The sequence below is a fragment of the Crocodylus siamensis genome, chromosome 7 (assembly GCF_052110815.1).
Source record: "Crocodylus siamensis isolate JL-2025a chromosome 7, ASM5211081v1, whole genome shotgun sequence".
In the NCBI taxonomy this organism is placed as follows: domain Eukaryota; kingdom Metazoa; phylum Chordata; order Crocodylia; family Crocodylidae; genus Crocodylus; species Crocodylus siamensis.
Genome location: NC_143401.1, coordinates 92,277,077 through 92,565,434, shown reverse-complemented (window position 1 = coordinate 92,565,434; position 288,358 = coordinate 92,277,077). Strand labels below are relative to the sequence as shown.

Here is a 288,358-nt window from a genome sequence, read left to right as displayed (position 1 = left end):
CTGACTGATCCGGCTGTCCTGAATGCCTGCTCCTGTCTCCCTCCCTCTCTGCCAGGAAGAGGAAGAGGTTTAAGCTTCAATTTGCTCCCCTTTTCCTCACATTACAACTGCAGTGGGTTTCAGCAGGGCTTTTAATGGCATGCACATGCCACTGGGCTGCAGTCATCGAAGCCATTAATGCTGCACTTCCCTACTCGCCTCCAGAAGATTAAAAACTAGGCTTTGCTCTTCGGTAGCAGCTGTAGCGTGGAGGCCGCAACGTGCCTTAATAGACATTCAGGGCCATATTCAAAACCCATTCCAAAGTCAGTGGAAAGACTGAACTGTCTTTGGTTTCAACCAGGTCCACAATCTGTTCAGATTCATCACTGGCTGCTGAGTGCAGAGCCAGGGTTTACGGCTCACCTGGTCGTGGGAACAAGAAGCATAAAGGAGCGTGGCAGTACCCATTAAAACAGCAATCCCCTCCTTGCAAAAGCTTGGAAGAGGCAAGCAGTGCCAACCCCGCACTGAATATCTTTTTCCTGGAAGATATTCACAGTCCTTCCCTAGCTCACTGGTGCCAGACAACAAAAGGTTCAGCCACCTGTCATAGCCCCTGCACTGCTGCCCCTCAAGGGGTGAGGGCTGCGTTTGCTTGTACCCCCGCTGTCCCCATGAACCCCCACGTGGCCATGATGTAGAGCCAGGGAAGCATTTGCACTTTAGCAGGATTGAAGCATGTGCTAACCCAGAAGCACATGCTCAAGTCCTGTCCCGAGCAAGGATGGAGATGAGCATAGTCAGACCCTGGACTTTGGAATAACCAAACACAGACAGTCCTCAGCCCCCGTTTCAAAATCCACACAAGGGGACAGCTCACAAGGGGAAGGGAGATGCGTTCCTCCCCTGAAGAGCTTGCAAGGACCCCAGCCGCTGTGGGCATTTGAGATGAATAGACAGTGGGTGAGACAACCCCTCCCGTGTGCCCTTGGACAACCTCCTTGGGACAGTGAAGATAGCAAAAAGGCTGTTCAAACTGGCCATGTGTGAACTACATGGGTGGGGGTGGGGATCCTCTGTTTCCATCCTTCAAAGTGTAATGGAGACTTTCTGGCAAGCAACACGGAGCTCAAAGAAAATGTGATCCTTAAAAAGCCTTGCTGTCAATTGTTTCACCAATTACTCCTGAATGCAAACATAACCACTTAACTCTAACAGCAGCTATCAGGACATATCAAATACCCTGCTCCTGTCAACAGGAGGGATGTACTTAAAAGCAAGACCCACAGATGCCAGTTGTTCCTTCCCTTGACTGGAGCTGCAATTTGACAATCTCTGCCATGAAGGGATGTCACCCCACTCATGAGACAGGGGAGAGAGACGAGCCGGGACACCAGGAAAGACACCAGGAAATTCTGCTAGTGAAACAGGGGTGGGAAGGAAATGAAAGACTTTGGAAGTCATCATTTCTTGGGTAGACATCAGAGCAAGAAGGTCTGGGGAAAGCAATACAGGTCCCCTGTCATTATGTTCAGATAGGTGAGGATAGTTGTTGCTCATCGGGCACCTCCACACCAGATGCTATGGCTCAGTAGCTACCGCACAGTAGTGTCACCAGGCACTAATCGTGCAGCCACAACCCTGTGCAGTATTAATGAGCTGCTGCTCAACAGCTCATTTATACTGCGCATAGCATCAGGAAAGAAAACGTGTGTTGACGGTGCTGCACAGTAACTCCGGTTACTGCGCGGTCATTTAGTACTTGCAAATAAATAACTGCTCAGTAGCAACTGCACCATCCGCCACTTATGTGGACACGGGCATAGAGCGATAACCAGGGACTTAAGGTAGGGACCATTTCTCCTTCGTGTGTGTATACTTCACATCATTGGGCCCCAATTCAGAAGTGCCCCCGGCATTAAGCAAACACTAGGGAGAATGGAAAAGCATTCCTGCTTTCCTGCTTGAGGTCTCCAGCCATACAAATAATATATCAACAGGAGTGTGTCCCAGGAGCCAACACATGCTTTGGCAGCCCAACATGCAGCAAGTTTGCTGGTAGTGGAGGCTTGGGATACTGGTGTAAATGGTAAGTTGGCTGGACGCATAAACCAGCTCATTCATCCATTATACGCCCCGCATTGGCAGGATGCATTTCATGCGTGAGATCAGATTTTCAGGCCTCAGCTCCTCTTTCCCTGTAGCAGGACCAGATTTTCAAACACGCTCCTAAGACTACGTTTCTGATCGTATTCTCAGAAAAGTTCGGCACCCAGATTATGACCCATCAGGAAGTTGGTTCATCTCTCCAGAGAGAGGTCTGATTTCTTATTCCACCTGCAACGTTTGTCTTGGAGCACGTAAGCACAGGGTGTTAGGTCTGGTACTGATAAGAGCAACATTTGACCCTGCCATGCACTTTGAGATCCTCAGGGGTAAAATAAAAACCACGCCGTACAAAATAAATATGCAAAAGACACATCGAGCCTTCGTGGATTAAGCGTGCCAGAATCAGCCAAAATTAGAAATACATTCATTCTTCCCCTTTGCCCAGGTATGCTATGCTACAGTCTTTAATTAAATCAGCACAAGCTGTTTCAAATGATGCAATCTAATCTTCTAGTTTGTGTTCAATCACTTTAAATAAACATAAGTAGCACCTTGCAGTATTTTTCAATCCCTTATAGTCGCACTCTTGCCATACTCTTAATGGGCTAGTGAGTATTCAGGTTGCTTTACTAACGACCTCTGCCGTTCTGCACGGCAAAGGCAAGGTCGTTTGAAACCACCGATGCATTCGTCGTGTCCAGGGTTGAGAGAGGCTCTCAGTGGAAAGCAGAGCAACCTCGAGGCTGCTCACACCTATTCCCTGCTTGTAATGCGCTGTGAGTCCCAAGGAGCAGAGGATGACTGGGTCGAGACATGCCCTTGAGCTCCCGATCCACCGGGGAGTCACTCCAGGAGCTGGCACGTGCCAGGGCTCCATCAGGCGGGGAGGCCTCAAAGCAGGAGCTTTACAGGGTGCTGGTTCATTTTTAAGCCACCTGTATGTGTGTTTTCACACAAAGGCCTTTCATGGACTCTGCTTGGATGGCAATAGCAGAGCAGCGCTGGAAGATCCTACGGACATGGCTCTATAGACAGGCAGTAGGAAAAACGACATGATGCTGCACAAAATTACTGAAAAATAGGAAGCGTGAACCGTAATATGTATACCAGCCTTGACTGTATAGTGTTTCCTTGTCTCCTCAGGGAGTGGTAATGCTCGTGTCGGGATAGATTTGTGTGCAAAATTCTAGGTTTCGAAAGAAAGAAAGGATTTAGCTGTCCAGGACTTTGAAAGCATGCTGCCTGCTAAAAAAAGATGGCATCAAAGCATATGAATGCCAGAATGTGGAGCTATATGCCCCTCCAGTCGGTCGCGCGCCACGTGCTTCATCCACTGCTCAGGATGGGCGCGCGCTCCTGTCCGTGAGAAGGGTTTCAGCACATCTGATCTCCCGTAGACGACACCGCGCCTGGTCTTCTTCGCAGCCGAGGAAGGTAGTTTGGAGGCCAGCTTCAGCTGGTTTCACTGGGAGTTATCTCAGGGCCCTTATGAAATCCAGAAATACCACTGAGCACTTCATATTGAGCTTGGTATATGCTGTCACCTTTAGGTCTCTTTGCGCCGCAGGTTTCTCCCTTCTAACTCTCGGGCCTCGGCTGAAAACACACCCTCCACCGTGAATCGTCACGTATCGCTACCAGCGCCTCGCTCTCCTGGAAACGCAGTCAGGATCCTTAGTGGAATTGTCTTTACTTTCAGCCTGCACAATTACGTGTGGGCGTAGGGCAACGAGCCGTGAGATCTGCACATCTCTTTGTTATACCCATCTAATGTCATCCTGTCTATTTTAGCACCTGTTTGTTGGCACACTAGGGGGTCTGGCTATATCCGTGCAGCACATGCGTTCTCCGCTTTCACCCAGCCTCTGCATTTTCATGGTCCCATTTGAATTAATCACTTCAAATTAAATTTGGCTGGCGTTTTGTTTTGTTTTTTTCCAAATCAGTTCAAGAGGCAAGAAACATTAACTCACGGTGATGACTTCCATTTCTGGAGTATATTAAAGCTGCACTTAGTGACATTCTGAGACTGGCAAAATTGTGCATCTGCATTACAATATTTAAAGCTGGACAGATCGCTGTTAACAATGTAATGGCTCGTGCTACAGGCCCACACGATTATGAAAGTCATTCTTTTAGCCCGGGGCGTCTGCTTCGATCCAGTGGGTGTTACAGGGCGGGCAGCAATCTGCAACCTATGCGATCTCTCCGAGTACCTCCTCTGTGAGTCTTCAGCCCCTTGCCCGCTGGGGTTAGGATCTTGTACTTCTTCTGCTCTAAGGCTGTGACCCCAGTAACCTTCCTGGTCTTCATCCTGCTGCTGGTCCGACTGGGTTTCTAACACCTGCATTTCTTCCCCTCAGGACCCTGTAATCCTAGTGACCAACAGGCACCTGATACACAGGGGGCACGGCTACATGGGATGCTTTGAGCACGTTCGACTAAATCTACTGTGCATTAGCATGGAGGGCAAAGCCCATGCTAATGCTCAGTAGATTTAGTCTAATGCACAGTAGTGTCACTAAAAAAAGTTCATCTGCACTAATGCGCAGTAGTGCCAGTTACAGCACATTAAGTTAGTACCTGTCATTACATAGGTACTAAACTTAATTCACTGTAATTATGGCACATTAATGAATATGTAGACATACCCAGGGTAGTTTTATTCAGCAGCTGGATCCAAGCATTGGACTAAACTAATCTGATGATTGCATCCAGATGCCAGCTCTGTGGTGAAGAAATATAGCCATTATTCCTCAAGTATGTGGAAGCTGTTAAGGGACTGATATAAGGACCTCCTTCCTCTTCCCTTGGGCAGCTAATCTCTCTAATGTGAATTAACAATGGCTCCTAATGGTCTCCCCATGCTGAGTGTGCTAATCCCCCAGCCATTTCTCTAGCAGAGCACTATTGTTTACCGCAGTATAATTCTGGGTAACATTGCACCTCCCTGGCAGTTTATCTCAAGCACTGATAGTCTCATGCTAGCAAGGACCTGGGTTTTTATTCCTTGAGCATTGAGAATAGATCCCCCCAGAGCCCAAATCTCTTCTCAGACCCCGTTGATGTCAGTGGCAATCAGATGAGCTGAGAATCAGATCTCAGGAAGATTTTTGGCTTGTCCACTTCATGCTAAATGTGTATACAGGAAACTACACAGTGGGTGTGTCTACACATGCTTTTACGCCAACTTAAATTGACTGCACAATAAGTTACTGCACAGTCGGCTGGAATAGGCCAGCACCTACACATGCAGGCATTAAAGCTCATTGATGCTGCGTGTGGACTGAGTTGGGACTAAAGTTGGTCCCAAGTCAGTCCACACACACAGTGTTACTGCTCAGTAAGGCATCTACATGTGCATTACTGCGCAGTAACTAATCAGGCACAAATTTGATACCTGCATCATGTATCAAGTCACTGGAAGTCACCATATTTACTGTGTAGTACAGGTGTGCACGTGTAGAGAGAGGGTCAATTCTTGAAGGTGCTGGGGAAAGATGGGTGGGATGCCTGGGTGAAGAGGGCTATTTCAGGACAGGAATACGGTCCAGAGGGAGAATTCATTGAGCCCTACCCAAGGACTGGAGCAGGTGAGGACTGGCCAGGGCAAACCGTGATTGAAGGAGATGTTTGCTTGGCAAAGGGAGCCTGAATTGTACCAGCCACCTTGCATCTCTGCTAAAAAGTCATACTCAAGTTCTGAATGTACTTCATCATCCTCATCTCTCAGTCTACAACGTGCCTGACTGGACAGAGGATCAGCTCTCTCTGAAACAGAGGTATCGGCTGTCCTTTCAGTACAAACAAGGGCTGATCTAATGGTTACAGCTCAAGATGGGAAATGAGAGTGTTGGGCTGAGCTCCACCACTGACTTATTGTGCAACCTTGAGAAAGTGAGACACCAAGAAATAAATGGAGTTTCCCCATTTGTAAAACTGGCCCATCCTTGCCTGAAGAAGTATTGCAGTTTCTTCATGGAGCATGCCGAGTGGGCAGTACAGTGCAGTCGTCCAGAACCAGACAGGATTTTTTTGGTCTGTGCCTAAATAAACTCCTCTGAAACATGTGATTGGTTGAAAAGGGACGGTGCTTTTAGCCGTGTCCCAGCCACCAATACCTGTCAGCTCCATTCTGTAGCATTCAAAGAGCAATTTAGTTCAGATAATGAGCAGCAGAGAGCACTTAACCATAGAAGATGCCTCGTCTTACCAGATACCTGTGCAGCAGTCGGCTGATATTGTACGTGGCCTCAAAGTTAAGGGCATGTAAGTAGAGCTTCAGTGCCAGCAGGCATCTGAACTACGAAGCAGGAAGTCTTTCTCATTACCCCCATGAGACCAACCAACATCAAACACTCCCAGACAGTTCTGCTCAAGGGGGCAATCTCCTTTAAGTTGCATTGCCATAACCCAAATGAGAGCTGAGAAAGCATGCGCCGACAGAACGAGGTCACCGCTACCTGGGATGGGAAGCGGCCTCCTAGCCCACCAGAGAGGGTGGATGAAGTCCTCACGGACGCTGCCGTAAATTGTAAATGCCCAGCTGCCTTGACAACTCGCAGTCCAAAAATCACCCCATTGGACAAGGCCCCTGCTATGGCTAAATTGGGATCCTGTCTCCAGAAGCACCCAAAAAACCTAGTGATTCAGACTGATGGAGCCCAATGTTTGATCCAGCCAGGTGTGCAGAGAGACTAACCACATCTGGGCAGAAGGGAAGATCGGCTGGGTGCAGACAGCCTGGGTGTCGCTGCGAACTGGCAGTTCCCGCAAGAGGAAGGGGCTGTGTACGGTAGGGCTGCCCTGGCACCGAGGCACTGCACTCAGACTCAGGAGATTTGGGGGCTTTTCCACCTGCTCCCTGAAACTTTGCCACATGACCTTCAGCAAGTTGCTTAACCTCCCACTGTGACTCTACTCCCCGCTTTTGTGAGAAGATTAGCACTTTCCTGGCTGCCAGCAGAGCTATGAACAAAGTAGGTCAAGAGTTTTTCAAAGACTCCTGCTTTTATACCAAAACAGTAACGCTTCTTCTTTCACAAAAAAATGTTGGTCTTGCCAAATTTTTCAAGAAATGTTTGGAAGAAAGGTGTCAGAGGGTGCATCTCCACGTGCACTTTGCTGCCAAGTTGACTCGTTAGCTCCGCAGTAAAGCATCACCGTTGACACATGGGCTGGGATTAGAGTGCCGTGATTGAATTAACTTCACTGTCAGATGGTACCAGTGGGGACAGCCCTATCTTACAACAGATTAATTCACTGCACAGCAACAAACGTGCGGACAGTGAGCAGGACTGCCGCAGTTTGAGCTGGGATGGAGCAGACTCAGGCAGTCACATCACCTTAATGGCATGGGTAGATGCACCCTGTGTGAATGACAAACTATTTCAACATTTTCAAGGCAAAAAAAAAAGAGTTTTCCCATTCAGCTTTATTTTGTTTCAAAAGGAAAAGTGGACTAAAAGAATTTGAATGGGTCCAAATCAAAAGCATCTCAAAATTAAGGAAATGCAATGTTTAGATTGCCCTGAACTGAAATGTTGATTAACTCAAATTCATTTTTTTCAGACTCTCCAGTCACATTTTTTTTTTAAGATTTCATCTTTTTATCCATATTTGGGACTGGAAAAATGTCAAAGCCATAAACACTATCAGTTCTACTTATTGAGCTCGTTAGCAAAAACAGCCCTAATGCCCAGGAATAGCTATATATAAGAGTTCAAGACTCAAATATAGGAATAGGGAGAGAGACAGGAGACCTGGATACAGGAGTTCAAGACCCATTGCTGGGAAAGACATTTTTTTTAATGATAGCACAGACAGAAAGATTCAGAAACAAGTTATAGCTCTCAAAAGTGCACCCGGCATTAAGCAAATACTAGGGCGAATGGAAAAGCATTCCTTCCAGCCCCTACCCTGAAGCACGAGGTTTGATTACTGTTATTTGAGCAAAGCAGTTATAGAGCACTTGGACATCTAATGATGAAGACTCATTCTGTGAGAGCAAAGTGTTGCTATTAATATTGGACATGCATCAAAGAAAGCTCAGAGCTGCAAGCCCTTGATCAGGTCTGAGTTGGTCCCATACAGTCAAGCCAAGCGGGCTGGATCCTCAGTTGGGGTGAACTGGGGAAGTCAAAAAAACCGCTCCAAGCATCTGGTCCATGTTTTTACTGAGGGGATGCCCTGGAGCAGGGGGAAGCGGGCTGTCGGGCAGCTTGTGAATCCATATGCATGACACAGCCTACCTGCAAGTCCCAGCCTACGGTGCATCTGATTGCCCATCTTGCCCCGTGCTTCCACAAAGGCCAGGCTGAAAACAAAGCTTGAGATATGGGGATGCTGCAAACTGGAGCAAGAGTTTACAGCCCCAAAGTTTTTACAGTCTAACTGGACAAGACGGACATAGCGTTGGAGAAGAGAAGTATCAATAAACCCCACGTTACAGATAGGGAGCTGAAGCCCGAGTTGATTTCTCTATACGTGACAAAGATCTTGTGGATTATCTAGTCTATCCGGCAGGATTATCCCCATGGTTCATCCATCAGCATTTTGTCCAGTCTGGTTCAAATGAGCCATTCAGTTGGGTGTCTACCTTGTCTATAAAGGGCACTCAGATAATCTAACTTTCTCTTGCATTTGCCAAGCTCCAGCTCTGAGTGCAAAGGCAGTTGCATGAGTTAGTCCTGTGGCACTGAGATGAGAAAAGCATACCCCAGAGAAATGAATAATGGAAGGCTGACCCTAAATATTCATAAGGTACAAGGAGAAGAAGATATTTTCCTCAACTTTGCACTTAGCCGAGCTGACTGCCTGAACTCCAACAGAGATACTTCATGCTGACTAGATGAGCCCTTGAAACCTGTCCTAAAAGAGTTTTGCACTTCAAGCTAACATTGCTTCATTCGAAATTTTTCTGCTCATTTTTTATTCAAGCCTCCAGAGTACCATGGCACTTCATTGTAAGATGTGATCCAAGTCCAAGCTGCAGATAAGGACACTCTCAGGGTCCTGGTTGCTTATGAAGTGGTGAAATGAAGCCATGGCAGTGAAAGGAAATGGGAAAGAAATGGGGATGCAGAAGCCAAAGTGGGAGGGATGGGGGCAATTCAGACACTTGGACTCCACAAATCTGCCGAATGTCACATCCTACCTAAAAGCCACTATGGCAATGTGAATAACACGAGAGATCTGGACTATATGGATGGTATATGGGTCATGAAAAAGGAGCTGAGGGGATCCTGTGGTATATTCACAATGGGACATCTCCACCCTGCCCCGTCTGGAGTGCTAAAATGAAATGAATCTGGTCTGACTTGAGACCTGGGTCATATCCAGGCACCGGTTTTTGAGTAGGCTTCAGTGAGCCATAGACAGAGCAAAGTAACATTGCATGTGTGTACGCCTATGTACACGCTCGGGGCTGGGGGAAGCATTTTAATGAGAGTGGTTCCCGGAGAGCCACTCTAAAACACCACAGCAGCACGTGTATTAAGCCCCTGGACATTTAAAAACTGTCATGGGACGCTTTAACTAAGGCTCATTCGAAGAGCCCTAGTTAAAGCACCCCAGCAGCCATTTTTAAACCCGCAGGGGCTTATATAAGTGACACGGTGGTGACACTGGAGCTTTCTAATTAGAGCACAGAGCAGACACGATTCGCCCCATTCGAACACGTCGGAACACGTGGATTGGTGCCTGCGTGACCAAAACTAGAGCTAGCGGGGACCTCAGCAAGCCTTTGAGTCCAATGCCCTGCTCGAGGCAGGATCATCCCTGTCTAACCGTCCCAGACACATGCTTGCTTAACCTGCATTTCAGACCTGCGTTAATGACAGAGGGGTTCCCCGGGCTCGCTAGACAATCTGGTCCAGTGCTTAACTGCCCACTGAGTTGACTTTGCAGCCTTTGCCTTCCAAGTTAAAAGCTTGCGCCTCTCCAAATAAAGTTAAGAGTTAGGTCTGTAAAGACAACTGTGGGCCCAAACTGGCTCTGTTACATTTACCTGAAAGCAGACAAAAAACTTGTTTTTTTTTCAAACCAGTATTCCCAAATGTACTCAGCAAGGTAAGCTAACATTTTCTTGTGCTCTGACTCTCCAAAAGGGACAGCGTCACAAGGGGAGGGGGGGGGAATTACAGCTTGAAACAACAAAAAATCCTCCTCCATATCGTAATAACACTAGGGAACATTACATGAAAAGGAGCGTTGTTTGTTGAAATCTATTTTTGTATCGTCTGTGTAAGCTGCTTATTTATTAATTGCCTTGCCCTCTGCTGGGAGCACGACGCTAGAATAATCACATTGCATCACATGTGTTTCCATTCAGGCTTGCTGTCTACTTTACATTTATTCGTGGCAGGGCTCAATGGAGCGTCGCATTGAGAGGCGGGTGACAGGGGTCCTAATCTTCTTGACTCTGCCGCTAACCTTGGGTTAATCACTCCACTTGTCTGCTTGGCTCTCCTTCCCCCATTTTTCTACCTTTAGATTGGAAGGTCTTCAGGGCCAGGCCTGTCTCTCGCTGTGCTTACAGAGTGCTGCTGATACAAGGTCCCGATTTCCGGGAGGGATTTTTATGTTCTTCTTTAATATTAATAATAATTTGAATGTAGTGCCCTCAGGGCAGGGTTCCCAGCTTCGGAGGAATCCTTTATTCAAAGCAAATGATACGTTCCCATTGCATTATTTTGATGTTAAATGTCTCTCCTCATATTTGCATAAGGAGTGCCCATCACAGGTGGTCAGGGGAATTAAGAGTGCAATGTCCTTTCCCCAAGCAGGCCAGGTTCTTTGGGTAAATGTGATATCTCTTATTAGACCAACTCAAATAGTTGGAAAAATTCTTCTTAGCAGGCTTTCGGGTGTCAATACCCTTCATCGGGCTGAGGAAGCATCTGCAGCTGGTGGGGCTGCAAGCACATGCCTCCACCATGACTTGAATTCAAGGGGGCACCCCGGGAGCAGGTAGCGGTAGGAGGCTCTTAGCCTCTGTGTCGGCCAGGGGAGGCAATGCATTCGGCTCGCCCGTTGGTTTGGTACAGCCCCCATTCACAGAAATAAAGAAATAATGCTATTTACAGCCACCACTACTTAAGAAGCAGCTTGCCATTGGTAGTGACGGCTGAAGGCCTGTGGATCTAAAGCTGTTAGGCAAAACTAAACGGTGGGAGTCCTGCTTCTACAAAAGCTGACCTGACTGTTGAGTGATGCACACGCCAGCGTGCCGCGGCAACGTGAGCTGCATTGCAATGACAGGAACCCGGACGTGCCCCGCAGCCTCGTGTTTTGCAGGACTTCATGCTTTTCCCCGCTTCTTAAATGTACCCTTTGCTTTTGGAGCGATCGGTGAGTTTTGCCTCTCTGCCTGATTACCCAGAAAGGCCTCGATCCCAGGAGGCCGCACGTTGCCAGAGTCTGACACGGGCTGGCAGAGCCTCCGCCAGCTTGCTCAGATCAAACTAAATTGAGATCCGTATGCCTACAGCTGTCCCCTTGATTATTCTGGAGGTCAGCCATAAGGGGGGGTTGATAACGATAATGTATGAGAGATAATAGCGGTGAAGGAGATTGCCTGTTATCGAACCCCCTCCTGGGGCCTGCTCATTTATGTCCCTCCCCTTCACCCCCCGCTTACCAACAGCCCACCATCAGTCTCCTGGTCCCCCAAGACCTCCCATCAAATGTATAAGGGCCATCAATGCTCTGTAGCCTTGCTGTCCCCTATGCTGTTGGAAAGGCAGTGAGCCTACTGAAGCTATGTGACCCACCGAGGCCCTTGCTCAGGACTGGAGACAGCCTGGATGTGTCTCCATCCCTGGAGCCTCTAGCAATCGTTGCTGCATGTCTTTTATTCCCGACATGCTGCAGTCTTCTTCTACAGGCACCCCCGGGCCCCCTTGAGATGTCCTCTGCAACAGGGGCCTGCAATGTTTACGAGCCGTCGGAGAAACCCAGCCACAGGCCAGGTGGATTCGATGGCATGTCAGCAGCTGAGGGCTTTGCCCACTGCCTCTCCAGAGTCAGGCGCGGCCAGCATTTCTCGGCCACCCAGCCCTGCTGCACTTTCCCACCGGCTGGAAGCTGTGCCCTTGCACAGGCCACTTCTGCAAGTCCTCCTGTACTGGGAGATGCTGGGCAGTTCCCGATGGTCTCGGCGTGTCCAGCTCAAACACAGGGCACCCTCCTGTTCAGCGACAGCTGCATGCATACAAATAACCGGGTCAGGTTTGCTCTACCAGGAGGCGAATCCCCCAGGAATGTAAGGCTTAAAGCTGCATCCACTCTATATGTATCGCTTCATCCATGAGGCCAATTTCCCCAGCGTTGCTGATGTGCAAGACTCATGAATCAAGCCCCCAGAATGATTAGACTGGCTTGAAAATCCAGAGTCGCCTTTTTTTTCTGAGCCTTTTTTCATCACCTCCTTTCATATATACTTGATTTGTGTTTTCCGGCTTTCTTGCTAAGAGACGCAACCTGCAGGCCCCTGAACTTTGGCAAACCAGTTGGTCCAAAAACACTTAAGGTGCTTGTGTTGCTTCAGGTTATTTTCAGGCGATTTTTTTTTTTTATTTCAGCATCTGCGGCTTTCAGAAATATACAGTTGCCAGCTACTGTAATTTTGTCACACATCTCATGGCATTTAGTGTACGTCAGGGAGGAGGAACTTGCATTTGCTCTCACACGGATGCCCTTCTCATATTTTCCATGTCGTTACAAACTCGGAGACACGTTGCTCGTGAGTTTAGCAGTCGCTGCATCTCGGAACAAGCTTTCCTTCACCAACGTTTCTGCTCCGTAGAGAACGACAATGACAGATCTCAGCCGTTTGGATGGACGGACGGATAAACGGATGGATACGCATACGATCCACTTCATTCGGCACTGAAAGGCAGGCACCAGGGACATGTGGTAGCTGTTTATCAATACATGGCAACACAACAATATATGGTGAAGCCTGCCCGAGAGAATATTTCCATTAGGCAACCTGCTGTTTGAGACCACGCTAAAGTATCCCACTGGTATTTGGTTCACTTTTGTTCCCTGCTGTTAGAAAACCATCTCTAATACACGACCAATTTCGATAGGGCCTTGCAGGGCTGTTGGAGACACGTTTGTGTTATGAACACATGCACAACTGGGACGACTGTCTCCATATTCCTCACTGCACACTGATCATTTCCAGGAGGAGATAGTCCATAAACTTTCTACCAGGGGCAGGGTGAGCCATTACCTTGAACTGTATCCCAGTGTCATGAGGCACATCCAGAATACTTATGAGACGTTAAAGCTTCCAAAAATTAACATCTGGACGAGTTCTAGCTCTTTGTGTTGGGACCTTGTGGTAACACAGTGGCTGCCGGGATTGCTCTGCCTTGCAGCATAGTAAAAGTCATGACATGACCATGCAAACTCGAGACATCCGTCCTGAGTACCGGGAGACTTCAGCCAGGCAAGCGTGATCCAAAACAACACTCAGGACAGGACCTACAGCGAGGCATCAAACCTGAGCTCTCACTAGCGGTGGTCGCCGGCATTTATTCTGTGAATCACAGGATCCATGTCCTCATCTTTAATGGCTATAGCAAAACCCCTTCTGACTGCCAGCCCGCTTTCTTACCAAAGCCCATCTGGAGTGGACAGACAACAGCAGCCCACGTTGAAACAAACAGTGCCATCTGCTGCCTAAATGACTTTATTACCTTCCTCGGCCATAACGATCGGGGAGAGAGAGAAATGCTCCGGCAAGTTATAAAGCACAGTTCAGAAATCTGCATTCTCCAACCCCATTTTCAAAAACTCCATTAGTTGGCTTCCTATCACAAGTAATTTAAATGCTAGAAGGGTCTTTTGTGAAGGAAAATTTCAGGGCCTTCTATTATTTATTTGCTTAAAAAAAAGGCAAAGCTTCTAGGAGCGCACGGATCCCAGAGAAGTAAACTGGGCAGGCAGGTAGGGAGGGAGGGGGCACAGTTTCTCCACTGGCAGAAGGAGATTGTAAGGGTTCAATGCTGGTTTTAAACAGGTCATTTTAAACGAAGGCTTCTGGCGTACTCCTGACAGGTCTGGGTCTCTGAAACAGCCGCATTTCTCCAGCTTCATTTGCACTGTCCTCACTCCAACATTGGCGGCAGCATGCGTTATTACTAACAGTGGCATAACTAGGGTGGGGGAACCAGGGCAACTGTCTCGGGTGCTGACATGAGGGGAGCAAAAAAAAATTTTTAAAAGCCTGCTGGCAGCAGCTGCATGGTTGCAGTCATGATTGCACTGGCAGCAGCATGGCAAACAGAAGTTGCCTCTGCTCCTGTGCCCCAGGGGCCTGGCCATGCTGTTAGGCCACTAACATTTACTAGTGGGCAAGAACGACACTAGTACCCTAACTCAGCAGACCAAATCAGCGTAGAGATAGTCTTCTATAATAGGCCTTAGTGAGTCCTTTCAGGAAGTGGCTGGCCCATGGATTTCATTTGTGACGGGCTGGCTGACAGTGTCCTGGCCCAGGGGTTTTGAAAGGGCAAAAGATGATTGGAGGACTTGGGATTCCCTTTCCTCACCAATCTGGTAATGATTTGGCCCAGGGGTTTTGAAGGGGTAAAAGATGATTGGAGGACTTGGGATTCCCTTTCCATACCAATCAGGCCCCAAAGACTCACCCCCCCCCCGTCCCAATTAGCCCCTTGGGTCACCTGGAGGGGGATAAAAGGGGCAGCGTGGGCTGACTCAGGGGAGACCAGCAGGGACAACAAGGAAGGAGCTTCACAGAGCTGGCAAGAGCTGAGCCAGCGGGGCGGGAGCAGTGCCCCGGGAGAGCAGGGCCTGCAGGCAGCAGTGGGACCCTCCGCAGCGCGGCGTGCGGCTGGCAGGAGAGGCCCCGCCGGGCTCCAGGATCCCCCGGGGAGGCTGCAGCCAGCAGGAGAGGCTCCCCCGCTCCAGCCAGGATCTGAGCAGCGACCTGAGGGGGCCCCAGCTCTGCTTTCAGCTCCTCCAAGCAGAGGCCAGGCAGCTCGACTGAGGCTGGGGCTCCAGGAAGGTCAAGACCCCACGCAGGCTGGAGCAGTGGTGGCTGTGTGGCGGTGTTCCTGCCCACAAGGTGGGAGCTCTTGGTTCAAGTCCTAGCTGGGGTGAGTGAGATAACAAGAAGCCAATCTTGCAGCAGAAAGGAGCCATTGTGTTTTCCCCCTCCAGGTACCAACGCCCTATGTTTCCTTGTCATTTGACGTTTTGCGCCTTTTTATATTTCACCAACCCGTATTGTTTGTTCTGCTGTTTGTGTTTTATATTTTAACCCTGTTTTTTGTCAATGATTGTAAGTGTCTAACCTTTGTTGAATCCTGCCCCGTTGGGGCACTGTAATGTCCACTACACCCTCTGATTTATGCCCGGTTATGTTCCCAGTATTAAAAGGTATATGGTTAAGTCCCCATTGGTGGTCTGGCTCTGCTCTATAGGGGAGGAGCGTCCCTACACCTCCCACAGCGCTTGTGCACCTGCTCTGATCCCTTCAACTGGAGACGGGGTACCTCTTGGAGTACTGCCCAGGTTACACATTCATTTGATATGCAGTTATAATATAGGAAAAAGTTCACAGGCTGAGGTGTTGTTTCTACCAAGGGGTAGCCCTTCTTGCTGCAACTGTGGCAGCTGCTGGTATAACTGCATCTGTGCGGATCCCCAGTGCAGAAGAGGCAGTGCCAGGGGCAGAGCTAAGCCCTCCCCAGCCTTGCTTGTCGTTTTCTGCCTCGGGGAAGCCACTCCAGTTACTGAAATAAGAGCAAATCCACAGAAGAGAGAAAGCCAGAACCGCCCTCCCAGGGCCTTCCAGTGCAAGGGAGGGCTGTGCCGCAGATTCAGCCTTCATCACCTCACAGAGCGTGAGCGAGGGCGCTGGAAGTGCGAGGAGTAGCACAGGTATTGCCATGACATGGCACAGCAGGAATGAGCCACAATTCAGTCCTGGGTTAACTTCATAGCACAGATTCATTGTAAGCTCTTGAGGGCAAAAACCCTGTTGGGTTTGGACAATGACCTAGAACTAAGGGGCCTAAGGATATTACCATGGTACTGACTAATAGCTCGCAACCTCTCCATGTGTTGCATCTCTTCCACTTTCAAGGGGCAGTGACAAATTCTTACTGCAGAAAGGGCAGTGGTGCACATTATACGCACCCTGGCCACTTCCTGGCCATGCCATGGGATCCCGGTGGGCTAGAGAGGCCATTCGTCTGGTTTAATAGAGGACAGTCCTATTTTCTGGTCCTCTGTTCTCCACTGATATGAAACTGGATGCCTTTCTGTCCTCTATTTTCCACCGCTCAGCACGCTGCCACGGCCTGCAAGAGCTCCCCACCGCCCACCGCCAACACTACATGCAGGAGCTCGCTGTGCCCCCCCAGCCTCGGGCGGCACGCGACGTTCATAGGTTATTAGGGGCTGGAAGGGACCTTGCATGTCATCAGGTCCAGCCCCCCTCCCTGCTCCAGGCCACGTTCGTGGTGGTGGGGACAGCTGCACTAAACGCAACTGTCCTCCGTTCTTGAGGCACCTCGATGGCCACCCTATGGTGGGCAATGAGCAAAAAATCATGTGCAGTGAAGGATTACAAGGATGAAGTGAAGAACAGAGGAACTCTCTTACCCCCCCAGAAACTCAAACATTTGGGCTCGTTTAGCCTAGGAGAAACAAAGGCTGTGAGAGGATACTGCCCTCACCGTAACTAAAGCAGAGCGGGGCAAACGCCAGCTATTGAAACTAGAGGACCGTGCTGGCACAGGCACAAGCGAGTGTAACGTGGCTGTGAATAAATTCAGGCTGGATATTCCTAACCATCAGGGCAGTGAACCAGCCTTGCACTATGAGTAGCAGGGATACAACACCTCGTAACTGTTACGGTGGCACTTGGTTGGTTTAAAAAAATGCTTATGGGGCGAGGCTGCACAAGGAATCAGGGGAGCAGACCTGGGGAGGTCCCTCCCGGGAGTTTCACGCCAGTTGTGCGTGCCACAGCACTGATTTGTGCTGGGTGCCAGGGCTGCCACCTTCTCCCCAGCCCTTTAAAATTCCTCCAGTTTTCACAAGACCTCGGCATTATCCAGTGAACTTCACCCTGCAACTTTTGAAGGCCACAACCGTGCTAAACTCTTACTGCTCGTAATGCCACAAAACGCGCCTTTGCAAATTATGCTAAAAGTTGGGAGGGCTTGCTCCAGCGATGCTTATCTGCCTGCGTCTGCTGCCTCCCAAATATAGAATCATTTTAACGAGATGGAGAGAGCAAAACAAACCGCGCTCGATCTGAGCCGCCCAGGCTCCAAGCAGGCATCCCCGGAGGAACCGGGAAGCCAAAGAAGATAGTTCCTTGTTTTAATTGTTGTATTAAAATTCTTCCCGGCCAGTACACAACTGTTAATAGGCAACTTAATTAAACACTAACTCAGTTCATAGTTTTACTCTCTAGAGGCTCTTGTTTCATTTTTCCCTTATTAGAACAGTAACTTCTATTAAAGCAAACGCCACGGAGAGTTTCTGGCCTTGTCATGTAAAACAAGCTTGAAGCGCTACCAACAGGCAGCTTCATTTAACTCCTGAATGATCACCGCCGCCCAGGAGGGCACACAGTCCCTTCCAGGCCAGGAAGCAAGGAAGGGATCTCGCCGCATGGGCCAGCATTGCATTTTGCAGCCAGGAAGACCCCAGGGGGATCTGCATTTGATAAGATCATGGGATCATAGGAATGTAGGGCTAGAAGGGACCTCATAAGGTCATCTAGTCCAGCGTTGTGCTCACGACAGGATCATCCCGGACTAAAGCATCCCAGCCAAGTGTCTAACTTGCTTTTAAAGGCAAGAATCCACCACTTCCCTAGGTGACCTGTTTAGATGCTTACGTCCACAGAAGAGCTTTTAGGAACAGCGACTGCTGGTTTGGTGAAGGGCGGGTTGACAGATTCGTCTGCAAAACCTTCCAGTGCCACGTTTCTACGGGTGGGGACACCACTGTTGCAGGCAGGGTGAGCGAGGGCAGCGTTTCTCAACCAAAAGTGGGCCGCAAGAATATATGAAAGGGTCGCCGACAAACTTGAAAGGAGGAAAACATGGAAAACCATGGCTTTTCCCTTGCAGGCTGGCAGAGCTCCCAGCCCACTGCTCCCTGCCCCCTGGCCCACACACTGGGAGGCTGGGGGCCGGGAGCGAGGGGCACTGGCTCGGGGCTGGACACTGGTGTTTACAAATAAGTCCCCCTACAAAAAAAAGGTCGAGCACCACTGAGCTAGGGGGACTGAGCTGGAGCCCCCCCGGTCTGGATGTAGCTGGCGGCGGATGGGACGAATCAGCATCGAGAAAGCCACCCGCTGACACCAAGCGAGTCTGCGCGAGATCTGACGCCAAGTCGCGTACTTTCATCTCAGCGGGGCTATGCCAGTCTACTCCAGCTGGCTCAAGGAGTGTACAGCCAGGTTGCTACTACTCTGTACTACCACGTAGCAGCAGCGTGGAGGATCTGGAGGTTTTCCGTGGCTGCATTTCTTCCTCTCCTGTTACTGCAGGAGACAGGGTCCTGTTCCTGGCTCTTCCACAGACTTCCTGAGTGACCTGAAAGCAGTCCTCCTGTGCTTCAGTCTCCTGTTTCCAGAAAGGGGACAATATTTTAAGTGCAAACGACGAGGCTAAAATTGACCGGTGATTACGAGGGGTAACGCACGCTGGTACTTGTGGGCGTGAGCGCAGACAGACAGAACATGCCACTGTCGCTTAAACTGCATTTAATTAGTGCCTAGGCAATCCCTCCGCTCTACTCTACATTTCGCATGGTATCCCATAATGCCCCACTCTCCAATTACCATGTCGACCCCGTGCATCACCGTCACCTCGTGCATCTTCAGCCCTTTGCAAACAACTTATACGAAGTGGGTTAACTCGCACCAGTTTCTGGAGCATGCGCAGCAGCCGCGTGGCGCAGACGGGGACTATATTACACGCAAAGGAAACGAGTTGTGACTGCTAGGAGACTCCTCACATACAGGGACTCTGACCAACCGTTTGTACCATTTTTGATAAAGCGGGAAAGCTGGAGTCTGTCTTTATCACCTCTGATCCCCCCAGTACCCTGGAACAGTACAATATATTATATCCTAGGCTTTGATCTTTGCAGGGCTATAGCAGCTCATTTATCTTGTGTGGCCTAGATGCCAAACTGACTTAGGTGCATTTGCCAGGCAGCTCCTAAATGCCAGTGTTCTTGGAAGCATTATTTTTTTAAGGCCTGGTTTGATTAAATAAAGGCTCACTCCAGTTTCTGCCTTGGGAAGTGGCAGCTTTACTAGTCATATGAACAAATACTGGAGTACAGCTGAGTTATGAGCCATTTACACCCCAAAGTAACTACATTTTACCACTGCCAGACACACTTACGGTTATATTCAAAGACCAGGGAGGGGGTAGGCTTTATAGGGAGGCAGCCTAAAGACCACAGAGGCTTTCTTTACCTGCGCGAAATGAATATGAATCTTGCCGCTCCAGGAGAAATGGCTTATTTGTCTAGAAAGCCGGGTTTAGCGATAGGCACGTGGGCAGTGTTCAGTGGCCTGGCACCAGACACGATTCTTGATTGAATGGGGAAGCTCAGCTGTTTTGGCCCTTTGGGAAAAATAAGGGCTGTCTCTCATAACATTTTTACTTTAAGGGAAAGAAAAAACTTTCATCCCTGTCCTCATCACACGCACAAAATACAGCCAGAGACTATGTGGCTTCCCAACACTGTTATTAGACACTCCTGCAAGCTAGATGTCCAGCTGGAGTAAATGGATGTAAGTCCACAGAGGTGGAATTACATCTGTTTTTATAGCTGTCAAGAGCCTGGCTCAAAAGGCTGGAGTCAGATGGTGCTATAGGCTGTTGAGCAAAACTATCCTTGAACGGCAATGGGGAGTTATACAGGATATAATCAGGCAGGTTTATGTCATCTGTAACTTTTCTGGTAACATGCTGGACTGGTGCAAAAAAGTCATTTTTTTCCCTGATCATGCACCCAGTAGGGTAGAAAATGCAGTCAGAAGTAGAGTTGATTGGCAATATTGCCACTGAATTTTTTCTTTTTTTTTTTTTTTTTAACTGAAATTGGCCATTTTTCCCCCAACTGAAAATTTCCATGACCAAAAAAAAGAATCAAATGAAAAGACAAATTATGTGCAAAAGTTTTTCATTTGTTTTAATTCTTTAGTTTCTTTGATAGAAAAAACTGAGCACCCTCAAAACCTGGCTCTTCTGAGGGAAATGGTTCCTACAGGAGTTTCCCATCTTTCTTTTCTTTTCTTTTTTTCCCCTTCCCATCTCTCCATTTTCCTACTGGAGGGGGGGTGAGGAGTCTCGAAAACAACACCACTTGAAAGTTTCAGTCTTGTTTTCAGCAAAAAAAACCTGGGGGAAGTTGTGGGAAATGTAGGAGCAGGGGAGGAGAAGCATTTCAAACTCTCCCACAACCAATCAATAGGCATTTCTCAACTACCTCGACCTGGGAGATTTCTTTTCTTCCTGATGGCGATGGGCTACAAGCATCCCATATGGCAACGTTTGGGAAAGGGCTAAGGGAAGGCTTAATTGTCTCACCCCAGCTGTGATGAAGTAGCCAGCTGGAAACAGCTGCTATAAAAGGCTGCAGCCCAGAGTGAAATGTGGTGGTGGTGGGGGAGTAGGGTGCTATGGTGTAGGTGGAAAAAAAGCAATATGAAGGGGAAAGACAAGCAGGGAAAGAGCAGTCGGCCTTCTGCTCCTTAATATGGGGTCTTAGGCTGGAGGGGGGAGGTCTGGGTTTCCTTAACTCCTCTGCAGATTGAGACAAGGATCTGGCTGGGTTATAGGCCCTCTAGATTGGGAATGGGATCTTCTCCTGAGAAAAATAAGCCTTTAAATCAGACACTCACGGGTGGTAAAAAGATTGCTGCAGCCAGGTCTGGCTGCAGGTATGAGCTATGGAGTATAAAGGAGCCCTCTGACAGGGCTCTTAATTGCCTCCAGTATCTGATGATGAGCTAGGTAGGCTGGAGGGGAAGAAAGAAAAAAGGGCAATGTCTTTTCAGTGGCATTTCAGTATCGCTCCAGTCTTTTCAGTGGGAGATGGATCCTTCTTGGCAATTTTATTTAACTCTTGGCAGCTGGGTTTCTAACGGAGGGCTCCCTAGCCTGTCTCTCTATAGGCAGAGTTTGAGGCAACGTGCAGAACATTGCTTGCGTTTGCTGCCTGGGACGGCGGGTTAACACACTTCTTATTCTTGGGAACTCTAGCAGTCACAAGTACTCCAGAGGATGTTGTTAGTAGTAAAGCACCATGTCTCAGCAGTATAATGAAGCTGCAAAATAAAAATGTATTGCGCAAATGCAGTTTTGTGTTTTATTGATAGGAGGATTTCAAGCAGGACACTGAAGGGGACAGTACCACCCCGCTCAGTGCTGGTTAGGAGTGCTGTGTGCATTCTGGCCTTTGCTACTTGTCTCTAGATCCTTTCCAGCATCTCTACATCCTTAAAATGCAAAGATGATAGAGGAGCTGGACTGCCAGCTGTATGAGGAACACTGGAGAAAAACGGGCATGCTTATTTCAAGAGAAAAAGGAGGTGGGGATCAGCATACTTGTTTGCAAATAATATTTGAAAGGCTGCTAGAAAGAGGAGGGAGAATAATGTTGTCCCTTGCCAGAAAGAGCAGGACATGAAGCAACAGGTTTAAACTGAGCTAACTGAAAGCACATTTCGATTAAAGCTCAGAAAAAAGCATCCGAAGTTCACCCATGACACTCAGCTCTGGGGAAGTGCAGCCATGCATGGGGGTAGGCTGATGATCCAGGTGGGCCTAGACACATTAGTCAGATGGGGGAACCAGGACCAGATGCCATTCAACACTAAGTGTAAAATGCTCCATCTGGGTAGGAAAAATCTGCAACAAACCTATAGGCGAGGTGGTGCTACACTAGCTAGCACCACATCTGAAGGGTCTAGGAGTCACAACTGACCATAAAATGAATATGTCACCAGTGTGATGCTAGTCAGCAGAGCAAACAATATGCTGGCGTGCATCAGCCGATGCATCTCAAGCAAAACGAAGGATGTTATTCCCCTGCTGTACTCAGCACTGGGGAGACCGCAGCTGGAGCACTGCGTCCAGTTCTGGGTGCTGCACTTCAAGAAGGATGTGGAGAAGCTCAGGAGTCCAGAGACGAGCCACTCGTATGATTAGAGGCCTTAAGAGGAAAAGCTGACAGATATAGGACTGTTCAGCCTAGAACAGAGAAGACCTTGGGGGGATTTGGTGGCAGCTTATAAATGTACCAAGGGAGAACATCAGGGGCGAGGTGAACAGCTATTCACCAAAGCGCCCCAGGGGAAAACAAGGAGCAATGGTCATAAGCCCCTAGACTGAACATAAGAAAAAACTTCTTCACAGTTCATGTGACCAGACACTGGAATAGACTCCCAGCGGGGATGGTGCAGGGACCTACCCTGGAGATCTTCAAAAGGAGATTGGATGCACACCTTGTCAGGGTTATTTGACCCCTGCCGTCTTTCCTGCCAGAAGCAGGCGGGCTGGGCCCAATGAATTCACAAGGCCCCTTTCAGCCCTAAACTTGTGTGAATCCTTACTCTAAAAACTGTAGGACAATGGAACAGGCTGCCCAGGGAGCTGGGGAATCTCCTTCACTGGAGGTTTTCAAGAACGGTTATCTAGGACGGTTTAGGAGCAGTGCATCCTGTATCGTGTAATGGGGATTAGATGACTCTTGAGGTTCCCTTCCACCCGGGGAGCTAGCACACTTCTGAAAGTGTGTACACAGGGAGGGGGGAAATGGGTGGCAGTACAGAAGAGTCTCAGCTTGACATGGACACCTCTAAAGGAAAAATGATCTTTAAGAAGAAAATGATCTGTGTATTTATCATTTATATGGAGAGAATTAGAAGCAACGAGCAAATTACACTTGTTGATTTCTGTTTTTTTTAATTTCCTTGGTTATTGGTACCCAGGAGACGCATGTTTCATTTCCCGCGTCTAGTCAGTCACTTCTGGATTTTCACACCAGTTCACTGATGTTGCAGGTGGGTCTTTACTGCTACTGAATAAGCTTCATGCCCATTAATGGCTATTAATTAGTTTTCAATTTGTTGCTGCAAGGAAACACTTTTATTAATGCAAGGCATTACTTTAAAAGAATACCTGGAGCTACAACAGCTTGACAGCATCTCTTAACACTGGAGCGACTCCTGCCTAGGTTTCCATCAGGATCCTCTCCCTGTGAATCTTAGTGCAAGCACAGCCTGTAGCGATCATATTGTTAACATAGCAATGAAGCATTTTTTGGACGACCTCTGATTTCCTTATGCAAAGCCTGAATAAAATAACTTTGCAGGGAAGATGTACAAGTGAATCGAGAAAAACGCAATTCTCTCCGAGAGGCAGGGTGTGGAGCTCCTGTGACTAATTATGTCTACTTGTAATATGTTATTAGGTGCTGATATCCAGACAGAGCATGGTTCCTGGTAAGCGGAGGTGGACCAAGCTAGAACACATGCTCTGTGCATGTTTTATCCAGTCCTTGGACAGGAACCATGTAGTTGATTTATTGTTCTCAGAGAAAACTCCGGTTTAGGAAAGAAAGGACTGTGATTCTATGAGCTCTTGCGCACACAAATTACATGGATGGTGGTCATGTAAGTAGACAGAGAGACATCCACGTGTAGGGACAGGAGTTTCAGCCATGACCCTTTGTGCATGTATCCCTCCATCAGATTTTCCTGCAATCTTGCACAGAAATCAGCCAGGATGTACTGAGAAGCACAATACTCCCCTGAGGTCTCAGCCTGCCATGGACAGTGGCTCTTTCGGCAGTGCAGTAGGTCACGCTAGAGCACAAGTGGCACACAACAGACTGGAGAGGGGGCAGACAGTACAGCAGCAAATACAGCAGAAAGCAGAACAACAGCTTAGGCAGGGGACCCAGGACACGGAGTAGATAGCAGAGCAGTAGGTGAGGCAGGGGAAGCGGATCAGAGTGGCACTTAGGACTGGTGCAGGGCTACTTGGCATCATACCTGCCAAGAACTAATGGACTAGAGAATCCCTGAGGTCCCTTCCAAGCCTAAGGTCTCAATAGCTCCTAGCACAGAACTGCAATGCCGCTGTGCAGTTTGAGCCGTTCTTCAAGTTGACTAACAAGCGACACCACTGGCAGAAACCAAACAGACTGAAAGCAAACAAAGCCAATCAGGACTTGGAAATGTTTATTAGCTGGTCAGAAATGTACGCTCATTAGCACCACTGTTAACGGAAGTGGATTTTGAATGTAAAAATCACTGAGTGTTCACAGTGGAAAAACCAGGAAGTACAAAACCATCCTATGCTGTCTCCTAGAATCACTTCTTCAAGACCCAGATTTCAAATGCAAGACTTTTTTTTTTATTATTATTATTTGCTCACAGTCAGAGAAATTGTTCGAAGCAAGACCTTTCCTTTCTTCCCCCCGCAACCAAATACACACAGAGAACAAGCTAAATGCCCCCTCCCGCCCCCTCTGTGTTCCCCAAAGGATAGCAGACTGTTTTCTTCCAACCCTATCCACTTTTCAAAGCAGGCGGGTGCTGTCCGTGACTGACAGTGAACGATTCCCGGGGAAGAGTCGTTATCATTGCATTCTGGTGATAGGTCCCGTCTCCTTGAGAAGCCACTGCAGAGCTTCGTGTCGGCCTTGCCTTTCCAGCTCTGCCCCAATCACCTCCCGGCACTTCTGATGGTAATTGTTCACCCAGTCACACTAGAGAGAGAGCGACAAGTGCACTGCTGAAGCAGATCAGGAACAGGTGAAGCAATGGTTGGCCTATTCGCATTTTGTGTTTGCAACTTCTGCAGCTCCCAAGAACTTCCACAGAGACCCAAGGGCCCTCCTAATCTATAGGACAAGGTCATTAGTGTGGGACAGACTCTTGGCTCAAAGAGCTAGGCTCACATGTTCAGAAGCAGCTCACAGACTTCGGGGGCTTTTATACACATGCTCCAGGAGTTGGGCAGGGGCCCTTTAATTAGAGCAGCTCCAAGAGTCACTCTAATTAAAGCGTACAGAGTGTCATGTATATCAGTATCCCCACCCTAAAAAATGGCAGTGGGGGCACTTAAAGTTCATTCAACGAGCTTTAGTTAAAGCACCCCCACTGCCATTTTTCAGTGCAGGGATGCTGATACACGATGCTGGAGCCATGACAGGTGCAGTAATTACCACAGTCCAGCAGACTCAGTTAACTGAGTCTGCTCCAACACACAGTAATTACACTGCGTTGGAGCAGCATTGCTGAACATGTATAGGCACCCTGGGTGTCTAAACTGATGTACTCAGGACCCGATTTTCAGTGGAGTGGGGGGTTCCTCACAAGAGACTCTCTCTCACTGGAGTGGGCTTTAAGGATACTATAACACCTCTGACAATCAGCATTTCCAACAGGGCACCCAAAATCATCAGTCACCTCTGCAAATTTGGGCTATACACTCCCCAGTCGTTAGATACTTGAATATGTGCCCATTGACTTCAACAGGACTATGCCCCTGAGTAAGGAATGCAATATTAAGCCTGGGGCAGATGGCATATTGCATGGGACCTCACTCAGGGGGCATGTGTGGGATTATTGGAAGGACGGACTCATCAGCGGAGGGATCTGGAGCAGGTGAAGTCATGCTCTGGGGGTCAAAATAACAGGACTGAAATAGAACGAGAGAGATGGGAATGTACTACAGGGAGCAGGGGAAGTCTGAAAAGATTAGAGCAGAGATTATGTCAGATAATGTCATCAGAGGTATTTAGTCCCCTGTGGCCTGGTCACCCCTGAAAAATATATGCAAAGTGGCCCTGCGAGAAGCTGAAAAGAAAGTCCACTAGTCTGGATCTTTTAATGGATGGGGGAAAATGCTTTCAAGAGGAGGAATCGCTCCTGCCCTCACCTCTTTCTGCGTCAGTAAATGAACATCAATCATTTTGGTCTGGATCGGAACCAGGGTCAATGGTTCAAAGGTCAGGCTCCCTCTGTTCTTGAAGTTGTACTGCAGAGGAAAGAGGAGATATTAGCTCTAGCTGGGCACAACCCTCGCTCTTGGTGTAGTTTGTCTGGCTCAGAAGCAGAGTAGTCCATTGGACTTCCAAATCCATTTACTCAGGACCTGCTCCAAAGCCCACAGAAGTCAACAGCCCTTAAACATCAAACCTAATAAGGCTTTGACAAAGAAGGAAGCAACCTGGAGTTGCTCATGTCTCCTTTCTAGACATTTCAGCCCAAGTAATTCAGCATAAAATTAAAACATCTTTTTTCAAAATCGAGTTGGTTTTAACAACAGCTTAATCCTGCCCTACTCAAAAGATGGGGGTGAAGAGTCTATTCTTGCTACATCAACTAGAGATTCCCTGTGCCAGCCACGCTGCACTCTGCATTGACACCTAAAGGTCAAGAAAAAGAGACTATGGCCCGTGGATATCCAATGAAAGGACATTTTATGAAGTCTTAGGGTAATATATGTACAGCAATCAAATTGATGAGTTTTTAAGCAGCAGTGCAAATTGCAACAGCATTGTCCTCAGTATTTCTGTTTACAAGGAGAGACCTAGAATCATTCTTCACTTTAAAGAAAAGCTCTTTATAGGTTTCCCTGGAGAAGAGCATGTGCAAGTTGAGTCCCTCAGTCCTGCGGCAAAGCTACAGCTCAGCATTGTCCTGCCTCCGGTTCTCATTTAATTCAAACGCAAGAGAAGTTAACATTTTTGCAAACACCAAGTCATGGAAAAGTTAAAAGGGGTTACTCGGGCAATGCCCAAGACAGCCACTCACCTTGGTTTCAGCAGGAACCACGAGAACTACATTTTCTATTCGGATCCCAAAAGACCCATCTTCATAGTAGCCAGGCTCTGCAAAGGGAGATGATAATCAATCAGTCCTTGCAACACTGTGTAGATACTTATCACAACGGCTAAATGTCCTGCAGAGGCACTGGTTAATCCAGGTGGCTAAACATTCTTAATATATGGTGACTAAAGAGGTGAAATGTTATATTTCACCCGATCTGCATGGATATCCAAGCAGTGTGACTGACAACGTTCTCACGGAGAGAGAGACCCTGAGCATGGGGAATGACCTGAACTCAAGAGAAGAAATTAAATTATGCACCACGTGTGTTTGGCTGACCAGAATTCTACAGGAATTCTCTTACCAAAAGGAAAGAAAAGCATCCAGTTTTAAAGGATGCCCATTGTTTCCAGTAGATTTCTACTTAAGGGTCTTACTAACTTGAATGAAGTCTCAGCATCCTTCAGGAAGAAGCTAGTAACATATAAGTTTAAATGTGGCTCCCAACAAAAATCACATAATGACAAATGATTTGGGCAGGGGTGGATACAAGGGGCTGTAGAAAAGCCGTTGCACCCCCGCTTTGATTACTTCTCCAGCCACACTTTAAAATCAGCTGCCCGGAAAAGGCAGCAGCATTTCTATTCGAGCAGTGCTGAGGGAATCCACTGACTTCATGGCTCATTATAATGTACCTGATTCCTGCTAATCTTTCTACACTCCACTGGTGTCAATGACCACCTCTCCTTTTTAATGGTCTTAATGTTTAATGTAAATTAATCAAGTTTATCATTTCTTCTGGAATTTTGCTGTCTTGCTATTCCTGGTAAACTAATCTCTCTCTCTCTCTCTCTCTCTCTCCTATTTCATAGCCATGTACACTGTTGCAACCCTGCACCCTGCAACTGAAAACCTTAACTCAGATGTGGTAATATTAACACAGCTGAACATTTTAACTCAAGTGTGAAAAATGACTGACAGTGATGTGTTGGATACACTGTCAAGTCACTCAGGGAGACTGTATTTTGTTCTATGAAACTGAATAAGAGAAGTATATTTAACTATAATGACTATATGACTAATAAAATACCATACTTACTTGATTATAAGACAAGGTTATTCCCCACCCCCAAATCAGCACGGAGGACAAAAACCCTCATCTTACATATGCATACAAGGAAACCTCATTAAATACATTGTCTGTCTTTGAACTGTTGCCAAAAGCAGCACATACTTAGTAATAAAAACTAGCTATGAAGTTGATTAAATGCAGCCAACACTATGCATGACTATACAACCCATGGATCATATTGGGCAAACATGCTGATGGGACCCTACCACAAGGATAGGTCAGTACAGCGCATCTGAGTAAGATATATGGTTGTGCCCATTGAGCACAGTCCCCCTCAGTACTGACTCTTTTCCAAGTCATGGTGAGCCACTACACTGCACACATTTTGATTTACTCTTCACTCCCACTGCTGAGCAGCGTCTTTCTTTCCCAATGATTCCTTTTTCTTCACCTGCCTTAAGTGTCTGGTAAACAGGACCCCAAACAGTTCACCCAGAACCCCTCTTGCCCCCTCGCTCAGGCCATCACACATGATTAGTGTGGCCCTGTCCCCCATGAAGTGGTCCTGGAGCAAGTAGCCCTATACCTCATCTGCATAAAATTTTTTTGGAGGATCCCAAGAGTCATGAGTGGCAACTAACTAGTACATGAATCTCTTGGGGGTGGGGAGCATCTGGAGTACGCACATATACTGAGCAGTGCTGAGCTGTGGGGTCATCATGGCTTGAAATGCTGTTGACTCCACTGAGGCCCAGCCCAATAAAACTATACGGTACATCGTGAGCCTTTGGCTTTGGATTAATATCGTGCATAATTTGTGCTATATAGAAGTAGGTGACAAAATGTTACTTAAAAGTGTGTTTATAGAGCACCTCTGCTAAAACTTGCAGCAGTTTTGAAAAAGGTAACATGCATCAATTCTGGATGAAATAAACTGATGGGTACTATATGTAAAGTACTACAGTTATGTTTATTTCAAAGTCAGTTTTTTTCCAGTTTGCTCCTCACTTTCATGTGCTCAGGGAAAGCAGGGTCTGACAGTAGAACTGGGGAAGGGACTACAGGGGGAAGTTGGCAGGAGGCAGAGTTACTTGTGGATTCTATCTGAAGTAAGTATAAAAGCAACTTGAATCCAGATTTATTTTCCCTGCTGCAGTCAGAGGGGAGGGACAAACTCAAGGCAAACCTCCAATAATTAGATTTCATCCTGGAAAATTATATCAAATTCATAAATTTTCCATATATCAAATCTAATTATTTGGAGGGGATTACTGGTTTTATAATCAGGGCGTCCTGTATTTGACTAAATACAGTAATATCTTTGGACTATTTATGCCTAGTGTGTTGTATTTTTTCAACTTAATATATAAGGCAGGAAATCTAATGTGCATTCCAATAAAATTATATTTGTTTTTGCATTGATCTCAAACTGAGGAATATAGCACTGGGCCCTTAGTGCCTCTGCCTATTGGAGGCTGTAGGATGTTGAAAAGCAGGGTGTGGATGGTATCTGCAAACCACTGACTCTGGAGCATGCCAGTCTGGAACGTGTTGTGCCCTACAACTGGGTCTCAGGTGTGTCAGGATTTTGGCTGGTGACTAGTAGAGTTAGAAAGTTTGGCTTCCCCAGTGTATTTATCACACTGCTAGGGAGGCAGAGTCATGGGAAGGCTAAATGACTGCTGCATGGTCCAGTGACAAAGCTGGGATTAGCTCCTTGGAGTTTAGATGCCCCTGTCTCTGCTACAGCTAAAAACAAACATTTCCTTGAGGAATGAGAGACTGTTCCCATGCCTATCTTACCACCTAACCTGGTTTCCCATCAGTATCTCCAGACTAACAGTGACACAGGCACGAACCGGGAATCAGGCCTGTGGCATCCCGATGGACTGTGGGGGTCTTAAGAAACTTGTCCCAGCTTAGTCAGGTCTTCCTCTAGATATCCTGAAGTAGGAATTACTTGGCAGACTGATAAGGCAGGAAACATCCCTCTCCACTCCTTTTCAGACGTGTTCCCTAAGCAGTTTGTCCTGCTGCAACCATATAGTTAGTGGGGCTGAATACCATCAGAGACAACCATGCCAGCTTCCAGGGGCTCGTCAGCAAAGGTTTTGTAGCTAATGCCACATGGGCCCTCATGCACATTCAAGAAAGAACCGACTCCATGTCCCGTTCCATGCAGGTAGTCCAAGCCAGTGTCCCACAAGGCAGAGCGGGCAAAAGAATCCAGAAGGTGACCTGCAGGACAAGGGCAAGAAGCAGACAATTAGCAAGAACTGCACACGCTGGATGACAGAGTGTTTGCAAATCCCACTGGCAGCTCAGACCATAGTCAGGGTACGGGAGAGTTGTAAAAGCCCAAGCCATTACGAGTTATAAAACAGACACCATCTACGAAGCCTGACCATAGTACCCGTTTTCAAGTAAAGCAACTTAGTGTAGCTGTCCTAGTCACAAGGTCCTCCCCAGGTGTCTGCATTATTGAAACAACCACCCTAGTTGTCATCACACTCAATACAGAACCCAGAGGGCAGATGGCCCATAGACAATGCAAAGCTCTCTCCTCTTCAAAAGACATCGCCCTGTAGGCAGGACAGGAGATATGACTAAGAGCACAAAATGGCCATCCCTTTTCGCACGATGCAACACCGACAAGTTAACCAGAGCACCAAAATGGGGAGCATGCCCATCAGTTTCAGTGCCTGTATGGGAAAATCTAGCCTCTGCCATTTTAAATGCTCTCTGCTTTTTGGTTCAGGTTCTTGTTTCTGTTGATGTATCCCCACCCACTCGAAAAGGCAAACAGTGAACAATCTTAAAATGGTATCTGACTGGAAAAAATAATACTGCAACAAATTCTGTGCATGCATGTGCCCATGCATGTGCGCGTGCACACGTGCATGTATCATTGTCTTCTACTGGGTGGAATCAGAATAGCTTCTTTGTGCAATATGGACCCCATAGTCTTAACAGCTAAAAGGAGATTCTCCATCAGCTCAAGAAGCAGCAGTTTGCCTTTCTAAAGCAGGAGATCCGAGTTGTCTCTTTGCTAAGGCCATGGAGTTTACAGTAGCCACATTATGCAGCGCAAAAACAGCAGCAAAGTTCTAGGTGGCCACAGGTATCTTATAATGCAATTGGCAATGAAAAGTTACAACTTCTGAACTAAACAGAGCTGCAACTTCCCATTAGCTCACATGCATCGGCTCAAGGAATTCAGTGCCAGCTGGTGTTAGAAGAGCTAGATCAATAAGCATAATCCAACTTGATGGTTACACAGAGACCCACAATAAAAGATTGCTACATTTGCCTACTGCACTTGAAGCTGTCAAGCTTCAATCTCTTCTAAATGATCAGCTGATCCTTCAGGCACTACAAGCATCAGCCCTCCTGTCTGCTCAGGACAATCAGCAACCAACCTTTAGTGCCATTTGGGAAGATGGCTGCGCTCACAGCGATGTGGCCCTTCAGGACGTAGGTGAAGCACTCCTGCCAAGGAAACACAATGGAGTAAGACAAAAAGTATCATTCTTCACCAGCTTTGAAGAAAAAGCTGCATCCTGTAGGTCACCAAAGCATTACAGAGACTTCCTGAAGACCCTGCCCCTGCTTTCTATGAGACAAAAGGAAAGCATGATGAAAAGATCAACTCTGAGCAGAAAACGTGACTTGGCAAGTAATGCTTTTTAAATGGATTCAGGCAAGAACCAGGTGGACTTTGACAGATTCCCCCAGAACATACAGCTGTTTTTGTTCAAGTCCCTGTGGCTGTATTTCCCTAATATACTATAAAACCTTGCAGAACAGAATTGCATATTTAAATGACTTTCCGTATGCCACAGAATGACTCAGTGCAAGGTTACATACATACATACAAGGGTCCTGCACATTTCCATGCTGGGCCTGTTCCCAGGAACAGCACAGAGGGCATGGCAGAGAGACTGTGGTGATAAGTGTATCTAGACAGACAGACTGAGGCCCAGTGTACCTGCAAAACTGCATTAGTATCATTAGAAATGGGATTTTAAATAGATTTAGTTGCATCAGTGTAAACATTCTTACACTGGCTAAATACCAGCTTAAAACCATGTCAACCAGGTTGAAGCCAATACCAGAGTTGATTTTTAAACTGACTTTGGTTTAACCCTACATGACACAAACTGGTCATGTACATTCTTGTCACATTAAGGCTCGTTAGTGGAGTCAGTTAAGTGACCACATTTTAAGCATGCTTCCACCAATCAGGGTCGTCTCAGGGGCCAGGGTGGGTGAAGTTTGATTTTGAGATAGCAAATATGCTATTCTATAATTTATGGAGGGTAAATTTTGGAAGTCTAAATACTCCCAGCTTCCTTCTGAATCACTCTCAGGGCACCCGGCTGGCATACAGCATGTCACTTTGATTGCACAGGACCGAAGTGGTTTTCTAGTTCTAATCTTTACAGTTTTCTTTAAACCATCCATTTAAAAGCAATGATTGTTCCACTATTTCTAGTACTGTGGTCCCAATGGCAAAGCACGAGATGTCCGATTACCTTTTCATATGCTGATGGGGTGCCAAAATGCATTGTCCTAGTCACATCCGTCGTGCCGTCCCTTCCAAACAAGAGCAAAGTCACGCAATGTAAAAGAGAGGAACCAGGAAGATCAGAATGGAAAGAATCCATTTTTACCCTTCTAATAATGCTGGTCATTTCCCATTAATATAAGCACAGCAGGAAACACTGGATGAAATTCTCCAGCCTGCCTTATCTTGAAATCTATGAATTCTTGAGCACAGCTATAAGAAACAATATTGTTTACAACTCAAATGTCATCTCGGATCCCAAAGGAGACCAAAGCTCTTAGACATGTAGAGTAGCAGCTAACTTGAGGGTGGGTAAAACATACAGAGCACACTTGCACCACACCGAAGGGAAGGAAGAATTACAGTTCACTTGTACAAAGACAAGTTAGAACAGTTACCGTGTTCTTAAAAAAAGGATGTACCAATGACAGCTAATGGCTGCAAAAAAAAAAAGTCAATGGTATTAGTGCCTACTTTGCCCTCCAAACACTACAACCCAGTATGTTTAAAAGTAACCCCTGAGACAGTGACAAGAATTTGCTCTCTGACAATCAGCTCTAGTTTGGCATTCATAAACCCAAGAGGCCCCAAAATGAGCATTTAGGCTTGAAACATCTGTCCCTATGCAGCTACTTGAGATGATGCACACAGACTGTGGGCATAAAGAATGCATGATGTACCTTCTAGGCAGTGTCAAGCTCAGCCTCTCTGCCCTCATATGTGGTGAATGCCACTGATGTCCCACTCATATTTTATTCGAGGGGCTGCTTTTCATTGAGACACTAAGGGAACCGTTAATCAAGCCATCGAAGGGAAAGATCTCATTGTTGAAATCTTATCAAAGTGCGTTCACACGGCTCCTTTTCAAAGCCCTTTAGAAAAGGCTGCTAACAAACGCCAGAGCTCAAAGGAGACGGTTCCTCTCAGAGGACCCATCAGGTCTGCTCTGCTCCCTTGCTGAACAAAGTGCTTCTAATCTATTTACACTGATAAAAATGTCCCTTCTTTCATTTTTAATGATGTTAGTGCTTGTGAGAGGTCCCAGAATAAACAACCTGAGACTGAGGCTACAGACTGGAGTTGTCAAACACGCACAAAGATAACGTAGCTCTCACCAACCACATGCCCAAGACATGAACTACCTCTAGGGAAAGGAATCCCAAACCCAGGACTCTACTGACCAGTCAGACACCACATAAGCCCTGTAACAACACAGAATGGGGATGTCCTCTTCCCAGACCTCCCTGCATTGGCTTCCTCTTATCACCGGACCAATGTGTTGCTGATAGAAGCCCCCTTCCCCAGCTGAACAAGACAGCCTGCCTCACCAGTTGAAGTGTACAGAGAGAGAGCAGGTCTGCAGGACTGCTTCTCATCCCTCATATACAAGGGGTAAGAAGTGAGCAAGTAAGGTGGAGAATGGACAATTTTAACCTGGCTCCCCAAAGCCCCAGCTAGCACAGCTGAAATATTATAGAGAGTGAGGTCATCTAAAGCAGCTGCTAGCAAAGAGCAGTAGCCGACTCCATCCCTGCTAGACTTGAGACAGGCAAAGAAGGGCTGCAGCTCTGAATCCCACTTCCCACCCTGGCGTGCTCCCAAAGAGATGTAGCAACACAACTTCTTCAGTGTGCAAGGATGCTGGCAGGCGTTACACAGCAAGGTTTGACCAGGGCAGCCTCTTTCACACATTCACATGTAACTCACCACAACAAGGAGCCATTCAGTCCTCTGTCTCTCCAACAAGGGTGCCAACAAGACCCCAATTCATTTCACTCGAGGGCAAGAGGCAGCCAGTTTAGAGCCAGCTGACCTGAACTACATTCATGCTGGCGACCTAGAAACATTTTTTATTTTTAAAGATAATTACTCCATTTCCTCATGAAAGCTTCATTGAGGCCATCGAGACCTTCCAAAGGACAAGGGTACAGTAGAGAAATGCCTTTAGAAACAACTCCACAGCACGCTGCAGCATGTCCAGCTTTGCAATGTTTATCAAAGCGATGAAGCAGCCAACCCTGCAGACTATTAGCAAGGGGCAGCAGTTCTTGTGGAGTGTACCTGAATTAAGTGTAATAGCAACTCGAATCCACTTACTTGTACTGAGCTCCAGAATCCAGGAGGTAGATCTCACTCATGGACAAGGTTCTGTTGGTCTCAGGAACTGGCCTGTTAGATTAAATGAAAAGTTATTTGTCCCATCATTATAACATCTCTTTTCCACAGTCCCTGCTCAACCGCAAGGTCAAGTGCAAGGTTAGACCTGCTGCCTCCACTTTCTTGTTTATATGATGGAATTTGCATTAAGTACTGAGCTGGGGCATGTAGGGATGAGTGTATTTAGCCTTAGCAAATTCCACAAAGGGCTTAAGGATGGGTATGTTCCTTCCAGCTAAATCCTCAGCATGTGTACCTGACCCCATTTCAGCACAGCTTCCTCCATCACCTTCAAACAGGCAAACAACCCACCCCCCTTTCCCACCTGTCAACAGGAGCCAGCACTCTCTGCAGAATACCTAGCAATAACCTCATCAAACAAGTCACCTCAACAGGCAGCTGCAAGTGACTGAGCTTTCCTGTATCCAGCAACACAAGTCTCCAGATCAAGGCTAGGTGAATGCAGGGGTGGAAACAAAGAAAATCTTCACTGCCCCTTGCATGGCCAAGGCCTAAACATTTAGGCTGTTTTCATGCCAGGGCTAAAAATGAACTATCAGTTTCACCTCCACTCCCAGCTCAAACACCGGATTATGGCCCACTGTCTGGGTTGAACTAGCTACCACTTCAGATGGCTCCATGGTGGTGCAATGGACAGTCCCAGCTGGTGCATCTGGATCTTCGTCCAGGGGCAAGGACACTTTGCCCAAAGATGATCAACAGGGACATTTTTCCTTAGCTGAACCAAATACTTCCTCTTGTCTATACTCAGCTGTGAGTCCAAGCAGCAGCAATTCAGGATGCTGTAAGTGCACTTGCTGAAGAAACACATGAGCTGCCTTTCTCTTACTTGTAGTGAATGATAGCGCCATTTGGGCCAGTGCTCGATATCGTAGCAAAGCTCAGCTCCACAAAGTCATTCTGTTGGCTGGAAGGAAACAGCATGGTTACATCAGGCAAGAGCAAAAGGTCAGAGGAAGTTGAGGTCACCAGCACCATCTACATAACGGCAGTCACAGGAAGCCTCATAACCTCCTTCTCCCCCTCCAGCCCACTTGCCCCAAAATGTTTCCCTCCACCTAAAGAACACTTTAGTCCTGTAGAGCCACCAGAACAAGCTTCTCCACTGAGGTGACCTTAGAGAGGTACAGGAGTCAAGCACATTAGACCTTCGTCCCCTAACTAGCTAGGCTCCTGCTCTCTATCTTCAGTCAGTCCTCAGCAGTACCTAACTACCTCAATCCCCACGCAGCCCAGGGCACCAACATCCTCTCCAGCTCATGCTCTTAAAACTGCAAGCTTAATTCATACACACTTATTCACAGCCATTTTTAGTTTGGCATCTAAGCACGTTTGCAGAATCCGAGCCCCGCATGGACATGAATGGCCCAGGCGCTGCACTTCATAAAAAAGTCGTGTTGGAAGCCTAAGCTGCCTGGAGAATCCCACTCCCTCGTAATTGTTCTCTGAATACAAGAAAAGCGATCTGCATCCTACTGATGGGGCAAGCAAAACCTATTCTCCCTAAACCCAATCATGTGACTTGAATTATGAGACCACCTTGGCTACCCGCTCAACCTTCACAATCCAAACCACCTTCCTTCTGCTGTGCAGAGTCAGGAACCAGCAGCAGCAAAGAGTGGCAAGCAGGATCCAGGTAGTCAGGACCTGTTCCTCCCCATGGCCTTCCTTCACTGATGGCTAAGCAATGGTGATTTAGCTTCCAAATACCACCGGGTAGGAGCATGCACACAGACAGTTACCAGGACGCAGCCAGTGCATAGTAAAGTCCCTTTACGCCCCATGGAAAAACACCCTTGCAAAGCAGTTTCTCATCAGGTAACATGCACCTACGGAGGAGTAAGTTTTCTAAACAGTCAAATCATAGAAGTGGGGTCAGAAGGGACCTTGTAGATCTTCAAGTCCGACCCGCTGCCTGGGCCAGAGAAAAACTGGGCTCAGATGACGCCAGCCAGGTAGGCATCAAGCCTCTTCTTAAAGACCCCCAGGGTAGGAGCCAGCACCACTTCCCTTGGATAAGGCAGCAAAAGACAAAAAAGCATAAGAGGGCAGAAAAAAATCCTGAGTGGCTGTCGCAGAGCACTCAGGTGCCCTGGCCTGAGAGCAGAGGAACAGCTCAGGAGAGACCCCTGGTGGCAAGAAGGGAGAGGCTCAGCTGCCAGTCACCAGGGCAGCCAGAGTCACAGGTGCTGGTTGCCAGGACAACCAGTGGGGCCAGCTGACAGGAAGGGGCAGGGCCTTGGCCCATATAAGCCCAGGCAGGAGGCCAGGAGGGTAGTTCCCCTCTGGCGACTGAGGGAGGAGGAGCTCGGCTAGTACAGACGGAGGGCAGAGCTCTGACCGTGTGAGCATCCCCTGGTCGCTGCTGGGGTTGGAGTGTTTTCCTGGTAGGGACTGAATGTTGTTTGGCCGGACGGTCTAGGTTTTTATGTTATAGCCCAGGGGCTTTGTGTTTTTGTGTTTACTGTTTTAACCGGAGGACCGGGTGAGGCTATTAGGGGTTGGAGGAAGCCTCATAGGGACTCCATGGTAGTGTGGGGACCCTGGCGCCAGAGAGGGCGCAGCATTTGGGATGCACTGGTCCTAGCCCCAGAGCAAGGGGGGGCAGCGAGAAGCCCCAAGGAGGTAAAGGAGAGGGCCAAGCCACAACAGGGCCCAGGTCAAAAACTACGTCAGTGAGGCTTGGGTTGCAGTGTAGGGGTGGAAGAGGAGCTGCAGGTAGCGCCCCCTGGCACTGGGGCACATAAAGTGGGCAGCCTCCTGCTAATTACATCAGTCAATTTAATCAATTAAGATCAAGGTGTGGCAGGTGAGTAAGCAGGCGGTTGGCTCATAACAGGAGGGCGGAGCCACCAGAAGAAAGGCTCTAGCAGAGATACTCCTGTCACAGCGGTGGTTTTACCTTACCTACGAAACTCCTCTGCTTTGTCTGCAGCAGATATTTCTGTCACGGTGCCCTTTGGAACCTAACAGGCAAGATTTGGGTTAAGTTAGCAAGTCAACTAGCAAAGAAAATGCAAGAAATGATGAGAGATGCTTGGTATTTACACTTTACAGAACCCGGTCTCACATCTGAACATCGAAGGCAAAGTTACACAGATAGAATCCTAGAAAAACTGAGCAGGACAGGACCTTAAGAGGTCATCTAGTCCCGCAGCCTGCTCAAGGCAGGGTCATCCCTCCCTAAACCATCCCAGACAAATGTTTGTCTAACCTACCCATAAAACCTTGCCAGCACCTTGCTGGGTAATCTGATCCAGTGCTTAACCACCTTCCAAGTTAAAACATCCAACCTAAAACTTCCCTTGTATCAAGATCTCATCTTACACACCAGTAGCTGTTTGCTGGATCAGGCCCTGAGCTGAAATGCAAATATTTTGACACCAGAAATGATGTAAAGTAAACAAGATTTAACTCTTTTTTTTTCCAGTATTCTACATTTTTAGCACAAATGCTCGCAGAATGCTTTTTTGCGCAGACCTCAAAGTACATTGCCAAACAAAGGGGAGATGCAGGTTACATTTTACCCATCACTGAACTGGCTGTACCACAGACGTAACCTATTTCTCCCATGCCTGCACAGCAGGCAAAGGAAAAAACAAGCAGCAGGAATCATTACATGAGGCCAGATTTACCAGGGTACTGAAACACCTAAAGATGCCAGTAAGCAGCCAGGGGATTTTACAGGTTAAGTCAATGGGATGTAGGCACCTAACTGAACTCACCGAACACCAGGGGCTATTCTGAGAATGGCCCTGTAACATTGCACATTGTATTAGGGTTAGATGGCTCTGCCTTTTGACCACGTCAGATAAAAGCCAGCCTGTTTTAAAAATTTCTCCAGCCTTGCCTGGAAACCAGACACAAACTCACAACATCAGACGGTGGAAAACAGGAACCACAAAACCTACCAGAGAACAACAGTTTTAAGCGCGCTAAAGAATATTCAGGACTACTTGCAAGTTTATGCTAATGAAGAATTTTATTATGCAATAAAATCCCCAAGTTAAAAAATGAGAGATTAATACTGTACCTCCTTCTCCAACCAGTTAAAGAGCTCACACAGGGCAACAGCATCTTTAATCTATATTAAAATGGGTAAAGTAAAAAAAAAAAAAGAGAAGTAATTGAGTTCATGTAAGATTTATAAAGCTTCAATGGAGACAGTCTTTTTTTATGCAAGGCAATTAGATATGAACACTAGGTACAGTGGCAGGGAGATGAGCTAGTTGATCTAAGAGGTCTTTCCGGTCTCTAACTTCTGTGATTAATGTCAGCACTGGAAATGTACCAGATCAATAAAATAAATGTTAATAAAGGTTTGCAGAGGAGCTGTAGCTCACCAGGGATTGCCAAGTGCAAGCCTGATGCCAACACCTCCCAATGTGTCTTTTGTAAGAGGGCCTGACTTCTCTGAGGGGTAAACTGAGGCTCAGAGAGATGAAGTGGTGTGCCCAAGACTGACCAAGGGACTCACTGGCAAAGATAGGCCTAGCTGATTTTGGTCTCAGCGCCTTCTACAGCTGGTTTAAATATTTCATTAGGTCTGATTTTTCCTCCCATTTATGTGCCTATGGTTTTTGCAGAGTCTCTGCAACACCCTGGGAATGGGTCAAAGGTAGAAAAGATTGATCCAAGAATATCTGCATCTGGAATCTGAACTAAATAACACTCTGTACCTTCATGATGTAGCCAATTCACATGTCTACATATGCATTAATCACAAGGCACCTAATGTATCACATCTCCTGACGCACGCTACTTTGAGGTGGGTGTTGAGAGAGCTCCACCCCTCTCGGCACCTTCATGGACCAGGTCTTCAAAGGCTTTAATTGAATTTGCAGTCTGCAAATGTGAAATAGCCATGAAGGCTGTGGGTCAGGCTGGCTCCCTGTCAGTGTGTGCAGCAGATGTACCAATTCTGAGGAAGCAGCTGTCATGGTGTAGACACAGCCATAAGCCAAAGATTAGATGGGAATCATAAAACATGCACAGATGCTCAATGTCCATCCAGAACGGCTCCGAGCTTGGGGACTGAAAGCCCAGAAACAGTATCATAGAATCATAGAAAACAAAGCTTGGAAAGGACCTCAGGAGGTCACATCCAGTCCAACCCCCTGTTCCAAGCAAGACCGGCCCCAACTAAATCATCCCAGACAAGGCTGTCTAGCCAGGTCTTAAAAACCTCTGGGGATAGAGAGTCCACAACTTCTCTAGGTAACCTGTTCCAGTGCTTTACTACCCTCCTACTGGGCGTTTTTCCTAATATCCAACCTAAACTTCCCTTGCTGCAACTTCAGCCCGTTGCTCCTTGTCCCACCATCTGCCCCCACCGAGAACAGCCCAGCTCCATCCTCTTTGAAACCTCCCTGCAGGGAGTTGAAGGCTGCTGTTCAATCCCCCTTCAGTCTTCTTTTCTCCAGACTAAACCAGCCCAGTTCCCTCTGTCTCTCCTCCCAAGGCATGTGCCCCAGCCCCCAATCATTATTGTTGCCCTCTCTAATTTGTCCACATCCTTTCTGAAGAAAATGGATGCTTGAAGGATATGGAGAAGGAAGGAAAGAAGAGGCAAGATTGTCAAAAGTGACAGATAATTTTGGTGGCCCAACCTGAGCCTGACTTTTCTCGGGCTGGGAATGCTGCCCTTTCAAAAAGATCAGTCCCAGTTTAGGGTGTCAAGTTGGCCACCCAAAAATCATGACAACCAAAATAACTAACCGCTAGAAACTGGCTTGGTCAGAGGAGTTTTTATGATTGTTTGGAAGGGATTCTTTTGGTTCTTTATTCTCTGTGCCATGGCATTATTAGGACATGTCTGTAAAGGGGTAACAGATGCAATGCCAATGGAGGAAAGGCCTGACTGGGACCTGGGACCCACTGGACTAAGACCTGTTCAGATATGGTGTCCACCCAAGGGCTCACAGTCAGCAGCACTATGTTGAACACGAGGTAGTTCCCAAACAGCACAAGGGCACTAAGTAGCACTACTACACATGCCATCCACAGCTTTAAGGGTGCATTGAGTAACTGAGCAGAAAACCTCCACTGATGGTGGTAGACACCTGACAAAAGGTGAGGAAAGAGAAAAATATTCCAGCGGGCCATCCAAATCCTGAGTGGCTCTCAAATTCACAGTGAATTACATCCACTGGAAACACAACCCCAGGTCTGAAAGCAAAATACTATCTGCAGCTGTATAAGGATGCCGGATGTAGCAAGATAGGATCTCAGTTTCACTTACATGTGCTCTTCTCATGCCTGCTGTTTCTGCCTCATTCTTCACAGCTTTTCCCAGGCAGATAGGTGTATACGGGGTGAGGTATCGGTGAACCTAGAGCAGACAGACAGGAATTACAACTCATCTCTTGACAATTTAATATCTTTGTTTTTAGAACAGTCACTATTTGTTCTTCTACAATACCCTTCAACTAACAACTTTGTCTTAGGTTGAGTTGGCTAAGCTCTGCATGGTATACAGGGAAGAAATGGTTTCATCATCACTCAAAGAAGGAACTAAAATTCAGTCATGTACCATACCGAAAACCTTGTGCTGCTCTTGGGACAACCATGGCAGGCAGAGAGTGAAGGATTCTCCTGGTGCAGAACTAGCATAGAAAACTGACAGAAATGGTGCTATCATCTCTTAGACCAGCTACTCCCAGCAAAATGGCAAGAAGGGATGTGTTGTAAGTAGGACCAGGAAGAAGGAAGCATGACAAAGCTCTGTTTTGCTCACTCCTCTGCTGGCCTGAGGGATGTTACACCCAGAGTTTAAGTAAAGACTGTCCAGGAGCCCTAGCTTGTCTGCAGGCGGTTCCCCGTTGGTATCAATCTCCAACTGGGGTCTGGCCTCTCTGCACAGTCAGGGCCTATTTCTCTTCTGTTAAGAGTCTACTTATGCTGAAGAGTTTGTAAGGTCTGTTACAGGATACACAGGCCTCTTGCCAATACTGGTATATGGCTTGGATGAAGTGTGATCAAGATCCCTATGGTATCCCAAGCAGCATATCAGCAGCCTTTAAAACACTCTGTGCCGGCAGTGCCCAACCTTTCAGCTCCAGAGGCCAGATGAGCGGTACAGGTTAGTCCATGAGCCAGATCCCTAGTGCGGAAGGGGCCCACGTGCCTTGGCCCAGCCTCACATGCCAGGATCTGGTTCACTGCCACCTCAGTCCTGCATACCCACCCTAGCACTCACGTCCACAATAACCAGTCCACCAGTGTTCCCCAGGTCCAGAAATTTGGCACCAATTAACACTGCCACTTCTGCCATGTCCCCAAATTTTGGACCTGTGGGGAGCCCAGCAGGCTTGAGAACAGCTCCACAGGCCAGAACGGGCTGATGGGCCAAGGACTAGCATCCCTGCTTTAAGCCATATGCTCAGCTGATATAAACTGGCACAGAGGCAGTGACCTGAACACAGGACAGGGAGCAAGACTACCTTTAGTCTGATGTTGGGCAAATCACTTCATTTCTTTTCGCCGCCTCCTATCCTTTGTCTATTTAGGGCTCTTCAAGGCAAAGATTATCACTCATTATGTATATACAGCCTGTCTAGCATGGGGTGTAGCTGGAGCCTTACAAAACTGATGTAATATAAAATATAAAATACCAGCATTTCCTCCCAGGAGCCAGAGTCTCGGCTTCATACATGGCCATGGCCCTACTTCCACTAGGCTCTGACAATTCACATCAGCTGAGGACCAGGCACTCTGCATTCAACTAACCTGGCTGAGCATTTGGTGAAGAAAACAAAAGTGCATTGATTTACTCAGCTGCAGCTCCAGCCCCTTTGTCCTTCTTCCCCCAGCAAGCAAACCTAGTAACTGCGGGCTGTCATAGAGCACATCAGCACTTGGCAATGATTTCCTAGCTCAGAAGCCAACAGGAACCAAGCAATGTCTCCAACACTGCTGGGGTGGCATGTTTAACTGGGCGGAGGGACAGGGAGCTTTTACCTGGCTTACACACGATATAAGGCAAAGTGCGTGCATATCTCTTAAGAGCTGGCAGAAAGGCACAGGGCACAGGATCCTATTCAGTATATCCATCTGCCCCAGTGGGAAGAGGAAAGAAATTGCTGTTCTATATTATCGAATGTCATTGTTACTCAGAGAAAAACAACACACCTTTCTGGCTCCCCCAGCCAGACTGACCAGCACGTGTAACTGGACAAACTGGAGTCTGTCTAGATGCATGCAACGTGGGGAGACATTAAGAGCCTCTACTGCTTGGAGGATGCATCTTTCAGACGATGTAAAACCTACCTAGTTCATAAAAACCCACGGACTTTTTGCATGAGAAGGGGCATCGACCCTTTTTGCATGTTTCAGGCCCAATCCTGTCAACAGGATTTGAGTGCTAAGTGCTGTGCCCCTATGCAGGTACAAATGCAGCTCCCCTTTTCGGCAGGCAGGTAGGCTACATATGGCCAACTTTTAGTTACACAGATTTTAGGTTCACAATTCATCTTGTCCTTCCAAGCAGGCTCAGAAGGGATCCATTCCAGCCACTTGAGCTCTGTGGTGATCCTTTCCCGCCTCAGTGGTTAAGCCACTTCCCCAGGAAGTGGGAGACCCAAATTCTAGGCCTCCCTCCTCAGCCTAGAGGGGGTTTGAACCCATCCCTCCTGCCTACCAGGGCAGTGGGTGGCCACAAAGGCTAGGCAGGGCCAGAGCACCCTCCACTCTCTGTTGAAGACAGCCCACTGGTTGGCAAGGACAGCTGCAAGGGAGAGGGAGCCTGGCTATGTCTCAGAGTTGTGGGCACTGCCCTCATAGGCAAGGTGCCACCACTATCTACCCTTTTTGTCCAATGAGTAATGCACGCCAAATGCACCCACTGGGCACCACTTACCAGCCTAACAGAGTCTGGGCCTTAACCTCGTGACACAAAGAGCTTGGGTCATTAAGACACATGGGCAAAGTCAACTCAGGTCCACTGAACTAACAGAGGATGCAACCACTGCCCCCTCTGGGAGCATTGCAACTGCACCTGGCCCTCCCAGTACCACCCTAATTGACAGTGCTCCCAATCTAGAAATAACCCAGAAGACCTTGCCACCAGCAATAACACTTGAGAGCACTATGCTACCTTGCAGTATCTTTCACTAGATGTGTCTGTGTGGCATGCCACAAAGACAAGGTGGGGTCCCTGGTAAACAGGGCCAAAATACAGCTGGAACTCAAGCTATGTGGAAGTCTGTCTGGCTGTGGGTGCAGCCCTTTTCTTCAATAAGCAGGTTGTGTTTGAGGAAGACTATGATTTTCCATAGTGGGACAAGAGAACCTATGAAAAAAGGGCTTCAGGAATCCCAGAAGGGATTGGTCCAAGCACTACTACACATGGGAGGATTAAAGCAATTCGGAGTTTAAAAGTGTCAGAAAGCAGACCGGCTCACCCACTGCAAGGGCAACCAGCTATTTCATGCAGCCAGCTGCTCTGTGAAATTCCTCACTGCGTGAAGACAAGTCCTGCCTCACTCAGATATTGCCCCTGTTGAATATCTGTCAGGCCCTGTACTTTTTGCCCCTATGCTATAAACTTGTAACACAGAAGGAGAATCAATCCACTGCCGACTTTTAAGGCACACTAAATAAAGCTGCTCCTATTTCTTGTCTGCATGTGCACTCTTCTCAAGCTGCAAGTGCAGTGACCTTACCTCACCCAGATCACCCCACCCCTCCGCCCACAGTATGCTTGTTTTGTCTTAATCTGACAATTCTTCGGGTAAATCGGCTTAACAAGCTGCAAGGCCTGCTCCAGTGACAGCAAACTCAGCATTAAGCAGCCCTCTGTTAGCTTGGCACCGTCTTCAAAGCTGCTCTCCTGTAGGAAACAAGACCTGCAGCCCTCGCTTGGTGCTGAGGGGAAGGCAAGAGCAGGTGCCTTAATTAAAACCACTTGCTGTAGGACTGAATTTCAAGGAGGGGTCTTCCTCCCTTGCCAGGACACACAAACCTTGGGAATGGCCTCGGTCAGGGCATAGCTGGCTTTGTCGCTAAGCCACACTTTCTCCTTGGGAGAGAGACCCGTGCAGATGGCCTGCAGCTCTGTCAGGATCGACTCATATGGCAACACCTGAATTTTAAACTCAGGCTCCAAGGTGGAATCGAGCTGCAGATGCTTCCTCACAGCCGGGTCTGTCATGCGGTCGCCATCGATAAACAGCCTGCAGGAATATATCGGGAGGGAGCACATGAGTGCCAGTGAGATGGGAAGGGAGAGTTGCAGGGGAATCCTGCTGTGCTGGTGACATTTAGTGGAGAGAAAAGGCTTTTACTGATAAAAAGTAGTACTTCAGGCCATCTGACCTCCAAGCACTTTGCACCTCACTCTGAAATACAGCCTCAGCCCTCCCCCAGGAGGTACATGTCCTCTGTTTTGCAAACGGACACTGAGTCGCAAAACATACATACAGTACAACAGTGGGGGGCTGCTTTTTTGGAAGGTGTGCTATAAATTAGCCCCACACCCACCCTAAGAGCCACTCTGATCCTCTTCCCCAGCCCAACCTGCTGTCCTCCTTTCTGCCCCCTGCCTTGTGCTCCATGCCTGATCTGCTGCTCTGCTTTCTGTGCCATTCCCCAATCTGCCATGCGCCCCACACAGAAACTGCCTGAGCCACTTGTGGTGCCCATGCTGCAGGTTGGCCACCCCTGTAGCACTACACTGCAGTTATGAACAGAACCCCCGGGGCCGGGTGCTAAGCATTAGACCAGGGGTCAGCAACGTACAGCTCGTGGAGCCTGCTGAGCTGGAGGGCATTGCCCTTGCCCATGCCCACAACGAGGCTAGCTAGCAAGCAGCTATGCCAAAGCCAGACAGCTTCCAGCTGTGCCTGCAATGCAGCCAGGGTTGGGGGAGATCAGGGAGAAGTTGCAGCGGTGCAGATGCCATTTGTAGATGCCCAGCCCCACTGCAGCTCTCCATGGGCTGGAAGCTATGCCTGCGCTGCAGCCAGGGAGCAGGGAGACATGGCAGTGGTGCTGGTACAGGCACAGCTCCCAGGATCTGGGGGCACAGGTGAAGCCCCACAAATGCAGAAGCCACCAGCCTATGTTGGACTGGAATCTGGTTGTTCTGGCCTGTGGCTTGTTGAAGGTTGCCAGCCTCTGCATTAGACCACGCACATTTGGCAGGCAGTGTGATGTATTCTAACAATCCCAGAATCAGCCATGAAGCCTGTTGCAAGGAACAGGATCGGGGCGCAGGTCAGTGCTCAAACCCCTGGACATCTTTTGCTGCTGCGGTTTTTACATGACTCTGGTGAATCACCTCCTGGAATTGCCCCAGGGGAATAAGTTCTCTTGCATCTGTACCTGGGGCAAATGCTCTGGACACCACAAAGATCAGAAAGGGCTTTGCATAGTCCTGTTTTTACAGATGGAGAAAGTGCAGCACAAAGAGACAAAAGCATTTTGCCCTGGATCACCCAGCCAGCTGCACAGACAAGAACATAATCAAATCTCCCTGACCCACTCATTCTCCTGCTGCAGTGAGATAAAAAATGCTAGGGAGGGGCATTGCAAAGGCAATTTAAAGAGACGCACACAATGCCAGAACCAGGTTTGGGGAGAAAACGGGCTTGGATCCTCAGGCAACAATTAGACGAGATAAGGAAGGGGCAAACACAAATACCTGATGCTGTTAATTCCTATGATGGCATAAGCAAAAAATACGGGATTGTATTCAACATCGGAGCCTCGGAGATTGAACAGCCCTAGAAGGAGAGAGCCCATAATTATAGCCCTGTCTTCATGTTTAAGATCAACAGTATTAAAGGAAAAAAAAAAAAAACAGACTGAGGTTTAATGCAAACTGACAGTGCATTAAAGCCAGGCTCCAGTGCCTGCAATCCTTATTGCTTTATTGGAAGTAACGGACTTTCACCGCAAGATGGCACTGGAGCCATAGCTACCAAGCTAACAGATCTCATACCCACCTCTAAAGACAGGGACTAGTTTGCAAATATCTGGCATACCACAGGGGCAAGCAGGCTACGAAGTGTCCATGAAAAACTCCTATGCTAAACCCACCTAGCCAAGAAGGTACTTCTAGCAGACAGCATTTTTGGTACAGGAGAAAGCAAATGCCCTAATACTCCAAAGTGGCCTTTGCTTTGGGTACCCTGAATTTCAGACCCTGGGCGGCTTTGATTTTCAAAACCGCTGTTCACCTTCAGCCACAGGTGAGAAGCTGGGTATTCAGCAACTCCGGAAGTCATGTTGAGCCCTCTGACTAGGAGGGGTCAGTCCCCTTTTGGAAATGTTCACTAGGGGATAAGGAACAGCATTTGTATCTCCTAAATGCTAGGCTGGCACGGCACCCTGAAGGCTGTGTGATTTCAGTCGCATCAAAAACAGTATATTGCTTCTGTCCCCGGGAGAGAACAGGTAACCCAAAAGAAGCAGACCCCCACAGACCTCTATGCTGAAGGGGAAGTTATGTGCCTGCTAAGCCAAATGAAGGTCCCCATACAGTGAGGAAGTGTTGGTGTCCTCTTCAGCGTCACCCCCTCACCTGCAAAAGCTGTCCCAGTTTTGAAAATTACAAAATGCAATGGCTAAATATATGGGTTCAAACATGGGAAGGGAAGAGGGAACGAGATCAGCACCTGGAAATAAGTGTCTCCTATGATCTCTCTGTATGCTACTATTAGTCTTTCCCAAACCCCCTTCTTCATGGTCAACCCTTGCCACGTAGAGGCTGTAACCACCTGAGAGCTGGGATATGTCCCTGCTTTAACTGGAAAGCAGTGTAAATATCGAAGGAAAGAAGCCATTCTCTGCTAACTGAGGGCTCCCTAGGGTCGCATTCGCTGCTATCAAATGCATTTCCCCTTCAACACAGGAGGCCCCGGGCTTACTTATAGAAATGCATACGCGTTGCACTGACCGTACTTGTGACTGCAGCAGCAGTATCAGGTGTGTTGTTTCTACAGTGGAACTGAAAATTTGTTAGGGTCATTTGTACTCCCAAGCACGTGCTGCTCATGACACAGCATGTCAAACACACGAAGCATGAAGCACACAAAGCTCAAACAATGCTAGCGCTGCTGAGCACCGCTCTTGTTGCTCTTCCTCAGGTATGGTCCTGACAAGGCAACAGCAGGACACAGGTGTCTCCACCAGGGTGTATTCTAGGCTCAGTCTGGGGTTCAGAGATATTATGCTTGCTCATTAGGCAGCAATTATAGTCTCCTCAGGCCTGTTCTGGCGTTGCTCTCACCAGTCCAGCGGACCTCTGAGGCTTGGGATAGAGGCCAAAATAGGATAACAAAGTGCTGGGTACACTAGGAACCCATGACCCATGGGGAAGCTCCTGCTGGTGCTTGGTCAGTGCTTTGTCCCCACTTGCACTCAGTCTAACCCAGAGGCAGACGTGCACCCTCACCAAGTCTGCAGAGGAGGAGAAATGCTGGAGGGCAGAGCTAGGGTTCAGAGGTACCTAGACAAACTGGAGGACTGGACCAAAAGAAATCTCATGAGGTTCAATAAGGAGAAGTACAAAGTCCTGCAGAAAAGGACCTGGGGTTGCAGTGGACAATAAGCTGAGTATGAGCCATAAGTGTGCACTTGAGAAGGAGGCTAATGGCATGCTGTGCTGCATTAGTAGGAACATTGCCAGTAGATGGAGGGAGGTGATTCTTCTCCTCCATTCAGCACTGCTGAGGCCGCAGCTGGAGTCCTGTGTCCAGTTTTAGGCCCCCCACTACAGAAAGGATGTAGGCAAATTGGACGGATTCCAATGGAGGACAACAAAAAGGGTTTGGGGGCTGAGGCACATGATGTACGAGGAAAGGCTGAAGGAACTGGGCTTATTTAGTCCAGAGAAGAGAAGACTGAGGGAGGATTGAATAGCAGCCTTCAACTCCCTGCAGGGGGGTTGCAAAGAGGATGGAGCTGGACTGTTCTCAGTGGGGGCAGGTGACAGGACAATGAGCAACGGTCTCAAGTTGCAGCAAGGGAAGTTTGTTAGATATTAGGAAAAACTGTCTCACTGGGAGGATAGTAAAGCACTGGAACAAGGTTACCCAGAGAGGTGGTGGACTCTCCATCCCTGGAGGTTTTTAAGACCAGGGTAGACCAAGCCTTGGCTGGGATGATCTAGTTGGAGACGGTCTTGCTTGGAGCAGGGGGTTGGACTAGATGTGACCTCCTGAGGTCCCTTCCCACCCCCATTGTCTGTAATCCTATGAAGTGGGGACTAGCAATGGACCCACTGGGTCATGTTACAGGAGTCTGCACACTGAAGAGAGAGAGCTGGGGCCTAGTTTCAGCACATGTGAAAGCCACCAAGAGCCTTGTGGAAAGCATGTGCATGTACACTAGCCTGAGAGACTCATGCTGCCGGTGACACCTTGTGAGCAAAGCGACACCAACAGCTTTGCTGCGGTAATGGCACCCCTAGCTGGAAAGGCTTCAAGAGTTTAAAACAGCTGCCTTGTTCTGGAGGTAGTGAGGGAAAGGTGGCGAGGACTACAGGATATTTTATGGCTAGAATATCTCATCAGTCAGTTCCTTCCTCAAGCTGCCTGGGTTTAATACACGACCTCCCTTTCCCTTGTCTCCTGGGCTGTGTTTCAAGTGTAGTGATTTGCTGCAGACACAGAGCCAAGATCTGCTCCCAACTCCTCTGAATTTACATCACCATGAGTGAGAGCAAACTGCTGGGCCCCTGGAAATGAATGCTCACCACTTATGCCCGTCTCACAGCTGCATCTGATACAAGTTAATCAACACACAACACGCAAACCCCTGGCATAATCTCCACCTCTTGGCACTGGCTCCCTCTCTCCTGTCCCAGCCGTGAGGGAGAGTTATGTTGTACAAGAGACAGATACGGATAGCTAACAACCCAGGCAGGTGGGATACTTGCATGCTACTTCATCCAAGGCTGTAACCACAAGCCATGGGACCTTTCTCTCAGCCATCTTCAGGCGCAGAATTGTGATCTTCTCTTTCCAGCCCACCCCTGCAAAATACACAACAGACGCTGTCTGAGGAGAGGTTTGTTCTTTAACTGCATGTGCTACAGTTCCTCTATTACTAGGAATAAAAACAGCAGGGAACAGCCACGATGCAAGGTAAAAAAAGCCCAGAATTTCAGCAGAGCCAAACAACCTATTGTTGACCTGTTCCCCTTCCCCTTCCCCTTCCCCTTCCCCTTCCCCTTCCTTTATGGACACAGCTGGGTCTCAAACTAAGTGTTCCCTTTTCCCAAAGACATATTTTTAATGCACCCAGCTCTATGGACTCCAGACTCCAAAAACTTGTTTCTGGTTTTCAGAAAACCTGGAAGAGAATAAATGGAGTCTTGTTAGATCCTTAATTTAATCAGACTTTTCTGGGCTGTTGTCAAACTTCTCACGTCATTTTAATGGGGAAAGAGAGGACAAAGAAAGGATTGAAAGAGAATCCAGCCCAAGGTTTGATCCCACTGACCTGTGTAACTGAGACCCAGGGTGATCAGAGGTTTGCAAGGTCGCTGAGGGCGATCTACCCAGACCACATCAATGAGGTTCTCTGAGACTGGCACGAGAGTGTGGCCAGCACTTCTCAAGACTTTGGACATCCTCTTCCACTGATCTGCCAAAGGGGAGAGAGTTCAGAGCTGACTACAAAGGCAAACAGTGAAATGCTAATGTCCCCTCTTTGTGAGGGGAAGCTGGAAAAGTCTGAGCTTTCTCCTTCCCTTTGGCTTGCTTTTCCTCTCCCAAAGCACGTAAGAAGACAACGAGATCTCCATCCTTGGAGGTTTTAGGACCTCCGCTGACCTCCCTGGACCCAGCCTTTGGAGGCTGGAAGCAACTACATACACTAGACTCCTGACGCCCAATCTCCCCACAGGCCCAATGCACAAACAGTGGCGTCAATGAAATAATTTCATCATCTCAAAAAATATGGCTGGGGCCCACATTTTTATGGGATATAGCATATATCCTAGACACCCACATACTCTAGCCACACAAGGACTAGACTGACAGGCAGACCCTGAAGGTTCAGTGAAAAATGAATTTTCTAACCTAGGGACCAGATGCTGGTTCATGCAGCATAGACAAGACATGCATGCCAGAAAGACTGCAAATGCCAGGAGGAAGGTGGCTATTGACTCTGCCTCTTATGAAGGTCTTGGGTATACCTGTGCCCAGGTCCTGCACCTCTGACCTTATGACTGGGATTAGGTAGGCGTGACCAGGAAGCCACGCAAAGCCTTTGTCTCCTTATGCAATCCTGCTGTGTACAATTTATTCCACGCTCCAGCAAGATGCAGCCATTGCAGCTACTGACAGGATCCTAGAAAACCTGAAGGTTTATTTTGTAGCATGCTGATGTACCTCTTTGGGGACCTAGTGATGCATGATACCTTCAAGCAAATATTAGCCAGAACCTGATGCATACAGTAACTGATTGTCCCTGGGTCAACCACACCTACTACACAGCGGTGGCCATGTAATAGGTGACTGTCTATTACACAGTCACCTCTGAACTGGAATGCAGCAGCTTTTAACAGTTTCATCACATACACTGAACCTGGGAAATAAGGATGGATCCTCCGTCCTCCTAAAACTGCTAGGAATCTTCAAGTAAGCAGAATCTAATTCCCCCAAGCTAGAAGGAAGCGCATGAACTTACCAGCTGATATGATGAAAGGGTCCACTCCAACTCTGGAGCCCTCTGGGAGCACACTCACTAGCCAGTCCTCCTGAGAAGGAGTATCCTTCACCCCTAAAGGAGAGAAGGAGGGTTTAAATAGCATTCAAAGAGAGAAGGATGCAGCGGTGGTGTCTATGGACCTTTCCAATACAGCCCATGCCAACAGCAAAGTCACAGTTTCAAGCACATGCGAAGATATGCCTAGAATGATCGGGTTGGGCCTGGTCCTGCTTTCAGCAGAGGGTTGGACTACATAACCTCCTGAGGTCCCTTCCAACCCTCATTTTCTGTGATTTTATGATATGCATGTGGCATCTCCTGCAGATACACAACCCTATTCCTGCCATCTCCCTTTTGAAAGAAACTCTAATGCTGTGAAGGGCACTAGACTGGCATGAGTGCCCTCATATGCTCTGGCATCCACTAGCCAGACTGTACAGGCTCTCCACATAGCTCGCAATGTGCATCAATAGCATGGACTCCCACTCACCCATCTTCATGAGAGTCCAGTTGTTGTCCATTTGACTGGCTGCCTGCAGAAAGTAGCGTCCATCCGTCCACATGGCTGCATTCTGCTCGGTTATAATGGCAGTACCTGGGTGGGGAGTATAACAGCAGTATAATGGGGAGCAAGGAAAAGGGAATGTTTCTTGTTATCAGAATCCAGGCAGGCACAGACTAATGTGTTTTGGTACCTCATTCACAGGTCTAACACCGTACTAATAGGAACATGGACTGTTGCATCCAATTAAGCTGCAAACCCCTTTAGAGTCCTGCATCGGACAGTCTACAGCAGGGGGCTGAACATATCTTTCCAGCCCCTTCAGACTGGTTTGGCTTAAGCCCAGCCCAGCCATGCCAACCCAGTAGCCTGCCAACCCAGGGCTACTCTGACCTGGCTCAACATGCTGCAGAGTGGCTGGCTAGGGTATGAGAGTGAGCTTCTACACATGCACTGCAACACAGTAAATAATTTCACCGTAGGATAGCACTTGTGTTGGGCAGTACTAGCCTACAGCAGAGTTAATTAGTTTACTGCGGCCTAATAGCACCTCATCTGTAGACGCTGACACTTTACTGAGGAGCTAGTCAGGTCCACAGTAAAAGTCCCGTGCAGATGTGCCCAGTGTGAATGAACCAAATCCCTCTTTCCAGAATTACTGTGACCGGGCAACAGGTTGGGCCCAAGAGACTGAAGCTCAACACTAACACATGATGGGGGCAGTCCCTGTCCCAGTAAACAAGACAGAGTGGAAGAAAGGAAGTAAGATTAACTTCACTTTAGGGTGCAAAGCTGTGGTGGCATGGATAATATCACAAGGTACCAAAGAAACAGGAACTGAAGTCAATGGGATCATTCACATGCTTCAGTGAGAGCATGTGTTTATATCACTTGTTAGATCAAGGGCAAAGATGTTAAGAGGCTTGACCAAGGTTATAAAGGAAATCTGTGGCAGAGGTAGGATTTGAACCCAAGTCTCCCGAGTCCTAGGCCCAGCCCTACAAGTGGCTATTTTCTCTCTTACAAATAGAACTTGCTGGAGGACAACTTCAAAGCCCCATCTAAGCTCACCAAAGCCTTTTTAAGCTGCTTGAGCCTGAACCATTTTAAAATAAAAGCTTTCATTCAGCACATGCTGTCTGAGCCCAGGACAGACCAAGCCGGAAACATCAGGTCCTAGAGGCAGGAACAAAGCATTTCCAAATACAAGGAGAGGATTCAAAGCAGAGAAAGGAAGGATGTGAGGAAGCCACCCACAATGTATGAAGTAACGGGGGGGGGGGATTGTTTTATACAGGTACCACCCTGCTGCTCTGTATCCTTAGCACTGTCCTCGCAAGGAGCTAAATGTGCTCGACAGAAATTAATGAAGGAAGCCTCACAACACTGCACGCTAAGTCAGTGTTATTGGTTAGGGCCAAATTATGGCTGGGGAAAAAAAAGAGGTGTGAGGAGGTTAAGGGACTTGCCAACAATCACACACAGCAAGTATGTTGCAGAGGACAGAGCCCAGATCCTCCGACTTCCTGTCCCGTGCCTCGGCCAAGAGAACATCCTGTCCTCCTGGAAGATAAGCAAACTCTTTCCAACAGCTCCATTTCCCAACTCAATACTTCTGGCACTCGCCTCATTGGGAGGAGACTGGAAGGGTCTCGCACGCCTTGTTTACCCTCGATCCTAGCTCTGACTGCGAATGTGAAATCTGTTCAAGCGAGAAGAAATACATGCGAGGCATAAGCACCCCGTGGAAGAGTTAGCAGGACTTGCCTTCATACGAGGTTCACTCAGGGTTCAACCTTTTATGAAAGCACTGATATTACGTCATTCCAGCTGGTGGCCAACTTGTAATTTTGCAGATGCCAAAATGGGAAGGGAAATGTCCCAACATGTTGGTTAGGTTTGTCTTTCCACCCTGCGTACGAGCTGTGCATTAGACTTGCTTCTGCACAAGGGGGAACGTGGATTCAAATAACTACAGAGTTTCAGTACCTGCAGAGCCATCAAATCCAGAGATAAATGCCCGCCGGCAGTCACAGGGCGCAATGTACTCGCTCTGGAAAAATGAGAGATGCAGTAATTAGTGTCCAAAAAAATATCGGCAGATGAGAATGACTTTGATCAGCTCCATTTCTCTCTGAAAGGGTTCGACTGAGAGATAGAAACATGTTTCACCCCAGGCTCCCTCCTGCAGGACACTGAATGATGCACAATTATTTTATATTGATATCTGGTGATTTCGTTTTCAACCCCCCAGCCCTTTTCTCCCACAACTGTCTATAAACACTGATGTGCTTCAGTGTTTGCAGATGTTTATTTCGTAGCCAGCCTCCTCTTTTGGCAACAAACAGCTCCTGCCTTTGAAGCTTCAGTGGGAGAGGAAAAGCACACACAAGCGCTCCTTGATCTCAGGAGGCGAGAGTACACACTGCATTAAAGCTTTAAACTTGGCTCCGTTCATTGATGTCCCTCTAGTTGGAGCATACAAGAAGCACTTGAAATCTCTCCCTCCCCGTAAAACAATGACATTAAAAGGAAACCGTCAGGGTGTTGGGCCAGAAAGCTTTTAAGCCCTTAGGGCAAGACATCAATCCTCTCACCTTTTTGTCCCCTGTTCACATCCAGCCCAAGCCAGTACTAATCAAAGGTACTGATTATTATCACTGCACAGGTGATTCCCTATGTGAAGCAAGGTGTGCAGGAAGGGGTTGGGGAAGAGAAGGGAAACTTGAGGCTAGATCAAAGGTTGACACCACGGTTGGCAGGCATGGGCACTTTTTTTTGCACGCACAGCAAAAATCCCTGAAGAACTAAAACAGCTGAGGAGGTCGAAATACCCAGAGTCCAGAGCCTGCTGCCAAAATGAAAAGGGAAAACTGATTGCTCTTGGAACCAGCCAGCACATCCTGGATTGGGATCCTGTACAATCACAGGTCAGCATGGCTCAACTTGTTTTTAATTAACCTGCCCCATTCAAACAAGCAGCTTAGTCCTAGCCAGCAGCACCGAGGCTGGAGCTCTCGTCCCCGGTTCGAAGTAGCTGCAAAGATCCCCCTGCAAGAGTCTGCAAAAGGAGCAAAGGAGAACCATCCTCTCTCTTCCCAATTCTTCTGCAGCACTGAACGGCCACAAACAGAGCAGAAGACACCATGAGGTTAAACATCAGGGGCCTGACTCTCCATTTGGTCCGGCTCCCGGTGCACGTGGCAGAGGGGGAGAACAGCACCCGGCTGGTGCAGCTGCCAGCGCACCCGCTCAGAATCCGCCAGGACGTTTATTCTCCAGAAACCTTTTTCTAAGTTTCAAACACAAGCTATTGAAAACTAAAGAGCTTGGGAAAAGCGATGGGGCAGGAAGAGGGCTCAGAAGGCTCCTGATTTAGCAGTGTCTTTCCGTCACTTGTGTGATAACTGCAATGCCTGCTAAAGCCAACACTGTGCACCTGTAAATGCCAAGCACCGTGTGGAGCTGCTGCCCACCAAAGCCAGCCAGATGATGGGAGCTCCACTTGTGGCTTCCCTGAACCTCATACTCACCCCTACCCCGATCAGGCCCTTCACGGCTGCCCCCCACCACATCTGCTGCGTTCCTGTCAGCCAGCAACGTGCCCTGAGGGAAAGCAATGGCCCCATCCTGGCAGCACCACATCCAGAGGGCACTCTGCATTGAGTAACCGCTTTGAAGTCAAAGGGATCACTCACGTGAGTGAACATGTGCAAGGTCAGGCCCTACAGCAGTGAAATCTGCTGGATTTGCTGTCCAGTAGCAGGTGCGGTGGCTTCTAGCTCCAATGCAGCACAGCAGTCGGAACAGTCCACTGTACCCTCCGGACTGACCCTGACCCAGGACTATTTAAAGCAAACCCTACCGCATACCTTGGGGATGGATCCATGCTCACTGCAGCAAGGTCAACACCACTGTGAAAGCCAGAATAGGTCAGGGCAGGGTGTGGAAAACTGCATGCCATGCTGAGCAGAGGGCACTTCTATCCACCCCGATTATGGTGCAGTGGTTACTAGTTGTGGAAGACCAGCCTGACAGGATGGTCAAAGACAGGACGACAGCAGTGTTGGGGTGGGAGTGAATCGAGTCATGGTGGAGCCCGGGCCAAAATCACCCATCCAAACCCAACTCAATGGATAACCTCCTTCCACAACACCCCTGACATATCCAACTGGAACAGCCCCCAGCTTCAAGGAAATACAAACCCCAGGTTCACTTTGAACGACATGGGTCTATCAAGCTATTACCACTACAGTCGGTGTCACGATACATATCCTGACAAATGCAACATGGCAAAACATGGGTTTCTCAAGATCCTTACCAAACTGGAAAAAAGAAAAAAACAGGAAAAATATTTGGTTTGGTCAGAGAGATGTACACGTTTAAAAAAACTGTTTGATGAAATGGGGAGGAAAATGAGGAATTTAATTTTGGTTCAACCCCCCAACATTTTGTTCAATCCAAAAATGAAATGTTTTATTTCACTTCCAAATTCTTTAACCCTTTTCAACACTTTCTTCTTTTCTTTTTTTTTTTTTAATTTAGGCCAATTTTTAAAGAAATAATGCCTTTTCAATACCAAAAAAATCAAAAAGTTTTATCTGAAAAAATGTTCAAAACAAGATTCCTAAATGAAATCTCTCACTTCCAAACAGCTGAAACAAACTGTCCCCGTGTTATCAAAGCTTCCCTCCATTATGTTCCAGCCACAACAGTTTGCTGAATTCAAGCCAATTCTGCGAACAGTTGCAGTCTCTCAAAACCCATTTCTGTCTGGTTTTACCATTCATCAGAAATACTCCTGCCAGGTCTATGACTAACAGCTAGACTGGGATTGTCAAAAGAACTAAAATGAACTGTGTGTACTGTGGGAGACTGGCACCTACTTCCTTTGGTTCCTAGAAGAACCTCAGCCCTCTCTTTTGTGCCATGGGCTGAGAAACTGGAGTGCCTCACCCCCACCGGCACACTGGCAGTATTGGCTCAGGACAGACCTTTGACCTTTCTGACCCAATGTCCAATCTATGGGAGTCGTCTCATGGACTTCAATGGGTGGTCACCCGGCATCTCCCCCACTTAACAAGCTGGTTCACAAAGATGCTGACTATTCCCTCCGATCTCCTACCACCAATTTAGAGCTATGCTATGGCTTTGGGGTCCAAAATCAAAGTGAATGGTGCAGCCAAGATCCAGCGCTGGCTAAAATGGTCCTAAATTCCAGGGCAGTGTCAGGGAAGTCAGAGCTTCTGAGAGAGGCCAACTCGGTTCCTCACACCAAGTAAATGTGAGAAGCTCATGAATCAGATTAAGGTTTTAATAGGAGGTGTGCTGCAATGTTCTGGATGGTAAAATGCAGACGATGCCACAACGCACTAAGAAAGGGAGCTGGGGATACATCACACACCACAGGAGAAGGGTTTTAAGGTTCACCCTAAGCTGAACTCCTGGAAACTGCAGCTCAACACAATCTATCAGGAGCCTGCAGCTCTCTCCTGGTACAGCGGCTGGAAATGGGGCAGCTCTCACAGCAGAGGAGACCTCCTAGACACAAACCAAAAGGCCACATAACAAGCAGCTTTCATCAATCACTTCTTTCCACACTATTTTGTTCTGTACAGAAACCTGAACAAATGGCCCAGCAGGGCGTGAAACCATGGGGTTCCTTGCATTACTGCATTCGCTGTCGGAAACACCAATATGGGGGTGGGGGAGAGGGAAAGGAGCCCTGCAGGAGGCACCCCTTCACATACGTGACCACATTTAAACTTTCACCAAATGAGCCCAGAGTTACGTGTGGGCGAAGACGGAGCTTGACGCACAAGCGTGCTGACTAGCAGCAGGGGAACCCTTCACCTACTGCACCCAGCTGCCAGGCCAGTCTCTTCAAAGGGAATATGTTATTACCGTGTTCCCAGGGCCCAGTTCAAGCTGCTTTACACTCTGTGTCCACGTCTGTACAGTACTTGCATGCCAAGCACACAGATTCAGGAGCTTTTGACATGCATTTGCAGAGATGTTAAGGGACAATCTTGGAGCCTAGTCAAGAGGAAATTGGGCCCTTTCAGATCTCAAATGATGGAGGGATAAAACACTCCTGTAACACAGACTCTGAAAATGGAGGAGAGCCTATGGAGACAGTGAGAAAGGGGTCAACAGTTTGAAGTTGTGCTGGTCTAAATCCCTACCATTCACCACGGCAGCCTTAAGTGCAGGAGACACCCAAGCATCATGACAACCACAATGATTAAACTCCCAAGACAGAAGCCCTGAGATGACCTCCTGCACTTGGTACAGAGAGGAGGACAGCTGGAGGGACAGGGGCCCAGATCTGAAGATACAAGAGGCATGGGACCTGCTCCCTAGGGTAGCAGTTCCCAAGCCATGGGTCATGATCCCAAATGGGGTCACAACAGCAGCAGATGGGGTTGTGGGATGGTGCTCTCTCCCATGCCATGTCCTTCCCACTGGGCTGCAGAGGCCCAGGGGAAGAGCAACAGAGAAGGAAGCCCCAAGCCCACAGTGGGCATCCCACATCCTCCTCACCCCTGCGGGTCCACTCTGGCCATGCCACCAGTGGGGGAAGGGACAGGGGCGGTGGGGCTGGGAGCCAGGCTCTGCACTCCAGCCTCAGCTGGGACTCAGGCACTGCTGCAGTGTGGGGGCAGGGGCTGCAGGTCCTGGCCCTGGGCTGCGGATTGGGAGTGAGGGGCACCAGCAGGGCCAGGGGGCTGGGAGTGAGGGGCACCTGGGAGGGGAAGCGAGTTGGGAGTGAGGGGCCATGCTGAGGAAACGTCTGGGAAGCACTGCCCTAGGGTCATCTCCAAAGCTCCTCCATGTGAGATCTGTAAAGACTCTGTGAAACTAGAAGCCATACTCCAAGGGCCAGGATGGGAAGAGCCAGTGCTTTGGCACGCCGTCCTTTCGACAGTCCCAGAGAAACTTTGCCCAAGAGTTACTGGCAGAACCACCAGCACTGAGTTTCTACAAAATAATAAACACAGAAGAAACCTCCCCAAACCATCTCTACAACAGCCCTCAACACTGCTCCCCAGCTCATCCAGGCTTTTATACTGGAATGATTAAAGCAAGCAAAAGAAATCAGAACCAGGACCATCTACAGGCTTTTACATTTCAGCTAGACCGAATCGCCACGACTCTGCTGTCCATACCTGGTGGGCATCTCCTGAAGGGACGATGTAGGCCTGGATGGGCTCTGTGATATGCTTTGAGCTCCTCATCACCTGGCACAGCTGCTTCAGCAGCTCTGTAGTAACCTTTGAACTCATCTTCCTACCTGCAATACAAATTAGAGGCAGTATCGTAACACTTCTCCAGCACTGTCTGCTTGTAAAGGGCCTGATTATATTCCCACTCAAGTCAGAAGTAAAGCTCCCTTGGATGTCCACCACAGAAGGATCATCCCATACGACTTCTGGATTCCAGCTCCCTGCCATGTCTCATTTCACCTGATTCATTTTAAGGACAAGAGTTTGGGCTTAACCCTTTAAGGTCAGATCATGCAGACCCCGGTGCAAAGCTTTCCCATATCAGTGAGTGACTCGTATGGATGATTGCATAATATATTGGTGTGACTGTGTAATAATATCCTAGTGTGATATCTCCACACCTTCCAGTAGCCAGCACCAGCAACCAGCCAGCTGAGTGCTTTCTCCTACCAAAGGAAATGCTCACTCTTAGCTCATCTGATAGAGGCCTGGGCACTTGGTGTTGAAGGTTTCTGGTTCAAGCTCCATTGTTGATCATGACATCTCTACCCATGGTCATCACGTAGGCAGAAAAGTCCTCAACTTGCCTTGCCCTGCAAAAATAGTGCCAGCTCTGATCTGCCCTGTCCCTTTTCTGGTTTCTGCACCCAAATGGATCAGTTCAAGATGCAGTTTTTAAAGCCTGTGTGAGAGCCCCAGTAGTGATTTTCCATAGATGCGTGGGTGGATTTCTGGATTATGTTAGACAAAACAGCCAGACATTCTCTCTGGATGCAGACAAGAACCATCCTCTGGGGATTTTTATACACCACTTGCATGTTATTTTTCATGTCGTTTATACAGCAGCCAGGAGCACAGCCCAGCAGTGGGAGGAACTGTCCTACAACCTTGTCCAGGAAGCCGGACAGAGAGTGTCCTGCATAGTCTTTCCTTAATCTGAACACGGGTAGCTGCTAGGCAGCATCTCAAGTGGGAGGGGAGGGAAAAAGGATATCTTAACAGTCCCAATCAAGATACAGATGAAGGCAAAGACCATTAAATAGACACCTTATCCATCAATACACCCACTGTAGCTTTTCATAATCTACTCTCTGCCTTCACAGAAAATTAGGACTGGAAGGCACCTCAGGAGGTCACATCTAGTCCAACTCCCTGCTTAAAGCAGGTCCATCCCAAATTAGATCATTCCAGCCAAGGCTTTGTTGAGTCAAGCCTTAAAAACCTCCAAGGATGGATCTTTTAAAAACAAGATTTACCATCCAATAATCTTCAACAGCTCTTTACAATGTGAACCCCAGACCTTTCTGGCACAGGAGATGCCAGGGAAGCCGGTGATGAGCATGAATATTATGGGCCTGATGCAGAAATTATAAGGTGATACATTTTATGCAAGTCAGATCACTTGATGAGAACGGTACTACGCCTTAGAGACCAAGACACTGCGCGTCTCTCAGACTTCTTCATCGGCCTCTTCCATCTCTATCTCCTCTTGGTTGACCCAGTGTTTCTCTGCAGGACCAATGCAGCACAGCTCTCTACAGGGTACTTTCAATGGCTTTATCTAATCTAATCATTCTTAAAGAAGATAGGATTTCGTCCTCGAGTTTCCCAGAGCATGGTTCAGAGACCAGCTGGTGGGCACGCCATGTTAGACATTGTATTATCATGTTTAGATCGGAGTGGCCAACCTGTGGCGTAAGTGGCAAGGGCAGCCTGTGTTTGTGGCACAAGGCAGATTGGGGAGGTGACAGGCAGCGCAGCAGCAGACGAGGCAGAAAGCAGAGCAGCAGATCAGGAAGGGAATACAGGGCGGCGAGCGGACTGCAGAGCAGCAGATAGGGCTGAGGAAGGATACTAGAGTCACTCAGGCAGGGTGCAAGCTAATTCATAGCACACCTGCCAAAAAGGATGGCCCCCACTAGTTTAGATCATTATATAGGGCAGAAAAATGCAATCATTTGTGTTTCCTAATGATTCATGCCCACATAGACTGAGTGGACAAAAAATGTGATCAATTAGCACTTGCGTCATCATTTTTTGCTACCCGTGAACTATTTTAATAGCCCCAGACCCTTACTATGTATATATATTTTGGGCTGCAGTAGCAAAGGGAAGTCCCTACTACAAGCGGGGAGGTGTGTACCAGTCCCTGGGAAGAGTGCATATTAAAAGCACAGTTTATGTAGAAAGACAAGAGCATGGGAGGCATGAAATATTACACAGGCACAGGGGGATGAAGGGACTTGTCCATGATCAGACAAAAAAGCTGTAAAATAGTCAAGAACAGATCTAAGCACCAATCCACGTATCTTAAACAACAGCCCCAAGCAGCAGGAGCACAGTAAGGTGCTGCCTGCCTTCAAGCTTCAGTTTTCTTTAAAAATGTGGATTTTGAGAGTACAAGACAGGACAAGACCGAAGCAGAACACGTGCTGCTATGCCACAGGTGAAATCTAGCCCCAGCAACAGCAAAGGCAAAAATCCTGTCGACTCCCCAGAGCAAGGAGGTCACACTAGAGTCGTCTCCAGGCAGGCTTCTGGGGGCACATACCTCTGCATGCTACCTGAGACCGTGCTTTACTTTTTTCCCTTCTGTGCAATGAGCTAATCACTGACACTCCCTGCTGAAGCAGGGACATGAGAAAGAAGGAGCAACCAAAGGAGGCCAGTTGTTTTTCTGGACGGGGCCTCCTTTCCCTAGGATGTACCCAACCTGTTGTGGGGAATGTGGATCAGATAAGTAAGGAACAAGAAGGAAGCAAGAGGGAGGGATGGGATGAAGAAAAAAAAACTAAACAGCACCCTACTGAAAGACTGACCTCCTCAATAAATGACCAGGCTAAAGGATCCCTGTCCAATTCTGTCAGTCTCCCCTGCGGCGATTCTCACCCGGGGCCACATGGCCCTGAGGTGCTGTATAATCCTTTCAAGGATGTCGCGAGGTACCACACAATATTAGCACCCTTATGTGTGCACATGCCTGCTCGGGATTCAGAAGATAAACCCACAGATTTCCAACAGGAATCCAGAGTATCAAAAACAGTCTGGCCTCTGCTGCTCTTCCTGCGCTCTTTGCAACACAACAATGGCTCTGTTACTTTTCAGTAGTCAAAAAAACAACCGAAAGCAAAGAGCTGGTGTTTCCCAGGGGGGTGTCCCGAGTCTATCAAGGGGTTCTTTGGGTCTTAAAAGGTTGAGAACCGCTGCTCTAGTACAAGAGTATTTTTCCCCCTGATCTTTGGGTGGTCACTTTGTTTGGTATTCCTGTGCTTTTAAGAGCAAAGCTGACCTTTCCCCTCTGCGGTAATTATAGCCCCAGACAAAGTTAAAATAGCTTCTCTGTCATTATTTGCTCACTCAGTGATTAGAACCAAGCAATACCAAAATTAAAGTAATTGTCTGGCTAGTGCAAGATGTAAGATACCTCTGTCTTGACATTTTCAAAGCCATCAAATAACCAGAGCCCACATTACCTGCCCTCTGTCGTCTTTCCCCAAGCCTGGATTCGTCTTGCCTTTGATTGCACAAATACCATCCAGCCCTTTGCTCTGCCTTATTAAGCTCACTGGTGCCTGAGAAAGCAAAGGGCAAAAATTAAAAGTTTAGCAGACTTTGGCCACCATAAAACTTCCTTAGCCAACCATAAGAGGCTGCAAAGCCACTCATGTTACGCCGGACTGTGTGAATTACTGATACCCTGTGTCCCATGGTGTGCAATTGCATGTGGTGTCAATGACAGAGCATTCATCCAACAAGTCAGGGTCATTTAATCTTCACCACTCATATGTAGCTTTGCACATTCAAGGCATGTTATACTCTTCACTGCTGTAAGGTTCCTACTGAAGAGTACTATTTTTCCATTTTGCAGATGGGAAAACTGAGGCAGTGTTGAAGTAACACACCCAAGGCCATTCAGCAGTCAGGACTAGATTTCCCCAAGACTTCCTAGTATCCAGTATGGTGTTTGCTCATTTCTCAGATGCAAGCATCAAACGGACTCACATCCCTTTTAATTACATGCTTGACAATTTGATACTCTATGCACTGCAGTGGATTTCACCTTTATTTTTCCCGAGTCTTATTTAAACTGTCTTTGTGAGCTTGTACTGAAAGCTTAACTATACGCAGAGAGTTTCTGGGCAGAAGAACATTAGACCAGAGGCTGTTCCTCCCTGGAAGTCGTTCAACGTGGCTTTCCCTTTGACATACCTCATTTTAGACAGACAAACATCTTGGAGGGAAAAAAATTTGGACAGCTTGTGCTTCAGACAGTAAAGAGCATGTGACCTCTGAAAACCAAAATCCAAAGTCACTTTTGAGAATGTCCATCACATTTGGGGCTGTTTTAGAAGTGTCCTGTTTTAGGAGTCATGCATTAAAGACAAATTCACAGCCCCCTCTCACCAATTTAGAAGTCAGTGCAGTGGCTGATATTACAGCTGGGACAGAGCGGGAGCTAAAATGTGGCATAGTATGTGTGTTATAGAAAGCGGTATGTACACAGAAACACCTGCCGGTCAACCTTCAAGGCAGAGGTCCCTGGAAAGAGGAGCTGGGGACATTTTAATCCTGACAGCTGAACTGCCTTGGGTGCGTTCCTGCAACGCTGCCTCGGTTTTCCCATCTGCAAAATGGAAAGCCAGTGCTCAACAGTCCTCTTACAGCAGCGAGAGCACAGCCCGCCTTGAGCGGGCAGGGAAGATGAAACGAGCGCGACTTGCAAACTTTCTCGCTCTTGCTCCCGCCGTATCCGACCGCGATGTAACGCGTGGCGCGACGCGGCCCGGCCGCCCTCCGGCCATTTCCCCCCCGGGGGCCGGGCCCGCGGGGGAGCGGCTCTGCCGAGGCCCAACGGCCGCCAAGGAAAAAGGAGAGCGATGCCACCACTCGCCCTGCCCGCGGCCCCCGGCTGCGATGGGCTCAAGGGAGGAGGCGGCCTCCGCCGGCCCGGCCCGGCCCGGCCCGGCAAGGGCGGGTGACAGCAGCTGCTGGCCTGGCCCGCGCCCTGCCCACGCCGCTGCCGCCCAGGCTGCCCGGGCCCGGGCGGGCTCCAGCACCTGCCCGGCCTCGGCTCCGCCGGCCGGGGGATGCTGGGCCCGGCCCGGCCCCGCGCCCTCACCTGCGCGCGCCCACCGCCTTCCTGCGCGCGCAGCCGCCTCCGCCCACGTGGGCCGGGCGGAGCCGGCGCGGCCGTGACGTCACGCGCCGGCCCTCCCCGTGACGTCAGAGGGACCCGGCCCGCGCCTCAGCGCTCGCCGGGAGATCCGGGGACTGGGCGGGGGGGGTTGTGAGTGGGAGGGAGGGAGGGACTGGGGCGGGAAGTGGGAGGGGGCAGATCTGGGGGCGTGTAGAGGGGTGGGAGGGGGAGCTCGGAGCAGCAGGACTGGGCGAAGCGACCTGGGGGCAGGGGCTCGGCTACCGGGGGTGGAGATGCCCCTAGGAGGGCTGGGAATTCGGTTTCTCCCTGCTGTAGATCTGGGGTCCGCGTCCCGCGGCCGGGGTCCTTCCCGGCCACTCGTTGGGTTCGGACCACCGTGCCCTCAGGGGTTTCCAGATCAAGCAGCTGGGGACCCCTCCTGGGCAGGGGACCTTGCCTGGGCTGTGCCTGTCCTGCGGGACCGGAGCGGAGGCTCCTGGCTTGGGGGTCTTGCCCCTCCACCCGGGGTCAGACCGATCACCGTATTTGGGGTCAGGAAGGAACTTTACCCCTGGTCAGGCTGACGCAGAGCAAGGCAAACCCCCTGTCTGTAAGGGGCGGAGGGAGGCAGGGCCCTCCACCCCACATCTCTTGAGCATTTTATATTGAGCATTGGTTACGGTGGTTCCCCTGCTTCACCTGTGACAGGTTCGGACGTTAGGTCGGTGTTGTGCCGGGGTTGACGGGAGTCTCGTGCAGAGTTTAGATGATGGTTGTGTGGGATGGTTTGGATAGGGCTGGACCTCTGCAGGCCCCTTGCAGCCTGACTTCTCTGTGACTCGGCCCTGCCTATCAGTCCCAAACCTCCAGGGCCATCCTGGATTTCACAGGATCTCACGCTTGGGTTTTGAAGTGCCCCAGAGGACCTATAAACCCCATCCTTGTGCTGCACGTTGTGCTGAGTCAGCCACCACATTGCGACGGCTGAGCTCATCTCCTCCGCGGACAGATCCAGGGCAGCGGTTCCCAATCTGTGGTACGGGTACCGCCAGCGGTGCACAGACAAACTGTCAATGGTACGCGTTAACAGATTTATTATAATGACTTGATCACCAGCAAATGTTTGTCACGTACTTAAGGATGAGCTGGAAAATGTGCCGGTGGTGCTTACGGTTGTATCGTTTTAAATTGGTGGTGCGCAATCTGTCAGAGCTTGGGAGCCACTGATCTAGGATTTTGAAAGGGCGGTGCATCATCACATATAACACAACATACACTTTTCTTCAGGTAAAAAGAACCTAGAAACTCTGCTAATGCTCTAAGGGCCTAGGACTGTATGATTCAGCTTTAGATTGAAGCAACAACAAATAGACCTTTATTGAAATGAGTCAGAAACAGTCTGCCGGGCTGTGAAATAGGAGCTACCAGGAGCAGCTAACAGACAGCAGAATTGCAGAAGAAAGGCTGGCTTGATTAGTGGAGCATTCAAAAGGAGAGCGGGTCCTTAAAACCTGGGGAGCAAAGAGTTCGGAAGGCATTAAGTAGATTTTTTTTTTTAATGAGCTCATTTTTTTTTAATGAGCCATTAATTCAGTTGATGCTCTCACTGGTGCCTAAACAGAAATGCAGCTGCCACTGCCCAGCGGTTGGTTTTAAACATTTGGTGGAGCAGCAATCAAAGGCAGGTACCTGCACAAGTGCACCCACCCTGGATCCAGCCCAGGCCTCTCAGACACAAGGCAAGTCGCAGACGAGCGAGGGAGCGCTCCTGGGGAGCGCCCCGTGAAGTGCGGCAGCCTGGTGACAGCAGTGTTGTGGTGCTGCTTCGCACAGTGGGCTGCAGGCGGTGGACAGTGTTTTGTTTCTTGCGAAAGATATCATTAAACTTCTTGCGACTGTCTGATGCAGCGGTCTGGTCTGGGGGCTTCAGCATGCGTTATCTCCGTTCCAACCCAGGGTACTTTCTTCCAGGAGCAGGGGAGCTTCTTTCTGAGGCTTCGTTGGCCTGCAGCGGCCCCCAAGGCAGCGATCTGGAGATCACCAAAGGCTCCCTGACCTAGGAGGAATGTAGCCAGGGCCCCAGCTACCTTTAGGACTTGATTGTTTGCTGCGGCAGATAAGAGCCCTTAGGACAGGCTGCCGAGACTTTCCCTCCCCCCTCGCTGTGCTCTCCCTAGTGATTGCTCGGTGGAGATGAGCATCCCTGGGGAAGACTCTGTAGCTGGTGTGAACAAAGGCCACAGCAAACAAATGTGGACTTTCAGCTTCTCTTGTTTGCCATTCACTGGGCTCAGCACTTACAACCAGACGTTCACAGTAAGCCCTCAGTGACTAGTCACCCCTGTCCTCTGTGCCGCCTCTTATTCACACCCACTTTGCATGTTGTTAACCATAAACCTGCAAGGAACTGGAGTTGCACAGTGGCGTTTAACCCTTTGCTTGTATGACTTAAAGTCTGCTTCAGAGCACACCCCCAAGCTGCCTACAGCCTAGCAGTGCTGAGCTGCTCAGCACACCAGCCCCGTTAGGAATCACAAACCAGATGCTCCTCATCCTGTGTCATCTGCCAGGCCTAATCTAAGAGGTATTCTCAGAGTATACTCAGATGATCAGATTGTACGCTCCTAAATCTCCAAGGCCTGTTTCTGTCTGCAGTGTCAGGCGCCCGCTGTGTGCTCAGGTCAGAGCCTAGAGTGGACACGCATCAAACTTGCTCCATCTTCCTTAGCTGGCGTGCACAAGAGCTGCATTGATTTTGCCACCCGACCCTGGGAACAGAGCTGGTGTCATTGGGTCACGCAGTCAGAGGAGAACAAGAATGCCTGTGTGAAAGCCCACGCCTGCTGGAAAGGGTTCATGAGCAAACTGCCCTCCTGGCTGCACCTGCACCCTGCAGTCATTGGGAAGGCCTGCTTTCTCCACTACAATAGTGGCTGGACACGTTGTGGATGTTGGCCTGGGGAGTGGCTCAGTAAGGAAATTGGGGACTAGCTTCAGGACAGGGGGAAGGGAAAGAGAGACTTTTTTTTTTTTAACCTTTTAAACATTTATTATAAAAAAATATTAAAAACAAAAGTATGAAGGTGCAAAAATGTGCACCCCCTCCCCCCCAAACCAAGGACTGAGCATGAAACATTTGTCAGCAACAGAAACACTCATGTCACCAGAAACTGAAACCAGATCCCTTGTAAGTTTTTTCCAACTATTTAAGTTGGTTTAATAAAAGATATCGGATTTACCCAAAGAACTTTGTCTGCCTATGTCCTTAGACCAGCACAGCTACAACTACACCCATGCCGCATGAGGTTACACATTTAGCACTAGCTGTCCATCCTCCACCTTGATGGCCCAACATGCCACAGACGGGTCCACGTTTTGTTGCAGGGTGAAGTATCCAAACTCAAATGTGACACACATGCAGACTAAGAAGTGGAAGAGTTGGAGGGCATTTTTCAGAGCTGGCCCCAGCAAACTGATTTTTGCAGCTTTTCAGGGTTGCCCTATCAGCCTGGTCCAGCAAGAAATTGGTTGGGCAGATCAGGCTTCCCTTGACTGCTTGATATGGGACAGAGAAAAAGTATACAATCTCAGAGAAGTTACAGTCCAGCATGTCAAAGCAGGCACTGAGGGCAGCAAAGAGTGGCTGCAGCCAGGGACAGTCCTGGAAAACATGGGGCACTCTTCTCCACCTCCTCCTCACAGCAAGGGAAGGCCACTGATGCCTCCAGGGCTTAGTGGCAGGAGAAAGTGGCGGGGGGGCAGTCTTGAGGTTCTTCTAGTCTGAGTTTGGTTTGTGTTAACAAATGGAGGAAGGACTGGGAAGGCTCTGGTTGTGATGGCGAGTCCCTCAGGCTGGAGTGATGGTCGGGACCAGTTTATCAGGCCATCCTAGTGAATGATTGGGAACCCCCACAGTGGACTGATCTAATTGATGGGGCTTTATTCAAGCTAAAAATAAGTAGTGATGCATTCAAGTGATGTGGTGATATAGGCTCTTTCTCCCATTCTTACCCCAGCTTCCTAAGGGGTCTTGGGGAACCCTGCTCTTCAATTGCTCAGGTGTTTGAGGAGGGCTGTGTGGATGGATGGGGCTCCCCACCTTTAATGAAAGGTAATTTTTAAGTCCTCTCAGCATGTTCAGTATGCCTCTTACTCTGTCAGTGGATACCTTAGGCAAGATTTGTTCTGAATAGGAGACATTTTCCTATCCAATGCTCCCAGCTGCAATGGAAAGTAGACGTAACTGTAGTATGCAGTTTGAAATCAGAGATGTGTGTGTGTGGATGGGTTAAACTCAGTCCTGGACACATAACATGGGTTTGTTTTCATTCTGCTGCTCCCTCACCCTTTCGGGTGTCTTTGTCTACAGTGTGTCTCTTGGATTGCTTGCTCCCCCTTTCACCCACCAACCATGGAAATGCTGCAACGAGGCTGCCTGGGGAATGTCCTCTCGAGCCCGTCAGAGACAGAGACCAGTTACAGAGGGTGCCCTCGCTGCACCACTGAGTTTGGTGCATGTGAGTAGAAGGGGGCATGCGCTTCAGAGTCAGGGAGAAGCTGCCAGCATACCAAATTTATCTGCTCACAAGAGAAGCATAGCAGGGGTGGACAGGATAGTGCTGACTGCGTATGCTTAGGAAGAAGTCAGCAGCAGTAATGTATTATTGTCCGTCAGGGTAGATCATCTGAAGATTCAGGTTGTTAAATATCCGTCTTCTTATTACCATAAACTCAATCGCATAAGACCTAAGGGACCATAAAAAAGGCTGTAAATTCTTTGTTTATTGGCTGGTCCCAGTGTCCTCATGTCTATCTTGATGATCACCTTTATGGGCTCCTCCAGGAGTTGAGAAGGGCTCAGAAGTCCTCATACCTGCCCATGCTCCCTTTTTTCTGGGCAGAGTGCCCAGGCTGACCCTACAAATAGCCTGGAGAGTTTCATGGTAGGGCAGATCTCCCAAGCAGTCAGTTAAACCAGCTCTGCGCAATCAGTGTGAAACAAAAAAACGTTACTTCCACGGGAACCAGAGTGGGACCCTTCATCCTATAAGGCAGTTACATGAATTGGAGCCAAAAGTGTACAAATAGTTAATAATAATGCATCCATTTACCACGCAGAAATACGCACTGAAGATTTAAACTGTTCTGAATGCACCAGAAGGTAAATAGAGGAGAGACTATTATCACAGAAGGAAAACAAGTGGGAGTGGTGAGGAACGTGACGATGCACCGTTGTCTAGCAGACAGCAGGATGATGAGACCCATATAAAGAGCTAGATCCATGGTCCCCTACCTGTGCCCATGTTCTTAACTAAGGAATATGAGGATAACATTATACGTGGCTCTCCTGGCAACCTCTTTTTAACTTTGTGATTTCCTGTCACTGTGAGCTGCATCAGCAGGTCTTGTGGACAACCTATTGTCCGTGAGCCATGGGTTGAGGGCCCTCTGGTCTAGATTAAAGCCTGTGAAAACTCTTCCCTATTCAGTAACATAGGTTACTGCTTTCACATGCTGGGTTAGGTCAGTACAGGCATACCTCGTTTTATTGCGCTTCACTTTAATGGCGCTTCGCAGATACTGCATTTTTTACAAATTGAAGGTTTGTGGCAACCCTGCGTTGAGCAAGTCTATCGGTGCCATTTTTCCAACAGCATTTGCTCACTTCGTGTCTCTGTGTCATATTTTGGTAATTCTCGCAATATTTCAAACTTTTTCATTATTATTATATTTGTTATGGTGATTTGAATTATGCTAAATCTACTCCGCCTGTGCTCTATAAATGGAACAACAAAGCCTGGATGACAGCACATCTGTTTACAACATGGTTTACTGAATATTTTAAGCCCACTGTTGAGACCTACTGCTCAGAAAAAAAGATTCCTTTCAAAATATTACTGCTCATTGACAAGGCACCTGGTCACCCAAGAGCTCTGATGGAGATGTACAACGAGATTAATGTTGTTTTCATGCCTGCCAACACAACATCCATTCTGCAGCCCATGGATCAAGGAGTAGTTTCGACTTTCAAGTCTTATTATTTAAGAAATACATTTCGTAAGGCTATGGCTGCCATAGACAGTGATTCCTCTGGTGGATCTGGGCAAAGTAAATTGAAAACCTTCTGGAAAGGATTCACCATTCTAGATGCCATTAAGAACATTCGTGATTCATGGGAGGAGGTCAAAATATCAACATTAACAGGAGTTTGGAAGAAGTTGATTCCAACCCTCATGGATGACTTTGAGGGGTTCAAGACTTCAGTGGAGGAAGTAACTGCAGATGTGGTGGAAATAGCAAGAGAACTAGAATTAGAAGTGGAGCCTGAAGATGTGACTGAATTGCTGCAATCTCATGATAAAACTTTAGCGGATGAGGAGTTGCTTCTTATGGATGAGCAAAGAAAGTGGTTTCTTGAGATGGAATCTACTCCTGGTGAAGATGCTGTGAACATTGTTGAAATGACAACAAAGGATTTAGAATATTACACACACTTAGTTGATGAAGCAGCCGCAGGGTTTGAGAGGATTGACTCCAACTTTGAAAGAAGTTCTACTGTGGATAAAATGCTATCAAACAGCATCGCAAACTACAGAGACATCTTTCGTGAAAGGAAGAGTCAATCGATGCGGCAAACTGCACTGTTGTCTTATTTTAAGAACTCGCCACAGCCACCCCAACCTTCAGCAACCACCACCCTGATCAGTCAGCAGCCATCAACATCGAGGCAAGACCCTCCACCAGCAAAAAGATTACGACTCGCTGAAGGCTCAGACGATGGCTAGCATTTTTTAGCAATAAAGTATTTTTTAATTAAGGTATGTACATTGGTTTTTTAGATGTAATGCTATTGCACACTTAATAGACTACAGTATAGTGTAAATATAACTTTTAGATGCACTGGGAAACCAAAAAATTAATGTGACTCACTTTATTGCGGTGGTCTGGAACCGAACCCGCAATATCTCCGAGGTATGCCTGTAGTTAGATCCCAACCTACAGGGAGCCCAGAGGGGTTGTTATCTCTAAACCAAGCATATGGGAGTGATACTTTATAGTGTCATTACTAAAGCTACAGGAGTCCTATGCTTAACTGCGATGACCCTGAGCTGTATTACTCTGACTCAGTGGCTCCCAACTTGTTTCACATGTCAAGATGGACTATTTGTCTTAAGCCTTCATCTTACCAGAATATAATATTCATCCTGTCATCTTAACTCATGTATTTGCAGCCGAAGTGGCTGCATGTTGACTCCCCACTTCCCTTGTCTGACACTTAGTATTTGTGATGGTGTTTTCCTTTTGATTGATCATTTATTAAGTCTGAATCTGTTTTCTCTGATGTTCGAATAGCTTCAAGAGACTATGCAATGTGGAACATCTAGTGAAGATATGAAGAAGCTGCATGAAGTATCTTTCAGATAAAACTAACTTATTCTAGGGGAGCTTTGAATGAGTTAGAACAAGCAGGAAATGCCACAATTTCAAGACATGGAGGCTACAGCAAAGTGAAGGACAGAGATTGTCAGGCACAGCTTCCCAGACAGCATGCTAAGAACCTCTACTTTTGCTCCTTACCCTGGTTCACTTAGTTCACCTGACTCATTTGCTGTGGTTTCACTCCAACATAACTTATCTGACTTCAGTGAAAGGGGAATGAGGCCCATCGTCTCCCTGGGTTCTGCTGACTTACATCAATTCTCTCCTTAATGATAGTGCCTCACAAAATTTGGATGCAGCACAACCTCATTCTTGGAGTTCAAGTTCAGTGCAGCCATGGAAATATGTCAACATACCATTACTTGACTTGGAGCCTCAGCAGAAAAGGCACCATCAACTTTTCAAGGTAAATTATCCTCAATTTGGGGTTTCTTTCTTTCTTTCTTTTTTTTTTTTGTATTTGGATAGTATAAAAATGACAGCAGCAATTATTGTGAAAGCTGATATTTTCCCCCATGTTACTCCCTAATAGAAATGTTCTCTGCCAGTTTACTTTTCCTGTAGCAATTTTGTACAAGTGGTTAAAACTAAAACCCACAGAAAGGTCGGGGGGCGTAATACAAGTTTGCTGCAGAAATGCTGAGCTGACCAACACTAGAGAAGTGTAAAGAGCAAGGCCACAACTAAAGGCAAAGTTTTGCTTTTAATTGCTTCCAGGCTGCAGTGAGTTTGCAGTAGTCTGAAGTTACCTCCAGGGCCTCTCTAGTTCTGCCCCCTCTCTGATTGCTGAGCATTACAGTAAAATAGCCTGCAGCTACCTCCTGCTTATAGCAGCTGGGAGTAAGGGCAGATGATCTGCAGTTTCTTGTTGCTAACGAACTTGGCCTACAAGGAATTTCTGTTCATACACCCTGGAAGGTTGGAGTAGAAGTGATTAGTATGGTTATGGGAATATTGGGTCTAGTTCAAAGAGCCCTGGAATCTGTATAGGTTTTGTAGCTGTGATGGTCCAGGAAATATGTGAGAAACAAGATTGTGAGTGGGGGTGTGTGTTAGCTTTTATTGGACAAACTGTACAGTTGGGAGAGATTGTTAGACCAGCTTCCGGAGTGCCTTTTCTCAAGTCTAGGAAACAAACAGGTACAGCCTGAGCTAAATACCAGATAAAAGAATGGCTTTGTTTAACTCCCAAACTAAAAGAAAATGGGCATTTAAAGGAGCAGAGGAGGGCTGTAAACTAGAAGTTATAGGAAAATATGTCTAAGCCAAGGCACAGTCTTCTCTATAGATTCCACCGGGCCTCTGTTTCATGGTTTCATAGTTGGTCGGGTCGGAAGGGACCTGAGCAGATCATCAAGTCCGAACCCCTGCCATGGGCAGGAAAGGATGCTGGGGTCAAACTACCCTGGTGAGGTGATTATCTAGCCTTCTTTTGAAGACCCCCAGGGTAGGAGCTGGCACCACTTCCCTTGGAAGTTGGTTCCAGATCCTAGCCGCCCTGACAATGAAGTAGCGCCTCCTGATGTCTAGTCTGAATCTACTCTCGGTCAATTTATGGCCATTATTTCTAGTTACTCCTGGTAGTGCTCAGGGGAACAGGGACTCTCCCATTCCACGCTGGGAGCCCTTGGCTAGTTTTATAAATGGCCACCAGATTCCCTCTCAGTCTTCTTTTGTGGAGGCTGAACAGGTTCAAGTCCCATAGCCTCCCCTCATAGGGCCTGCCCTGCTGTCCCCTGATCATGCGAGTGGTCCTCCTCTGGACCCTCTCCATGTTGTCCACATCCCTTCTGAAGTGCGGCGCCCAGAACTGGACGCAGTACTCCAGCTGAGGCCTGACCAGTGTCGCATAGAGGGGGAGGATCACCTCCTTGGACCTGCTCATGATGCATATGTGGATGCACGACAAGGTACGGTTAGCCTTGCTGACCGCATCCTCGCCCATGTTCATCTTGGAGTCTCTAATGACTCCAAGGTCCTTTTCTGCCTCCGTGCTGACAAGACGGGATTTCCCCAGCCTGTAGGTATGGTGCTGGTTCTTCCTCCCCAGGTGTAGCACCTTGCACTTGTCAGTGTCGAAACCCATCCTATTCTCATCCATCCACCTCTGTAACCTGTCCAGATCTAGTTGTAGCTTGTCCTTCCCTCCTAGTATGCCCACTTCCCGTCTCATCTTAGTGTCATCCACGAATTTGAACAAGGTGCTTCTTACCCCACCACCCAAGTCACTGATGAAGATGTTGAACAGTGCAGGCCCAAGGACCGAGCCCTGGGGGACCCCGCTGCCCACATCCCTCCAGGTTGAGAAGGACCCATCCACCACCGCTCTCTGGGTACAGCCCTCCAGCCAATTTGCAACCCATCTGACCATGTAGCATCGATGCCACAGTCACCTAATTTTTTAATGCGAATGGGGTGAGAGACAGTGTCAAAGGCCTTCCTAAAGTCCAGAAAGACTACATCAACCATGACACCTGCATCCAAGGATTTTGCGACCTGGTTGTAGAATACGACCAGGTTGGTCTGACAGGACCTGCCTCTAATGAACCCACGTTGATTGCCCATGAGCATAATCTCCCCAATCTCTGTTGGTAATGATGAAGTCTGTTTTGTTTCAGCATTTGGGCAGTATTTTTGTCCTCTGGTCTAAAGAATAGGCCAAGCAGATGGTTCACGTTGCAAAACTTTATCTGTGAAGACAGTTCTGAGCATCTTGCTTGCTGGATCTTTGCTGCTTTGAAGAGATCTGGTCAAACAACCTCAGCTAATAATAAAGATGCTAATCAATCTGAGCTGTTGCTCACGTGTTTCACAGGTACAGACTCAGCCACAAGGAGAGGGAAGTGACTTGCACCAGATCATATGGCAAATCAATAAGCAAGCAGGACCAGACCTCCACATTCTTCACTTTCCAAGCTGTGAGGGGAGAAACAACAGTTGCTCCTTAAGGATGCTAATAAACATGGCATTATGGCTTTATATGAACTAACCTTTGGGGCAATTCTGAGGGCATCATTTAATTCAGCAAAGTGATCCCAATCCTTCAGGCTTTTAGTACTTGTTTCCTGGAGACATTGGCCTCTATCTAGAAAGCACGTCTGGAGTTTGTTTTCGGTGCTTGCCTGAAAAAGCACAGTTTGTGGGAGGCAGATGCAATGGGCTATTTACAGCAATGAGCAGGCAATACTAGAATGCTGATCAGCACCCGCCGCTTCAGCAGTTTGCACTGGGTAATTATCCTTTCACCTCTCGGAGGACTCAATGCAGGTGGCCTGGTGCTCCATCCATCCCACTGCAGCACCATAAAATAGAGACGTGACAGAAAGGAAAGAGAGACGCTTGATACCAGGGGCTGGCAGTACAGCTTCTCTCATTGATTTCTGTAGGTAACACTAATTGTTATGTCTCCGTTATTCTCTCCACTGTCTCCTAGCATTGCCCAGGAGGACTATCTATAACCATGCTCTTCAGGGCTGGAAAGCACCTTTAGCTCTTTGGATCAATGTCCCTGCCAAGGTAGGATGTAGCCTAGCACATACATTTTGTGTAACAGAATATATTACCCTGCCATGCAAAATATCTGGCTGATAAGACTAATTGGTTGGAAACCTGACACAACTGAGTGGGGCTCATTATAAAGTATGTGGTCTGGGAGTGGAAATGCACCTGGATATTCCCCTAACAGTCTCAGGGATAATTTGCTGATGTTGGGCTCTCAAATCCAAACAGCCTCTGAAACCACCTTCCAATCAGCATTGTAAAACGGCCTCTTTCATCTTGCCCTGACTCATAAAGCAGTAGGATTAGACTTTGGATCCAGCTGCCAATCTTAAGAGAAAGTTGTGTGGGGTTGCCCCTTTCAGAGCTCTGTGGTTGCTCAGTTGAAGGGGTGGGGAGATGGTGCAAAATGTTCTTTAAAGGGATTCATTAGACCCACCCCCCGCAATGTAGCTTTGCAGCTACCTATAATTCAGCTGTGGTTCTGCCTTGAACCCAGCTTTTCCTACCTCCTCTCAGGTAGAGTTGCAAGATGCAAGGGAGGGGTATCTTAGGAGCAACCCCCAAGCTACATAAGCATAGGACTGTGACTGATCAATCAGGAGACAGGTCCCATGAAGTGCAAAGAGTTGCTTTATTTCTTCTCTAATATACAGGGTGGCCACGTAGCTAGTCCACATCACATAACACATACTGAGTTTAAAAAACTGTTGTGGTGGGAGTCATCATCTGTTATACAGAGCAGAAGTGTTTCTGTGAGCAGTCCAGCAGCATACAGTTCTTGAAGGATTGCTGTGGTGATACTTCAGGAACAAAGCTGCCTTCCAGAGTTTCATTGCTAACAGCAAGAAAGTTTGCTCTCTGCCTTAGTCTCGAAGCTGGGGGATGGAGTTCCTGCCTGCCTGGTGCTTGAGCTAAAATTTCTGCTAGTGGGTTTTACCCATGTTGGCAATGGAACAGAGGTGGGGACAGAGTCTGGTGTATAATGTAAATGAACAGAACTTGAACAAACCAACAAGATGAACATGAGCCTCCAATGCGATGCTGCGGCTAGTAAAGCGACCAAAATGCTGGCGTGCATCCATAGATGCTTCTCGAGCAAATCCCAGGACGTCATTCTCCCCTTGTACTTGGCCTTAGTGAGGCCGCAGCTGGAGTACTGCGTCCAGTTTTGGGCTCCACAATTCAAAAGGGATGTGGAGAAGCTTGAGAGAGTCCAGAGGAGAGCCACGCGCATGATCAGAGGTCAGGAGAACAGATCTTACGATGACAGGCTGAGAGCCATGGGACTCTTTAGCCTGGAAAAGCGCAGGCTCAGGGGTGATCTGGTGGCCACCTACAAGTTTATCAGGGGTGACCACCAGGATCTGGGGGAACGTCTGTTCACCAGAGCGTCCCATGGGATGACGAGGTCGAACGGTCACAAACTCCTGCAAGACCGTTTCAGGCTGGACATTAGGAAGAATTTCTTTCCTGTCCGAGCCCCCGAGGTCTGGAACAGTCTGCCAGCGGAGGTGGTTCAAGCACCTACATTGAACACCTTCAAGAGCAAATTGGATGCTTATCTTGCTGGGATCCTATGACCCCAGCTGACTTCCTGCCCTTTGGGCAGGGGGCTGGACTCGATGATCTCCCGAGGTCCCTTCCAGCCCTATGTCTATGAAATCTATGAAAGTTGGGAAGTTTAGCTCCTGAGGTCCCATCTGACCCTAATTTTCTATGATTCTATATTATGTGGATCCTGCGGACATCCTAGTATAGCAACAGCTCTGCTACGGCTGTTTGAGAAACCCTTCCTGTTCAAAGGTTAACTCTGATGGTATGTCTACACCATGTTATGGGCAATCTTCAGGAGGCCATGCCTTGCCCACATACCCACTCCCACTTGCACCTACCAACCCCTGCAATGCAAAGCCCAGAGACAAGTATCAGGAGCAGCTGTGTCCCCAGTGTGGCTTCACATCTGCATTCCCAGGCTTGCTGCATTTGAACAGGAGCAGACTGGTGGAGGTGTATTCCAGCGATATGGTGTAGACCTTCCCTAAGTGCTATAATTGTACGTGCTTGCTTTGATTGCCCTGAAACGTGTGCCCCGGATACAGGATATGGTTAGCGTTGCTAATCCATGATGTGCAAGCCAAGACTCAGCCCTCTGGGTTGGAGAAAGCTGTCCTTAAGTTTAACAAGTTTTTCTCACTCAGTCTTTGCTCATCCCTGGAGCAAATTAGGCATGCCTTTAGCTGTGCCCCAAATATCTCAGTCTCTCACCGTTTACTCTGCCTAGTGCCTGGAGCCTGTTACCCTTTTGGAAAACCAAAGGTGAAGAGTTTGGCTCTCGTTATAGGTATAAGCCTATAACGTGTCATGGCTGAGTTGGCAAAAGGGCTTCTGGTGAGCCAATTTTCCAGTCATTTGGGTGGCTCCTGGGAACAAGCAGTGTCAGCTCAATAAGTCTGACTGGCAGAACGTTCAGCTGGAACACAACCTACCGTATTTACCTGCATACCACATACATCTTTTTCCCACAAATCAGCTCTCCAAAATTGGAAGGAAAGCTGAGGGGGTTTGTGGGGGGCGGGTTTCTGCCTAGAATAGAATGCTTTGATTCCTTCTCCTTCACGGTGAAGAAGGGAGGTTTAATGCATCTTCCCAAAACCAAACAGTGGTCCTTAATCTGGCCACTGGGTAGGGTGGAGTCAATATTTTTGAAGACTTATGCATGCATTTCAGCAAAATGAGCATTTCATGTGGATCCATACACATGATTAGATATTACCACATGTACTAGTGTTTGGGAGATCTAAGGTTCGTTTAAAGTTCACTCCCCGGGGTAAGTCAGATGGACCCGGGGTGGTTTCACAATGATAAGCAAGTCTAGATAGGGCAGCACTTAGATGAACAGGTCAGCCTGCAGCATTGCTATATATTTGATTTGAATTATACGCATCTAATAAGTTAAATAACAGAAAGTAGAATTAGATTTCCAATTAAATCCAATATGCTGGATATCAGTTCCTGTGCATTGGAGTCTGGTAATTTTTCAACTAGCCTAATGAACTATCCAGGCTGTATAATGTAAAATACTTAATTATTAATCTATCAAATCCTTTTTTATATGACATCAAATCTTAAATAATTAAAGATACAAAACTGCACTTTTTAAGCAGTTACATCCTGATGAATGTTGCTAATTGCTTCTACAGAGGCAGATCATGAATACAATTCAGTGTATATTATTTTTAATTAACTGTATTAATTTGGGTTGGATTTTTTCAGTTCTTCTGCTGTATTTGCATCAGATTTAAAAAGATGTTACAAATAGTGGTTGGACTCAACAGAGACTAAATCCTGTCATGTGACAGAAGTTATTAATCTTTTGTAATCCTGAACAGTAGCAAGGGATCAAGGTCAGAACATAACCCCACTCCAAAAAAAACAGCTTCTGATTGACACTCCTGCATATCATAATTTCTTTACAGCTGTAACTCCCTTCTCCTTCACCATAACTTGTAATGTGTGTCTCAAATTTAGCTCCTGATCTTGTAATCTAATTCTCACAGGTGACCGCTGCACTCATGGAAAACCCGGGGTCCTTTAAAGAGATCCCATTCAGGTAGAAGTTCCTGTCAGCCTGGATCAGAAAGCAAGAGCACGGACTTAAGCAAACTGTAAGTTTGTGAGGAAGGAAATACTTCTTCCTGTGTCTCCTGGCAAGGGCCTTGCACAGTGTGGGACACTTAAAATGATGATAAGGGTAGTGACATGTGACTTGCAGAATCAGAACGGGCCTTCTAAACCACTTGAATTGTGGGTGAAGTTTTTGCACAGATCTGTGACGGGTATGACCCTGGCTTCAAAAAAGACCTCTCTTGTCACCATGCCATTGTATCACAGCATATTTGCCAATATTTGCTTCTGAGCCTTCTGGTATTTGAGCATTGCTTGAAGATGCAATAGTACTACAATATAAAAAGCTGCCTGTTCAAAGAATATTCCACTATGAAACAGATCTTGGTTTTAAGTCTTTAACATGAAGTTAAACAGAATCTTTAAAAACAGAGTTAACATTGGTTTCGATGGAGATAAAACAAATCTTACAGGTGCTAAAACTAAGACATGCCAAAAAAAGAAAATAACTGCCTGTCTGGGGGGGAAGGAACCAGGAAAAGAAAGAATAAGTATATCTGCATCTAAAGATCTTGCCCTGGAGTTTTTCTTAAGAGGAAGTCCATCCTGCCAGCACTGGAAGCTGAAACTAAGCTTTTGTGTGATTCCTAGCACCTGTAGCTGTATAATCAGCGCTGTTTGTTTGGTGGGGTTTTGTTTCTTTATTAGCAGAAAGTCCTTGTCATCTGAAAAGCAGATATGGGGACTTGCCTCCCAAACAGCTAATTGCAATGATTAAAAGTTTATTGAATTACCTGTTTTCAGGTAGGACAGTGATGGAGCATCTCTGACTTGAGCTGTATGTGAGAAGCAAGGGTTTCTTGGGGTGATATCTCGTATTAGACCAACTATGTACTTGGGATAAAGTTAGACTAGCTTTCAAATGTAAGACATTCTTCCTCAGATCTCTCGTCTAACTTTATCCCAACAGCATAGTTGATCCAATACAAAATATCTCCCTAAGAAGCCCTTGCCTCTCTCATAATTTGTGGACTATCACTACTGTAATGTGAGCTGAATGGGAATTTCCAGGACTTCTTGTCTTCTCTCAGTCTGCCATCTGGGAAGCAAGCATGGGAAAAACCTACATAGTGTGCAAGGGAAATCTTTTAAAACCAGAACATGATTGTTACTGGTTCTACAGTAAGCCATTGTAGGGAGTAATTTGTTCAGTTAGTGTAAAACTTAATACTGCTAGGGAAGTATGTTCCAATGAATCAGATATATTGTGTCTTTAGCATTTAAAGAGGAAAATTATGCTTATTATATAAGAGAAGGTTTTGTTCACTTAATGCACATGCCACTTTTCCTTAAGCGTTTGTTAGTAAAAATGTTAATAGGGTTCAGTGGCCTGCATGCCTGTGTTTTGTCCTGACACCTGGAAAGCATTCTGATTACCTGAGGTTTCCTTATCTATTGTGAATAGAATACGTAATCGGAGCAGGCAGTGGGATAACAAAGAGAAGGTAAAGGTAATATAATGAGCCCAGTGTGGCTCTCACTTAATGTTCCCATCCCACAAATATTTATGCACAAGTAGTATGAGGCTCTACCTAGTATAGTGCCAGGCACCACATGTACATGTAGTGAGAGATATTCTCTGCCTCCAAGAACTTAATCTAAGGGTCTGAAGACAGTGAAAAAATTCCCATTGAGTTCGAAGGGTTATAGATCAAGCTTTAAATAGACCAGCACAGAAGCAATGTGGGAAGAGAAATACAGTTACAGAGAGGTGGAGAGACTAAAGTCACCTAGAAATTTAGTGACAAAAGCAAAAACAAAATCAAGGTTTCATGCAAACCAATCCAGAGGCCGAAACATGGGGCTGTGCTGTGTCTTCCGTGATGGATCGTTTGATTTAACCTTGGACCAATCTAGGATCAGATTCTGCAAACTCTTCCTCCCCTGAGTCACAGTTAATCCTGTGGAGGTGCCAAGTCTGCCTGTGGGCAAGAAACACAGCTCATCTCTGTACAGATCATAGAAAATGAAGGTTGGAAGGGATCTCCAGAGGTCACGTCTAGTTCAACCCCCTGCTCAAAGCAGGACCAGCCCCAACTAGGTTCTTCAAGCCAGGGTTTTGATGAGCCAGGCCTTAAAAACCTCCAAGGGTGGAGATGGTGTGGATCTAGATTTGTCAACATACTTTGATTTAAGTTCTATACAATATTTTGAATAAATTGCAACATTTTAAAGAGGCTTATCCTAATCCATGCATGGGAACATACAGTATAGTCTTGTATATATGCATGTATGTGCCTGTGTCCATATCCTATGTCCCGTATCATTCCAATTAGGAAAGCCCGTTAGAGAAAATCTAGCCTCCTGTCCCCCTCATCTTTGATGGCATGAATACCCAGTGCCCTCATGAACAAAGTAAACTGTACAGAGAGCCAGGTGACAATGTACATGTTTGGAGAAGCTTCAGCCTGGAGATGATAGCCAAAGAACACAAACAGCTGTGGGCTGGGTAAATGGGTGAATAAATATTAAATAGCAAAGGCAGTACTATGGGATGCTAGAAAGTCCACTTGTCAGTACAAACCATTTCAGCATGCGTGATTTGAGCTTTGCCTTTCTTAAAATTCTTAAGGTAGCATCTCAATATTGTATCCATCTGGAAAACCCCAAGCTGATACCGAATAGCAGGTGTTGGTGTTGGGGAAGGGTGTCCAGTGCACAGCATATCCCACGTGCCTATACAATGCACCCTGGTCCTGCTGTGAGCTGTGATCAGCACTTATCAGGCTCATTGTAATCATCTCACTGCTGTTATCTTGTGTTCCCAGTTTGCTTGCTAAACTCCCAGTGTTGTCGCTTGTCATATACATGCATTGTCATCTCTTTGCTTTTCATTCCATTTGTGGAGGGGGCCTGGCATAATAAGCCTATGATTGAGGTCTTTGTCTGCTTTCATCATAAAAGAGGAAGATACCGTTGCATGATTGGGGGTTATTCTTTTTAAGTTAGCTTTCTTTTCTCAAACCAGACGATATGCTTTTAAAGTTTGGCAACCAAAAAAGGCAGCCTACGTTTTAAAAAAATCCTCATTGATTGTAGCTGTATTTATTAATGAATGTATTTATTTCGAAAGGAAATGCATGCCTTGACGTGAGATCTTAGTGACATGTGTTTAAGGGAGGTTTGGTGTTGGTGTTCGGTTGCCAGGCTGGTTTGTTGACTACTTTCAGCTCAAAAAGGTGAGTGTTTACTTTGTGCTCAGTGAAAAGGGAAGTAGCAACTTGAGCTGTAATTGTGTGGCAACAGTTCCAGTAAACAGGCTTTGTAGGAAGATGCTATGTTGTCAGGGTTGTTCCTTGGCTATAGCTGTCTCCATGGTTCTCATTTTCATTCTTCCTTTTTATGTTTGCTCTTTCAACAATGAACAATCAGTTCAGGTAGCAAATTGTTTGGGCCTGTTTTTCTAAGAGAATTCAGCAGCCTAGATACAGGTGAAGACCCTGACTCAAATCCCATTCAAGTCAATGGAATCTGATACAGAGACTGTAACATTTTGTTCTGTTTGTGTGCGGTGCCTAATCCAAAGGACCCCGAGCCCTGTTTGGGACTGATGGGTGCTACCAAATTACAAATAATAAAAGAAATAATGAAGTATACCAGAGCTAGCTGACTGGCAGCTTACTACGTGGCCCCTGGGCTCCTACCTGGCCTGCACTGCCCTCATTGCGGTGGCCAGGATCTCTGGGGCAGAGTTGTATGGAAGGAGGGGGCTTGGGGACTCTGCTGCCCATGAAGTAGGGGAGTTGCACTGTCCACACAGTGGCAGGGAACCTGGGAGGTCCCGTGGCATGCAACCCCCGGCCAGGCCACTGAGATGTTACAGCCCTGAAATACATGATTACTAATTAGATAAAGAGAGAGGTGAGGTGGAGTAATATGATCCTAGCACTGGAAATTAAGTTCTAATCCTACTTCTGACATCAACTCTTGCCAAGGCATTGTTGAAGTCCTGTGGCCTCATTCTAAAATAGGGGCAGTCGTACTTAATTGCTTGACTCGCAGGGGCCCTGTGAAAATCATATTATTCTTATGGAGTCAGCATGGACAGTGGATGGTACACTGGGCCGGGAAGCAGGAGACCTCACTTCTATGCTGCCTCTGGTTTGCTTTGTAACCATAAGCAGTTCACCTTTCACTTCTGCTTCTTCCCCAACCCTTTGTCTGCCTTGCCTATTTAGATTGTACGCCCTTCTGCTCAGGGACTGTTTCTTAGTATGTTTGTACAGTGCCTTGTACAATGGATTACCAGTCTCCCTTGCTTCTTCAAGTTTTCACTGTACTACGAATAACTACTAAAACTAATTGTAGAGCAGTCTGGTGATAAAAAGATCTCAAATTAAGTATCCTTTTGTTTTAAAACTGTATATTTTTGTCCCCTCTGTAACTGTTTTCCTTGGGTTAAAAATCTTCTTTTTAGAAAACCCGAAAGATACCACATAATTGTTTTAATTAAAAATCAGTGCATGTTAAGTTAATAGACTTCTGTTTGCACAGAGCATTTGTCTGTCTGAATATAACTCCTTACAAATCTTCATTCATTTATCCTATCATGGCCAGAATTTCCTGACTCGAGGAGCTTACAGCTGTATTCAGGGAGAAGGAAAAATTGCTGCTTCTTTCCTGTTCCTGTTTGCATCCAGAAACTGCACTCGAAATGTACTGCATCCTGTTTTACTTCTGGCTTTTTATTGTTAAACAGACTTCCATTGTTTGACTTCTGGATTGCGAATTATCTTCCGTCGAAGAAAATCTGCCCGCTATTATGGAAAAAGTGGAATGGTATTGAGACTGCATCGGTATTCATCATTGTAAAAAACAGTAAAGGGTGAGTACTGTATGCTATCGGAGTCGTTGAAACTATGGGGCGGCCATATAATGGGTAGAATGTAAGCCCTTGGGAGTCCTTGACAATTGCTAATGCAGCTCTGATTTAATATACACTCTAAACCATGCACTAGTACGCATTCATTTCAAAAGGTTGTGATTTCTAAAAGGAACCCTGTGGACTTGTGTGTCACAGGTCCTACAATGTTAAGATTTGCTATTAATGGTGTAGCCTTGCTTATGACCTCAGCAGAGCTAATACTGCCCATGTTCTGGGGAACACTGGCCTTTGTGTCATGCAGTTCTGTTCCAAGCAGGGCTGCGTGACACCAGGGTGAGAACACCAGCCAGCTGAAGCTCTCTTTATGCTAGCACGCCCATCCTTTCACACCCTCCCCACCCCCTTCAGCGTATTAGCATCTGTGGGAAAAGAGCCAAAAAGTGCATCTCCCTGAGAGATGCAACCTCTCCTTCACAGGGAGTGATCTGATCAAATGAAATATGTTCAAAGACTGAAGCATGCTGGATCCAGAGAAGGACAAGGGCAGAGGAGAAATCAGGGCAGAGATGCAAAGGGTCTGAGAAGGTGTTCAGTATCTCACGGACCAAAGTCTGAAGTTCAGATGACTCTTGCGAACACTGATTAGGTTGCACTGACATGCAGAGCGCTCAAATTCAGGTTGGCGGTACACCTCGTACACACAGACACTTGGGTTTTTGTCTGTTTACCCACTTTGCCAGGACCTGCAGCAGTGACACTCCCACTGTTCTGCTTCCTTCTACTTCCTATTGAACTCATGACCCAAATTGCATGTTTAATGCCTTCCCACTTCTCCAGTCATTGAAATATTTGAGGCTGGCATCATTTAAAAAAAACAACAACCCCCCCCCCTTCCCCCCAAAAGGCCAACTCTCAAAGAAACCCAGAATTCACACACCACAGATCCAGAACAGCAAGGAAACAAACTGTAAAAGTTACTGTATTTAAACCAGGGAGATGAGTTTTATTGTTAGTAGTTGTCATAGCAACCTGATGTGCTGCAAAGTAATACATGCTGGGTGCACATTGTTACTGACTCTGACAAGTTCAAGGCTGGTGCCTTGCTGCTAAATCTTGTTGCCAAGGCAATGCAACATAAGGCTAGAGTCTAGAGAAATGAATACGGCAGACAACTCATGCCAGCAGGATCTATCTGATTGAAAGGGAAGTCTTAAAAGAAACGGTAACTTAAAGAGAAGAGCTGAACAGGGAGAAGGGGGACACAGAGATGGGGAAGAGACTCCAAAGGAAAAATGGTGGGTTAATGCCAAGAAACAGGTAAAGAGAAACATTTGGTTTAAAAGAACTATTGCTGTTAAGAATGTTGTAGCTGGTGGTACTCTTAAAAATTGCACAGCACCTTTATTGTCAAGATGCCAAACTGATGAAATCATCACTCAGATTGACACTTGCTTTCGTTGGGCAAAACTCCTGTGACTTGAGTGTGTTTGTATCAAAAATGTGCTTGTCCCAAGGCATGTTTTACCAGGAAAAAAAATTGTATTCTTAATCTGAAGTTGTCCTACACATTGGCAGCAGTAAATCCTCTAGAATAGCTTTGTTAACTTTCAGTTTTGAGTTCTTTTTTCAGCCTTTTTGCCATGCTAAATGGCAAAATATTAGATAGAAAATATGACTAATTGGAAATTGAAGAAGAAGACTGATTGGAAATTGGTCAGGTTCTGATTATAATTCATTGTGATGTATTGCTAATGCTCTTGGCACTGTACAGAGCAGGAGAAAAGATTGGTACCTGCCTTAAGGACTTTACAGTCAGCATAGCTAAACACTCAAAAATAGCCCTGAAACATGACACACATCACTAATTTGAGATCTGAATATATGTATAAAACCTGATGCTAAGATACCACAATATAGCTGCTCCGGAAATATCTTAGTGATTTCAACTGATGGTGTTGGCTTATTTAGTAATTTGTGATGCATGGCATGTTACTATTTGTATGAGAGGCATCGCTTCTGCTTTTTCTTACATCCCATGTATGTGGCATTCTCTTGGAACGTCCATGGTAAAAAGTGTCGTGACGCAGTGTTCTTGTTTGAGGCATTTTCAGCTGAGCTCTGACCCCAGATTCACAATCGATCTCTCAGTGACATAATAATGGGATGTTGTGTGCCTCAAGACAATATTTGGCTCTTTGCCATTATTCATTTTCCCGAAATTTGCTGTGCATTATGGGGAAGTTCTTGGGTTTTCAAGTATTTTATGAGGTCGTTTGTTTTTTTTTAATAAGGGAAGAAATATGCATCTTTCTGTCAATTTATGAACTTTGCTAAGTAAGACCCAGCCATTGCTCTTCATGTAAAAACAACTTTTTAAAAAATTTTATTCCTAATTACTCACTGAAATCTTATCTCAGGCTGACCTGTGGTCTCAGAAGTATTTGATGGTGGTCTACCAAAAGCTGAATGGCCATGTTACCAGCTCTCTTCTTTTACAACTGCTCTATTGCATTTAAAGTGACGTGCTTTCCTTCCCACTACAACTTTTCCTGTAAATGATTGCTGTAGCTTTCACAGGGGAGGTATATGATTGTAAATAGATGGGAAGATGATCCAGACAATTATGAATGGAAGGAGAGGGGTCCAGGAAAATGCTTTTATTAGGATATGATCTTCACTATGGAAAAGACTGTGACAACCCTTATCATAATTATTAAGATTGTCTCTGATTCTTAAATTAGAAAGCATACCATATTTTAGTCATTGTTGAATTGCTGTATTGGTGGCATCACAAATAGTGTTCCCCCTTTTATCCACGAGACAGCTTCAAGACAGCACCAAAGAGATTTACTTTCACAAAAGTCCTCAGGCAGTAAGCAAAACCATATGGCAGGACAGTTATTTTCAACATGATACCATTACCATATATCGAAACTTAAACTTCAAATACATTTTAAATGAACAGATTTTGATTTTTCAAAATAGTACTAGTTTTAGAGGTGACTGGAATGGGCATTGTATAAATACACAGGGTGGGATATTCAAAGATGCTGGCCTAAACCTCTTATACCCAGGTGAATGGTAGGAGGCTCCCTGCTTTCAACAGTAACAAAGGAAAATCAAAACTGAATGCCTTTGACAGTTTCCAGTCCCTGGACCTTTGCACTGTAGTGTAAATTAGGTATTTTGAAATATTCACGTTGACCGAGTATGGTTAAAGTACAGTTGTGCTGCCTATAGTAGAATGCTAATGTGTTTGCTAATATTCTAAAAATTCACCTTTTATCAGAATATTGGCAGTCTATAAACAGACAGTAATGTAGACAGCAGATGAGAAATTAAGACAATGTTTTTAAATATCCAGTATTTTTCTGGGTTTTTAATTGTGATGATCTTTCTTCTCATATTTAAAAAAATTCAGTCGATGGTGATGACAAAAGGACTCCTAGAATGGCAACACAATACTTGGCTACAGAAATTTTGGTCTAATTAGTCATTTATTAAAGTCCGTAAAATGGTGCTACAGGTTTTGTTATTCCTTTTTAAAATATCTTTTCTCCTACAGAATGGAAACATTTTGAAAAATTAATTTATGCACAAATGCACCAAAACCTGGCCACTTGTGATGATCATCATATATCTGAAAGTTTAAACAAGTCAGACACACAAATGTGTATCTACACAGGAGATGATTCACACTTTAATTCTTCCAGATGGTCCCCTTTGCCAGTCTTTGCGTATGGCTTCTGTGGAACGTAGCAAATGACTGTAAGGGAATTATTAGGACTTGGCAAGATTTATTAACATTTCAGCTCAAAGCTGATGTCTCTGTCTCTAACGGATCATTGTTATTTCCTCTGATAGAGCATGGCATAGTTTCTAGGGTCGGAAGGGACCTGAGCAGATCATCTAGTCCGACCCCCTGCCATGGCAGGAAAGAGTACTGGGGTCAAATGACCCCAGCAAGATGTTCATCTAACCTCCTCTTAAACACCCCCAGAGTAGGGTGACCAAATCATTAGACCAATCAGGTCACCAAATCATTAGACGCAGGGGTTGCTGTGGATGTAGTCTTTTTGGACTTCCGGAAGGCTTTCGACACTGTCTCTCACCCTGTCCTCATCAAAAAGCTGGGAGACTGTGGTGTCGATGCCCACACGGTCAAATGGGTCGCCAACTGGTTGGAGGGCCGCACCCAGAGGGTGGTAGTGGATGGGTTCTTCTCGACCTGGAAGGATGTGGGCAGTGGGGTTCCGCAGGGCTCGGTCCTCGGGCCCGCACTGTTCAACATCTTCATCAGTGACTTGGATGACGGGGTAGAAAGCACCCTGTTCAAGTTTGCTGATGAAACTAAGATGTGGGGGGATGTGGGTGCACTAGAAGGGTGCAATAGGCTACAAGCTGACCTTGACAGGTTGCAACGGTGGGCGGATGAGAATAGGATGGGGTTTAACACTGATAAGTGCAAGGTGTTGCACATGGGGAGGAAGAACCGGCACCACACTTACAGGCTGGGGAACTCCCCTCTTGCCAGCACGGAGACGGAAAAGGATCTTGGAGTCGTCATTGACTCCACGATGAACATGGGCCGGCAGTGTGGGGAGGCAGTCAAGAAGGCCAACCGTACCCTGTCATGCATCCACAGATGCATCTCGAGCAGGTCCAGGGAGGTGATCCTCCCCCTCTATGCGGCACTGGTCAGGCCGCAGCTGGAGTACTGCGTCCAGTTCTGGGCGCCACACTTCAAGAGGGACGTGGACAATATGGAAAGAGTTCAGAGGAGGGCCACTCGTATGATCAGGGGTCAGCAGGGCAGGCCTTATGAGGAGAGGCTACGGGACCTGAACCTGTTTAGCCTCCACAAAAGAAGGTTAAGGGGGGACCTTGTGGCCTGCTACAAACTGGTCAGGGGGGATCAGCAGGTATTGGGGGAGTCCCTGTTCCCCCGTGCGCTGCCAGGAGTGACCAGGAATAACGGTCACAAACTGGCGGAGGGTAAGTTTAGATTAGATATTAGGAGGCGCTACTTCACAGTCAGGGCGGCTAGGGCCTGGAACCAGCTTCCAGGGGAAGTGGTGCAGGCTCCTAGCCTGGGGATTTTTAAAAGGAAGTTAGATGAGCACCTTGCCGGGGTCATCTGACCCCAGTGCTCTTTCCTGCTAAGGCAGGGGGTCGGACTAGATGATCTACCTAGGTCCCTTCCGACTCTAGCTACTATGAAACTATGAAACTAGGAGCCTGCACCACATCCCTTGGAAGTTGGTTCCAGACCCTAGCCGCCCTGACCATGAAGTCACGCCTCCTGATATCTAACCTAAACCTCCCCTCTGCCAGCTTGTGACCGTTATTCCTGGTCACTCCTGGCGGTGCTCGGGGAAACAGGGACTCCCCCAATGCCTGCTGATCCCCCCTGACTAGTTTATAACAGGCCACAAGATCCCCCCTCAGCCTTCTCTTTTGGAGGCTGAACAGGTTCAGGTCCTGCAGCCTGTCCTCATAGGGCCTGCCCTGTTGTCCCCTGATCATACGAGTGGCCTCCTCGGGACCCTCTCCATGCTGTCCACATCCCTCCTGAAGTGCGGCGCCCAGAACTGGATGCAGTACTCCAGCTGCGGCCTGACCAGTGCCGCATAGAGGGGGAGGATCACCTCCTTGGACCTGCTCGAGATGCATCTGTGGATGCATGCCAAGGTGCAGTTGGCCTACCTGACTGCCTCCCCACACTGCCGGCCCATGTTCATCTTGGAGTCAATGATGACCCCCAGATCCCTTTCCGCCTCTGTGCTGACAAGAGGGGAGTTCCCTAACCTGTAGTTATGGTGCCGGTTGTTCCTCCCGAAGTGCATCACCTTGCACTTGTCTGTATTGAAACCCATCCTATTCTCGTCCGCCCACCCTTGTAACCTGTCTAGGTCTGATTGTAGCCTGTTGCATCCTTCCAATGTCCCCACGTCCCCCCACATCTTAGTGTCATCAGCAAATTTGAACAGGGTGCTTTTTACCCCCTCATCCAAATCACTGATGAAGGTGTTGAACAGTGCGGGCCCGAGGACCGAGCCCTGGGGGACCCCACTGCCCATGTCCTTCCAGGCTGAGAAGGACCCATCCACTACCACCCTCTGGGTGCGGCCCTCCAGCCAGTTGGCGACCCATCTGACTGTGTGGGCGTTGACACCACAGCCCCCCAGTTTCTTAATGAGAACAGGGTGAGAAACAGTATCAAAAGCCTTCCAAAAGTCCAGGAAGATTATATCCACTGCTACCCCTGCGTCTAATGATCTGGTGATCTGGTCGTAAAAGGCCACCAGGTTGGTCTGACAGGACCTGCCACTGATGAACCCATGTTGGTTGCCCCTAAGCATGCAGTCCCCTGCTGGCCCCTCCTGGATGTGTGCCAGCATAATTTTCTCAGACAGCTTGCCTAGGATCAAGGTGAGACTAACCAGCCTATAGTTTCCCGGGTCCTCCTTCCTGCCTTTTTTGAAGATGGGGACCACGTTGGCCCTCTTCCAGTCCTCCGGTACCTCACCAGAGCACCATGAGTGCTCATAAAGTTGTACCAGGGGACTTGCAATGACCTCGGCCAGTTCCTTTAGTACTCTAGGGTGGAGATCATCCGGGCCGGCTGACTTGAATACGTCCAACCCCTCCAGAAGCTCCCTAACTAAATCCTTGCTAACCCGTGGCCCAGGTGTGCCTCCCCCAGGGCCCGAGGGGGGCCCAGGAGGGAGGTGGCTGTTCTGGTCCCTACTTAGGAAGACGGAGGCAAAGAAATCATTAAACATGTTAGCTTTGCCGTCTGGTGTGACGACCAAGTTACCCATGTCGTCCTGCAAGGGTCCCACATTACCCGGGACCTTCTTTTTACCCCCTACGTATTTAAAAAAGGACTTCTTATTGTCCTTAATCTGGGAAGCTAGTCCCAGTTCCATCTCTGCCTTGGCCTTCCTAACTACCCCCCTACATCCCCGAGCAACTACAGAATAGTCCTCCCTGGTGATGACCCCTTCTTTCCACTGGGTGTAACCCTCCTTTTTAGCAAGGAGACATTCCCGGATGCTTTTGGTGAGCCACGGAGGCTTGTGTGCTCTCCTGCTCCCTTTGATCTTCGTTGGGATTACCTTCCTTTGGGTTTGGAGGATCATCTCCTTAAGGAGTGACCACTCTCCTTGGACACCTGGCTCCCCTCCCCCCCGGGACCTCAGCACTTCTCCAACTATCCTCCTTAGCTCGTTGAAGTCCGCCCTCCTAAAATCTAGGGCCGCTGCCTTACTGCAGGCCTTTGCCACCTTGCACTGGATGGTGAATTCCAGCAGGCGATGATCGCTGTCGCCCAGGGGGTCAAGCACTTGCATGGATAGTGGCTCTTCAGCCTTGTATCAACAGAAACCTCTTTTGATACAAATTGAAGTCCTACACAAAATATAACTGGTTTGGCAATGTGGCTTGCTAATACAGGCTTATTGTTGGGGAGCTTTTAAAAAAGAAATATAAAGCATCACAAACATAAAAAAAAAGTTAATGACTCATAACATCCAAAGCTAGTACTGGAAAGCTGGATACAAAAGAGCAAGACATGGTGAGCAATAGAATAATGCGTTGTGAGGAACTGAACGATTTGTCATTACACTAAGTCAGTAAGGACATCCTGTGCTCAGCACCTCAGAACATCAGCCCGTAGGTTTCTCTTGTTCAGGGATTCAAAGTCAGTGAAATTGTTATCCCAGTGCTTTGCCTGTGGTTGCACAGAACGTCTCTGGCAGAAACAGAAACAGAATCCACGTTTCTCAGCTCTATTCCAGTGTGATAAGATTCTCCTCCCATTGCCGTCAGAAACTGAAACATGGAAAACCCTGGACACCACTCAAAAACCTCGGATTGGACATCCTACATGCAGCTGGACCTGTTTGCTAGGCAGTGAGTTATATAGGATGGAAAGTATTTTTTGCTAGCATGTTTTGAATTATTTAATTGTTAAGTGCCATAGTTTAACCAAACGCATTGCCCACATGTTAAACTGGGAAGAAACAGTGCTGTCACCTTCGTGTTCTTAGATCCTGATTTCCCCTTTCCTGGAATATCCACTGCACTGGTGCAGGGAAGCCTCTGGAAAAGGTGCAGGGAACCTCTGGAGCCGTCTTGATGCCTGATGGGATCAAGGACTCTGCTGGATGGTGGAAATTAATCAAGATAAGCACCATGCAGCTCCTTTTGGCCACTTTTTCAGTATAGGGATAAATTTATAGAGACAAACCATATTCTGGCACAGCAATATCAATCTCAGTCTACACCACACAGTGTAAGCTACATTCCAGAATATCTGCACAATTTCTTTGAACCTCCTCTAGCTAGTCAGAATGAAGTGCAGCTGAGAGAGACTAAACAGTTTTTCTAGCCTGAAGAACAGTTTGATGTGCAAAGCCATTAAGTTCTCCTCCACATACCAGGTGCAGCTGGAAAGACCAGTTCCAGATAAGGATATCAACTTTTAAAAATTGCCAGCAAGCTGTATCCTGGCCCCTTTACATCACTCTGGTATTTTAAAGGGGAAGGACATGAGCCAGAACTTCCTATGTGAAAAAGTCTCTAAAATACAGAGAAGGAACTGAGCTGCAAGCCATGGAACTAGATTTAGATCTAGTCTTTTTTAATATTCGGGAAAGATTTTGGATCAGAGATTCTGGTTTGGTTCAATATAGATGGAAGGCCAGCCACTTGTCCAAATTTTCTTTTCCTTTCCAAAAATTACTGTACCGTCTTTAGTGTTGTTGCTCTTTTATGCATTACAGTACATTCCTTTTATTTCTGAAATGCATGTATACAGTTATAGAATAAAGTCTTGATAAAGTCTTGTTGCAGCTTTACTTCTCTGCTAAGGGTACACAAGGCATAAACTGCAGTCTTGTGCAGTACCATTTGGTGTCACCCTACTTCATACTTTTGGCACTGAGATCTAAATAAAGGTCACAGTTCAGCAAGGTATTTAAGCACATGTCTGGTCCCAGTGAAACCTTATTGGCACTGGCAAAACCCTTAAAGTTAGGCACATGCTTAAGTAACTAGCTAAATCCAGGCTCAAATGTTTAAGCATTGAGGATAAGTGCAGCAGTATAAGGAGAGGAAACCAGCTTAAACAAGAGTCCACAAATAGACATGCTGTAACTGGTTGATAGATAATCCTATGTATACATGCAACAAATCCACAATAGACTTAATTTTCCTGCTGAGAAAAACAAGGTCATTACTTCTTGGGAAAGCAGCATTTTTTATCAAAGCCTATCCTGTAAAATAAGCAAGCAAACAAAAATGGTGTGTCTGTGTTTATGTGTGTACACACATAACATACACACACACACACACACGCACACGGCTTTGTGACATGCGTTCATTTCCATTCTACTTTGTGGAAAGTGAGGGTAAAATCATTATTGAAATAAAAGGGAGTTTTACTATTAGTTTTAGTACAGCTAAAGTTTTTACCCTCAGAAGTGATAAAAGACAAGTTTATTACAAAACCTGTTAGTTAGGTATTTGTCAAAAAGAAAAGGTAAATCCATGCATGTGTGTTTTATTTTAATCAAAGATTAATATTTTTTTCTTGATAGTTTGCTAAATGAAAATGGACTAGATAACTCGGGTTACATACACCCAGGTACCTCTATTGTAATCAATGGAACCACATTGTAAGGCCTTTTGTCTTCATCTCCTTTTAGCTAACCACCAGGAAATTCTGGATTTTCCTGAAAATTCCACTGCCTGTTTCTCTACAAATTATTGTCAGCTCTCTCCCCCATTAAATATAATTTATACATTTTTCTTAAATTTTTGCCAGATGGCTCCACGTGTGATGTTTTGTAGCATAGACGTTATTCTGTGTAAAACTCTCATCTTGATGTCATGGTAAGTGATTTTTTTCCTCCCTTGCATTTTACTTATTCTTTGCTGAGTGACTATATCACTGAATTCTGGTGCATGGATTTACGTACCTCTTGCAAGTGGAAGCAGTGCAGCTGTCAGAGTTTGCTTAGCCCTCAGAGTTCACTGATTATTGAGGCCGGGTTCTGTTCCCAGTGGGGAAAGGGATTATATCTGGTATGGTTAAAATATATTTTGAAAAATACGAATCTATTGTGTTTTGAGTCTCCTAGTACCATATCCCCATCTGTCTGTCTCTGTTGAATTAGAACTAGATGGCTCTAGGGAAGAAAAGGACAATGTGTTTTAAGGACACGTTGCCCTTTGCTTCCCTACTGACAGCAAGATGAAACTATTGCCCCATGACAGCCCAGAATCCTTTAAAAGGGTTGGCTCTAATCCAGCAAATCACTTAAGCACATGCTTAATTTTAAGTATATGAATAGTTTCATTGACTTCTTGGGAACAACTTTGGATGGATTTTCTAGGTTTGTGCTCAGCGACTCCTAAGAACAAGAGCTATATTACACTGAGCACATGCTTAAGTGCTTCATTGGGTTACAGCCAGAATGCTCAACACTTTGCAAAATGGAGTCCTATTGGTCTGTCCTGCACCTCTTGGAAGTTTGATGGCAAATCCCATTTGACTTCAGTGGTATATGACTGAGCTCTCACTGGCTGACTTTCAGTCAACTGAGAAAGAACTTACTCCTCGCATTAGCAGTCACTGAGCGCATCTACACAAGACATTTGCTGCGGAGTAGATTATTTAGCTCCTCAGTAAATGTTTTGCATCTACATGTGCAACCCTATTAGGCCACAGAAAACTAATAAACTTGGCAGCAGCGCATATGTAGATGCTGACGGGTCTGGCTGGGAGATGATGGTGCTTGTGTGGGGGCTGCCTGCCAGCTAGTCCTGCACTGGAGCACCCTTGTGCCCCAGCCAGCCCCTCTGCAGCACGTTGAGCTGGGTTGGAGCAGCCCCGGGCTGGCAGGCTGACCCCCAGGGTCTGCTGCCAGCTGGGGCTGCTCCAATGCGGCTGAACATGCTGCGGTTTCAGGTACATGTTCAAATGGCACTCCCAGGTGTGATAAACTCTGGTTCGATCTGCACCGGAGTGTATTGCTGCATGCTAATAATGTGTGTAGACATGCCCACTGGGTATATACTGGGAAAATCCATCTACTGCCATTACTTGGAGTCTGGCTGAATATATGAAGCTTTTGAGACTCTGATGAGCTAAAAATCTTATGCTGCAATTAGTAATTTTTAAAAAGGAAGCTTTAAAGCTTTAAACATTAGCAGTTTGTTAGTTTCTAACTGTTATATAATTTAACATTTCTAAATTTTGTTTCTTCTCGTACATGGAAATCATACTAAAAGGAGGACCCTAGAAATATCAGTTGAGTTGCTTGGAAAATATAAGTGTGTATTTATTATCTGTTATTTGTATTATAATACCACCAAGCCCTGATCAAAAACCAGAAACCCATTGTGCTAAGCATGAGAAACAGAAAAAAACAACAGTCCTTGCCTCGGAGAAATCACAATCTAAGTACTTTCTGCAGTCTATGTACTGCTATAAATTATATCAATAACAATAGAGAAGCCAGTGAAACTTTTCTTGGCTGTGAAATTAATATTCCAGACAATATATTTCAAAATTTTCAATGACTAGGGGAGCTGTGGCTTGGTTTTCTTAATCAATGACAAAAAATCCAATAGATGTCAATGCTGATTTTTTTTTTCTGTGAACAACCTTTGCATGATCTGTGAAACATGATCAGAGTTGATTTGCTCAAAAAAGTTTGTCATGGGTTGTAAAACACAGGTCCTGGGTGTGTAAATAGTTGCACTCAGGGAGACTTATTGCTGAAGGAGGCAAATGCTGCTTACAGCTGTGTCCTTTGTCCAGTGTACATCAGTGGTTGGGGAGGGTAGCATTAGTCTACAACGTGGGCCTGTACAAGTGTATTGGGTGTGAAACTCCTAGAGAGCCATTGAACCAAGATACTTTCCCTGCCCTGCCCATGACCCTATACACCGGTATTTTAGCATTCATCTTCCTGACCCACCTTTCAACTGCAGTTGTGATAAATGTTCCCTGGGCACTCTGCCCCAGGTGCAGCACTAGACATGACATACCCTGACTATGGGCGTTGCTCTGTTCAGAATCACTGCTGTCTGCTGAGAGTATTTCATAATCGGCAATGGAGGGTTTTCACTATTCTAAGCTGGTATGAATTTTAGTCTGAGTTTAGATGATGCTAAACCAATAAATAGGGATTTCTTGATGCAAAAAAAAATGTACTCTGCTCCTAATGCCAATAAGAGGCATGGAGTAGAGATGTCCTTTAAAAATGTGCTTTAAACAGGATTTTTGGGGCCAAAAATAACTAGTCTTTTGCTCACATTATTAGAAGAACAGGATGTTCTTTCCTTCCCTGAAGGGACAAGGAGGAAATGAGAACTTTATTTTTTTATGATATGAACAACTATTCTTCTGGGCCAGTTCTGTAGATAAATGGGACTGATATTTCCAGTCTTGGTATCCTAGTCTCCAGGGGCCTCATTCTGTTTCCATTCCTAGTGATATTACACCAGTGTAATTCCCCATAACCTCAAAGGAATTACTCCTCATTTGTACCAGTCAGCTCTGAGGGTAAAAGTATAATAAAGGCAGCCTCCAGAGAGGAGAAGAGAATGCTGAATAACCATCCTGTTTCACATGAGTAAAATGTAATTGATAGACTTTAGTGAGGGCAGAAAGCATCCTTTCCTGTCCTCTTTGCCCAAAGGAAAGGGTCTGTGGTTTGAAGGAAATGCAAACGTAATGAGCTGTACATTTGTGCTTTATTATACTAGAGTTTGTCAGGAAACACTTAGGACTTGAATCAGGAAAACTAAATTATCTCTCTCTGGTACTTATACATATCCCATTACCATGGTATCTGTGGACCTTGTAATCTTTAATGCATTTACCCTCATAACAACCCAGAAAGAAATCTGGACTCTGAAGGAACATGGGAGCAAAGAGAAGAGCCTGAGCAACAAATTCCAGAGTCAAAGAAACTTGATGAGTCATGTTCCCAAATAGGTCTCTGTCTCGTAAAACAAGGTGTTCAGATACCTTCATTCATTTTGTGGCAGAAAGTCATCAGAAGAGAAGCAGTCCTTCAAGTAAGCAGGTCTCAAATCATGCAGTTTTAGAAATTGTGGTGTTGCTTCTAATTCATATATGGAAGTCTTTGGGGAATGCATGCAGTGATGCAATATGTTCTTTTTGTGTAGAATTCCACTTAATAATATTGCATTATGTGTAATTTTCAAATGATCACCCTGTGTAGTCCATCTAGCATGTATTACAGTAATCCATTCTCAAGGTAGTAAAGGCATAGATCATTGTGACAAGGTCTCACACAGGATGAAAGCGGGTTGCATACTTCTCACCAGGCGCAGATGAAAAAAAAAACTAATCTTGGCAACAGCTACTTGCTGCTCTGGTGCCTAGGGTGTCTAATACCCAGCATCAAACAAATTTAACCCTCATTTGGCGAATAGAAGATGCAGTGATTTGTAGACATTTGGCGCTCACCCCTGGAAGACATCTTTCCTAACCACCTGGAGGCGCCTGCCTATATACTGGTCTATATGACCATTAGTAATGATGTCAGGAGAGAGATTGTGCCTGGAGAGCTTTTAAGGTCATTTGCAGAGTGAGGACATACAGTGCCGTTACTGTTTGGCACTTTGCCCTACAGCTCTCAAAGCTGTAATGACTACAAAAGAAACCAAAAAAACAGAAGAGGTGGATGGAGGACATAATGCCCTTGATTGAAAAAAGAAGCACCCAGGAAACACTATGGTACTTTTTTTTTTTAATAGAGCAAAGTAATTTGGCAAACACGTCCCTTGAGCTGCCTCCTAAAACACAGCTGTGTGAGGAATTATCCAATTCTTTGCTGAAGTAACTCCTTTAAAAAAAAAGCCATGTAGGTCATTAAAGTGCTAATAAAAAATTTGATGAATCTCTGAGCACTGCTCTGATTATCTCTCCATGGGGAATGAAGAACTCATTAACATGAGCTCCTTGCCACTCCCTCCTCCTTTTCTGGAGCTTGGCATAAAGCATGGAAGCAAATGTCTGTGGCCTGGCCAAGTTTCTAATGAATAGCTCAGCTAGGTCCGCTGATTAGACATGTGGTCTTGACAGTGCAAAATAGGTTGCATACCACATAAAGTGATGGGTTATTCCACTGAATCAGGTCCCAAGAAAAGTTGATATTCCAATTGTCTCTTGGATTTGGGAAAGGAGAGTCACACCTGAAGGAACAACATAGCTGCGTTTATTTTTTAAGGCTTTATTTAATTCTGTGCTGATGCCCTGCTATATCAGCCAAAAGTGGCTTTGATTTAACTTGTCAAGTTTATTGAACTCTGACAGTCTGAACCTGAAAGACGAACATTTGTGGCTGGAAGAATCTATTACCAGTTCCTACTAGTCCAGATCAATTTGTTGCATTTCCCACACAACTCATGCAATCATTTTTCATGGTATGATTCGTCCATTACATATAACCTGCAACTGGACATCTTATCATCTTAGGATGCATAATATGAACACTTGAACCTGGAGGAAGCCAAATCTAGGTAGTCAACAGTAGCCAATAGCAAAAAAGAGAAAAACCACCAAAAGTCATTATGAAATACTCTCTCATGCGAGGAAGTTTCTTTCTAATCCTATGTATGTTCTGAATCATGATGATTGATCATCCTTGTGATTTTCTGCGCACTAGTGTGCACCTGCAAAGGCAATTCTTATGCATAGGAAATTAAATTCACTACACAGTAAAAAGCAAAGCAAGGACCTCCAAAGTACTACAGCCCTCTTATGCGGCTTGATCAAGGTTGCACAGGCACATCCATCTTTGTCGTAACTTGGAATAGGATCTGAGTCCCAGTCCACTCCTTTCATCATGCAGTCATCCTAACTCTCCTAGTCAAGACTGAATTTTTGCATTTCTTGACTTGTTCCAGTTCAAAGTTGGATGCTTAATATTTATCAGCAGTGGGTATGACACTTCATATCTTTATTAAAAAGACAGAATAAAGAAGAGGAAAGAAAAATCCAAACTACATCACATGCAATTCCTTCATTTTACAGTGCATCACTATATGAGTATGCAGCCAACCCCCAACGCGCACACACAGACACTACTTCAAAAGTCAAGGAACAGCAGCAGTCAAATATAGCACATACGTACTTGAAATGTGATGGATAGATATTTTGGTGGGGTTGCATTTTCAATCCAGGTCTTCAGTGACTTTTAAATTGCTTCTAATGCTAACATTTAAGTGTTTTATGTTAAAATATGAAATAAGTAAAGTTATTTTGAAGCATTTTTCCAACTTCTGTCTTTTCAATTAATGTGCTTGTATATCCTCATTATTGCAATATCTGAGTATCTCTTTGAGAGCCAGCTATATGTGAAGCTAGTTTTAATACCACTTCTTACAAGCAGTCACTCCTACTGTGAACAATTTTACACATCATAGCTTGATTGCTATGGTCATGTTTGTGTTTGCAAGAGCAAGGACTGGCCCATTTTGAGTGTTCCATGTGAAGAATAGTATTTTATAAAGAAGGAGAGAGTATATTTTTCTAAGACTTGCATGGCTCCAAAGTGGTGGGGTGAATGTTCTTCAAGCTTAGAGGAAAGCATAGACAAGATGAGCCTGGAAGCAGAACATTTGAGAAAGTAGCAAGCAACTAAAAAGAGGGTTCTAGCATGTTATATTGTCATATTACCTGTAAAAGCTTTTGCTTTTGCTATATATTACCTATACAAGATTTTGCTTTTGTAGGTATATAAGGATAATATTCTGTCTATAAAGATAATATTTGGTACACACATTACACTCTTAACAATTACCCCCTGTTTTTCCCTACAGTCTCTCCACTTTTGGTGTAAGAACCTTCTTCTCTAATGTTCAAACCATCTGGAGCTGCCTTCTGCCATCTTTCGCTTCATCAGCTCTCTATCTTTTTTCAAATTTCACCTCAAAACTGATCACTCCCTCCCCCCAATGTCGTAATTTCTTTCCTTATTATCATGTAACACACACATTGCAAATCACACTTTTATTACACCACGTAATTATTTTTATCTCTACCTTACACCTTCATTTTCTCAAGGCAGTACTTTCAGGTGGAAGCTGCTACTTCATGTGCAGTTTTTTATTATTTCCTAGTCCTGCATTGCAGTGTCACTGTTCTTTACCCAGATGAGGTTCTTTGGGTAGAGGTGCTATCTTTTATTAGATCAACTAAATAGTTGGAAAAATTGTTCTTTGCATGCTTTTGGGCACAAACGCCCTTCTTTAGGCAGAGGGAAATGTTCTTTACCCACATGCATGTGCTTAACTAGCAATGAGGGGAAGGAGAATATCCATGGCACCAGGGCTGGACACAGGCATGGGCAAACTGGACCCAGACAGAAAGGGAGCCCAAAAATGGTAATTTTTTTCCCGTTGTTTGATTATTATTATCATTATGTCTGGCCAAGGGGGCCTGATACTAAAAGTTCACCAGGCTGCCAGATGCAAGATACAAGACACTACATTTGTAACATCTTTATCTGATATCTCATGCAATGAGGGGTCAGATTGTCACCCAATCTCCCATTTTGGAAGCTGTGTACAGCTGTGCACTTGTGATGATCACAGCTATAAACTGCTTTTTTGTGTCTGGATCAGGTGAAAACTGTCACTTTTGTCTGCATGTCCGGAGTCTAGGTACATCACTGCATGGCACATACACAGCAGCATGAAAGCTGTGTGCCCATGCAGGCTGGGGGACACAGTGACTCCCCACAGGAGGCAGTGGTGTGCTGGTGGCAGTGGCGAGCAGGAGCTCCTGGAAGTGGCTGTGGTGGTGTTGGTGGCAGCAACGAGCAAGGAGCTCCTGCAGGCAGCGGGTGCAAGCAGGTGGCTGCAGCGGTGTTGGCGTTGGCGGTGAGTAGGGCGCTCCTGTAGGTGGCTGCGGGGGTGCTGGCGGTGGTGGTGCGCTCCTGCAGGTGGCGGTGACGAGCAGGGAGCGCCCACCGGCGGCCGTGGCAGTGTTGGCGATGGCGACGAGTGGAGAGCTCCCACAGGCAGTGGCATGGGGGTGGTAAGCAGGGAGCTCCAGCAGGTGGCCGTGGTGGTGTTGGCGGTGGCGGCAAGCAGGGAGCTCCCGCAAGTAGCTGTGGTGGTTTTGGTGGCAGTGGTCAGTGGGGAGCTCCTGCAAGCAGTGGCAGCACAGCAGTGGCAAGCAGGGAGCTCCCTCAGGTGGCTGCAGCGGTGTTGACGGTGGCAGCTAGCGGGGAGCTCCCACAGGTGGTGGCGAACATTGAGCTCCTGCAGATGGCTGCAGTGGTGTTGGCCGTGGCTGCGAGCGGGGACCTCCCGCAGGTGGTGGCATGGTAGCAGTGAGCAGGGAGCTCCTGCAGGTGACCATGGCGGTGTTGGTGGCAGTGGCAAGCGGGGAGCTCCTACAGGTAGTGGCGGCAAAGTGGCACGGTGGCGGTGAGCAGGGAGCTCCCTCAGGTGGCTGCAGCGGTGTTGATGGTGGCAGCGAGTGGGAAGCTTCCCACTCCTGGCACGGTGAGGCAGGGAGTGGGTGGTGAGCGCCAACTGGCGGTCGGCGACCACTCGCAGATGCCGCCAGCAGCGGCCGTGGTGGCCAGTGGCAATTGAGAACTGTCGGAAGACGCTGTCGGTGGTGTTGGTGGTGGGGTTGCGAGCGGCGACCGCCCGCAGTGTCTTCAGCGCTATTTGCAGGGGGCGCACTGCCAATCTCAGGGCGTGCGTGTGCCCCTGCATGCACCCCTGCCATGTTGCCAATGCGCGGCTGCTTCGTGAGGGGGTTGCAAAAGTTGATTGGATGGGGTTGTTTCAGACATGGTGCCGCGGTACACCTTTTCACGGCAGACTGTGCCCAAAAAAGGGCATCTGGGCCTGAAAGCTGGGAAAGAGCAATTTTCCCAACTATTTCGTGGCTCTAATAAAAGGTCGCCCCACTGCCCAAAGAACCGTGGCAGCTTTTCATGGAGCGGGGCTCCCTGACTTCAACGTTAACCTGTTTTTCCTCAGTGGATAGTGTTTTTTTGGGGGAGGGGAAGGCCAGAAGGGCGCTGGCTTTGGGGAAGAATCATGTCGCTTTAAGAAAAAATCGCGGCCAGCGCCTAGCGGTCATGCCGCGCCTCTCCGGCGAGCAGCGCACACACTCCGCCGGGCTCCCGCGCGAGCTGTGCTGCAGTGTGTGCGCGTGCAGCACTGCAGAGCCCGCGCCCGGAGCCGCACGCACCGCGCGGGCAGCCGCGCTGCGGGGTAAGCGGGGGTATTGCGTGCGTTTTCTTTTCAACATCGGGCCAAAATTAAAGGGAGGGTTGCGGGGGGTACGTTTGCAAGCCGTTGGGCGGGAATCCCGGCTGCTTTGTGAATCCCCCTGCTGAAGAGAGGATTGTATTGGGGGGGCGGGGAGTTGACATCCCGCCGTGATGGAGCGGGTTAGACCCTGCAGCCCGAACCCCGTGAGGAGGGAATGGCTGCAAGGGGAGGCTCGACTTGGATGTGGCAGCAGGTGGGGGGAGCCCTGAGGGAAGGTGGCGGCTCCCGCCTCAGCGCTGAGGCGATGGGGGGAGGGGAGGAGCCCCCCCCCCATCAGCAGAGCTTGGAACGCCGCCGACCGTTGGCGGGGGGCGTGGCCAACGGGCTGGGGGCGCGACCGACCGTTGGCGGGGGCGTGGCCAACCGCCGGGGCAGGGGGCGGGGCTTCCTGCCCCCCTGCAGGCGCCGCGAGGGAGGCACAAAGGAGCCCGCGGGGAGGTGAGTTCGCGTCCGGATCCCGCCTCGACATGTCCGGCCTCCGGGGCCCGGCCCGCACGGGTGCTGCGGGGCGGGGAGTTGGTTGTGGGGGGCGCATCTGCGTGGACAGATGTGTTATCTGATTAAAATCACTCAGGTGGGGGAAAAATTGTTCTTTGCCAGCTTTAGGGGACTGCAGCCAGCACCCGGGGTGGTCTAAGGATCTAGACAGACAAGTTATTTGGGGGGGGGGGGCGGGGAAGGTGATACCTTGTATTAGACCAACTCAGTAGTTGGAAAAAAATGTCTTTGCAAGCTTTAGGGGTTGAATTGGGCTGCAGCCAGCACACCTGGGTCTGACGGGGGTGGAGGTTGTAGCTGGGGTGGTCTAAGGATCTAGGTAGACAAGATATTTGGGGCGGTAAAGGTGATATTTATTAGACCAACTCAAGAGTTGGAAAAAAAAATGCCCTTTGCAAGCTTTAGGGGATGAACCAGGCTGCAACCAACGAGCCTGGGCCTGACGGGAGTGGAGGTTGTAGCCCGGGTGGTCTAAGGATCTAGGGAGCCAAGGTTTTTTGAGGGTCAAGGTGATATCTCGTATTAGACCGACTCTGTAGTTGGAAAATTTGTTCTTTGCAAGCTTTCAGGTACAAATCAGGCTGCAACCAGCAAGCCCGGGTCTGATGGGGTAGCCTAAGGATATAGGCAGACAAGGGTTGTTTTTTTGGGTAGATGTGATATCTTTTATTAGAACAACTCTGTAGTTGGAAAAATCGTTCTTTGTGAGGTGTCTGAAACAAATGCTACAACCAACAAGCCCGATGTCTGACTGGGGGTGTAGGTAGTAGCCAGGGTAGTCTAAGGATATAGGCAGACAGGGTTTTTGCGGGGGGCGGTAAATGTGATATCTTTCATTAGACTAACTCGGATAGTTGGAAAAACTGTTCTTTGCAAGCTTTTGGGTATAAATACCCTTTGTCGAGCTGAAGAAGCATCTGCAGTAGGTCTGCACAAGGGTTTTTCCCACTGCTGCAGCATTTAAGGGCTCAGACATTTTTCTTCAGTGGCCCAATACCTTCTCACGCTCCTTTCCTCCAATAATGGTTTTGGGGTCAGTGGTTGTAGCCACGTTGGTCTAAGGACATAGGCCGACAAGGTTTTTTGGGTGGATATGAAATCTGTCATTAGACCAATTAAATGTAGTTGATCTAGCACCTTTGTGAGTCTGGTTCAGCCGTCGGTTTCCACAGCATCTGGTGGCAACGAGTTCCCCACTTCTGTTACACGCTGGGTGGAAAAGACTGCCTTGTCCAAGTCGAAAGCTTGCTACCTACTCATTTTATTTTGCGATCTCCGAGTTTTCAAATCCGTTTGTAAAACCGTGGAGTGGGTGTGTATAAAATGAAACCTTGAAAATAACTCTATTGCTGAGCTACCTTGGGTCCACTAGGCAGCTCAGAAGATGTGTGCACGTGCAAAACTTTCTAAACCAGTGTCCAAAAGTGCAGTGTAGATTTGATTGCTTAAATCTGTACATTGCCAGCTGTGTCCTTGGAATGGCAGACGGCTTAAAAATTCAGTTCTGTGCCATATCCCGTACTGCTTTCCCATAGTATTTGAGTGCCTTCCAATAGTGCATTGACGTGACTAACATCTGTCATGTGTGGCTCATTCCTACCTTTCTTCTTGCCCCCAGGGGTTAGCTGTGTGTGTGTAGCATAGTGTTTTGTTTTGGTAGTGCTTTTTGGTTTGATGTGGTTTCTTCTCCTTTTCTGTGTGTATGTGTGTCTAAATAGTAGAAGAAGCAAAATGTATAAAACATGGCTGTCATTCTGCATCTTTGGATAATTTAACGTTATGCTAAGATCATTGAATGCCTTGAATATAAGGACCAGGTCACTGGAAGTTTTTAAATGGTTAGACAAACATTGTTAAGGATGGTTTGGACAGGGAGGATCCTGCCTTGAGCAGGGTTTTGGATTGTGTACGGTCAGTCCCCTCCTGCCCTATTTTGCTGTGATTTGTGAGTTTGAACTTGGCTCAGGACTCCCTGGGAAGGGAGTGTAGAGCATTGCTAAACTGCTGACTTGACCAGTTGTGGGTGTGTACTTTCAAGCAACAGAGAACGGAGAGCTTTCAGATGTTACAGAACATCTCCAATAAAAGTGCTGCTGCTTTCTTGCAGCTTCTCCTGTGTCAGTTTTGTCCAAGCACTGGGCAAATGTAGGGAAAGAGGTAGAGTTGTACGCTACCTTCATGTGAGTCCATTCTGTGTTACCTGCTCCTCTGATGGCTGTGTGTAATGTTGATTGGGAGCTGGAGAGAGATTTTGTTCTTGTGGCCTCTACAAGAGAAGGGACCTTATGGGTGTGGCATAGTTTCTCACTGCTGTTCTTTGGAGGCAGCCAGGATGGAAGAGTTCAAGTCATTTTAGCAAGTTCCCTGGGTGGTATTGGTTGCTGTGACAGTCAACAAGGGAAGGCTTGGGCTGAGACTCTCATGATGTATCCAGTACTTCATGAGGGGTTGAAGACACCAGATTCCAGGATTACAGGTAGGTTCACTGGCATTGCTTGGGGAGTGGATGCATGCTGTTTGAGAAGCCTTTCTGACATTTTCAGCAAAATAAGCTGATGGTGCTCTGCAGCCTTTGGTGCTAGATTCATAACACCCCCTAGCTTTTATCATCAGCTGCTTCAGTGTTTTACAAAAAAAAGTTGGTATCATTATTCTTATTTTACAGATGGGGAAAGCAACACACAAAGCCTGGCTGTAACTTATTTAAGGCTGCCCAGCTGGCCTGCAGTAAGGTCATTGATCCAAGTGCTGCATCCCACAGTGAACTGTAGGCTCTCAAAATTAGTTAAATAGATTACTACCACCATGGGATGTGTTAATGAGGACTGATAGGAAGGGTCTCTTGACAGATCATTGTATAGTTCAAAACAGAAAACTTTTTAGATTTTAACCTCTGTGTTTCAGCCCTTGATTTCTGTCCCTGCACTTGAGTCACTGCCCTTTTCTTCACCTAGTAAGGGTGTTGGAAGGCCAAGGGGATCTGTGTGAGCAAAGGGAAGGGAGAAGCTATTTAGGAGCCAGCTTTTCAGAGAATAAAGCTAGTGCACAATGATGATTGCTCTGGGCAGGGCAAATACAGGGTCCATCTTTAAGAAAAGGAAGGTTCTGGGGAGCTACAAACCGGTCAGCCTTACTTCAGTCCCTGGAAAAATCATGGAGCAAGTCCTCAAGGAATGCATTTCTAAGCACTTGGAGTAGAAAGTGATTAGTAACAGTCAGCGTGGCTTCACCAAGGGGAAGTCATGCCTGACCAACGTGACTGCCTTCTATGAGATGACTGGCTTTGTGAATGTGGGAAGAGCAGTGGACTTGACTCTACCTTGACTTTAGCAAAGCTTTTGATAGAGTCTCCCACAACAGGCAAGCTAGGGAAGTACAGATTGGATGAGTGGGGTGGTAAGGTGGTTAGAAAACTGGCTGGCTGGTCAGGCTCAGAGGGTTATAATCAATGGCTTGATGTCTAGTTGGCAAGCGGTATCAAGTGGAGTGCCCCAGGATCAGTCCTAGGGCCAGTTTTGTCCATGTCTTCATCAGTGACCTGGAAGATGGGATGCAGTACAAGTTTTCAGATGATACCAAGCTGGGGGAGTAGTAGATGCAATGGAGGGTAATGTTAGGATTCAGGGAGACCTTGACAGGTCTTTCTGAATTGGAGGATGGGATTGAAAGAGATCTTCTGAGGTTCAGTAGGGAGAAGTGCAAAGTGCTGCATTTAGGGTGAAACAGTCCCATGAGCTGGTACAGGCTGGGCACCGACTGGCTAAGCAGCAGCTTTGCAGAAAATGACCTGTGAGTTATAGTGGATAATAAGCTGAATAGGAACCAACAGTGTGCCCTTGTAGTGAAGAGGGCTAATGGCATCCTGGGCTGCGTTAATAGGAGTCGAGGGAAGTGATTCTTCCCCTCTGTTCTGCACTGGTGAGGCCACATCTGGAGTCCTGTATCCAGTTTTGGGCCCCCACTACACAAAGGATGTGGACAAATTGGACAGAGTCCAGTGGAGGGTAGCTAAAATGGTTCCGGGGGCTGGGGGACTTGACTTTGTGAGGAGAGGCAGAGGAAACTGGGCTTGCTTAGTTGAGAGAAGAGAAGATTGAGGGGGGATTTAATAGCTGCCTTCAACTGCCTGAAAAGGGTTCCAAAGAGGACAGACCTAGACTTTCAGTAGTGGCAGATGACAGAACAAGGAGCAATGGTCTCCAGTTGCAGCAAGGAAAGTGTAGGTTGGATATTAGGAAGAACCTTCCCACAAGGAGGGTAGTAAAGCACTGGAACAGGTCACCTAGAGTGGTGATGGAGTCTTCATCCTTGGAGGTTTTTAAGATCTGGTTGGACAAAGCCTTGGCTGGGATGGTCTAGTTGGTGATAGTCCTACTTGGAGCAGGGGATTGGACTAGATGGGCTCATGACATCCCTCCCAACCCTAATTTTCTATGATTCTGATCCTCAGTTTGTGACTGGTTGGTGTAGTACTGCTGTCCTTTTGCACACTTCAGAATTTAATAGAATCTTACTTTTTACCGTCCAGTCACTGGTCTTACTTGCTGAGGATGCTGATCACTGCTATAATGGTGGTGGGGAATGTGGCTTGGTTGTTATGTTCTCTGTTATTCTGTAGTCCAAAAAGCATGTGAGCTGTGCTCAATTTTTGAAGAGAATATGGAGAAGTTAGGGTCAAAATGTGGGCAACAGAAATAATAAAAGGCTTGAAAGACAAGCTGTATAAGGAGTGATGGAAGAAATAGGCACGTTCAGCTTGTGGAAAAGGTAGTTTTAATGGGGAACATGATAGCAGTTTTCAAATATCTAAGGGCTGCCATAAAGAGGAAGACCACCTTTTCTTTCCCACTGCAGAGAGCAGAACACAGCAGTGGCTTGAAATTGCAGCAAAGCAGGTTTAAATTGGGCATCTGGAAAAATTTTTTTACTGTTAGAACAGCAAGGCAAGGGAATAAACTGTCTATGGAAGTTGTGGAATTTCCTTCATTGGAAGTTTTCAGTAAGAGGTTGGAATAAGCATTGCCTGGTGATGATTTAGGAGAAGTAATGCCTGAAGTGTGCTATGAAGAGCAAGAGTTGGGAGCCCCCTCTCTCCCAGTTCTCACTGCTGGGAGCTCGTGAGAAGAGCTGTGCAGCCCAAAGCAGGTAGAAAGTCAAGAGGACAGTGTTCAGCAGCAGGAAAATGAAGCAGAGCTCTATGACCAGCTTAGTTAGGAAAGAAGATTAAATAAGCTGGGATAAGGAGGGGGTCATTTGACAGAAAGGAGTGTTCTGGCTCTCCAGTTAGGTTGTGTGATATGTAATGCTTTTTGCCATCCCCATGTTGTAGAGCAGGAAGGTGATTTTTGTTTTTTTCCCTTGCTTCTGGGCTTTGCTGGTTGCCGCATGGGGCTGGGGATGATTTTTTTTTTCTCCCTTTGCTGCAGGTATCAGGATCTCTTTCTTTTTCTTCCCCTACCCACTCCTCCCATTGTCCTTGGAAGCATTGGTTTTGGCTTGCAGCCATGAGTGAGGACTTTGCCTGGGATGTGTCAGTGCTTCTGCTGGGACTAATGAACTCCTAGTTTCTTGGTTAGGGGGTCTTGGTCCTCTGCTTATGGTTATACCAGTAACCACATTTGGGATCCAGAAGGAATTATTGCCCCCATTGTCAGATCAGCATCAACCTTGAGGATTTTTGCCTTTCCCAGTAGCAGGGGACATGGTCTGCTTCCTTGGGGTCTCAAATGTATTTTAGAGTACTGTTGCCCTTTACTGTCAGGACTTCTGATAGTGCCCTTGTCTCCTGATTTACTGGTGGCTATTTAGGCTGTTCTTGGCATTTTGGGGCAGTGTGCCTGGTAGTTGTGTGACAAGGTTTTTCCTTTAGTTTTAGGAATAGTTAGGCAGGCGCTTGTTCAGGATAGTTTACATAGGGATGCTCCTGCATTGAGCAGAGGGTTGGATGAGATAACCTCCAGGTATAATTTTCTGTGATTCTAGAAGATGGTGTGTAGCTACCCGAATGTGAAACCAGTTTCTGACCTGAAAAAAGTTAGCTTCTACTATATACTAACATGAAGCTAAGAGTCTGGAGCTAAAGTAAAATAAATATTGAATTTACTTTTTAAAAATTACCTCAAACTTCTTCACTTGAGTTGTTTTTGTTTTTTGGGTGGTTTTTTTTTAAAGGTAATATGGTTCCAACCTTTTTCCTTTATAATGCCTATCTGCATGGATCAGTTTACAGGATTGGGGCCTGAAGTAAAAATATGAAACTTCTGGATCTTTGCTATATTTTAAACTGAATACATTCTTACCACTTTCCAAATTTTTACTGTAAATTATAATAGTCTACTTCTTTTGTATATTTTTGGAAAGATGGTTTCTCCTGCAGTACAGTATTTTAACAGGCCATTATTTCCATATGCATTTGGAGAGAAGAGTATAGCCCTGAGTATTAAATAGCTAATGCTGCACCTAACAACACCTTCTGCATTAAGATTTCTTCATATGCTTTTGTTGTTTTGTTCATAAGGCAACTGGCATTGCAAAACATACCAAGTGGGGTTCATTGTTTTTGGGGGGCTTTGCTGTGCCATTTGGCACAAAGTGATGAATGAAAAATATTCGTCCATTTATCAGTTCATCAATTTAAAACCAACTTATTTGCCCTGTTAATGTGGTTGGAGTAAATTATGGTGTTGTGCAGTCTAATTGTATATCTAATTTCTGCGTTCATTTTTCAGTAATTGGCATAGAGAAGAAATACCACTTTTCATGTTCTGATGCCTCCCCCTCCCCCCATTGCCCCTTGCTAGCCAAATTTCAGATGCACCAGCACATTGCATGCTGCACAAACTTAAATGAGGACTAAAACTGTTTCTTTTTTAAAATGTCTTATGTACATATCTGGCTCTTGTGTTGTGTGGACAGTTCTGTTACTTGGGTTACCAGAAAGGCTTGATCAGATTTTTAAGTACATTAATGCATCCGTTTGTATGTGAAAGTACCTTAATTATGGCATTGTTTTAATCTAAAACCACAGTCTGCTCCCTGGTTAAGAAGGCTAATAATCTGAAAAATGCTTCTCTAACAGCAGTTTACTTTTATGCTTAAGCATTTTAACTCATTATTTTTTTACCAACTACTTCAGTTAATAATGTTAGAAAACTTCAACCTGTTTAGAGACTAAAGTTGGATTTTTTTCCCCCTTGAATCTCCATTGCTTAGTTTATTTCCACTTAATTGGGATGACAGTTTAATCAAGATATTTTCTTAGAACATATTAAATATAATTCTGATGAAAGGCAATGACTGCTGCAGAATAGGGATGGTATTAATACAAATTCTATTTAATAGAGATACAATCAGCTGGTGTTAAGTGATGTTTAGTCACACATTGCAGCGGTCTGTGCTCTCATCTGTTTAGGCTGTTTGCCACTGAGCAGCAACATCTCCCAGCTTGGATGCCCTAGCCACCTGCCCCATCTTGCATGCTTCAAGCCTGGTAATGTTCTGTTTAGCCTGCTCTGACATCTCCCTCAAAACTTTGGCCTTCATTATGCTTGAGAGCAGGGGATGCAGGATGTCTCTGAGTGGGGTCACCTGCATATTTCTGGGTCTGGAGCTTGCAGGTAGGCAGGAGATGCTTAGAATCCCAGGATTCACTGCCCCTGGGATTACCAAGCACTCTGGGAACATGTGCCATAAACCAGTGGAGATCAACCTTTTAGAGTGGCCGACCAAGTGCTTGCAACCCAGCTGCGCTCCACCCCACTCCCCTCTGGTAGGGTAGGAATGGGTTAGGAAGAGAGCAGGGCTGGGGAGTGACTACCAGTGTTAATGTGAGAAGAGTACCTTTGGCTGCAGAAGGGATCAGTGGCAGGGCAGGGAAGTAGTACCCAGCAGCTACCTGTTCAAATCCATAGTACAAGACAGTTATTATCCTCAAAGAGCTTATGGCAAAAACAGGGTTGCCCTGTGCTAAAAGCACATGTAATTATTTGGAATCTGTTGCAAATCCCCTTTAATCTTTTGATTTAAAAGTATATACAGAGAAGTCAAGTAAAATTCTTCTTGTAACTTTATAGGCCATTATTTTGGTAAATTCTCCTGGACAGGTCAAAGATGGTTCACTGTCTACCATTTATTAAGTAACTGAAAGCTATTTATTGCCCTCTGTGGATGATTCTAATATGACGTTATTATTTAGAAATTCAGGTTATGCATGTGCATCCCAACTCCATGTTCCAGTTTCTTTTAGATCATAGAGTTTTAGAAAATGAGGGTTGGAAGGGGCCTCAGGAGTCATATTTAGTACAAACTACTAGTAGATATGCCCCACCTACATCATCCCAGGCAGGGCTTTGTCTACCCAGGTCTTAAAAACCTCCAAGGACAGGGATTCTATGATGTCTCTGGGTAGCCTGTTCCTACGAATGCAGCCCAGTATGCCATTAGCCTTCTTTGCAAAAAGGGCACAAAATATGAAAAGTGTGGATTTTTTCCTGTTCGTTAGATAGCTGGGTGAATACAAGTTAGAATTCTCATTGACTGTTGATTTGAATCTTAAAACTTGTTTTATAGTTGCTACAGGACTTGTTTTGCATTCAAAGGAAGTATCTGTGGTCTGTATTAAACATCTTAAGGGCTGAAAACATACGGTTAAAATGCTTTGCAGACCTCTAAATATGTACTTATTGGAATAAAGAATTATTTTTATAAGATTGAAAAAGCATCCAAAATAGATTATTCTAATAAAACATTCATTAGTTTTTTGTAATAAAAAGGCAGATATTTGAGCAACTGATTAGGAAAAATGATATCCAGATGTGATATGTTTTCTTATTTAATAATGGCTAGTATTGTGCTTTGAAAAACAATTGGCAAGAGGCAAACTGCTGTAAACCTATAACAGCAAAACATATTTTATGAGTTTTTCTTATCAATGTAATCAAAATCAAACTTTTTTAATTAACAAAAATATATTTGGTTCCCCTTCCCTTCATAACAGCTGGGTTTTGTTTGTGAAAAAAAATAACTTCATATGTTATTTTCATCGCTTCTATGAAAATGGTCTTGGGTAATATGGTGAAATATGGCTTTAGAATAAAAGGTGCACTACTTAGGCCCAAATTAAGATCTCCCAGTGAAGTTTTGTTTTTCATTTATTTATGTATATGTTATGCTTACACTTGCAGCAAGCACTATGTAAGAACAATATAGTGCGTCAAGAAAAAAATTGGAATAAAAATTGACTAGAATCAGAACTTGAAGCCAGTCAGTTTAGCTTGTTTGATCTGAAGCTCAAATAGTAAGCAACACAATGAATTTGATTTTTAAAGTCCTTGGTTTTAATAATCAAGGGTTCATGTTATGGCATGGATAGGGAGGTGCTTTAAGTTATAAATATAGATTTCATAAACGTTAGGGCTGGAAGGGACCTCGAGAGGATCATTGAGTCCAGCCCCATGCTCTAGGGGCAGGAAGTCAGCTAGTGTCAAAGGATCTGAGCAAGATAGACGTCCAAATGTTTCTTAAAGGAGTCCAGAGTAGGTGCTTGCACCACCTCTGGAGGAAGTCTATTCCAGACCTTGGGGGCTTGGACAGTAAAGAAGTTTTTCCTTATGTCCAACCTGAAATGGTCTTGGTGGAGTTTGACTGTTTCACCTTGTCATCCCATGGGGCGCTCTGGTGAACAGGCGTTCCCCCAGATCCTGATGTACACCCCTTGTATACCTATAAGTAGCCACCAGGTTCCCCCGGGCCTGTGCTTTTCCAGGCTGAAGAGTCCCATGACTCTCAGCCTGTCATTATAGGGCCTGTTCTCTTGCCCTCTGATGGTACGCGTGGCTCTTCTCTGGACTCTCTCAAGTTTTTCCACATCCTTTTTAAATTGTGGAGCCCCGAATTGGATGCAGTACTCCAGCTGTGGCCTCACCAAGGCCGAGTACAGTGGGAAGATGACATCCTAGGATTTGCTTGAGAAACACCTCTGGAGTTTTGCTCGCTTTACCAGCTGCAACATTGCATTGCTGGCTCGTGTTCATCTTGTGGTCAGTCATGACTCTCAAGTCCCTTTCAGCCATGCTGCTAGCAAGCGTAGCACTGCCAAGCCTATAAGCTGCAGCGGGTTTTTCCCCCAAGGTGGGGTACCTTGCATTTTTTGGTATTGAATGCCATCAGGTTTTTGTCCACCCATTTTCTGAGCCTGTCGAGGTCAGCCTGGATTACCAGCTTATCCTCAGGTGTAGATGCTTTACACCGAAGTTTGGTGTCATCGGCAAACTTGGCCAGTCCTCTTCTGATACCAATGTCCACATCATTAATAAAAATGTTAAAAAAGTGTAGGCCCAAAGATGGACTTACTTCCATCGATTACCACTCTCTGGGTCCAGCCTGGGAGCCAATTCCCTAGCCATTGGACTGTGATGTGCCTGAGGCCACAGTTGGCCAATTTTTTCCACGAGGAGCTCATGGGACACCAGATCAAAGGCTTTTTTAAAGTCAAGATATATGACGTCAATCTCTTCTCCCTTGTCAAGGTGATATGTCACCTGATCATAGAAGGAAATGAGATTGGTCAGGCAAGACCTACAGCCGTGCTGGCTGTCCCTCAGGATGTTGCCATCAGCAAGCTTGTCAAGAATGGTCTCTTTGATAATTTTTTCCAAGATCTTTCCTGAGAGAGCTCAGGCTGATTAGGCCTGTAGTTCCCTGGATCTACTTTCATCTCTTTCTTGAAGATAGGCACCACACTGGCCTTCTTCCAGTCTTTGGGCATGTCACCCAAGTGCCACAAGTTCTCGAAGATCTGGGCCAGTGGCTGAGCTATGATGTCTGCCAGCTCCTTAAGTACCCTGGGGTGTAAACTGTCTGGGCCAGCTGACTTGAAGGTGTCCAGCCTCTCATGGTATTCCTTTACATGGTCTACAGTGACATACGGTAACAATTCTCCCTCACCCTGGCTTTCCCATCCCGTGTTGAGCAGGGTGGTCCCTTGGGGCTGGTGAAGGACCAATGCAAAATACCCATTAGCTTTTTCCTGGGTGTCGGTTGTCAGTTGTCCCATTTGGTTTAGTAGGGGTCCAGGGTTACCTTTGCTTTTCTTCTGGCTCCCCATGTAGCTAAAAAAAGGGCTTTTTATCATCCTTGATACATGTAGCTAGTTGGAGTTTGGTCGCAGCCTTGGCTTTCCTGGTTTACCCCCTACAGGTCTGGACCAGTGCAGAACACTCCTCCTTTGAGGTGGATCCATCCTTTATAGGTCCTTCTTTTTAGATGCAGGAGGTCCACAAGTTTCCTGCAGAGCCAGTGAGGTTGCTCTACCTTTTTGCTACCCTTCCTCCAAGATGGGACTGACATTGCTTGTGGTTTCAGGATTGCTCCATTGAGGAGCCAACCACTCATCCTGAGCTTTCCTCCCCTTCAGTTTGTGGTCCCTTAGGGCCTTGCCAGCAAGCCTCCTGAGCTTGTCGAAGTCAGCTTTCCTGAAGTCAAGGACTTCTGTATTGCTGACTGACTTGCCAGCCTTACGGTGGGTAGTGAAAGTGATTAGCTCATGGTCGCTGTCTCCCAGCTTCCTTTCAATCATTAGGTTGCTGACTAGATCACCCCCCTTTGTCAGTACCAGGTCGCACAGCGCTTTGCCTCATGTTGGTCCACAGACTTCTTGAGTCGGATAGAGCGTGTCCACGCATGAGAGGAAGCTTTGCGACCGCTCAGATTTGGCTGAGTGCTCTTCCCAAGAGATGTCCGGGTAGGTGAAGTCTGCCATGACAACCATGCGCCAGGAGTGTGCAGCTTCAGCTAGTTCCTTGGTGAATTCCTGGTTGAGCTCTTGTTTCTGATTGGCAGGTCTGTAGTAGACTCCTACCATTGTGTCCCCTGTGCCATGTTCACCATGGATTTTAACCCAGAGGGTCTCCAGTCGTCCACCCTGGGTGCCAGTGGTGCCTTGCAGGGATGTGTAGCTTTCCTTGACATAGAGCTACTCCCTCGCCCCTTTTATCTGCACAACCTCTCCTGTACAGGGTATAGCTGTCTATACCTGTGGCCAAGTCATAGGTGCAGTCCCACCAGATCTCTGTTATCCCTATGAGATCATAGTCATTCTTTTTTAGCAGGAGGACCAGTTCCTCCTGTTTGTTCCCCAAACTCCTGGCATTGGTATACAGGCATGTAAGTGTCCTATCGGAGGCAGTAGTCTCCCCTACACTCCCAGGAGGACATTGTTTCAGGTTTGGGGTAGGGTTAGATTCCCTTGAATGTCTTAGCCTGCTGGATTTGCAGAAGTTGCCCAGTGGGCTTGCTGTGGCAGTAGTCCCTCCATTCCCTGGCGGGCTTAGTTTAAAGCCCAGTCAAGCAGGTCAGCCATTTTGGCTGAGAAGAGCTTCCATCCCAGTTAAGTGAGGGTGGAGGCCGTCTCTTCCCAGTAGACCACTGCCTCTCTCACCAGACTGCTGTCGTAGCCGAAGCCTTCACAGTGACACCAGCGCTGCAGTCTTTGGTTGACTACCTCAATCCTCCTCTCCCTCCTTGGCCCATAACCTGAAACCAGGAGGATTGAGAAAAACGCCACTTCTGACCCCAACCCCCAAAGCCCTGTAGCCTCTTATGACCTAGCTGGGATTGCTCCGAGCCATGTCATTCGTGCTCAGATGGATAAGGAGCATAGGGTAGTGGTCGGTGAATAAGGTATCCTTAAATTGGTGGTGGAGTGCATTGTGGCTGCCTTATTTTACATCAAATTTCTTTTTCTGATTAAAAAATACTTGGTAAAACTGAAAAATTATTTGCAGTGAGTGATTGGTAATGGTACACCATTCAGAATGATGTTCTTGTTCTCAAGCTCTGAAACGTCTTGGTAATCAGTATCTGCATAGCATTTGTATGCCCGGAGACAGCTCTGTTTATTGAGGACATAAAGGGTGGAATCCACCAAATGTCTTGCTTTTGCTCAACTACCTTATGGCTCAGCATTTCTGCAGATATATTGTACCATTCTTACAGGAAGTACCTTAGGAGTATAAATTATACTAGGTCAAAATCACTATTGATACAAAGTCAGGCTCTTGGCTGTTCCAACATAAGATGGAACAGTCCACTACAGTGCTTTGGTGTATTCCTACCTGGACAACTGGCTGGTGCAGAGAAAATCTTATTGGGTACAAAGTCTATCCTTCTCATCTAAAAGTAGTGGAGATGCAGGGTCTCCAGTCCACCTGCCCCACCCTCCAGTGCAGGCTGGGTAAACCCCAGCCTGAGCTCCCTCCCTTTTCCCCTCTCCCATCCTCAAGACAACACCAGAGCTGGGAAGGGTGACAGGGGATCTAAGGGGAAGGGGCTGTAGAAATCCAGTCACTCCAAGCTGGAGCCTGATCTCCCAACCCCCCAGACCCAACAGTGAATTCATTACTGGGTTGGGGAGATCACTGTAACTCACGGCACTTCTCATGAAGCACTATGATTACAATGGCGGGGGGCGTTGTATGTCTGTCAGCACCCTAAATGTGCAGACATCAAGCCTCACACTACATTCAAAGACTAATTCATTGGGGGCAATTTTAGCTTCTAAAATGCTATCGGTTACTGCCTGAGCCAAGTTTCAGTACTAAGTGATTTGCGTCTGCAAACAGGCTCCAACCAAACTGCTACTAAATTGGTCATGCCATTAGGTTGCATTGTGTTTTGTATTTTGAATCTGCTGAAGGCAGAACTACCGTTCAGGAGCATAGAAGGCTAGCTAAGACTGTGTACACCCCATACAAACATCCAAACAGATATGGTTCTGATTTTATTTCAGTTAGTACTGTCAGGCCTTTAAATGGCAGCAGGAAGAATATATACACATCAGATTAGAACTTGGCATCCTGGAAGACTTGCAGTGCATTCCCACAGTATACCTTAGGTTGCCTGGCACAGGTTGCAATGGATGACATGCTTTACGACAAGCAGACCAGGGTTGGATCTCTCTAAACACCCCCTGCCTTGTATCAGGAGCCCATCAGATTCTGGTTCTTGTGCATTAGGCATGAGATCACCCTTTCCACAGTACACTTGCCCCGCAGGACAAACTTGGCACATACCTGAAGGAGATACTTCTCTTTGAGTCACAACTGAGAGAACAAAGATCCCATTCTTAAGAACTTCTTCTCAGAACTGGAAATAGCCCCAGAGAGACTTCTGTACAGTGTAGACCAACGAGAAGTGCCAGCTTCTCTGGCCACTTCCTGAATAATCCATGATCTATGTTTAGTGCCTTCCTGATCCCATAGACTGGTAGGTGGAGCTGTAGTACTACTGTCTATCTCTATAGCGCTGTGATAAATCCAATAAATAAGGACCTATCTAACTTGCAGAGACACAGGGTTTTTCGTGGTCTGCTTGTGTCATGCAGAGCCCACTTTCACAGGCATTTAGTGGGGGGGCTCACTCTGTGCCGTTTGGTGGAGAGGCCCTACTGAGGGGAGGAGGAGCAAGGGGGCAACCACCATCTTGTCTGCTATGCTTGATGCCACTCCACCAGTTCGTGCCTTTCTTTCCTGGTAGCAAGGACCACTGGCTCCCTCCACGGAGTCAGCATTTTATTTTTATTAATTTGTTGTTGATTTCGCAGACAATCCTGGACTTCACGGTTTCTGCTAAACTGTGAATTAAGTAGGTCCCTACCAATAAGGCTAAGCCAAATTATTTTGGTAGCCATAGCATAGCTAGGAGAATTTTGGTTCCTCATCTGTCACATCGCTTGTCTGCCCAACCCAAGATTTGTCAGATTTTCAGTTGCAGATTGGAGAGAGGGTTCAGTATACAGACCTGCAAGCTCTCCACTTTGTAACCTGGATGCTGGCTGGGTGTTGAGCATGGAAGGATTGTTCTCTTCATCTATCCATGGCATAACTGTCAACAGCATGAAAACTACTATGAGCAAGACTTATCAGGAAAAGTGGACAAGATTCTCTTCCTGGCACAGTAAAACAACCTGGACAACCTTCTGGAGTTGCAACAGAGTGAGCTTTATATAAACATAAGCAGTGCTACATGGTCCTCCACTAGAGAATGGCAGGCCAGTCACAGCCCCAGTGGAATTGTTCTACCTGACTCAGCCTTTCTACCACTAGACAGTCTGAAAATACTAATGCCACTGCAGAATCTTAACCTAGTTCAGTTCATTGGCCAATCTTTTGGTCTGGTAGTATCATGTTGTACTTATCAGCAATAGCTGTCATTTCAGCCAGAAGCATAGGGGACATGCAAGAATGGCAACTTAACTACCTCCCTTTCCCCTTCATGTTTCTTCCCTCAGATAAATGTCTTTAAGGATGCAAGCCAATTTTTTACGAAAGGCGGTCAGAATCTTCCACCTAACCCAGGGGTTGGCAACATATAGCCTGGAGGCCAGATATAGCCCTCGGAGCCAGTGGATCTGGCTGGCAGAGTTGGGCAGAGGCAAAGCTTTCCAACTTTGCCAAAAGGTTTATACCTGGTTTCTCTTTAGGTTGCATAAATCATTTGGCAGAATTGGAAGGCTTTGTTTCTGCCCATGCTGGGGCTGGGCAGCTGAAAGCTGTGCCTGCACTGCTGCTGCTTCTCCCTGCTCCCTGACTGGAACACAGATGCAGCTTTCAGCCAATGAAGAAGTAAGCTGCGACTGGACAGCTTTCCACTGAGCCCACGCTGCACTTGGGAAAGGGAGGAGGAAGCAGCACCAGTGCGGATACAGTTCCCAGCTGCCCAGCCCCCCACTTACCCTGCCTACCCTGGCTGGAAGCAGCGCTCGTGCCCCAGACAGGGAGTGGCTGGGTGCAGCTCCCATTGGCTTGGCCCTGGTATGAGCACAGGCAAAAAAACCCCTTGCTTTTGATGCGTCACCAAAGCACCCAGCCTGTGCCAGAGTGGACCCAGCTTGTTCCAGCCTGTAGCTTGAAAAGATTCTGGGCCCCTGACCCTAAACCAAGAGATTCAGCTTCTTCCACACCCATCTCAAAATCTTGTGTTCCTGGGAGTCTGTAGTTGTGGGGGCTGAGGTACAGGATGTTGGTGCCTTCCTGGCAAAGCAGAAGGTGTATACAAGCTATGTGGGTACTATTAAGGGAGAGAAAAATCCAGTTCTCCAACCATCTGCACGTGGTGATGTGTGCATACCAATAGCAGAATGTTCCCTACGTGTTGTACAACCCTAGTTACTGTAAGACCAGTACTGTACTTCACAGTTGTTCTTGCTTCCCTTCCTACTTGATACTGGTTTAAAAAAAAAAAAAATGCTTGCTTAAAGCTACTACTATAAACATTGAGACACAAGTACTAATTAAAATAATTTAGCGAGTACTGGAAGATTGAACTAATTGAGGTAGGTAATATAATCTGATCTTGTTTTTAAGGAAATAAAGCCTCCAGCTATTTGCCTCTAAGAATAGAAAATGGATGGTGTCATCAAACATGCAATAAACTTACAGCAACAAGTATTGTATTGCTCGTGCAATACATCCTCCTTTGTAATATAAATCTGATGCTGTTGGTGTTCCCAGGGGTTAAACTGAATTGTATTATGACTGTCATCTACCTCTGCTAGCAAAGCTTTTCTTAAAGCATACATGTAGACAATAAGGCTTTTTATACAAGGTGACCTTTGATGTATTTTGGGTTCAGATTTCACTGGGCCTTGTAAAGATTCTGGTTACAGCCCCCACCCTGTCCATGGTTAGCTGTCAAAACATGTTTGAAGTAGAAGGTAAAGTACACCTTATTAGCCCATTACAGTTATGTAGAGGTCATGTGTTTATTCTCCCAGTAATATACACACAGCTGCCATTGATATTAATGATTGTTAAGTGGAATGCAACTTATGGTTCATAATGACGGAAAATATATATGTTCAAAGTACATAACTCTTGGGTCGTTCCCCCCCACATATATCTAAACATGTGGCCCAAACAGAGCTTTTTGAGATTACGTATCGATTAACTTGGATATGTACTATGCATATATTTAAATGGAAAAAGCTGTTAAGGTTGACACAAGAGGAAGGGTGTTACACCAGTGACTGTTTTCACCTTATGTCTAAACCCAATTTCCTTCCTCTCCACCTAAAGAAGAAACCAACAAACACAAAAATAATCTTTATCTAATTTTGGGTCAGCAACTTGGTTTGAACCAGAGTAAAAGAAACCTACAGACTGTGATCACAATTTCAGTAATTCTTAGTGTCTCTTTTTCTAAGTTGCGCTTTCTCAAGCCTAAACATGAGCAAGATTCAAATCTTCAGGGCCTTGCTACACCTTACATTGTGAGCTGCACAAATGTTGATCACACTGATCAGCTAACACCTAGTGCTAGCTTGAGTTTGGAGCACTCACACAGTTGTGCCAGCAGGGGCCTGGATGGGTGAAAGGTAAGGATCCCCCCAACTCTGGGCTTCCCCCCTGCCCCACCGTCTTGCTTAACCCTTCTCTCTGCTTACTTGTTGTTGTGCATGCTGTCTGTCCCAGGGGAGCAGGCGAGGAAGGGTTAGCTCTGCTGAGCTGCTGTTCTTCTCTGAGCTGAACCCAGACCAGAGAGCAGCAGTGGCAGCAGGCAGGTTAACCTTTTCCTGCCTGCTCCCCCAGACAGACAGCTTGGGCAGCCACAAGTAACCAGAGAGGGCAGTGGGAAGGGGGGCAGTGAATGGGGATTTGGAGGGTGGGCAAGGGCAGTAAGCCTAATCCGTACCAGCGTGGAAATGGGAGGGTAGTGGATTGTTAGAGTGGCTACACTTTAGTGTAATGTTTAAGCTGGGTAGTATGGATCAGAGATGATCCTATCCTGGAGTGACGTAACTTTGGCTTCATTACGAGTGCTTAAAATGAGTTTAATGTACAGAAAATTCAAGCATCAAGAGCTCCAGGAGCTGCCCAAAGTTGCTGTATAGCAGGGCCGTTAGCTTGAAAACTTATGAAAGTTTCTCTCTCTCTCTCCTCCTGGTATCGCTTGTGAGGGGTGAGAGCGCTTGTCGTACCAAGACATCTTTTGGAAAAAATAATATCCTTTATTATGAAAGGGTGTTAGAACATCTATAATGATTTCATTACTGTTGTTTAGTAGTTGTATATTGATCTAGTTCTCTTTGGTTTGAAATTTTTCCATACTTGCAAAGGATAAGCAATAGAATTGGGGAAAAATTGATTATTTTGAAAAACATTATTTTGCGTGTGCTTGTTTCCCCTCAGACCAGGAATAGACTGAAGTCTGAAGAGAGATGCAGTAAATGTTCAGTAGGATAAAAGTACCTCCTCAGCAAAGAAGTCCAATTGTCAGAATTTTTGTAATAGGCTTAAATGAATGGGAAGTATATGGAGTATCTTCCTTCGCTATAGGGGTGATATACTGACATGTGGAGGTGCTGGTAGAAAAAAAAGAAAAGAAATTGTTCCCTGTCTACAATAATGCAAAACTGAACTGTGTTTGTTGTTTTAAAATTGCACAGGTTTACTCTCATTGTGCATTCAGTAGAAACGCTGCCTGAGCAAGCTGGTTATATCAGTCCCTCGACTGACTCTACCTGAGCGTGGTTTTGGTATCTCCCATTACAACTGGGTACAGCTTACTGGTGCCTGCACTACTGTTTAAGAATGTGCCTATGGTCTGAAGATGCTGTGTTGAGCTATTGTGTTTTAGTGTCTAGATGAACATTTATTGCAAGATTTGGACCCCTTTTGGTGCTTGGAACAGCAGTGGTTAGCTTGGGATGCAATTGCAAATGTATATTTTCAGAATCACGCTGTAATGCAGACAAGCATGTTTGTACAAGACTAGAAAATTGCTCCTGGGATTATTTGTGAGATATTTAACTATAATACGAGATTAAATTTCATTTGGCTGCAAAGACCAAGATGTAATATGTAGTCTATTGTCTGCATGGTCCACATGGTTGAAATGTTTTGTTGGGAAATCCTTGGTGCAACTTCTTGGGAATATTAAGGATCTGTGCACACAAGCTGCTGAGCCTTTTTATTTCAGTGGCAATTAAACGGTGCCCCTCAAGAGGTATGAGGAGAGCTTTGCAGGATGCCACTCAAATGACAATGTGTATCAACTATTAAATACAAAATTGATTTAGAGCAGGGCTGTCCAACTTCTGGGCAGGCAGGAACTGCATGCCTGGGGGGTAGGGAGGGTGTTGTCCCCCGTACTTACAACAACCCCAACCCCCTCCTGTCTCTCCTTTATGGAAGGAGTAGCACATGCAACCCAGTACCCTCCTCTGCCATATACACACCATGAACAATCGGCCCCTTCCTGCTGCCCTGTCCCCTGAAGTGGAGTATGATCCAAAAGCTGGGGGAGGCACAGGGACCCCAGATGCCACTGCCAAAAGGGCAGTGTACAGTGTGGGGCCAAGCAGGAGCCTGTGAACCACATGCAAGGTGCCAGTTGATTTAGAGCAAGATCATCCATACCTTTTTCCCAGCAGATGTCCAATTGTAGGAAAGAGCACAGATATCCAGTTATAGTTTGCAGGAGAGGGGCAGGAGTTGGTTATTGCCAAGGCCTCTATAATTTGGGACAATATGCATGCCAGTTTTAATGGCTGGACTTTTTTGCTATCAGTAGTAGCTTATCTATTGCATATGCAAATGCAGCCCCACTGAAATCAGTGGCTTATTGCAATGGTTAATACAGCCAAGCAAGTCAAGCCTCACTGTAAAGGCCTTTGCTAAGATTGCTTTGTATGTTTATCTTTGAGGATGTGAGTAGTGTGGTAGGACCCGCATCTTTGCAGGGTCTGGGTTTTTAATGTTTTCTTGTCCACTGTAAAGGATAGAAAGCGATGAAATATAAACAGCTGTGAAGCATTTTTAATGGGAGTGGGGGTAAGACTTAAAACCAAAGCTAGGGAAAGGTGGTAAGAATGGCCTCCTGCCTTTCCAATTCTGGGACAGTGAAATTGGAGAACCTGGCTTGATGTTGTTTTAACTGTTTTCAGTCAGATTTTTAATGCAGATTTTTGGCTGCAAATAGTATAGAGGACTGGTGGTTTATTTTATGAACTGCTTTTGTTGTGTGTTTTATTGTTGTGGAAACATTTCTGCTGCTCTTAAGTTTTTTTTATAAAACTGAGGCATGTGGCCACGTTTAAGCTGACCATACTGTGCCTGCTTTTCAAGTTGGCAAATGTATATTAAAGTTTGCTTTCATTGTACCTTTTATTGGCTAATTTAAAAAAAACTGCTTTGTTATGATACAGCACCCTTTAAATATAATTTCTTCATTTCATGTTGTTATATATTTAATATAGTTATTCTGTGCTTCTAATGTTTCTAAGGTTCATTTCACAATGGAAGAAACCGAGCCCAGGTGGAATGCTGAAACTGTCTATATTGGGTGGGTCTAACTTATCTGGCCCCAGGGGCAAGATGAAGGTTGCTGGGTTAGTCTGTAGCCTGGATCAGGTCTTGCTGGAGCCAGCATGCAGGGCTGATCCAGCAGGGCATTTCACGCAGCATGCGCTCTTTGCTGGCCCAATGCACTATGTGCAGGACCAACCTTCTGTGTCTCATGCAGCACTTACTGTGCCAGGTCCAGCCTGTGCACCAGACTGGCTCCATGGGGCAGATCATAGGGCTCCAGGGACCAGATCAGCCCACTGTCTATATGTTTGAGTCATATAGATTGGGCAGGGTGTCCATACAGTTTGACCCCTCTCCTCAGTCTATATGAAAAAGCACTATCAAATGCAGAAAGATAAACTTGTGGGGGGAGGGGAGGAGAAATCTCTTATCTCTTTAAATGATAGTATTTTACATTATATGCATCACTGTATTTTCAGTTGCAGGATTTTTTTGCTGTTGCTGCGGTTGACCCGTCTACTATAATACTCCACTTCTGGTTTTTTACTTTTGTTAGTAATTGGGTTGCCATATTAACAAATGTGGGTGTACTTGTAAAATATATTTATCACTGATTCATATCTTGAAAAATGTAAGCTCTTAAGGGGAAAAATATTTGCTGGCCTTTGCTATTTTCTTATCCAAGTTCCAGAATCCACCATTTCACCGTTTGTCCTGATCGCAGAGGAATGGAATACATAAATTTAGATTTATTTTACAACTTTAGTGTTTCTTTGGGGACCTCTTTTGTTAAGTGCATAGTCTATTCAATATCCAATTACTTTGTCTAACATTGAAAAATTTTAAAACAATGTTGCTTGAACACTGAAGAACATTAAGAGGAATATGAATTCTAAGCATTTAACCAGAGCAAACAAATATGGTGGTGATAGGGACAAATTCCTTCCATTTTTATAGACAGGATTCAATTTCCACATCTGCATTCTGCCAAAGGATCTTGAAATGTTTTACAGCAGCCTTGGGAGAGTAAGAGAGAGTATCCTGTTTGCATGGAACAACAATCAGAGATGTGGAATAGTTGTCACTATTGTGTCACTTAATTCAGTTTCCTGTCCTTTCAGGTAGAAATAACCGTTATGAAAGGATGGTTAAAACTTTTCCAATATGTTAACTTCAGGGATCTAATATCATTATGTAGCATTTGTGTGGCTATAATATTAACCAGTTCTCAAGGTAGACACCACACAATATGACTTAAACTTGAGTTAGCCCATGACATTGGCTTGCCTGAAAAAGATAACTGCTGCTTTAATATAAGCGTCACTCAGATTAGGCAAAACCTATTTAAGAGTGGGAACTGAATCAATCCCAGAAGTTTAAATTTGCTATTGGACTTCAAAGAAAATTGAACCCCTCATCTTATAGACATTGCTAGCCTGCTACTTAGAAACAATTAGTTTGAACTGGTGAATTAAATTCTTCTGTTCTGACTCTGAGAGATGAGATTATAGAGAATCGTCTCTTTTTTTCCTCAACTAGTTCATTTCATTTCTGAGGTATTTGGTTCTGAGTAGAGAAAAAAATACTGGACTTCATATTCTAGGCAGCTGGGAGAAAACGGGGTAAATCTACATATATGTGTTCTAGAAAACTTAGCTTTTACTAGACTGAAAAACCTGTGCAGCTGTCCTGGACTCATTTCACTGAGATTCAGAGAATACTTGCAGTAACACTGTGGTCCATTTTGTCTAGACAGTCTTAGGTATGCCGTTTAATAACAAAATATAGTCCAATATAGTAGTATACATTACAGGAGAGAGATTCAATATATTAAATTATTATTTTAACAAACTGAAAGGTTAGCATACTTAGGGTCATAATTAATGAGAAGAGATGTTTGCAACATCACAATTGTTGTACATCTAAAGTTTAATTTTAACCAATTTAAGCCATTGCCTCTCTTTTAAAAAAGAAATCTTTCTTACCCAAGCTGCAGGAGGGAATAACATATAGTTTCAGGGAGAGAAAAAACAAATCCAACATTCAGAAAGTAGCTAGGGCATGCAATATGCAAATTATATTACATTATATGCTCTTGAGTATGTATATATTTTATGTTCTTTGGAACTTGAAAGCTTGGTAAGTGCTTTGCAAAGCTAGCAAAAATACAATATCCAAAGGAATATATAAACTAAATTAAACATGACCGAATAGATGAAGGCCACAAGAGGATAGGAGTGAAAATAGGAGTGTGTCCATGCAGTTACCTTTAGGGGGGGAGTATTTTGGTTAGGTGTTTTTTTGTGCATACAGTAAACCCTGTTCTCCAGGTATGGTAGAGGACAAGGGAGGAAAGGATGGCCGCAAGGTGCATACATCCAAGCAAGAGCAAATAAGGCTTTTTCCTACAAATGAAAGAGGAACGGTTTGACTAGGCAGTGAACTGACAGCTTGGAGAACAGTTCACTCTTACAGTATAATAGCTTTAACATATTGAAACATCTGGAGCTCACAGAGTAGTGTTTCCTAGCCTGGTGTTTTGAAGAACTTCTTGAAGAGGGGTGGGGGCTTGGAAAGCTGCATGACCTCTATGTGTTTGTGACGTACTAGTACTTTCATGCTCATAACCAAGGATGCTTTATAGTTCATGCATGTATAAAAGGCTACAGGCTTAAGTAGCTGCACACTCTGCCAAATTTCTCCTCGACCACAGAAGTCACCACCATTTGAAGCATGTATAGCTTGGCTTCTTGGAAGGAACCATATGTAGCTGTCTATCATAAGCAGCCCGCAGTGTTTCAGCATGCGGTGAGATGAACACAAGTTTGGCTATATGTTTGATTTCCTTAGTAAACTCTTCTGCAGGTTAGTCTATTCCAGGGGTGGGCTGGTGGCTGGACTCCATTTCCCAGCAGCCCCTGCCTGCGTGGCTGGGGCTGGTTTCTGTAGAGACCCCAGCAGCAGCAGCCACCTGGTAATAGTGTGAAGCTGGGGTTTCCCTGAAGACTGGCTCCAGCAGCACTGGCAGGGTGTGGAGCTGCTCTGGAGCCGGGCTGGGATCTCGTGGCACTGACAGCGTGGTCCGGAGCCAGAGCAGAACCATGATCTGCAGCCTGCGTGCCCCGGGCAGGGATGTGCGGGCAGCGGATCATGGCTCTGCCCCGGTTCCCTGTAGTGACAGTGTGGTTACTAGGCAGTTAGCACTGCGTGTAGATGCACCCCTTGAGTGCTATCTTGGGACCTCTTCTCATGGGTAGTACATCTACAAAGGTCCCTGTAGCTCTCCTTAAACTTCCCAGTCTTCCTAGTGTCACCCAACTAGAAGAACAAATTGCAAAACACTCAAGAATTTTTTTCATCTTATTGGTAGGAAGCAGTTGAATAATAAAATAAAAATATTTTTAAGGTGAGAAAAATCAGCCTCACAAATATGAGAAAAGTTGTAATTTTTTGACAGAAGCTGGTAAGTCAGTGATCACTGTCAAAATGTCATTGACAGCATAAGTCACTTTTTATTGAAAGAATTTGCTTTGGAAATCTGCTGCTGAAGTGCAAGTTCCTGACTGCTGCAGGCTTGTCAGTAGTTTCAGTGTGTGCTGTTTGCTTGGTCAAACGCAGTCTTCAGTGCAGATACTTAAGGAGTGTTACCAAAGTAATACTGGCTCAGTCAAACTAAAGATGCTTTAGTGAAATAGACTGTGGCTGTATTTAAAAATAACGGCTCTGTGTCAGCATACTTTACAGCTTTGGACAACCTGCTACTGACTTCTAAAGGCAAAGAGCTTCTGAAATTTATTTCATGTTCTGTGTCATGTTACCTACAGTAAACATGAACTTAGTTTCTCTTGGTAAGCATTTGGCACGAGATGAATCAAAAGATCAAGCCTAACTTTTAGAAAGCTATGGTGACCCACAGCAGTTGAAAGATGCCAGGAACTTGACTTGAACAGTATAGATATGGCATAAAAAATATGAATGCCTTGATTATAAATTTAATGCAGTGATTTATTGTGCTATATTTTTACTAACTATAGTAAATTATTTTAAATGATTTATTAAATTACATGATGATTTAATAGGTTATTCACTTTCCTTCTCATGAGTACGCATGAGAGAGACTAATATATCCTATAGCTTGTGTTTTAATTTGTTGTTAGCTGGCTAGGCAACTTTAAAAAAGCAAGCCACAGTACGTTTATATTTATATTTTATAAATAAGATGAGTTGAAAGATCTCTTTTTAAAGGTGCTTCCCTCTTACACACGTGAGAGGGACAGTGGATTGCTTTTCTACAAATATACTGGAGATAATCGTATAATAAATCTTTTAAAGTACAGTTGACCTTAGTTTTTTTATGTTGTATGTATTTCTAGTATTTCAAATGTATTTTTGAGGGACTTAAGCATTTGAAAGTTTGACTGATATTGAAACTTTGTTCTTTACAATTTTTTAAAATCATTTTACAAGAAATGCATTTTTGAGGTATCTTGTTTTATGTTAAAAGACTTCTGTGTTTATTAGATTGTATAGTGCTTCATGGTAAGAAAGACTGTAGCCTCTTAGATGGCTTAGTTTGGCAGGCACCACCATTGTTTTAAAGTTGAATCCTTAGAGAAGTCTGGACCCTTGTAAGATATCTACCCTTTGCTATGGTTACTAGATTAAATATAGCCATGGGAATGTTGATAGAGCCAAGTTTTAGGTGGAAGTTTCATTTGTATGGGAAGGTCACACAGCCAAGCTCTCCGAGTGTTCAGGGGACACATTCCTTATGTCAAGTCTGCAAAAAGGTATTGCTAGACTGTTGTGCGACTATTCAAGGAATAGTTAAGTGTTTGAATGAAGCATAAAAGTAAATTTTGTGCCAAGCTCAAACTGTAAATGTTACTTATTTGTAACTTAGTATTACTATCAGGAAGCACCACATTAACTAACTGTTCCCCCCTTTTATAGTAAAAGTTAAATACCGAGCACTTTCAGGTGCAGTAAACAGAAATGTTGAATGCTTACATGGCTGCTTTGATGCTCAGTAAGTAAATTCATACTCACTTAAACTAATATATTTGTCCTCCCTTACCCCCGCTCCTTCCTTATGTTCTTTCTTGCTGCTTCCCACTCCCATTTTTCATTTTCTTGCTTTCATCTTGAAGGTTGGGGGGAGGGTTTTTTTTAATACAGATATAAAGGGTGTACATAGAGAAGTTGCCTGAACTTACATTTTTCTTTTGGGCTTGTGTTTACTGCTCAAACCCTCATAAGTAATAATAGAGAAGGTAATGTAGATAAGAATTTTTTTCTTGGTACAGGTGATACTGTTAATGTTTAAATATTTAATGAACAACTGACAGGAACAATTATTTGCTTTTCAAGGTAAATTCTGATAGCTCTGTGATTATTACTGGCTTTGACAGGTATTACAGTAGTATTCTGAAAATACTACTGTAATTGCATTTATAATGGCCATAGATAATGCTGTAGCATGAAAAATAAAATTCACCATGTAGGCTTTACTTCTGTAAACTGATTCATATGGGTAAGGGTGGTTAGGACTCAACTGGCTACCTATGAAATGAGATGTAGTAAGTGCAGTGGGTGCTGTACCAAGCTACTTCAAATGCCTGCATCTTTTTTTCCAAATAATGATTAATTTTTTAAAAGTTATGCTTGCCTTGTAATTTTGTACTAGGAAGTTGTATGTGACTCTTGCTACTACAGAATATATTATCAAATGTAGGCTTTCCTTTTGCCCAGTGCAAATGGAATATTTGGAATAAGTTCTAGAAATCCCTAAGTATAGCCAAGCTGCTGGCTTCATTCACATGCATTCATTAATGCCCAGTTTGGATACCTTCTTTGTTGAATTATGGCTCCTTGGGGTTTTCCGTTAAGAGGCTTCTTCAGTCGTTTGGAATTAATGGTACAATAAAGAATCATTTGAGGACCGGATACAATCCTTTTACATAACTGAAGCAAGCAATGCCAGATTTGGCTGATGTTGGACTTTCCAGTAACTTTCTTTATAGACATTCACTTATTTTTTTGCTTGTTGTTTCAAACTGAAAGCAATGTGAGTGCCTGTAATAAGCTATTGGAAAGTCAAATAGCAGCCAGTTCCGGCATTACTCTCTACCTCTTCTGTGGAATCATTGTATCATGTCTTTTGATGCTTGTTCCTTTTACCCTAATTCCCATCTTACTCGGGAAGTCTCTCTAATGCAAACACACCAGGATCAGTAAATTGAATGCACTCCATCCAAATTCAGTACAGTGACTTTGTGTGATTGAAATCGATGTAGTGATTCCAGAATTTGGAGAAATTTTACTTCAGGTGCTCCATTTGCACTGTGGAAGGAGACAGTGTATTCCTGGAGTTAAATTGGTATAGATCCCTGCTTTTTTTGCTTGCTGTAACTGTCTGTTGGTCATTAAAGCCATTTTTCCCACTGTAGACATCAGATAAAAAATACCTTGAATCTGCCAGTGTACAGGTAAAATCAAACATCAGGATGTAAGTCTTTGCTGAGAGGCTCTAGAGCAGGGATTGGCAACTCCCGGCACGTGTGCCAGAACATGGCGTGCGAGGCCATTTTTCCTTGGCATGCTGCAGCCAACCCGGACTCTGGGCAGCTTCTGCCAGCAGCTGCCCAGAGTCTGGGCCAGCTGCAAAAACCTCCGTGGGGCTCGACGGCTGTGGCAGCTGTGCATGCACCTCTGGGTGCATGGCTGGGAAGGGGCCTGGGGAGAGAAAACCCTGGTTCCTACCGTCTTCCCAGAGGAATGTGTTCAGCTGCCACCGCCACAGAGCCAGTGCTGGGGCTGTGGAGCCCGACAGCTGTTTGCAGCCTTCCAGCCACCTGCTACAGATGTCCAGAGCTCGGGCTGGTTGTGGAAGGCAGCCAGGAGCTGCAGACAGCTGTGCTGGGCTCTGGAGCTCTGGCAGTGGCTCTGTGGCAGGTGCACATGTGACTTGCAGAACATGGTGAGTTAGGGGCTGGGCCAGCCCTGATTTCTCCCTTGTGGTCCGGTCGGAGGCACAAGCGCAGCTGCCATGGAGCTGGTGCCAGGACTGCAGAGCCTGGCGTGGATGGAGGCTGGGGTGATTTTGGTACTCTGGCCAAAAATATTGCCAGCTCCTGCTCTAGAGGATTTCTTTTGCTCCTTTGCTGCATAAGTACAGCGTGACACAGCAAGCCACGATGTCCTGGGTTTTCTGTTTTGGTTCGTTTTCTGCTGTCCACTGAAGCCTGAGAGATTGGCCAGTGCTCAGAAGGAAGGGTGCTCAATCCGTTGTCTCTGTTCTTTGTGGAATTGCAGTAAAAAAGTGAGAGGTATGTCAGCCTCAGCCTGTATGGTGTGGGAAGAATAAGGTTTCACAGGCCCTTCATGCCTATGACCTCTGCCCTGCCTTCTCCTTTAGTTGAGACTAACTTGGCTAAGTACCTCTCTCTGGGGTTGACTTTTTATAGTTAAAGTGTAGGCACCTTTCCATTCCATTCTCCTCAGTCTAATTCTCTTTTAAATATTATGCAGAATTTCCTTTTGGGTATAAGATCCTTTCTGGTTACTCATAAAACAAAGATCTAGTTATATGTATGTTTCAGTAAAGTCCCATATGCCTTATATTGTAGAATTCAGTTCCCCACCAGATTAGGGAAACTGCAGTTTCCACTACTGCTGTCTTTATTTCCTCAAAATTCCAGGCAGCGGCTCTCATTGATTTCTTAGCCATCGTTTTTCCTTCCTATAATCCCTTGCTGCTCCAAGGCTTTGTATACCAGTGGAGCAGCTGTATGTCAAGAAAGCCCTTACCCAGGTTCTACTTATCTATTAGAGGTAAGCTGCACAATTGTATTGGAGCTTTCTCAGAGCTGATAGGCGAGATGTTTTCCTTGGCCTGGAAGTATGTTAAGACTGCGTAATGGAGAAACCAGACAAACTTGTGCCACTTCTTTAGTCTGTTTTTCTGTGTCCTCCCAAGAATCCTTTGTGATGACAAGATTGTGGAGAAAATTTAACAGTGAAGAAGTGAAAAGAACGCAAGGCGAACTATATACACCTGTGCATAGCAGGAGTAACCATAGTGTTTCTGCCCAGATGAGCTTAGTCCAAAGCCTCCTCTCAGCAATGAGCTCTGAACAGGAGCAGGTTTCTGTCTACATGGAGATCAGCATAGTATCAGAGTTAAATCATAAATCAGCAGGAAGAAGTAATAAAGGAGAGGGGAGAGAAAAATAAAATAAATATGAAGGCAGTGTGAATATGGGTCTACTTTCAGTATTTATTGGTTTTATATCAGCCTTCTCAAGAAGGCTTGGGACAGTTTACAATTGAAGAGAAAAAATTAGTATTTATTCTTCAGATTTACTACACAAACTATAGTGTTTGGAGAACTATTTTTTTTCCCCCAGTTGTGGAGGTGAACTTGTGTTTTTTGAGTTAAATTAAGATAGCATGCTGCTGTCTCCATAGGAGTGGGTTTTTACATAGCTGGATCAAACTGGAGCTCTATAGACTGTGCTACTTGATAAATTAGTTTGTAATTAATATGTAGCATCTCTGTCCAGCTGATATGAAGCTGGTGAGATGTAGTTATATTAACTCATTATTTTCCCCGTGACTTAGAACTCCAGAAACTTTATACTGTCTAAGCAGTGGCTTTCCTTGCTCCGATCTCTCTTGACTTTGTATTATACAAAGTCCCAGTGAAATGAATAGAGACCTTGCCTTAATTCAGTCAACATGTCACCTGTGAATTCATATTTGACCCCTGTTGATTTGATTCTCTTAAAAAAAAATAGTCCTCAGCTCACGTAAATACATGAGAAAGTCAAATCTTAAGTCAGATATACCTCTGGAGAAATAATCAGAACCTCTTACAGGTCTGGAAAATATCTAACGTACAGCAGGTACTATTACACCAAACAGTTGCTCATGTTCAGTGTGGCTGGGCTCTCTACTCCTGCATGCATCTGTTGAAATGAGCCAGAATTCATTTTTAGGCATTAGAGCCTGTATTTGGGCAAAACCATCTATGTGCATCACATATCCTGGTTGCCTTGTCTCTGGAAAAGCTTAAAGACATCTTGAATAACTGCACTGTTAAGGACTGGCATTGTAATGCCTGACCATTCTCTCTAGTTTAATTTTTTTTTCTAAGTTCTGAGACAGGTGCTTTGCCCAGCTCTGCAAGGAGATTTTTCTTTTATTCATCTCTAGTTTAAATTCCCCTCTTTGGAAATGCATACATAATCGGTTATTCTAGTTGCAATTAAAATTAATTTGGTTTTGTAATACAGGCAGTCCTTAGACTTGCGACGTAATTGGTTCCTGAAAACCACATCTTAAGTTGAAACGTTGTAACTCGGAACTGATTTTCCCATAGGAAGCAATGTTATAAATGGGGGATTGGTTCCTGAACTGATGCCTGATACCCTATTTTCACCAAAAATAACCCAGAATTTTGTACTCGGTCCATTATAGATGAGTAATATAGCGACATTAATGTATTTATATTGTAAATAGCAATCATATTGATTTGGAAGGACTTCTTTGAGGAGACTTTGCTGGAGGTTTTGAAGGGCTCTTGGTTGGACTTTTTGAAGGGTTCTTAGCTGGAGTCTTCTCAGGAGTCTTGGCTGCAGGTTTTTCTGGAGTCTTGTCTGCTTTCTTAAAGGAAGTGTCCAAGCAAGTTTAGATAGATGTTCTCCAGGGAGATGGGTGATGCAGTGAACTTGTTCGCTGGTGTGACATGGCATAGCGTCAGATCAAGTGCTGTAAAGTTGAAAGTGACGTCAAAGTTGAAACAGTGTCAATTTTATAAGCGTTGCAAGTGCGAAACGTTGTAACTTGAAACGTTGTAAGTCAAGGACTACCTGTAAAAGAAAACAGTTTTCAAGTAAATATACAGCCTTCAAAATCCAATGGGGATTATTATATACTTGATTCAAATGTAAAGGGCATTTTCATTGTTTTCTTTTAAAGTAGATTTGGACACTTAAAGCCAATAATCATGGGGAAAAAATCTGTTGTTTTGACTTTTGCACAACCACTGTAGTTTTATATATCTCTTGGCTCTAAATTGCCTGTTTTTAGAATATTTTAAAATTTGAAGTTTTTTCCTGTGAATGCAAATGTTCTTTCCTGAACTTTTGTTAATCCCACAGTATATTTCCTAAATGAAAAAAGCTTTCGTAAAACTGTAACAGTGGGAATGGTAGGAGATCTGGTCAGGCAAAGGAATCCTTAGGCCAATAGATATAGGAGTAGTCTTTGGGGATAATATTCAATAAATTAGAGTGTGATTTAATATTAATTTAAAAAATTTTAAAGTCTACAATTTGACTTTAATCATTGTTAGCCTTTTCAAGCATAGTATTGGCCTTATTCTTCCAACTAACTTTTCATCTAATCAGTTTACTATGGCATTTTCTACTTCGGTGTTCATAAAAGTAATTTATGTAATTAAATTATTTAAGATATTTGCCTTGATCTCTAAAAATAAGAAGCAGACCTACACAGCATGTTCATAACAGGTAACTCATTTTAAATAGGTTATTTTATTTTACTCTTAAAGTCTCAAATAAAGGAAAATTGCTCTTGATTTAACTGCTAAGTAAGGTGATGCAGTTGTGGCAATTTCCTGACCTTACTGCAATTATCTTAATCAATTTAATAGAATAAATACTGGGCCAGGCAATAATCTGTGATGCAAGAAACTTCATTATATTTATTTATTTTTTACAAAGTATTTAACTGGTCTAATCCAATTTGGGAGTGCCCTGGTTTCAGTTCAGGATAACAGTCTTAAATATTTAAATACCTGATATCAAATATAGTGCAAGCTTTCTATTTTTAGTTGTTAAACGGTATCCACAGTATTGCCCTGTTTGTTTTTAATATGTTAAAATGCATTTTAATGATTTTATCAAGCTTTTATGCAGGTTGTTTTGAAAGCAATTGCTATAAAATGCTATACATTTTCCTATATGAATGTTTGATAGAGTCTCTGCATCCTAACATTACAAGGTAAATATAGTTTCAGGATTTTATTTTGACATAACAGAAGAATTTTCTGTTTTAAAAAAAAAAAAGGTTACTAGGAATGGGATAGTAATTTTAGGAGCTGGTTAAGTTGTGATGCTTTAAATACTGTATACCACTGAAAACTTTTTATGCTCAGTGATGAAATGTATGCGAATGATACACAAGATGTTTTTAAACCTTGGGTGTCTGAAGCCTTGGTACATTTCTAATTCATTAGAAAGGTCATTTTCCAGCAACTATATATTACGTTTTTAAATGATTTATTGGTGCTTTACCTACCATCGATGTAGCCATCGCTGTGTAAAGAATAAATGGAGCTGAGTTAATATTTGCTTTAAAACAATATAAACATACCCAGCATCTAATATGGTTCAAAAGAGGCACATTTAACTTTTGGCAGGAAAGGATTTACTAGATTATTTTTGTTATGTTTTTGGCTGAAATATTTAATGGCTGTTTCTTTGAGTTGCCTTGTTCCAGAAAATTCCCTGTTTTCAGTTTTGAGAATGGGCACTGGAGAAGTAGACTAAGAAAAATGTGATTATATTGAAAAAGAATGTTGTCTAGATGTTGGATGCAAGATGTTGACCATATTTGCAGTAATGTTCTTAGAAATCAGTTCTATATTAAATCAGGTATTCTGCCAGCAGCATCTGCTTGCACTTTTATATATGTGTTTTTACTCAAAGGAAGCAAACCATATGACATAATTTTTTTTTCTGACTGAAGTTGCTTATAGTACTTATGCAGCACCACAAAATGAACTATGTTTTCATCTGCAGATTTTACGGTGTATGTCTAAACAGTACAAAACAGTGCCGAAAAGAGATGCCTGTTCTTGTTCCAAGTGAGGTGATGCGGAGTAGCGCAGAGTTTGCTCCCGGGGCTTGAGCTACTGTCATCTCTTAGCTAAAGGAGCCTTGGTCCTCACATCCCATGCAACTTTCCCCAGAGATGTGGGGTCAGTAGCCCAGTGATGGCTAATAACTTTTGTAAGTCCTTGCAAGTAGACCAGTGGTGCTCAACCGAGGTGCCATGAAACCCTCTCTGGGTACTCCAGTGTAGGCACTACTGTGCCAACCAGGTAAACCTGCCCCATGTACACTCCTGCTGCTGAGTTTAGGCTCTCTGAGCAGCCTAAAGCAGTGTTTCCTAACCTTTTCCAGCCCAAGGCACACTTACATTAATAAATTTTTTTCTGTGGCACACCTGTTTAGGCATTCCCCATCCTCATACCAGTTGTAGCTCCTCACTGCTGTGGCAATATTCCATGGCATACCTGTTCATTTCTGGTGGCACACTTTTGTGCCACGGTACACTGGTTGGGAGACACTGGCCTAAAGCAAGCAGCAGGCTTGGGCTGCAGACTTTTATATGTTTGGGAGGAGGACTGTACAATGGAGATGACACTTGCCCTCCTGCAAGCTTGGTGCGTGGTTTCTAGATATGACGTCTTCATATGTTCTCTTTCCAAGTCCAGAGTTTTTGTATAAGTTAAAATCCAACTGGGGATGCTTGTGACATGCAGTATTTCATACAGGAATGCGTCTTGGAGCATTCATAGATTTCAGAGATTTCATAGACATTAGGGCTGGAAGGGACCTTGGGAGATCATCGAGTCCAGCCCCCTGCCCAAAGGGCAGGAAGTCAGCTGGGGTCATAGGATCAGTTTAAGCTGACTAGATAATCTGCTCAGAAATACTAGACCATATGACAACTCTTTCCTATCTGGTCTTGGAGAATAGACTTGTTTGTTTGTGTAATTTTTTTATGCACAATTGTTGCAATTCATATTTTTTTCAATCAGTGAAATATTAGGCCGTGCTAAAATTGACATCCAGAAAATAATGCATTCATGTTGTGACCTAAGTTGTACAATTTTTTGAATGAATATTCACTTGACGCACCTTGCATGCTGCTCAACCAGAGACTTTTTAGCCAACCACCAGGCTTTATTCAGAATAGTGTCCTTGTAAATTTCCATGGGAATCCATATAACTAGTGCTACTGAGCAGATGTGGCTAGTTTGGGGAGTGCTGATCTGTGCTGCTAACCCTGTTTAATTCCTGACATTTAGAGTGATCTGTAAATGCAAACAGGGCGAACAGATTTAAGGAAAGTCCCACAAAAGTGGTGTTTTTTAAACCTGTTTCAATCGTTGTATGTTACTGGTGAGATGATTGGTAGGGCTGGCACACCCAGTTTTTGCTCTATGGGTGCGCATACATCGTGCTGTCCTTTGGCTTCATGTTTCATTCTCACAGGTTCATAGGCTGTTAAAAAGTACAGGCAGCCTGCTCTCTGAACATTTGTAGACAAGAAATCTTACATAATATGATGGCACTGCCTGTTCACAAGAATGGAGCAGGAAGGGTTGAGAGAAAAAAGTGCCCATGACTGCTATAACGCCTACTGCTCAGTCGGAAGTCGTCTAAAATTTTAGCCTGTATTTTGGTGGGAGAAAATATTTTCTGCTGCAGCAGGAAAGAAGGTAATGGCTAATGAAAATTTACACATACTGACACTGGCCTTCATAAGTACATAATGCAGCTGCAGTTGGATTTCCTCTACAGCTGGCTTTACTGGGAAAATATGTCATAATTTTATAATACTAGTATATCCATACACTCAAATTCCAGGCTACGCTCTCCCCTTGCCCTTTACTCTTCAGTCTGTGGAGCCTGGAGACAGATGCAGCCAGATTACTTGCTCTCACTTCAGTTTGAAAGTCTTTAAGTTGGCTTTATTAAGTATTGCTACAATGTTAGAACCGGGACTTTTTATTATTGCCAAACCTTCACAGCAACATTTGTAGAACAATTGTTTGTTTGTTTTTTAAGGGTAAAAAGGCCATCGACTTGGGAATTCGGTCATTTAATACAGTGGATCCAGAAGTTGGCTTTTTCTTTGAAAACACCCATAGTGGCTAACTTTCATAGTGTTTTGAAACAGTTTATGGAGGATGCTGTAAAATCCTTCCCATCCCCCTGCCTTCCAAGACATGCGTGTGCACATGTGTGCCTCTTGCTCTCTGGTTTCATCTCACGGAACATGAGGCTCTGGCCAATTCCTGATATAATTCAAGGAAAACAATTATTTAAATAATGATTGGAAACAGATGTTTGAGGGCTTTGTGTGTGTGCGTGTTAATTTAACGCCCCCCCCCCCCCCCACAATGATGATGGGTCATTCTTCATGCCTTTCCAATACTGGCTTTCTCAGAGACTGCCAATGATACCAGCTGTGCCAGTGGCTTCTGTGACGTGAGCACCTGCCTGCTAATAACTACATTGAGACCACCCAATCATTTCACACTGGTCACCAAATAGCAGTCTTTGTAATGCCTGTGTTTTAATTCAGTGTAAACATTTTGTACTTAACAACTTCCTGTTTACAGAAGTGAAAACAATCTTCCTAGAAAAAAATATGATAGTAGCAAACTTCTCTAAGTGGCATAACCAGTCTGTCCTGGGAGTTGTACTCATGGTGGGCCTCTGGCTGCAGCAATGCAATAAGGAGCAGTTGCACCAGAAATGTTCACAAGTGGCTCATGCCACTTGCTGCTTTTTAAAAAAATGTAATTTGGAAGCTGATCTCATTGCTTACTCAAAGACTTTGTGCTTCCTTCTGTTTTGCAGCATGGAGATGGAGCACACAACCGGCAGGGGGTGTAGAGCGATTGGATGGCGTGCAAATAGGAGCCTTTGTGAAACTAAATGAAACCATCCAAAATGTTTTGGAGGTGCCCCCCTGGCAATAGTCTGGCACAGTCCTGCAGCCCTCCTTTTAAAGTGCTGGGAGGCTGGGGCCAGGCAGGGCAGCCATGGGGGTTTCTCCCACAGCTCCCCCCACTGGGGCAGAGACAGGCGGAGGAGTCGCGGGAGAACCTGCAGCCGCCTGGCTGTGTCTGCCCATCTTTGGCCGATCTGAATAAGTGTCAAACAGTGTCAGAACTCTGAAACAGATTCAGCAGTGATCTGAAACACCAAAACGAATCACTGTCCCTCAGAAACAGCTAAAACTGAAATCGAAATGAAACATAGTCATTTTGCACAGCCCTAGTAAATGATACTATCCTTTTTTTTTTCTTTCATGGTGTCGTCTATAGCCCAAACAGAAGAGCGCATAGACACAGCAAGGAGACAGGTTCGTACCACAGCTCCTAAGAGGTCCGCTGCTTCGTTACACACTGTTTTCATATCTTACAAAATAAGGTTAAACATGGTGTAGCTTCTTGATGCTTTTTGTCCTCATCAATTTGACAGCAACACACACATGATTTCCATCTTAAATAATTCTAATCAACTTATGTAGGGTTTTTTTGTTTGTTCTTTTGTAAAATCTCACAGTGCCTCAGAAGTGTGAGATGCTTCTCTGAATACATGTTCCAATTTGAGGATGCACTTTTCAGGAAATTGTGATGTAGCTTTTGTCCGTACTATAAATTTGTCCTACCATGCAGCTGTAAGTGGTGTGCCAGAATCAGATTGTGATTGCCCAGGTTGGTTAATGCAGTATGATACAGCACAAATCCAGCTGAACCAAATAACAGGTTGTTAATGACATTGTTTACTTTTCCAAAGCTGTGCGCTACTGCCAAAAACTGCTACAAAAAATAAACTGAGAAGGTTTTTCCTTGTTTGGTTGGACTTTTTTGTTGGTGGTGGGTTTCTTTTATTGTAATCATAATTAGAGTCTGGTGGTTGGATACATTTTGGAGGAGACAAATTAGTTCTGCCGCACTATTAGTTCTAGTCACTGTATATAGTTGAAAAGACTCTTACCATGGTTATGCCCAGTTTTTGCTTTGTTTGCAGGTACATACACATTGTGCTATCTTGGCTCACTGTGGTGAACACATTCCTTGATAAGACAGCACAATGGATTTAAAGAGCTTAGATTTTAAAGCAGCATTCAGTAGAGGACAGACAGTCAGAACAGAGCAACATGGTTTTACATGCCAACTCTGAATGCTTGTTTTAATACATATTAAATGTAATAGAAATGTGATGATGGAGTGCAATATACTTAACTCCTGTGTATTTTTACCCAGAGGCTATCAAGTGAAAGGGCTTTCTTGCAACAGCATTTGACTCCCATGCAGTACAGTAAAACTTGTCTCGCACATCCTTTGTGCCCAGGAACCTTTTTAGAGCTTTCTTTTTCTCCAACCCAGGATGGTGTTGTATGGCAGGACAGAACCAGAAGAGGCTAGTTTGAAGAAGCATTGCAGTGGGCTCCATCAATTCAATTTGCAATTTGCTGTGATTGTTTTGAGTTTGGTTGGCATTGCAGTGACAGATAATGGGTTTACACTGATCAAGTAGACTGAAGCATTTGTGTGGGTTTGGCGTGGGTACTTAAGGACTTGGAAAATTGCATTGGGCTCTGGCATAGATTCTTATGGACTTAAATGGTTGGTTTTTGCAGTGCTGTATCCTTCATTAGTGCCATGTTTCTTTATTTGTTTAAATTATTTGTTCAGGGCATCCTATCTTTATGCAATAGGTCATGGGAGCAGGAGTTCAGAATCCATGTAGAGGGATAATTATTGATGCCTGGGGAAAGGAGCTGTGTAGTTGATTCTTCTCACCCTGTAATATTTGGGAGGATGGAATAAATGAAAGTAAACCGTTCAGCTTTTGAATTAGACTTCAAACCACTCTGTTCATAGAGGAGGAAGATAAGAGACTGAGTACCCTCATGAGTAGTAGTTTGACCTGGGGTGCAAGTTAAATAAGCTCAAAAGTCACAGTGGCTCTTAAGGGTTGGATTACAGGGGGTAAATTTAAGCCCTGAAATTTTGAAGTACTTGAGATTTGAGCTTTGAAGTGGAGGGAGAGTGAATCACCACATGTTGCTGTCCTGCTTTCGCTGCTGCATGGCCCGGGTGCTTTAAATTTAGCTGCATGGTCTAAAATCCCAAGTATTATATTTTCTTTCATAGTACCATAATTGTTTGCATAGAACATGCCCTGGAATAACATATGCGTCTTGTTCTTCAAAGGCAGAATGAAGAAAGGAGGATCATACTCATAACTGAGTACCCACACCTAGGGAACAGAGCTTGCTCGTTGTTCTGCAGATTTTCCTTTGGCTTCCATTGCATAAGACAGAAACTGCTCTTACAAAATTTCTCACCTATAATGTGCACTCCAGTTGCCAGCAGCTGGTGTTTGGGTAAAAAAGGAGGTGTGTAAGAAAATAGGGTAGCCTTTGTCCTTGGCCTCTGTCATTTGTAACTGTCAGCAGTAAGAAACACAGCAGCAGTTAAATGTCTATCTCAGATCGTGCTGTTCTGATTGTACATCAAGTCTCATTTTAAATGGTATTATTTGTAGGGAGAGGAACTCAAGAGACTCTTGTTGGAACTGTACTGGAGCTATCTAGGTAATGACTCAGCTTTATTAAATAATTATATTCATGTCTTGAAACTGAGCAACTCAATTGGCTAAAAAAAGGAGGCTTTGCACTAATATGGCAGGGCATAATACCAGCGCTTGCTTCCTCCCCTCTAATAACTCTTTGTTTTAAAAATATTAAATTAAATTTTGAAAGCGCAAGCAACCTTCCATAATTTGACAGATATGTTTTGTAAAACGGCTGATATATAAACACTGAATGAGATGCATGGGGGTTTTCAGGCTTTGACAAAAACAAAGCCTTTTGAAGTGTTCTTTTTAGTGACATGACCAAAGTGTATCATAACAATGTGCAATATTTTAAATATGTATTTTTCCTTTTCCCCTTTGCCAGTGTACTGAAACAAATTAATTAGAATTCAGAGAGAAAAAATCTTATAGCATTTAGCAAAACAATAAAAGGTAAGCAAATGTGATGTCCTGCTTATTTCTTTAGATTTATTTACGTCTTCTTCTATAATCTAAATAGGCTGTGATTCTACTTCGTGTGTGTTTAGCTTTTAGTGGTTCCATAGTTGCTTAAACTTTTGGGAAAATTATTTTCAGAATTTCAAGTAAGAATTATATCAGTAGACTGTTACAGTGCTTATACAACAAAATCTGCCAGAGGTGGTGAAGCAATTTTAGATCTGTTTTTTATTTAAATTTAGCCATACTAGTTAGACAGAACTCTGCAAAGTCATTGTTTCCATTGAATTGGCCATTAGCTCTGTTTTCTAAACCAGTTGGGAAGTTGCGTGCTTCTCTTGTGTTACTGGTTTAGTCTCTCAGGGTGTGTACCATGTAATAAATTGGCTTAAAATAAAGTCGACTTAATTAAGTCACTTCAAATTAAGCCATGTTTGAATGTACACACAGCTCCTTGACCTGGTGGCATCCATCTTGTGAACTAGTCAGCTTAACTAATGTGACTCAAGATAGTACACCTCGGAGGTATATTATCTGCACTGCATTTATGTCGACTCTGCTACACATAAATGTGACAGTTAAGTCAGCTTAAAGTTAAATTGGCGTAACTGTCAGAAAATGAGTATGTGCATATGCACCCTCAGAGGGAAGAGAATAAGCAAAAAGAAAAATTAAAACAAGACAATTAAAACAACGAAGTAGCACATTCTTCTCCCCTCTTCCCTTCAGGAACGCTGATTAATTTGCACATTTCCCTGGTTTGGATCCTGATATGACTTTTGATCATTCCTGAATAGAGGCCCACCATCAAAGCAGTTAGCCATTGTAGACTGTGACTTTTTGTGTGTGCTATGACATGTTTGCTCTCAGTGCAGAACTACCTTTGCATTACGTTTGGGTGTGAACCTGGAGGGGTTTCCCAACATGGCCTTGAGACTGGTCTCCCTTCAGCTCAGATTTATTCATCATAGTAGGATATTGTGTGGGACTTTCCTCATCTCTGTTTGGCGCTACATAGAAGAGTTTGTGAAAACTTTGCTGGAGATCTAACACCAGCAACAGGAATTGATCTCAGCACTGTTTGGGTTCTGGCTGGTACTGACCTTCCCTTGGTACCAGTGCTCTTGCAGTCACCTGTTCTTCAGCTGACATTATGGCGATTTTCAAAAAGTTATTAATAACTCCTCATTTTCCCCAAATTGACTAAGCTTGTACTTTTTATGTTAAAATAGTTCTCTTCAACATACATCTATATTTTTCTGCCCACTCTATAGATACTTCCCAGATGTCAAAAAGAAAAAAGTAGAGACCTCCTCATCCCCTCCCAGGTTCAGGTCAGCCTGCTTAGCTCCCTGACCTCCTGCAGCTCATCCTTGCATCCTTGCTGCAGCACTTTGGGCAGCAGGTAGGAGAGTGATGGTGATCTGCCCAGCTGCAGCTTCCCCCCAGGAGGACAGGGCTGGAGACGTTGGGGGTGTGAGGGCTGGGGCCCATGCCCAGTGGAGTGGTGGAAGCCCAGGGCCTGGATTGGCCTGGTTCCCACAGCTTACATGCAGCTCCTGGGACTCATGCATTACCGGGGAGAAGCTCTGTGTGATAGAGCTGGTAGCCTTCCCAGTTTTCTGCTGCCACATGAAGCTCCCAGGACTTTGTTGGAAGTGGTAGGGAGCCCCACACAGTGGAGCTAGGACAGCTCAGCCCCACTCCCTGCTTCCCAGTGAAGTCCAGGGAGCTGTACGAGGAACAGGGGCTCCTGGCTCCATCACACAGTACTTCTTCCCCCCGTCCCCGTCCCCCCGTTGTGGCCCGTGGCTCTGACTGAGTCCCAAGAGCTGCAGTGATCCCCGTGTGATTGAGGTGGGCTGGCTTGGCTCCGCTTCTTGCCACAACATGCAGCTCTCAGAACTGGCCAGAGCCACATGGTGCCGGGATGCTCCACCCACGTGGGTTGTGATGAGCAAAAGGAGGAGTAGTGGGGGTAAGGGAAAGACTTCCGGGGGCAATGGTCAGGTGTTAGAGGTGAGACGTCTGGTCCCAAGATGGCAAACAGGGGGCAGGGCAACTGTCAAGTGTTGGGGCTACCCTTGCAGCCCACGGCAGCACACCAGAACTCATTAAGTGGCTCTCCAGACAAAATAATTGCCCACCCTGGGTTTAGCAGCTTGGGACTGTTACTCTTTCATTCATGACTTTGCTGTTTTAGCATTCTCAAATGAGCTTAAACATTTGTAGGCATATTGCCATATTGTACAAATTGATTTTAATTCCAAATTAAGTGGCACAGACATATTGCTTGCTAAGTAAAAACCTTGGAAGTGGTAAATTCCTGCTGTTACAGTGACTAGTAATTCCTGCTTTTATTTTAAGGAGAAACTAATTGATAAAGCCTCAATTGCCTGCATTTAAAACAAGGAGAACGAGTGCAAGTAAACAATAGAACCAGTCCAAACTACTTCTTAAATGATCTTTCAATATTAAGTGCTATTTACACAGTAAGAATTTGATGAAATAACTTGGTATGATCTTTCTTTAACAAGCATTTGCAAACAACATAATAGGTCGATGCGTACTGTTGTCAACTATTTCTCCCTGCTTTTTTTCACAAGGAATCTATCTAGATGGTAACCTGTTATTGACTGTTGGCCTTTTTAGAAACATTGTATCCGGATGCTGTTAAAACAAATGCAAATAAGTTTATGTGAACTAGCCATCACCCTGACAAACTATTTGAATAGGCCACATCATAATGGTCTGTATTATTGACTGTAATAGAGTGTTTGCAAGTGAAATACCAACACAGACTCTGCAGCTTGCTTTCAGTCTTGCTGCTGGGGCAATAAAATCTTGCTTGGAGAATTTCTAACCATATTAAGTTCCAAATGTGAACTATCTTTTTCTTGAGGCAAGGGGCTGTTTTGTTTTAAGTCGATATTGCACCAAGCCTACTGTGGGTACTAGTATAACTGCATATTTACAATTCCTATACCACTCGAAGAATGCATTTATAGGCCAATATGAATGCATTTTAAAATGGCATGGTAGAAAAATTTAGTTTCTTCTTTTAATTTCTCTGGCTTGAATTCAGGCCTCTCTCGTCCCAAATTTAAACAGGAAATCTTTAATACCTAATCTCAGAAGACTATGGGGAATGCTGCTTGCTGCACTATTTCTTGTATTATTTGTTGTGGCATTTATGACTGAAATTCCTAAACCTAGAACCTGGATGTTAGCAAGCAGGAGGTTTTTAAGCTGACCTTGAAGAATAAGAAGTGCCAAAAGTATTTCATGTGGGACACCTCAGGTAACTCCTTTCAGTGCAGCCAATACTCCCATAGCAGTGCAGCGCATACTTCCAATAGCGTTTTTCATCTGCCAGGCACTCTGTAAATGCTAACCCTCACAACAGCTCTTTTAGGTGAGTAAGGGTAGACTCGGAGTTTCTGGTTGACAGCCCCACGCTTTGTCCGCTTGTCTTCTTGACAGTGATGACTTTTTCTGGAAAATGGGCTTGAAACAGATACACTTCTCAGGACAGATGTTGAATTTAGTGGCATGGATTGCTTTTGGCATATTATTCTCATGATACAAAATCCAGAATGCAGAAGAGTGGTTTGATATGATATAGTTCAGTAAATGTTCTCTTAGTAAACCACACTTCATACTTTCAAGTGCTTTTTCTTTTTCTTTTTTCTTTTTTTTTTTTTTTTGTTGACAGACTTATTAATAATGCTATCAACTGTGGCCTGGAAAGAAGCATATTGATCTCAGAATTCTTTAGTTATGTGAGAGAGGAGTTGGTTTTGCAAACATAGCTTTGACATACATCTGTAATATTTTAAGGCTAAACTTTTTTAATTTGGGGTTTTAAGCACTACCTTAAAAGGAATGTGTGCATGGAACAAGCCATCGTACCCATGCTAAGCACAAGGAAGCTTTGGCATTTATGCCACCGTCATTATCTCCTGCTGATGGTATCTTCCATAAATGAAGATTTTCTAATGCAAGCGTAACATTCCTAAATTTCTCTACCCAGTTTAATAGAAAAGGGGGAGTTGCAATCTTATCGGGAATATAGTCTTTTTAGACACCGGATGGAAATGTCTTGAGAGTTTTCCACGTGGTGTTAAAAATATTACCTGTGCAGATAAGGGGTGAAAAGACGCAATCATAGTTTGCGTTCAGAATGAAGCCTGTGACAGGCTATTACCTAGATTATTTGGCAGGCATAATTAAGGAACTTTTGCTTTCCTTCATTTTCTGTGCAATTGTGCAGTAGTTGGGAAAAAATAATCTATGGAAGTATAATCTATGTATTTGATATACAATTTGTATGATTAATTTGGTGTTGCAGATTACTTTAACGTTGTGCTCTAAAAATAGAATCTAGATGCCATTGATTTATAGATGAAGGTGAATTTTGAATATACTTTGCAAGTGGAGGTAAATATTTTTGGAACTAGAATTTTAACACTAACATGTCAGTGAGCAGCCCATTTTCCTTTTGAAGAGAACGCTGCTTAGTGTTACCTTGTTCCAAACATGCAGTGCAGGGTGAGTGGGGCCCTGGGGCCTGATTTAGAGGGGGTGCCAGAATCGTGAATGGAAGCTCATAAGCCATCATGGGAGCCCATGATGGAGTCTGCACCCTGGCAAGAGCAGCCATGGTGCACACTTTTTATTTTATCCACGTTTTTCTGGAAGTGTGGTGCCCTGAATATGGTACTCCAAGTGAGGCCTCAATGCTGACTAGAGTGGAAGAATCAGTTCCCATGATTCACAAGTGAAACTCCTATTAATACAGCCCAGTAGGCTTTTGGCTTTTTTGCAACAATCCACACTGGTTTATATTCAGCTTATAGCTTGCAGTAACCCTCCAGGTCCTTTTCTGCAGTACTTTAGTCTAGCCAGTTGTTCCTCAGTCTGTATTTGCACATGCTGTTGTCCTGCCCTAAGTGCAAGGCTTTGCACTTGTCCTTATTGAATTTAATTTGCTTTTGTTTGAATCATTGCTCCACCTTATTACAGTCAATCCAAATTTTAACCCTGCCCTCCAGAGCATCTGTAATACCACCCAACATGGTGTTATCTGCCAATTTTCTAAGTGCCTGCTCAGTGCCATCTCCAAAAAAGAGGGTATCAAACTCCTTTGGCCCCAGGGGCCAGATGGCCTACCAGAGGCAGCAAGGCTAGCAGCAGCAGTAGCATTAACCTTCATAGGCCCTGCTGACACAGCAGCTTTGACAGCTGTATGGTTAATACTGCTTTCACTCACTCTCTGAATTGCATCTCCAGATTGGGCTTACTCTCCACTGCATCCCTAACAGCTATCTTGACCCAGAAATTTGGCTAACCCCTCACCCCCAGGCTGCCTGAGCTGCTGTTGGGGAGAGGGAGACTGCGGGAGGGCTAATGTCACCACCAAACCAGCCCCATGGGCCAGATGTTCCACCTCCGTGGGCTATGTGTTTGACATCTCTGCTCCAGATCATTAATGAAGACAGTACTAGACCCAAGACCAGACCACTGGGGAACCGTACTAAGTACCTCCTCCTACTTAAACATTGAGCCATTGATGACTACTTTTGAAGTATGGTGATTCAACCTGTTAGGTACCCATTTGACAGACTGTATTTCATCTAGGCTTTATTTACTTCACTTACTAAGGAAAGTGCTGTGAGGGTCAGTGTAAAAAACTTTGCTTACAGAATTCAACTACTGAGCCCCTCTTTCCCCTGCCACCCCAATCAGAGAGCTAGTCACCTTATCATAGAAGGAAATCAGGTTGGTTAGGCATGACTTACTCTTGATGAATTCATGTTGGCTATTCCTAATCACCTTGTTCTCCTCCAGATGCTTAGAATTCAGTTCCTTGATAAGATGCTCAGTGATCTTTCCAGATCCTCCTCCTTCCCTTTCGTAAAATTGGATTCTATATTTGCCCTTCTTTATTTGTCTGGGAACATGCATTTTTGTATTCAGCGTAACTGACAATCTTGAATATCAATGTGTCTGATTTGAAAAGTAATTGTAAAATGCTAATCTTGGTGTTGAGCTTACTATTTAAAGAATGATTCGTTAAATAATACGTGCAAGTGAGACGATACAGAAATATAAATGTTACTGAGAGATGCATAATAAAAAATCTGTAGTAAAGTGAAGGAAATCTAAGGAATAATTAACCTAAAACAATGGCAGACTAAAACAACATTACTTTTTAAGGTTTGTCTTGCAATTGTGCTCTGGAAACATGAAAATCCAGATACAAATTATATTTGTCTGCCTTTTACATTCTGTGGGTAATATATTGAAAGATGAGGAAGAGAATTACCTCTGAGTGAGTAAATAGAATTATGAATTCTTTCTTAAACTGAACATAAACTGTCCTTTTAAACATTGATGTTGAAGAAGGCATTGTTTCTTCCTAGGGATAGAGGATGTAGCCAGGTTAATCTAAGAACATAGGCAGACAACATTCTTTGGGTAACTGATATCTTTTATAAGACCAATTCAAGTAGTCGGAAAAATTCTTCTTTGCAAGGTTTTATATAAATTGATTCTTCCTATCCCTTTTTTCCCTGGAAAAAACTACCCACAATTTTTGGATGTATTTATCTATTCCTGTGTAATTGGTGCTTAGTCATTCATAATGGCACTGGCTCTGAATTATTTTGTTTGTCATTTGGTGTGAACAGTAATGCAGTAGTAGAAGTTTGGCTTGTTATTTGTGGCAGACTGAAAAAGTACAATAAAAGAAAAAACAATCTGAAAATGATGATTTTTTGGATCCTATGCTTTCTTGAAGGAATGGCTTGCAATGGAAAATGTTTCCATTTCTGGTCAGTGATGATTATTGAAACATGATAATTTGTCAGAGTAGATTGAAACCCATGGTCCAACCCATCCTGCATTCAGTCCACTTTCAGTGCCAAAAAGAGCAAGAAATCCTGCAGGGATACGTATGCATAATCTGTCTTTCATGAATAGGGATTAGAAAGCTTGAGGTTTCCTCTTCCTTCTAAAACTCTTCTTTAACATTGGCTGTTAGATCTCAGAAGTACTTCTTAAATACCTACCTATGGCACATCTGTCTCCTCGGAATCTGAAGGTAGTTAATTAAATGTAGTCTTCTGGAAATATTCCTTCATTTAAGGGCCTGGGTTTAAAGCCTGAGCTGAACTCTGAAACACCGGCATGTTGCTGTCTTTGCCCGTGTCTCTGCTGTCTGTAGAATCGTGGCCCCCAGCATATAGTTAATTCAGACTCATCACTGAATAGTCAAACGCACACAATTCTAATGATGAAAACAGGGCCTTGCTGGAGCCAGGGGTAGGTGACACTTTTTCTCCAGAAATGCCATCTTTGCCTTCCTGTCTCATTTCTGAACTCTCTGTAGAGAAGAAGCTGGTAAAAATCTTCAGAAATGCACTCTGTCTCATTCACGGGGCTCCCCACAGGTCTGGAAAGTGGCAAGTTAAGGCTGCCTTAACTTGGAATGGCAGTTAAATCTGCCTTGCTCCCCTGGCACCAGGTTTTCAAACCCTTGGAGAGCCTCTGTAGGCCAAATCTGGGCTGGGGATTGAGCACTCCTGACAGTGTTTTGCAGCCAGCTGAGTCATCGGCCTAAAAACAAAGACTGTGACCAGTGATTTTGATCATTTGCCACATCCCATCTCCCACAGAAGCTTTGTTACACGTCACTTTTAGTAACATTTCTAATGATAAACAATGTCATGTTAGATTTCCATAAAAACTCATCTTTTTTTTTTTTTTTTACCTAAGACATAACTGGACTTCCAAAAGAAACATTAAAGGGTATCATACTAGGTGTGCTTTTTCTCTTCACTGTCTTGTTCACCAGCTAGGTGTTACATCTCTGTCTGTTAATCCTCAATGGTACATAAAATACTGGAAAGGCAAACTTCCTTTGCTTCCTTTGCTGATGACTTTGTCCCAAGACAGACTTTTTGGAAAATAGTGCTTATTAAGCCACAATTACTTATTCATTCTGATGAGCTATAAGAAGTTGCTACTGCTTGAAAAGAAAAATACTGCTCAGTTTAATAGCTTGTATGAATATCTGATTGGAGTCCCAAGAAGAGGCAGTTTGTTTGCGTAATAAACGTATTGTTTATGGACAGTCTCCTAGCAAAATCTATAAAAACCCCTGCTGGATTCAACAGTTTGATGGTCATGTCCCAAGTATCCTTTCTTTTCTTTTCCTTGTTCAACCAGCTCTTGGGGAGAGATTATTTGGGATTTTATTGGCGGGGGGGGGGGGGCAGGGGAGAAAAATATCTCAAATATTTAGAGGAGCTTATAGAATACCCTCAGAGATCCATTACACCTTTGCTATGCATTAGGCTGTTTATCCTGATAAAACATGCTGCTTTCTGTGTGTGAGAAGTAGGGAAATAAAGTTGGCAAGATGGTCTCTGGAACTGGAAAATAAGGACTCCAAATATCTCCACTTCTGCGTTGCTGTACTCCACTTACCGTATTTTTGTGCATATAGCCCACACCCATGTATAACCCGCGGAAAATTGTATTTTCATAAAATACTTCATGTATTCCCCACACCCATGTATTCCCTGCACCCTGAGACATGGCCGCAAGTGCAGGCTCTGCTGGGCTTGTGGGCTGTGCAGGGGAGGGGAGGGATGAGGAGCTGTGAACCCTGCTGCCAGCCACACTGTGCTGGGCACGGCTGCCGGAGCTGGAGCCCACAGCTTGGAGCTCCTTATCCCTCTCCTCCCCTGCAGAGCCCGCAAGCCTGCCCCCGGCTGCAGGCTCCAGCTCCGGCTCTGGCGGCCATGCCCAGCAGAGTGTGGCTGGCGGCGGCGGTGGGGAGCAGGGCTCTCAGCTTGCACCTCTTCATCCCTCCCCTCCCCTCCCCTGCAGAGCCCTGCTCCGTGCCTCTGCCAGCCGCACTCTGCTGGGCATGGCTGCCAGAGCTGGAACCTGCAGCTAGGGACGGGCTGGGATGGGCTATACTGTTCCCTGCACCCATTCTTCAAGTCTGTAAAAATGTATATAGTCTGCGGACTATATGTGTGAAAATACAGTAGTTGTCTAGTCTGTCTTGGGTAATGGTCCGTCTACCTTTTTTCTACCCTTTATTTTTAGCTTCAGATTAGTTTATTATTTATGGCAGCTTGCTAAGGTTTTGTTCTGTTCCTCTCTTATAATATCCTATCCATTTATGTTATGTTCACATTCTGTAAGTAATTTGTCACGTTTGCTAACAGTGGTTTGTATCATATTATAGAAAACTGATTCTTTTCTAGACTAGCTCTTAGGGGCTAAGTACGGACAGTCAAAAAGCCTGAGGCTGAATCAGTTCAATCTTCACAGGTTAGTCTAAGCTGTGTAGATTGAACAGATAAGAAAATGAACAGATGTTCGCTTTTGATTCTGGAAATGCAGCCACATGCCTGCAGTGGCCCAGACCAGAAGCCGACACTACAGCATGCCACCCCACTCTGCTGGACTAGGGAGCTTGGGCCAAGACTAGCCCACCCACCCTGAGAGCAGTTGTTTGGTGGAGAGGTGCAAAGTATCCTGGGATGCTAGGAGACTTAAGTTAATTAGAATCTGAGGTGATTGGGGACAGAAGTTTAATAAACCAATTTAAATCAGTGAAGTCTGATACTACATACAGGTTTAATTTAAACAGGTTTCAGCCATTTTGAAAGCGGTTTATGTGCACTGAACTTCCGTTGTCTTACAGAATCGAACCAGTTTCCAGACACTTATACTGGTTTATATGCAATTTCTGTCCCTAGCCATGTTGACAAGTTTTATTCTGTTTTAAATTCTTGTGCTACTTCATTTTTTCCTCCTCTGTAAGAAACTGAATGCAAACCTCAGCCTTCTATGGACTGTGCATTTCCAGTCTTAAATTTTACTAAAAAGAGTCAGGAGTGAGCAGCAATGCACCTTGAGTAGCAACTCCAAATATTGGTACTTGAATAGATACGACCCTTTTTGAGGATATGTGGAATGTGAATAAAAAAGACAACTGGCTACCACCAGGAATTTTCTTTCTAGAAAATGCCTACAACCATTTTAACAAAGCGAAAAATGGCAGTCCTTGTAAAAGGGAGTTATTCTTCTTTCAGTGGCTAGCATGCTATCGTAACCACCTTTGTGTTGTAGACATCACTGCAGTTTATTTTCACTTTGCGTTTTCTTCTAACTGTAATAATAATAGCGTATTTTCTTAAGTTTGGACTGTCAAACAGGTCAGACATTATTGGGTCAGAAGCTGCAAGCTGTTGTGTCCCTCTTCCCACTGTGACAATGCCCATGAACAAGCGCATTATTTTTCTTAATACTGGACTGGATGCTGCTCCCACCAAAATTTTAATACAGCCTTCTTGTTCACACCCAGAGGAATTAGGAGTAAGCCACAAAAATAAATGATCTAAGAGGAAACTGGTTACCCCTGCTGAGAATAACTAGCCACCCCTATCTGAAGGCAAACGATTAAGCACACAGCTAATTATCATGCATCAAAGAAAAATGTTAAATACTACCATAACTGTGGCCAAACCAAAATAAAAGCAAAGCCAACTAGTCTCTGTTTTAGAAAATATATTATTGGTAAATAAAAATTAGTTTGAAAAGTACTTTTTTTAATTCATAGGTTCCTTTTCTCTCCTCCCTTCCCTAACCAGCTTTGTAGTCCTGCTTGGCATTGACATCCACAACATGGAGATGTAGGTGGAGCCATGGTCAACTTGCCCAAAGCTGTTGGTGCTTTCAGGATCACGTTAAACTTCTGTGCTAGCAACATGCAAAGCTGCTAGCAAGAAATTACTGTGAAAATGGGTGCAACCTCATGTTTTTGTGCATGTGTCTCTAATTGTGTGTCTGATCCATTTTGAGCAAAGGATCGTTCCATTTTCAACACTTGGATTACTTTAACCTGCTAAAGAAACATTTGAAAATGATTATTACAGTTCTGGGCTGTCACAGCTGAGATTTAGTACTGCTTGAAAAGTGAATTTGGTAAGAGCTAAAGACCAAAAAGCAAAAAAAAGTCTGGAAACTTTCATGCTGAAAGAAAGAGAAGAACTCTAGCAGGTCGTGGTGGAAGAAGTCATGTTTGACCTTAATAGAGATGATTATAAAGTCCCTAAGAGGGTGGCCTGTAGGGCATAATAATTCTACTTGGAGAGGTAGCGGGGGGTGGAAATAAGAGCATTTACAGAAGTAGTTGTGCAAACTGGACAGGAAGACTCTAGGTTTTTTTTTCTTTGTTCATGAGCAAATTTAACTTCCTTCATAGTAAATACAATCCAGATGGTGGGAGAGCACAAGATCCTCCCAGGGAGGTGAAATGGAGGGGAGGGGGACAAAGGAGCTAAACTTCACGAGAGAGCAGTGAACTGCTGAAAGATGAAAATGCATATTGCAATTTGGGATGTGAAAAGTACTGTGTATATCCTTCCCTCTCCCTTCTCCATTCAAGAGCAGGTTTGAGCCTTTAACGATCAGGTTAAAAGTAAACTAGAGTAAACAAGGCAATAATTTTGGATTACACAAGACTTCTGTCTCTGTATTCAGATTAGTCAGAAAAAGTGATGCAATCTGATTTTAATTTAATCATGTACTTGGTGAATGCTAAACAAATCATTGTAAGTTTGTCTGGACATAGCTTGTTGAAACTCTTATTTCTTGGAAAATGTTTACCATTGAGAAAAGAATTTAAAAATTATATTTGCAATGATCAAGGGCTTTCAAGAAAGTGCAAAGTAGTAGGAATGGCATTACATATGAAGTGTTATGTGAACTAGGAGAGCTCCATCCAGGTCACTCGCATGAAAATAATTGCTTGAAGCCCATGTTTCCATGTAAAATTTTTTCTAAGCATATTGAAGCAACTGAGTACAGACATGAGCCTGGAAAACTAAAACATAAATTGGTATGTCTGGGCTGGTCACTTATATGGAACATGGAGAAAAGCTGTCAAGATATTTGAACCTCAAATTTCAGGGTTTTGTACTTCATAGCAAGCTTGATGGTTCTTAATTCTTTCCTGTAGTCCCAGAGAAAATCACTAGTTCTGTGATTCTGTCTCTCTGAAATTGTAAATCAAAAGGTTGGTCATGACAACCTCAGATTCTTCATGAGCAGTCAGTTAGAGGCAGTCGGAACAGCATTTGCTGCAAATAAAAAATATATTGGGCTACCTCTTCCAGGGCAGGCTGGAGAAAATGCTGTTGGTAGCATAGCAGTGATAATATATAGCATCACTGGGACAGGAGGAGGAGAGATGGCAACAAGGGGGTCAGTGACAGGTGAGGCACTCCTGCAGGGCTTTTAAATTTCTTCTTTTTTAATATCTTGGATATCTCTCTTCAGCAAAAAATTAAAATCTAAAAAGGGTCAGTACTTGAAAACCCATTAGGGGGTAGTGTAAAAAAGAAAGGAGTGAGGGAAGCTTTCTTCTGGGATGCTTCCAAATTTTGTTCCTGAATGTAAAGTAAAACTTAGAAGAAAAAGGGATTATTCAGAGCATGAAAAGCACTTGGAGGATATAAATGCTGAGGTCTCTGTGCTCCCGATTTTAAACAGGATCAATCTGAAAGATGTTTGTTTTAAAATTAATATTAATAACTATAATATAAATGAATGTGTTTCATAAAACATAATAAAAGGCGAGAAGACGAATACTTTAGGAGCTCTAATTAAAAAAACCCAACCCAATCATAGTGTTCTGTATGTTACACATCTGTGACGTACCTCTACTGAAATATGTCAGTGGTGTGCAACTATTAATAAGTTAAGCCTGACAAAGCCCCTTTGAAATGGGTGTTAATGTAATTTTATAGATGGGGAAACTGAAACATATAACGTTTTAAATGATTTGCCCAAGGTCACATAGGAAGTCCTGGTTATAGAGCTGCAAGTGTGTTCTGGTCTCTAAAATCCCAGCTCAGCCTGTTCCCCCTGCCTTATACAGACACTTTTTCACCAAGGCATTTAAGTGCCAGATTCCTAGTTGGGCACCTAAACTCCCATTTGCTTTCAAAATTTTCAGTTGTAGTATCAAAATTAAAGTTGTTCCAAGCCTAGCAGCCCAAGTACCCATTTACGCCTGTTCTGGGTGGGGGCCCATCCAGCCTTTTGTCATAATTTTGAACTGGGTTTGAACCATTCTACCATCTTGTCCCAACTTAAATATTTTTGTGGATCTGATTCTGGGTCCCTGTCTAATGAAAGTAACATTGATTACAGTGTAATAATGTATTGTTACAGAAACTATATTTCAAAATATTTTTAAAAAATTCCTAATGTCCATTTATCGTCATGTTAGACCTTGGGCTTGAGTTTTATATCACGTGACACTGAGATACACATGTTGTTAATTAGTAAATCTGGCTAATTGAAACTTATTAAATATTTAAAGTTCTGTTACAAACTTGATCATTTGTAAGGTAACATTATCGGTGGTGTAATACAGTTAAAATTTCCTGCTGATGCAGCAGCTGCTCCCACAGTATTAAGTGATTCATTGCAAGAACCCCCAGTGGTTTTCTTTTATATTACGGAAACATGTTAAGTTATTTATTTCTGTACATTATTAACATGATATTTTATTGGAATACTTTCTTCATAAATACATATTTTCTTAAAATGGAATGATAAATAATCCAGTGTTGTAAAATAAGTCTGAATTAAGCATGTATTAGAACATGGAGACCAGGTAAACCAAGATAGCTAAATCTTACGTTTTTGCTAATCTTCAAAGTTGGTTTAAATATCTTTGGTAATCTCAACATTTGTCAAAGACCAAATTATGTGTCCTTTCTTATACAAAGTTTCTTCTAATGGAGGCTTGGTTTGAGTTAAACTACGAGATGTTGTTTAAGTATATATTCAGATGGCAAGAAAATGTAACCTGTTGTGGAGTCTCTGTAAAGAAAATAGTGGGGATGAACCATGAATCATATGCTTCAACAGAAACCAGTGAGTCATTTTTGCATAGTTTGACATTATCCAGCTGTTATTATGGAAATATGTGATGGATTTTAAACACTGCCTTGCTTCAAAACCAGCATAGTTTGGGTATCCTAAGTGCAGAGTAGTTGTGTATGTGGCATCATCAACAAAATGAGGTTGGAAAGATTTTTATGTCTTGTATAAAGCTTCTTAAGTGATTGTAAGACTGAAAAGAGGAGAGGTTCTGATGCAGTCATTCTCAACCAGGGTGCCATGGAGTCGCTCTACAGAGATACCATAGGATCCCCTTAAGGGAGCCACAGAATATGATATTAACACTTGTGAATGTAGGCGTTTGCACACCTAACAAGATAGCACGGAGATCTTGAATAGGAATCCGTGCCGTCAGAAACATCCTGACCTGTTGTGATCTTTCTGAGTTCTTTGCAACAGAACAGTTATTCTGCTCTATTATATTTTGTAGTTCAAAAAAAAACCCTAACTGAAAGGTAAGAGCTGGTATTTTTCAAAGAGTGCCCTGAGTCTGACAAGGCTGTGCTCTAATGGTTGGTTCTCAGTATCTTTGTACTGGCTTTTTCTTTTGTCAGTTGGGTGCCACTCCATGATCTCACGTAGGAAGTGAAGTAAACAGAAAAGTTCAGATACGTTGTTGATTTGCCATTAAGTACATTAACTGGCAGCCTCTATAGGTTTACCTCTAAAGCAGTGGTTCTGAACCGGGAGTACATACATGCACCCCCAGGGGGTATGTGAGAGAGATTTCATACATTGTCTAACACAGGTCGAAGGGCCTAAAAAAAATTAGTTTCCCAGTGAAAGGGGGTGTGTGAAGTCTCACTCTCATCAACTGAAAAAGGTTCAGAACTGCTGCGCTAAAGCATTATGTTCGTTTTCTTTTTTAGATATTTATGAATGTTTATTCTTCACACAGAATATCCTCCAAGAGCAGTGACTTAGAACAACACTCAAACTTCAGTAATGATGAACTGCTCGGTTTTATCATATTGCCACTTCATTTTAAGGGCTGCAGATTTGGGTTCCTGTCTTTAACGGTGCGTCCTGTAAAAGGCTCTCTCTTTCTGTGGCTATGCAAAGCTGTCAAGTATCTGGAAAAATAGAAAGGTATCAAGGAGCAGTACAATGAAAATGTAAGGTGAAGACAAAGGGAAAAAATGTGGAAGCGTCTTCCTGTTAACAGTAGTACGACTTCAGGGGATCTGTAATGTGGATACGTGCTTTCCCTGTTATTCTGGACATTCAGGCTTTGGTGGCGGTTCCTTTTAAAAGCATATCTGATCATCTGAATGAAAATGGAAGAAAATGTTCCCCTTAACCAGCTACTGGGTTGGGCCAGGCCTGTTATTCTACCCTTGTACAGGATACAACAGTTGCCATTTCTGCCTGTTATTTCCCTCCACCGCGGTCCCCACAAACATTCTGCTTAACAGAATTGTTCTGGTAGTGCCCCCAGCGCCACATTACATAAAGAGATAGTGAACAGAATGTGTTCCTCTCTCTGAAAAGACATATTCGCAGCTGATTCTGGGTGGATACCAACCTTCTGGTGCGAAACAGCTCGGAATATTCTAATTCCAAAAGATCTTGGAGGAAGCATGCCTTAGAGAGCCATTGAAGTCTGAGTTACATTAATGATAACCAGAATTAAGTAGTGCTAATTAGAATGAGTAAATTGTAAGTTGACTGCATATATACTCTTTGGCGGGGGGGAAGCAGTGCTGCCTGGGTACAATACACAGGCCTTTTAAAAGGCAAAGCAAGAAACAATAACTAAACTTTTCAGTTCTTCTAATATTCTCTGGCAATTTGTATCCTGTATGCAGATACTGGAGATTTGGACTGCATGTTTAACCTGTTATCCAGTAAATTATGGCCGTGTAGTATGCAGCGTGTTTTTTTTATCATGGTAATGTTGGCCATCCAGTTACTTTCTTGTCCTCCTTCCCTTCTTTCCAAAACGTTGGGTTTTCCTTTCCTGGCAAACCGCATATATTTTTGCGTTCCACTCAGTCGTCCGTCCCCCCACCCCACCCCCCGCCCTGAAAATTTTTTGAGTCTTCCTAGCATATTTCTCTTCACCTTTTGGTTACCTGTCCTCTTGCCCTGCAGGTGCGATGAAGGGAATAGTGTGCCTTTGCATCCTTGGTAGCTTTAGTGCAAAGATGCATCGCAAATATGAAATATGCATATTAGAGAACCAGTTATAGATCTCTCCCCACACCCCAGCTGGCCCCTGTCTGAATCCTGACAACACTCCCATTTTACCTTCACCCTTTGTTTTTTTTTTTTCCATATCAGACCCAGTGCTTTGTCTGGTTAAAGTTGTATGTGTCAGTGTTGTCAGTTAATTAGCTGCCCAAGAGGCTGCAGTTAAGCAGTATGAGGGCTGACTGGCCTGCCATCTGCAGCATTTCTATCATTCACTCTCCTAGCAAAGGATACCAGAGATCAGAAGACTCCAAGAAGAGCCAGTAGCCAGCCTTTGAATCAATTCTAAAATGATGTCTTTATGTGATGTTCTTTGGGTCCGGGAAGTAATAACAAGAGCAGGGATGTGTTCATAAGTTCACAGGTATCTGGAGATCATAGCTTTTAGAGCTCTGAAGTTATTGTGACAACTGAAATTGTCCCCAGATAACACCTCCACTGTCCTTCACTTTAGCAGAACCATCAAGATACTTTTCTGTCTGCTGTCAGATGCTGTGTGTTATGGAAAGGGTAGAATAGTGGGACTACTGCCTGCTGTCAGGGTGGTTGGTATGGAAATCAAGTAATTTGTGGCCCTTCTGTCCCCTCTGTCTTCCCCAAAAACCCCAAAACAGCCCCCCCACACCAAACCAACCCAACAGGGAGAGAAAAAGAAATTAATTTTCTCACCTGTCTCATAAGTCTCATTTCTTTTATGCTAAATATCCCATCTGCTTTCTAATAAGCAGCCAAAATCTTCAGCTTCCTCCAAGGAGACTTTATAGTTTTGTTGTGTATTCATCTCATTCCTGCAAATTAACAACATTCAGAGGAGCCTGAAAGAGATTATGCAAGGGAAACTGTACCAGTGGTGTCATTTCATGTTTACACCCATTTCAGTAAAATCTGCAGATGTCATACAGGGCTTGGCATCAGATATTTTATTTTCTTGTGTATAAATGTTGAAGACATCTGTGGAAATTCCAGCCAAAGGAGACATTGTAATAAAAAAATAAATAAAAAATAGAAAAACATCTTTTTTAGTCCTCTTTCTTAAAATCCCTAAGGTGTTTGTGTTTTATAAGCCTATCAGCTACTGAGTTTCTTAATAAAATGTTAGGGCCATGGTAGTTGCTATACAGCATCTCACTCTCTTGCCACCGTACGTTGCAGGCTTGAGGATGGAAGAGGATGGAACCATTGCTGAATTATTGTCAGTTGTTTCCAGTGAAGAAAATGCGTACTTGGTAGAACTGTTTGCATTCCTGTGGTCAGTGGTATAAGGAAATACCACGTTATGAAAAATTTCCAATTGTTTCCTCAAGGGCTCTCTTCAGTTGCACAATCCTTTGATGTTTTTGTTTGTAAAAAGAAAGAAATGAGTTTGTAGCTCATTAGTTTGGAGCTCGGAGTTCTGTAATACCTGCTGTTTTTGTCTTTATTTTTATAACCTAGGGGCAGGATTCAAACCAGAAGTGCTTTCCTTCATTAGATGGATCAGCCATTAAATATGAGTGATTTCAAGAGATTATATTTTTACCCTAGAGGGCGTTGCTCTGGGATAGCCCCTGAATTCCCTGTGCCTCCACAGTACCTAACATTACGGTGACTCATAACTGCTGGACGCAACCCAGCGTTGCTTAATTCAGAATGGATGGGAAAGATCATTTGAATAGCTGGAGCACTTTTGTGCTTCTTACTCAACAGGAGGAACAGACTGTTTGAGACAAAATTTTCTTTCTACTTGGATGAAGCTCTTCACCAACTATTTCATTGGCTTATTTGTAGGCTTATTTGCATTATTGCAAAATGATGTGTGTTTGTTTGCATTTTGGCTGGGGAGAGGGTCGAGTGAGGGGGGTGGAAGGGCTCTAGCTGTTCTTTGCCACTGTTGGAATAGATGATGTGCTTCATAATTATCTCTCTTTTAGAGGGGCATCATGTGTTTTGTAATTTTAACAGTCAACTGGTGATTGAGTACTTTCAGAGAAAATAGCACCATTTTGTCAAAAGTCAAAGCCTTTCTTAAAGGAAAAGGACAATATATGGAGGGACTGATGTAAACTTAGAAAATACCTTATCTGGCACTTTCTCTAGTCCTTGTATTATATCTTTGGTTCTTTTCTTTACTCACTCCAGTTTTTGTTAATACCCTTTTGAACTATGAACACCATAACTGGTTTTGTCATGCTGGTATCTGTCTGATCAATACCATATAGTGAGCAAAAATCACTTGCTGATTCCCTACTCCCTTGTTCTTCAACAATTAAAGATTGTGTTAGCCATTTTTTCCTGCAGAATTGCATTGGGCCATCCTGGTAAATGTCCTGTTTGCTAGACACTCTATGACTTTGCAAATCGTTTTTTTAACATCTTTCCAGGACATGATCCCGTGTTTGCCCCCCCACCCCACACACTCTCACTTGCACTCGCTCTCTCTCCGTAGGAATGACCCGCATTCTTTGTTCCTAGCTTTGTGCTGGCCATCCGGACCATTCTGTACAATTGCCCTGTCCTCATCTGTTGTTTATGCACTGCCAATCTTTGTTCCATCTACAGATTTTTTCAGCTGTGATTTTTATATTTACTTCCACATCAGTGACAGGGATGTTGAACAATGTCAGGCCTAGGAGCAGTCCTGTAGGACCCCACTAAAGTGCTTCCATTTGATGCTGATTAACTGTTGCTTTTGCAGTCTGTCAGCCAGCCAGTTCATAATCAGTATAACTTGTGCTTCATTGTTACTGCATTAGCATTAATTTTTTAAGTTAGAATGTTATGCAGTGTTAAGTCAGAAAGCTCGTGCAAGTCTGCTACATCTGTGCAGTTGCCTTTATCTAACAAACTTATTAAAGAGTGAAAGAGATGCGTTTGAGGCCACCATCTTCAGATGGTATTGGCTTGTATGAGTTATTCTCATTCTTTAATTCTGTAACATTTACATATCATATCTTCTTATTTTTGCCTGGGATTGGTGTTGAGGCAGCTGGCTTGTTGTTTCCAAGAGCGTCCATTCACTTCGTTTTGCTGTTAGTACAACATTATTCTTTTGGTATATTGGAATTTCCCTGGGATTCCGACTTTCTTAAACTGACTTTAGTAAACAGACGGTTCCTTTACCGACTCTTTTAGGAATCACAGGAGCACATTATCCAGGCTTGGTGATTTTATTTTTTATTTTTTTGAAAATGTTTATCCTTTGTCAGTAATGTTTAACATCACCATTAACAAATTGACTGGAAAGTACTTCCCTCCTTGTGTGATGAGTCTGTCATCCTGCTTCTTTCCAAATATAGAACAGAAATAGTTGAAGAAATACTGTAACCATGATAAACTGTCAGTGGAAACTGCAGCGTATAGGTTTTTTTTGCCTGTTCTAAATGAGAGGTTTGCCCAAGCGCAGCCGCCCCAGTGCCTGGCTGAGAACAGTTGGAAATGACCGGAGCTTAGTCCTGAATTTAGTAGCATGTCCATAGGCCCTCATTGAAATTGCACTCGGTTATATCTCCAGCGATTCAAAGTCGGCAGATCCCTGGAATAGGCAGGCCCCTTACAGACTCTGTAATGTTCCCCGGCAATGGACTGTTCTTGATACTAATTCTCTATCCTTATCACACTTACAAGAAGAAGGAAAGGCAACAACCTGCTGCCTCAGTTGCCTGCCTAAGCTTATGCATATTTAATGAGTTAGTCTGTAAGGTCCCACACTGCTCTGCCTTTTGCCTGACTTCCTATTAACACAGCTAACTGCCTCTCTTCTCTTGCAAGTAAACCCAAAAAGAAATACTTAAATGACAATTATTGGCACTTTCACCATGTATGCTGGCTGGTCCAAGATAAAAATAGAGAGAAACTTATTTATTAACATTAGTGGTATTGCTAGATTTTTTTGTAGGGCACTGGAGGAGAGAAATTAATTTTATCTAGCAGAGTAATTGAGGAAAAATAACACTGCCTGCTCACATGTGAAAGAATTGCATTTCATGGTTATTTAATTACAAGTCTCCTGTTTTGTTTTGCTGTTGGGAATACTGTGTGGCAGAGTGAACCCTGTACAATTTTGTGTCAATGTTTTGTTTACTTGCCTTATTTAATAACTTCATTTTCCTAGAAGCACAACTTTTAATGCATCTAAACATTGGAGAACATTGGTTTAAGTAAGATATTGGTGGGGAAACGATGTATAGTACAGCTGAAAAAATGGTGCTGTTATAAATTAGTGTAACCTTGCATGTTCTGGAGAGCTTAAAAAATAGTAGCATGGGGATACTTTTGTGAGGTGTGGTACAGAGAGAGGCTTCTAACAGCTGGAACTGGCAATCAACTTATGTATAACAGTGTTGGGGTTAATGAGAAATGTAAATGCCTGAATGGTTTTGTACAAACTGAGCTTACTGTCTTCATAATGGGCAAACTCTTGCAAGGTTGCAAACTTGTGGTTGTTGCTAATATTGAGTCGAACTATAAAACGCAAGGACCTGTGTCTGTCTTAGTTCTGGTCTCAAGACTGACAACAAGCGGTGTATGATATGATTCTGTTTTTTCAGAATTTGAATATTTGTTTTAATTTGTTGGGGGACGTGCAATTAAAATACATTTGGAAGTTTACCTCCATATGTTGCATAAAGGGAAAGAAGAACCTTTCCTAGATAAAATAGTTCATGCTAGAAGAATAAGAGAAACCAGGAAAGGAAAGATTAATAAACATAGTTTTTTATACTAGTCATTTCAGTTGTACATGAAAAAGTGAATTGGAGGCAAAGGAAACATTTATAGAATCACAGAATGGTAGAATCATGGAGAAGTAGGACTGGAAGGGACCTCAACAGGTCATGTAGTCCAACCCCCTGTCCAGAATAGCCTGTAGAAATCAAGGTAAGTGGTGTATAATTTGGCTTAAGTGTCTACACGTTCATTAATGAATTTAAGGTAATGCACATTGAATGTAGTACCTCCATTATGAAGTACTAGAAAAGTGCACATTAGCTTATTTTAACATGCATTAGTTAAAAAGCATGGTTTTGTGATGCTTTAATACACATTAAAATAGGCTCGTATGCATTAAAGTGCATGTGTAGGTGTGCCCCCATTGTCCTAAACTCTTAGTCAAATGTGGTGCAACACAAGACATCGCACCCAGACCTGGCTCATATAAAGCATGGACCACAGTGGTTGATATCCTGCAAAAGCTCTTAATAGACACTTGAGAGATCCGAGGCTACAGAGGAAGGCAAAGTGCCTATAATTCATACCAGTCTGGCCATGACACACAATTCCTTCCTTATCCCAAATATGGCGATTGGTCTGACTGTGAGCGTAGGTGGAAGACCCTCTAGCCAGGAACTTTTCAACCTGAAGTCCCAGCAAGAGCATTGGCACGCCTCAGTCACAATTTCCAGTCTTGGCTGCAGCCAGCATTGAAGGCCTCTGAAGAAGGCTTAAACCACTCTTCCCCTGCCCTCGACAAGTATTAGCAGAAGAGAAAAAAAATCCCTCCCTGCCCCTTGCAGCAGTCAGTGAAGCCAAGAAGCAGGGGAAATACCCACAGTAAAGCATAAGTATAGCTACACCTAGATCTGGCTTGGGAAAGAAAAGGGATTAGTTTTCTGTGAGCTTTTAAAAATAGTACTCGTAGCCTCCAAACTGGAAAGAAACATTGCCTTCCTTTTTGCTTTCAAACCAAGACCTGGTCTGCTTACTCAGTAGTATCTCAGGAGCAGCCTTAGTGCTTCAAAAGTTTAACTCTCTGCATGGGCTGGAAGGTGAATGTCAGTCGTACTTAATTATTTTACATTTCCAGTAATTGGACTGGGTTTTAGATTCTGAACTCTGCGGGTTGAATTTGGCAACCTGGCTGAATGAATGCATTAATAACTTCCTGATCGGGAGTTTTTTAACTTCCTCCAGTTTTAAGAGTTCTCCCTTCCACTGACTGACACTATATAAGGCATTTTGCATTCTTCATGTAAGTAATCTACCTGCATCTCGTTAAATTTTACAGTGAGAGTTATTTATATAAATATTTTAATGGGGAGTTGAATAAACAATTTGTTGATTAGCTTAATTAACTGCTTTTTAAATAAAGGGATTAGGATTAATTCAAGAGAATATTGAAATGGTAACATGATACTATTCCAGCAATATAGAAACCTTTCCAGGAAACAATGGTCTCTCTGTTTTTGTTTTACAGGTCCATTCTGTTAATACAGCAAGGAGAGCTGTGAAAAACACCCAGGTAACTAAATGTTCTACATTGTATAACAGTGTGTCCTCAGAGTCAGTTTAATATATTCATGCACTCAGTGAAGAAAATAACAGAATTGACTAGATACTTCTGAAGGTTTATTTTAAACCCTTGGAAAATGACTAAAACTGCTTCAAAATATTGATTTGTTACGCTGTAACCCTGGTTCTCAATCTCTTTCATGTTATCTAATGAAATACTATTGTTAGCAATCTTGCATTCACTTTAGGAACAACTAGATGACCTAAAAAGTGTCTAACACTTGACACGAAATAATTTTAGTCATCTTTGGTGTCCTTTATACTTGAGGATCACAGAGTGCTTAATAACAGGCTGCCTCCTGTGGCTTCAGAGTAGGTAAGCCTTATCAGTTATTTGTGGACAGGTTAATTGAGTAACCCAGTTTAAAGGCCAGGCATTTAACAAGTATATTGACTGTGGTGTATAATTTGGCTTAAGTAAAATAAAGTCAGCTTTGAAGTTATGAATTTTGCTGTTCACTGCGTTTAAGTTTTCTCATGTTGCAACTGTATTATAGCAGCAAAACCTGAGTGGTTACCTGGGTTGTAGATGCAACTTGGTTGCAAAGCTGTGTTTCATATTTTCTCCCCCTGACACCTGACCATTTCCTACTTCCTGGACAAGTTGCCCTGGTAGTGCATCTACCAGGATGCTCTGTTGTAGGCCTTCATTCACAGTCTTATAAGCAGAAAATGCTGTAGACGTATAGTGGATAGTGACTTTTCCATTATTTAAAACTTTACTTTCACAGAAATTCCTTCTAATTGTAGACGCCCTTCATGAAATAAATAAAAATGCTTGTTCAGTGCCTGATGTATTCCTAAGCTAAGTACTGAGGTGTACACCTTAACATAAGGCCTAGCGGTGGCCCTATTCTTGGTCTGCTTCTTTTGCTGTTACTTGTGTCCCTCTTCTGCCTCCCCACCAGCAACGTGAATTGAGTACTGGCCCAGGTCAGGCAGCAGCTCAGCTGTGGATTTGGCCCTAGGCTTGGAACCAAAGCCAGAGCTGCGCTGCCATTTGCCTTGGGCTAGGTGACATGTGGCAAGGGAGAGGGCACATGGCTAGAAGAGTGCAGGGGTGGTTGGGAGGTCCACAGGAGATTCCTGCCTCTGTGGCTTTAGAAAAGCGTGGGGAATACGGCACTGCCTGCCTCCATCCCACTGCCTGGGACTGTGCAGGGGGCAGGCAGCAGGGAGGCAACCTGTCGGTGGGGTATGTGGCAGGAGGAACAGTCACAGGGGAGACAAGGGGTGGAGGTCTGGCCCTTTGCTCCCTGCAGCTGCTGTCGGAACCATAGCAGTGAGGAGACGATATTTCACTAAGGTAAACTATGGATGTGGAAAATTTTAAATGTATTATAATTTTGCATGTCTAGAGTCTAGCTGTTGGGGGAGAGACTACTTGTCATTTATAAATCACCACTTCAGATACCCTTAGTTCAAGACTTGGTCTTTTATAGTTATTTCAAAACCATCTGATTTACTGTATTTACCCAAATCCAAAATGACTTCAAATTTAAGACTAATTGGTGCTTCACATACTAGGTAAGTATTTTGATTATGGCTGTCAAATGTTTTTTTTAAAAAACTGCAATTAATCATGAGATTTTTAAAAAAAGTAGTTGCAATTAATCACAGTTAAACAGTAATAGAATCCCATTTTTTAATAAATATTTTTGGATTTGTTTTCCATATTTTCAGATAAATTGCTGTCAGTTACAACACGGAGTACAAACTGTACAGTACCCACAGACCCCTGGCCCTGCTGGTTCGCCTCACTGCTGACCCTCAGTCCCTTACCCTCCCCATGCTCTGGCAGTGCCCCACACTCCTGACCTACAGTCCCTCAACCTCCTAGGCTATGCTAGTGCTCTTCAGTTGCAACCCACAGTCCCCGCATCCCTGCTGCTGCCCCTCACCCCCAAATTTGGCCCATGCGGGCCTCCCAGAGCTTGGCTGGTGCAGGGGCCACAGCATGGCAGCCAGGGGAGACCATGCCAATTAGCAGTGCAGGGTATGCCTGCATGTGCGGTGTGTGACATTGCAGATGGGTCTTCAGTGCCACACACTGCATGTCCGTGCTCATCTGGATGCAGCCTTAGATCTCATTCTTACTATGCTTGGAGAGTAACAATATTGCTCCTTTGATCCTATTTCCTTTCCCTTTCCTATCAACTTTTCATCAAAACAGTGTTTTTAATATAGAGAATATCAGGCAGTGAAGGCACAGTATTTTATGGCACTGAGGATTATGGAGCATTGCCAGACTTCTGATCTTCTCATGGACGTTTGTACTAAGACTTGAGACAATGCAAAAGCTCTTTTGCAAGCCCCTCATAGAAAAATGAGGAAAGAAAGGGGAAATTCTTTCCCAAATGTGGTGGGAAATCAGCCTTTCCATCAGTAATGCACTTTCCCATATCTGGACTCAGTGAATCTGTATCCGTGGCTCTATTTTGAAGTTGTTCCTGCTGTGTCTTCCATTTTATTTGATGAAGGCTGGCATCCTTGGAAGTCTGGGGTTGTTCAGTTTTCCTTAGTACATGAGGGCCTGTTTATATGTGAACTTTAGTATTCTCAGTGTGAGAATCACCTTTTCCACAGACTGGAAGATAAGATGCTGGCAGGAGATCATACAAAGGAATTAATTAATATATAACTGCAAAGAGAGATGCAAATGAGTGCCAAGTCCATCCACTGAATCTTCTATTGCTAAAGGAGTTTCTCTGTCTTTGCTTAAATTGAACAATGGCTGTTGCACATTTTTCCCAGAAGAGTTTCCCTAACCATGCAAGAACCCGTCAAACTCTTTTCCTGACACTTCTTCCCTGCCGCTCCTTAAGACTTCAGAAGAGATTTCCAGCATTGTAAAAAGAAGACCAGACATAGCTTTTCCTAGTCACTCTGAAAATGAAGCACTGATAAGTAATATATGACTGGCTCCAAGCTGAGAGCTCTTCCCTTTTCCAGCCACTTAAGAAAACATTGTCCAGCTGAAAAGCCTTGAGGAGGAGAGAATGTAGGGGTTAGTCTCTTCCCTTTATGATTGATCAGTTTGAATTTTTCATAATGTAACCCAAGATTCTTTATTCTCTTCTGTCTGAAGCAGAGTTTGCTGTGGCTCTCATTCTGGTGTAAGCGTATGGTCAGACAATTTAAAAGTAATTTCCTCTTTTTCTGTTTGGGGCAGGTTGCTGCTTCTGGGATATTCCATAAAGCTATGTTGAGGAATGGCTCCTCCTCTCCTTCTTGACTGTGGAAAAGAGGCTATCATAAATTCAAAAAAATCATATTGTACTTAGTGTAAATAACATATTTACTTGCATGCTACATGCAACTCCCTGCCAACCCATCTGTTAGCCATCCAGAATCGGTGTGCATGTTGTAAGCAATGATGCTGATTTCCCTGCTAGAATGAAGACGTAGGGACACTGGGTGGCTGTTAGGGACCAGAGACATGGAGATGAGAGAGAGTCTGTTTTTTTTAACCAAAAACTCAAGGTTTAATCCCATCACAGACACTACTGAATTGGCAGCAGCTTTTAGTTGAACAGCCAAAAGCTGCTGCTAATTCAGCAATGGCTATAACAGGGTTAAACCTTAAGCTTTTGGCTGTGCAGGAAAGGGAGAGGGCGGGGTGGCAGTGACAAGTAGACCCTGCTACTGCTCCAGGCAATTAGAACTCAGCCATGACTCCGGGGGGGAAAAAAATATATATATATTTTTTTTTATTCTGCCTTTCTGAAACAAAGTGTGCATCTCATTTGGAGTAATGTGATATATGAGAAAATACACCAAAAAGAATGTACTTTCTGTGTCTTTGAGGTTGTCAGTGAAAAGAAGGATACACTGTAGTCCAATGACGCAAGCAGAAAGACAGACTGATAAGCTTCTTGGAAGCAGCATTTGTTTGGTCATATCTTTTGTTTTTGAACCGTTATAGTTGGGCGAGATGGTAAACTTTTGGGCCCTTCCTCAGGTGAACTTTTAATACTCAGGTATTAAAAGATATTACCAAACAATTCTTGCTTCGTGCTTTTTCCCCTGTATCATCACAATTGCAACAGTACACCACAAGAACCATCTAGGAAGAGAAGTGACAATTGCTATATAAGCGCAGATAGATTTTACCAATTTATTAATGAGAAGAAACAATGTTATGTACACTGTTGAATGACATTAGAAACATTCTCTACTTACTGTCATAGAACTTAATCCACTTTCCAAAGTAGAAGAGGGGGCAAACAGTTGTTCCAATGAGAATACCACCTAGGATTCATCAAGCTCCACCAATTATACCACCAGTTATACACTTAAAATCACTATAAGAAGCAGTTACCAAGAAAAAGATTAAGGTGAGCTTTGTGACCAGTTCTGAAGTATTTTACAGACTGATAAAATAAGAGAATTCCTCTAAGCTGCCCGCTGCTTCCAAAATGCCAATGGATTGATTTCATCTTAAGTTTTCCAAAGTGATGGATATTGTTTTTGTGCCCTGGTCTTAAGATTTTCTTTTGCTCTGAAGATCGTCACAAAAAATGTTTGTAATATCACGGAGGTGAAAATTTCTTGGTAATATCTTTGGTTGGACCAATTGTGTAGTTGTTTAGCCTTTCTTACCAGCTCTTAAAGAAGGGGTACCTTGTGCCCAAAACCTCATCTAGCATCTCTCTCAACTATATAGTTTGTCCAATAAATGATATCACCAAACAATATCCTTTCCTCTGTGATGGCATCGTCACTGAAACAAGTGACATGCCCTACTTGAAAAGATCACCACCTTGAGCACCAGTTGTGATTGACTCCTTTTTAAACAATCACCAGGCAGTCTTTGAGTAACATTGGATCCTGTGTTTTAAACATCTTGAAATGGTGAGATACAGAGGTGCTGGTATGCTATTGGGTACCAGTTTTCTTTCCAGCAACTCCTGAGAGCTGAGTCTGATCCAACTGTGTAGGCCCTATGGCTAGTGCTGTCTCTCCTCTTGTTACCACTTGCTAGAGTGCCAACTTTGTGGGTCTTCTTGCTTTCAATTTACTTATCCAGTGACACATGACAGTCAAAGCAAACAAAGCACAGGCTTTGTAGAGGTGTGTAACCCAATTATTTGTTACTTTAAATAACACTGAGGGAAGCAGGCTTGGTTGTGGGGCAGGAGGGAGACTGGAATAAAATAGAATCATAGAAAATCAAGGTTGGAAGGGACCTCAGGAAGTCAACTAGTCCAACCCCCAGCTCAAAGCAGGACCAGCCCCAACTAGATCATTCCAGCCAAGGCTTTTTTCCACTTGGTTCTTAAAAACCTCCAAAGATGGAGATTTCACAACCTCTCTGGGTAACCTGTTCCATGCTTTGCTACCTTCCTAGTGAGAGAGATTTTCATAATATCTATATCCCATTGCCTGCCTCACTTTCCTCATCACTCCCTTGGGCAGTGGCAACGTGGGAGACTTTCTAGTTAGCCTAATTATGAACAAGTAGGACCTTTTTAAAAATATGTCCTCTCCTCTTGTAATATTTTGATGCTTGAAACACATGGGGAGCAGGACGACCACTTTGGTCAAGAGGATAGATTATTCTGGATTATTATTTCAGAAATGCAGTCGTAGATGGTAATTCCTTTATCAGCATATCTGCCCTCTGGGTTCCACTGTTTCTTCATTGAAGTTTGAAAGATAGTTTGGTTATAGTGTTGTAAAGGAAAAGTATATTTGTGGTGAGGTTGTCTCCTGGAAAATCAATGTGTTCATTTATTAGATTAGTTTCCTGTTCAGCCAAAGAAACTATTCTGTCATTTAGATCCTATTTCCTTGAATGATCATGGTCATTTTCTGGGTGTGCGTGGGAATTATTTTCTATCTCATCTCTACCCACCCAGTTTTCTGTAGTGATTGTGCTAAAGTATCGAGCTGTTCTATTTGCTATGATAATTTATGTCAAAGGATTGATGCTCTTCCCAGATTGAACTGCGCAAAGTAGTTAAATAGTGCATGACAGACTCAACTGAAATATGTGGGGTGTTTATCTTGCCAGAATAAGAATTGCATACAATGTAGAAACAAAGACTTAAGCAGAACATTGGGTCCATTTAACATGTTAAAATGCATCTCAGTTATTCTTGGCTTTCTCTGCTAAAGTAAAAAGTTTCCTCTTTTTCTTTGTTTCTTTTGATTTTTATAAATATGGACAGTTAGAAATTATGGGGGGTTTTCCCCCCCTTTTTACCTAAACTCCCAGTCCAGGACCATTTGCAACTCCTGTAGCTCAAAGACTGATAACAACTGCATTGCCTTAAGGGAGCAGCAGACAGGCAGACTAATGATGCATTAGGACCAGGTTTGACTAATTGTAGTTAAAGCCCTGTTTAAAAAATACATTTACTTAACAGAGCCCTTGACTATGAGGTGATGTATATGTATCCTCCATAAGAAGGCAAGAGTGGGAGAAGAAGTAGGGGCTGCTGCAACAAAATGGTCAAAATATATCATCCTGGTTAAATACAGACAGTAAAAAAGCCTCATACTGAATTGTTTCAATCTTTGCAGGTTAGTCTGAGCTGCAGAGCTGGAACCAATAAGCGACTGAACAGACATGCACTTTTGATTCTGGAAATGCAGCCACATGCCTGCAGTGGCTTTGGACAGAAGCCGGGGGGAGTGGGGTGGTGCTAAGGGGTATATCTCTGCTCAGCTGGAGCAGACAGCTTGAGCCAAGGCTAGACAGCTCACTCTGTGAAGCAGGGGTTCAGGGGCGGTACAAAGATCCTGGGATGCTGGGGACTGTGAGTTAACTTGAGCCATAGGACTCTTCAGCCTGGAGAAGTGAAGGCTCGAGGGTGACTTGGCAGCAGCCTAGAAGTATATAAAGTGTGTGCATCAGGAACTGGGAGAATGTCTTGACCAGCGCACCCCAAGGGAAGACTAGATCCAACAGTCACAAACTGCTGGAAGACTGTTTTAGACTGAACGTAAGGAAAAACTTCTTTACTCTCCGAGTCCCCAGGGTCTGGAATAGACTCCCCCCAGGGTGGTGCAAGCACCTACTCTGGGTATCTTTAAGAAACACTCGGATGCTTATCTTGCAGGGGTGATCTGACCCCAGCTGACTACCTGCCCCTTGGGCAGGGGGCTGGACCTGATGATCTCGTGAAGTCCCTTCCAGCCTTAAAGTCTGTGAAATCTGTGAATCTAGAGGGGATCTGGGACAGAAGTTCAGTAAACCAGTTTAATCTAAATCAGTGAAGTCTGATATGACATCCGTCCAGGTTTATCTTCAGCTGGTTTTTGACATTTTGAAAGTGGTTTTTCTGCCCTGAATTTCTGCTGTGTTACAGATTTGAACTACTTTCCAATCGCTTACGCCGGTTTGTGTGTAATTTCTGTCCCCAATCTGGGAGATTCTCTCGGAGCTGCTGCTCATTGAGGCAGAGTGGCAACAGGATCAACAGTCTTCTTTGGGATCGTGGAAGTAAAATGGCAGGGTTTTTGGGCTTTAACAAATATGTGTGCCTCTCCAGTGCATGGTCCCTGTCTGATTACTAAATTAATGTGTTCGTTATAAAATGCATTTGTTTACTCCTTCCTTTCCCACGTGGCTTTTGAAGGCACTTCTGTGGCTTTAAATTCATTGAGCATTGAAGTTACAGTTTCTTCTTGTGTCTGGGGAGTGTTGAGCAGTGTAGATTGCTCTTCCTTGTTTTTCCCCTCCTCTTTCCAATACCTTATCATGGAAGTAGTTTTCTGGCAGCAGATACATTTCCATATCATATTCCCTGTCAAATTCCTAGGCTATGAGATAAAGCAGTTCCATGCTAAGCAAAAAGAGGAGGATAGCATTAATGTAAAGTTTCTGATTTGCGCTTGAGGGTCAGAAAAACTTGGCTGTTATCTCAAGCATTTATGCAGGAGTGAACTGTGCTTGGATGTAGTGGGAAAAAATTCTGGATTTTCACCAGACAGAAAAGAGCTGATGCTTTTTTCATTTGGGTCCTCATGGTCCTTGCAAGGTTAGCAGCACATTTTGTCATTGCATTAACTTAATGGTAAAATAATGAACAGAAAAGCTAGATATGCAAACATAAAGGATAATATTGTTTCATCAGTTGCTTGCTTATGTGAACATGAAATTTCCAACCATTTCTAAATTATAGTGGATTGTGTATAAAAAACATACCGATTGATTGCTTTAGTCGGCAGCGCATATTTGCCAGTATTGCTGATTAGCTTCAAATCAAGGTAAATAACTCAATGCTGCCCTTCAGGGAGAAAAATGTAAAACTTGAACAGTGTATTATTGCATTCGGCTAACATTATTATTCTCTAAATTGAGTTAAAAGTGGTTTGAACCATATGGTCTTTACTGTATTATCTAGATTTAAAAACTGCTTAGTTGGTTTTACTGCCTGAGGAGCCATTCGTAGTTATAGTTGCTTACAAACCAGCAAATCTGTATCAGCAGAAAGGAACCAGAGCTTAATATGCAACACTAGTGCCATGGCGTTGGGTGGGGATTGTTTTCTCAACCTACTACAGTTCGGCTTATTCCATCATGTAACAGGCAGAATGCAGTCAATGAAAAACAATTGTTTAAAAATTGAATTATTTCCAAGGTAGTCATAATCCTTTAAAACTTTTTTTTTTCTAAGCAAGCAGTTAATCATTTCAGCAACCGCCTGTGTTCCTAGGCTTTGTCTCCCCACACCCATTGGACTGTTGTACAGCTGTGGTGACCTCCTTTGGAAATGTTGATAGTTAGAAAAACAGCTCAGTAAACACCCAGATTTCTGGGTTTTCCTCTGTCAAAACAGGGTTCATCACTAACAGTTGTTCCATGTTAATAAAAGGAGAATACGTTTGTTTATTATTGACCTATTGCTGTGCCTAGAAATTGGTTTGCATTTTACTTTGTTAAAAGTATGCGTAGCTTTAATACTAGTTTTAGTTAAATGTCTTGGCATGTCAGCCTCAAATGAAGTAAATTTTGTACGCATTGTTCGGTAGATTAAGTCGCATACAGCTGGATGTTTCTCCTTTCTTTAGTTTTTTTTAAAGCACAGATCTGCAAACTCTCTAGCCTTGATCAGTTATAGTCTTTTTCTTTTCTTTTGAAGTACAGGAATACAAATCATGCTGGAGATAACAGGGTGGATCTGGTGATGTTGCAACCTAAGAGTTTAGGTTGAGTGTCTGTCTGTCTTTTCCTTTTTAAAGGGGAAAAACCCAACCTTTTCTAAAAACGGTGATATTTCTTGACTTATATGGTGTTAAGCGTGAGTATGCTTAAGCTAAATCTATATTCTGGCATGGCTGCAGTGATCGGCATGTGTTAGTGCACCTGTGCTGGGTCCTAAAACAAGAAAAGTGCCCAGTGATCGCTGCCTGTCAGTTAATTGCTGTTTACCTCTGCTTGTATATGGGGCAAAACACTCTCTTATTACTCTTCAGGATTACCAATACCACAGCACAGATTGGTAGCCACTGATTGTTGAATCAAAATTATATTCAAGCTAGTCCCCAGCTGTAAATAGTAGCATGTCAAGAGACTCCTTTACAGTGATTGTCACATGAGCCAGTTAAGTATTTAGCTTAGCTGGAGCTAGCTTTTGTAACTAGGCTGATACAGTTAGCCCCCTAAATTATGCTTGGAAAAAGACACACTTTTTGGAGGTCTTTTTGTCTTCTGGTTTGCATTATAGATTCATATTTTCAGGCTTTTTCCTGAAGCCTTTTTTCTCATGAAAATTCAATTTCTCTTGAATTCACTTGACTTAGTCTTTATCTGGAGGTTTAAAAAAGCCCCCACATACTCCAACTGTTGTGAGACTCCTAACCAGAAGTCATTAGAGTTAGCAAAACTGCTGCTGATTTTTTTTTTTTTTTTTTTTTTGATCAGGTTATAGTGTGATCTGGTTAAAATACCAGCCTTGAGATGCTTGGAGGCTTAATATACCACTATAAAATGGAAATCTTTAATTTCGTATCCGTTTCCTATTGACTGTCCTCCTTGGAAGTTGCAAACTTGTGGAGAAACCCTTTCAGAAAATTCCAATCCACGACTCTCTGGGATTTTGTTAAACACAGGGGGTGGAGAGTTCATGACAGCAATATCTAACCCAGCTTTATAACTGGACTAACACATCACTATCATACTAATTCAACTAGGCCATTGTAATATGTAACAGTAGGCTGTTCATGCTTCCCATCGTAGTTGACAGAAACCTGCTCAGCGTATCTGCCTTCCCTGTACTGGTATGGTATGAATACCAATCCCAGCATTCCTAGTAAACATCCAGAAACCAAAAGTCTGTTAAAGGAACAATCTGATGTTTGAGAAATTCTGTGCCAAATTTTGTAAAGATTTAGCAGTAAGTGCTTGTTTGGTTTGTCTGTTTTTTAATTAAGCAAGTAGAGTCTTAAGTGCCTCCCCTGCAACCATAATTCTTGGTTCACAAATGTGGAGCAGAGCACATGGCAGAGATGCAACATGAGGGGGGACTAATCCTTAGTGCCAGAGCCTTGAAGTTCTGCGGGATTAAGTCCGTTAATGCAGATAAGTGTCACTTCACTTCCATAATTCCATTAATATTTTTCAACATGAGAAATGAAAGAGCACAACATTTGTGGAAGAAACAATTGCACAATTCCCTTGAACTGATGAACTGGAGAGAAATGATTACACTTTTGTTAAAACAAGCTGTAGGGGACCTTTTTGCTGAGAGATCTAGTTGCAACCCGGGCTGCCAGATCACCAGCCTTTGGTCTGAACTAGCAATGGTGTAAAATGGCCCAGTGCAGTATGGTGCTGTGTCTCATACAAAAGTAGTGCCAAAGCTTTTGTGCCATTACAAGTAGTTTGGGGTATGGACACAAGTTTTTTGCACTATATAGCCAGGCAATTTACAACACCAACGATCTCTAGGGTAGACAAGGCTATGGTGTGAAAAATTCGAGTTTCTGATGTGAAAACGCACACAAATTGAAAAACGTACGGAATTTTCATGAGTCATCGTCAGTATGCTGCTTGACAAGGTTCTCGGTGTATACCCAGGCAGGATCTTTAATTAATTTTGGACATGCACATACACGTTTTCAAACTGGATAAAAAACCCAGCTCTGAAGTATTTTCCCTCAAATGCTTGTTTGAGCTCAAAGAAATGTTAACAGTTCCAGAAAAAGTGACCCTGTCTTGTTAGGCTGAAATGAGTAAGAATTATTTATCCCTCGTAGAAGCTTACGAGAAAACATTCCATCTGTCCGCTCATCAATGGTGGCTTTATCCTTGAATGAGCACCTCTAATAACTTCTCTAATTTGCTTATCTATAAATAGACGTGGCATTGAAATTACTGAATCTTTGGGCAGGTCATTCTCTCTCTAGCTATTGGGATCAAGCTGATAATTTAAGGAAACGCTGTGGAAATTCCCAAATGAGCAGTTTAAATTCAGTGATTGCACCCAGTAGGACACATGAAAGAGACTTGTTGGACTAGAACACAGCTTTGAAAAACGGGTAACCCCATTAGAAGCAAGTGGGCTTATTCATCTACTGCGTTTTGTACCAGAATCGCTAATGAGAGCACAGCTCTGGGAATGGATTTTGTTAACAGCGAACTGAGTTGTGGCTTATGTAAAGCCAGGAGTGTACAGCCTTTTTTTCCAAGCAGGTCTCTCAATAGTTATCCAGACCCGTGTAAACTTCAGACTCAGCTTTTCACTCAGGCTGGAGCTACTGTTGATGACTACTTGACCACCACTGCATGCACAGTACATAGCTATTTTGCATTCCCAAGGGAGTAAAGCATTTTGCACATTTAACACCTATTCTTTCTCCTCTCTCCTTTCCTTCACTTTTGCCTGTAAATCAGTTTTCTAATTCTCTCTCAATCTCCAAGTGGTTTGGAATCATGTTATGAGACATTAGATCTCACCTTGTGCCGTTATAGTTGTTTCAGTATGGTCTTGTGTGATATTGCTTGGGCTTTTTGAAGGTAATCAGGCCTTTCAGTACAGGGCAGTACTTTTGGAGTTGTTTTGTTTAATTTCCACCTCCCACAGTATGACAGTCTTGAGGGTACAGTACATGATTTCTTTCTCAACTTTTCAGTGTACATTTTATGCAGATTTCATAGATATTAGGGTTGGAAGGGACTTTGCAAGATCATCGGGTCCAGCCCACTGCCCCAGGGGCAGGAAGTCAACTGGGGTCAAAGGATCCCAGCAAGATAAGCATCCAGATGTTTCTTGAAGGTGTCCAGAGTAGGTGCTTGCACCACCACTGGGGGAGTCTATTCCAGGCCTTGGGGACTTGGACAGTAAAGAAGTTTTTTCCCTACGTCCAGCCTAAAATGGTCTTATTCATTAAACTTTAAGTGTCTCAATGGCATGTTAGCATTGTGGAGACTCAGGATGTTGGATTAACGCTGGATTAACCCACATTTTTAAATTGGGATGCTACACCCAGCTGTAAAGCATGCGTGACCTGTGATTTTTGTTTGTTTTGACTTTTAAAATTTACTGTTCTTTAATTTTGTAGACTAGTAGCTAGCCTTTATAAACTAGATTGCTAAAGATCACAGATCCATGAACAATATAAAAACTACGAAAACAAATGCATCTTTACAGAGCTTAAAGGTCTTTTACCATCCAAAGCCAGGTATGTGCCCATTAATGACTTCACTAGCCCATAAATCATATTGGAGATCCATGCTCCATATTATACCTATGGTCTAAGACAAGGATGGCCAGCCTGCATCATAGCATGTATGCTACACATGGCATGGGCAGCCTCTGTGTGTGACAGGTGACAGATCAGGGAGAGAATAGTCAGCACAGCAGCAGATAAGGCATGAAGCAGAAAGCAGAGCAGCAGATTGGGCAGAGAGTCCAGGGTAGGAAGCAAGAAGCAGAGCAGCAGATTGGTCAAGGAGCACAGGAGAGGGAGCAGCAGATGGGGCAGGAGAAGGGTATCGGAGTAGCACTTAGGAAGAGTGTGGGACTAATCTGTTGCAAACCTGGCAAAAAGGTTGGCTCCTGCTGGTCTAAGAGATGCAGCATCAGTTCCTCCAGGAAGAACTTTGAACCCTGCAGGTTTGGGCTGATGAGAGGAACTGATTTTTCAACTACTTCATAATAAACTGGTTATGTTTTAAGCTTGTTTGGTGTGTCCCAATATTGATCTTATTTCTTGCACAATTCTGAAAGCTGTGTATTTTTTCTCATCACTAGTTTAGCTGTAGATAGAAACTGCAGCTGTAAACTTGCAAATTTTGCAATGCATCATTGCCTTTTGAATTTTAATTTTTTACTGACTGCAGAATCAGTGTGCTACAACTGTAAGGTAGTTGTATGTAAACAGTGTCTGTCATTTCATAGTAATGGTGTAAAAGTTGTCTGAACAGAGTTGTGGGTTCGCATTAGACATGTAGCTTTCACTGGTTTCAGTGGCATCAGATGGAGGTGAGTCTCAGAACTGATCGGTCTACAAAACTTTTATTAAAATATTGCTTGTTTCTTAAAATGACAGAAATACAAATCAGAATGTCTCTGATCTCTACCATTGAGAAGGATTCATTATTAAGTCTGTTTCTACTGAGGTGATTGAAATTGCATTTTTAGCAGTGAATTTTCTGCCTTATTACTATTTTGTTATAGTCTGTAAATAACTTTTGGGCCGTATTTTTTTTTCTCCCTTCCTTAGATCTGTTTAGTGTGACAGATATTACCATTTGACTTTTTTGGTCGTAACCAAGAATCAAATGGGGTGTAACATATTTGTTTTCTGGCTCATAATATTTCTTATGTTCCCTAGGGGCCACATAATGAAAAATGTGTGGGGGTTTCTTGGAGAAATTTCAAACTTGTATTTAAAGTGCATATTTAGAGATGTCTAGAAAGTGCCACACTTATAAGATGGCAGGTTATTGGATCCTCTGAAGCAGGGGTTGTCAACTGGAGGTATGCGTACCCCTGGGGGTACTTGGGAGGGCCCTAACGGGTATGTGCAGGCAGGCGGGGATGGCGCATCACTACCCCACGTTTCCCAGGAGCAGGGCTGGTGGGGAAAGTGAGGGCAGTGGTGCCCCTCTGCGGGCTGCACAGGTGCCGCCTGGCCGGCTGGATGCAGGAGAGAAGGGAAGCTCACATGCTTCCCACCATACCACTCCGCATCCACCCCCCGGCTCTGCATCTGGGCACTGGGAGTACACTTACTAAAAAAGGTTGAAAACCCCTGTTCTGAAGAAATGTTTCTCAACCAGGGTGCCCTGAGATCCTTTCAAGGGTGCAACACAGTGTTAGTAGCACTTTTAGGTGTGCAAACACCATAAACCCAGAACTTTCAAATTGGAATCATAGGATTCCGTAACGTTCTGACCTGTTGCCATCTTTTACAACAGAAAAATCACTCTATTAATTTTTCTGTAGTCTGGCATTTTCTGAGGGGTGCCTTGAGTCTAAAAAGGCTGAAAATCACTGCTCTAATGCAGGGGTGTCAAAGATTTGGCTCATGGAACCACATCATCTGGACCTGGTGCAAAACCGGTCCAGTCTGGGGTAGGTGCCACATGCAGCATGGGTTCCTGGGACAGGAATTGGTGGGGAGGAGCATGCTCCTTGCATCCCTCATGTTGCATCCTGCACCCACTCTGGCTAGTCTGGGACTGTGGTGCCTGCTTGAGTCAAGGACCCCGCAATGCACAGTGTCCCTCTGGGACCAGCTGGAGCAGGCATCTTATGTGGCACAGTCCCAGCCTAGCTGGAGGAGGTGCCAAAGGCTCTGGATGCAGTGTGTGTAGGGAGGGAAAAATCTGTCGGCTAGATCCAGCCATTGGGGCCAGCCCCACACTGTTCACCTGGCTTGTGGACCAGCCCTGGGCCACTCACCTGACCTGCAGAGCGAGATGTTTGACATACCTACTCTGAAGGAACTATCATGTTCTGCGTGGAGATTTTTATTTGCTTGTTGTTTTTGTTTTTTATTATATGTTTGGGGTTTTTGCCAGTGTTTGAAAGGATTGTGTTTAAGGGTAATTCCTAAAAGTGGATTGTTCAGCTCCCTAAGAGCAGCAACTTCCCAGCTGTGGTCTGCAGTCCTCTTGCCAAAGATCTGTGGATGGTTTATTTGTCTTATGCTGCTAGGTCTTTGCATGGTCCTAGCTACCAAATTGCTCTGAAAATTTCAATGCTTACTTTAATATTACTTTTCTGTGCAAGTGATGGTTGTAGTGTTGAAGTATGGGCATTATGGTTGTTTACTGCAGGGTGGAAGCCTGTATGAAGTGGAGGAGAAGTATAGTCTTCTGCTGTCTTTAAGATGTATGTAGTCCATCATCTGAAGGCTTGAGACTTCCTGATTTATAGACTGTAATAGCTGCCCTGCAGCAAAACAGCTTTAACCACATGCTACTTATGGACCTGTATTACATAGGCATGCAAGACCATAATGGCTACTTTGGAGGAGTTCCAGTGTACCATTGTGCTGCAGCCTGTGCCCTGGGACCTTGTAGTTGGAATGATGCTGTGTAGGTCTCTCTCTTTCTTTATATATCTTTTTAATTTAATTTTTAAAAATTGCAAAATACATACTACCGAGGTATGAGATGGATCTTTTAAAAAGTATACTTGTGTAGTAGGTATTCAATATCTACTCTGTCGTGGTACTCTATAACCACAAAAAATGTTGCATTTAAGATGGGATTCATGTCAAACAGTTGTGTGAATGAACTGTGTTGCACTGTGCAGATTTACTGATTTCCTATCTGTGATCGCATTTTTTTTGTTTGTTTAATAACCACCAGACTTGTATTTGCGTACAGCTGCATAACTACATGAATACAAAGCTTGGGTTTTGGAGTTTGTTTGTTTTTTTTCTTTCCTACTCATCTTACCAACAAGGATAATCCAAAAGCAGTGGGGCCTTGGGTTCATCCAGTGAAGTTATGGTTTGTAGGTTCTTTGCAAGGTGACTCATTTGTATGTGTGTAGCTCTAAGAAATTTTACATGATGCTTTTACAATGCTTGAGTTCATAAACAATGAGTTAGTTTTAACTTCTTGAGGGAGTTATAATTATGGATTCAAAGTTACAGCGCATGTTATGCAAAAGGCAGTTCCTGCAATGAGGAAGAAAACAGCTGATGAAAGTGAGCTGGCTCTCTATCATCCAGTTTTGTGTATTGTTGTAGAGCATCGTCCTTCAAAAGATCAAACTGTTGTACAATCAATAATGCAGTGTGTTGAGAGGGGTTTTTTTTCCACTTAACTATCTTTGTAAACAGCCAGAATTGAGATTTCATTGAAACAGCTGATGAATTCTGCCTGTTTTATAAAGATAAGTAACTGGGGGGAAAAACCTCATATAACCTTGTTGGACTGCAATAGTTTGATCTTTTGAGGAAAGATGCTGTGTAAATAAATACTGAATAGAAGGTCAATCCTTACTTCCAGCAGCTGTATAACACAGTGTAAAGTAGCTATAAAATAAGGGAGGGCTAGAGAAGAGATGGATTGTCTCAGAAAGTCAAGTCTTTACCTAAAGAAAAAAAAATATTGGCCCAAATTCATCCCCTAGGTTTTGTGGAGTAATACAGTAGATGCCTTTAGATATTGGCCACTGCATATGGGTTTTGTATACTTGAAGCTGTGTAATTTGCTCTATTGAAGCAAATATGTTTGTAGATTAATACTGTTAGTCTGCTCACCATAGTCTGAAGCTCTTCTACCTCCGCTATCATCTCATGAATATGTAACTAAGTTAATATTTTTAATGAATCATATAGGCCACCACCTAGTTATGATGCAGCTGATGATAAAAATAGCTATGCTCGAACAGGTTTTGCTAACCCTTTTTATTTTAATATTTATGTAAAAAATAATTAAAGCCATATTACAGTACCTCTTATTTCCTTACATGGTGTAGGAGAGTATAATAAAGGGACATTTAATACGAAATTGAGGCCCACAAGTGTGCATGAGCTGTGTAAACGTTCTGACTTCCTCTTTGATTTTCTGTTGTTTGTTATTGTTGTCATGTAGGAATACGAGACCCTTTAGAGAACGTGTTTTTCTAACCAGCTAGATTTTCAGTTTTTGGTCACAGTCAACAGTAAAACATGGATCCAAAGCCCCCCAGGGTTTCTGCATGTAAGATTAGACACAGTGTCAGCCTTTGAATTAGTATTTTTGTAAACCCCCCTTTTTTTTTTTTACTTAACTCTGTTACTGCAGTGTTTGTATAGCTGTATATACTTAATGTTTATTTTATTTTTTGTAATACCCTTGCACTAGGGGTCCTACTTCATGAGATTAACTTTATGCAAAATTTTAAGTTCCTCTGCCTTTCAGTAATTAGGTGCTCTTATGGGTAGTAATTGGGTAGTATAAAATAGCATATAACAAGCTGCCCACTTAGATCTTCCTGCAGTTTCAGTTGGATTCTGTCCGGTTACTCATTCTTTGTCCTTAACTGTTGCATATTGGTATTTTTGGGCACAGTCAAACAGCTCACACATTTCAATGCTGTTAAATCACTTCAGTGCACAGTGTGGATAGCTCATTCATTTGTATTGGCAATTGTTTGGCATGGGTGATGTAATTCACTTGTTGTCACCATTTATGAAAAGTGTAGCCTTTCCAAATTCCTTTTTGAGTACTCAGAGGTATGCAAATTGTCTCCCAGAGATAAATGTAGCGCTTCTTGACTTCTTTGTATTTATAATCTAAATTCAGGTGTGATGCAGCAAGTAGAGAGTTGGTTATAGTTGGTGGAGTGACATTCTTTTTTGGCCTATGCACTATTAAAGTCTCAAAATAGATATCCAAGTGCTGTGTTGGCCTTGGACAGGCTCTCTGTACAGCAAAGAATTTCTGCTAAAGTGAGAAAAAAGGGAGAGGCCACCAGGGGTTACTCAGTAAGGCAGGCATAATTTCTGATTGTTCCATTGAATTATTTAACGCCTGGCTAATTTTAACTCATTGCCATGAAGTGTTTATACTCTTCTACCCACAGTCACATTTTTATGTGCAATTTTAATAAAATAACCATTAAAGTAATGTTAAGGTTGAGAAATCAAGCGCTCCACTCAAAAGAAATACAAATCTGATGAAGTGTCAACCTCTCATCTCTGCCTTTTAGGCCTGCATTATATATTTTTTATTATTAAATTGTCTATTAATGCAATATATTATGTCCTCCTCTCAGAACATAATACAAAGGGGCAGCTTCTCAATTCTCAAAGATATGTTTGTCTCTGGAGTGGGTAGCTCCATTGCTGTCATTTTTCCTAAGTTATTGCAATATCTCAGACACCTAAAAAGGTTTAAGAGTGTATTAATTCTTATAAGGTTTGTCTTGCTGATAATTTTTTTTTAAAGATGTCCATATGCAAGCTTGTCCTCAGTGTTTATTCTGTTTTTATCCATCGTGGGTGACCTAAACTACCTGGACATCTGCTAGAAGGAGTTGTCAGTCAGGTCTGACCGCTCACGTAGGTTCCTAGCTGAGATACAGGACCTCCACCTTACCCAGGAGGTGCACAGTCCCAGCAGGGGAAATGCTTTGCTGGACCTGGTCCTGGCCACGGGTGATGACCTAGTGAGGGGACTGCAGGTTCTTAACTGTCTGGGCGATTAGCGATCATCGCCTGCTGGAATTCATCATGCTTGACTTCAGAAGGGCCGATTTCAATGAGCTAAGGAGATTAGTCGGGGAGGCGCTGATGTCCTGGAGGGTAGGGGAGTTGGGAGGCCAAGACAAGTGGTTGTTCCTCAAGGAGGCGATCCTCCGAGCCCAAAGGGTGACGGTCCCAACACAAGTCAAAGGGGGCAGGAGTGCTCAAAAGCCCCCATGGCTCACCATAGGCATTCAGGCATACACCCAATGGAAGGGAGGGGCTATCACCAAGGAGGATTATACCTCCATTGCTCCAGACTGTATGAGGGCCGTTAGGAAGGCTAAGGCAGAGACAGAACTAGGACTAACGACCAGGATCAAAGATAACAAGAAGTCCTTTTTTGAATACGTAGGGAGTAAAAAGAAAGCACTGGGTAACGTGGTTGGCATGAGTGATGTAATTCACTTGTTGTCACCATTTATGCAGGACACACCTGGCAATCTGGTAGTTGCACCAGACGAAAAGGCTGACCTCTTTAACAAATTATTTGCCTTCATTTTTCTGAGCAGGGACTGGGACATCTCCGCGCCCCCCACTGGGATTCTGAACTGATCAGGAGAGGCACTGCCAGGCCTCGTGTCCTAGTCAGGGAACTTCTGGTGGGGCTGGACACGTTCAAATCCAGCAGGTCCAGACGATCTCTTTCCCAGGGTGCTGAGGGAATTGGCAGAGGTCATTGCAGGGCCCCTGGCATGGCTTTACGAGTACTCATGGTGCTCTGGCCAGGTGCCAGAGGCCTGGAAAAGGTCCAGCGTGGTCTCCATTTTCAAAAAGGGGAGGAAGGAGGACCCGGGAAACTATAAGCCTGTTAGTCTTACCTTGGTCCTGGGGAAGCTCTTTGAGAGAATTATCCAGGAGCACATCTGCGAGGAACCAGCGGGGAGATTATGCTCAGGGGCAACCAACATAGGTTCATTAGGGGCAGGTCCTGTCAGACCAATGTGGTGGCCTTCTATGACCAGGTCACAAAATCCTTAGATGCAGGTGTCACGTTAGACGTAGTCTTTCTGGACTTTCGGAAAGCCTTTGACACTCTCTCTCACCCCATTCATCAGCAATTTGGACGAACTGGGTGAAAAGCACGCTGTTCAAATTTGCGGACGACACTGAGGTATGGGGAGAGGTGGGCACGCCAGAAGGGAGGGACAGGTTACAACTGGATCTGGACAGGTTACAGGGGTGGGCGGATGAAAACAGGATGGGCTTCAACACTGACAAGTGCAAGGTGCTGCACCTGGGGAGGAAGAACCAGCACCATACCTACAGGCTGGGGAACTCCCTTCTTGTCAGCACAGAGGCAGAAAAGGATCTTGGAGTCATCATCAGGCTGCCAATGTGAGGACATGGTCAGTAAGGCTAACCGCACCTTGTCATGCATCCACAAATGCATCACGAGCAGGTCCAAGGAGGTGGTCCTCCCCTTTATGCAACCGTCAGGCCGCAGTTGGAATACTGCATCCAGTTCTGGGCGCTGCACTTTAGGAGGGGTGTGGACAGCGTTGAGAGGGTCCAAAGGAAGGCCACCCGCATAAACAAGGGGCAGCAGGGCAGGCCCTAGGAGGGGAGGCTGTGGGACCTGAACCTGTTCAGCATCCACAAGAGAAGGCTGAGAGGGGATCTGGCGGCCATCTACAAACTTGCCAGGGGGAACCAGCGGGGAACGGGAGAGTCCCTGTTCTTCCAAGTAGTACCAGGAGTAACAAGGACTAATGGTCAGAAGTTAACGGAGAGTAAGTTCAGGCTAGGCATCAGGAGGCGCTACTTCACTGTCAGGGTGGCTAGGATCTGGAACCAATTTCCAAGAGAAGCGGTGCTTGCTCCTACCCTGGGGGGTCTTCAAAAGGAGGCTAGATAATCACCTTGCCGGGGTCATAGAATCATAGCAGTAGGGTCGGAAGGAACCTTGTAGATCTTCAAGTCCGACCCCCCCCCCCCCCCCCCCCCACCTGAGCAGGACAAAAAACTGGGCTCAGATGACTAGCCAGGTAGGCATCAAACCTCTTCTTAAAGACCCCCAGGGTAGGAGCCAGCACCACTTCACTTGGAAGTTGGTTCCAGACCCTAGCCGCCCTGACTGTGAAGTAGTGGCTTCGGATGTCTAATCTAAACCTCCTCTCCAACAACTTGTGGCCGTTATTCCTTGTTATGCCAGGGGGCGCGAGGGGAAACAACGTCTCTCCCAAACCCTTCTGGTCCCCCCCTAGTGAGTTTATAGACGGTCACCAGGTCCCCCCTCAGCCTTCTCTTGTGAAGGCTGAACAGGTTCAGGTCCCGCAGTCTCTCATTGTAGGGTCTGCTCTGTTGTCCCCGGATCATGCGGGTGGCCTCCTCTGGACCCTCTCCATGTTGTCCACATCCCTCCTGAAGTGCGGCGCCCAGAACTGGACGCAGGACTCCAGCTGCGGCCTGACCAGTGCCGCATAGAGGGGGAGGATCACCTCCTTGGACCTGCTTGAGATGCACCTGTGGATGCACAACAAGGTCCGGCTAGCCCTGCCAACTGTGACCTCGCATTGTCGGCCCATGTTCATCTTGGACTCAGTAATGACTCCAAGATCCCTTTCTGCCTCCGTGCTCTCAAGAAGGGAGTTTCCCATCTTATAAATGTGCTGCTGGTTACTACTGCCCACGTGCAGCACCCTGCACTTGTCAGTATTGAAACGCATCCTGCTTTTGTTAGCCCACCCCTGTAACCTATCCAAGTCTTGCTGCAGTCTTTCCCTCCCTACTAGCGTGCTCACCTCACCCCAAATTTTCGTATCATCAGCGAATTTAAACAGGTTGCTTTTTACCCAGTCATTCAAATCACTGATTAAGAAATTGAACAGTGCAGGCCCAAGGACCGAGCCCTGGGGGACTCTGCTACCCACTCCCCCCCAGGTGGAATATGACCTGTCAACCACCACCCTCCGAGTGCGACCCTTCAGCCGATCTGCAACCCATCTGACTGTAGGCATCAATGCCACAGTCGCCTAGTTTTTTAATGAGGATGGGGTGGGAGACAGTGTCAAAGGCCTTGCTGAAGTCCAGAAAGACTACGTCCACGGTGACACCTGCATCCGTTGCTTTTGTGACCTGATTGTAAAAGGCAATCAGGTTGGTCTGACATGACCTGCCCCTAATGAAACCATGCTGGTTGCCCTTGAGCATCATCCCTGAAGCCGGTCCATCGCAGATGTGCTCCTTGATGATCTTCTCAAAGAGTTTCCCTAGGATTGAGGTAAGACTGATGGGCCTATAGTTGCCCGGGTCCTCCCTCCTCCCTTTTTTTAAAGATGGGGACCACGTTGGCTATCTTCCAGTCATCTGGCACCTGGCCCGAGCACCACGAGCGCTCGTAAAGCCATGCCAAGGGCCCTGCAATAACCCCTGCTAGCTCCCTCAACACCCTGGGGTGGAGAGCATCTGGACCTGCTGATCTGAACACGTCCAGCCTCACCAGAAGCTCTCTAACCCGGTCCTCCCCAGCCTGAGGTCTGGAGGCATTCCCCTCGAGTCTGTCTTGCATCACGGTGGGGAAGTCCCGGTCCCTGCCCAAGAAAACGGAGGTGAAGAATTGGTTAACGAGGTCTGCTTTCTCCTCTGGCGCAACCTCCAGATTGCCCAGCGTATCTTGCAGGGGCCCCACATTTCCTGGTGCTTTCTTCATCCTCCTTATATATTTGAAAAAGGACTTGTTATTACCTTGGAGCTAGGGCTAGCATCCAAGATCAATGCCCGCCTTAGCTTTCCTGACAGTCCCCCTACAGGCCCGAGGAGAGGAGGTATACTCCTCTTTGGAGGTAGCACCCCACTTCCACTGGGTGTACGCCGCCTTTTTGGCAATCAGGCATTCCCGGATGCCCTTGGTGAGCCAGGGGGGTCTTTTGGGCACTCCTGCCCCCCTTGCCTCTTGTTGGGATGGTCACCCCTTGGGCCCTGAATATCGTCTTCTTAAGGAACGACCACTCATCTTGGGCACTGAGTTCCCCTGCCCGCGAGAACCCCAGCACCTCTCCCACTAATCTCAATTTGTTGAAGTTGGCCCTCTTGAAGTCTAGGGCTACCGCCTTGCTGCAGGCCCTTGACACCCTGCACTGGATGGTGAATTCCAGCAAGCAATGATTGCTTTCACCCAGGTGATCAAGAAGCTGGACGCTCCTTACCAGGTCATTGCCTGTGGCCAGGGCCAGGTCCAACAGGGCATTTCCTCTGGTGGGACTGTGCACCTCCTGAATTAAGTGGAGGTCCTGTATCTCGGCCAGAAACCTCCGGGAATGGTCCGACCTGGCTGACTGTTCCTCCCAGCAGATGTCCGGGTAATTTTAAATCACCCATGACAACTGCATCCCTTGCCTTAAGTGCCTCTGCAAGCTGGCCTGAAAATTCCCGGTCCAGCTCCTCCCCTTGGTTGGGGGGCTCTGTAGTAGACCTCCACTGTTAGATCCCTCTCCCCACGACCCCCTTGTATCTTGACCCAGAGCACTTCAGCTTGCCCCTCCTCTGACCCCATTCTACTGGCAGAGGATGTGTATTGTTCCTTGACATAGAGCGCCACACCCCCGCCTTTCCTTCCTTCTTTATCCCACCTGTAAAGCCTATACCCCTAATGCTAACTGCCCAGTTGTGGGATGAATCCCACCACATTTCTGTAAGCCCTATAATATCTGGGTCTGAACTGGCTATTCTGAGGGCGAGTTCCTCCTGTTTGTTCCCCATACTATGAGCATTGGTATATAGGCATTTAAGGCCTTGCCTAGCTGCGTGTTCCACCCCCCGATTGGGAGACTGTCTGGACCCCTGTTTCTTACCTGGGCACTCCTAGCATTTGTCACCTGTCTTGCTCGGGTGGTGTCTCCTCGTCTTCCTGCGGCTTCCTGCCCCGGCGAGGCTAGTTTAAAGCTCGCCATATGAGATCAGCCAACCTGGAAGAGAAGACACCCTTGCCTTTAGGAGAGAGGTGAAGCCCATCCCACCCCAGCAAGTCCCCCGCCCGAAAACATGGGTCATTATCTAGAAACCCAAGGCCTGCCTGGCGGCACCAACTGCATAAGCGCTGGTTGACCTCTCCAATGCAGGCCTCGTTTGACCCCAGCATCCTTTCCTGCCATGGCAGGGGGTCGAGCTTGATGATCTGCTGAGGTCCCTTCCAACCCGACCAACTATGAAACTGAAACATTGCCATTTGGCATTCCTGATCAATATAGTAATGTTTGTTTGAATTACAAAGTTCCCATGCAGAGAACTCGTAACCCAATTTCTTACATTTTTTTTTTTTTTTGACTTGGTCAACCAGTCAGTGCAATTTTTACTACCTCTGGAGAGTTAGGTGTGTGCCATCTTCCTGATTGGTCATTTGCAGAGGAACATGATTTTTTAAAATATGTTTTTAATCTAATATTCTAAATATTACATAACTTGAAAATGGCCATGATTTTGTTGGACCTTTCCAAAAACTCTGTGAGCCGGACACTGAACATAGAATTCATTCCCAAAGGAGCTTGTCTAAATGGGTTTAGTAAATGAAAACATAGAGGTAGAAAAGAGCATTGTTGTAGGTGTTGACTATGCCTCCCTTTGACTATGGGGCTATTTATAAGTAGTTTTCTAGATAAAGTTATTCAGGCCTTTTGATACAATCTGCATTGGTTTAATTCACCCTGGTATTTTTTTTGACTCTTTTGGCTTAAAAGCAGGCTGACCATATGGAAATCAGGACATCATCTGGGAAATCTGGGACATTGCCCCCGCATCTCCCCCACGCTCTCACGAGTCGGTGGGGCAGTGCTGTGTGCTGGCTGCAAGGCACTCCATGCTGCTTTGACTCCTGATCAGACTGCGCCCCGCACCCGTGCATTTTCAAGGTGCCCATTATAATTCCCAGTAGCCAACCAGGACCAGTCTCTGAAATCAGGACTGTCCCAGTTAAAATGGGACATATGGTCACCCTACTTAAATGGGATAAAGAAGGAAGGTGATTTAAACAATTAATACCCGTTTCCAATCAGTCATGGGCACTGATATATAAATCCTCTGGGAAACTAAATCCTTGGAAGTTCATGTAGTTTTGAAGTTTCCTATGTGTATGCATATATATGTGGTTTATATATATTACAGTATGTATGTAAAAAATCCATAAATAAGTGATATTTTATGGAATACGTTATATTACCTAAAAGAGTAAATAGGGTTATTTCATGTTTGTTTCATTATGTTACAGACACAGTACTTTATTCTATAACATTTCTAACAGTGTTCATCTTTGCAATTAGTTCAGCCAGGTATAAATGATGGTAATAAACTTTCTTCAAGGTGAGTCATGAGGTCGGTGGCAGCCACTTGTAACATATATTAAGATTCTCAGGACTCACTGGAGCATGAAGGTTTAGTTTAGCTACCTTAGTTAACTAGCTATGATTCCAGTCAGCCTATAAGATGATACTTTACAGAAGGACTCTTGTTTTTCAACTTATGAAGATTTCTGCAATGTATTTCTTACTGCTAAGAGTTGCACTTTGAAATTGTCAAACAAAATTATTTATTTGCCACCCTTCCAAACAAAGACAGTGGGTGTCTTGCCATAAGAGCCAGAACACAGAATAGCTAGTGAAATTTCAAAATAAAATATAAATTCAGAACTTCCTAAACAATATCTCAGCTTAGCCTCGCTTGCCAAACACCTGCCCAGATAGAAAGTCTCACAGCGCTTCCGGAAGATGTCCAGATTTGGGTTCTGGCAGGCCTCAAGATGGGGCAGGAGTTCCAAAGCTGAGGAATGACTGCTGAGAATGATCTCCCATGTGTTTTCACCAATGAAGCTTGGCGCGCTGATTTGTATTAACAGGCCATTTGCTCTGGGCTGACGTTCAAGATTGTAGTGGGGCATAAAGGAGAAGTGGCCCCTTAGATATATAGGGCCTATACTGTTTAGGGCCTTGAAGGTCAAGAGCAGCACCTTGTATTGTACCCAGAAAGCTATTGTAAGCCAGTGCAGGCTCTGGAGAACTAGACTTGCTGCTCCAGTGACCCATACCCATCAGAAATCGTGTGAGTTTATTCTGCACTAGCTGCAGTTTCCAAATGGTCATTGAGGTCAGGGGCATGTACAGCTTAAGGAAATCTGGTTTGTTTTTTTACTGGCAACAGCTTGTTGTATGGCTTTTTATCAGTACTAAAGTAATATGGTAGGAATTAGTATGTGCTTATATGAAGTTGCCCTCTTGTGCAGTGTTTCTGAACGTGTGGGTTGCCACCCAAAAATAGGTTGCAAAAATATATGAAAGGGTCATGAATAAACTTCTAAAACCGGATCAACAAACTTTAAAAATGGATTCTCCTTTAAAGGAGAAAAACGTAGGAAACCATGGCCTTTTCCTTGCAGACTGGCAGAGTTCCAGGCTGCAAGGGGTTGCTTGGGGCCCCCCATGCCTCCCCACACCCACCCCTGCCCCACACACTGTGGGGTTGGGGAGCAGCAGGTTGGGAGTGAGGGATGCTGGGTTGGGACTGGCCATTGATTTTTTACAAATGAGTCCTGGTAGAAAAAAGGTTGGAAAGTACTGCTTTAGTGGCTAGCCCACAGAGTGGATAGCCTGTGAGTGGGTTTTTTTATTAGTAAAAGCCAAAGGATCTCTCTTTTAGTCCTGTGATTTTTGAGTTGAATGATAAGAGCAAACATATATGATTTAATATAGTCATTGCATCTCTGGAGAATCATGTTTTCCCCCACTGTGCGCGTTTACTCGAGACGCTGACTGCGCAGTAGCGTGTCACAGCATGAAGTCCTAATACACTGCTGCGCCGTATTAAGCTGCTGCGCAGTAGCATCATCTAAAAGGTGTTCACCGATACTACTGCGGAGTAACTCTGTTTATTGCACATTTATTTAGTACTTGCTAATACGAATACTAAATAAATGTGCAGTAGCAACTGTGCATTAGTGTCTTGTGGCAATGCACCCAGTAAGGGATCCATGCTCTACTAAAGTTGTGCCTACCTTGAAATCCACAAGAACACATTTCTGTATAATAACCTTAAATATACTGAATGAAATTCTGCCCTTGTCTATAGCTGTTGCATCTCAAGAATAAATGAGACAAGAAGTTGGCCCATTATGTATGCTCAACCAAGAGAATCTGCTCTCGTACTTCCGTGGTGAAAGTAAACTCAACCACTTTAAGGCGGTGTCCTGGAATCTACCTGTTTGGCAAGCAGCAATAAAATTTTGGCATATTTCATATGCCATGAACATGTGGACTTTTGAGAATTTTGCATGTCGTCTTTGCCAGTCATAACGGTGTGTGTTCTAGACCCTTAATCTAACTTTGCTGGTAGTTTTTTCTATGCCTACCTGGGGGAGTGGGAGAGGAGAAGAGGGGTAAGTTTATCCTCTTAGTGTAGATACACAATATGCTGGCAAGCTACAAAGAGTCAGATCTGGATTTCATTTCTTCTTCTTTGACTCTGTGATCCAGCACACATTCCTAACATGTTACAAACAGCTTGTGTCTCTGAAAGTGCGGTATCAGTTTTCAATGGCAAAAGCCCCTAAAGGAAACAGGCCGATTCTTCCATGCGCAAACAGCTGGGAAGTTGTGGATGGAATTAATTGCTGATATATACTGACTGTGTTTTTCTTCTCTTGTCATTTCCTTTGCAGCTGTGAAAGGCAAGGGTTTTTTTAGATTTTGAGGAAAACAGACATTTTCAGCAGTAGCCAATCTAAGATGATTAAAATGTATACATTCATTTGGATTCACATACACCAGCATAAAACTTTCTCTGCTGTGTTCTGAAAATCTGTGGCATTAAATGTAAATTCAGTACAGACGTTCTGGCCAGGATTTTCACTAGTGACTTTTAGGTGTTCAACCCAATAACCTGGAAAGGGATCTTGACTTTCAGATTGTGCAAGTGAGGCTACTTCAACAGGTCTCCAAAATCAGAAGTCAGTTTCTAAAATCTTGCCCCTATACCTGTAACTCTAAAGCAATAACATTAATGGATCGTGTGCTATATACGGCAGTATAATAAATAGTCATGTTTTGGCCCTAAGGGGAGTAGTCAGGAGGTTTTTACTTCCATCATGGGATTGGAAAGCCACATGTTATCAGCAACATTGCATGCCAGAGCAAAGGTTTGTCAGCCCTCCTTCAACACATCACAAATCAAAAAACGCATTCAAGAGCAGCTTCCAAACATTGAAGGTGAGAGGGTCTGTGACTTGCTGATTTTAGTATTAATATCAGTGGAAAAAAATCTGTGGTGTACTGATAAAGATAATATTTTGCTAGTTTCCATCCTCTAAATCCCGAAGACAATTTTCCCATTGTGTTTATAAATCCATCGGAATTCATCATGCTGTAGAGGGGTGTAGGTTGTAGCTGTGTTGGGCTAAGGACATAGGCAGATAAGGTTCTTTGGGTGAATTTGATCTCTTTTGTTAGACCAACTAAACAGTTGGAGAACAATATTTAAGCAAGCTTTCGGGTTCAAAAACCCTTCGTCAGGCTAAGGAAGTTTTCAGCAGTTGATGTGCGCTCTTCCTGGATGGAATGAAAAGTAAAAAAGCCAGAGGCTGGTCTGGTATGCATACAAGACAGGCAGTCAGTGAACATGTAGACTGAGGAGTCAATCAGCCACTGACTCCTTGTATGCATACCAGACCAGCCTCTGGCTTTTTTACTTTTCATTCCATCCAGGAAGAGCGCACATCAACTGCTGAAAACTTCCTTAGCCTGACGAAGGGTTTTTGAACCCGAAAGCTTGCTTAAATATTGTTCTCCAACTGTTTAGTTGGTCTAACAAAAGAGATCATGTTGTAGAGGGCTTTTTAGGCCTACTCTGCATTTAGTGAAGGTTTCCTAGGGTATGATGTACCTGTTCTCTGAGTAAAATAAGTTTTACTAGCATATCCTTTTTTTTCTATAACAAGTCCTTAGGGCTTCTATTAGGAGTTTTATTTTTATTTTTTTTAATGGCTATATTAGAGAACAATTTTAGTAAATATCTGAATAATGTTAAGTTTTATAAATATATGGGACCAGCTCATAGTCCACTTGTGTAGAGGCTAAGTGCGATCTAGGTTCATCCTCAAGTTCCTTGAAAATCATTAGCTCATCTAGTTTTGGAGCACAGAATCATCTAAGCCTTAAAACTAAGTCACAAAAAATGTACCAAGGGGGAGGACATTTTGCCTTTTGAGTTTCCAGGTTTCCAGCACTTAACCATGGAGAAATAGGATGGCACTTAGGTACCTAAGTTCATTAATAGGGGTAATAAGATCTGGTCCAGGGACTCAAAATCAGCTCCCACCCTCCACAGTAGTGTCGCGTAGCACCTTAGTACAAAGTATACCCACTGGTGATTTAAATCAGGTCAGTTGAACTGGCAGGCTGCTTGTGACCCCTGAAGGGCTGGCAAGTAGCCTGTGAGTTCCTGCTCAGCTGCCACTCTTTTCCACCCCTTCCTGCCCTCTTGGTTGTTCCTGTCCCAGTGGCTTTGAAGGGGCTGGAGTGCCTAAGCTGCATGTGCAGCAAAGAAGGGAGCTGGGCTGTCTTCAGTGCAGGTGGGTAGTGCGCATAGCAGAGAGAAGCCAGGCTGCTTGTGCTGAGTGAGAGATGGGGGCTACCCACATGGCTGTAAGAGGGCAGAGGGGAGGTACCAGCCTGCCCATGCTGCAGATGGAGCAGGGGGAAGCTGTAGAAGGGGCATATGCAGCATGCGACTCCTGGGTCTGTGGTTCCTGTGGTGTGTGGCCCCAAGACGTCCAGAAGCTGGACAGCCGGGATCTAAATGAAGCTAGTAATGTTGTTATGCAAGGTGCTGCTTAATGTGAGGACATGTGGCAGAACTTGGACCAAAATGTTTTCAAGGTTTTGGAGAACTGCAGTAAGATTAAGAAAGCTCAGAGTAGTATTAGTGCATTTTCCTTACCCCTATTTGCTATCACAAGAGTTGACGGGACTGATGAACTAAGAGAACAGTTTTTTTTCTTAAACTTCTGTTTTCTGATACTGCAAAAAAGTGAATCACCTACACACAAGTTAAAGCCCTTATACAAGACATGATTTCTGTATCTGTACATAATTATTTGATTTTAAATGGGCGTATCGTTGGTGCACCCCGTCCTAAATATGTCATATTAAGGACTTTTTTGGCAGGTAGTAAAAGTTATGGAAACAATTAAAATTCCTACACAACATCAGATCACTTGTTTATTTGAAAGAGTGGGTGGTGTTTGGGAAATAAAGGGCAGATCTCTGCTTAAAACAAAAGTGATTTGTTTTGGAACGGTATGTGTTGGAGGGGTGGGAGGGGGGCGCCGGCATGCTTTTACCAGAAAGCTTTGCCTTGTTTTATGTTTTCTGGTTTTTATGACCTTTGTCAGCCAGGCTGGAAATTTTAGTTAGTTTAGCTGAGGGTTTTTTGTAGTTCAGTCACTCTGATAAATGAAAATGTTGTTTGCTATCTTACTGGCATATAGGTCTGTAGTACTGGCTAATAACAAGTCTGTGCTCATAAAGCACTACAGAATGATATGAAAGAGGTGAAACACATCATATGTGATTTCCTTTACAATGAGTGTATGAAACCTGCTAAAACTCAACTTAGGATCTAAACTGTTTCTAAGAAGCTTTCATGCCAGTTCCTTTCCAGCATGCCTGACTTTGAAGTTTAAATGTGGGAAAATGTACTGCCCCTAAGAGCTGATGGAATGGATTCAGTAAGTCCATTTTATTGCAAAAGTTTTAAATGCGGGAAAATGTACGGCCCCGAAATGTTGCTAGAATGGATTCAGTAAGTCCATTTTATCGCATGGGGAATTTCTTGTCCTGGAGAGGCTGCAGCAATATGGTCCTGTAGCTCACATGAATGCTTGATGGTGGTACTTGCTACACATGTATGAATTTGCATTCTTTGCAGCTTGAGAGTTGTGGGTTCTCTTTTCAGAAAGTGCTCCACCCTTGCTCTGTTGCATAAACTGAATAGCTTGAAAAATCACAAAGGTCATTTCTAGGCCAAGTTTTCTTCGGAGTGGCCACATCACATGTTATCTGTTTTAAACTACAGCTTAATTTTTTTTTTAAGCAATATGATGTCTGGTGCAATGTACTTCCATAGAGAGAGAAACAGTTTGTATATATTTTCAGTTCTATAGCAACAGTAAACCACATGCAGGATTAATTCTGTATCTGGGAGGAGTTTGTGGCTTTCCTTCTTAATTAACCACCACAGTTTCTCTATGCAGGAAAGTAACTGAAACTGCACAGAGAACTGTTCAGGTAGTTGTGGTGAAACGCTTGATTTTCAAGCCTTCAAACTTCAGAACATTTAAAAACCTTACACTGACCACAAAATACAAAGTCCTTTTTTAAATACATAGGGGGCAAAAAAAAGGGTCCCAGGTAACGTGGGGCCCTTGCAGGATGCATTGGGGAATTTGGTCGTCACACCAGATGACAAAGCTAACATGTTTAACGACTTCTTTGCCTCTGTCTTCTTAAGTAGGGACCAGAACAGCCACCTCCCTGCTGGGCCCCCCTCGGGCCCCAGGGGAGGCACACTTGGGCCAAAGGTTAGTGTGGAACTAGTTAGGGGGCTTCTGGAGGGGCTGGACGTATTCAAGTCAGCCGGCCCGGACAATCTCCACCCTGGAGTACTAAAGGAATTGGCCGAGGTCATTGCAGGACCCCGGCACGGCTCTATGAGCACTTGTGGTGCTCTGGTGTGGTCCCAGAGGACTGGAAGAGGGCCAGCATGGTTCCCATCTTCAAAAAGGGGAGGAAGGAGGACCCAAGAAACTATAGGCCAGTCAATCTTACCTCAATCTTAGGCAAGCTGTTTGGGAAAATTATGCTGGCACACATCCAGGAGGGGCCAGCTGGGGACTGCATGCTTAGGGGTAACCAACACGGGTTCATCAGTGGCAGGTCCTGTCAGACCAACCTGGTGGCCTTCTCTGATCAGATTACCAGATCATTAGATGCAGGGGGAGCAGTGGACGTCGTCTTCCTGGACTTCCAGAAGGCATTCAACACTGTCTCTCACCCCGTTCTCATTAAGAAACTGGGGGGCTGTGGCGTAGACACCCACACAGTCAAATGGGTCACCAACTGGCGGGAGGGCCGCACCCAGAGGGAGGTAGTGGATGGGTCCTTCTCAGCCTGGAAGGACGTGGGCAGTGGGGTCCCCCAGGGCTCGGTCCTCGGGCCCGCACTGTTCAACATCTTCATCAGCGATTTGGACGAGGGGGTAAAAAGCACCCTGTTTAAATTTGCTGATGACACTAAGATGTGGGGGGATGTGGGCACACTAGAAGGAAGCATCAGACTGCAATCAGACCTAGACAGGCTACAAGGGTGGACGGATGTGAATAGGATGGGATTCGGCACAGACAAGTGCAAAGTGATGCACCTCAGGAGGAACAACCGGCACCACACCTACAGGTTAGGGAACTCCCCTTTTGTCAGCACGGAGGCGGAAAAGGATCTTCGAGTCGTCATTGACTCCAAGATGAACATGGGCGACTCCAAGATGAACGTGGGCCGGCAGTGTGGGGAGGCAGTCAGGAAGGCCAGCCGCACCTTGTCATGCATCCACAGATGCATCTCGAGCAGGTCCAAGGAGGTGATCCTCCCCCTCTATGCGGCACTGGTCAGGCCGCAGCTGGAGTCCTGCATCCAGTTCTGGGCGCCGCACTGCAGGAGGGATGTGGACAGCATGGAGAGGGTCCAGAGGAGGACCGCTCACATGATCAGAGGGCAGCAGGGCAGGGCCTATGAGGAGAGGCTGCGGGACCTGAACCTGTTCAGCCTCCACAAGAGAAGGCTGAGGGGGGATCTTGTGGCCTGTTATAAACTAGTCAGGGGGGATCAGCAGGCATTGGGGGAGTCCCTGTTCCCCCTGTGCACTGGCAGGAGTGACCAGGAATAAGGTCACAAGCTGGCAGAGGGAAGGTTTAGGCTAGATATCAGGAAGCACTAATTCACGGTCAGGGCGACTAGGATCTGGAACCAACTTCCAAGAGAGGTGGTCCTGGCTCCTACCCTGGGGGTTTTTAAGAGGAGGTTAGATGAACATGTTGCTGGGGTTGTTTGACCCCAGTATTGTTTCCTGCCCTGGCGGGGGGTTGGACTAGATGATCTACTCGGGTCCCTTCTGACCCTAGAAACTATGAAACTATAAAATACCGTGAAGTGCTTGTATATTAGACATTTTCTTAATCGACCATTTTTTTTTTTTTTTTTTATAGGTTGGATCCAATGAATAAGTGCCAAACGCAGTTAATACATCCTTGAGATTTGCTCTGTATGTAACTTGCATGATTCAGTTCACTGACACATTCATGGTCTGGCAGTGCTAAAGCTCGAGACATCGTGGCATGAACTTTGTGTAAGAGTGGGTTCATTCAATAAAAAATAAAAGGCGCATGTAAAGAGCCTTTTATTCCTACCATAAAGATGCTTTGTGCTGTTGCTGCTGCATGTATTTGACAGAGCTGTTGGGAAGGGATGCAGCAGAAAGTTCTTCTTGAAGCATATTTTGATTCCTTTCTGCTTCAGACTTTTTTTGTTCCCAGACTTCGGTGATGTGATGTGAATGGTGAGTTGAGGTTTTGTTGTCGTCGTCGTCGTCGTTGTTGTCGTCTGATGTTTTTCCACCCTACTCAGTTAATCCAAGTTTTCTTCTTCTGTTTACTTCCTCAATTGTCTTGGTGAACTGTGTTTCTCTTAGGAACATGGAGTCTTTTCTTGATCCCATGTAAATCAGTGGGAACTTGAATTTCAGTAGGAGCTGGATTAGGCTTCTGGTTTGCAGTACATGTCAGTGGCTTAGATGAATGTGGCTATATCACAACTGGATCTTTTTCTGAGCCTGATGTGATGTAGGCAACTTCAGGAACTCACTATAAAATGTATTTCAGCTGCATTAAATCAAACACAGAGGATGTATTTTAAACTGTGTATGGGCAGACTGTCCTGGATTAAATCAAAATTGCATAACCTGTAGCTCTAAAATAGAATGCAACGTGGGTCGCATGCGTTTTGCTTTAGCTTGGTATTTTATATTATTAAATCAAAATGGGTAAAATTTTATAGGAAAGCATGTGTTGTCATGAATGTTTATTACTCTGTGTATAGATGCAATGTTTGTTCAGATGTAAAATGATAGGAATGTGTTGTGTGCATTAAGTTTTATTGGTGCATCTATAATAGTGTGGAGTGATGCAAGACATATTACACATGTTATTTCCTTATTTCTAGAATTTGCTGATGCCCAAAACATGCAACTGCTCCTTGCTATGCTGCAGTTTCTTGTAAAACTACATTTGACATTTTAAAGTTTCTTTATGAAGAATTATGTTTTAAAAAATTTGTAGAAACAGCTTCTATTTCAACATCTAGAAATAAATATTTTTTTAATAATGTGTGGTTTTGTTTTGATTTTCTTTTTTTTTAGTGGCATTCATTCTGTACTCAGCTTTGTCATAGTTGTTTTGCATTGTTTCCACATTCTAGCGCTCTAATCCATTTTCTCGCTTCGTTGGGCACTGAAAGTGACAGAAGTTGACTAGAACTAGAGTTTTCTGGTTGGTGCTGAGGAAGCAGCCCGAGTGGTGAACTTGAATTTACGGTTCCCTCAACAAATTTACATGGTGTTACAGGACCAGGAATTATGGAATGCCAGGAATCAATAGAGACTGAAAGAATACTTGGGTTTTTGGGGGGTTTTTTTAATGCATGTTTGCAGTTGTGTTTCCATATCCAAAAATAAATCTCCATGAAGGCAAAGTAGTTCAGCATTTGGTTGGATTATCCATAATTTCACCACAATAAAAAAAGACTTTCACTACGCGAAGGTAGGAGATTTTAAACTGCAGCACAGATGGAGAGCTTTGGCAGGGAAAATTCTGGAAAATAAGTCATTCCTCTGTTACCTTGCAGAAAAGTCGTGCTCCGTAGCTTTCTATGCTACATCTCAATTATGCCTCCGTTCAGTTATGCAATCTCAGGAGACTGTTCTCCCATTGAATGCACTCGTCTTGTTCTCATTAAGGATAATGGGAGTCATGTGTGCATATCAATGGGAGAACAGATTCTTAAAATGTTTCTGGTAGATTTGATGGAGACAGAGCACATTTTCATTATTACTGTATTATTACAGACAGTAAGAAGTCTTACTAGCAGAATGTTAATTATCTTTAGTGCGCTTGTTAATTGGAAGAGTAGATCTAGTGAAAACGTGTAGCAAGTGACTTTTGAACTTAGCATACACTGTTGGATTAATTTGCTTGTCTACCTGTCTATGCCAGGTCTTTAAGTTGTATGTCTGAGCACGTACCTATTATCTGTAGCGTATGTTTCGTATACAGGTTTCCCTCGGTTGATGCAGGTTCTGTATCTGCGAATTTGCTCTTATACAACGACCCTTTTTATACCAGAAGTTCATTATATGCAAGGTAAATTCACTCTTATGCAATCGGTGTGGTGGAAGCCCACAGTTAGCTGCTTTGTGTGGTGCACTGTGGGAGTGATGCGCACCAAAATATAGTCTCCTATGTGGAGCTGCACTCCTTGCTCATTGTCTGCGACACTGGTTTCTGTTGTTGCCATCCCTGTTATGATAGTGCCCTGTTCCCTGTGCTTGTGTGCACTGTCTGCTGTTGGTGAATACCAAAATTGTCTTGTAAAAGTGGTAGAAATGGGCCTGGGAGTCAGGACAGTCGAGGTCTCGGAACGTATCCGTATTTGTTCCATTGTAAAGTGGGTCCCCTTTATATGAATTTGAGTTATGTGCCGTTTTCCAGGGACGCATGTACCGCATAAAGCAAGGGAAACCTGTAACCTATTTTAACACTTGTGCTACTGTAGAAATGCATGTGATCAAAAAATAAAATTAGCCAAAAAAGTTACTGAATTTGAGTAACTCAAGAAGGGAGTTTGATATTGTCTTATATGTTTACACTTTAGAAAGGTTACCATATAATTGGATTTTAACAATTTTAGACATTATTTTCTCTGAATCTTAGAAGTTCTGAGAGTCTGAACCTAATCTTTCAATGTCGGATTTCACATACAGTACAGACTGTCCCAGGAATAATTATAATTGGGCATGCACATAGATTGAGGTACTTTTTTTTAAACTGTTAAACAATAAATCACACAATACAATGCAGTGACAGCTTGATCTGCAGAATGCACAAGCCACATACTTATTAATAAGCTGAAACCATTATTTCTCTGTCATTCTGCAATCACAGAAGAAGATTGCCACTCCTTCTGTGAACAGAGATCTTGGCTGATGGCCTGTAATGCACAGTGGGAATTCACTTCCTGTCAGGAAATGCTGGTTTTCAGTGTTTTATCTTGCTGAGGCAATCGTCAGTGAACAATGGGCCATTAAAGTATTAGAACAACAAGTGTCATAACTAACCCAATATTGACTTTGTTGTGAGTCCTATCTTAAAAGAGAGCATTGGCCTGCCTTCCAAATTAGTTCAATAATCAGTAGCTACAGTTTGTCACGGCTTTAACCATTGTCTTTTAAATATTAAGCAAAAATGTGTGTGGACCTACAAGAGGTTCCTCTCATAGCTTCCTGTTGTAAAATGGACAAAAATAACCTTAATAATTAAAGAGTATTGGCAAAGAGAAGTTATTTCTCATAGTTGAAAACTAAATTGCTTCATTCTGAAAATGCAACACAAAAGCCTTTTCTTTTTCTTTTCTTGCTTTGTACTGACAAGGCATTGTGAAGGATGACTGTAAAAATCGGTACCTGGAAGTTTAACTTCTTGTGCGTGTATCCATGCATTCTGTATTTAAAAGTGCTCAATTTCAATTTTCTTTTTAAAAAGGTCTCTTCTAATTTCCAGCCTTTCAAAATCAGAAAGTCGAGCAGAATTTTTCCCATCTTTTAGACATCACCACTAGCACTGTGAAAGGTCGCATATATCATCAGCTTAACCGTTGCATTGTTTTTCAGTGACCTTATAGGTAAATACGAGCAAAATGTTAGTAAATTATTTGGATGAGCCAGAAAGAAGGGAATCCAATTTGCTGTCCAAGAGTTTGTTTCCTGTGAAGTGTCACAGGAGTTCAAATATCAGGAAAATACTTTAGTCACTACATTAGAGAGAGTGCTCTGCTGTACACATAAGAGGTTGAACTCTTGAATAAGTGCCATCTTTACATAAAAGCCTTTCTTCAGAGAAGAGATGCTCTTTAAAGAGAGTCAGAAGAGATTATGGAATGACACTATTGCTCCATTGCAACAGTGAAGTGAGCTTCCCATTTATAATATAAATTTTCACACTGGTACATAATGCCCTTAACAATCAAAACAAAAAAGAAAAAAGAAATTAGTCCTCCTGAAATATCATACCACGTCTCCTTCCAGGGTAGAATTTTTCTGCCTCCCTTTGGGTGGAGTGAACAGATCTAATCCATGAGTAATGTGCAGACCAGTGGATGCCCTCCGTTATGAGAGAGAGAAAAATTAAGGTAAGGAGACTAGTTTTTCTCTCTTATGCATTTGTGTGATAAAAACAAACTTTGCTTTGTTAGTTTTAGCTTCTTTTTTTTTCTTTGCAAATATGTATTAGTGTAGAAGTGTTGCATGCAACCTGGGTCCCTGTCTACACTCTGATATGGAGTTCCTCTATACAGATGTTAACCCAAAGCCTATTAAAGCTGGTAGAAGTCATTGCCTTCAGTGTCCTATGGATTGGCTGATAATTTTGCCATTGATTTCACTGTTCAGTCAGACTCTTGCTTACAGGAAAAAGGATTTAAAAATGACCATGTCCATCTCTCTTCAGTTCAGTAAGAGCATGTGAAGAATCTGTGACAGCAGCTGCACCCTGAGAGAGCAAGTGTCGTGTCTCTGCTGCGTTGGATATAGTGAAGGCCATTATAATTTCATTAGGTGGTTGGCAATGGCTGTGGCCCTCGTGAATTTTCACAAACGAATTTCTGTTCAAAATCCAATGCAACAAGAACATTTGTATGTTTGCAGCAGGTTTCCATGGGAAAGTCATAAAACATGGTGTTAACAGACAGCAGCCAAGGTGGTGGAAGCCCTTCTGCAGAGTCCTTCACAGTACCTAGGTGTCCTGTTGTGTTGATATCCATGTAACATGCTGTGGTTTTTAGCATTTCCTTTCTTCAGATGAAAAGGGCACAAAACTTACTTGGGGAGTAGGGCAGATGAATTGCAATTATCACAAATGGAGAAATAATTTGCAATTTGTTGCTTAACATATATCTCTTGCGTGCAATCTTTTGAACTCATTACCTTCAGAAATGAGTTTAGCAAGCTACAAGCCAAAATGTGAATGAGCTAAGTGGAGAAGAGAATCTGTAGTTTGGTAGGAGGCAAGTGTCTAGAAATTGCCTGTTGCCCTCCCACTTGTGCCCTTCCTACTTTTGCCCAACGCAGCTCTTGGGGTCAGGAGGGTCAACTCCCATGGGCATTTTTGGGAGGTCAGAGTACTTCTCTGCCCTCAGGATCAGGCTGTCTTTAGCTTTTAATCACTATACAGGCCGTAGCCTCCTCTTGAGCAATGGGTTTTTATCCTGAAGGAATATTAGAGATTTGAGAATTAAAGAAAAACTTTTGACCCCTTGGAAAGAATTGGGAAATTGAGTTGTTTTCTTTTTTTAGAGAGAGCGTGTGTTTAGCTCTCCTCAGATGAATGTGGATCAGATCACACGGTGGATGTTTGCCATTCTGCCACGGAGTGTAGGCATCAGCTATTAAACTCCTTTACTTGGTAAGAGCTGTGTAGGGCATGCAGGTTCATACATTAATATTTAATGGACAGCACTCGGGCTAATTACAAACCAGTTTTCTCGGTGGGAGAGACATTTCCTCCTTCTAAAACATTCAGCAAAAAAGTAATTCCTCCTTTGACTACTTATCGGTATGCCTTCCTACTGAGATGTGCAAATGCCTCAAGCTCCCAAGCCTAGCTGCTTTTTTGCCCTAACATCACCAGTGCATATGCACCCTGCCGGTCTTCACCCTGTGTGCTTCGTGCTGAGGGTTCAGTGTACCCCTTGCTCCTCAGTTCCTCTCTACTGCCTAGGCTTGAGACAGTGCTCTTCCCAGTCTGCTCAGGCTGAATTTGGCTTACAGCTCTTTGAAGGCTTTTGCCCTTGTTTTAATTTTTTTGCTTTTCCCCCTTTGAGATGTCTGTATTTCTTGTGCTTTCTTTGGGCCTCCATTATCCTTCTTAGTGCAGCCTCAGAGTCCTTTTGGAGTCTGCTTGGTAAGACTACTTTTTCTATTTTTCTTCTTCCGATCCTCTTTGTAAAATTGGGACCAAACATGCACAGTACTCATCTGAGTCTGGAGGCATACTCCAGTCTATAAAGCTTGCATTTGAGGCTGTTCTAGGCTTGTTCCCAGTGCCCACTGTGGAGTCCTCAGTCTCTGGCAGGCCTGAGCATCCTATAACAACAAGCCTAGACCAGCTTCACTTGCTGAATTTTTAGACATGGCATGCTTCAGTGGACTTCAGAGGGCCTAGTGTGGGTGAGGTGTACTCAGCTCTTTGCTTCCCAGGGCCAACCACTGCAGGCCTTTTATTGCCATTATGCTCAAGGACATGAGATGTATGAGATTTCCCTACCAGCCGTACTGGATTGTCTGGCATGCTTAGCTGTGTTAGTCTGAAGTTAGGCAGAAGATAGGGCAGAGCATCACTGTAGAAATTAACTGGTTCAGAGTTTTTGTAGGCAATAACATATTTCGTCAGATGCTAGAAATAGCGTTTCCATTTTTATGGACCAGTCCATACATAGCATCTGACAAAGTCAGTTGCTTACTAAAGCAACCTTTTGTTGCTTACAGAAAAAGTTATGCCTGGCTGAACTATCTGAGAGAGAGAGCGTCATGGCTTTAATCCTGACCGCACTTGGGAGCATCTGGCTGCCATTTGAAGAGACCAACCTAGTGGTACTTCTTCCAAAACCTAATTCTTTGAGAGCTGATGTAAAGAGAGCCTTGCTTTTTTCACGTCGTAAGGACTAAGCCTATCATAAAAATCTCTCCGCCGAGAGTTCCAAAGCCACAGCCATTTCTGCAGACAGTCCAGTTGTGGAAATAGGCTGTTGGAGGGGCAAGCCACTCAATGCACTTGACATTGGTATAATGAGGTATGAATACCAGAATGCAGGGAATTTGTTGGCTTCCTTAAGTAACATTTCTGTATCTGACTTCTCTCTACCTTTATCGAACAGCGTTCCATCGCAGAAGCCTCTGAGGCTGATGCTGCATTTGGTAAAGTGACAGGGGAAATTGCTTCCAGTAACTGGACTTCTCGGAGACGTGGTGTTCGTATGCCCATTCCACATCCCACCCTTGTCATCTTCCTCAGCATCCTTGATTTTTTCGGGATTCTGAATTGGAGAGTAAGCTAAGAAATGGAAAGGGCATGCTGCCCTTAATGCCCTTAGCACGGGGAGACACTGGGCACAAGGGGCACTAGGGGTTAAAAACTTGAGCATGAGTGCTTAAAGCGCATGTACACCTACAGTGGGTGTATGTATGGACACTGGTTGAGTTACTAGAAGGGAACATTTGTGTCTTTTTAGACCCCTGCTACACATTACATGTATTATGCGATTAACTGGTTAACCATGTAATAAACGTAGACTGACCACACATGCAAAGTAAGACCAGCTACAAGTGTGAAGTAGTTATTACACAATTAGCTGGTTAATCACAAAGTAAATTTAGACCAGCCACGTATACAAAGTAGTTATCACACACTAAAAATGATTATCCAGGTGTAAAAAAAGCCAGCCACCCATAAAGCTAGTGCTTGAAAATGTGTAACAACTCTATAGCTGGCTTTATCCAGATTTAATTTGTGTGTGTAGCTGGGCCCTTAGAGGGCTATGCTGTAATCTTGTCTTTGAGACTGGAAGTAAAATCTTGTTGTCTTGTTCTTTACATCTGATCATCAGATGACAAGAAAGAAATCCTTCAGTGAAAAAATGTTTTGGAGTTCATCCAATTTTGTAATCAAGGTCAAAGAAACAAGGAACAACTTTTAAACCAATTCTGATTTTTAAATGGATTAAACATAACTGAAAGGGGAAACACTTCATTTCATTTTGAATTTTTGGAGTGTTTTGAGGCTGTTTCCCCATGGAATATCTTAGACTTCTGACGTACACAAAAGAGGTTCTTTGTGATCTGTAGACGGATAACTTAGGGCTGTCAACATATTTGCAGATCTGCTATTGTACCATATGAAAGGTTTACCAAAAGTGTTGTATGTCAGCTACACAAATGGAAGAGTATTTCTTCTACACCTTAAAAATACTTGAGAGAGGTGACATTTTCTGTTACTTCCCAGATATTCACTGATGAGTACTGCTAGCTAAACATAGGTATTAGCTGACATGATGTGGGACAGTTGGGGAACCAGAGCTACCCAGTAGCCCTTGATATGTTCTAGTCTGCTTTTGGGTGGGATGTGGGGTCTTGCCCTTCACATTTAACTACTCTTTAAACTTGTTCTTTCCTAACTTCTGTAGATGTTATGATGATTCAGTAAAACCTTAGCCCAATAAACTTGTTCGTATGGGTATAGTATTTGCCAGTACCTGTACACCTTTTGGTTCATGTTTCTTATCTCACCTCGACACATGCTCCATTATTACCGGTTGGTTGTCTCTTGGCAAAGGTTTTGACAGTTTGCAAAGAACATGACACTTTCACAGACCATCCAAGCTATATATACTATTCCCTGTCCCACAGCAACCTTTCTCTTTTCCAGTGCAAACTCTACCTGTAAGAAAACCTTAATTTGTTGCCAGAATGTCACTTCTATCTGTATTGATGAGCAATGGAAAAGGAAAGAAATTGGAGTTCAAGAATATAAATTCTATAATATGCTTAATCTGCTCATGGCATGAAAATAGGCTAACGTGAGTTCCATTTTTGGTCACTGTCTATATGAATGTTATAAGTTTATATGCATTGCCTTTTCAGTATAACAGAAATAGAATGGTGGATAGATGGCTCTCTCTGGCTTGCCGGACTTTTGAGGATGGTTAAAAGATCTGTTGTAAGTGTATGGATCTTAAATATAATGCAAAAACGAATATTGCACAAATACAATTAAATCTTAATTGTAAGTTCCATGTAACTTGCTTCAGGAAGTGCAGACATAATTAAGTTAAGGTTTTGTGTGACACACAGGATGGTTTTGTAATTATAACTTCTGGCTTTTACGGTTAAATTAAAAAAAATAGGAAAATGTCAATGCAAGTACAGTATAACTTGACCAATTTGTCATAATCTCTATATGGCTTCTTTTGGGTGTGGACCCTGAACAGTTTTGGGAAACTTCTCATGAAAAGAGGGCATAAAACGGATGAGATGGGCAGAAGTCAGAATGCTAATCTGTGTGCCAAAATTCCAAGGGGGGAAAAAGACAGGACATGGGAATATTTATTTCAAGTTACGTCCATTGATATTTACACTCGGCGTACCATCCAGTAATTAAGGGCAGCAACTGGAAACCCTTTTCTTCTCTTCCCCAAACGTGCAAACACAATCAGTTGCCAAGCCAGAATGATACAGGTAAAAAATACTCTAAATATTACAGATAACCTCCAAATCGCCTTCTGAGCAGTCTTTGGCTACTCCTTCGAACAGATTCTTGTCTCGGATCAGTTCTTCGAATAGAAAATGCATTCTAAAAATCATAATCTGTTATATTTGCCGTGAATGAAAATCCTTGGATATTCTTCATTTTGTTTGGCTATACACAGTCTTCCAGGGCACTTCTGGAGTCTGTTAGAAAAGGGGTTTCTGGACTTTTGCCAGGAAAAAAGGAAAACTTTGGCAGGCATTGTCATTGCTTGTTCTGCATAACAATAAATATTTTGGGCATTTTATTAGACAACTTTAATTGTAGGATGAAAGGAAAAGTACTACTGAAATTTTCTAGACATTCAAAAATACATATATTAATAGGATAACATTAAGTATCATAAAAAGATCTAGTATATTTCTTAGACCATGGTGTGTGTTTATATATGGCCTTAATGTTGTCCTGTCATTAGAGCTTCTTTCCTTCCATGTGCAGTAGGTAGTACTGCGATGTTCATATCAGGCTGGCTGTTTGGATTCCATTAATATTGAGAGAGGAGAATTGCCGTGAGTCAGGTTGCTATATCACCTTTCACTGGTCTTAAAGGAAGTGGCTTTGGATTCAAATAGTATAATTCAGGTGTGGCCATCCTTTTTTGCTGGTGTGCCACAAGTTAAGTGCCACCACTCCCCATTCATTGTCCCAGATTCTCCATTCAATAGCCCAGATATCCCTGAAGTAATAATTTAGTCAAGTTGACTTCCTTAAAAACTGAGTTTGTTTTCCATGATTAGAGGGATGTGAAATTATGAACCTGCTGGCTGTTCTATTAGTTGCATGTGCTGTTCAAGCACCTTAATGGAAAGAAGAGACTAGGTCAATCTGTGTAGTTCAGCAAACAGCTATTTCTATATGTGAAGTCATGTACAGTTACGTAGACTCAGAACAAAACTTTGAGTTCTCCATATGGCTTTCCTGGGGCCTTTCAGACCAAACTGGTGTTTCTTCTGTACTTATTACCTATTTGAGCTTTTTACAGTGATTTGAAGAAATCTTAAGTGGTGCAGGCAAGCTGGGGGAGACATGGGGCGTATACCACGATTGATCTTAGGTATATCACTAGAGTGGGGAACTAGGATTTTCAGCAGGGGTTTAATAAGAGTCTGACTAGATGAAGATGCACACAGCTGTCACAGCTCTTGTGGCCAGCACTGCACATCTTTGGCAAATGCTCTACAAACCTTCTGAGTGGGATTTCTGCTGTTCCTGCCTATTATCCTGGATTATACTGGGAGAAGCAATATAACAACTCCTTGAATCCAGGGCAGCATATTACATACCAGAGTATTCTTACCCCTGCTTGTTGCAAGGTTTTTTGCTCTTATTTTTGTTCCAGACGTGTGGTAGCAGCGTTCTCTGATGATCACCTGAGTATGTGATGGGTAGTACAAAAGCCTCAGTTTTTGCCTTTTTAACATAACAATTTTATTTGCAAAATGAGGCAAAATGTTTTGAACTAGGAAATAAATCATACTAGTGCCTTTTGAGCAGTTATGGAGGGGAGGGTATTAGCATGCCTGCAGTCCATTGTCTTCTGTTGTGGGTTCATAACTAAGCCATCAAACTTCTCTCTGCATTAGAATTTGGCACTCAGTGTCCCAACTGCAAGCATATTAGTATTATTTTTTTAATGGTACACTCTCAAGTTTAAATTGGCCAATGTGAAAGGTATAGTAATGCATGGAGAAATTGTTTTGAAGTACATGCGCTTCTGTGCTGTCGTAATCCCCCCCCCCCATCCCCAGCTTTGAAATAAGCAGCTGTCATTCAGCCCTGCTGAAGGCTAACGGAATGTGGGGGTAGGAGTTGTGAATGAGCTGCAGTGAGTGGAAATGGCAGAGGTGAGCAGAGACTGCTGCACCGTGCCTTTTCTGCACCTCCGAGCCTGTGTTTGGTTGGAGAGCCCCTAGTAAGTTCCTTGCAGAAACCCTGTATTCTGGGACTTTGGGCAGGGAGGAGTGAATTGCACAACTAGCTGTCTAGTGCAAGAGACAGCTTATCGGTTAGAAAGGGTAATGCAACACATCACCACATCTCCTGTTTGGGCCATCCTTTGAAGCGAGTTCCTCAGTCCCTTGGCAAAGTCTTCGGGGTCACTGAGGCATGCTGAGTTCTATAGAACTAAATTAATCTGTTCATAAAGAGCCTAATTTGCACAAAACAAACTTTTTCAAACAGGAGATCTTATACCTTCAGCTCTCCTGTGACATGAATTTTCATTTCCACCTAGAAGAAACCTTACAACCTTTGAATTCTCATATTCCCGAAGACGAGTGTGTGTGCCCAAAAGCTTGCAAATAAAGATTTCTAGTTTTGTTTGGAAATATCTGGTTGGTCTGATAAAAGATATCACCTCTACCCAGAGTTCTGATCCCTCTGTTCATAAAGCACATGTAGTAGCATGAATTCATCCTATCTGGGCTTCTAGCTTTTAGTTGTTTGTGAGGTTTTTTTTAAATTAGCACTTATACTGACATACATGTTTATAAATACACTTATAGGAAAAAATACATATATAAATATTGAGGGAGAAATTTGCACAATACAGGGGACAAATGCAATGTGACCTGGACCACTTAAACCCAGCTAAGGACAAAGAGGGTAGCCAGTTGCCGGCTGTTTGTGGCGAGCGTTTGTTACTAACCCCTTGTGTGTAAGTCAGGAGGATGTGTGTTGTTACAGACCCCAGCCACAATGTGACCCTTCACTTCAGTCAGTAATAGCTCGTATTTGAAGCTAGGGCTGTTCAACTGGCAGTCCTTGAGGAGTTAAGTTGCAGCCCCCAGGGTTCCTGCCTGGCCGCTGCTTTCCCCATTGCTCTGGCTATGACCACAGTTGGAGTCTCTGGGCTCCCTCTTCCTTCTCTGTCTTTTGCTGCCTTCCCTGGATCTGGGAGCAGGACAGCACAATGCATCCCAGGTGACTAAAGGTGAGCCTGGGGCTACACGGTGCACTGGGAGGAGGGCATGCTGCAGTGCAGTGGGGGGGGAGGTATGTGGTGTGTGGTCAGTGAGTATGCAGTGCTCGCTGGTGTGGCCGGCAGGGCATTTGGCCCCCAGCTGCTTAGAAGCTGGACTGCTTGAAGCTGTGAAGATCTCTGTTTTGGTTCCCCATTTGTTGTGTAAGGCAACAGCTCTCAAACTGGGTTGCGACCCAAATGAGGTTGCAACGTAAGCAGGCGGGGTCATGGTCATAAATGGGGTCACGCGGAGGAAATGTTTGGGAAGCACTGGTGTAAGAGTTGGTACTCAGAGGAAGTTTAATCATCGCTAAATAGGCCCGCCTATCAGGGGAGATGCAGGGTTGGCTGGAATCGCCTATTCCCCATCTTTACTGAACCAGTTGCCTGAAAGTCCTATCTTGAGCTATAGTTAGAAATTTCAGGCCATCTCTGACGCTGTCCTCTTCCACTTTTCTTTACTCGTTACTGTGAGTCAGGATGTACAGTTGCACTGTCTTTTCATAAAGTTTCTTAGCTTATGGTTAATTATGTCACAAACAGTGCTTTAAAATATGCCATTACTTAGTATTACCATGTAGTCCATCTGCGCACGACTGTCTCAGAGCGGTTGGGTTTCTTTTAACATTTGCAGAAGCTTTGTTCTAATATCTGTTCTGAAGAAAGTCATTATATGTTCTGAAGCCTGCCATTTTACTAACTGGAACTTAAAAGTCCCTGTATCTGATTGTTGTTGTTGTTGTTGTTATTATTCAACACGTTTCAAATTGCAATACTCAGAGGTCCCAATCAGGATTAGGGCCCTATTTTATACATACACATAGAGAGAAAATCCCTGCCGTGATCAATTTGTGATCAAAGACCTGTTGCAGCTTTCTTCGCTCAGGTGTCTAGTTACAAACCTCTCTTAGAACAAGCTGCCGGCTGCATTTCCAGATGCCTTCTTCAGGAGTGTTTCAACACATAAGTAGGCAGCAGCTTTAAAAAAGTAGCATAGGGACTATCTTTTGTTGTCAGTATTGTCACACTTGCGACTGCTAAAGGTCAGTATTGATACTATGTTGTTACGAGGAGCGGCTCCAGAGCTTTTGGACTATAAAAAGAAATGGCTATATACAGTGGTGTGCAAGATCAGTTGCTCATGTACACATGTGAAATCTAACAGTTGCTTTAAGTCTATCATTTGGATTGCCCACCGTCACACCTTTTGACCCCCCTCATTAAAACCAAGGAAGCAGCTGTTTCAGGCACGGCATTTCTACAGATAAGCAAGCCCACCATAAATCAAAAAGCCCTCTCATGTGCTCATGCATCCATGAACATTTTTCTACTATGAGAAGTGTAATGTATTCCAGTAATAAAAGAGAAGGAGTTTTACAGGTTTTCCAGTCTATTCTTCACAGTTCAGTGTTGCCTCATAGGGGGCATGTGTAAATCTGTGGGATTTCTGATTTACTGTAATAAGCTCAGTCCTTCCAGGAAATACAGCTGGCATGCTAACTGTGTAGGCTTGCATTATGACTCTCTGCAACAGAACGAGGGTTTGAGTGAGGGTGAAGAACCCGATCTTGCTAAAGGCTGTTGGGAGCCCAGTAGGCACTGTAAGAGAGAGAGAAGAAATATTTGTAAAACTCAAAAGTTTTGACGTAGAGTCTTTAACATTTAAAACCAAACATTTGTTGCATTTGTTATTGTTATAGTTTGTTAGATTTTAGTTTTACCATACATAAAAGTTTTACGGGAACAGTTCCATGACTAGCTTTCCCCAGAGATGAAGACAGATAACAATAAATGATGTTGCATCACCATTTGATTTGAATGAACTTTGTGGCTATTGCTTGTTGGTTTTAGAACATTTTAGCAAGACTTAAGTAATTAGGCTCTAAGTTAGAAATAACACTCTTTAAAAAAAAACAAACCCAGCTTTGTTAATCTCTTATGAACAAACTTAATTGAGAATTGAAAAAAAAAAAAAGAAAAAAGAAAAAGAATTTAACTTTTCTTCAGTAATTGGTCCCTAAATGCCTCAGTGGTCATTCAAATTCAGAATCCCACTCTGGATCTTCTTACTGGGGCCTGTCTCTTTCTGTCTTTCCTTTTCTGTTGATGCTTGTTTTTATACTTCATGTAGTTTGGGCAGTGAAAATTAAGGAGTACCAAAAATTGAAACTGTGGCAGTGCTGCACTGTTTGTGTTGCCAAGACTGCAGCAGAATCCTTTAAATCCAGACAAAGAAAAGCAGGGTTTTTGGTGAAATGTTAGTTTTAATGTTTTTTGAAGGCACTTATGCTGTAGTATTTTAAAAACTTTTCTAGATTACACACTTGGAAGTAAGGGCCTGTCATTATTGAGAGACTTTTTCAGGTGTGATTTTAAATTCAGAAGAAAAGTTGCATGATTTATAATCACACAAGAAACCCAGAGGACACAGAAGAAATATCATTTCAGTTATGGGAACCAGCTGAGGAAATTTGGGCATTGTTAACCTTCAGGAAATATTCATTAGGTCATTTAACAAATTCTTTGAAATAAGTTCACATTTGATAATATCTTTTAGCACCTCTGTGCCAGGGACCTTGGAGAGCTTTTACAAGGCTGAATAAACATTAGTATCCCTATTATATAGATGAGAAAACTGAGGCAGTTAGAGCATTTGTATACATGGTTGCACCCCAGCATCAGGCGCTTTTCAAAGCACCCAGTGCTGTGGTACATACATTTGTATAAATGGCAAAAAGCACATCAGTACTGAGAAAATGGCAGTGGCGAACTTTTGAACTAAAATGCATGTAAGGTGTTTTAGTTCATTAGTGCACTGCTGCCATTTTCTCAGCGCTAAGGCACCACTGATACAAATGTATGCGACGCAGCATCGAGTACATCAGCTCGCATGCGGAGCAGACCAAATTAATCGAGCCTGCTCCAACGCGCTGGATCTCCATGTATGCGTATAAATGCTGTTGGAGACTTGTGGTTTACCAAGTTCTTGCATTATACTCCAGAACCATTTGGAGTAACCCCCTATCTAATGACTCAAGCTTCTGTACCACAAGACACCTAAGAAGGTGGGAAAGTTTTACATTTGTGAGTAGTCTCTTGGCTTTAGTGCCTAAATATTGCCTCAGTCAGAGTTTTAGCCTGCTGTAGGATACAGTCTTATACTCTGTACATACTTGCACTAAAAGAAATTTGATGAGTTTGGATGAACATTTCATTCCATAAAACATGGTCACCAGGACCTAAGGTAGTGCTAGTAAGTGTGTTTTGTTTTCACTGGGATTAGATGGTAGAAACCACTTAGAAATAATAAGATTTGATTCCATTTTCTCCAAAATTAAATAGCTCTAAGTTGTGTAGAGGTGGTGATGTTGCCGTGATGGTCCAGGAAACATGTGAGATGCAAGAATTTTTGTGAGCACGATCTTTTCTTGGACTACCTACATGGTTGGGATAGACATAGGCGACCTTTCAAGTATCATAGTACCCTTTCATAGGCCTCTGGGAGATGGGCAGATACAACAGAGAGCTAAGTAGCAGATGAAACAGAAGCTTATGTAAAGTTCCATATGCCAGTTGGAGATGTTGGCAAAAGACTTATGCATGAGAACAAGTGACACTATTGGTAATGCCTTCTTGCTTAACCTATCTGTGCAAGCAGTTTTATAAAGCAGTGGAATGGAAGAGCTCCTGGAAATAATGCAGGAACATAGTTTCAAGGGACTCACCCCCTGGTCAGTGGACAGTGCTGCAAGAATTCGTGCCACTGTGTGTTTTCAGATACCTTTGAATGCCTTTGTTTGCACAGCAGAGCAGACATGAAAGCTTAAAGAAGAACTTTTACCCTACAGCAAACTTAGAAAAATCTTATAAGAAAAAAAAAACATTGACCTCTGTCTGCCTTTGCTTCCTTTGTTCCTGTTCAGCTTATTTGTGCCTTGTATAAGAGCAGGTTTCTCTGCAAGTCACAGTGAGAACAACTCTTTTCCCTTGCTGTTCCAAAATATAGTCTCCACGTCTTATTCTGCAGTGCGTCGTAATTCATGCATCTCTGACATCAGTCTTGCTGTTATATAGAAGTGAATATAATATGAATCCATCGTTAAAATATGCCAGCATGATCCCTAAAGTAGAAGAAAAGGGCAGGCTTGGAGAAGAATAGGTTTATTTAACACCATCAAAGAAGAGTTCCAAAAAAGAGAAAATCTTTAATGCCTAGTAAAAGTTATTTAACGAACTTGAACATGGAGATAAGGTCAGCAAGAAAGCTGCACACGAGTGAGTAGATAAGAGATCTCCGTGAAAGTGTCCAAAAAATATTAAATTGTATTAAACTGTTAAAAGCTTTTTCTGCTGACAGATGCCTTAATCTTTTTTTAACGTTTCAGTGAGTTCTATCTAAAATTTTTGTTTTCAAAATTACAATCATCTGCAGTATCAATACCAGTCACATAAAGCCAGTTATTGTGGCATCTTAGCACAGACATCAGCAACCAGACAGACATTCCAAAATGCAGCTAGGGTGCAGACTCCAAAAGTTGTGCATTTCTAAACATGTTTCAAAACTGCCAGATGCTCTCCAGAAATGTGAGATTTTCTTTTTTTCTTTTTAAATAACAAGGTATGGGGAAGGTGGAACAACAAAACCATTAAGGTATTCTGGCGATGACAGGTTGCTATTCCATTAGTACAAAGTTTAATTTGTTCGGTATCTTTAAAAATATAAGTTTTAATTAAACCACTAGGAAAAAGGACCCTTAAAATACCCTTCTCCCATGGCACTAGAATTACATGTAGGCACTGGTGGGAGAGGTGAGTGTTCACCAAGAAGGAAGAAGACATGGGAGCATCTGAAGTAGACAGCCCGTGTCTCATGGCTTGAATCTTGGAGCTTCCCCTTCTCTCCTGACACTTGCCGGCATTTGCCCCTTTCTCACACAACTGCCGTTCTATTATCTGCTGACTTCAGGGACATGAGTGCCTACACTTACACACTTCAACTTTCTCTCCTTTTCCTGCCCACGTCTGTAGCCATTTTACTTGTGTGAGTCCTTCTGTCCTAATTTCATAAATGTTTTATTTGAATAATACGAGATCTAGGCAGTTTGTCATTTCAAACCAGCATGTTACAGTCACCTCCAGAAACTTTGCAGTGTGCCAGGAAAAATGAGAACGTGCAGTTTTGTGAAATAATGTCTTGTAGTTTTTGTCACTTGCAGATGACATTTTATTTGCTACCTTAGCGTCATCTTCCTGAGAACTCACTCAGCATGAGTTGTCTTTGTTCTGTAAGCTTCTGTAAATCCCTGCAAAATAGCATTGAAATCAACTGCTAAGCAGTAGTTTGGACCTGTGTGGTCTATGTCTTGTCCGTTTTCCTCCTGTTATGCCAACATATTACAATGCAACTTTTGGCCAGGATGCAGGAAATACTGCAAAAATCCAACGTAATTCAAGTTGTTTTTCATTTTAGTGGGAGTTAAGTTTCCAAATCCTCACGTGCTGTTCTGCAGATGAGGCACCACAGTATTTGCACCTACAGCAGACTGCCCCTACTCCAGTGTTAACTAATGAGACGTGCATTGGATGTACCATCAGGTGCCTTGTACAATGCTCAAATGTTGCAGTGGCTTTCTCCAGTCCGGTAACTTCAGTGAAGAATTACGTGGCTTGAACCACAGGCAACTAGCCTTTGTTTATGTACCACTTTCAACTAGATACAGAGTGCAGAAGTCAGTCAATCGTGTATAAAAGGTAAATTAGCTTTACTTATTATCTTTTGGTTCAGGATGTATTGAACTATTAATTATGCAGCACAGATAGCCCTGTTGTACGTTACATTATGGTAATGGCTTTGCGGGTACTTAACAAAAAACCATCCTCCAGTTCCAAATGCGTTCAAGTTTTCATTGCTTAGAAAAAATGTAAACTGCCATAATAGTGCACAGTAGAAGGCAGAAAGATGATTCTGTCAGCTCGGTCCATGTGAAGAGGAACTAGCAGTGGGGTAATCAAATAAACACAATTATTAAAATATTCTGTTTGAAACCCAGAGGGGATATTTGCAGCTATTGACCTTTTTACAGCCAGATTTAGGTACACACATTCTACTGAATATTCTTTTTATACATATGTGCTAGTTTGCGTTTACTATATATTGGCAAAAACGGTTATAATTTTGAACAAATGGTAACAGCCACCTAGTATGGAATAAATGTTTCCAATTCCACAGATGATTTTGGGAAGAGCTAATGCTTGAACACGCGTATTTTTCATTTTGTCAGTGTATAAAAAGTGCAGACCTACTAAATTTGCGAAATGACACTGTCTAATAACTTGTGAAATATTTTTACATTTCTCAGTAATCTTTGATCTCCTGACCAGGAGAAAATATACTGATTGAGTTCTGTTGCTTTACTTGCTTGAATTCATTTTACTCTGAACAGAATTAATTATATGGGCCTGCATCACTATTAAAGTTAATAATTATATGACTGGAAATCTTTTTTTCAAGACCAAAAGGTTTAATTGGTAGTACTGTATTTACTTGAATACAAGACAACCCTGAATATAAAACAGCCCCCCAATAATTAGGTTCTATATATGGAAAATTTATGAATTTGTTATAAATTTCCAGGTGTAGAATCTAATTATTGGAGGTTTGCCTTGAGTTTGTCCCCTACAACAGGGAAAATTAAATCGGGGGGCGGGGGGGGTCAGGTTGCCCTCTTGTCCTCTGCCTCCTTCAACTTCTTCCCCTTACAGCCCCTTCCCCCCAGTCCTTTACTGTCACACCCAGCTCTCCCTGAACACATGGGATACATTCAGAGGAGTGGAAACATACGCTTTGTGATGCCTCGCAGGCAGCTCTATGCCACTGCTGTTTTGTCCCTGGGGAAGTGCCTGCACATGCTCATCTGGACACGCTCATGGAAGTAACAAATAAACTTGAAAACACTGACATTGAAATAAGTCTACCTGTAGTAATTTGCATATAGTACCCATAAATTTAATTAATCCAGAATTGATACATTTTACCTTTTTTGAAAATGCTAAAAGTTTCAGCACAAGTACTCGATAAACATACTTTTAAGGAGCACATTTATACCTGCTTATATATAGCACAAATTAGGCATGATATTAGTCCCAAGCCAAAAAGCTTATTATTTGCCATATTGTTCATTAAGCTAGGCTCCAGCAGGGTCAACAGCATTTCAAGCTATGGTAACCCCACAGCTCAACACTGCTTAGTGTGGTGGTCTTGTCACAAGTCCTGGGAAGCTTCAAAAATGTGTATATATAAATGAGGTGCAGGGCATCCTGGTCTGGCTCCACATTGTGAAGGGTGGGATCACACCAATCATATGCAGCAGGCTGAGAGAGGGGGCAACCGAGGGATTCTGGGTGAACTGTTTTGGGGTCCTGCTCAGTGATGTTTACCAAACATTTAAGCATGGTGAAGAAAAAGGAATCATTGGAAATGGGAAAGAAAGGCACAGCTCAGCTGTAAGAGTGAAGAGGAAGCTAGAATGTGTGCAGTGTAGTGGCTCACCATGACTTGGAAAAGAGTAGGTGTTGAGGGAGAGTGAGTTCAAGGGGCACTACTCTATATCTTATTCAGATGGACTGCAGTACATGCCATCAGCATGTTTGGTCAGTATGGCCCATGTGTTTTATAATCATGTGTAGTGTGTGCTATATTTAAACAACAGTATAGTTGGTTTCCATTACTGAGCACATGCTGCTTTCGGTAGCATTTTAATGATAGCATATTTAATGTGGTTTCCTTGTATGGGAATGCAAGATGAGAGGTGTCCTCCCCATGCTGATTGGGGGGGGAACCCTCATCTTGTATTCGAGTAAATATGGAAGCATGGTCAATTGAGAATATAACTACCTTGCAGTCTTAGCCACTGCCCTGGTCTTGCCCCCAACCTCTATATCATTCACATGCAAAATCCTTAGATGCCTGCTTCCATGATGCAGTGTGGGTTAATGCCCGAACTGCTCTAACTCAGGCTGGAATGCACCCATTTTGCAGCAAGGCTGCTGGTCACTCGGGATAACTGCAAGGTAAATGTTGCCCATTGCATGGCTGAAAAGTTAGAGAGGTGTTGGTACAGGAGAGAGGAAGTGAAGATGCTTAATGCCAATGTAGAGTTTGTTTCAGACGTCTATGTCCTTCCTACCTGTGGCCTTTTGAAAGGAAGGGCCCAGCCACAGGTGGATCTCGAATTTTGAAAAGGGGGGTGCAGATAGTACAATGCATCCTCACATGGAAAACCACACATTTTTCTCCAGCTAAAAATAAACTAGTAGCTTTACTAATATGCTTGGGGCCCAGCACTATACTAATCAGTTTAAGATTGAAGGAAAAACAACTACAACTTTATTGGAATTTGTTGAGAACAATCTGCAGGGCTGATTGGAGATAGGAGCTTCATTACCAGGAGCAGATGACAGCCTGCAGAACTGCAGAAGAAAGGGTAGCTTGATTGGCAGAACATCAAGACCATTAAAAAAAAGAGAGGGTCCTTAGCACCTGTGGCATGAAGAGTTTCAAAGGGATCAGTCAGATTACAATGAACTATGAAGTCAATTGACTCCCCAGCACTGCCTAACTAGAAGTGCTGCTCCCACCACAGGCACTTGGTGATCTCTTGTGGCCTCCTTTTGTAAGAGTATTTCCTAGCATCTTAGTCGCTTGGTTTTGATTTGCATTTTGTTCTTCCCTCCCTCCCAGCCTTGAAGACTTCTCTGTTACTACATTGCTTTTTCGTACTTGGCATTTAATCCAATCCTTAACAACAGTTATTCTAATAAAACAGTGCACTTTGTTATCCTGAGGATAAAACCTACAAAATATAGATTTCATAGATTTCATAGACATTAGGGCTGGAAGGGACCTCGGGAGATCATCGAGTCCAGCCCCCTGCCCAAAGGGCAGGAAGTCAGCTGGGGTCATAGGATCCCAGCAAGATAAGCATCCAATTTACTCTTGAAGGTGTTCAATGTAGGTGCTTGAACCACCTCCGCTGGCAGGCTGCTCCAGACCTTGGGGGCTCGGACAGTAAAGAAATTCTTCCTTATGTCCAGCCTGAAACGGTCTTGCAGGAGTTTGTGACCGTTCGACCTCGTCATCCCTTGGGGCGCTCTGGTGAACAGGCGTTCCCCCAGATCCTGGTGGTCACCCCTGATAAACTTATAGGTGGCCATCTTTCCTCCCTCTCCAGTAGGGTTCATGTGCTCAAGTTCCTGGACAGGATGCATTAACACAATACATAATACAGCAGTGCCTGCAGGTGGTTGCCGCTTGCCATCCTTCCCCCTTCTTGTTGCCAACACCGCCGGAGGCATCTGCAGGCAGTTGTTGATTGTTGCTGGCCGCCGCTGACAGGGGTGTCTGCTGGTGGTCGCTGACCACTGGTTGGTGTTTGCTCCCCTCAGCCATTGTTGCAGCTGTGGCCACCTGCAGGAGCTCTCTGCTCACTGCTGCTGCGCTCCCACCGCCACCATCGCCTGTGCCTGTGGGTGGTCGCCATGCCCCTCTAGCCTCTGGGTCATGCGTATTTCATGAGCAGCCCAACACCCTATCAACCCGGGTTCAAGCTCCCCTGCAACTTACGGATTAAACTAAACAGGATTTGGTTTAAAATGCCACATTTTATAAGATTGGCTTAAAGGATAGTCCAATATGTGAGTATGGCAATGCACCACAGACTGCTGACTACCTCCTTTCATGTGCAGTACACCTGTGCATGCAGGATGAGGACCTGGCAAGCATGATCAACTGGCAAAGTTCTGAAATGACCCATTCTGAGGTATTTGAATGAATTAGAAGTTTTTATGATCGAAAACTTCATTTTAAGTAGTAAGTAATAATGTCTATATTCTCCTTTAAGTTTTCTCCCTCCACTCAAAACAGTTGAGAGCCGAGCAGGAAGCAGACTGTGGGGGCTGTACAAAAAAGCAGCAATGAAGCTCTGTAGGAGCAATCCCTCCCCTTCCCCTCTGCCACACACATGCACATAACTACCTTTTACCTTGCTCTTGTACTGAACGATGGGTCCAGGTCCATGTGAGTAAGGGGGGTAGAGGGGGTGCTTTGCTAATGGAAGGAAGCAGAGTTGGATAACAGCTGGTCCTTTTTTTTTTTTTTTTTAACACTATCTTTATTGGCATGACTAGGTATGCAGATCTACCTAGCTGAAATGTAGGGAAAGACAGCTGTCTCAAGTGTCTGGGAGAGGACACAGTGCACCCATGTGAGGTTAACTACTGTTTCAAATCTGATCCTTAGTCCTTTTCAATTGTTGACTGTTCCTGATCCCAAAGCAGGTTGCTACATAGGCATTTTTTTGTTTCTTTCCCCATGTTGCTCCCTATAATATGTCCCATTAACCCAGCCAGCATACTCTTCATCGTGTGCATCCAATTCCAAGTAGCTAATGATGCTAAAAAGGTCCTAGAAACTCCCTCTCCCTCTCCCTCTTTCTTGATCATGAGGAGAGGGACCTGGGGCCAGTAGCAGCATAACAGTTGAGTTGACATTGCTGCTTGTGGGGCTAGAAACCTGTAGATGACCTCAAGGGAGAACCCACTTTGACCATCCTGTCCAGAAGTTCACGGAGCGTAGAACCTGGGTTTCTCTATCTCTTTCTCATGTATATCGCTACCAGTCACATGCTAAAGAAGAGGCAGATACTGATATTTGCAAAATCCATGCATGTTTTTGAATAAGTTTTCCCTTTACTCCTTTATGCAAGATGGGAAGAGACAAACTGCCTGTTTAATATCTCTGGAATATTTTCCAAGCTGAATAATATGGGGGTGTCTTCACCTGGCGTGGAACATAGCCATCTCTGTAGGTGGGATGTGGAACTGGACTAGAAGTGCACAGTGTTTCCTGCGAGTTTAGGACAGGAGATAAAGAGTTACAGTATTCTGTTTAAAAAGTAGCTGCTTATGTTAATGAAATCTCTATTTGGGTAAATCACAAAATATACTGCAAGTGTTTGATAAGAGGCTCTAGCAGACAAGGAGTTTTCAATAACCCCAAGCATTCAGTCTTTATAGCCATCTAAAAAAGATACCTCTGTCACAGTGCTGAAGTGTTTTGCTGCAAGCATCCCATGTCATGCAGCAGCCCACGTTTGACACTGTAGCTCCGGATGGGATGGCTGCGGGCACTGAACAAAGGTAATGTGCACATGTAGTCTCAGTACAAGGATTTGAGCTCCGATTCATGAAAGCTTATGCACCTTATTAACAGGCGTGTCATTTGCAGATCAAGCGAATTGATTCTTCTGCTCCATTCAGCACTGGTGAGGCCTTACTTAGGGCTCAGAATTGGGTACAGCACTCCACACTGCAAGCAAGATGTGGACTAATTGGAAAGAGTCCAGTGGAGAGCAGGAAAAATTAAGGGCCTGGGAAGCGAGACTTATAAAGAAAGGCTTATAAATGTAGCCTCTGCCAGTGTTCCCTTTGTATGGCTCTGAAATCATGTCTTCGATGATCATGACGTTAGGACCCAAACTAAACTTCTCATCATCCAGACTGTTGTCATCCCTACCTTGTTGCAGCTGGGGAGGAGCCCAAGGTCCACAAACTAGCCCCTTGTGGGCTGCATGCAGGCCATGGGCCACCAGTTGAACATTGGATGCCCCTGAGTTAGTTTAGAAGGTGCATCTCAACTCTGCTTTCTGTTTGACTTCCAACTAACACAGCTAGCTACCTCTGTTCAGGGATTTAAATGTTCTATCCTTACTGACTCAGGCAACAAACTAAAGAAAAGGGAATGGGAGAGAAGGAAAAAGTGAAATTTGCCTCAATTTAAAAATGTCTTTGAGAATGTAGGTAGTGCCAGCCACATATTTGAAGTTTTCTCTTTATAGATGAATGGATTATTCTGCCACTGTAAGAATGAATCGTAAAGTAGCTAATAATGTCCTACAAACTTTTTTCAGTAATTTTTAGAAGTCTAACCATAAATTGTAATCAACCCAGCCAAGTGGATTAGCAGCTGAGCAACAGGTTGATAGGATTAGTACAATTTAGGAGCATTTTAGGAAATCTCCTTGGGATAACATAGTTCCTGGGCAAGGAAAGTAGGAGCAGGTTTTATAGCTTTCCACTATTTCAAGATGGATTCTTGCTAGCCAAGACATAGAATAGTTTTGACAGTGGTTTCTAAGCAGGTGGTTTCCTTGGCCAAGCCTTGAGAGAGCAGATCTTTTCCTGGCATAAACTGTTATTTCTTTTAAGTCTGCAGTGAAATGACAAGATTTTACACTGCTTGAGGAACTATGCTGCAGTATATGAGTAAAGGGTCTGGGTTCAGTCTGTGGTCACTAGCAATGGGTGGTGACATGGGGGACCACTGTGTAACACAAAACATCTTCCTCTTATCGATTTCCGTGTTCTCGTTAGTCATACATAGAGATCTTCATGAAGACTGTGGTTTTCCTCTTGACCTCCATGGACAGAACAGCAACGCCTAGTTCACTGCAGACCAGATGACACACTTGTACCCTTTCCTGTGTCCCAATATTATTGTATTTGAGTAGTCTTGATCATGGTAGAGGCAAGCATTATTTCTTCAGCAGTTAATTTGTTTCTTGAGACTGAGAAACTATCATCTCGGTACTACACCCTAGCTTCCTGACCCTCGATCACGGTCCATTGCATTCATTACAGTTTAAATGTCTGCTTCTAACCATGTTGACATTTATTGCACATATACGTTGCTTTTAAACATAACATACTTTTTCTTTAAAAAGTGAGATTTTCAAATCTAGCTTGCTACCACAATACATGACATTTTTCCCATTATATAATTTGCTTAGTTTCAGTGTGGATAAGAAGGCATCTTTAATATAATATCTTTAATATAATTACCAGGGATCCTGGTTTTCTCCGTTTAAAAAAAAAAAAAATCAAAAGGTCTCTGAAAAATCCAAAACTCTCTTTACCCCCCCCCCCAATTATCTGATTAAAAACGCCAAATCTGTGTTTTTACCCAAATGAAACACCACTGAGCATGTATGTGTGTGTATTGGTTGAACACAATGTTTTATTGATATATTTACAACTTTAAAGCAGTTTGGAAGCCTACCAGTGCCTCAATCACTATAATAAAATAAATTCTAAATCCCTATATATCTTGGCATTTGATTTTGGTTTCTCATGGAAAATCAAAGCTCCCTCTGCCGCCTTCACTCACCAGGATGCAGGTCCAGCTGTGGCTGGTGCTGAGCTGCAGCTAGACCTGCTGCTTTGTGGTGCTGAGCAGCCCTGATATGTCGGTGCCCCTTGCTCCCCAGCACACACCCCCCCTCCGGTCCTGCCAGTGTCACCCGCACCCTTCTGCCCTACCCTTGCCCACCCTGCCAGCTCTTCCCACAGTTCCCATCCCAGCCCTGCTGGCGCCCCTCATTCCTGACCTGCAGCCCCATGCCCCTCCCCAATCATGCCGGAGGGGAGCCTCCAGTTGCCCCCAGGTCCTACTTACCCCAAAGGCTGTAGGAGGCAAAGTGAGCCTGAGCCAGGCTGGTCTCAGATTCTCGGGGCCTACCCCCACCCCCTCTGGACAGGTTTTGCACTCTTTTTGCAGGCTGGAAGAGAGATGCTTGCAAAAGGGGAAGCCCACAGTTTCCTGCTTCAAAGGGGAGAATCCACATTTTTCTTTTTTAAAGGGGAAAAAGAAATCGCATTTTTCCACAGGACACAACAACCCCAGATCCCTAATAAGTTACACACAAATGGAAGAAAATTAGCACTGTAGATGCATCTTCAGTAACTGTGCAACTGTAGTTCTGTGAAACAGTCGCAAGATCTTTTCTTGCAGGTCCTTCTCAGTGTTGAGGCACCATCTGGTGGCCTGTTGAGATCCACTGGCAATCTTTAATGTAACCAGAACTTAATTGATTTTCCGAAGTTCTGAGATGGTTTGGCAGTGCTGTAATTGAGGATTGCCCCGACTTCCTCAGTTAAGTTAGGCAGCAAGCTCTGACTCTGTAGGATGTAGGGATCCTGATATCTTAACAGAATTAAATAGAAGATCTGCAAGCCAAAAAATGGAAGAGCACAGTAGTGTGAGGGAATGCATTTTTATAACATGTTAAGGGTAAGTTTTTTATAAAATGCTCTGTATGTTCTGAACATACATAAATCCTCTGAAACAACCGTTGCATTTCTAAAACTTGACTAGATAAGTTTGAAGTCATAACTGAGCATTTCCACGGGCTTTTAAATTAATTAATAATGATTATGTAACAAATATTTTTGTTTTAATTTGTCTGCCCTTCCCTCCCCTCCCCTCCTCATTTTTTCCTTGTAACAAATGCATTTTAAGGACTTGTCATTTGCCTGGCTGGGGTGAGAAAAAGCGTGTCTAGGCTCATAAAGTTTTGCTTTATGATGTTTTTAAATGTCCTCTTATTGTTCCAGGTGAAGAGAATAATCTACAGTATTGAAGTATGAGTGCTGATGCCAATCAGGGGGTGATCACAACTCCTCCCCCTCCCAGCATGCTTCACAAGGAGAGGTATTTTGACCGCATCAATGAAAATGACCCAGAGTACCTCCGGGAGAGGAACATGTCTCCTGATTTAAGGCAAGACTTCAACATGATGGAGCAAAGGAAGAGGGTCACTCAGATACTGCAGAGTCCCGTGAGTAGGATTAAGAAAACAAAAGAAACTAAAGATATTTTTCTTCCTTTCCAAACTAATATTTGAGTTATTTAAAAATAATAATAATAAGCTTCAGTCTGCATCACAACTAACAGGGATTTCTTGGGGCCATGAAACTTTTCACAAGAGCAATCAATAGACAGTTTATACAACATCTTGTTTGCATAGGTTTTTGTGTGTGTGAATAAACAGCCCCTTATTGGAAGTGTTGGTTTTTCTACTGATGTTTCATGGGGTTATGCTTCATTACAGTTGTACAATAGCAGCTAGCTGGTTGCAGGGGCTTGATCAGAACAAGAGCAGGGACGAGACTGAAGAAGTCATTGGCCAAATGTGAATAAATTGGAACATTTACGTGGAGATCTGCTTTCTTCTTTTATTTTGAATACTTGATTTAGCAGTTGCATCAGAAATGCTCCTAATTCGAAAGATTCAGAGCTTTAAAACTGCACTGTCTGGGTTTGTTTACAACTAGTCTGCTTTCTCATATATGTGGAAGGAGCATTGTGTGCACAGTAAAAAAATTCATGCACATCTCATACAAATTCAGTAATTGCACATCTATTACGTAAGGGTGCTAATTTCATCAGGAGCCCTGGGAAGAACAAGTGTCTCCATACCCCCTGCCCTTCCGAAGGAGCTAGTCTGAACCCCAAATATTATGTAAATTATCTTATTAAGCATGTTTGAAAATCTGTGACACCTGAAAATAGTAGAGCTGCCAAAGTATTCTGAATCTTTCTTGTTCTTTTCCTTGAATCAGTTTTGTTTCGAATCATTGTCTCTTCTCTTCTGTTCTCCCATAATTTGGGGTCTTTACATGCAATTTCTTGACATTTTCCCTATATAACAAGATTGCAAACAGCTGTTAGTAATCACCCGATTATACACGCCCAGGAATAATAGGATTGTTCACTAAAGTGTTATCTTGGAGCGCCTTTTAGATTCTGCATATCGCTTTCAGTCTACATAATGAATACCCTGTGACTCAGGAATGTATTATATGCAAGTCACTTTGTGGAACTTGAGTTTTATATCAAACTTTTTTACTATTCAGAAAATCCTCTAAGGGAGTATTGCATGGTGAATTAAACACGCTGCTTTTTGTTCGGGAAAACAACTCGGTTCCAAATGATAAGAACTGGACTGTAACCTGTAGTAATCAATTATTCACAGACAAGAGGAAGTAGATGTTATAAATTCTCAAATAAACAGAGTGAACGCCATATACACACACACGCCCCCCCCTTTAATTTGAAAGGGAGACGACTAAATGCATTAGATTACACAGGTTTGATTTTTTTTTTTAGACATAATGTTCTTTTATTAATCTAAAGCCAGGGAAAGTGTGGAATCTTACAGGTTCAACTGTCCCTAGCATACTGGAGTGAAAAACTACATTTGTCTAGTCCACCAACCAGTTCTCATATGCTGTGGTTGCATGGGATGCTGAGAGCAGTAGAATGGATTGAGGAGGTGGTTCCCCCAAATTTAACTTTTTTCCATCAAGAATTGGAGGCCAAAACACCTTCATCAGCCCCCTGCTGCGAGAGGAGCTGAGTCCAGCAGTTTCAGCCAGCACCATTTGGAGCTGCCAGTGTTTTAAAAGTTTCAAATCATAAGAATAAAATACTTTGGAATATCAGCTTGGGCCTGGAGCCTTGTAGATATGTAGCAACTGCCAAAAAGAAAACTGGCAGGCACTTTCTTTTGGTGATCAGGCCCAAATGAGTAGTTGTGCTTGAGTGGCATCCATCGCCAGAATATCCTTTCTTTGATTCCCTGCTCCACTGTTGAAATAGAGGATGTTTAGAGGTTTCTGCTACAATTCCTCCTTTGAGGAAATGAATTTTTTTTTAATATAGTGTCCAGAAGAAAGAATGTCCCTGAGGCAAATTTCATCAAATGTAGAGACATTTATTTGTTGCATCATTTTGTACAGGGGCTAGATGAAGTGGAGATGGTGGACAAATGCCTCAACTGTGGGGTCTTAGTTTCAAATTATTTTGAGACAGAAGTGAAAACAATTTACTCGGTTGTTTCTTGGCCTCTTCTGAACAATTTGTCAGCATTGCAAAGTACCAGAAAGCTGCTCTCTTGGCAATCTGTTTGGTATAGGTTTCAGCTTTGGATAACATTTGAGGTACATTGGTAGCATTATTTGACAGGCATGCACAAAAGCTTGCTGGTATTTGGTTCATATCTGGCTAGTCCTGTGTCATAAATACTAAGTTGGCTGGTCCTGTGTCATAAATACTAAGGCATTCACAAAAGAGTATTACTTTTAAAGACCAGTTTTGTCACAGGTGTCATTTAACCTGATTTTAGTATGTCAGAATTTTATTATATTATCTTCAGAACTGAACAATGTAATCTTTGACGTATCTGTTGAGGTCAGAGCTGAAAGGCTTTTCCCTCCTGCCCAGAACGGGGCAGAACCATTTGGTTTTGCTGAGTTGTACATTTATTTGTTACTTAAAGACTGTGCTGTATTTGGGAGGTCTGGTTGAGGAGCTCCGAGCTCCTCAAGGGACAAAACCTTCCTGCAGAAATCCACAGGCTAGGTGGCCTTCTGCTTGGAGAGTTCACAGTTAATTTAAAATAATCCTATTGGCAGATTCATTTCAGAAGAAGTGAGTGAAGTCTCTGGGGTGCTGACTACATTGTCGTGTGTGTGTGTATGTGTGTAAGCAATCTAGTATGTGTGTGCTTCAGCCCTGATGTGAAATCTGTGTGTGCCATCACAATGGAAGTATTGAACAACAGCAAAGGAAAGCTGTCTGCTTGTCTGCCATTCGTTCCAACAAAGATCAGCAGCCAACTCTACAGGTGTATTGACCAGATCCAAATAGCAGCGACTAATGGCATTGTGTAATGTTGCCATGTGCCTTTCGTGGCTGGTGAAACACAATGCTAATACTCAACCATGCACAGAGCAAGAGCTCTGCCTCTTCCCACTTAGACAGTATTCAAGACACCAGCATTGGAGACAACTGGTCTCACAAAGTGCTACCTGATACTCAGTTTCCCTTTCCTATCTCAAACCATTTAAAGGTTTTGAAAAGCCATTTCCCCTAGGGAAACTCAGATGTAATGTCCTAGACCTGGCTGATCCAATTTTAAAATATGGCACAGAAACGGTAGTGATCATTTTTTTAAATGTATTATTGTCAGTGCTTCTGGATAGTTTTTTTCCTATTAATACATAATAAGCAAGCTTCTTTCCTCATTTTTCTGGATTGTTGAACATGTGTTTGTCAGCCATAAGTTACTGCTTGTTTTATTTTTGAGAGTTGGCAGGAAGGTGCAGCAATCTCTAGAGATGGTTCTGCACTTTTAGAACTGTCATCTGTTCTCTTCCCCATTTTATTCAACAGCTATGCCAAGCTCCTAACAGAGACTGCAAGACACCACTAGCTTAAATGCCAGAATTGTGCCGTTGACAGAATGCAGACATCTTTTGCCAGCTATTGTGCTTGAATTAAATTCTCTTCTGAATGAAGACAAGCTGACTCCACCTGTATCCAGGCAATACTGAGATGAAGCTATTCAGCACAAGGAAAGAAACGCTTAGCAATGATAATTTGACAGTGGGTATTGGTACCACCGTCATCAAAATTGAATACATCATGGTTTCTTCAGTGATCCTCATTATACTGGTGTACCACGGAGCAACAGTAGCAAAAACTGTCATCGCAGGCTAGGTACAGACATTCAAAAAGCCTGAGGCAGAATCAATCTAAGTTTTATGTGGTTTTCTGTAAGCATACATGTAGTTTAGATCGGTAGCAAACAGAACACAGACGTCTTTTGGTGCGGAGGGGGAAAATCTTAGGCCGGCTTCTGCCATTTTTAAACCGATCTGTCTACCAAACTTCTGTTCTGTTACGGGTGTAAAGCAGTTTCCCATCACTTACAGCAGTAAAAGTATAATTTCTGTACCTGGCCTCATAGTTTTGTTTTGTTAAGAGACTGCCTTGGTATGTCAATGCATAGAAATTGCAATGCTCAGTAAAATGTGCAGTAATAGTAGAGAGATCTCATTGGTTGATTACTTGCACTAAAGGACCCGGTCTTATTGGTAACAGGAAATTAGGGATTAAGTAAATGACTGTTTGGACTGCATTTTGGAGTATGGTGGAGTTTTTTACATCACTGCATTGGAAGGGAAGCTGCAGTTTGGAGGAACTACACTTTAGAGCAGCTCAGTGAAATGGATAAGTTTGTGTATTACCAGAAATTTAGTCATGGGGATACATTTTAAGAATTGATCAGAACCTACAAACCATTATAATTAGCACCTTGATGATCTACTTCAGATCATTAGAATAAAATAGAGCCATCAGGTCTAGTTTAATGCATTTGATTTAGTCTTTTACAAGGTCAGGAAGAATAAGTGGAACGAGTGGAGTTCCAGCTGGGGTGATGAGTCAAACTGCAGGAATATATGTGAGCATAAAATTGCCTGACTCCATGGAATATGTAATAAAGGGGTTTGTGCTTAGGAGGAATAAGTGACTAGTTGTTGTCATCTGTCAGGACTGCAAATCTACACTTACTTTCCCCCATGCTAGAGGGAGAGGATTATTCTGGGTTTTTTAAACTGTGCAGGGAGTTTGTTTGCACAGTTTTTTGTGGTGTTTTGCTTTAATTTTCTGTTGGATAAAGAAAATGGTTATCAAAACACTCCAAACACGAAGGACTACCCCGGAGCCTTCTCCAGTTTTAGCCTATCTGTACTGCCAGGGCCTCTCTCTTTCTCAGATGTCCTAAATGTTAAAAGCCTGTTTCCATCTTGCATGCTGCCTTGTATCTTTTCACTGCAATCTGGAGTCATGACCAGGGAAGAGGTAAAAGTGACCTGCCTGTTCTACTTCTCCCTTGCCCCCCAGTTGAGCTGCTTAGAGATTGCTTACTTTCAAACGCTTGTAGAAAGCCTGGGTCTCCAGCCCTACAAATGCCCTGGTTTACTCTGTCTCCTATCAAACAAACCAGCACACCTGTTTTTGCACTGTTGTTCCCTTTCTGGTGTTCCCTTTTCGTTGAAGTCTTCCAGTCTTCTTTCCAGGGATCTGCGAGGTAGCTTCAGCATTCAAACTGCTCTTCCCCGCAGAGGCACACGAGTGCTCCTAGTCCTTTCACTGGGATTCCCTTTCCTTCTAGTTCTTCCAGGCGGCCTCCATGCCCAGGCTTCCCACTTGATAGGCTTCTGCTTTCTGCACAGCCCTCAGTTGATGCTTATTCCTTGGGTGACCCCTGCTTTTTATCACCTACCCTCCTCTTAGCTGGGCTGGTTTCAGATCATCTGCTCCCATCATGTGACACTGGATATCATTTGGTGAAGATGAGCCCTAAACCCCGTGGGATGTCCCACTGAGCACTTCAGAGAAATATTTAGGATGCCTTAGAAGCTTAAAACATAAATCTTTGAGACATCCCACCAGGAGCAAGGCTGCTTCATAAAGACAATATGCAGACATGTATATCTTGAGGATCCAAGAATTCCAGGTACCTAACATTTGTCTTCACGCCAGATGGGTAAAGAAAGAAACTCGGGTTCTTGTCCTGTCTTATGATACCTCTGCCTCTTTTTCTATCATGTTATGTTACAACTGCGTCTAACTTGTCCATTATTACTGCTGATATCTCTTTCTACAAGTCACATTGAACTGTAGTTTTCAACTATTTTCATGTTAGGGTAATTTTTTTTCAAACTGTTCCTTTATTTCCCTCCCCCACCAGCCATATTTGTGTCTTCTCTACACACTTTCATATTTCTCTCTTTCACAAGTGTCTGCAACTCCTCCAAACTTGGTATAATCATTAACTTGGTGTTATGCTCTTTACAGCATTATTGCAGATAATAAAAGAAAACTAAATTCCTTCTCCTAATGTGATGTTTCTCCTTGTGTCTGCATACCATGCTTATATTCCTTTTAGACTGAAAACAGTCATTTATTAAGATGTAGATCCAAACCAGTTTGAAATAATTTTGAAGGCAGGTGTTTGAGAGGTAGTGAAGGTAACTCAACTCAAATGTATTATATCTCATACTTTGTTTTCATATGCCACTTTTATAACCATCAAGAAAGAAAAAGGAATCGGATTTATTTAGGTAGATCTGATTTTTCATAAAATCTGACCGCATATTGCTTATGGATCCATTATCCTCAAAGCCTCTAATAACAAATTACTTTTTTATATTTGTTGCATTATTTCAGTACCAGTAGAAGTCAGGTATGCAGCTTTTGCCAGGGAGGGAGGGATTGATGGTAGGTACTACATTTACTTTCTCTGGCTTCCACTATGTGCCAAATTTCACCACTTTTTCAAGTGATGTAATACCTGTGTTTGTACAATATGATGCCCATTGAGCTCATATCTCCCAGTTATTCCTGTTACTTATTACTGAAGGGTTGTATACGTTATTGCTTCCTTTGCCTGGTCCTACCGTACACATTAGGAGCTGGTTGTAAACACCTCCTCCTTTGCCCCTCTTCTCCAGCCTCGCCTTGCCAGAGGCTCTGTGTACCTCGTATTCCCTGGGCATGGTGTGCCTGGGCTCTGCGTGCCCTCCCATGCCTTCCTCCTCTCATGCCAGGCCTCTCCGGGGTAAGTCTGCCTAGTAGAGCAGAGTGTGGTGGAGAGATGCTCAAGGGAGCTAAACCCCAACTAACTCAGGTTCCAGAAGCTATGTAGCCCAGGGAAGCAAGGTAAATCCATCTCAAATTTAGTAACTGCCACGGCTATGACTGTACCTGGTACTCGGGCTAGTGCAGATCGGTATGTCTGCATGACGCCAGCATGCACATGTGCCAAAATGTATTTAATTTTCCTTATTTATAAATGATTTTGTTTTCTTTTTCTCTGTCCATTTAGCAGCCCCTTTTTCCCCTTTTGATAGCAGAGGTAACTGCTGCTTCGTCACCCTTATCTTTTCCCTGCAAGCCTTAACTGAATAGATGTTCGTTGCTGGCTGACTCCTCCCTTTACAGTGTAGGGTGTTTATTTTGAAACTGGGATCCTGGCTGCTTCAAGGGAGTGGAGATCACTATAGCCAGCTACCTTCAGAGGAAGGTGATCTGAACTAACATCTCTGTTCTTTCCTGAGAACTCATTCAACATCACATCAGCCAAGACTGTAAGCTTTATTTATGTATTATTTTATACTGTTAATGCTTTTGCTTATACATTAAAATGCATTTAATCTTCCATGTGACGGTAATCTTGGAGTAGTCATGATGATCCAAGAAATAGATGAGAGGCAAGGATTTTTGTTGCTGATATCTTTGTTGAAAGAACTGAGTTGTTGGGATAGACTTAGACAAGTATTCAAATGCAGTATATTCTTATGCACTGCATTTGAAACCTTGTCTAAGTCTAACCCAGCCATGCAGTGGGTTCATTAAAAAAAAAACCACCCACTAAAACTTAATTTCTCTCATTTTGTCTTCAGAGAACTGCAGTCATAAAAGGGTAAGTGAAAGCAGGATCTCTTTCTGAATGCTAGGTACAGACATTAAAAAGTCGGAGGCAGAATCGATCTAAGTTATGTGGTAAGTGGCATAGTTTAGATCGGTGACGAACAGAACACACATTTGCCCTTTGGTTGGGGGTGCAAATCTTAGACTGAATTCCATCATTTTTAACCCAGTCTGTGCACTGAACTTCTGTTCTGTTACAGGTATAGACTGGCTTTCTGTCACTTATACTAGTAAAAGTGTAATGTTTGTACCTGATCACAGACACCATTTTGCTTTGTTCTTGGTTATCTAGTACCTTTGAAAGTAGACACTAGCACAACTCAATTTAGGAGTATTTTTCTAGTGGAAAATTTGTTCTTGGCATTTTCATGCAAATAAACCCAATATCAAACTGAGGTTGTCAATGTTCTGGACAAGAGTGTTGCTCTGTTGGTGTACCGTCTGAAGTACTTGTGTATAAACTGAATGCTGCTGTAGCATTTTATTTATGATTTAAAAGATAATGAAAACTCTTCATGTCCATGGAGGTGTATTTCATGTAGAAATTGATGAGCAACAATCAAGAAATGATTTAAAAGAAAGATGTCTGAATACTGGTAACTCTTCTTAGTCCTTAGAGAACTCTATGCAGATCAACATCATTATGCTCTGCAATATATCTATCTATCTATCTAGATATATAAAAAGAGGAAATTGTAGTACTGTATTATAGGTTATTGTAGCAGGTTACTTATTCTGGTTTTAAGTCTGTTTTAGTTGATTGACAATCCCTATACATGAGCTAATGTACAAGTTCATGTATACATTGATTTTTTTTTTTTTTTTTTACAGGCCCAGAATTACACTGTCAGCTTACATTTAGCAATTTATCTTCCTGAAAGAAGATATAGACAAACCATTACGTGACTGTAAATCAAACATGAATTCCCCTGTTTTGCTGAGATCTCATTGCAATTTAACAGCAAAAAAATCTTTTAAAATGGCACTGTTTTTGCTTGCATCTTTGCTTTGCAGATCTGTTATTTGTCTTTAGAAGATGATTATATACATTCATTTTATAAGCTATTTGATGATGTAAGATGGATCATACGGTATTAATGCAGCTGATATCTTCTATCAAAAAGAAAGCATGTTTATACTACAGATTTCAGGGTAGCTTTTAACAAGTCACTTTGATACTGGAAGCACTCTAGGCATTCTTTGTAGGCTAAAATAACTGTTTTCCAAAGGTCCCTGCTATGGCAATTAGACTGTATCTGGTACTTCAGCTAGTCTAGGCATATATACACTAAAATGCAGTCTGCACAGTAGACAGCTGAAAAGAAATACTTGAAACATTGCCTTGTAATATTTTTATTAAGTGTAAGTTCATTATTTTTGATCTCTTACATATTACTGGGGGTGTTCCTTGTCCCATGGTTCTGTTTTCTATAATTGATGCGCCTGTCTTCAGTGTACAGTAAACATGAGTTATTGTTTGCACCACCTGCCATTCATGTTTTCTCCCCATGTTAAACCTCTTGACCACCTTAACTTATGGTGTTTTAAGTTAAGTTGGCTGCTCTGTCAGGGCAATAGGTGTAAAAAGCAGCTAAGCAACCGTTAGCACATCTGCTCTGAAGTGTGGAAGCAGGTTAGTTCCACTTGCATGATATTAGTCTCAGTTTTTCTTTGTTTCCCTCTTGTACCCAGAGGACAGAGAGGTTCTCCCCCTATTCATGATGGAAAAATTCATAATGCAGCTCAACCCACTGCAGCACAAAGCACTACGGTGTGCTCTCATACTTAGTGCCACACACGGGTGAGTGCAGTGGCCAAGTGGCATAGCTCGATTGTTAGTTCACGGTATGGCTACTCTCACATAAGCTAGACCAACTCAAGAGAGATGGTAATTCAAGTATAGGTGGCACAAAAAAGCATTAGACTGCCTTTATTTTAAAGATTTGATTTTCTTTTTTGAATTCCTTTCTAAAGAACCACAATTGAAAGCTCTGCAAAATGTGTTATTTCCGTAGTGCTGAAACGTTATGATACAGGTCCCATTTTTAGCATTAGTGCTAAAGCTGGGCTGAATCTTCACCGGTGTAAACTACCGCAGTCTGCTGAACTACATTAACACTGATTTACTCCAGCTGAAACACAAGCCTAGGAGAGCTTTGGAGCATTTTGTCCTCGGAGTTCAATTTTGTTCCTATGAAATTCAGACTCCTTATTGTAAACTGGATTGCAAAGTGCTGAATTGCAAAATGCAGCGTTGGTTAACAAGATGAGCCAATCCCTTCAGACAGTTGTCTGTTAATGAACGAATGGTCTAAAGCCACTCTTCACTTGAGCTATAACTGGGTACTCTTCTTCAAGCAGCTGTGTCCAGCTTTTCAGATCACAGCCTCTACTTTGCATGCAGACCTTGTCTGCACATTTTTAGGAATGTTTCTGGAATAAGCAGGTGATGAAATCTATGCTGTGGCTGCACAGGCCATTACACCTAGAGAAAGAAATAAGCTAGTTTAAAGCCCTCCAGAAACATGTATATCATATGTATCCCGTATATATCAACTCCATGCTTCAGTACTTTGATCGACTTGAAACCTGCAGAGGTTCCTAGTAAAGACTTTTCACATCTACCCAAATAACTGGTTTAAATCCCACAGCTACAACATTCCCTTTTTTGAATAGTGTTGTGCATACATGGCCTGAATAACATCATTTTTCATTCCTCTGACAGTTGCTACAGTTTATTTTCCTTAGTCAGCATTTTCCAATCAGGTACTCCAGCTGAAATTACTCTGGCCATTTCCACTTGAAAAATGTCTGCTTTGTGCCACTTTTATATCTGCTCTTAAGTGTAAACCTTGAACATGACCTCTTCTGTGTGTGAGGTCATGTGCACTTGTAACTAATGCTGAATGTCCTCTAGTATAAACTTAAAATAAATCACATCAGCGAGCCCAAGCAAACACGTGGCCACTTAACCTGGAGCTCTGGTCCCAGAGTTAGATCTGCCCGGGCAGCTTGCTGCAACCTTGTAGATGTGGTGACAAATAGAGGCCGAACAGTAACAATCTACTAAAAACTGAGTTAGCGTTATCACCGTGCCTTACTGTGTCAACAGAAATTCTCTTTGAAAATTACATCCACACACTGGTCTCTATTTCAAAAATTGCCCTGGAGGCGCACCATTGGCTTCCTGTTCTGGCTTTATTTTATCCAAAGATCTCTTAAAATAAGCAGTGAGGTAGTTTTTCACGTGAGTTACCATTTTTTGATAAATCAGAATTGTACCAAAATAGTTGTCATAAGGAATAACTGCAATAAATGTAAAATATGCTCCTGCAAGCCCCAGGTAGCAATTTTTTAGATATCCATAAAGTAAGACAAGCCCACTGCATTTTAAAGTAGAATGAAAAATACACTAGTAGGGTAAATATAAAGCAGAGAAGCATCAGTGCAATGCATTCTGGATAATTTCAGATAAATACTTTTTTGCTTTTTTTTTTTTTTTTAGCTGCATCAGTTTGCTGAGGAGCGAAATGAAAATGCCATGTTTAAGTGTGGGCACTAGGGGTTGTAATATTGCTGGTAATTTTTTTAATTAGTTTAAATATACTTATGGGTTTATCATAAGTAATATAGTTTGAAATTAACTGCTGTGCAGTTGCTCTACTTAACATAGCACAGATTAACTATTTTTTCATTCTTTTTTTAAAAAAAAAAACAAACAAACAAATCACTTCTATACAATTTCTGTCTCCTATCTCTTAAATAAGTGTATGTTAACAGATCCCCGTTTCCTGAATTCATGCTCAGCTGAATGGGCTCATATTTCCTGAACTTAAGATGATTCTTGGTGGACAGTACGCTGCTACCACAAGGATAATATTGCGGTGAAAGCAGAGAACTGAGGTGGGAGAGCCACATTCCTGTTTTAGCTGTGTCACATACTTGCTTTGTGACCTCGGGTTATCAGTAGTGGCAAACGCTTTCTCCCATGAGCAACCTGATTGGCCTCAGGGAGACTACCGATGTGAAGCTTATCAGTGCAAGCAGGACTTGATAACCTGAATCTAAACTTTACTGTCCATCTGTAAAGTGGCAGTACTTTATTGGCATGTTTATGAGGTCCTTGGATGTCTCTGGAGGGGATGTACTCTGAAAATACCTGACAATGAAGCATTTTGGTCAATCGTTGTCATAACTACCATTGAAACGGAAAATGGCCCTAAAACTGTAGCCATGTGATTGATCATTCATGCAAGAGAAGACACCTGCTAGACTAGCAGGTTCTGGCAGAGTTGTCTGGTAGGGTTTGATTCATAGATGTTTGGGTCGAAAGGGACCTCAACAAATCATCGAGTCTGACCCCCTGTCTGGGCAGGAAAGAGTGTTGGAGTCAGATGACCCCAGCCAGACACCTATCCAAGCATACACGGCTTGAATAACATCATATTATGCACTGGGGCAAAGTGCCTTTGGGTTGGCTGTTGTTAGCTCTTCGAAAACCTTTCTTTAATTTGTGAGTTAAATGACTGTTTACTACAAGAATTGGGGGAAAAAGGAAATGCATGCATTTGTCTGGCTTCCTCAAATTATGTAATATTGTAGGGCTGGTTGAATAAAAGCATCTCCTGGCTCCCTGCTCCATCTGCTCATGCATTGCTCTGGCAATGTGAAGCAGAGCCTTGTCCAGCTAGTTGTGTAGGCTCTTTGTGCAGAGGAACCCCTGTGGCACAGAGTGGCTAAGGGTTTAGATTCAGTGTATTTTGAACTACAATAGAAAAGAAACAGTGTGAGTAAGGCTCAAGTGTTGGCGGGGGGGAGAAATGACACAAAAAAGAACATTATTAAGATGGCACTTAAATTCCTTGTGAACTTTGGAAGAGTCACTTAAACCAGACTTTACGTTGGCAGTCACTACTTGGCTGTTCCTTATTTTGAAGCGTGGCAGGATTCGATTTTTTTATTGGTAAATGTTCATAAAGGTTGATTTCACCTCGCGCTTGCAGACCTTTGAAAAGTATTTCCAACATTAATAATCAAAATTTTTAGAAAGAAAAATGATGGCTGATGAGAGAACTGTGCTGACCATAGTCTGGACTTCAACCCCCAGAAACCTCAGGGGACGGTGAACAAAGGTGAAGTCACAGCAGGAGTTATGTCAGAGCCAGGACTCCTGCCAGCTCTGTCTCTCAGCTGGCGGCAGTCCTACAGTAGTTACATTTGTGTCATTAATAACTTCTCTGCACCCACACCTATAATTTCACACAATCCTGAAAATCTAAATCACTAAAAATTGAAATAAATGCTTAAAAATAAAGATTGATATTATGTCAAAATTATTAAAAAAGAAAAATTGAATTCTGCCAAGCCTATTTATTTTCCATATATGTAGCTTGTGACCCCAGTCTTTGGTTTCCAGAAGCTCTGTGCATGCTAAGCAGTCTGAACAACCAGGCCCTCGGTGGTTTTCATTAGGGATCCACAATGGATGGAAACTTTTGCCCTTGCACTCTGCCTCCAGTCCTCATCAGCAGGGATCCAGGCTTTCCATTTGCCACAGAAAAATGCGGATTTTTTCGTTTAAAGGAGAAAAACCTGGACTTCCCCATTTTGGGGAGAAAATCTCAGATTTTCTTCTTTAAAGGAGAAAAGCATGGTGGGTTTCCCCTCTGCAGGCTGGCAGAGTTGCAACCTGCAAGGGGTTGGGGGGAGCGGGAGGAGGGCAGTCAGGCAGGAGGTGCCATGTGCACACATACACATGCGCGTGGCTGCCAGGCAGCCTGGAGAGCAGCTCCCACAGCTAAGTCAGGGGGGACTGAGGGAGCTGGGCAGGGTTCGGCCTGGAGCTGCTGCCCAGCTTGAGCGATGCTTGGGGCCCGGGGGCAGAATGTGTGGGCGGGGGGTGGGACGGAGCTGTGGGCAGCTTGTCCGGGGTGGAGGGCGGGGCAGGCTGGCTCCCTGCTGCTGTACGGTCTCCCGGGAGGGGCATGGGGTAGGCTGTGGGCTCGGGCTCCCCACCCTGCTACACTTCCCTGGGGTCTCCAGGGCCCGCCGGATGGGACCCAGTGTGGCAGGGCAGGGAGGCTTGTGCCGCTGCAAGCCAAGGGACCCCCTGCCCTCCTGGAGGTAGCAGGGGGCACAACTGTGTACCACCACTCCTGCTGCTGCCTGGCGAGTAGGGGGTGCCATGCCATAGCGGTGCTTGGCACATGGAGGCGGCACAAGCTTCCCCGCCTCGCTCTGCTGCCCCGGCTGCTCCTGGGGCCTCTGCAGCCCAGCAGATGGGAGGGCAGCAGGGTAGTCCAGAGCAGGCGGCCTGCACCCACCCCGCTGGACGGGCTCCACTCTGGCCATGCTCCCTGTAGGGGAGAGGGAGCTGGACTCCGCTCTGCCACAGCAGCTGCCGCCTCCTACGGGCAGCAGCTGGGGCTCAGGTGCTGCTGCATTGGGGGGGCTGTAGCCCCGGGTCTCTGGCCCCATTGCCCTGGCAGCTGGGGGCCCCCTCTGGCAGAGCTGGAGGGGTGGGGAATGAGGGGCACCAGCAGGGGTTGGGGGGCCGTGGGTGGGGAGTGATGGATTTTGGGCTTTTAATCGGAGGACTTGTGATGTGTGTTTTGTCAGAGAATTCACAATTCTTAAACTGAAAACCAGGATCCTTGCTCATGCGTAAAATGATAAATTTGCCTCACCCCTCCAGAGCTTGGGCATGGATCGCAGGATGAATTAATGTTTGTGAAACTTTTGGATAATGTCATGGGCATTATTGTTTTCTTATGAAGGCTTCTGATCTGTTATCTCAAGGGTTGTCAACCGGGGGTACATGGGAAGTCCCAGGGGGTACGCAGCAGAGAAGCAGGGATACTTGGGAAGCGCCACTGCTGTGCGCTGCCCTGCTGCCGCCACCGCTTCGTGTTTGGCTCCTGGGGGGAGGACCCCCACCCCTGCTCCATGTCTGGAAGTGGGTACCCACCAGAAGGGTACTCTCCTTTAAAAAGGTTGACAATCCCTGTGTTATCTTATTAGACTTTGACTAGCATGCAATAAATAAGGCTTGAGTGACCACACACTGAACAATAAAGAGAAAACAAAATATTGAACGGTTGTTCTTTCAGTGAGCATCTAACATCCTGTGCATTAATGAGGCCTGAACCCTTTGGAAAAATAAGTTGTGATCATGTAGTTACAAATTGGACTATAATGTACATGGCCAGGTTGGGAAAATTGATGCTGAAAAGGCCACCTTAATTTTGGTATTTCCTCATGTTTGAGTGCCTCTCTTAATAACATTCTTGTAAAGTTTTTTTTTTCATGTGGAATTTCCTCTCTTCCCTTGAAGCACACTGGTTCAGCAGTAGGGATGCCACTGCCCACACCTGTCACTGGAGCAGAAGTAGGTAATCCTCCTCCCCATGGACCAGCCCTAGAAGAGGCTGGTCCTTTGCTAATGGGTTGCACCATGATTTGCTGACAGCAGAGGGGTGGTGCAGCTCAGGAAGTCCAAGCATGCTCTAGTAAACGAATGTTTCTAAACCCGTTTGCCCTCCACGTGTCCCCCCGTTGTTCATGCTCTTCTCCCTTGCCAGCCTGTCTTGGTCTCCTCCTTTTGAGCTTTCTGTCAAGTCCCACTCTCCATCCCCCATTTTTCCCCTCCCCACATCCAGTCCAGCCACTCCATCCCGTTTTCTTGATTCCTCGTGTAGCCTGCCTCTCCCCTCCCTGCGCCGGCCCAGAGTCACGGACACTGCATCTGGCAGAATAAGACCGGGACTAGGAGCCAGTGAGGAGAGTTTTGGTGGGCAGGGAAAAGGGATCGAGAAGAATTGGAAACATCTGGGCAAACAGACTGGGAAAGGGAAATGGGAAAGAAGACACAGGTGGGGTGAGTAGTCTGGAGATAGAGGCTGACTCTCCCCACCCCAGACTCTTGGTCCAGCCAATCCCAATTCCACTTTCCCCCCACTTCATTCCCAGTTTCTTCACGCTCTTTCCAGCCTGTTCCTTTTCCTTCCCACTCCAGTCCTGCTATTGCCGCAGTGAAAATTGAGTCAAGTGGCCACTTCCCACAGGCTGCAGGCGGAGGTCATGTACAGCATGGGAAAGAGGATAGATAGCTTCTTATCCTCCATTCTTCTGGCATGGTCTGCTGCACTTTGGGGATGGCGAATGCACGGTCTTAATCAGTACTAAGAGCTGCGTGTGAAGGCAGGAGGATGTTCAGTGGGAGAGAAACTTTGGCTATGTTATCTGTTAATCTAACAGCTGTCGAGAGCAGGTAGGAAATATGGTCTAGACAAAATTATTATAATGAGAGTGTACACCTAGTGAAAAAACTACGCTCACAGTAATTACCAATAGTTCAGTATTCGACTTGGAGGGTGCATCAAATGGGGGTATTCAGGTGTTGTCCTGGGCCCAGTGTTATTCAATATGTTCATTAATGACTTGAAGGGTGATATAGAGAATATACTTAAAGGATCTGAAGATGGCCCCAAGGATGGGAGAGGAGATGTTACAAGCATTTTTGGAAGACCATCCAAAATGATTTTGATAAATTTTTAGAAATAGTCTGAAATCCATACAATGAAATTCAGTAAAAGTAAATGCAAAGTAGTATTCCTAGGAAGGAAGAAGCAGGTGCCCAATCAGAAAATGGGGAATAACTGATTTGGCAGCTGTACTACAAAAGGATTTATAACAGATGGTAAACTGAACGTGATTTGAAGTTGCATAGAAGGCCAGTGTCATTCTGTGATGTCCTAACAGGAGGGTTGTACACGAGACATAAAAAGTAACTTGTACCTCTTGAGGTCTCCACTTGGCAGTAGGGGCAGAATCAAGTACAGGGTCCAGTTGTGACTACCACATGTCAAGAAAGATTAGAAAAAAGAAAAAAATAGAGGAAGTCAAGATAATGGTGACAAAAATAACAAGAGGTTTAGAAAGTCTGACTTATTAGGGAAGCTTGAAAGAATGGAGTCTGTTTTTAAAAAAAATGGTATGTGAGTATATTCACTGTTCTCAGTGGTGGCAGATGACAGAATAAGAAGCAATGCTCTCAGGTTGCAGCCAGGGAAGTTTAGGTTGGATATCAGGAAAAACTCACCAGGAAAGTAGTAAAGCACTAGAACAGGTTAGCTCCATCCTTGGAGGATTTTAAGACCTGGCTAGACAAAGCCCCGGCTGGGATGATGTAGTTGAGGCTGGTCGTGTTTTGAGCAGGGAGTTGGACTGGATGCGATCTCCTGAGGTCCCTCCAACCCTCATTTTCTGTGATTCTGTATGATAACAGATTGTTATAAAAGATGGGAAATGATCGGCGATCGATTTTTCTCTCTGTCAGTTAGGGAGAGGATAAGAAGCAATAGTCCTGCGTAAGGAGGTGCGGAGTCTGCCTGGCTGGAAGCCTGGGGGCCAGCTGTAACCGATGACCAGTAAATGAGAATGGGGCTACAGAGAGAGTTAAGGTTTTCAGGGGGGGAGAAGGAATGAGACTGGTGTGCTAAGAGAGAAACACAGAGCCTAGGTGGCCCCTCTACATCTGAAGAAAGACCACAGGTGTGGTTTGGTTTGTTATTTGCATGTTTGCTGTGGGGACAAGGACAAGGTTGTCCCAGGTGAAATGAAGCAACTGGAAACCTGAACTCAGAGATGACTGGACTGGCCTTGATAAGAAAATTGGGGGTGTGACACACTTTCATCCTGCCTTGCAGCAAAGATGACTTCAATATTTCTGATGATAACGGGCACTTTTACACATGCTCCAGGGGTGGGGTGGGCTCTTTAATTAGAACAGCTCCAAGAGGCGCTCTAAGTAAAGTGCCACCATGTCTCGTGCATCAGCATCTCTGCACTTAAAAATGGCAGCGGGGTTGCTTGAACTCAAGCTCATTCGACAAACTTTAGTACAAATGTCCACACTGCCTTGTCTAAATGTGGGGACGCTAATGCATGAGATGCAGGAGGCTGCTGGAGCACAGCAATTGCCATGCTCCAGCAGACTCGATTAATGGACTCGACACTAGAGTTCCAGTGCATCAGCGCAACCTTGGCGGTCGTGTATAGGCGCCCAAAGATGGCTAAGTCTGGGAACAGATTACTTAAAGAGGTTATAGAATCACCATCATCAGATGTTTTTAAAGAGCAGGTTAGACAAACATTTGTTGGGGTGGTCTAGGTTTATTTGAGAGTCCCTTGGAGCAGAACAGTGAACCTCTTGAGGTCTTTCCCATCCCTACATTTCTTCTATACTAACTAGTGAGCCCATGTGAGCTGAAATTTTTCAGTGATTTCTAATTTAACCAAATACAGGCAGCTTTTCACAGGCATTAATGTAGGTATGTTGTTTTCACAAATACTATAGCCCCTACTGTTGTTGCACAAATTCCAAGTCCCTACTCTACATTCAGGAGGGGGGCTATAGTTATTCAATTTACTACAATTTTGTAACAGCACATTTGCATTTCCCCAAGTCTCCCGAGTTGACACAGCATAGAAATTTCAGGCCAGATCGTGTAAGTCTGGCAAAGCTATAGGCAGCTGAAAACAGGGTCTTATGAAAAGGCTTGGACAGTGGTACCAATCTCTCCTTCTCCCCTCCCCAAAATAATCCCACTGGACACTTTCACACGTGCTCCGGGAGTGCGGGGAGAGGGGGCGCTTTAACTAGAGCGGTTCCGAGAGCTGCTGTAGTTAGTGCACTGTAGCATCTCATGTATCAACATCCTCACGCTTCAAACGGGTTCTATGAGCTTTAGATAAAGCGCCCCCGCTGCCATTTTGAAGCACGGGGACACTGATACATGAGACGCAGCAGCTGACTGGAGCACAGTAATTACCACAGTCCAGCAGACTCAGTTAATCGAGTCTGCTCCGACATGCCGTAACTACAGTGTGTCGGAGCAGCCTCACAGCATGTCTACAGGGACCCATTGTTATCAAAGACGACTTTCCTTTATGATTCTCAAATGTTTCCGCAGGCTTTCCGAGAAGACCTGGAATGTCTTATTCAAGAACAGATGAAGAAGGGCCATAACCCAACTGGACTGCTTGCATTGCAGCAGATTGCTGATTACATTACAGCCAGCTCTTTTGCAGGTTTTTCTTCATCTCAACTCAGTAAGTGAATTAAGTGTGTGATTGATGATATATATTTAAATTTCTCTCCGTGTTTTAGCAGCACCAGAGCCTCTTACTTCCTCTGATTGGAATTTCTGCTGTAGCTTGTTTTACCAGTTAAAACCGTATAGGTGGTGGCCTAAGTAAATAATTTACTTTTTCAACTTACGCATTCTCAAAATGTTTGGTTGGTTCAGGATAACAAGAGGATATCAGCATTATTATGTGCCCAGAAGCTCAGTTATTCTAGAAACTAGTAGTAATCAATAAGTTCACAATTTATCTCAACAAACTAACAGTACTTTTTACATATGCATCAAAGTGCTAAAATATAAGTAACGTAGTACCTATCATAACTTGGCACTTGCCTTTACACTTGTTTTACATGTTCAAGGGGAAAGAAATTTATACAAGTGTGTGATTAAATTCACAGATGTCAGAGGCATGAAATAGCTTGTAATAAATAGTAGTGTGTGGTTATAAAGAAAAAATTGAGAGTTGTTGCCAGGATCCTGCAAAATTAAATGTTATGGCATTTGTAGAAGAACTCCTATATCTAATTTCCAAGAACTGGAATAATTGAAACCAGTAAAAAAAAAAAAAAAAAAATCATTAGTTAAATATTCATGCAAGTGTCTGAGTTAACAGACAAATCTGTCTTTCTAAACTGTTCTCTCCATTGCCTGCAGACTCGGAGGTGCAAATAGGATAGCTGCTTTCATGAGGTGATTTAAGATCTGTGGCTGGAAAGTCCGGCTTTGACTGTTTCAGGGCCTGGAAGCCAAAGGAAGTGGATGCTGTTCAGCACCTTTGAAAATCATAGGGCATGAAGAGATGTATTTGAATCTGAGTATATTTCAAATACAGCCTTTGTGCCATGCAGACATTCAGCCCTACCCCATCCCAGAGTGCTTCAAAACAGCCATTTAGACATGCAGCAGCATTGCTTTCCAGCTGTTGGGGGGGGAAGGAGGCAGAGATCTGCTGGAGCATGCAGACGTTCAAGAAACGCTTCAGAAGGAAGCGCGTCAGAGTTGTTCCTTTTTTCCACCTATTGTTTTTTAATTGCTTCAGAGGCACTTGGCGCTCTTCATACAGCACATCTGTCTGTGGCCAGTGAATCGGAGAGCTGGAAGAAACCTTGAGAGTCATCCAGTCCCACCTGCTGCCCCAGTACAGACTACCCTTGTCCATGAACACTGCGTGCCCCTGGTGGCTGGGGGGCATGGCAAGCTCAGTTGGTGACCACCCACAGGCACTGCCGGCAGTGCTGGCGGCGTCTTTTCTCACGGGGTGCGCCACCGCGCTTAGGGGGTACATGTGCACCCCCTATGTGTCACCAGTGCCCTTGACAGTTCTTTTTCCAGCCTTGTCTTAAAAACCTCTGATGTCTCAACTTTCCTCAACAACTTGTCCCACTGTCCTATGGCCTTTACAGTTAGGAACTTGTTGTCTGAGGCTTCATCTAAATTTTGCCTTGCTGCAGTTTTAACCCATTGCTTCATGTCCTGCCTCCGTGGCTAGGAAGAAGAGTTGTTGTCCCTCCTCTTTATGGCAGCCTTTCAAGTATTTAAAAAATGGCTGTCATGTTCCCCCAGGAAAGTATTTGTAAAGAGGCGGAGAAAAGAGTTTTCTTATTAAGATTTGACTCAAGCTGTCCAGAAGTTGAAGTATTCCTGCTGTAGTCCTTATTACCTTCCTAGAAGTGACTGAGATATCTGTTCAATTCTACAAAGTCTAGTTTTTAAAAAAAATCCCAAGAATAGCTCGTTAATCTTAAAGCTATTGTGGGAACTGTCCACAGCAATTATTTATGACTCCTTGAAGCATGAAAGAGTTCAAAATCTTAGTGGTGCTTCAGAATATTCCTCTGCATCACCACCTAGCTCTTCCCTCAGAAGTTGAAGACTTTCACATTATGTTCGGGTACAACTTCTATCCAGGGGCTTCTGGGGAAGTCGCTAGAAATGACTGCAGCTGATGCCACCTAAAGCAGAGGTCGGGACTAGATGACTTCTGCAGGTCCCTTCCAGCCCTACTTTTCTTTGTTTGCTATGAATTGCAGTTCTTGTATATGACTAGTGATGGCCAGAATTGAGGCTCCGTGGGTGCCTGTATATGTGCCAGGAAGCTGCTCTGACATGCTGGAATTGCAGTGCGTCAGAGCAAATTCGATTAATCAAGTCTGCTGGAGCATCCTAATTAGCGTGCTCCAGCCAGCTTCTGTGTCTTGTGTATCAGTGTCCCCGTGCTTCAGAATGGTGGCAGGGGTGCTTTAACTAATGCTCATTCAACAAGCTTTAGATAAAGCATCCCCACTGCCAGTTTGAAGCATGGGGATGCTGTTACATGAGACACTGCGGTGCTTTAATTAGAGCAACTCTTGGAGCCAGAGCATGTGTACAAATGCCTTACAATGATAATTTAAGTATATTCCTGGCTTTTAGAAAACCATAATGGTAAATTATGTAATTGTTCTGTTTGACACTTTTTTTTCTTTGCTGCTTTTTTTTTTAGGTCATGGAATGGTGACCCCCATCAATGACCTTCCTGGAATAGATACCTCCTCGTTTGTTAAGGGAGAAAAACTTACTCGTTGTAAGTTAGCCAGCTTGTATAGGTTGGCTGACTTGTTTGGGTGGGCACACCTGGCAAACTCCTACATCACAGTGAGTATTCTTCTGAGTAAAAATGACTACTTGGGTTTCCCTTGCACATTTAAAATTAAATAGTCTACCATTACAATTATTTAATTTTGTGAGAATTGCCTAACTTACAATCAATAATAAATCATCGTTTCTTTCCTCCCCTTGTTTACAGGTAAGAGTGAGCAAAGAACATGACCACATTCTTATCATTCCAAGAGGTCTGTCTTTTTCTGAAGCATCCGCCTCCAATTTGGTATGTGCTTAGTCGGCATTCACAGCAATTACCAACACCTAGCTTGTTATTTTTGGAAATAGTTGGCTTTTATAAAGTGTAGACTAAAACGTGAGGAATGAGAACACCTAATGCAATATGCCAAACTGATTGTATAAATGTGCAGTGTATCTGGAACTTCCAGTGATGACATTTGTTATTCTTTGCCATTTTAACTTGAAAATGTGTAGGTGGACATATGCTAAATGTGTCTATGCTGGTTTGAGCCTCTTGCACGGTTGTTTTCTGGTTAAATTGTGAATCTGTTTTGTTTACTAAACTGCTGACCGCTCCTTTAATTTACCAGGCCAGAGAAGAATGCATCTGTTTTATCAAGAACTACCCTTTAACCTCTTCCATGATTTGTTTTCATCAGCTGGCAAGCTCTTAATCCAGAGGAGGCTTCACACGCGTAGTCATGCCTGCTCGAATCCTTCTAAAAATTATTTTACTCACTAATGTGGCATAAAAGCAACCTTACCTCAGCCTCCCCTACATGAGCAAATTGCAAGTAAAGATTACATACAAACATTCCCAAACTGAAATTTCTTCACGTTGGTACATACTGAGTTTCAGACGGTGTGTCATCCTCCCCGCCCCCCACCACCACTACTCTTTCCTCCCAGTAGGCTTGTGGATCATTGCAGTCTAGGCTAACGTGTAATAGTTGCACATGTTTCTTCTGTTTAATTTACCAGGTTAAAGTAAATATCCTAGGAGATGTAGTTGACCAGGGGAGTACCAATCTGAGCATCGACCATGCAGGATTCAGTCCACACACGGCCATCTACTCCACACGCCCTGATGTCAGATGTGCGATACATATACACACTCCTGCAACAGCAGCCGTAAGTCTCCACTGCTCCTAACATGGACTGTGGAGGAAAAGGTTTAATATATATAATTATTGCTCCCTGGTATGAGTTGAGATCTAGTAGGTATGGCTATAGTTCACCTCTTGTAATAGTTTATACTTACGTGCCTCTCTTGACTTAAGTCATTCTTGACATGCATGGGAGGCTGCTCTTGGAGAGTAGTGAGAGTCCCCAGAGAGATCTGAGGTTCTGAGCCTTTCAAAGGAATACACCAAGTGTCAAATGAGGATCAGCTCCCATCTCTCTCTGTTTGCAGAAGGGGAGCACATACAAGTTAAGCCCCGGTTTGCTTTCTGCAGCTTTTTTCAGTGCTGTTTCCTTGAAACAGGTTTCTTCCATGAAGTGTGGGATCCTTCCCATTTCTCAAGAGGCTCTGATTCTGGGAGACATTGCTTATTACAATTATCAAGGATCTCTTGACGAACAGGAAGAGAGAATTCAGCTGCAGAAAGTTCTTGGGCCCAGTTGCAAGGTATCCCATGTTTTTCATAAACCCTTTGCATATACTGTACCAGTTTCTACCATCTAACATTAGTGTCTTCATTTACTAGGTGCTGGTGTTGAGGAACCATGGCGTGGTAGCTCTAGGAGAGACATTAGAGGAGGCTTTTCATTATATTTTTAATGTGCAACTAGCCTGTGAAATACAGGTAAGGCAGAGAGGATTGGTCTCTGTTCAACTTCTGAAGTAGATGGATCTGCTATAAGGGATGGATGCAGTGGGTGGACCTGATGCCAGTGGGGAGAAGTGGGCTGAGACAAAGTTCAGGAAGGCTTCTGCTATTAGAAGCAATAGTTCTGAAAAGTTTTGGGGGGCAAAGAGGAGGCTGTCTCCTTTTGCAGATGGACATTAGGAGTGATTTCTGTTTACTGCTTTGCATATGCCCAATTAGCTGTGTTAGAACCACTCTAAGAATGACTTTTACTTAGCTTAGGCACCACATGTTGGCTTTGCCAGAGTAGAGCAAATTGGGTTCACACTTAAATGATACTGCCCCGTGGGACAAACTCATTCATTAAAAACTCATTACATTGCAGTGCAAAATTGCAGCATGATGCCGTTTCATGCTGAGTATTTTGGGACTCATGAAGGTTTTGCCAGCTGATCTTTTGAAAACTGAGCCATCAGAGGGAAATGTAGCAGAGCAGCAATGTTACAGGGTAAATCCTGTGTCACTGCTTTCCAACAAGCATCCTTGTGAAACCTGACTGGTGTTCTTTAACTGGGGCTGCGCCTGTGGGTGTATACCCTTGTCCTAGAGACTACAGCTGCATGAAGTTTCCTCCCATGACTGAACTCCAGCTCTTAAGGGAGGAAGGCAGACAGCCTGCATAACACTTGGTCTTACAGTCCCCAGCTCTCTTACTCAAACAGGGTGCTGAGACCAAGAAAATAGTTTTTCCTAGGAGCACAAATCATTTCAGAACCTACATAAACAAATGCTCTTTAGGGCAAGATGAGAGAACAGTATTCTAAAAAATAAATTAAACAATCTAGAAATCACTTGTTAATGTCTCAGTGGGTTACTGATTAGATATAATTGTCTTTCCCTCAAACATCAAAGATGATTCTTTTTCAAAATTGAAGTTATTTCTTTGTGTAGTGAAGCAAAAAACTACTTTTGGCACTTAAAAATAGATGTTTATGACATGAGTCCTTTTGCAGTCACAGTTTTTAGCTGATACTGCCATTCACTCGATAGGAATTTTTCTCTGAATGTTTTAATACCATTACTTTAATTTATTAGCAGAAGAAAAATAAGTGCAAACTGTTTTGGAGTTAATGTCTGTGTGCAAGCTAAAAGTTCTCCATAAGGCTACAGATAAATGTGTGCTGTTATGTTACAGGTTCATGCACTGGCTGGTGCCGGTGGAATAGACAATCTTCTTGTACTAGACCTGCAGAAATACAAGCCTTTCACACACAATGTGGCAGCAGCTGGAGGAGGTGGTGTTAATATGGCCTCTCAACAGAAGTGGAAGGTTGGCGAGCAAGAGTTTGAAGCTCTTATGAGGATGCTAGACAACCTGGTAAGTGTGCGGTTACACCACCACATGTGCAATCTCATAATGGTCTAAAAGCCCCCCAATGCCTTACCTATCTGTGGAGTTAGACCCCAAAGGAAGAATTTTCCATTTGGTTTTTCTTTGTAAACTTGGAAATAAAATACACAAATCAAGGTGGTTCGTATTAAATATTCCCATAGCTGAACATTTGACTTGAGACAGAATATGGGTTTAAAAAAAAAAAAAAAGGCTGTCTCTGAAACTGAACGTGGACGTGTACTAGCAAGAGCAAGAATTTTCACTAGGAATTTCTCTCAAAGTTGCATCATTTTTTCTATGTTAAGGTCTATTAATACAGTACTCTACCAACCAGCCCCTTAGAAAGTAGACTTGAAGGCTCTGTTTTTATTTTGTCATAAAGTTTCAGTGTTCGTTCTCAATTTTGGCTCATTTAAAATGTGCGCTCAAAAAAGGAAAATCCAGTACACTAATACGTGTTTGAAAGGAAATGTAATATCAATATTAAGTGACATTCTGGGACAACCTTTCTTTGCTTCCTCTCTGTGGCCTACCTACCTGTATTACACATCATAAATCAAGACAAGAACTTCTTGACCTAGAGTCACGCTTCCTCCTTTCACACAGGGAGGTCACTACCAGAGTAGAGCAAATTGGGTTCACACTTAAATGATACTGCCCCGTGGGACAAACTAACCCTGGTCGCTAGTGGAGTCCTGCCTTCTCCATGTGTTTTCCTTCCTATCCCACACTCTGCCACATGTGCTGACCAAAAATCTCAGCTGGCCCAGAGACAAGGGATATGCTGTGCCAGGAAAATTGCTGATACAGCTTACTTCTTCCCCTCCCCTCCCACACCATGGGGGGGTGAGCAGATACCAAAGGCTGACGAAAAGTCACTATTCTAGACCCAATAATATAGATGTAACTTGACACCAGAAAGGATCTCTCTATTGGTTTTAGGTGGAGGGAAAAAAAGGTTGTTACCAGTTTTTACAAATTAATTTTAATTCTTTCAAATTGCATTGCCTTTAAGGAACACAGCCGGGCAGTTGAAAGTGTGTCAATTAGTGATTTCCTAAAATTTGACTCTGCATCTGTTTTGATGCTGACTGTTGTTAATGTTTTATGAATGAACAAAAGAATACTATTTTACAAATGGATATTCCAAATCTATTGTGTTAAGGAATTGTGAGAGTGCGTTCAATATACGTACAGTGATAGGAGTTTGCCTTGATTTCTTATTCTTCAGATATTATTTTCAGATGACCATTTTTTGATTTTTAAATCTTCACAGGGGTACAGAACTGGCTATGCCTATAGGCAGCCCTTAGTCAGAGAGAAACCCAAGCACAAGAGCGATGTTGAGATCCCAGCCACTGTGACTGCCTTTTCTTTCGAAGATGATTCGGTTCCACTTTCCCCCCTCAAATTCCTAGCACAGAGACAGCAGAGGGAAAAGACAAGATGGCTGAACTCTCCCAATACATACTTGAAAGTGAACGTGCCTGAGGAGTCTTGGAATGGAGAAATGAGTCCCAGGACTAAGATCACGGTAGGCAGCTATTTTAGGTAGTTGGTTTGTTCTCTTGTTTGACATGGATGAAAGTAAATTTTATAGTTTGTCAGGGAATCTGATCCAGTTGTGAGCTCCTTTTTTTTTTTAAAACAGGATTAACTAATTAGTTAAAAGTAAAGCTAGCAAACAAGATTTAACACTGGTATAGCTGCTACACTAGGCAGGTGTTTGGGAAACTGTTGGTGCTGGAAGAGGGGATAGTTTTATGACCCAGTTTTCAGAGTGATTTTTCTCTTCTTTATTAGTTCCTCTGGCTCCTGTAGCACAAGATTCTGTTCCACATCTGGCACGCTAACAATTATCTGCATTGAGTGTAGTCTGTAATTATTGTAATTGTACATGGATACCCCTTTATCTTTATTTCTTTTCAATCTCTAAATCGCCCTATTCTTGTGCATCTAGAGCACTGTTGTCTCTGGTCAATGAAAATTAATCGGGACTTTCTTCAGAGCCCATTAATGCCACACATGACCGTGATATGGCATTGGGTGATGTGATTTCTGGTGTCTCAAGTGTAAACATACTGCCTCCACCACAATCCCAGCCAGCCCAGGGAGAGACCAGGGCTCTTCTTTATTATCAGACCATTCGGATGATGCAAATTTTAAGAAGCCCATGCGCTCCCCCTGGTGGTAGTTGGACATGTCTTCTGTAACGGTTTTGGGAGAGAACCCTTCACTGCCAATAAAACCTTCCTTAAAAAGGGAAAAATGCCAAAAGCAAAACCTGCAGTGAGCAGAGGCAGAAGTTTATGAGAACAAAGTGATAAGAGAAGTACAGATTCTAGAGGTATTGGAGGCTGCATTAAAGGAGCAAGAGCTGTGGTATTTAGCTCTTTCCTGTAGGCTTTTAGGAACAGGAAACCTTCCTGGACATAGTCCTCTGAATGCAAGGCTGCACTTCTGTATCATTTTTAAATGAGTATGCCCATGGGTTGCATGGACACAGGCATACATAATAAGCTTCAACATCTGTGTGGGCCAGGTAAGTATTGCATCCATTTAGTAGGGGTTTCGTGCCTGTGCTGAGGTCTGGCAAAGAATGAACTGAGGAGCTAAAAGAGTCAAGCAGTCGTTCTCCAGGTCTCTCCTCTGATCGCTAGGCACTCATTTCTCCATAGCCACCTCTCCCTTCTTTTAAAACGCTTGAACTGCTTTTTCTTTAAGTGGATGAAAGCTGATGAATCATCCAAAACCAGTGGAGGAACTCCAATCAAAATTGAAGATCCAAACCAGTTTGTTCCTCTAAATACAAACCCCAGTGAGGTGCTGGAAAAGAGAAATAAGGTATGATGGGTTTACCGTAACAATAGTTTAAAGTTTGGATGTTGAGCAGTCACTCTGGAAACGAGAGATTGGAGATGGTTCAGGAGCTGTAACACATTTAGTGGAAGTTTGGGTCCAGAGCTGAAGCTGACAGCTCTGACCTAGCTATCTGTTAAGGGAGCCTCTTCTCAAAAGAGTGCAGAAATACAGCTGGCTAGAATATCACTCCAGCACCTTTCATTTATTTTCAGCTTCTATGAATGTGAGAAACAACCAATTTAGCAAAACTGTCCTTTTCTATGAACTTTTCTACAAGTTACAAAAATTTGAAGTTTGGACTTGCTTGTTTAGTCATCTTTAAGAAAGACAAAAGTCATTGCAACTAGAAGAGTACTACTCCTAGGGTGTGGTTCGCTTAGACTTGCTGAGTTGTTCTGCCTTCCTTGACCTGGCGCTTTTTAACGGTGATGCAAAATAAAGACAAAAAAAGGCTCTGGGGGGGTTCGCAAGCATAGATGGCTAGCTACTTTTTCTGCACAGTCCACCAAGACTCCAGCCAAGGCCTAACTGTTCTGCCAGATGGAGTGCTCTTTTTTTTTAAGTTTGGGGATTTACTTTTTTGGAAAGGGCCATTCCATCCATCCCCCCTGGGAACTGAACCTGATTCACGAGGAACAACTCCCTTCCTCTAGAAAGGACAAACAAAGCACCACCCCATAATCACTCAGACACTGAGTAACCCCATGTTATCAGTCCCAGACGCTACGGTTTTTTTTTCTCAGGGAGGTTTACAAGTTGTTTGCCTCATCAGAGAGAAGCTAGACTCCTTTTTTTTTTTTTCTGTCACAGTTGCCGTAGTAAGCGTACTAAGCACTGGCAGCCATATAGACAGAGGGCTGGTTGAGGAGAGCAGCAAATCATTCATGTGGGACTAGTTCTACCTGTACCTTTGTGAGCAGAGAGGCTCTTTTGTCTTCTATGCTCATGTAGGTCCACATCACAGAGGTGGAGGACAGATTCAGAGGCCTTGCAGAGGACATGCATTTTCTCTCCGTGGGGTATTTCACAGTATATCTTGGGCACGGATCTTCGGAGGTGCTGGAGTGAAGCCAGAGGATCAGCATGTACTTTGCTGTGAGAAGCAGGGGGAAGGATCCCGCTGCAGATCCCCTGGGCACTCCAGCTCTGCTTTGCTACACAAGATATACCATCCTTATAACACCAGTGACAGTGGGAGTAGGACTTCCAGAACAGAGATAAAATTTCCTTTAAATACAATTCGTCAATTATAAGTACATAATGCTGTGCTCTGAACTAGCTGTTACAACTCAGGAAAGAGACCTTGGAGTCATTATAAGGTAGTTCTGAAAATGATCAGCTCAGTATGCATCTGCAACCCAAAAAAGCCAGTAAAATATTAAGTGTCATTAGGAAGAGATCTGGAAATACAGTAGACAACATCAACATGGCACTGTACAAATTCATGGTACCCCCACATTTGAATACGGTGTGCAGTTCTAGTCTCCACATCACAAAAAGAATGTAGTAGAAAATGCAGAGGTGGTCTGCAAAGGTAATCGGGAGTTTGGATCAGCTGCCATAATGGGAAAGACTAAAAAGGTTAGTTTGAAAAGGAGAAGGTTGTGGGGTTTTAACAAAGTTAATAGTGAAGTACAGTATTTATTTGAATCTAAGACTAGGTTTCTTCCCTGCTCCCCACAACCAGCATGGGGGATAAAAGGCCCTTGTCTTAGATTTGCATACAAAGTAGCGATGTGTAAATCGGGCCCTATTCGATTCGGATTTGGCCCAAATCAGAGACAGTGATTCATTTTGTTGATTAGGATCGCTGTCCCCGATTTGATTCGGCCCAATCTGAAGATTTGATGCTGGTTAGGAGAATCAGCAATTCGGCCATAGACACAACGTTAAGTTTTTTTCTACATACCTCCAGGTACCGGTGCAGCTTATGAATGCTGCAAGGCTGGGGCGCATGGGATGTCCCACAGGAGCTTGGGAGGGGCCTCCATTATCTCAGCAGCGATCCCTGAAGTACTTCTGGTCTACTTCCAGGTCTTCTGGAGAGCACATGGGGGGCCCTGTGCCTCCCTGGCTCAGCGATTAGCTGAAGGGGGAGCCTGGGTACCCTCCCAGACCAAGGAGGCACCAGTCACTGAGCCAGGTGGCATGGGTGGGGGCTCCCTCACTGCATTCCCCAGTGGACCCAGAAGCGGACAGGAAGCACTTCTGGTCCACTTCCGAGTCTGCTGCCGAGCGCACTGGGGATCCCCCTACACTCCTGTGGGATGCTCCGTCCTCCCCAGCATCGCAGCATTCGTGAGCTGCCTGGTACCCAGAGACGTGTAGAAAAAACATTTAAAGCTGTGTCTGTGTCCGAATCGCCAGAGGGCTCTGATTCGATTTGGAGAGATTCAAGGGTCCTCTGATTCAATTCGGATTCGGAGATTCAGCCACTGAATCGAGCTGAATCTCTGCTGAATCAAATTAGGGACCGAAGCTTCGCACAGCCCTAATACAAAGCAGAGTGGGCTGCAGGCAGCCATTGCCGTTCCAACTCTGGCCCCAGCCCAGGCTCAGGGCCAGAGAGTCAGACTTACCACAGCCTCCTTCCCCCCGCTCTGCTTGCCTCGTGCAGCTTCTTCCCCTTCCACCTCCACACCCCCACCCCTTACTGTCAGCTCTGCTCCAGCTTGGGCTGGATTCACTCCCAGACACAGAGTACAGGGAAACTCTGCCTCCTGCCTGGACAATCAGCAGCACAACTGCTGCTATATGGCCTTGCAAGTGCTGCACTTCCACGTGCTGTGCTCTATAGCCCAGGATGGACTATGGAGGAGAGCCTGAGCAGTGTCTGACAGAAAGGGCAGGGGAGGAAGGAGCAGATTGTGGGGGGAGCCGCTGCTTTCCCTGCTGTAGCAATGGGGGTGGGATTTAAGACTACTCACCAATAAGTATGAAAGATTTACAAATTTTCCATGTATAGAATCTAATTATTACAGGGCTATCTTGAACTCAGGGTCATGTTAGATTTAAGTAAGTATGGTATTATCCACTAAGTCTGAATTAGACAACTAGGAGCCACCCGCTGAAACTAACAGGAAACAGGTTTCAAACAGACAAGGGTACTTTTTTTTTTTTTGCCCAATACGTAACATTTTGCCCTCCTGTTGTTGCTGCAGGAGGCTGTAGAGGCAGATTGTACAGCCAAGTTCAAAAAGACCCTAGACAGATTCATGGACATTAGATCCATTAGTAGCTGCTAAACGAAAGAGTCATGGATGCAGCCTCTGACATCCCTGAACCAGCGGTGGATGCCAGGGAGGGACAACACTCTAGATGTGCCCTCTTCTCAAGCATCTGCCACTGTCACAGGATACTGAGTTAGATGGACCCTTGGTCTGATGATATGTGACACTGCTTATGTTCTTATGTCTCCTTAAAGATTAGGGAGCAAAACCGGTATGACTTGAAGACAGCAGGACCACAGTCTCAGTTGCTTGCTGGAATTGTTGTGGATAAAAAACCCTGTCCAGTAAGTGCCTGTCACAAGTTGGGTTTATTGTATTCCATTATGTGCTCTGGCAGTTTTTCTTTCAGGCTAATTTACTCTGCTAAGAAGGTTTGTAACGAGGGGAGGCATGTCCACCCTGGGCTTTTACTATTGAGTGAAGTAAATTTATTCAGTGGTAAATGGGCTGTGTCCGCACTGCAAGAGACCTGTTTAAAGCTAAGGTGTCTCTGCACTGTGCGACAGTCATCGCTGTGCAGGAAGAGGGGGTGGGCATGTTCACGGGTAGGAAGAAGGTCTCAGTCCTTCATTGTCTACAGATGTTGCGTGAATTTGAATTTTGAGTGAGAGCAAAAGTTTAGAAAGTTGGGGGAAGTTTTGCTTGCAAGTCATGTAGGTATCTTTGAAAATCCCATCCGTAGTCTGCAAGTGGTAATCGTGTACCTTTCTGAAGTGTGAAAATACACTTTAAAAAAGGATTTATTGCCAAGTGGTTGTATAGCTCTGCTGGGTGAAATGAACCGAATGGGGTTAGATATTTGTTCCATGAATCCACAGAGGGTTGAAGTACACGCTTATTACTTTAATCAACCAGTGCCTTGATGACTGCTCTGACACCTTCCTAAGTAAGGAGCGTGTGAATGCCTGCTGACAGGTGTACCTGTGACAGCAGTGGGGCAGCCACAGGACATGTCTGCTAATACTTCATGCAGGTGATCATAAAAAAGTTTTCTAGTGCCTGGAATTTAATGTCAGAGCCCATTTTATTTAAATGAGCAGATGTTTATTACAAACTTACGAGAAAAAGCTGCTTGATTTGAGACTATTCCAGTATGGCTTTTTTGTGTTACTGCTTCTTTCTTAGGTCGTCGTCATCTAACCTCAGAGGAGAAGAGGACTGATGTTGCAAATCTCTGCTGCTGTCCCTGACATGTTTCTCTTGCCTTGTCTCTCTCCAGCCCATGCAGTTTGAAGATGATGAGCATGCACCACCAGCCCCTCCCAACCCCTTCAGCCATTTTACAGAAAAAGAACTGGAAGAGTACAAGAGGACGATTGAGCGCAAGCAGCAAGGAGTGGAAGGTCAGTAGTCTCATCTACACATTGGGTGGTGAATTTTAGGTGGACACTTCTCAAGATATTGTGAAGTAATGAAGTGCTTTTAAGTGTAATTTATATCTTGAGGTTTAAGTTAAAAACAATAATAATACAAAAATCCAGTAGGTTAAATATATAGTATAGATCCAGTAATGAGAGAGAGAGAGACAGACTTTATTTTTGGACTGGCAGCCATCTTGGGGAAACCTCAAAAATAATTACCATTGCAGTTTTTTTTTTTTTTTCATTCGTAAGTTATTTTTTCCCTCCTTTGTGCAACAGTGGGATTTGAGAACCCAAAAGTCTACGTACAAGTGGAAGGTGCACTTTAACATGGTGGTGTCTTTCACGTGGTCTTCTAGCACTGTGAATTGCTGACATATGAATAGCCTCAACACTAGCTTTGGCGAGTTAGGTGGGCAATCTCCTAACTCCCAATAAGTTCAGTATTTTAAAATATGCCTTTACATTTTCTTGTTTTCAAAAGCTTAAAAGGTCAAAGCATTTTATTTCAGTAACTTTCCCAGCAATCCCTGTGCCTTCATGAACTTTTACTATCAACTTTTTATAACTGTCTTCTAATACTGCTGCTCTACATATGGATTTGTAATTCAGGCTTATTTAACAGCGGCATTTGTAATATTCTCTTGTGCACTAATACTGTGTGGTTGCTGACTTAAAGATGCAAATGCCATCCATGTATATCACGTGGTTATGGTTAGATTGCATGGGATGCTTGCTGCCTTGTGTTGAGCCCCACTTTTATTGCCTTGTATAAAACAGCCAGTGTCTAATGATTTTTAATAGATGAAGCCTGTAATAATTTAACTTCTTAAATGTGTTGAAATGCTTGTATGTTAACCTTTACTTGTGGATGACAGTAGCATGAACAGTTCAATAGCAGCAGAGATTTAGATACTGTATGCACTAGCACTGATAATCTTGCTCTCTTTTATTTTTGCATGGCTACTAATTCAGTTCTTGTCCTGCAGATGCTGAACAGGAATTATTCTCAGATGACGGTTCATCTGTGTCACAAATTCAGTCACAAACTCAGTCCCCGCAAAATGTCCCAGAAAAAGTAGAAGGTATTCCATGCAATTTCCTCCAGACTTCCAAGAACTTAATGCCCTGGGTCACTTAAACTCATTATGCTCTGTAAGAAAGGTGTCACGTAGCCTGCCCTCAGCAGTATAGAAGCTGGAATTCAAGTATTTCAGAACAAAATTTTTGTTGCAGCCAAAGTGTTTGCTGCGATCTTTGTACCTCTGGACTTTAGTGGGTCATTCTGACTTGGCTTTGATTTAAGATGTTCTCTAAGTCAGGTGGTCTAGAACTGAATTATTTTAAACAAGCAGCCAGGCAGGACTCTGGCCATCATCAAACCTGATTTTCAAATGCTTTGAAAAGCATGGGGGAGGTGATACTGGGAGGGCACATCAGCTGTTATAGTGTAACTGCTACAGCCCCCAGCTACATCCCAAAAATTTAACTCTGAATGAAACCAAGTTAAAATTGCAACAATTCTACTACATATGTATTGTTTCAGGAACAGTAAGATGTAATAGTAACATTTTAACAGTTTATATTGGTCCCCTTTGATATCAGCATAACCCTTTTTCTTCAAAAGTCAATCATTGAATTTTTTCCCCCCAAATTTTTTTCCTGATGTAAAGCTCACAGGGAAAGATTATGACTATGCAAAGCAGACAGTGAAATAAGAGGCATGTACATTGTCTGCTGTTCCCACTTACTATGTTGCTACTGTGCAGGAAAAAGAAATTAAAAAACCTAACAGATTTACAGAAGAGGGCAGTAAAGCATTGAAAAGTTTTACATTCAGAAAAAGTTCATGCCTAATAGCTGGATCTACATATATTGGCTTCTTGCAGTCGCAAGTACTGGTAATTCTCAGTGTACTTTAAGCTGTTTGGTCCTCTTAAGTTTGTAATTTGTTTTTGGATAAGACCAGTTCATCTTTATTCCAGCCTGCAATTTGCATACTATTGCTTTGTGTCTCTTTACAAAAACAAAGTAGAGAGCACAGATGGGGGAAATGAATGAGCATCTCAGATTTTCTGTCAGTTTAGATCTGATACAAGTCCAGACTTTATTTTGGGCTTGATTCTGATTTTTTGTATAGACGGTATTCATAAAAAGAGAAAATAACAAAACTTTCCTCTTTTTTTTTTTTTAATAGAAAATCATGAAGATCTGTTCACCCAGGACATAAACCTAATCTCCGTGGAGGTACCGGTTGTCGTTGTGAATGGCAAGGATGATGCGCACGATGTGGAAGAAGATCTCACTAAGCGGGTCAGCCAGTTAACTACTAGTACTGTGGAGAGCGTAGAGATTACAATTAAAACCTCTGAAAAGATTGAAGAGACCCTGTCCCCGGAGGGGTCGCCTTCTAAATCCCCATCAAAGAAGAAGAAGAAATTCCGCACGCCATCTTTTCTGAAAAAGGCCAAAAAGAAGGAGAAGGTGGAAGCGTAAGTGCAGCTTCGTTAGGAGGTGACATTGCACATTTTTAGACCACATTTAAGTCGACCATTAACATAGTAGCGGTAGGGGTGTGCAGTAAACTGGACCTTAACCTAAGAACAAAACTGGAAAAGGTTTTATTAAAAGCAGTTTTATGTTAATTAAGAAGTTAATTCATCTCACACTTAGTGTGTCCAAAAATTGCTATGAGGGTTTGAAACGTTCAATAGTTTTCACGTAGAACTACGCTGGCAGGTGCTCAAGTACCATCATAGCAAGATCGAATACTGTCACAATACACAGTGGCAAGTTACACCTGGAGTATTTTGCAGACTGTAACATCTTCAGTACAGTGAGTCTCTAATAAAGTTGCTGTTGAGTGAGCATACCATTTTTTTTTATTATTTTTAAACTGCTGCCTCACTTGGTAATCGGATCATACATTTTGTATTGTGATTTTTGACCATATATTTTATGTTTCTGTACCACTGTTTGAGTGCGTGCATATTAACAGCACACCTATAAATTTTTTAAGATTAGATCACATAGAATTATTATACACTGGCACATTAATATTAGAAGAAAAACTGTGTAAGAGATTTTATTTGGAATTATACAAAATGTGTAAGAATTTCATTCATCAATAACTTTTTGCCAAATATTTCATTTTAGTGAAATATAATTTTTGAAGACTTATTTTTTATTCTATCAGTTGGGGGAGAAAGCCCTTATTTTTCAATAAAGGGGATTTTATACACTTAACATTGATAACTTAGTTTAACTGGCAAAACAAAAAAAAAGATTTTATATGTTGAAATGTTTGTATACCATTCAGTATAAAAGTATTATAAGCATGTGAACCAAGCATTTAACAGTAGAGTGTATTTAAGGATGCTTGGGTTAGAGTGTACTTAAATATAATTCAGGAATCCAGGGACATAAATACCCATAAGGTTAAAGCGTATAAAGTTAACTGGATTCATGTTTAAATCTTACTGTTTTTCTCATGATACTGCTAATGAATGAAGAAAAATAATCTCTTAACAGAACCAAATGAAGGAAACAAAACTGTTTAAAAGGGAAAGTGAAATAGCAGGGAAGCAGGAGGAGACAAAGAGAGTAAAAGTTTGGTGATTATTTTTGTTAAATATATGATATGGATTGTGGGATATTTTTATTAAATCGGCAAAATGACATTTCCACGTTAGAAGTTTAAATGATTTATATGGTTTCATATGAGAGCTCACCCTTTTTTTCACTTTCATTTGACATGTCAAAGGGTCTCATGACTCTGTTGTGTCCTTTGGATAAACCCAGAACAAATTAGAGCTTAGTGCCATGGGTAGTGGTGGTACTGCCACTTGCTCATTTTTACTGAGGTTTTCATTTTGCTTCTTTTACTGTACTGTAAATACAAACTAAACCTAGAAATTAACATAGGGCTTTTTCTTCGCTCTGTCTCAAAATTGCCATTGTACATCAGCCATTGCAATAGAAAATAAATTTAAAAGATCAGTGTGATTCCCAGATTGCCAGTTGAAATATTATGCAGTATATTGATTGTTTAAATATGGCTGGAGGGTTGTTTGGCATGCAAAAATGTTGATTATAGCATGTTCTGGGGCTGGTTAGCTTTGATCGTGTGAGTGTGACAATGCAGCGTTGGAATGGATCCTGGATACAATATTCTAGATCTCACTAAATACTGGAATCAGTGTTTTTAATCTTAGTGGAACCTTTCAGTTGCTTAACTTGTTTTTTATGTTCTACATTATTTGTGTTGTATTACAACATACGTAGAAACAGTAACCTGTGAACTATGCTTTTCATAACTTTTTTTTTAAAATATATCTAAATGAATGCAATGTGCATAAATATTTTTTAAAATGCAACCGTGAACTATTTGCACCTTTTGCTAATGCCTCTATTTACTTGCTTTGGCATAAAGAATGAGCCAGCCAACTTCGTGTCCTGTGGAAAATATATAAATGTTATCTGAAATTGCTCATAGATGTAATGCTAATTAATGTTAAATCACAAATAAACAGTATTTTAAATAGATAGATTTTGTACAGCAGCCTTTGTTCATCTATTACTATGATCTTCTGGGTTTTTGCTGTATTTCAAAGAGCACGGGGAAAAGCTACCCTGCTTAAAGTGCATCTTCAGCCCTTCCCCAGTCCAGCCTGTACAAGGGAACATCTGAGAGTCAGTGTTTCTGCTACTAATTTATAGGTCAGAGTGACGATCCAGGAGTCCTGTGGCTAAAGCACCGAACCTGGCTCTCAGGAGCTCTAAAGGCTGTTATCCGATGCATCCAAGCGCCTCATGCACCTCGGGCAAGTCGCTCTACCTGGCCCTGCATGTTTCCTTCTCTGCAAAGTGAGGTTGAGCGTACTGCCTTCAGAGCTGCAGCATGAGGGACTTCTTGCTGTGTAGGTAGGGAAACAGCACTTCCATAGAAGCATCTTAATTTAAATTATCCTTCCTTTGTTTTATTAATAGTCGGAGAAAAGTTCCTTGGATCACTTCAGATCGTTCTTTATGCATGTTGTGTTCTGCTAGCCTCTAGCGTACCTCAGTATCTCTGCTAAGTTGCAAAAGTTCATTTATTTCATAGCCTAGGTCACTGTAAAGACGTGATCAATGCTGTTGGAACTCCCTTTGGAGGTCTTTCTCTCCAACGTGTCAGCTTTGGATCGTTTGCCCACAAAAGCCAAAAACAAGCTTTGCACAATTCCACTGACCTTTTCATGAAATTGTGTCTGTCCCAGTGTAATGCATAAGTTCCCTCAGAGATGCCCTTGTGTGGGACACCTGGTCCTGTCTGTCTCTTCTCTGAGAGTACCCACAAACTGCTTTGTGCTGCACGAATACACACAACACCCTGGTATCAACCCTGAATAGCTAACTCTGGAGAGACAAAAAACTATCTGGTTTTTGCTTATTTCATGTGATCTCTCTTTGCTTTAGGGAGTCTTAATCCATGGCCCTACTCCCTCCTCCCTGTTAACCAAGACCAAATTCCTTCCTGGAATTTAAAAAAAAAAAAAAGTGATATTGTGTGAGCTAGAACATGTTAAATAAAGCACATGCACATCACAGGTACAGCAGATGTGTCGGTCACAGCACTGTTATTGGGAAACACGGGATGCTGGAAAGCCCAGCTTGAATGGGATTGTTGATGCTGTCGCAACTGCAGTTGCTAAATCCAGAGAAGCCTGAACATGAAGAGGAAAACATAAATCTCCCAGTTATCCCAACCACCATGCAATAGAGCTCTACTGAGGATCACACAGAGAGATGCTTTGGGATAGGCCATGAAAAGAGACGCCCCGATTTTTAGCAGCTTTGATACCATTTCGAGAAATAGTATAAATAATAAAATAATAAATACATAATAGTCTAAATAATAAAAATCTGTTTGGAACCATTATACTTGCAAACTACACCGACTGTACGTAGGACAGGTTAGCCACCCTTCTGTTGGCCTTCATCGACTAGGCTGCCTTCATGGGGCTTTCTCTGGGTTGTGTCCTCTCTTTGGCTGCCTTTGCTCTTTCTGCTGTCCAGCGTGGAAATACCGTTGGACACCCCTTTGCAATGCTGCAGATTCTGAAATGAGTATAGTTGAGATCTGTCCTTCCTCTCCAGCTTGCTGCAGATGTTTTGCGTGCACTGTAGCTCAAGCTAGGATGCTTCTTCAGCCCAAAGTTGTATTGTTTTCTAAAAGGCAGATGCACATTTTTAGGAGCTCAAAAATTAACTGGAAATGACCAGCGACCCCAGCCTGGAAATCCCCACATCCACGGGAGGAACTCAGTGGTTTGGCTGTGTAAGTATGACTCCATAAACTCAGTAGCTGAAGAATCACAAAGCATAACCATGTCTGGTGTATATTTGTCAGACGGAACTTCCACCTGTACGGATGGGAGAAAAGCAATGGTCACTGGAGGATCTTCCACAGATTATATCGAGCCAGAGCAAGAGGCAGAAAAACCTCATAGAGGAGCTATAGTCTGCGCCCTCTGAGCCATCGAAGTTGGATGAATAGTAATCAGTCATTGATGTGGCACCCTTTGGATATTCTACCTTGATATGGTATGTACTTGGGTTTATGCTTAACATCATAATGTCTAAAATCATTTCAGTTGAAATCACAGGTTTGTGCCATGTGTACGAGAAGCTCCGGGTTTTGTCTTAATTATATATGAAGCCTTTAAATGTTGTAGATCAATAATTTGCAACATCAAGATATTTTCATTCAGCAGTTGCTTTACATGTGTGCACTGGCTTGCTGATTGAGGTGCAGTAAGTTTCGAGCCTTTTATCATTGGATAGCTTGGCTTAAATCCTGGCTTAAGATGCAAGTAAAACACTTTGGGCATCTCATCTTTGCCCTGTTTTGTGCAGATTGTCAAACTACCAAGCACTTTGGCGGAGCTGACAGCCTCTGCTCAAGAGGGGCCTGCAATGGAGATGAGCTGAGAAGACGGTTCGCTACCTACCTGTCTAGAAACTCTTGAAATCTGCTCAGTTTTGTGTGAACACTGCAAATCACACTTGACAGCTGTTTAGTCATGGCACTTAAACGCACTACTAGAAAGCAGTGGAAAAAGTGGGGTTTGGGGAAAACATGGTATTTGGTCACACAAATCAAAATGGTATCTGCGTATATGTGGAAGGGAGCTGGAGCATGATTTCTTCGAGAATGGCACATGCACTCCGGTCAGCAGCAGCTGCTCTGAGAAGCAAGGTCAGTGAATAGAGCATCATCAGAGACTTTAACTGCAGAATCCTACAGTGTTTCTACAGAGCATGTGCAAAATGCTTTTTTTTCCCCTCCAAAAGTTTCCAAATTGACAGATTTGGGCAGACTGTTGCAGGAGACACCTCTCTGGCACAGGGTCAGAGGAATGTAAGGCTAGAAAGGACCATACAAGGTCGTCTAGTCCAGCCCCCTGCTCAAAGCAGCAGCATCCTGCCAAGAGTCTAACCTGCTCTTGAAAACTTCCAGGGATGGAAATCTCACAACTTCTCTAGGTAGCCGGTTGCAGTGCTTGATCACCCCACACTGAAGAGTTTTTTCCTAATCTCTAACCTAAATTTTCCCATCTGCAGCTTGAGGCAACTGCTACTAATCCTGTCCCCTATGGACACAGAAAAGCATGTCTCTATCCCCTCTGTAATCACCCATCAAGTATTTGAAGACTTTTATCGGCTCTGCCCTCAGTCTTCCCTTCTCCAGACTAAATAACCCTCGTTGTTTCAGCCTTTCCTCACAATGCTTGCTCCCAGGTGCCTAAATATGTTTATTGCTCTGTGCGGGACTCTTTGGAAACTGTCGACATCCTTCTTGACATGTGGACATAAGCAACCCCCTTCCAAATTTATGCACACTTGAATTTCTAAAAGAAGAGGCTGCCATGAGCAACATTTTTTTTTTTAAGTAACTTTGTTCTTGAAAACTGCTAAACTGCTTTTTGGATAAAACTTTCCATATCAATTCAGCTTGAAACCAACAGCTGACGGAAAAATTTTGGCCACGTTTTTTGTAAGCAACTGAAAAACTGTGTGTGGACAGATGTACTGATACTGGGATAAGCTGTTACAATATAAATGTTACCTGGGCTTGCCCTTACAATACTGCCAATGTAGCAAAATGGTTGTAACTTTAAGGGGGTTTCATTCAGGATCTATTACAGCAGTTTAGCTCATTTGAGTTGCTACAGGAGCACACAGAGGTAAGTTTTATATCCTAAGAGCAACTCTCTTTGCTCTTTTAAAATGGTTGCAAGTTATATCTGTCCACAGCCAGACTTATAATGGGAAACATAGGGCAACCCGAATAACAAGTGATGCAACCACCTTGGCTAAAATTAATCGTCTCTCATACCACCCCAAATCCTACTACCTCAAAACACAGAAGATTATGGAGTCCAGTAGGTGAAGTGTATGGTGTTTAAAGGCCCTTTATCCGTTTTAAATGTCTTGCTTTTTGCTTAGACTGCCCCTTTGATCATACCTGAGGTACAAGAATAAATGGGCACGTTGGAGTTCCTCTGACATCCATTACTTGGTACACTTCTCTCTGCCTTTCTGATCAGTCTCCCTAAACTAACACACTCCTTTTCTCAGTCTCTCCAGGTATAAAAAACAGGCCATTGTGTCTCATTTTATTGTTCAAGGATGTTCACTTATCTTCAGGCTGTCATAAGCCCCAAATGACGCGTCTCCCTTCTCTGGCTGAGCAGCGAATGGCCAGTAGGTGGCACCGCCCACCTTTCGCATCCGATGGATTTGGGGAAGCTGCTGGTGGTTTGCTTTCATGTGAAAGAAGTTTGGAGGAGGTTTTGTGGGCATTTTTCCAGCTGTGCTGCACAGAGGTGAACGTTAATAATTTCTGCATTAGCCCAGTTCAGTTGCCCCTTATTGCTATGTCTGGGTTTTTATCTGGAAGAGAGGCTTTCTTCGCTTTTGCAGCAAGGAACGGGTGCAGAAGCTAGTTACATTCTTCATCTAGTACCAGGTTGACAAGAGGACCCTGTGTGTTCAGCTTCCTACCCTCAACAGATTTTTCCACAGGTGAAAAGTCTTTCAGAGTAGTAAAATCCCTGGAAAGTAGGAGTGTCAAGAACTTTAAACGACTACTTCTGAACTCAGAGTGCCGCTTCAAGCTTGTTTCATGGGACAGCCAACACGGGAATTCACAACTGGCCTTGACCACCTCTCCCTGTGCTTGCCTTTCCTTCTTATTTTGTCCTACTTGTCTGTGCTAGAAATCTGCTGTCCTGGGACAGTGGCTTCTCTCATGATTGTGCCAGAACAAGTTTCAGACCCTACGGTCTGTCTTACTAGGAGTGGGACTAATCCATCTTTATGAATCGTGTGCTGCGCCCTGAAATTGTAGCAAGGTTGTAGGTAGCATCAATCCATGAGAGGGGCCCTTCTCACAGCCCAAAAAGCAACCGTGTCTTCATTGCATCTTGCTATGGGTCTGTGGCAGCTGGGAACTCCAGCGTGGAAGCTGTTATTGGAGCAGGTTGTGGGGCCCACCTTTCACAGGAAAATCCTTGTGCTTAGCGCAGTGGCCCAGAAATGGAAGATCTGAATTCAGACCCTCAACTCCCACCTCCCAGAAGAGTGCCCTAGCCACCAGGCCGTGGATGGGGGGCACCCTCCATCCCTCTTGCTGAAGCTGTGCCACCATGCAGAAAGGAGCGCAGGGGAGCAAGCGAGGAGCCTGACTCCTAGCCTGGCGGTGAGTGCACTCAGGGATGGGGGGCAGGTGGTCCTGGGCGCTGCTCCTAGGACTTGTTTATTCATCACCTGACATTAAACAGTCACCAGATACAATACATGAACTTTTGTGGGAGCAGGGAGCAGAGCCCAGATCTCAGGTCAGCCTTCTTGTGCTTTTCTCTGGCCCCAAGAGTCTTGCTTTCCCTTCTGCGTGTGGGTGCAGCTTCATCAGGATGGGTAGGGAAAGTGCCCCGGGCAACCTAGCCCATGGCCTGATGGTTGGGGCACTTGGTCCAGTAATCGCGTTTGTGTCATTGCGTTAGAAGGATGAAAGCCGAGGCTGCAGCTACTCTGAGTACCCTGAGCTCCTCGGGAGAGGGGAAACGATACATTTGATAACCTTCCAATGAACTTTCAAAGTAAAAGGGCATCGGTCACCTGGGATCCGACTACAAAAGAAATCGGGTTAGAGAAGAACGGTTGGAAGCGTTCAGAGCATATGTTTAGTAGAGCTATTTTCTTGGCTGGTCTTGCTCAGTTTTCTTGTTTGTTCTTCCTGCCCCCAGTTGGTTTTTGTGCTGCACCACACCTGGAGAAAGAGAAATGAAAGTCTGCACGAAACACTGAGAGAGAGAGAGAGGTTTCCCTGCAAGACCTTATACTTCAGTACCTTTGAGTCCTTAATGTCCTCCTCTAAATCAAAGTGTGATACTCAAATCTAATGATACATGTAAGTTTTCACTTACTCTTTTCCTGTTCCAACCACAAAATATTATCTGAGCAGATCCCGACCTTTATTTAACGTGGGCTTCGATAGCACAACGTGTGGAGTAAATGAGGTCACTGTAACACTTTGCAGAGACTTGTGACGGGGGGAGCGTACAATTGCTGAGATCAGCAGAGGCCAGGCACCGTGGAGATAAGATGCTGTTTACCCTCCTGCTCAACTGGCAGTCTTAATTGCAAGTGGTCTGTCCTGGCAAGATAAGACCACGGAAAAATGCATCCATTCTGTCTTGCTGTTCCAAGTATAGATTTGTCCCCTCCTTACCTGCCTGATACTGTCTGATCCGTTGTCGAAACCAACAGTTTCTTCTAACATTAATTGCTTGTAAAGTGAAAGAAAAGGTCAGAGATGACTGAGTTTATCAGAGACCAATAAACTTTTCAGAGCAAAGCTCTGGTTGAGTCGCTGGCCTTGCTCAGCAGTGCCCGGGGGAGAGGTTCCTGGGAGACCAGGGAGTCATCAAGTGGGCTGATTGCTTTTAACCAAGTTTCTCATATTATTTTCTCAGAAAAACTAAAACATTTTTTCCAAACAACTTCCCTTCGAAACTGCTTGGTTCCCATGTGCTCTGGGACAGCCCAGTCCAACAGAGGGATGGCAGAAGCCTTTCACCCCCAGGTTGCCAGCTTTGAATCCAGCTCAGGACCATCATTGGCAACTGTTCCCAACCCCCTGTTCTGTCAGCCATGTGAAAGGAGCAGAAGGTTTCCATCCCCAGCAAAAAGCCTGCCTGCATCACAAAATCTAGCTGAGTGGTTTTTGGTTGCCCTGTGATTGCATGTCTCAGCAGAGACGCTAAATCCAAGTTGGGCCCAAGGGCTTCCGGGTCAAAGCTGTGGCATGTAGAAGTAAAGGCAGACAGCGTGGGAAGCTGCCCACTTCACAGGTGATCAGCTGATGGATTGGAAATGGCAAGATGGCAATTCCTTGGGTGGGGAAAAGCCTGAGAGAGAGCTCAGATCTTCCGCTCCAGCTGTTCCTCAGGGCTTTACCTTCAAGCTTCAGCTCTGAGCACAGCCGCTGAGCAGTGCGTGTTTCAGTTGTGGGTATCTCTCACTGGGTAGCTGAAATCCTGTCCGGGTGCAGTAGTTCATGAGACATCATACATGCCCCCAGCCTTATTTGCTACTTCCTTTGCTAGACCACCAGTTGCTCAGGCTCAGAGCTACACACCCACCACGAGTGGGGTAGGGAGGAGCACCAGATCCCCTGCTTGCACACGAGCACCAGGGTTACTGGATGAACTTTGCATTTGCTACAATCCCTTTTTGCTGCTGACTGCTTCTCCACTACTGACTCTTAAAGCAAGTCACAAGGAAAGGTGAGCAGATCATGCCCCGGGGGCAGGTCACTTCTGGTACCCATGGGTCACAGGCAGAGACAAAGGGTGGTCTCTCTTGTCCACCTCTCCTCCCGGTCCGTCCGGGTTGGCCGGCTAGTCAGGTTTGCTCGCACGTTAGGACACGTGTGTCAGTGCTGATGACATCACTGCAATTTAGAGCAGTCAAACTGCTCCCTGGATACTCCATGCCTGGGCAAACCACGTGTGCATGATGCCTGCCGAGGTGCTTTGCAAGCACTCCTGCCTCGACTGCTCCATATTACTAACATCCCCTCCCCGCCCCCACTCCCCCAACTGAAAAAGTTACGTGAAAAAACGCCGTTTTCTTTTTAATTGTGTGAAAGCGCCTGCGCGTCGGCAATGCAAAAAAAAAAAAAAAATCAATTAGGGCCTGAATTAGCTGCTGGCACGCACGCAAAGGCTTTTCACTCCAGTTGCTTCTGGGCTATGAACAGCTTCAGCAGTTAACATGCCAGTGTCTCTCCAGACTGACTCCACTTTATTTTTTTGTCATTAAAATGCTGCCAGGGTTTCTGCAGGGGGTTGTGATTCAGATGCCAGGTTGCGGTCAATGGCAGAAGACTCGGGGCCGGATTCTGAGCCGTGTTTGCCACACTGCTGCAGCAACCCTGGGCAAGACGGTGGCGTTACTATTAATTTACCACCCTGGAACGGGGCTGCGAAAGTAGCTCTTTGTTCGCTGGATGTTTCTTGATGAGTTCTTCCACTCTGCACCCCTGGGAGGAGCCTCCGATTCTGAAATGTGTACCGAAGTTTTGGCAGGAAACTGCCCCTGGACTCCGCTGAGCCGGTGTTTTGCTAATCTCCAAAAGGGGGTTTTTGTTTTAAGGTCTCAAGGGCCTTATGGAAGGGGATTTGTATGGCAGAGTCTGCCGTGCGTGAGGGGTGGGAGGTTCTTCCCTTGAAATACGTGCTTCCATTAGAGCACATCTGCTGCAAGGAGAAACGCACTGGAACCGGGGCAGTTCCCCACTCCCGTCATGGCCTCTTCTTGGTTTCCAAGCTAGGGCAGTGCTTCAGGGCAGAGATGTCAGAGGGACAAGACAGGAGAGACCGAAGAGGGGGATTTGTCTCGCCGCTCTGCTGTGTGACAACCCACGTGGACCTCAGCTCCTCGCCTACAAGATGGGGGTGCCTGCTCCTGCCCCAAAGGGCTAACAGGCTAAATAGTCACATGGGAATGGATCATCCTGAACAGCAGCCCCTGGCCAGCGGGGACCCAGCTGGTCTCTCTCTCCTATCTGTGTAGTTATCTAACCTGAGAGCAGGATGCTTTCTGCAATAAGGCACCTGAAAAGACGTGCACTGGTGCCACTGACTTGTTAATACCCTGAGGACTTCTCTCGCGAGTCTTCATCTTTCCAGATTGGTAATACCACTGGGAGCCTGCGGCTTCTTGGACAGCAGACGTAGCTTCAGATGGTCTTGACAAGGCTTTCCCTCTGCTGCTTTGTCAGACAGGGAGCTGATTGCAGTCTGGTTCCTGCAGCCCTAAAAGTATAAACTTGCCCTACACCAGACACCTGACCAAGCAGCTCAGATTTTTAGAAGTCTGAGCACCCACAGATGTCGCTGAAGTCAATGGGAGCTGTGGAAAATCAGGGCACTTATTTGGATGCCAGCTTTGAGACGTCCAGGTCCAAACACTGCTCTTCGTGTCTTGGTTTTCAGAGGTACGAGGCACCCCCAGCTCCTGCTGAAGTCGAGGTGAAGCAGTCCTGGAAACTCAACCCGAGCTTTGCTCTCCCACCTGGGTTCCCTCTGCCTCTTACAACACCGTCACCGCAGCCTTGGCACACGGGACCTTGCTTGTGGTTTTGCTGATGCAGCGTGAACGAGGAGGCCCCATCTCACTCTTCGGAAGATCTGGAACAAGTAGGAAATGGTTTGCCCCAGTAAAGACAGCAGCCCTTGTTCCAAGGCCGCAGGCGGCAGGTATGTCGAGCAGCAAAGGCGACTTTTCTATACTTTCTTGATTACAACCATCCATTTCTCGTATGCATCTGGCACCGCACTAAGGTGAGAAATGCAGACTACGCTTGTGGTAGCCTTAACAAGAGCCACGTGAAGGCAGACATGTTCAGCCTGCTGCCGTGGCATCCATGCGCTTTGCAATAATACGTGCTCAGGAAAGCCTCCCGAGACACGTTCCCTCAGCCATAAGCCTCACAAACAAATGAGATCACTGTAACAGCACCCACTAATGAGGATCCCTTTCACCCAGACCTTATTATATATGAGATCATAACCTCTTGGCTGCGTAAGAGGCTCACAATAGACCCTTTCATAAAGCATGGGAGGTCACCGAAAGAGAATGAGCAAACCACGGCCTGGGTTGCATTTAACATTTGAAGATCTCCTGAGGATAAAGTTTCGCATCTAGCATCCTGGTGACTGAGCCCTCTGCACCCCGCAGCCCCCTCCACCCCTCTACTGGGGATAGGGAAACAGTGCTTGTTGTGAATGATTTTTCTATTTCCAGTGAATTGAGACTAGCTAATTGACAGTTAGTAAACATGTCTTAGAGAACCACGGGCCTTGTGTGGATGGGGAGATATCTCAAAAAGAGCAGATGGCATTCTGCCATGTTCTGCACGAGCGGCTCTCCGGCGTGTCTGGCTGTCGACTTTAACCTTGCAGCAAAGTACAGCCTTTACGTTCAAACAAAGACCATGTGGATATGAAAGCACAGGGAGAGGAGGAGGAGACCGGCTCGCAACTTGGTGACAGCTAGATGCAGGTGAAGACGCGTGTAGATTTTGGTAGCGGGGATGCATGCAACAGGCAAAACATCATTTAAAAACGCGTATAACATACGCTTTCTCTCTCAAACGCCTGCAGGCCAGATACCTTGTCTGTGTCCTGAGGGAGAAGATTTTAAGTTCAACCACCTGTATGCTGGTATATCTCATCTCTTCTCTTCTTTTCTTACGAGCTCTACTGGACGCCTGCAAGCTTATGTTCACAGTGATTTCTCTCTTCCTACTGCCATCCTAGTAAGAAAGGCTTTACAGGTCCAACGATGGTGCCAGGGCATCTCCTTTACGTCAGGCTTGTTAATCTTGGCACAATGGGGTTTGAAGGATGAGGTGGCTTTAATTCCTCTACCAACAACCATGCGCTGCCGTAAAACAGTGGTTGGAATTAAACTCATTGATAGAATTTCTGGTGTGTGCGCAAATGTATACGCACCCAAAGGAAGTAAATACTTATTGCCAGCACCTTATGGGTAATGGTGGAGGGGCTGGTCACTGCTCCATATTTAGGGTTGACCTGAGGTCTTCAGTTAAGGTTTTCATATTGCATATGAATAACACAACTCCTACAAATCTCCAGGTCCTTGTGTAAATGGAATGATTTGCACGCTTAGGCTATGCTGGGGGTGGTTAGACTGTGATTCAGCTGTGCTGTTAACTAGCATAGTAGCTAGCTGATTAAGGGGAAGGTTTCAAAAAAGAGGTTGAGGACCACAAGCCCTGTTGATTTGGGATGCCTAACTTCTTGACGTGGTTTGGAAAATCCCACCTATTACAATAATAATGCTTAGCTCTGATACCTGTCATGTACCCTCGGCCAGCTTGATAGCTTACTCCTAAATCCATGGTGACAGCAGAGACCATTCAACCCATCTCAGATTTTTTTTCTCTTCCAGAACTGTTCACGTTACAGCTCTATTGACTGAGTTAATGGCTTGATTCGAACCAGATGCTTGTCGAGAGGTATCTCCAGCAGATGCTTGGCCCCAGCGGTCACTGCTTTTAGAGGCTCCGTAGCCACAAGCTACAGTCTCACCTGTGGGGAGGGGAGAGGGGGAGGAATTGCCGGGGCACTGCAGGGCAGAGTTAAGGTTTGGATGCTTTCCGGGTGATTTCCTCCTGTAAACTACCGATGTCACAATACTTTGGATTCAGCTATATAAACCTTGGAGAAATTACAGCTGATACCTTTTAGAAAGCTCAAAAAGATTACTGGAATTTAATTTCCTAACAGCTTGCCAGTGCTAAGGATAAAGTGCAATTCTTACCTCCTTGCCAGTGATGGACAGTTCTTGTATGGCACTCAAATGGATTATAAAATAGCAGACCTTTGGCCAGCTGCTGCTCCAGGCCTTGATGTTGTCCACCCCTATCGGGCAGCCAACTCTCTTCAGATGGAGAGAAGGAAATGCATTTCTGCGATGCTGATTGTTCTTTAAGACTGGGAGCAGTTTGGAAACTTCCTCAGAGATTTGACTTGCTAAATAATCCAGGCAGACGGATTCCTGGGCGGAGTAAGTGAGGCACAAGTGAATGGTATCTTACCATGCGGCGTGCACCTTATCATCCACACTCCCATATGCAAAACAGAGTATATGTATGCAAATATACCTATTGCATGTCATGCATAGACAGCCTTTTGCCCCGAGATCATTGCTTTTTAGTGAGATGAATGCACAGCATTACCTTCCTGTTATGGATGGGGGAAACATGAGAGACCTAAATGCCCAAATGATTTGTACCGTCTCATATAACCCAATAGGGAATTCAGGAGTAAAACCCGCACAATACATTGGCTCCTAGTCCCACACTCAGAATGACAGTGTTTTCTCGATGGAAAATTACAAAATATTTCACAAGTTAAATCTCCACTCTTCCTCTAGCTCTGGTGGACATTTCTATCACATGCATGTGAATATATAATTATATTCTACACATTTAATTATATCTGCAGACAAAGCAAGTCATTTTTACCATGGCTTCTATTACCTGCTTTTGAGTCAGCAACACCAAATTATTTTTCTTTTGTTCGTGCCATGTAGGAAAATATTTTCCAAATGCTGTAAGGTGAAATTATAACACTCTGGAATATATGAGAGTAGCAACCGTGTGCTCCCATCCCTCTGCTGCTCTCTTGCCTTGATTACAAGGTCATATATTTGTCTTCATTTAAACCAGTTGATCCTTCCTGGATTTTTTTAATGGAGTTAAAGCCAGACATTACCTGAGAGAAGCAAGCCTGGTAGACTTTGTTCTGTGCACACTCGGGTAATTTGAGCCATTGGCCTATGATTACTCAAGTGGTTTCCAGATAGCCAGATGCTACTTGGGGATTATTTCAGCTCTACTGAATGTGCACGAACCCCTGGATTCTGGGCTCCTTCCTGATGTTCGAGATGCCCTTCTCTTCTCTGCGTTAGGATGGAGGCTGTCTGCGCAATCCTAGTGTTGTCAGGACAATGCAGCACCATGCTCATCATTTATACTGAACAGAGCGCAAAAGCTGTAGCGAATGTTGGTGGCAGGGAAGGGGTTATTGAAATGTTAACGTCATCCCATTTCTCTTCACTTAGAAGTCTCACGAAGCAGCAGGGAGGAAATGCTCGTGCTAATTTTCCTACGTTGGGCTTTTTTTCAATGGCAAGGCACGACACAAAGTACTGAAGTTTGACTTTCCTTTTCTTTTCAACCTTCCGCCCCCGCCCCTCCTCGATATAAATTAAGCAGGGGAGAGAACGGCTTTTAAATTGGGTACAGATCCTTGATTTTTCTCTCGGAATGACCAAGTGGAAATATTGATTGTATCATTTATTTTGCAAATCCTATATGAACACGTTACATTTTTACATGGAACTAAAAGCATTTTCCCCTCAGCTACGTCACCTCCTACAAGATAAACCACGTACACACACATGCATGCAGTCTATAGAAAAAATGTTCTCGCACACAGACGTATAATCAGAACTTCTTGGCAAGTGAAAAATCAAACGTTAGCAAACAACAGCATGCAATGCTAGCTAATAAAAGCTATCAAATTTGGCCAGAGAAACCAGGCTGTTTTACAAAGGGGATCAGCACCTTTAATCTGCACGACAATAATCTTATCTGAGCTCTCCCCAGACCCCGCTGAGAATTTGTGTGAGCATCACAAGCACAGGCAGATACGGTGCGGTGGGTCTCCGTGCTGTGCCCCCATACATCTGCAGCCCCTTACCATCTGCACTCATTGTCTGCCCTGCAACCTCATGGACCATGCATGGCTAAACGAACACATTCTCACTTTGTGCTAGATCACATGTTGGCTTTAAAGGAGGTGCCGGTACAAATGGCCTTTTTGAACAAGCACCTTTTTAAAATGAAATTTCCTTTACAACTCATGCTGATGGCTAGACAGAAATCTATTGCTGTTAGATGCAACTGATGGCGAGGGGACAAGAAATGGTCAGATGAATCGCACCCCAGGGTCATGTGCTGGGGTCCTTTTTTTGTTTGGCTGTTGATGCTGACTCTGGGGAAGTACCCAACTGGTTTTGAAAATTGTTCCCTTTCTGCCTGGAAAATGTCTGTCACTTCAGTGCTGCGTCGAGCCATCTCCCTGCTACAGCTAATCCTGGCCACTTCACTCATTGCTCAAAGCAGGTGGCTTAAATAAGCAGGGCTCTTACGGACGTTGCCCCCGCATCCACCTCGCAGCAACTAGGATTCTTGGTCATTCACATGAGCGTAGCTCTTCAGGGCAGAGCCTGTCTCTCTCAGTTGTGGGTTGTGTAATGATCCGTGGCTGAGGCTCCTGGGCTGCGCTGCAGTACAAATAATCAGCAGTCATAGCGTGGCCTAGTGAACTGAGCCTCTGCTTGGCTGTTAATGTGATGTGTGGAGTCAGGCCAGTCTTCACCCCTTCCTCTCATGTGGGTGCATTTAGCTTCCTGCATCCTACAAATAGCACCTTGGAACCTCAATCCTGCGATCAGATCCATGCGGGCCGGCTCCAGCATCTGCCCCGATCAGCAGATAAGAGCATGTAAGCAAATACAGAAGGCAGGGGGAAGGAAGTAGGGCCAGGCATCTTTCACTGAGGCTGAGCTGACCTGGTATGAGTTCCACTTCCTGTGGGGTAAGAGCATGCGCACGGCGCTTGGCACGGGGCAGCGGATGAGGGTTCGTCCCCACCCCTTACACTAGATTGATCATATGTCGATGCCCCAGGATAACTGGTACTAGCACCTCAGAGCAGAGCTGCAGCCTCCAGTAAAAATGGCCCGTGCTCATATACCTTCAGCCACCGCAATCACCATTGTTGTTTTCCTGCACGCCCAGCAGGAAAAGAATGGAAAAGAAAGGACAAACGTAAAGTCTCCGTGAGAAAGAGATGGGCACAGGCAACACGTGGACTCTTCGCAAAATAGCGACGACCTCCCGCCGGCTCCTGGAAATGTAACAGTGCGGTGAGGCCGAACAGAGGATGAGCAATCGTGTAGGTGATGCGTGTGGCTCTACGTGGGAGACGGCACAAAACCTACTAACAAGGCTTGGTGGGTAGGGGAGCGAGACATCCCTCTCTAGCTGTAAGACTATGAACCCACGTTATGTTCCGTTGGTAATTTGTGGTGTTAAGCTCGTTTTGAATGTTTTGTGATCATTGCCTTTTGCTTTTAATGCATCAGCAAAGGATGCTCCGGGGACCTGCCAGAGGGAGAAGTACTGCTTGTTGTAATTAAATGACTTTGAGCCAAGACCTGTAGTGTGGAATTGGACAAGGAACTTGGGGGCTGACTGTGGCCTTGTCTACACTGGCACCTCTCAGGAAATCTGCTGCTGCAGTATGGGGGACAGCAGTGGTGGAAGTGCTAGTGCAACCAGGATCCCCGCATATCTTAGTTAGGGGGTAACAGTAACAATGTCCAAGCCATGTTGATGATAGCGTTTTCCTGGTGTTTCCTGCACTGATGGAAGTGGATGCAGATAGGGCAGTGTAGACCTAGGCGTTGTGACTATTCGAGCATGTATCAGACCCTCCTTAATTCTCCAGAGAAACATCCCCAAATGGTGCAAGTTCCAAAAGGGTGGCGTAAAACATGTTGTCACGGAGTCCCATGGGTGCCCCGTGAGTGTGAGGGTGATTGGCAGAGTTGTCAATCACCCAGGCAGCTCAGGTGCCTGGTTGCCAGGGCAACCAGGTGGTCACATGGCCGGAAGAGGGCAGGGCCAGGCCTTTATAACCAGCTGAGGCCGGAGCTGGGACCACAGTTCCCTTCTGGCTGCCGCAGGAGCAGGAGCTCTGCGGCTAAGCTGAGTGGCCTGGGTTGGTGGTCGCAGCCTTAACCCCACTAACAGGCTGCGATGATGCGGGGAACAGGATCACCCTGACGGGAGGTAGGACTGAGAGCCCTGGCGGGGCTTGGAGTTATTGTTAGGCGTGTGGAGCCTCTGTTTATGTTGCAGCCAGAGGGCTGGAGTTTACGTTACAGTTTACACCGGAGGACCGGGTGAGGCTGTAGGGGAGCGAGGAGGCCTCAGGGGAGCTCCCCAATAGCTTGGGGGTTCCCAGTGCCCAGTAGGGGCACAGTGCCAGGGGCACGATTGTCGGTGCCAGGGAGGCACGGTATTGCGCCAGGGAGGCGCGGTGTGCGGGGTTACAGACCCCGGCCCATAAGGGCGGTGTTTAGCCCCGGAGCGGGGCAGCGACAGGGCGCGAGGCGCGCGGTGTCAGCCCTAGAGAGGGCAAGGCCCGGAGCAGGGCAGAGACAGTGCGCAAGGCGCGTGGTGTCAGCCCAGAGTGGGCAAGGCCCCAGAGGGGGCAAGGCCCAGAAGGGCGAAGTAGCCAGGGATAGCGAGCCACCCAAGGGCGCCGAGACTCGGGCGGCGATAGCGCCGGCCCAGGGGCGCCGAGACTCGGGCGGCGATAGCGCCGGCCCAGGGGCGCCGAGACTCGGGCGGCGATAGCGCCGGCCCAGGGGCGCCGAGACTCGGGCGGCGATAGCGCCGGCCCAGGGGCGCCGAGACTCGGGCGGCGATAGCGCCGGTAGACTAGGGTGGCGAGAGCAAGCCGGCCCAAGGGCGCCGAGGCTAGGGCGGCGAGAGCGCTCCAGTTGCAAGGTAGAGCCGGCGATGAGCCAGACGCCAGCAAGAACCCGGACCCAGGGCGCGCCAGTATTAGGCGGCACTAGGGAGCCGAACCCAGGAGGCGCCAGCGAGTAGCGGGGCGCCGGCGAGACAGGCCCAGGGCACAGGGAACGGGCAGGAGACAGGAGCCCGACCCAAAGGGGGTGCCAGGTGGGCGAGGAGCCCCGGGGCCCGAGCGAGGGAGCGAGGGCACCCGAGGGGTAAGGGACTACACAAACGTTCCCCAGAACAGCTGCGAGGCTTGGGGCGTGCTGAGGGGGAGGTCTGGAGGCACGCGTAGCCCTTAAGGCGGGACGCTGATAGATACCCCAATCTGGAATAGGGACTGGAACACCTGTACCGTCCACTAGGGAACCGGCAGCCTCCACATAATATATAATAACCATCAAAGTCGTGGCAGGCGAGATTCTGAGTGTGCCACGTTCACCCTAACGTGATGGTAGGGGGCGCTAGGTGGTTTACGGCCGCCCCTAGCCCCGCTCCCTCACACATGTCCTATTGTTGTCTGATGGGATTGTGTGGTGTTTTCTTACCTTTCTGGAGCTACTGGCGCCTGATACCTATGGCTTCCTCCTGCCCTATGGTGGTGCCTTTTGGGTTGTTTTGCACCTTGCTTTCAGACTAGGTAATTCTGTTTTCGTAACTACAAGCCATGGATGGCGAATGCTGGTCCATCTTCTGTCTGCTTCCCGCTTTGAATTGAGGTTGATGCAAACACGCGTTGCTGCTCACATGTCGATCGAGGACCAAATTCTGATAAGTACGCTAGGCTCTTCCACCATTCAGTCACCATCGTGTCATCTGGGCACTGATGCCTTCCCAATACCGTGCCGCCCCACCTGACATGGGCTGCAGAGGAGCATTGTTATGGTCTATCAGCTTTTAAGCCTATATCGCCTCACCTGGGAACATGTACCATGCAGATGGCATTGCCCTGCAGCGCTTGCCTTGCAGATCTGTGCTCCGAAAAGGAATCTTTTTTCCTGGAAGACATGAATGCTCAATTTGACTCAGGACATCGACTCACTCTACCTATCTCAGCTTTCAGAACAAAATGAGTTGAGCAGATGTAACTTCCTAAAACAATTTTCCCTTGTAAATTTTAAAAGGGACCTATTCTCTGGACCTTCGCTTTAGGGACTGTGATTGGCTTTTCTTTTGGCAGCCAGGCCCACAAAAGCTGTTCACCCTGCCATAAGTTTCTGAAGCAGGCACATGGCTTAATATCTGGAAAAGTTAAATTAAATGGGGCAATGTCCCATCAGGACAAAGAAGCATTTCTGGTATGCACGGGACGTTCCTCCACACGCGGCTGTGCCCGGCATCTGAATTAAAGACCTTTTTGTTGTGCAGACCCAGCCGTGCTCGCACTGAGGTATTTGCGCATATGTTATTTTTTGACAGATGCCTCTAATTTGATAGATGTGATTAAGGGATTGATTTTAGGATTAGCCATCGTTATTTCGCAAGTCCTAAAGGAATTACAATACCCCTTGACTGTCTTTGTTAACTAAAGCGCTGTGAGAGTTGTAGCTGGGGTTTAGCCCTTTATTTCAGCCATCTATCTTCAGCAGCCAAAAAGGACGTTCCTACTGGCTGACCAGCTGCATAGACTAAGGAGCTCAGATAAAACAATCCCACGTGTTTGCTGGGCAGACAGAGATAATGTCCGTTTCTTGACGTCTTTTTTTTATGCTGTTATGCCTGTCGAGTTCCTCTATTATCTGTCTCTCAGAATTACCTTGCTCGTCTGGTTAATTCTGTGCACCTACTTGCCATTCATTTGGTTGCCATCGCTGCCATGAAGACATCGAAGAGTAACATTCGTTCTAAAACTGCAGCTTCCCGAGTTCTCGGTAACGATAGCTTTGTTAGTGCCCAGGTTGCACTAAACCCTTCAGGTGTTTGTCGTGTCCTTAGCTTGTTGCTACTTAACTGCCACTTTTTGCATGAGATTAAAAATAGCATTTTTCCCGTTTTGCATTAAAAAATAGGAAAATGAATGCATGGGGCATCTGGGGCACCTGTACAAGTGCGAGGAGGCTGCTCTGATGCGCTATAATTACAATGCATTGGAGCAGACTTGATTGAGTTGGATGGCGTGTGGTAATTGCCACACTCTGGCATCCTCCAGCAACATGTGTATCAGCGTCCCCGCACTGAAAAAATGGCAGCTGGGACACTTTAACTAAAGCTCATTTAATGAGGTTTAGTTAAAGAGCCCCAGCTGTCATTTTTCAGCACGGGGACGCTGATACACGTGATGCTCCAGGCGCTTTAATTAGAGAGGCTCTCGGAGCTGCTCTAATTAAACCACCTCCCCATCCTGCCCCCCCCCCTTCCTGGAGCATGTGTATAAATGCCCATGGGGTCTCTCAGCCTCACCTCCAGTAATTAAGGTACTTAGGCATACACTTTGTTATAAACATGAGTAGCCCAGCTGATGCCAATGGCATGCTTGAATGCTTTGCTTAATTATGCCCTTTGATTCGGCAAAGCAAGGAGACGCATGCTTAAGCCTGTGACTCTCCGAAACACTTGTGTGCTTGCTTAGTGTTCAGCACGTTTGACTCTTGTTTGACTTCAGTGGTACCTGAGCTGATATTGAGGTTAACCAGGTGCTTTTCTGAATAAGGATGGTGGAGTAGGGGCCTTGGGCGCTCCAGGAAATAAACACTGTGATGAAGCTACTCACAGGATTAAACGTAGGATTGAGGCGATCAGAGTATTGGGCACACTTTGACCAGGCTGCTTACGTACAGTCCTAGTAGTGCCGTAATGCTTTTGTAGCCACGATGGTCCAGGGACTTCGCAAGAACATTTGTTTGGTAATAAGCCCTTATTGGACCAACCTATAGACTGTATTTTCTCACATGCAACATGCCCTGGGATAAGATGCACAGCTTGTTTTTTGAAAGGCAAAACGGAGGAAAAACAGATGTTTCCTTACCATAAGTTACTGAGTAGCAGCAGCGAGGGAGCTGAGCCTGCTCGTTGTTCTGGGCCCCCTGCGTCCTGTGCAAATTTTACTTCCACTTTTATGCAGTAAGTGAAAGAAATTGTTCTTACTGTATTTCTTGCATATAATGAACACTCCAATGTCAGCGATTCATAGATGTACAGGGTCAGAAGGGACCTGCAACAACAGATAATCGAGCCCAACCCCCTGCCCTGGGCAGGAAAGAGCGCTGGGGTCAAACGACCCCAGCCAGGTGCTTGTCCAGTTATCTCGTGAAGACCCCCAAGGTAGAGGAGAGCACCACCTCCAGCAGCTGGGGTTTTTTGGGGGTGGGGGAGCATGTATGTGAGAAAATATGGTAGTTGGGAGAGATGTTAGGCAAACTTATGGGGCACGACATACCTGAGCAAAGGCATTTTGTGCCTGAAAGGCGGTATAATATCTCTCCCAACTAAATACAAGATATTACCAAACAAATCTTGCTTCTTGGATATACACTCCTAATAGTCAGGAGGACAGATCTACAATGCAGGGGCATGAGAGATGTTATATACATTTAACCAAAATCTTTCTCCTGTATGCCGGGTGGGGCAGGTGGAAAAGGGGGGCGGTGTCTGCGCCATTTTGGTTGCTGCTGTGGGGGTTAGCATTGAGGAAATACCACCGTTCATTGGGCTGGGCTTGGGACTCTCGTTTGCTAGCTTTGTGTGGACATTCCAGCCGCCATCCGGTTTCCACAACTGCTCGTTCAATGCGAACGCGGTGTCTGCAGGCATACAAGCTCAATTTGATGCGAGGCTCTTACAGCGTCATCTTCATGGCGTTATCTAAGATATCAGCAAGGGCACTGGGAGCACGAAGCAGCCATTGTCTCCTGGAGTTCAATAAAAAGCAGAATAAATGGACAAAACCCAAGAGATCCACAGCCTCAGTGACTTCCTCCAACCTCCTCCTGGAAACTGCTTACGGGCCCACAAGCAGGCAACAGAAACGAGTATTTTGTGGGTTGTGCCATAGCAGACGGGGACACGCGATGGGCTCCTCAGAAGTGGTGACCAATCTACAGAGCAAAATAATGGCAAACCACCCAACCAGTTTTGAAGCGCAAGTGATTTCAGGAGGCATTGAACTGCTCCCAAGACCTCGACGAGAAGAAAATGAGGCCCGATTTCTCCCACGTTGTTTCTTAGACACACGTACGTGCTCAGTCCTTGTTCTCGACCAGACAGGGAATCTAAATTGACACATTTGCCAATTAAGAAGTGGTCTCTCTTCTCCAGGGAGAGGTCCTGCTGTTTTCTGCTACTCCCCAGCTCAACTGCGGTGCAGACAGCTGTGCCCCATCTGGCCACAGCAGGATTCTCCTGGGTGTGCTTCCTCTGTTCCCCATGGTGTCCAGCCATAAAGGTCAACCACGGCGTTGTTAAGTCATAGTTGCAAAGATGCAGGACATGGAGTCGGACTATTTTTATTTTATTTGCCCTCATGAAATGTAATGGGTTCTGGGGAGGTACTGGGCTTTTTCTGAGCTGGATGATGGCCTTAGCCAAGGCTGAGTTTTGCTTGTTTTTGACTGCGGTGTGTTGCTGCTTCTGCCAGTCCTGGAAAACCCAGAGTTTCTTGGTAAAAGACACTTCTCTTCTAGCTCAGGGTCATACAAACTGCTAAATTTGGGGTCAGGAAGGAATGTTTCATTCAATGGGCCAGGAGGCCTCATTTGGTCCTATGCTCCTAGTAGGTAGTACGTTTAAAAAAGATGTAATTATATAGTGTATAATTAAGGGGTGGAACTCGTTGCCACAAGATATTGTGGAAGCTGCCAGTTAAACCGGATCCTGGGAGGAAAGATGCACTGGTAGCTATTGAGCACAGGAGTTAGGGGTGCAGCCTCTGAATCAGAGCTGCTTAAACTTAAATGTTGGAGGCTGCAAGTGGGAGAGGAACAGGGGAAATACCTGCTTCACTCTCTGTCAGCCTCCACTCGCTGCCACTGCGACAGAAGGACCTACAGTCTGACCCAGTAAATGTCAGTTCTTATGTTCCTATGCTTTGTTTTAACCTCCCCAGCTGCAAAACAGGTGTTACAATAGCATTTACCCACCGTTTCTAAAGCCCTTCAGGATGAGCAGTCTTCCAGACGTGAAGTATTACCGTTTTATCACAGAAGTGGAGCCCTTCACAGTAAGTTCGCTATGAGCATGGTCACATTTCTGTGGCCGTGGTGCTGCCTGCTCTTTGTTTCTAGAAAGACTTCAGAATTTAAAACAGCTAAAGCAAAGGCTCACAGCCCCTGGAGATGGGAAAAGGTCTATACGGTGTTAGACTCCCTCCCTTTGACAGCGCAGCTTGAAGCTGCTTGAAGGCCGGCAGTGTGCTCACGCATACCTGCACACACACGTGCACGCGCACCGATAGTGATGTGAAGCTCCTGGGTAAAGTGTGTGTGTCCATGGTAGTACATGCTTTTGTCTCTGTGTGTTCCTGGTTGTCACGAGAAGAGCTGCTATCGGAGATTTCCCTTTGACCTGCAATTTGTGCGGGAGACCCCCATGTTCTCATAGCAGTCTTGGAGTGAGAAATGCCCTGAGATTAGCCAGGTCGCCCTCCTTCTTCTTCTCCTCCCCCTGTGCTTTGCAGGCCCAAGCACTTGTATGATGTTGGCCAGCTTCAAAACCTAAAGGCCAGCTGCTGAACTGGCATCAATGGGGAGGATGCTTCTGAAATCAGTGATGCTGGACCCAGCCTCGGAGATGGAAAGCACCCTCTTGCTGCAACCCTCAGTGTCAAAGGGCCTTTTTCTCTCTGCATTCCCCCAAGAACAACAGCACCCATCAAAGCAGCCCCATCCTTCCTGAAGCAGTAGGCACCCTGTCATCTTACACCACCCAGCCAGTTCACTCCTCCAGATACCGGCTGTGGTCAGGTGCTGAGCAAGGGAGAGACCGGGGGAAGGTTTGAAGATGAAGCACTGAGCGGAGCAGCAAAGTCATAACCTGCCTGAGAAGGCTACAGCTTGCGCAGATGAGTTTTTAGATCTTGTTAATAGTCCCTCTAGCTTCATAGCACCTGTTTCTCCGTAAATATTCCAGCTCAGACCTGGTAAGGGCTATCGGTGCTGTGTTGACCTTGTTCTGCGATTCCTCAAACACGCATTTCAGAAACAGGGGGTACAGCTAGGATATCGCCTGCCATTGAGGGGGTCAAAGGATGCTAATTATCTCTTGCTGCCTCTTCTGTTCCAGCACGTGGTCACCTTGTCTGGGTGTGAAGGTGTAGTGCCCACAAGGTCACCCAAAGTCTGTTTGTTGACACCACGGGGAAAAATATGGTGTAGGGCAAGGGTGTTTGGGCCCCTTGGGCTTGATGAGCAGTGCAGGTTGGTCCGTGGGCTGTATCCAGTGCATCCAATCCACCTGTGTAGAGCCAGTGCAGCCTGGGCCCAATCCAGGCATGCAGCAACAGCCTGGCTGGGGCCCAATCCAGCTGAACAAAGCCAATGGAGTCTGGGTCGGATCCAGCCATGTGGCAACAGCCTGGTCAGGGCCCAGCCCAGCGGCATAGGGCTGGGGCTTGATCCAGCCATGCCAAGCTTGGAAATTTGGTGGTGGAGCAGTGGCCATTTTAATTGCCACCACTCGCCTGCTGTCAAATTTCCAGGCCCCTGGGGAGCCCCAGAGACCAGGTAATATGGCTCCATGGGCCAGATCTGGTTCACAGGCCAAGGGCTGAGCATCCCTGGTCTAGACAATACGACATGAGACTGTGTCATGGGACACCTGGGTTCAGTTCTGAGTTCGGTCACAGGCAGCCTAGTCTCTCTGTGCCTCCGATGTTTGCAACCTGGAGAGGACGGTATTTCCCTGGCTCAGCAGGGTGTTGTGGGGATTGAACAGTGAGTGGGCAGGTTTCAGGTATCAAAGTGTGTCCTATCCATAGACAGATGAGAGCCCGAGGGCCTGAAACCCCACCACCAAGCTAGCCTGGCCTCCAACACAAGCCTTGCTTCGTAAGTCGGCTTCTCAGCAAACCATGGGGCAGAAGCCAGGGCACAGGATAGAGATTCGTATTGCATTTTCTACCCTCTGTGCTTTGGAGGGATTCTTTCCTCTCCTCCCCATTGTTTGCAGCAGCCGGAGGGGAGGTTTAAAATTAAACCTTTTTCCCTGCTGGTTTTTGTCCTTTTTCCATTTTGGCAGCTCTGGGCTTCCTGCAGATCCGGCAGACATTGGAGCAAACGCTGCCCCTTTTGTTTGTTTGTTCCTTCCCTGTCTGCCTTCCAGCGTGACTCGGGGCTGTGGTCCCACCTCCGGGAACGGGGCTCACTGCAAGATGCTGCTGCCCTGTCGGGAGAGGGCAGGCCACAGAAGCACACCTGGGTGCTGCGAGGGAGGCAGGGTACTTACCGTGCATGTCATAACATCCTGCAAAGACGAGTCTTGTTACAGTGCATGGCCCAGTAAATAGACACTGGGCTGGGAGTCAGGAGACCTGGCTGTGAGTTAGGGTTACAGTCCTGCCTCTGCATCATCTTATACAAGTCGCCTTTCCCCTCTGTAACATGGGAACGGCTTCTATTTCTCCGTCATTGTAAAGCATGAGAGAGAGCTGAATTGTGCAATACAAGAGCCAGGTATTTTTAATTATTAGGCCATAGGATTATATCTTTGTTTTGTTTTGTTCTACATTAAAATTAGCCTTAAGTACAACTGTCTAAAACCAGATGATTTGTCTCTGTGCTGGTGGCCAGCTGCCTCAGATACAGGTGTTGTTGCGTCTCGCTGTATGCTAGATCAGGGAAGTTATTTAAGGCAATGTTGAGAAACAGCTTGATGCAAGTAAATACCTGGGGAACGCTGAACTCCACCCAGTTAGCAGGGTGACTATTTTTATCTGGGCATTGGAGGCTTTTGTCTTGTTCGGCGTGGTGGCTTTATCAAAAGTAGTAAGTGAAAAGCTATGCTCTGGAATGGGGAAGCATGTGTTTCTCCCACAGAATGGTTTCTCCCCCCATTTGCAAAAAATAATTTTAATCTGGTTCTTATTTACGGCATCTTGACTGAAAATCACTTCACCCACCAAAGGCCCACCTAGTTATGTGATGTGAGCAGGGGCTGGGAGGTGAGATCGCCTGCTCCAGCTGTTATACAGCTGCTATCATGTCCTCATCTGTTGGCTTCCCTCTGCCTTCCTCATCTGAAGGTGATGTTTGGATCACTGGATCCAATAAGCTTGTATCCCTTTACCCCACTCCAGGCCATCACTGGTAGTGCTAATGTTGGGCATTTGTACACACCACGGTTTTTGCCCTTTCTTGAGTGACCCTGCCACAGATCTCACAGAGGGAGGATGCAAAAGGCCAAGAAAGAGAGTGTAAAACCACAGCAAGCAAGAGATGGCTGCCTAGAGTGGCGAACTCCATAGCAAGTGACTTTCAGCCCTGAGCAAGGCTAGTGATTAGGCCCAGACGGGAGAGCCAGCTGTTTTTTGACTCTGCTGTAATCTGCTGTACAGGAGCTGGGTTCCCATGAGTTACCTTGTGTTGCCATCCCATCCAGTAGCCAGCCAGCTTCTAAAGCATGTTTGCCACCAAGTGTTTTCAGTGTTGTTGGCTGTGATTTTATGTTACAAATTTACTCTGCATTTCTCTAACCAACTGAGCTCCAGCCTCACTGGCTGACTAGTTGTTCCAGTGCTTGTTGAACAAAGACATGAGTGTTTCCCAAATAGCGGCTAATAACACGATTGATCCATAGAGAACACCCCATGGATATTTTATGTGGGTTCCAGCGGTGTCATGACAGGTGTCATTTGTGCTGTCTGCCATGACCTGCCTTGGTGTTTTCTTTGGAACTTCAGCTTAAAGCCCAGTCTTTATTAAAAAGCAATGCATTTCAGTTAGGGCAAAAAATATATTTAATCCATGGTTATTTTCCTGCTGGGATGAGACGCCTGGAATTTCTTGCCCTCAGAATAATCCCAGTCCTAGTAGGTTTATCACACAGGGGCACAGTTGCATTTTCCAAAAGCCTGGTTAGAGTCACAGGCCAAAAAGCAATTTAAAGGCTGCTTCCAACTTTTAGGAACATGGGTTTGTCCCCGCTTTATTTGATCCTTCATCATTTAGAAGGAAGGGCCTGGAAGGTTTGGGTTTGTCTTGCTCTAAACCTGGATTGCTTTAAGCGTTCTCTCTTTCTTGACTTTTTCCTATTCGAAATACTGAGCCTGCACGTTGAGTCACAGAGCCAAGGATGTGTACAGAAGTGCTCAGTATGAAGCCCGAGCAGCTGAGAGAGGCAGTGATTTTAGTTGGTAATTTGGAACCACTTCCTTCTGGTGACCTCTGATTAAGCCTGACCTCCCCCCCAAAACAGACAGTGGAACCAAAAGTCTTTGGTTTCTGCCCTTTTTGCTGAGGGAACTTTCAAGCCACATCTCAGAGACCCCCTCTCTATATCCACCCCAACAAATTCTTCAGTTAAACCAGGAAAGAATAGGCTTGACTTCCCTTATGTTGCTACAGTCCAGTAAATAGTAGTGAGAAAAGAAATCTTGAAGTTGCCTGTCAGTTCTTTGTCAGTCATACAGAGCAAAATAAATTAGGGGGTGCAGAAACCCTTTTTTCCCTCCTTCACAGATCACAGCCCAAGAAAGGAAAAGTCTACTGATCATTTAGCGTCTCACGTAGACATGCCCAGGGCTCGCTGTTTCCATTCCTCCAAGGCAGGTCATTTGCTAGGAGATTTGCGGGTGGCATGAATCTACTTGGAGTGACTTCAACTCTTTACTCGAGCCAATGTGCATAAATCATACCTGTGAGTAGTCTCCTTGTTTGGCTGCTGAGTCTCATGCCGGACCTGGAGCCCAGCCCAGCCCAGCCAAGCGTATCTCTCTCTGAACCTGTTCCTGTTGAAGGGACCACTGTGACCAGGATAGATGCTCAGAGGAGCTTTCTGGCCACTTGATTCAATTTGCCTGCCCCAAAGGTAAGTCCTACTGAAAATGGCTGAGGCCACAGCCTGGCCTTGTATATGGAAAAAAATTGAAGAAATGCATATTGGGAGTGAGAAGCACTGTCTTCTTCTTTGAATGTCCCCATTTCCCAGGGCATCGGAAACAGCAATGAGCTAGAGACAAGAGTCATTTTGGCAGCGTTCAGGGACGCAATCTGATTGCCGGCAAAAATAGGGCTAAGTTATTTAGCCATCCCTGATTCCATAAATATGAGGTAAGTGCTTGGAGGAAGGTAGCTGACACGATGAATGTGCTGGCAGTGGGTTTTTTTACGTGATCTTATGATGCAAGGCTTGTTATTTGGGGTGTTTCTGCTAAGTCAGCTCCCAGAGCCAAGCCTGGACCTTGCTTCGGAGCAATGCACACTACAGCACACTTGGACCCATATCTTATCTGCACAGCCAAGCCCTGGGCCAAGCAACCCTGATAGAAATATCAGAAGCAGTCTGAGCCTCGCTCTCCAGCCAACCAGATGCAAGGCATTCTGGGTAACTCCAGAAAGTCACCCTCCCACTCCCCCCTCCAAATTTGGCTTTTGCAGTGCCGCCATAAAACAACTCGACAACGCGGGGTAAAGTTTTTCTAGGCCCCTGCGGTTGCCACAAAAACCTCTGCTTGCTGGATGGTGCTGGGTCAGTTTGGGGTGCAGAGTCCAATGGTTACCCGTACAACTAGATACGTGGCCTTCTAGATACGTGGCCCACAACCCAGGAGGCACCGGAGTAATTATTCTTTCCCTTTGTGCAGCCTGTAGCAGCGGAGCACCCGGCTGCTCTGTCTGCCTGGTTATTTTTAGCAGGCTCCCTACCTCCCTCTCCCCTCCACCTCTGCGGTTTTAACTTCCAGATCTGTATGACTGGATGTATTGAACGAAGTAGTGGTTTGAAGTCCAGTAGGTGCCAAAGGCCTCAGTCAGGATTGTGACCCCAGCACCCTGCACAAATACCAGTGAATAGGTCCTTATCCTGGTGAGTGCTCAGCCTAGGTGCTCTCCCCTGCTGCTTGTGTCTCTAAATCTCCGTGGCCCCTGTCTGCAGCAGCAGGCAGGCATTTTGTGTGTAAAATTGGTGTGGGATCCACGGCTTCCCTCACCGGAACCGGGCCTGTCATTTGTATCGCTCCTGGAGTCGCTTCCAACCCAGCCAGTCTCTTGTGCTGTCTCACTGAGCTCATGAAATAACAAGCAGCAGTGCTGCAGACCAGGCCAGGAGGAACCACGCAGCAAATTAATTTAAAAGCTGTATTTAAAAAAAAGAAAAAAGGAAGGCTTTGATCTCTCTATTCTCTTTGTTCTTTCATACGGCAATTCCTGCATGCTTCAAAGGTAACAATCTGCGTCCCACCGTGTGCTGCCATCAGGGATGTGCTTCTGAAATAGTTCAACAAACCCAACCAGCAATGAAGATCAAGCAATGAAGATCCCTCCACCTCTGGAGCCTTGTTCATGGCATAACAAAGACGAGGTAGGCACCTCCTCGGGGCTTGTTTCGTACAGCCCTTCCCAGCTAGGCTGTTACTTCAGCTGGTCAAAGCCGTGCTGTGCAGTTTGGATGAGTTAGGAACAGCAAGATAATTTTGTCCTTTTAGGCATCGGCTCTGGTGACTTCTCCAGGTTCCCGGTGCTCACTTGCACAGAGCACTGGGGTGGCGTTCATGCACTATTCGCACAATCAGAGGGACCAAAGTGATGGATGCTGTGGGGACCCGTGCACAAGCTGTTTGGTTACTTAACCAGCCTGTGAAATGGGCTTGGGGAATGGCTTGGGTGGTGTTTTTACATGCAAAGGGGTTTGGGATGCCCTGAATCAGGGCAGCAGCATGGCCTGGTAGGCAAACAGCCCGGATAAGCGTTGGTCAAAGATGCTTTAGGAGTGCGAGGTGTTGGCCTAGATGGCCCCTGAGGTCTCTTCCAATCCTAGGCTTCTTGAAAGAGTTGAAGACTTGGAAGCTGCGGGTTCAAATCCCAGCTTTTTCTACTAGCCTCGGACAAGCCGTTTATTTGTGCCTCGGCTTCCTCGTGTCTTAACTGGGGATAACACCGCTTCCTTTGTTTGTGGCTCTCCTGGAGCTCCAGGATAAGCAGCAGCATCTCCGAACTAAGCATCACCCTTTCCAATTGAGAGGGCCCGTGGAGCCGTGTGCACAATCTTATTTTATTGAAATGGAAACTTTTCATTAAATCTTGGATTTCCCAAGGCTGCTGTTTCCTCACTCCGATCTGGAGGGGAGGGGGGGAAAAAACAACAAGCCAAACAAAGCAGCCTAATGAACGTTAGATAAGAGGTATTTAGAGGGAAACGCTGGTAGGAAATGAAGGAAATTAATACACGACCATAATTATGCTGTAAGATTTCCCATTTGTATTTCAATATGTCATCTGCATGATAACAAGGCTGACCCAGTTGGTAGCTAATGGCGCAGGCTGATCTCAGTGTTTTGTGATTTATTTTTTTTGTGTAACCAAGTTCCTTTCAACGGAGGCACTTGGATGTCAGTCGGCAGCATGGTCCCTCTTCAAGACAGTCTGCTATGTAGTCATTTGCCCTATGGCCACA

At 44.5% G+C, this 288,358-nt stretch overlaps 2 protein-coding genes across 16 annotated transcripts; one reads left to right on the top strand and one right to left on the bottom strand.

Annotated features, from left to right (window-relative positions):
• Positions 1-24,344: 24,344 nt before the first annotated feature.
• XPNPEP1 (X-prolyl aminopeptidase 1) lies at positions 24,345-64,397 on the bottom strand. The gene is made up of 21 exons (XM_090056902.1): positions 64,283-64,397; positions 62,637-62,735; positions 59,107-59,231; positions 53,927-53,990; positions 51,926-52,030; positions 51,415-51,507; positions 50,224-50,367; positions 49,658-49,753; positions 46,418-46,499; positions 44,738-44,948; positions 41,018-41,107; positions 38,810-38,860; positions 37,684-37,742; positions 35,606-35,683; positions 34,696-34,767; positions 32,567-32,627; positions 31,451-31,520; positions 30,096-30,269; positions 26,945-27,021; positions 26,067-26,165; positions 24,345-24,891 (listed from the first exon to the last, which is right to left on the bottom strand). Exons 3-21 carry the CDS (start codon positions 59,221-59,223, stop codon positions 24,763-24,765), a joined length of 1,872 nt encoding a protein of 623 aa, XP_089913028.1. The 5' UTR covers positions 59,224-59,231; positions 62,637-62,735; positions 64,283-64,397; the 3' UTR covers positions 24,345-24,762.
• A 37,505-nt stretch (positions 64,398-101,902) lies between these two features.
• ADD3 (adducin 3) lies at positions 101,903-259,623 on the top strand. Of its 15 annotated transcripts, XM_090056955.1 has the most exons (19): positions 101,923-102,038; positions 138,054-138,091; positions 163,139-163,183; positions 200,263-200,366; positions 213,967-214,247; positions 222,945-223,168; positions 241,647-241,785; positions 244,303-244,454; positions 244,606-244,686; positions 245,403-245,552; positions 245,908-246,051; positions 246,131-246,229; positions 247,428-247,610; positions 248,902-249,159; positions 250,350-250,469; positions 253,912-254,001; positions 254,937-255,060; positions 256,068-256,163; positions 257,276-259,623. In XM_090056955.1, exons 6-19 carry the CDS (start codon positions 222,974-222,976, stop codon positions 257,572-257,574), a joined length of 2,130 nt encoding a protein of 709 aa, XP_089913081.1. In that variant the 5' UTR covers positions 101,923-102,038; positions 138,054-138,091; positions 163,139-163,183; positions 200,263-200,366; positions 213,967-214,247; positions 222,945-222,973; the 3' UTR covers positions 257,575-259,623. The 15 variants fall into 15 exon arrangements, with proteins under 15 accessions (XP_089913091.1, XP_089913080.1, XP_089913084.1 ...); XM_090056954.1 differs by lacking the exon at positions 138,054-138,091 and having other exon boundaries at positions 101,904-102,038; XM_090056956.1 differs by lacking the exon at positions 200,263-200,366.
• Positions 259,624-288,358: the final 28,735 nt, after the last annotated feature.

Excerpts from the sequence above, each read along its gene's own strand:
- XPNPEP1 (XM_090056902.1), bottom strand. The coding sequence starts at position 59,223 with ATGAGTTCAAAGGTTACTACAGAGCTGCTGAAGCAGCTGTGCCAGGTG. Across the intron at positions 37,743-38,809 it reads TTAACTGGTTGGAGAAGGAG|GTTCCAAAGGGCACCGTGAC; the intron begins GTACAGTATTAA and ends CTTGCCTGTTAG. Across the intron at positions 35,684-37,683 it reads AAAGCAGAGGAGTTTCGTAG|CCAACAGAATGACTTTGTGG; the intron begins GTAAGGTAAAAC and ends GTTTCCTTCCAG.
- ADD3 (XM_090056965.1), top strand. The coding sequence starts at position 222,974 with ATGAGTGCTGATGCCAATCAGGGGGTGATCACAACTCCTCCCCCTCCC. Across the intron at positions 241,786-244,302 it reads TTTTTCTTCATCTCAACTCA|GTCATGGAATGGTGACCCCC; the intron begins GTAAGTGAATTA and ends TTTTTTTTTTAG. Across the intron at positions 246,052-246,130 it reads TTCTTGGGCCCAGTTGCAAG|GTGCTGGTGTTGAGGAACCA; the intron begins GTATCCCATGTT and ends TTCATTTACTAG.